At 41.9% G+C, this 243,793-nt stretch overlaps 3 protein-coding genes, 1 long non-coding RNA gene and 1 pseudogene across 15 annotated transcripts; 3 read left to right on the top strand and 2 right to left on the bottom strand.

The window, feature by feature from the left end:
- Positions 1–5,423: 5,423 nt before the first annotated feature.
- Ubac2 (UBA domain containing 2) lies at positions 5,424–171,813 on the bottom strand. The gene is made up of 9 exons (XM_004858625.3): positions 171,647–171,813; positions 142,236–142,363; positions 139,685–139,804; positions 138,888–138,997; positions 67,277–67,400; positions 63,187–63,234; positions 45,196–45,441; positions 18,542–18,664; positions 5,424–6,616 (listed from the first exon to the last, which is right to left on the bottom strand). Exons 1-9 carry the CDS (start codon positions 171,675–171,677, stop codon positions 6,509–6,511), a joined length of 1,038 nt encoding a protein of 345 aa, XP_004858682.1. The 5' UTR covers positions 171,678–171,813; the 3' UTR covers positions 5,424–6,508.
- On the top strand, positions 72,691–84,071 carry LOC106010585 (G protein-coupled receptor 183). Of its 2 annotated transcripts, none has more exons than XM_013077325.3 (2): positions 72,691–72,838; positions 81,609–84,071. In XM_013077325.3, the coding sequence occupies exon 2, from the start codon at positions 81,639–81,641 to the stop codon at positions 82,710–82,712; it is 1,074 nt and encodes a 357-aa protein (XP_012932779.1). In that variant the 5' UTR covers positions 72,691–72,838; positions 81,609–81,638; the 3' UTR covers positions 82,713–84,071. The 2 variants fall into 2 exon arrangements, with proteins under 2 accessions (XP_012932779.1, XP_087049199.1); XM_087193073.1 differs by lacking the exon at positions 72,691–72,838 and adding an exon at positions 72,854–75,245.
- Positions 128,961–138,604, top strand: Gpr18 (G protein-coupled receptor 18). The gene is made up of 2 exons (XM_004858624.3): positions 128,961–129,285; positions 132,078–138,604. The coding sequence occupies exon 2, from the start codon at positions 132,107–132,109 to the stop codon at positions 133,112–133,114; it is 1,008 nt and encodes a 335-aa protein (XP_004858681.2). The 5' UTR covers positions 128,961–129,285; positions 132,078–132,106; the 3' UTR covers positions 133,115–138,604.
- On the bottom strand, positions 145,197–157,862 carry LOC110344654 (leucine-rich repeat and calponin homology domain-containing protein 2 pseudogene; annotated as a pseudogene).
- A 76-nt stretch (positions 171,814–171,889) lies between the features above and the next one.
- Positions 171,890–206,295, top strand: LOC110344666 (uncharacterized). 11 transcript variants are annotated; one of them, XR_015443766.1, is made up of 9 exons: positions 171,958–172,135; positions 175,987–176,217; positions 177,424–177,570; positions 179,602–179,742; positions 180,473–180,540; positions 196,539–196,766; positions 199,633–199,713; positions 203,384–203,651; positions 205,917–206,295. It is a non-coding gene; the product is annotated as an uncharacterized LOC110344666 (long non-coding RNA). The 11 variants fall into 11 exon arrangements; XR_002387368.2 differs by lacking the exon at positions 180,473–180,540; XR_002387373.2 differs by lacking the exon at positions 180,473–180,540 and having other exon boundaries at positions 171,958–172,211.
- Positions 206,296–243,793: the final 37,498 nt, after the last annotated feature.

Raw genomic sequence — 243,793 nt, 5'->3', positions numbered from 1 at the left:
CCCCAGTCTGAACGTGGAAGTCCTGACCCCCGGGCCTCAGAAGGTGACTTATGGAGACAGGGCTTTTTTCCTTTAAGCAAAACAGTTATTGGTACATTTTAAATATGCATAATGATAACACTTGTCTTAGGGAATTTGCACCTGTACATGATACATCCCACCTCTTTTTTCTCATTCCCCCTCCCCTCCCTATATACAAAAGTTTTGTTTCCATTTCTTTCCTTGTATTTTCATCTCTTTTCCTTCTTTCCCCCCTCCCCCTCCCTTGTTCCCCTTCTCATTTGAATATTGTCTTCCCATTTCCCAATATCTACTATACTTTTTAGTCCTTATTTCCACTTTCGGTTTCTCACACCAGAGAAACAATGCGGTATTTACGCACATGTATCTGATTTATTTCACGTAACAGTATGGTCTTAAAGTGCATCCACTTAGCTATGAATGTCTGAAGCTCATCTTTCTTTATGGCAGAATAGTTGGAGACAGGGCTTTTGGGGAAGAAATGAAGTTAAAACTTGGTCACTAGGGTGGGCCCTAAGCCATCTGGACTTAGATGAGGAAGATTAGGACACAGATACTCACAGAGGAAGGCAGCCACTGACCAGACAAAGAGAGAGGCCTCGGGAGGAACCAGCCTGCCGGCACCATGTTTGGGCAGTAAGGAAACACAGTTCTGTCATTTAAGCCTCCAGCCTGTGGCACTTTGTTACAGCAGCCAGAGCTGACTAATGCAGTGTTGTGTTGTTTTATTTTGAGTTAGGGTCTCTCTTTGTAGCACTGGCCTCAAACTCACAACCCTTCTACCTCAGCCTCCCGAGTGCTGGGATTACAGGCCTGCACCACCATGTATGGCTAATGGAATATTCTTAATCTTTCTACTCTATTGAAGGAAAACAAATGGTTTCTCCTCTCTTCTTTCAAACTTCACGGCTCCCATCAGCTGTTGAAAGAAGTGAAAATAAAGCAAATGTTTTGGATCCCATTTATTTTCCCAGGCTCCTCCAAGAGCAACACTGTCACATGCAGAGTGAGGTGCTGTGTGCCCTGGGATGAACCTCAGGTGATCCAGTGCCAGATGACTGGCCCGGGGGCTTGGGAGCCAGCCGGGTGTACTGTGCAGTTCGGCCACGTTTTCCTCTCTAGGTCAAGTTCATGACCTGCATGTACCGACCCGATTTCTTGTGGACATCTGTCCCACAACCTTGAGAATATTCCTCCCACTGTCCCGTGACCTTGAGAGTATTTTCTGGCTTGCTCAGCACTTCTGCAGAAACCTGTTCATCTTCTCTCTTGGCTTATCCTCTCGCTCAGCATTTCCATCCTCAGAGCTCTGTACGTGTGCAGATGGGGCTGAGAAGGCCAAGTCTCCTGCGTGCCTGCCGGGGCCAGCTTTGGAGAAGCGGGTGGTCGGAGGAGGAGGAGGAAGAGGCCAGGGTTCAAGTACCTTATGAAGAGCCTCCCTCCTCTTGCCAGCTCCTGGGCCAGAGGACCCCGTCTGGGTAGGACAACCTGAGGTGCTGCATTGAAGTGGCTGCAGGGAGTCACTGGAAGCTCTGGACCTGGGGACATTAGTCAGCAAGACTTGTGACATCCCTGCCGGCTCTGAGGACTGTGATTTCTGAGTGGGAGACCAGTAAGTGGATCGGAGCCCTGATTCCCCCATGAGTTCATGGGTTTTGTCATGTGTCTGTCTTACTGTATCTTTTTTTGTTTGTTTGGGTTTTTGAGACCTGGTCTTGGTATGTAGCCCAGGCTGGCCTCGAACTCACAGAAATCCTCCTGCCTTGGCCTCCCAAGTGCTGGGATTACAAGTGTGTACCACCATGCCAGCTTGTCCTACTGTATCTTTAGTGGCTTTTTGATTCTGTGTAGGTGGTCTGTCCCCAGTGACCTGTGAGAATTGTTGTTAGTGTTCACTTAAGGAAACTTTCATCTAAGAACAGTGGTGGTGGTAGTGGGACCGGGAGCCACACAATGTTAAAGATAGAAGACCAGGGAACAGGAGGGCCAGGCCAGGGGAATCCAATGTCCCGTGTGTCCCAGGTGGGTGTCACTCCCCACTCCTCCAGTCTCTCGTTGAGGTTCCAACTGGCATCTTAATAAAGGCCAAGTGTCTTTAATGTGAGTAGCATCTTAGGGGGAGACATTGCATGGCCTCCAACCCAACATGGGAAGTTGGGGCCATCATTCTCGGTGTTAGGACCCTTGTACCTGGTTTTCCACTCTACCTGCAGTGTCTCACAAGCACATATGTGGCTTGGGGCTGAGGTAGCAGGTTTGGAAGTTGAGTAGTCTGGCTCCATGGGAGGGGTCTGAGCTTTGTGTCTCCCTACAGTGTCCCCAAGGGTCCCCTCTTCCAGCAGGATGGAGAGCTGGCCCATGTGGAGGGGCTGCCCATGTTCCTGGGCCTGGTGTGAGCAGGAGGAAGGACCAGGACAGTCCTAGGGTGCACGAGGTGCCCCCATCACTCAGGTGTGTAGTAGCAGAGGGAGAAGGGCCAGCTGTCACGAGGCTGGGGCAGCTGCACAGGGGCTGAGGACAGGTCTGTGGTGCAACCCTGGCCAGGTTACCCTGTCCCTCTCTGACCTAGTCTCCTACACCAGAAAAATGATCTTTCTAGTTCAGACACTCTACCGATACGCAACCGCATAAAGTGAAGGACAGACACATGCTCAGGGAGGAGGGTCCCTGTGTGGCTGGGACAGTGACAGCCAGGGCAGGGCAGATGGCAGATCCAGAGTGGCTATCCCCTCCCTTGCACTGAGGAGGGACTCTGGACTCTGGTTTTACTGACTGGAGGTCACATGGTGCTTTTACTGCCTTTTTTCCATTTTGCTGTGGTGATGGTAGAGGCCATGGTGTGTCTGATGTGTCTGTGGCTTGTGGGGACAGCCCCTCAGTCACTAAGGTACTTGTGTACTTGGGTGAGGATCTGGGTGGCTCTCCAGGGAGCGAGAAGCACAGGGTTTAGGCCCTTTGGTAGACCCCTCTCCCATACTCCTCCTGCAAGGATCAAGGTTCCTCTTCTTCCCCTTCCACTCCAAGTCTACTCAAAGTGCCAGGGCAGCTCACAACCTTCTAGAATATCCCAGTTTCCCTGTGGACACAGGAGGGCCTGCAGAATCTGGAGTTTCTTGGGATGATCTGAATTCCCGTCTACGGCTCTAGGACCTTGCAATTCTCCCTTGGTGGGGTCTGCAGACCACAACACTGCAGAGTGGACCAACAAAAGTGGTCTAAGCGTGACTCCTGTCCTGCACAGACCCCTTGCTGGAAGAACTCCTCCACTCCTCCACTTCAGTTCCTGCCCCCTCTTGGGCCTTCCTCCTTTCTCCCTTCCTGGTTAAGGAGGTGGAAACTCTTAAGACCTAGGCCTGGTGAACTTCGCTCCTCATTGTCTTACCTTTGACCTTCTCTTCCCTCTGCTTCCGGGTGACTGTAGAGTCCTGCCTGGTTTCCCAGGTCAAGTCCTCAGAGTTCCAGCTCACAACTCAGCTAGGCCGGATCTTGGAGTCTCTGGCACTGCCCCTCCTCTTCCTCACCTTTCCACCCTCGCTGCTTCTCACTTCTTCACGTTCCAACTCCTGTCCCTGGCTGCCCTGTGGCTCCTGTGCTCCCTCACTGGGCTGCCTTCTGCTGCTTCTCCCTGCTCCCTCCAGGCACCTGCACGCCCAGTGGACCCATTAACTAACCCTCCTTCCTCTCGCCTATTCCCAGCCACCTCACTTACCCTCTTGCCCGAGGAGCAGCCCTAGAATCGCCCTCCAGCCTGCCTCTTTTCACGTCAACTTCCATCTCTGGTGGCCACTTTCCCAGCCCAAACCAGCCCTGCTCTGACTAAATCCCAGCTGTCATGGGGGTGTCATCAAAATTTAGCCCTTGAGGTTGTTTCTCCATTACACACAGCTAAATTGAGCAGGTTAGAAATTCACACGATTCTGCCTGTTTTTCTCACATGTGCGATTCAATTTTAGAACTCAAATTTTAGCCTGAGCCCAATCTCAGTCTGGCGTTCTTGGTCCTTCTCTTTACAGAAACACTACGTCCATTAGGGGACCATGAAGAAGATAACCTGACTCACACAAATCACGCATAACTTAATCTAGCTGTTTAAAATAGGCCTTGCATTTATGTTCATAGACACTTGCGTTTCACTTTAAGGATAACTACACGGGCATACGCTCAGGCACCCAGAAAACATCCTAAAGGTCACTGGGATGGATCCGCAATTTCATCCTTCACCTCTCTGGTCCCCCGCTTACTTCCGAGGCAGGCTCTTCTTATCCTCAGAAGGAGTTGTTTACTACAGATATTTTTTCCTCTCTTCTTTTCTCATTTCAAAATCTGGAACCTGCTTGTTTGAAAATGAAGTTGAATAAATTACCATCTGCACAAACTCAAAAGCCTGAAACGTTTCTAGATTTTAGGAAACTGGATCAGATGGCTCACTAAAGCCCCCCTCTGGCACATGTCACTATGGAGGTGCCACTAGCCTGTTAGGTTTCGGGGTTTCTGCCAAGAGGTATGGGTGTTCTCAGGTATTCCATGACCCGTGACACGGGCAGCTGCAGGGAGCAAGGGCGGGCCAGCACTGGGGGCCCAGGAAGGCACCACACATGTCCGAGGGAGAAAAAAGACAGACTGCGTGTGCTAAGATCCAGAGGTGGCACTGGAGGGACAGCGGCTGGCGATGCAGGACAGGGATGGGGAGAACGGGCCGCCGCGGGGGAGGTGACTGCGGGAGCCATGGCGGTAGTGCGGGGTCGCCTTGCTGTGCCACATCCAACCGTCCAGTCCTCAAATCCCCGCTCTTTGGGGCTGAAACAGAGGGTCACTGAGGATACCTGAAATGCGATCACATTCAGGTGGGTGTCCTCAGTCCTCTTCCATTGTGAGCCTTACGTGAGCTGCTGGCTCCCCACTCCAGGAGGTGAGGGTGCAGCCTGTGGTCTTACATGTGCAGTGCTACGGGAAGGCAACAAGGAATAAGGCAGGTGCTTGTGTCTGAACGCAGCTGCTCTGGGCCTGGAGGCCCAGGGCGTGGGTCGAGTCCCGGTTGTCCCCTGGTCAGTGGGTGAAGGCGACTGTCTCCACGACTACCCGCCCTTCCTCACTGGCGAGCTAGGAAAACTCAGACTCAAGTAAGGTCGGAGGCTTGGGACCAGCGGGCTCCCAGAAAGTCACCTCAACCCCATTCTAAGCAGCCCGAAAGTCCTGGGTGGCCTGAGGCCCACTGAGGGCTGAGGCTCCAGGCTTTGGCACAGTGACTCCACTGCCTACTGATGCCACAGCAGTGCTGCGTCCGCTCAGGAAGCACCGGGCTTTCTGCAGAAAGATGAGTGGTCTGGCCTTTCCCCACTTTTTGGTGGAACTGTCTAGAATGAGGTTTTATTTAGAGAAGTCTAATAACAAATACGGAAAAGTAAAACACATTAAAAACTTTATTGAAGTATCACACATCTAAATTTGCATCAATTTGATACATTGCTGCTCTTTTCGCAGAACACACTAGTCGCATGATTTGCTGACAGTAACCATGGCCTCGCTCCACAGCTGTTCTCGCCCACTGTGGGCCACCTCAGCCGGTCACCTTCTCCCGACCTCCTCTCTTCGATGCACTCTGCCTTGTGCCATTGTGGGAGTGAGGCTCGGAGCCAGGGTGGCCCTGCAGCGGGGATGGTGGTGGGCGAGGGTCTCCCTTCTCTCCTGGGCTACACCTGGACGGGCCCAGTCACTGTGCAATCTGGTCAGACTCTGCTGGACTTCAGGAAGCAACCATTTTCTTGGTTCCACTCCCCACCAAGCATGAGTGGCTAATTCCGGATTTTTGAGCAGAATTAACCCCAGCTGTCATGGAGTATTCCAGAATGTCAAGTCTGAACTTGGTATTACCATTATTTTTAATGGAAGTGGGGGAAGGAGTAGGGAAATCCCCTGGATGGGAGTGGGCCAGACCAGTGTGGAGCCAGGCCATGATCCCCTCCTCCCTGTCCCTGGGGCCTGGCGGATACTGCACGGCCGCTGGGAAGTGTGGGGACCGAACAGCTAGGGGAGGTGAACACAATGTTTGGAAAAAAAGCGGTGACTAAAACAGTCCACAGAGAGTAACGTGACATGTCCTTTCTGAAGGAGCAGTGCCCTTTCCCGTCGCCGTCTGATGATCAGGTGGTGTGTGGCACAGCACCTGCAGTAAGGGGAGGAGCGTGACAATGGCAGCGAGTCCCCATCCCGAGCCACTTGGCTGCTGGAGACCTCTGCAGTGTTCACGCTTCTGAACACATTAGGAATGAGGATTCTCCAAAGCAAGGAAAATGCCCAATAAAAAACTAAAGATAGAAAATACATGCTAATTTAATGGCAAACTTATTTTGATACTATAACGGTAACCAGCTTGGAGTGAAGGACCGCCTTCTCTCCATGAGAGAATCAGTGCCACAGCCTGCTCGGTCCCTGAACTGCGGTGGTGGCATGGACCATGCCACTGTCATCCGCTGGCTGGGCTGGACCATCAGTGCTGCAGCAGGAAGTTGGTGGCCATGTTGAGGTCATTATTTGAAGCTCTCAGGGCTTCCAAAGCATCACCTCTGGAAAATCCCATCTCCATGAGCCGGGCAACCTGGGAACACAGGGAGCAGGAATGTGAGGGGCTACAACATCGCTACTTTTCCTCCAACCCAAACTTCGTGCGAGTTTTGCGGGAAAGGTTGAACCTGCTAAAAACCAAAATGAATTTTCATTTCAGCGTGAAAGCTCATATTAAAAAAAAAATCAGATACAGGGCTGGGGATTTAGCTCAGTGGTTTCACTGCCTGCTGTGCAAGCGCAAGGACTCGAGTTCGATCCCCCGTACCAAAAGAAAAAAAAAAAATCAGATACAAACTTTTCAATGCTTGCTACATGTAGTCCATAAATACACATTTTATCATGGAACCCCCATTTTGCAGATAAGGAAGAGAGGGTCCTGGGGCCAAGTGGCTGCTGGGACCTGGCTTTGAGAGCAGGTCAGCACAAACAGCTGGAGCTCACCACTGGCCACACCCCACTGCGTCACATCTGGAAGCCGAGGATGAACTGAGGATACTCGGGCCCACATGTACGCAAACAACTGCATTGCTGGAGTTTTACTCTCGATGCTGCCTGCTCAATGACCACAATGCGCCGTCAGTCCTTGGTGTCACCTGGCCAGCGTGCTGCCTTTGTAGCAGCAGGCATGTGCACAGGAGGGCAGAGGCAACTGAGGCAGCTGAGGATGGAGCAAGCGCCAGGCTTGTGTGGCCCACAAATCCTGGTTCTGCAAATACGGCAGTGTCCCATGCTTTTGCATAAAGGAAATGTCCAATGTTGAAACTGGCAGTGTTTCTAGACTTTATCCATAACCTGCTTCCCCAGTGAAGAATGGATGATAAAAATATCAGAAATATACTTTTTGAACTTGTACTAAAATATGCATTTGTAATAATATATAGCAAAAGATACTCTCATAAATGCTGAGATTTCAGTGACAGATTCATTAAAGAGGCTTTGTGAACTGACCTGGAGACTCACTTTAAAAATTTTTCTTTCTGATAGAAAGCAATGCACCCCATACCACCCATGAAAAGAGAACGGTTCCAGTGTGGCCTGTCCAGAGCTGCTCAGGGGACCCCAGGAGTGGGGTGGGGGGAGGGGGGAGTTGGGTAGAGGAGCCAACTATGGGGGGCCTCTGAGATGGGCAAGGGGATGATGTCGGGCGGGGGAAGGGAACCCAAGGGCCCCTCAGACCTCTCCTCCCTCAAAAAGCCTTAAGGTAAGACAGGGAGGAAACACAAACACACAGGCGACACTTCTCAGGAGCTGGAGCTGGAGCTTGTGTGTTTTTAAACAGAAAACATCATCCATCTCACTGGTGGGTCCCGAAGCATTGCTGGGATAAGATGAGGATTTAAAAATGCAGTAATGGCAAGGGTGTTCCTGCCCATGGCCTCCACTCCAGCCCACGCACACAGATGCATGCCATGGGCTGTTTCCCACTGTGGCAGTGGAATGAAGGCCAGGACAGTGTTCTTTCTACAAAGGCCCGCTGTGCTGACCCCCGCAGAGCCAAGAGTGAGGGGTCTGCAGCTCATGGAATGCGATGCCCCAGGCTCGGTAGACAGTGTGGAGAGACCACAGGCGTCCTCTAGCTTCATCTCCCTTTCCAGGAAGCACTCGCTCATGTCAGCCTTGGCGGGAACTTCCTCGTGGCTGCAGGGTGCACCCCCTCTCCCCGAGTATCTGCGTGGCCAGTTCTTCCTCACTCCCGGCTCCCAGGTCCAGACTTCGCCCTCTGCAGTAGCACAGGGCAGCCCTCCTCCCCTCCATGGAGCAGGCTGAGCAGGGATGGTCATGGTGCTCTCTCCCTACTCCCTTCCTGTCTTCTTGTCCATGGCCTCTGCCCTGGTTTGCTGTGCCATCCTCTCTGCCCCGGGGGCACTTCCCTCTGCCCCTGGCTGCTGACTGCTCTTCACCTCTCGGATCTCTCGGCGCTCCTGCTCATTTCACGTCTCCCAGCCTGGGAGACCCCCAGTGTAGAAGCCTTCCAGGCCCACAGGGCTCTGTCAGCCTTGGTGTGGTGGTGGGGAGGCAGGACTACTCCTTCCCAGCACCAGACTGCTGGATTCCGTGAAAGGCTGCTTCTGCTCATTCCCAGCTTCAGGACCCAGCATGTCCAGCCCAGTCTCTCTTTTCTGAGCTCTCTGATGTAACCCCTCAACACAAGGTGTCCAGAGCTGAGCTAATGCCACGGCTTCTGGGATTGGGGCGGTGAGATGGCCTCTGTCCTATGACCATAGCCTTGCTTTGATGGGTACAAGGCAGGGATGCTTTGTGGGAGTGTGTGTGTGCATGTGTGCATGCACACAGGCGCTTGTGCAAGAGGCTGCACTGCACTGGTGTGGCCACGTCAGCAGGGCCTGCCAGACCCTCAGGAATTTTCACCTGAAATATTCAGGCCAGGATTCTGAAATCCTACCTCAACCTAGGTGAATCTTTTTTTTTTTTTTTTGGTACCGGGGATCGAACTTGGGTCCTTGCACTTGTGCAGAAGGTGGCGAAACCACTGAGCTAAATCCCCGGCCCTCAACCTAGGTACAAGACTGTGTACATCTCTCAAATTCCATCTGCCTATTTTCTAGCTAACCAAATTATTTTCAGTTTTAGTTTTGTTATCTGTTAGTTTAATCATTTCCCCCTAACCCATGTCACCTCCAAATTTGCTCTGCAAACCTAAAGGGTAGTATCAGACAGGCCAGACCAAAGACAGGGCCTAGAACTCCCCTGTGCGTAAGTGCTTCATGAACATTTTCAACCAGTTTCACACCCCCTTCATCAGATAATTGCTATTTTCCATTCTGTAGGACAGAAACATCTCTCTTAAGGTAACTGGATGTGGTCGCACATGCCAGTGAGATCCTGTGTCAACCGGATTAGTCTGACGTCCTCAGACCACGACCGTGGTTTTGACATTCACAGGTCGCTGTATGCTCATCTGGTTTAGGCTCTGCCAGATGCCAAACACTGACTTTGCCATTCAGCTCTCAGAATCTAACCCTCCTTTCTTAGGGGCGATTCCAAGGTGAGTGTTACTCAGCCTTTCGGCCCCTGTCAGTCCAAGTGGGGCACGGGGCTGCCGACTTGTTGGCTGTGAGTCATGGGAGAGAAAACCCTCCCTGATGCAGGCAGTATAGCGGTTGTTTCTGCCCTGGATTGGAATATACATATACATATACATATCTCATGGTGTTGGCTGCAGTTCTTTCCAGGGAAAAAGCCTTATCTCTAGGCTGATAAGCAGCCGGGTAGTCCCAGCTTAATTCTGTCTCTTATCTGTGTACTTGGTACCACAGCCCAGAAAGGCTGCTGACTTTGAACAGCTTGGAAAAAGCTCCTTTTACTATTCGTCTTTGTCACCTGTACTTCAAGGACGGCAGAAGACCAGCTGTTTCTTTGCCCTTGGCCAGCAGGAAAAAATCTATTTGCTGTCCACTGGCAGCAGTTTTGGGGTTTGCAGGTCATGCATGACTCCTACTCCAGAGGTGACAGAGCAGGAGCCTGGATCAGCAGGAGTGTCAGGTCACAGTGTCCACCCGGTGATCAGTTTCCCTTCACTGACGATGAGTGTAGTCTGGAATCCAGAAGATGCTGGTGGCAGGCTGGCAGCACGCAGGCCACGTGGGGCCTGGGGTCCAGAGTGGCCAGGCTGTGTGCAGTCACACTGGCGATGTGAGAACGGAAGCCTTCTCTGCACGCATGGCTTTCGAGTTCACTCCCACTCAGACACGATCACCAGGGGCATGGCTGGTCTGACAACTGAGCCTGGCTCCTCAGAGGTGCTTGGGGAAGAGTAGGAAGAAGGCTGCTGCCTCAGCCAGAGCTGGCTTAGGACTTGACGTGTGACTGGAGAGCTTTTACTGTTGACTGATTCGGTGTGCTTACCGCGTGGGGAAAGTTACAAAGGAGAAACTGCTAGCATAGTTCTTCTAAAGGATGAACAGTCACATTAAGAAGTGGTATCTGTTAGCTTCCCTTGTGTTCAACACTAAGCCTGGCTAAGTGAAAATGTGCTTGGGCTCAGGTTGGAGGGTGATGAGCAGCCAGTGCAGGGCAGAGGAGTGACAGAATGGCGGGCCAAGAACACTCACTGACTGCTCCCCACTCCCATCCTTTTGGGGTTCAGTCCAGATGCTAAGGCTGGAGCAAACCTAGCCACACAGAGATGGCCCTGGCTCTCTGGCAGACAGCAGTAATGACTGCCATGGACTCTGACACCATCTGCTCAGCCTGCCCGCCGGTCCTGGTGCACTTCATCTCCTGACTGTCCTGCGAAAGGCTCACTGCATCCTGAGGACCAACTTCTGGGCTCCTACGGGAGATGGGAACAAAACCCAGGGCCCTGCAGACCTGCAGTCAGGTGAGCAAGCTATAGACGGGGAGCCAGGGGTTCACACTTCCCGAACCCAGAAACACAGAAAGGGAGGTGGTAGCTGGGGCGGGGGGGGAGTCTGGCTGAAGTCCAGGACACCCTGGGACCCCTGAGGTGGGATCAGTGCCGCACTGGCCTTCTGTGACCTCGGGCAGGGGACTAGTGCCTTGGCTCTGTTCTCAGTTTGGGGACAAGAGGCCTAGAACTGGCACCTGACAGGAGCTCAACCCACATCACCTCATATGATGACCATTGCCTGTGAAAAGCAACCAGGCCAGGAGTGTGGGACTCTCTCCCTCTGAACTCCTGGGGCTCGGCCTGGGGACTTGGACAGTGTGGTACGCCCTCCCCATTTTGCTCTCCACTCCGCCTTTAGCTTGCTTCCATGTCGCCGCTTTACACCCTTCAGTGGTTAAGAACTGACAGGTCTCTGACAAGGTTCTCCTGCAGGCTCACACACACAGCCGTGGCACGGTACAGTCACACCTAAGCCAAACCACACGTCCTGGCATAACCAAGAACTAGTCTAAGAAGTCTAGCATGGAGAGAGCAAATGAAGTCAGAAGCCAGGAACAGTGTTCTTTCTAAAAGGTGAACATAAATTTTAAAGAAAAATACCTACATTATTTTAGTGACTCTTGGAAATGCTTTGTAAATTCTAGCAAACACTCAGCTTCAATGATTACATAAACAGTGTTGTTCACAGACACTCAGCACCCCTCCCTCCCCATCCAAAGCACACATTTGGGCATTCACACACACTACATTCTAAACGACCTGGTTTCTCTGCAGGCTGTTTTCCGTCTTTGGAGTTCAGCTACTGAGAGGAAAACCATCAGTCTAAGCATGAGAACCTTTGCCAATCAGATGTCACACCCCCGGAAGAAAAGTTTTCACTGAATAGTCATGGGTGATAAAAACGCATCACAGGCAGTTGAAATCAAGTTGTCCTGTGTGGGACGAACAGCTGCGGATGCCTTCCCTTGCTTTAAGGACTGCATTTGGCGGTCACAGTGTCTGAGGCGCTGGTTCGGCACCTGGTGTCTGGTTCTCTGGTAGATGGACACGCTGCCCCAATGTGGGGCTATATCTGCTTCACTCCCACCCAAGGAAGGGCCTGCCTCACACAGTGCTCACCACCGGTTGGAGAAGGATTGGATGTGATGGTGGGCAGATCTTCAAGGACCTGCAGAGCTTCTGGCCAAAAATGACCAGTAAGCATCTCGAAGACAAAATGGGAACGCTGAGAACACAGAACTCTTCACACATGTTACGATGGACACGTTTTCTGACAAGGTAGAGCTGACAGCAAGGCCGGGCACACTGTTCATCAGCAGTGGCCTGTGGGGCTGGCGGCAGTCTGTCGGGGACATGTACGATGCCCCTTAGGAGTCCCTTCCTCCAGCACTTGCTTTTGGGCTCAGAGCCAGAGCGTCCCTTCCCCCTGCTCTGGGGTCAAAAGAGTTTCTAAAGTCCTCAGCACAAAACATCAGATTAGAGGGCAGCTTGGTTTCTAGTCCCCAAGGGTAAACTATTGTTTTCTCTACCTTTGTTTAGAAACCAGCTATAGTCGGTTAATTTCCAGGCATAGTACTCTCCTTCTGGCTTCCACAACTATTTATTCATGTTCCCGAAATGTACATTCCAGTGTCTGTTTCTGTGATTTCCCAGAGGTGAGGGTCAGTGATGACTCAAAGGTCACTGGGGACGGGCAAAGCCATCTCCGCCTCCTCCTGGGGTTGAAGATGCGTCCGTGAAGGTGTCCAGGGCTTCTCCATCAGCTGCCTTTAGTCACCAGGCCTCACCACAGGCACCAGCAAAACCCACAGCCTCCGTGACACAGCCCTGTGGCTGGCTCACCCAAGGTGGGGGACGCAGACAGGAACAGGCGCTGTCAAAGAGCACTGTCACTGTCAGCTGACAATGTTCCCAGAAGGATGAGGTGGAACACTTGTTCCCATAATATGCTTGCATAGGAGACCACACTGGGCGGGGGATGGCTCGGGGCTGGAGTGCATGTTCAGCGTGCACAGGGCCCTGGGCTCCATCCTCAGTACTAGAAAACTAAGCCAGGGCTGGAGACACAGCTCAGTGGCAGGGTACCCATGTGCCCAAGGCCTGAATGGTTCCCCAGCATGGCAAGAAAAAAAGGGTAAAGCAACAGAAATTACAAACTATAAACAAACAGGAATAAGGACAAATCTACAGAGATGGAGATAAAGCTGTACCAGCTTTTCTTTTTAATTTTTAAAAAAAATCTTCTATAATTGGGATTTCTCTTTGGAATCTCAAGACAATTCTTCCTCAAGAACAACAGTGAAACCATACCTGCAATTCAACTCCTCTCTGCCACAAGTAAAACGGGGACACTCTCTCCAAGGAGTTTTAGGCCAAGTCCCCTCAGTGACAACTCCTCTGCTCAGTTTGCTGAAATAAGACTGTGGTTTTCTTTAACTTCCCTTTAGCTAAGGGTGTCAAAAACAAATGGTGTTTGGGGTTCTTACTTCCCAAATTCTGACGCCTGCAGAAAGTGGTGCCTCCCTGACGGCGGTCCCCACCTGATCCCCAGGCCACATGCACACCCATGGGGATAACAGGGGACACCTCCCTGTCATTACAACCAGCAACTGGTACCTGTGGGTGCCTGCCACCCCTCCCCCATGCTGACACCAGGTCCCTGCAAGGTCCCATGGGGCAATGCGCCTCTTCCTTCCTTGTCTGGCCTCTCTGTTCTTTCTGAGAACAGCAGATCCCTTTTCTCATGCCCCCTGGCTGAGTCAACAAATGGTCCTGGTAACTTGGCACCCCTGCTCTGGCTTGGGGTGCCCAGCAGCCCCTCTTCTGTGCCCCCTGCTGCTACATCCAGAGTCCAGAGCATGTAGCAGGAGCCTGGGCGAGCTCCTTGTGGACATCCTTTCAAGTGTCCAGCAGGACTGGCGCACCATCCAACTTGGGCTAATTATCTGATTGCTGGCTAACATTTCACTGTAACAAATCTACCTTGGGTGTCTTTTTAGAAAACATGTTTCTAATAGCCCAGCATTAGAGACAGGAAGGACTGACACAGCATCACTGAAAGGGAAGCCCATGGGGACACCTCTGACCGCCACCACTGCCGGGACACCTGTGTACTGGGGAACCAGACACCATGTGAGGTGGCAACCAGTGACCCACTCACTGCAAATATAAACACCCTGGCAGAAGCGCCTCAAGTAAATATTAGTGCAGGCTCTGCCTTCTGCAGGAGAATGTTCTGGAGCGTAGATGGGTTTCTGAGACTCTGAGGATGCAGGGTTGAGAAGAGACCTTCATCAAGACTCAATACTCTGATGCTAAATACTCTTGGCTGATTTATCATCTGAGACTGGAAGCATTTTGTGGACCTAAAGCCCTTCTCTGTCTGCTTGGACTAATGGAAACCCTAGAGGACAGAAAGGGACTTCATTTGATCTGTCCCATGTTATAAATGTTTTATTAATGCACCAGATGTTAACATAGCTGGACTGGGCCAGATTCTCCCATGTACTCAGGTGCACCATGTGTCCTGGGCAGGGATGGGAGAAATGATATCCATGGTTATGTCTGACCCAACCCCTCCTCCGAGTCTAGTCCTCCTCCAGGGGACCCGGATGATGTCCTTTCCTATTTCAAACCCAGCTATAGGTCTTAGTCCCGGAGCCTAACAGCAGAATCCATGCCCTCACCTCAGGCTTTCGTAAGCCCGTTCTGCCCTCTTCCCATTTGCTTCTTGCCCAGGCAGTGCCTGCCCTGCCAGCGACCCTGCATGCCAACCTCACCCCGTGACTGCCTAGGTCTCTCAAACCTTCCCTGAGCCCCGTCCCTGTGACAGCCATCACCCTGACCCTCACTGCACCATTTTAACAGCCGGGGCACCTCTGCCATAGCTGCTTCCAGGCCTGCCTCCCTGCACGGGGCTCCCAACTCTGTGAGGGAGGAAATTCCGCCCCAGTTCCTCAGTGCTGTGAGACCCTGCACAGTGTTGGGCCTGGAACACAGAAGACAGTGTTAGCTGTTGGCTGACTAAAAGGAAGGAAAGACATGAATGGCAGAGAGGAAGTGGAAACTGGTCTTCTTTTTGTTAAATCTTAGCTTTGCTTTAGTCCTGTTTAACTTCCTTGTCTGATTTCACCCAAAGAGTCATTGTCTAAATTTGAGGAGGGTTCAAAAAAGACAAATGATAATTTCCTTTCCTTTGATTTACAAAGAATCAGAAGAAAATATGACAAAATGTTATCATTTGTTCATTCTGAGTAAAAATACCTGGCTAAAGAGAAGAAGAGATATAAACGGAATAATGGATATGCTTAAAGACAGCAGACAATTGAGCACATTTGGTTACTAAAAATTAACTGGAGAGCCCTTGGTTTTGGCATATCCTCTTCCTCACTCTCTGGACACAAGCACAGCTCTGAATTCCTCCTCCTCCTTGTCACCTTCCTCTCCACCCCCCTCCAGGCCACTCTGGCCCCTCTGAGCCATCCACTTTCCTTTAGACTCAGAGCTTCTCACTGTCATGTGCTATTCTACAGCCACTCAAAGGGCTGCCATCTCCAGCAGATATCCCAGGGCTTACAGTTTGATCTTGGGGCAGATTCTGAACAGAGCAGGGTGAGTCCAGGCCTTCTGAGGGTCTTAAGAGCTTTCATGCCTCCCTAAGCAGGCAAAATCTTTCACTTCTGGATCATAGTGCGTCTTTGCCATTCCATCAGACTCAGCCTTCTCTCTCCCAGGTGTTGTCCACCACCCTTCAGAGCATTTCTCTGTAAGAGATGTGAACAGACGGGGGCCTCGGGGTCTTATGTTCCTCCCACCTGTCTGCACAGAGAAAGCCGGAGGACATGTTGGCTTCAGTCTCCTGGGAGGCTTTTTGCCTTCGTGATTGTTTGTGTGCCAGGCTGGGTGTGGCTCAGCTCTCTTCAGCCGCCTCAGCTGCCTCCGGGAAGCCACCTTTTGGGTCTCAAAAGGGCAGGAATGGCATCTCCGAGGGCAGAGGTGCCATAGGTCCACTCACTAAGAAACAGGAGTGCATTTTAAAGAATAATATAGAATCTTAAAAAATAGCGAAGTAGACAAAGTGGCAAATGTTTATAGCCATATGGTAAACTGGAGTTATTAAAGGATGAACACTCTTTTTAGAATATTCTGTTTGCAAAATTAATGGCCTACTAAGTTTTCTTTGAACACCCATTAAAAGCCCTGAGGTATATATTTATACCTGAAAAAGCATTTATATATACCTGAAAATTTTATATATTTTTATATATATTTTTATACCTGAAAATAAGCATTTATAGTTTCCTGGGTTTAGAAAATTACTAAGTTTCTTTAACACACCTAAAATTGCATGACTTTGGGGCAGGGATGTAGCTTAGTGGTAGAGTGCTTTCTTGGCATGAGAAAGGCCTGGGATTTGATCCCCAGTACTGCAAAACAAAACAAAATATGACTCTAATGCTTAAAGAAAATATAAGCACAATGAACTGAAAAGTTAAGGATAAGAAATTAATTAAAACTAGCTTAACATGTTAACAAATAATATTTGTACTAACAAATAAAAAGATCATATATTAACTATAACTTTTCTAAACTTCATTGTAAACATCTAGATAGCAAGAATAAATCTTATACAATCTCTGAAGCACATACCACAAGAAATGCCAACAGTGCATATAAATAATGCCCATGAGATTCCCATGTCTTTAATACTATGGGGGCCGGTAACTGTCATTTTCGGGATAATCAAGAACCAAAGGAAACAAGATCTGGAATCAGTGAATAAGAAGGTGTATGTTGAAAACAATCTCTCTGAAGGTTTTGTCCTCTCACAATAGAGCAAGGAAGAAGTTAATGCCACTTCACACCGATACTGACAACACAGTAACCTCACTGCTGTCATTCTGGGAGGATCAAGGCAAAATGATTCATTTTTTAAAAAACCCTGCAGACTTCAATTACATCCACTCTCTTTGTTCATCTTTTTTGACACTTTTTTTTTTCGAAGATGCCAAACCAAGAAATACCTCACCTGTAAATGCCTCATATTGCCTATAGCTGCCCTGTGAGGAGTGTGACTCACTGTTAGATCAGATAAACAGAATTTTGGTATTTCTTTCTGTGTAGACTTGAGACTATTTCATACTTTTTAATCTGTTGCTACAAAGATCTTCAAAAATGCCAAGCTTCGGGGCTTTACCTTCTCACCCTGGAGTAACATGTCAGAAATTCTCTAGGGTTATGGAAGAGGCCCTGCCCTGAGGATTGGCTGGTGTGCCAGTGAGGCCAGAAACTGAGGATGAGGGGCTGGTCCCGTTCACGGGCCACACTTGAGGTTCCTCTCAGAGGCTGTGGTGTGGCCAAGGTGGGCCATGGCCTGGGACACACAGGACTCGGTTTCACCTCGGAGGCCTGTGCCTTTATGTCCAACCGGTTTGGGTTATTCTGGGGAGGGGATGGGGACACAGTGGCCAGCTGTGAAATACTGACCTCAATTTGTTTTGTTTGCTCAGAAGGAAATACAGGCAGACAGAAATCTCAAAGTGTTGGGCCGGGGATTTAGTTCAGTGGTTTCACCGACTGCTGCGCAAGCGCGAGGACCCGAGTTCGATCCCCAGTACCAAAAAAAGAAAAAGAAATCTCAAAGTGTTATCACTGCAGTGTTCTGCACATACTTTTTAGACTGTAAAGAAATTTTTTTTAGTTTAAAATGACTTTTCAGAGTAACACCAAGAACCCCTGCTGATACTTCATTAGGATTCAACAACTATTATTTTGCCCAGCTGCTTTCTCTCTGTTTCTGTCTGCACACACTCAGGATCACATGCCTGTGTACAAACACACACACACTCAGACTGTTTCTGGGCCATCTCTAAAAAGCTTGGTTAAGGTGGTGTCCAATTTCTCACTATGCAGTACTATTTTCCTTTTGTAATTAATAAGTAACTTGTTGATGGAGAGATATTTTGAGAGTATATAAACAGCCTAGTCATCACATACTGATATAATTCATATAATTCTTCCCTGAATTGACTTTTACTATGATGGTTGTGAAAAAACAAAACAAAACAAAATAGAACAGCTGTCCCTGCTCTTGGTGATTTGCTGTCTGACTATGTAAAACATTAACATGATTTAGAATCATAAAAGTCAAGACTAGGCTGGGGATTTAGCTCACTGGTTTCACCACCTGCTGCGCAAGCGCAAGGACCCGAGTTCGATCCCTGGCACCAAAAAAAAAAAAAAAAAGTCAAGACTACATGCCAAGGGTGACACTCTCTGCCCCATCCTTCCATTGCTCCCCCTCTTTTGTCAAGAACCAACTTCTTTAGTGTCTTGTCTACAGTATAACAGACTTTAAAATCAGCCAACATGATGCATTTTCCCCCCTAAAATCATGCTTTCAAACCCACAGCAAGAGTCACAGTAGCTAATAAAAGCCCACGTCACTCTCACTGGTGACATCTGCTGTCAAAGTCTTTGTGTTGACACGCTTTATTCTATCAAAATCAAGCTTGGATTTCTCATGGGCCTAAACTGCCTTAAGTCATGCATGGATTTAGGGTGGGCACCCGGGCTGCTGATTACCTGCTCCTCAGAAACCTCCAGAGGAGGGGATGCTTGCTGCTCTGACTGCCGGCCCTCCTGGTAGTTTATATTTCGTCGCTGGCGCAGAGGAGGGAAAAGACGATTCCAGTTGATCATTCCTCCCTAGAAAGAGAGCAATAACAGTCATCAGAGAAGGAGACAAGCCATTCTGCCGCCTTGCGGCGCCTTCCCACACGGCAGTCGCACCTACGAACTGGGAAGTGAAAAGCCAGACTGCTCTGCTCTAGGCAAGCAGTTCAAGCCCCTCTCAGTCAGCAGGATAAAATCAGCAGCCTGCTGTGGGTACACAGGGGAAAAGAAGGTAACAGGCAATAGAAAAGGTGGTTGTATAGCTGGGCACAAAAGACAGTGAGAGACACACACCAGGCACCCCTAAGCTCAGCCCCTTGTGTCCCACTGACCTTGTCCAGCAAGGGTCAGCTCTTGAAGGTCAGGGCCTTAGGGGGGGTGTCGAGGAAGAAGACAGGGAAAGGAGGCTACTTCACAGGCAACCAGAAAGCAGGGGTTTCCCTCTCTTATATTTATTTAATTGTGAGTGTGCTTGGTGGAAGGAGGCTGCAGGTTATAACAAAGCCTAGGCTCAGCAACAGACTCATAGAGGGACATTTTGTGAACAGTTCTCCACACAATGAATGTAACATTATGTACTACAAACACATACTAATAAAAAAAATTAAGGAGGGTAAGAAAAACAAAAAGTAACAATCCTCTTATTAGTGGCTCCTGGATACCTTGGATTGACGGCAATGCCATATCTTGCTTAGCCCTTGTCATCAATGAAAAAAGTGACTACATGAAGAAACATATACCATATTATGTTTGAATATATCTATGTTTTTGGCTATGTGCCAATCTTTGAATTAGTTCTGGAAAAATTATAGATTAAGATAACTTGAAAATCTTTGACTATAAAGACTTAAAATTGCTAGATAAAATATATAAGGACATTACTTTGTATGCACAGCTAAACACAAAAATAAGACACAGAAGTCCCAAGGTACTAGAAACAAGGAGACACTAGAACCAGAGCAGATTCAAGCAAGCTGCCGAGGCCAGGGCTGTAAAGCACTGGGCCCTGCTAACCCAGAACCACCTGGGCTTGAAAGAAGTAATGACCCTGAGCTCAATTATCTGTCTAAACGTACAACCTTGAGCTGGTGGTGCCTCAGTGAAAGACAGGATAAGCTAAATGAAACCCCAAAGCCTATCCTCCTGGGGGAAAGAGCAGGAGTCTTGATCTTGCTTGGCAACTGTGAACCAAAGACAAATTTGAGGTTCAAGTTATGATGCAGTACCACACAGGTCTCAGAACCCATCAGAAAGTTACACACAAACTGGCCCTGCAATGGAGATGAAGGGATCTCAGGAACCAAGCAGAGGCCAATGCAGAATCACTCTGGAAAGATCCTCTCTTGCCCTAGGGTTGCACTGGAGTTAAGATGGAGGTCCAGTGGAAACGATTCGGAATCCAAAATGACAGAATCCATGAGTGAACACCCTGATCAGCAAGAGTCAGCAGGTCCAATGCCTCTCCCAGGACTTATACACCGGGAGAATGATTGGAAAAATGATACTAAAATCCGAACTTTTAAAGCTAAGATATATACAAGGTGGACATAAGAAAAGAACAAAATATTATAAAAAACTGAGATTTGGGGAAAAAAATTTAAAACCCTAGGGAAACTGAAAGCACCCTAGGGCCTCCCCACTCCAGGCAAGCCTAGAGTAAAAAGATAAAATAAGTTAATGCAAAGAGGTGGAAAATGAATATGAGAGAAACACTAATCAAACAGTACACCCCAAGGGCAGGAAAGACCAGATTAGAGGTACAATCTGTATACTATATCAACACTGTATTTATATATAACAATTGTTATTTACATATAATTCATCATATATAATTTATCCAATATATATTATGATATACTATATAATTATATATAATGTATATAATATATCATTTATACATATATATTTATATATTAACAATATATAGAAAATCCAGAAATTGACCTGCTTCACCTAGACTGGCAGAAATGAAAGAGAAATATGAAGCTACTGTAGATGAAAATAAAAAAACTGAAAGCAAAGCTTGCTCAGTATGAAATTCTTCAGGAGAAGCTACTGAATAGGATACTTCTCAGTTGAAAAGATACTGAAAATGTATAGTATGCAATCTTTTCTAAACAGGTGCTATGAAACTTTTAATATGTTATTAATGCTAAATTCATCTACCACATTTTAAATGTTATAAATATGTATACTTAGAATTATCAATAAAGACTCAATATAACTTTTTTAGGGGTTTTAAAGCAGGAGAAACCAAAGTAAATCCTGAAGGAAATCTAAACAGTCATCTAATTCATTACCTCAAAAGGCATTCTATTTGTTAGCCTGATTAGGAATAGTAGTACTGGCTGTATTTTACATAAGAAAGTTTAGCATGGAGCTGCCCCTTGGTTTAGTTTCGGATGTGGGCATAGGTACAATTGTGTCTTAGGTACTTTTCTTGTTGCTGAGACAAAATACTCAAGGCCCAAAGTTAAAGCAGGAAAGGTTTACTTGGCTTACAGTTCCTAGAGGTTTCAGGCTGGCTCCAATGCAGAGTGCCACATGGCAGAGGGGCACTGCAAAGGAGAAACACTCATGGTGGCCAGAAGGTAGCAAAACAAGCAAGAGGCCTTAACATGTCCCTTTGCCCCTTTTGTCTTATCCAGACTACTTAGGGCAGGCAGCACTCACACCCTTAATCCTAGTGCCCTTCAGCTTAGCATTGCACCATGAATCACACACTCTAGATCCAGCCACCTCTGGAAAAGTCCCACCTATGACTGCGTGAGGCTTTGAGGTGACATCTAAACTCAAGTCATAACAAATCGTTCTTTATAATGAAGATGACAGTGTTTATATTCTCTGTAGGCACCTGGAAAGATGTGTGTGACATACGATGCTTCTGCATGGGTTCCCCTGAGTCTTCTGCTCTTGTTTATATAACGAGCAACAAATACTCCTCTTTGCCACCACTTAGCCTCAGATCCTTATGTGTGCGCCAGTCTGCATGTTCCTTCTGTGCAGTCATGCCCCATCTGGTAGTGTTGCCTTACTTTGTTATGTGCTTTCGTGGGTCCTAGTTGCTCACTGCCTTTGGGTAGTTCACTTTGTGTAATAATGCAGTTACGCTGATTATAATTGATAAAACCTTAAATAGGACCACACTGTTAGCTTGCCTTACTTGGTTGCTTAGTTAGTATAAACATTAGTATATAACATTCTGGGCTCAAGTAGTATATAACATTCTGGGCTCACACATAAGCTGGGATGAGAAGGGGAGTCAGCCATATAGCCATATATCAGGGACAATTACAGTGTATGGGTGAAATTATACAGTTTTTTTCCCCCTCAAATTATTTTTCTCACCTTGAATTCATTTTATCTTCTTTATCCTTGTGAATTAGGTAAGGCAAGTATGGGGAGGTTGGGTGCTGAATTTTTAGGTCAAAGAAGGATACTAATAAAAATTACTGTATTTACTAATTGTAGGACTTGAGGCGCGTCAGCTAACACCTCTAAGATTCACTTTCCTCATCTGTTAAATGAGAAGAACACCTGGCTGCTACCTCACAGGGCTGTTGTGAGAGTCAGGTGAGCATGTATGTGAAAGATCTGTAAATGGAAAAAATAAGTACAAATCAAAAGAACTGCAGATGTAACTCAGTTTGAGCCTTGGTTTGTGTGTGTGTGTGTCACACACACACACAGAAAGAGAGAGAGAAAATAATATGAAGTAGAAAGTTGAGTGCAAATGTTGATTATTTTGAATATCAACTAAAATGGATAAGCTCTGCGAGTTTGAGGGAAAGATAAAAACATGAACACCACCAACCTCATACTAACCTAACCTATCTACTACGAGGGGTATAATGGCAGATTATAAAAAATCCAATAGCTTGGATGAAAGAAAATTCTCTATAAAATATAACTTATTTTTCTTAAATATTAATTTTATTGGTACATTTAAGGTACACAATACAATGACATTCATCATTGGAAATTTGCACCTTTACATAGTCCATCTTGGTTCTTATTTTTTCCCATTCCCCTGCCCTCCCTTTGACCCCTCCGCCCCTCCCTATCTACAAAGACTTCGTTTCCATTTTTCCATTTTCTCATATTAATTCCATTCCCTTCTTTCCTTTCCCCTACCCCTCCCACTTCCCCTTCCCCTCTGCACCTTTTTTTCCTATTTCACATTATCTATTATACCTTTTAGTCCTTATTTAACTTTCAGTTTCTCACACTAGAGAAACTAAATATAACTTATTAAAACTCAGGAAGACACAGAAATTGGTAATCATTTTTGAAACTTGTTAGGAGCGCCCACTAAGGCTACACAAACACGTGGATGACTCAGCAATTCCACTCCTGGACAATAGAAAGGAAAAAAGCACAGAAGTACAGTACCCTACCTTAACTGACAGAAGCCATTCAGGACAAACCCACAACCAATATTATACTAAATGGGGAAAAACTGAAAGTATTCCCTCTAAAATCAGGAACAAGACAAAGCTGTCCACTTTCACCATTCCTGTTCAATATAATACGCAAAAACTTTAGCCAGAAGAATCAGGCAAAAGATACAAAAGTGACATGAAAAGGAAAGGAAGAAGTCAACTATCTTTATTTGCAGATGATATAATCTTTACACAGAAGACCCAAAAAATTCCACCAGAAGACTCCTGGAGCTAATAAACAAATTTAGCAATGTGGCAGGATATAAAATCAATACACAAAAATAAATAACATCCCTGGATAGCAATAATGAACCTCCTAAGAAAGAAATCAGGAAAACAATCCCATTCACAGTAGCTTAATAAAATTAAATCCCTAGAATCAACCTAACTGAATAGGTGAAAGACTTCTGTAATGAAAACTTCAGTACTCTGAAGAAAAACATTGAAGAGGACATCAGAAAATAGAAAGATACAGCTTGGTCATGGATAGGCAGAATCAATACTGTCAAAATGGCCATACTATCAAAAATGATATGTAGATTTGATGCAATTCCAATAAAAACACCAACAATATTTGTTATAGAACTACAAAGAAAATCCTAAAATTTATATGGAACCTGAAAAGACTCAGAATAGCCAAAGCAATCCTGGGCAACAAGGGAAGAATGGGAAGCATCACAATCCTGGGTTTCAAGTTATACTACAAAGCTACAGTAATAAAAACAGCATGGTACTGGCACAAAAACAGACACACAGACCAATGGAATAGAAGACCTAGAAGCTGTAAGTGTGGCACATGCCATAATCCTGGCATTTGGGAGGATGAGGCAGGAGGATTGCTGTGAGTTCAAGGCCAGCCTGAACTACACAGCAAGACTATGTTTGAAAAAAGCAACCAACCAACCAACCAAGCAACAAACCCAACCCAGAAACAGCCCCATACACTTTTAAACCATCTTTTAAACCGCTTTTAAACCACCCGTATCTCTCACACCCAGTATTAAAATCAAATCAAAATGGACCAAAGATCTAGATATAAAAACAGAAACAATACATCTGATGGAAGGTAAAACATTTGAAGACATAGGCATAGGCAAGGACTTCCCAAACAGAACCTCCACTGCACAAGAAATACTATTGATAATACCATATACATAAATGGGATTACCTACAGAATGGGGAAAATTTTTTTGCCAGTTACTCCTCTGACAGAGGACTAATATCTAGAATATATACAGAATTTAAAAAAAATTAGACCCTCAAAGACAAAATAAAAAAATGGGCAATTGAAATGAATAGATAAGTCTCAAAAGAAGAAGTACAAATGGTCAATAAGGACATGAAGAAATGTTCAGCACATTTGGCCATTAGGGAAATGCAAATCAAAACAACACTGAGATTCCATCTTATTGGAGTAAGAATGGCTAACAACAAGGAGTCAAAAACAATAAATGCTGGTGAGGAGGTGGGTAAAAAGGAACCCTTGCACATTGTTAGGAATGTAAACTATGGAAATCAATACAGAGATTCCTTAAGAAATTCAAATTAAATTTCACTTGATCCAGCTATAATATACATCTCCTAGGTATTTTCTTGAAAGAGTTAAAGTCATCATATTATAGTGACACATGCATACCCATGTTTATAGCAGCATAATTCATAAGAACTAAATTAAGGAAACAGCCTAGATGCCCATCAACAGATGACTGTATATATAAATATATATATAAATATAAATATATATAGATAGATATAGATAGATAGAGAGAGACAGAGAGAGAGACAGAGAGAGAAAGAGCCAAAAAAATGTATACATACTTCAATGTACACATACTTCAACAGTTCTCGGTACTAATAAATGTCTGGAAGCCCATGCCCACCACTTTGAGCACCTCTTGTAATTGTAGAGGCCAACGGTAACTTGTATTAAGCTCATGATGTCTCAATAAATTTAGTATTAAAATATTTATACAAGCTTTTATTTTCCTGATGTATACGTTTTTTGGCAGGATACACACACACACACAAACACACACACACACACACTTTTTTTTGGTGGTGGTACTGGAGATTAAACCTGGGGCCTTCACAAGAACTAGTGAGAGAGTAGAACATAAAAACAGTATCCACGACATTCCTTCCACTTTGTTCATTTAGAAAACGTAAGTGCAAAAAGTCACTTTTTACTACAATAAGAACTCAGGGTATTTAGGAATTAAATGTAATGAAAGATTTGCAAGATCCATATGGGGAAAATGATAAACTCCATCTAAGAACATCAAAAACAAAAATAAAAAAGAAATGGAAAGGTTTAGCACAATCCTGAATTGAGTCTGAGAAGGTACAACATGGTAATCTATCCATACCCTGCTCCTTCCAATCTGCAGCACAGACAGCTGGTAGTCACTTTCTCATGGCTGAGGCACAATACCCAACAACCACAATTTAAAAAAGGAAAGGTTTACTTTGGCTCACAGTTTCAGTGGGTTCAGTCCACAGTTGGCTGGCTCAAATGCAGAAACAGCATGGTAGAAGGATCTGCCATGGAAGAAAGCTGCTCATGTCATGACACGAAGCAGAGACAAAAGGGAGGAGCCAGGGAGGAAGATATACCAACCAGGTGACACCCCAGTGAGCAGCGTCTTCCAACCAAAGCTTACCTCCCAACAGCACACTCAGCCACTGAACTCACCAGTGGATGAATCCACTAATCAGGACAGTGCCCCCATAATCCAACCACCTCCAAAAGCCCAGCCTCTGAATGCCCAAGACCTTGGGAGTACATTCCAGTTCTAAACCATAACAACAACCAGTGTCCATATTCAGTTTTCTTTATTTTGGTGATATATGGCTACGGTTAAAACTTTTAGGATAAGAAAATATTTTTATGTCTTCGAGAAAGAAAGGATTTCTAAAACAAAAATATAAAGCATAACCCACAAAGAAAACAATGACTAGAAATAACTATATTACCCGCAAGAACTTTTAACTACATTACCAGTGAGAACTTTTGTATTAAAAAGTCCAATTGCTGACTTTAAAAAAGGGCCGGGGATTTAGCTCAGTGGTTCCACTGCCTGCCTCGCAAGCGCAAGGTCCCGAGTTCGATCCCTGGTACCAACTGCACCCTCCCCAAAAAAACACAGTTAGAAGACACAACAGATTAAGATAAAAAGTTAGTTAAGAACGTGTAACTGACAAGAACAGTATTTACAGTATACAAAGAATGAGAAAAATAAATGACTCAGGGGAGACTTAGGTAATATACAGAGAGAATTCATAGAAGAGAAACCCTGAGTCAAAGCATACTTGCAAAGATGTTTAGTCTCACTAGTATTGGGGAAACTCAAATGAAAATGCTAAGTTGTCTCATACAAGACAAAATAAAAAGTCTAACAATGGGACGTGTGGGAATGATGTGAAGGAAATGTGAACTCTATAAACTGCAGATGTGTGTATGAATTGGAGAGAAATATTGCAAAACCTAATAACCTAGAAACTTATTGACCCCTGGAACAATATTGCAAAACCCATTTTATGAACCAGCAACTTCATCTCCAGGTAGCTGTGGGTGTGAAGGAGCCATTTATGAGAACGTTCTGTGACACACTTATTCAAATAGTGAGACAATTTTTAAAAATCAACTGTTTCTAAGTAGGGAAATAAATCAATTAGTGCTCCTATTATATAAGCAGGTAGGATAAAAGAACTAGATCTACATGGAGAAAACTAAAAAATACAATGTTCAACAAAGAAAAGTTGTAAGATATATAAAATATTTACATACATTTAAAAATACTCAGAATAGTAAACTATTTTAATCTTTCTTACAGACATAGAGCAGTGACTTTATGCCCCACCCCCTGGGGGGCATTTGGCAATGTCTGAGGATGTTTGTGGGGGAGGGAAGGGGAGAGGAAGGGAGCTACTAGCATCTAGGCTAGAGCAATGGTGGCAAACCTGTGGCACACGTGCCACAGCTGGCTGTTTGTTATCACTGAAAGCTCCAAAAGGTTCGCCATCACTGGGGTTGAGGATGCTGCTAAATATCCTATCACACCCTGGGCAGCCCCCACAATGAAGAAGGGCCCAGGTGAAGCCTCTGAGAGTCCTGATACATACATACATACAAAGATACAAAAACAGGCCTGGGCATCATTCACAACACACTCACTAAAGACAGAGGGGAGGGGAAAGCGCCTTTAGATGCATTTGTATCATTTCATTTATTAAAGGAGAACGAAAGCATAAATATACCAAACCAAACCCCATCTCTCTCCTCCTGCAATAGTAAAAATGTACTGAAAAGAAGGAGGGTTACAGGAGCTCTAGGTTCTAGGGTGCTGTGATACCATGTGCTCCTGATGTTGGGTTAAATGCAAGCCTCAACAAACAGGAAACATTTCCTTCGCCTTGTCTTCTTCAAAAGCAGTAACCACACATTTTTTTTTAAAAAAGGAGGAAGGAAACAGCTTGCATTTTGAACAGATGTTTTGTAAAATATTTGTTATTAGTTGGTAAGGAGATTTTCAGATGAAACAAAAGGTTTTGTGAGAATAAGCAATGAGTTTTCCAACTGAGAAGCACTGGAAGTTTTTAACATCCTATCATGCAGAAGCTACATGGAACAGATGTGCGTGGGAGGTTTGGGAATGGGAGCCAGGCCGGGAGGGCTCACTGTGGCTTTCCTGGGCACTTGTGCCCCACAGGCAGGGGACAGACACAGTCTCCTCCTCACTCACGGTCTCCTGAAGCATGGCAAGACATCCAGAAACATGAAAGCCCAAACAATGCAAGATGGCACGTGATCAAAGATGCTGTGAGTCACCCATTCCAAGGGCTAGAAAAGTTCCCAGTGGCCTTGACCAACTGCGGCCACAGCTTGGGGGGCACCTCCAGAGATGACATGAATCTGGAGCTGAATTTTAAAGGAAGGGAATGATTTCAGCAACAGAGAAGAGCTCAGGTATTTTTGTCAAGGGACTGAAAGACAGAGGACCAATGGGTTTATTGCAACTTTGAGGAAGAAGGCAATGCTAAGGAGTACTGATACAGGGACAAAAAGAGGAAGCTGAGTGAGGAAGAGCAGTCTCTAGAGCCAGAATACTTGAGTTCAAACCCCTGTTCTGCCTCTTACAATAAGGCCTGAGGCACTTTTTAAACTTCTCTGACCCTCAGTGTTTCATCTGTAAAATGGGAACAACTGCATCCACCTCCTAGGGATATGATAGGAATTAAACAAGTTGATGCATGCAAAGCATTTAAAACAGCCTGAAAGGGCCGAGGATTTAGCTCAGTGGTGCTGCTGCCTGCCTGCCTTGCAAGCGCAAGGTCCCGAGTTCGATCCCTGGTACAAAAAAACAAACAAAGAGAAAACCCCTAAAAACAGCCTGAAAATGGCTCAAAGATCATTGGTGGTTCGCTGTTACGCCCATCTCTCATACCGGCCTGATGCTTTACAGTGTTGTTTCTCATCTTCCCAGCCAGTCTGCAGGGCCCTGGAGGGCTCTAATGGATGGAAGACTGGCACACACTTCCAGGTGGCAAGCACAACCTGACTCAGTGCAGCCTGAGCCAATTCCTCAGCCCAGAAGGTGTGCCATGAGTGTGCAATGGTGAGCACAACCACAGGGTGGCATCTGAATGTGATGGCTTAGAAAATTACCATTACTGCTCAGTGCATCCTCGGCTTACTTTAAAAAAGACTAGCCACTGGGGGAAATGTACCCTTTGTTCTCAGTCTTTGGTGCTCAGAAAGCCTGTATCTGCACACCAGGTGTTCATGTGTAGAATACAGAGGCACGGCCACTTGCACCGCTGTCTGTGGCCACCTGCTGAGCACTGTTCCAGGGAGGAGACTGGAATGACCGTTCAGTGACACAGAGGAGGCTGGGCAGAAGCCCTATGCAAGGACTGACTAGCCCTGCTACACAGCAAGGCATTCCAGTAAGTTTCAGCTCATGGCACATGCGTGACACTTGGGGCCTTCCCAGCTGCCCCAAGGGCCATCTATGACCATGACACAGTAGCCGGGTAGCTCCACGCTGGGCCGTAAGGGAATGCCTACACATCCAGGCAATGTCCTGATTTAACAGAAGCGTCTTACAGTGGGGATGACCTCCACGGAGAGAGGTCAAAGGCAGACCGGAGTGTTTTAGCTGCATCCGCTGGAGTAAACTAAGAGTTACCAAGTTTCCACTAATGTACCTGAAATACCTTCAGCAACGAAGCTACAAAGAGAATTACAAAGAGAAGTTCCTGCCCTCAAGCTCATAGTCTGGCATCCCAACCACTAAGTAGCTTCTCCTTTTTCTTACAAGCTACCATGAAGCCCTTTTCTAGTCCAGTGGAAGCTCCTCAGCTCTGTCTGCCGGGGGTGACCTCCGGCAGTGCCAGGACCCACTCAGCTCCCCCGACACTCTGTCTTCTCTGGGCTTCGGTGAAATCACACATTCTTCTCTTTCTCTGCACCCCCAGAGTCCTTTCTCCTACTCCTCATCTTCACATAGTAGTTCCCCTAAGGTTCTGCTTCAGGAGCACTTCCCTCTTCCCATGTTCATTCCCCAGGGTTTTGGTCACCGTCTGTGTGGTGAAAACTAAATCCAGATGCCATGGCTCAGTGCTACAGAGCCAACTATGCCTGGATACATTTCCATCTAAATGCTCCAGAGACACCCAATATAAAACGGAACACGTGGCAAGCCAGACTCACCTGCAGCCCCTGTCTCCTCCCGAGTTCCTGGTCTTGGGAAGCAACCTCTATGTCCATCCACTGCACATGCCAGATCCGCAGGCTTTGCCAATTCTAACTCCTACACATCTGAATCCACTTGTCTCGCACCTCCCACACCTCTAGAGGACTGTCAAGGAACAGTGGTCCAGAGAAACTTCTGAAATGCAGATCTCACTGTGTGTCCCTCCTCTACTTAAAAGTCTTTCAATAGCTCCCCATTGCCTTATTAATTCAAATACAGTTATTACCTAACAATCGCCTACTTCTTCGTTGCTAAAATTTTTTCTTTTAATGAAAAAGAACCATGTTTTCCAAACTAGGAAAAGAACTAACGACAAGAGTAGCACTGTTTTTTATTTTTGGAAATCTCTTTAATGTCAGACTGAATTGAAGATACTGCAGCTGGAATTTCATATCTGCTTCTCCATGCAATTGTTACATTGGTTTTTGAAGTATATAAAGAAAATCCTGACATGTATAGACAGAAAAAAAGGAGGCACACACAAAGAGGCTTTTCAGATGACTGCAGAGACCCTGCTTTGACACTGGTCAACAGGTCCTGACTGTGTCGTGGACACAACTGAAATGTCTCCGTTAGGTCTGGTCCCAGCCCACAGGATGTCTGTCATGTGCTCCCGAATGTCACCGTACCTTTCTGAGGACAGCACTCAGCACATCCTATGTTACTGCAAGCTGACACAGGCCATCAGGTCCATGAGGGTGGAGACTATCCGTCCAATTCTGGGTGTCCACTTAGCCCAGTGTCCACCTTGGCACACGTGAGAACTCAGCAAACTTGCACTGATTGGGGAAATGAATGGACAAATACACAGCAGACTCTGCATACTGCAGAATTTTGTTCCATGGGGGTCTCTTAACAACCTGGTAGTTAGCTGTGTTATGGAGCCTGAAGCATTACGTTAATAAAGAAGGTGAGATGGAAGGGGTGGTAGGGCCAAAGCAAGGAGGTTCATAAAGCACAACTCTGATCCATTCTTCAAGGACATGGGCACCCTCTCCCTCTCACACAAGACCAGTTGTTACAAAGAACCCCTGTGGGAGACTCTGGTGGGGACAGTGAGGCCACAGAGGGCAGCTCCTCATGTAAAATGGTATCTGTAATTCTTTGTATGTGTCCAGCACTTGGAGGGCACTGCAGCTTTCAGGGTGAGTCTGAATATGCTTAGCTTCATTTATTTCCCATGTGCAGCGAGCTGTCCTGAGGCCAGGTGAACAGGGCTGTGACCCAGAGAAGTGACTAATTTCCTAAAACTGAAAGAGCTTAGCTGAGTTGACAAAACAAACGTACATTAGAAACTGAACAGGAGGCTCTATGGACAAGGTGGGAGGTACTTCAATAGAACTAGGAGGAAGAGCTACTAGTAGAGAGGAAAGAAAAGCTACCCAGGCTGCCAATGAGCAAGAGGGTCCTGGCAAAACTGGAAAAAAAACCCCAACCAACATCAAAAAACCCAAAGCCTACTGCCTCCACCATACACACACACTAGCTACACATTCGTGAGCTGGGTAAGAGACAGGAGGGACAGTGTAAGGCACAGAATAAGGCCTAGCCTGTATTTGAAAAAAACCATTGGTAATGCTGTAAAAATATGAAACTTAGGAGAAAAACACGGAGGACTGAGTCTCATCACACCATGTGGGGTGCCATCCTTACATCTGTACCATGAAAAGCACTGTGAAAATGCTACTCTATCTTTCTGTGCTGCTCAGCAGCAGGCGTCGCAGGTGTTGGAGGAAATGATGTACCAGGGAAACTCGAAGCCTGCATGATAAGAACCCTGGGGCTCGCCTAACAGCTCTCAGTTTCACTTGTTTGTGTGGTTCATTCATCCTGCTGACCAGTTTGGGGGTTCAGAGCACTCAAATCATACCGTTGTTCTCGGCAAAACAGAAGGCGGTTCCCACGGTGGCAAGAACAGGACAGACGATGTGTCCTTCTGTCAGGGTTCACAGCCTTCGTCTCAGGAGAGGGGGCTTTCCAATGACACTGCTGTCCTCGGCCATGCTGCTGCTTCCTCTTTTTTGTGCTAGGTGGCCAGAGTTCTGGGCAGGCTTCTAGGGGCTGAACTGGGGGTGGCTGTGAGGCGAGGGGTGCAGAGGCATCTAGTCTCCCAGGAGGCTATACTGTAGCCCAGGGTGTAACTCAAGGGCCCCTCGAGGGTTGTTCACCTGGTTTGCAGCTGGCAGATGTGTCCTTGGTTTTGTGACATTCTCTTGAGAAGCCTGAGATAGCGACATGGCTGTCTCTCCTGAGACATAGGTATCATCTTGACAACAGGGTAAATGAGTTTCCAATCAGCTGCAAACCCAAAAGACATTATTTTCCCTTTGATTCAACAGGTAGAGGACCTGGAAAATTCCTGTGTGGGGAGCCACAGATGTGAGGGGGGGAAGGACTGAGAGAGTGGCAGGGATCCCAGTCAGCCTTGCCCTTTACCTTGGGCACAGCCTGTGGCTCCCTGGCCTTGGAGCTCCTCCCATGAGGGATGGGCTGTGATGGCTGAGTGTGACACTGAGCACACTGCAGCCTGAGCCACGTGACAAGGCAATGCTCCTGGCTTTCATTTTTTTTTTTTTCCTTTTTTTTGCAGGACCTTGTGCTTGCAAGGCAGGTGCGGTGCTGCTGAGCTAAATCCCCGGCCCTTTCATTTGTTTTTCAGAGGCTGACTGGCTCCTCTCTAGGGACAGTCAGACCAGAGATGCCCTGACCTTTTTATTTTTCTGGTTTGGTTTTGGGGGACAGAAATGCTCAGTCTTTCCACTGAGGGCATGGTGACAGGGTGGGGCAGCATGAGGGGACAAGGAGCTTCTCAACCAGACCAGTTCTTAACACTTCTTTATGGTCTTAATTTGACTTACTTGCTCGTGAACACTGAACACAAGTTACAGTAATTTACAACTGCAATACAGGTTCCTAGAAGAAATATGAATGAAAGTGTATCTCCCAGCGTGAGCATTACTCATTTCTGCCTCCTATCGTTTGTTCCCCTTCCCTTTATTCCTTCATCGGCCAAACTGTGGGCAGTGTTTTTATTTTTCTAACAGAGTAATTTTCTACACAAAATTATTAAGTACAAGTCAAAATTAAAATCAGTTCTGGTAAGTGGTTTGAAAGAAAAGAGGTGAAACTCATTATTAAGAATGAGATTGGGCCGGGGATTTAGCTCAGTGGTTGACCCGAGTTCCATCCCCAGTACCAAAAAAAAAAAAAAATGAGATCGAGGATTACTCAAGGGTTCCTATCTCTTTTTTATGACTCTTCCTTGGCGGCTCATCCATTTTTGTGTCTTCAGGCAATGTCTCTCATTCGCTCGCTGCATGGGCTGACACCAGGTCCCCAGTCTAACGCCATCTGGACTGCCTGGGTGGCTCCTTGGACTTGGCTCTCTCCTAGCTCTCAAAGGCTACTCAGTTTTCCTCTGAAGTGGCTTGTTCTTTGCCACTGTTTAGGTCCTTGTCATCCCACTTTGCGATCTGGCCACGGATCCCTGGGTAACATGATGGCAGCTCATGTTTCCCTGCCAATCTGCACACTGCTGTGGGTGAATCTGCATCCTGAGCCTCTTGAAACACCATTGCCTCCACTGAAAATCTCTCAGGACCACAACCAAGACATGCTGCCCTGTTCCGATGTCTGTCCACCCCAGCCCCATCCTGAACTCTCTCTCACCTGCCCCAGCACATTCCTTCGGCTCGCTGGTGTGCCCCATCCATTGCAGATTATGCCTGTGCTGTCAGCCCCAGCTCCCACTCCGGGACTGTCCTACCCAACCCATCCGTGCAGGTCCAACTCTTATTACACATCTGTAATAGCTGCTTCTTCACCCGTGTGGGTCCCTCCTGCTCTTCGTCTCCGCCCAGCATCTAACAGAACAGTCAGGCTGCCAGTTCAAAGCAGAACAGCATCCTGAGGCTGGGTGTCCTCAGCTGTGACACGGGCTTGGTGGACTGCATGTCCTGACATGAGTTTATGTGCTGCCTCTGTCTCATCGGGACACCAGAGCATCCTGAAGGCCTAGTAGTTCTGGTCTTCACTGTCCCAGCTGTCCAGTACCCCATGCAGCTGCCACGGGTAGGTTCCCTAGGCAGACATGGGTCTCGATCTTTCCACCTTCTCTCCATGCAGAATGAGCTCCTTGGGCAACCATCTGGACCAGAGCCACAGCAGTGGCAGCGTTTGGCGAGGACGCAGGCATGCACAGTGGAGTGGTGTGTGGTCCCTTTCCTGTCCTAAGTCAGGATCTGAACCACCGACTGCCGATTCCGCAGAACAGGCCCCTACACATATGCATATATCTTGCCTGCTCTTCAGATGGACTGTGACAAATCTCAGTACAGCTAATCGGTGCTTCAATCTGGGCAGGCAATATGACTCACAACTCTGGAAATTCTTGGCCTCCAGATGCTGTATTCGCAAAACCACGTCTGTCACCCACAGCTCTAGGCTCTGAACACGAGGCAGTGGAAGGAGGCAGGGCATCCCTGAAATCCAAGGCTTCTTGAGATGTCAGAAGGATTTTGCCTACGATGCTCATGGATACTCTTGTGGTCTGTTCTGTATTACAAATGTTTTCTGGTTTTCAAAACCCATAGAGAAGAAAACATTTCACAAGTGGTTGTAAGGATAATTTTTCCAATATACTTATGTTTAAACATTATATTGCTTCATAGTACATCTCTAAACTCAGAATTTTAAAAAGGGATTAATAAGTGATCAAAGGGAGAAAAAATAAGGAAAGCAATTAGGACTGCTTTTCCCTTATTTTCTAAACAGGGTTTCACTAAGTTGTCCAGGTGGGACTCAAACTTGTGATTCTCCGGCCTCAGCTTCCCAGAGTGCTGGGATTACAGGCATGTGCTACCATGCGCAGGTGCTTCTAACTTTTATATTACTAAAATGTAGAGTACATCATCATTTACTTGTTCCCTTACATATCATGAGACTGTATGACGCTCTTCTTTCTCATGAAGAATGGAAGGAAAATAGAGGCAGAATGGAAAATAGAAATGATTTTCTGGAGGTCACTTTTGAGTCAGTGTTGGAAAAGGATCAGAATTTTGATCGATTCTATCTTTCTGTGCTGAATTTTGTCAAAAAGGTCAGTATGCACAACTGAAAAAGCACCAGAAATAGCAGTAGTTTCTGCAAGGAGGTACAGATTGAGATAAACAGCTCGGGTTCAACTTCACTTCAAAACACAGTACTTGCACCTGAATTTCATTTAATTGCAGATTTTTATCAACTAAGCACTAGTAACTTATTCCACATCTCATACTACACACTTACATACCCATGAAAGAAGAAAGTCATAAAAGAACTAGTTCTACCTGCTTAGGCTGCTTTGTTGACAAAGAAGTACACTAATTTGATGAGACGGTTTTCAAATCAAACTGGATCAAAAAGTGAAAGAGCGAAGGGGAAAAGCAAAAGTGGTCTTGTGGTGTGTGTGTGTGTCTCTGTCTCCCTCCCCTCTCAGCTCAGGGACAGGAAGGATCACACCATCTGTTCTCTCCACACTCCCCAGAGCCTGGCCTGGCACACGGTGGGCAGCAGTGAGTTTCTTTTGTAGAATAGATGCCAATGGAAATGGCAATGCTGGTGAGGCGAAGATGCTACAGGCAGGTTCCTCTGAAAGCTGGCCCAAGAGGCAATGTTGGAAACCACACAGCGGTGTGGCACCTGCCAGCATAAAGCTCTTTTAGGTGGCTCTTGCTCTCTAAAACATGCTGAGGGAAAATCATGATTGCTGCAATATGTGTGAGCCTCGAAAACGTGATGCTAAGTGAAAGCCAGTCATACCAGCTAATGTGTGCTGCCATTTGTTCAGAACATCCTCAGCAGGCAAGCCTACAGAGAAGAGAGCAGATTAGTGGATGCCTAGGGCAGGGCAGATAGGAGTGTTAAGGAGTGGCCCCTAATGGGGACAAAACTTCTTTTGGGGATACTAAAATGTTCTAAAAGGGATAGTGGTGATGGGTGGCACAACTCTGAATATATTAAAAACCAGGGCCGGGGATTTAGCTCAGTGGTTTTGCTGCCTGCTGCGCAAGCGCAAGGACCCGAGTTCGATCCCCAGTACCAAAAAAAACCAAAGAAAAACCCAATGAACTGTATGGTTCAAGTGAGTAAATTATACGTATGTGAACTCATCATCTCAATAAAGCTATTACAAATACGCCAAGGACATTTATTAGAAATATTTTACTAAATGACTTGATTAATGATAGGAGTGTTCCTGATTTGCAAGGCAGGTATGACTCATAAGAACGCATGTGTTTGATATACTTAACAACTGTTGCTGGGGTGGGTAAAGAGAGAAACAATTCTCACAGCCACAAAATGTTACTAAGGGTAGGTGAGAGAACATAGCTAATTCACTCCAACCAAAACCTGAGAAAATAACTGAACTGCATGCGTGAATGATGGTGAGATGTTTGGGGCACCAACGTCTTCTGTCTCGGCAGGTGTAACAGAAGTCTGGTTACTGAAAACAGAGGTGGAACTCAACCAGGAAGCAGCAGGCAGCCAAGGCAAAGCGGGCCATAACACTGACATCAGTGACTCCATTGCTTTGCTGGGAAACTTTCCACTTGGCTTACCACCAAGCATGGTTCATTCATGGAGGGCTTCACCTTAATTCTGCTTCAAAGTTAAACAGTGATATTACAGAAATATGGTACGTTTTATTCTCAAGCTTAGGTCATGGTGTATAACATTTTCACTATCCGCCAACAAAGAAAGTGGTGGTTCACAGAGGTAACAGATGACCAAACCCAGAGATTTCAGATTTCCTAATGAAAAAGTTGCTTTGAAAGCTGCTGGTTACATAAGCTTCGAGGGCAGCTGTTGGCAAATTTTTTCTGAAAGGGCCAGAAGGGCTTCAGTTTTAGCCTCGGAAGACCAAGTAGCAAAACTGAGGCTATGGTGCAGGCAAATATACTTAATTCACAATGTAAAAACCATTCTTGGTTTAGAGAAAACAGGTGGTTTGGCCCACAGACCATAGAGCGTCAACCCTTGTTCCAGAAGATAGAACCATTAAGAGTAACAGCTATCAGGTTAGCTCCCAAATTGGGACTACCTCTCAAACTTTCTGGGAGCCACAAAACAGATGCCCAAAACCATGGCAGTAACTAATATTTGAAAGATCCTTCTTACACATAAAATAATTTTAATAAATTTAAAAGCCTTCATGACAGCCGTATCAGATAGATTGTTTAGTCTGTCAGTGCAGGGTCGGCGCCCTAAGTGCTCCTTCATTATATCGTGCTGCTCTATACTGCAAGCATATGGGTTTGTGAGGAAAAACATCAAATCGGTTTTTCCTTAACACTTTCACACCTCGTGAGGGCAGTGCTTCTGACACCGACGTGCTGCGTCTCCCCACATCCCAAGCAGTTCTCCAGTGGACACCACTGGGATGCCTCAAAACTTGATTCTGGCACCATCCACTTGGAGCTGGTGTCAGATGCCACAGGTCACCTCTCAGTCCCACCACCCTACCTCCGCTTCAGATGCAAATCCCAAGCCTCAGATTTTTTGCTTTTGACAACTGGTGTCCCACAACCTGCTCCTCAGGTTTGATTCATTTGCCAGGACGGCTCAGAGAACATGGGGAAATGTTACTCATTTTATAAAGTGTTTATCATGAAGGGTGCAGATGAACAACCAGATGGAAAGGACACCCAGAGCAAGGCACATGGGAAAGGGAGGAGCTTCCTTGCCCTCTCTGGGGCGTGATCCTCCAGGAACCTCCATGCCCTCAGCTGTCTACACCACTCTTAACCAGGGCCTGTGGGATTTTGATGCAGGCTTTGCTAGGAAGGCATGACTGGGTAAACCAATGGCTACAGAACCTTTCATCCCTCTCCTCAAGATGGCAGCTGAAGGGTGGGGCCGAACAGTCAAAACCTCTCATCAAAATGCTGGTTCCCCCAGCAACCAGCTCCACATCTGGAGGCTGCACAGGGCCTAGTATCTCACCGGTACACAAAATGACACTGTTCTCTGTGGAGTTTCTAAGGATTTTAGGTGCTGTGTTCCAGGAACCAGAGGCAGAGGCCAAACATGTATTTCTTCTACTCTTACAGTATCCCAAGGATTCCTCCATCAAGGCTCACAGAATGAGCAGGTCACCACATGGCCACCTGCAGTTGCTGGGCAGGGGATTCTGAAGGCTGCTCCGGAGGCTTGAGCTGGTGAAGCCTGACCTGGTCTTTCAGTGACTCACACAGCAAGCGCTACCTCATCACCACAAATGTCCTGAGGACACGGAGAACTGCCATTGTCTCCCAACTGCTCCTCTTCCTCCTTTCTGTTTCCCTTGGCATCACCATTTCCCTCGACAGTCACAGTACAGCCAGAGCAATCTTTCTAAAAGATGAAACTGACTCACTCTCCTGCTTCAAAGGCCTCAATGATCCACTTCTTACAGACAAAACCCCCAATTCTGCCCTGCTGCCTGGCTTTTGTTCTTTTCCTGCTTCATTCCTATGGCAACGCTGATCTCAGGAAAATGCAAATCCTTGCTGTCCCCACAGCTGTTTGGGGCTCCTATGCTTCTCCTCAGGGTCCCAGTGCCTGGATGAGGACCCCAGTGTTGGCCTCTTCAAAGTCCCCTCAAGCACACTGGGCCATGCAGAGCCTCAGGGAGAATGGCCGCAGCCACACTGGTGCCTCAGGGCCACACTTGAACTCCAGCAGAGCCCTGGCCCTTGCTCCTGCCGTGTCATCTTCCCCAGAAGCTGCCAAATTCTGGGAGGCACGGACAGTGTCTTCTGTACCCACGTGGGCAGCGCCCTGCATTAGAGCCAAGAGGGGCACAAGTGAGTCAAGTGCACAGTTCCCGTCCTTGACGAGCTCCTATGCTGCCAGGACGAGTACAGCATAAGCCCCTGAAAAGTCAGGCAGTGGCCCAGCAGAGGAAGGGTCCCCAGATGCAAGCAGCAAGGTGACTGGGATGTCTCTTGCTCTGCATCTGGCAACTGTGTCAGGGGAGTGTGAGGCTAAGAGAGCAGAGTTCATGTGCCTGACACATTGCCCCTGTGTGAATGTACAGAACAGGACAACCCAGACTTGGGAGATGTCACAGACTGCGGCAACTGTAGGTAGGAGAACCCAGTTCTCATGACCACGAGCTCCTGAGACAACTGTCCAGGACCTTGTCGATGGTGACCACTTGTGGAAGTGTCCAGAAAGATCCATGAGAGGCTGAAGTGCTTTTGGATTGTTACCACACTGCTGAACTGATGAACCTGTTCAGGGGTCCCTGGGCCCCTGAACCTGTCCACACCCTGGGGACCCAGCTCCAGAGGAGGCAAGGCCTACAGAGTTTCACACTGCTCCTTGGAGCTGTGAAATCAGCAGGTGCTATATGGTGATGAGAAATGTTCTCCACAGCCTAAGCTGGTAATTACCATGGTAACAGCAGCCCTAACAGATGTTGGTGTGACTACTACTGGCTGTCCCCTCACTCTCCTGGAACAACCTCCTCTCCAGGCTCTCTGTCCTCCAAAGTGCCTGCATTCCTTCTCTTCACACTGCCCAGATACAGACTTGGCTTGCTTTCCATTCATCCTGTATTCAGCAGGCCTTACTAGGTGAAGTCATTCTGTTGATACTAATTGTGCTCATATCTACTCATTGATTCTCCCAAAGATATACTGAGTTCCTACTATGTGCCCAGCATAATTTACAGAATGAGATGCAAATAAAGTCTTCCATCCCAGGGTACACTGGTGGGGACAGGAAGTTATCCTTAGGAGACTGGGTCAGCGGCCACTGAGCAGAAGGAGCCTCAGGATCCCAATGGGAGGCTGCAGAAGGGTTCTTAGAGGAGGTCCCATTTGGCAGGAATACTGCAGAGTGGAGAGGAGTCTGTGGCGCAGTGGTGCAGTGAAGAGGCTGTCACAGGGCAGGCTTGTCACAGACCGAGAAAAGGGCAGAGGTGAAGTCAGGAGAGCATGGAAAGGCACACGGCTCTAGTGAATTGCAGACAGCTCAGCACGGTTTGCTGTGGGCTGCAGAAAGGAGATGTGGCTAAGCAGAAGCCTGTTTCTTAACTACCCTGACAGCCATGGAGAGCCACGGAGCACATTCAGTGGGACAGAAAGCATCAGACTTGGTTTCACAGAGGTGGCTGGACCACAGGGAGGTGGGGAGACAGGTGGTGACAGAGATGGGGACAGAGGCTGCTACCAGAACCCACACAAATGATGATGTGGGCCTGGACCAAGGCAGTGGGGAGGGTGAGGAAGGGAATGATCGACATATCAAGGAGCTCCCCGGGATGGACAGAAAGGGATACGGATGCTGAGTGGGAATCGTCCCCTGAGAAGCCTCACGTGTGGGCCTTCAGGCGGTGATGGAGCTTGTTGCCAAGGTGGGGAGTGAGGAGAGGCACATTTAGCAAAGAAATGGTGAATTTCAAGTGCCTGTGAACACCAGTGGAGATGGCCAGCGCCTGGCAGGATATGGAGGCCTGGAGCCCAGAGAAGGAGGCCCAGTTCCTCATCTAGATTAGGAGCCACAAGCCTAACAGAGAGCAAGGGCGTGGCTTGGGGGGTCATCCCCTGTGGGGCTGGCGGGAGCAGTTAGATGGTCAGAGTCCGGAAATGGCCTGTCCAGGCAGTGGACAGGGGAAGAGGAGTCCCATAAAGACTGGCACCATCCAACATCTGAGGGCTGGATGTTGTTTTTTTTGGTACCGGGGATCAAACTCGGGATGAGGGATGGATTTTTAAATCACCTTCTAGCTGGCCATGCCTCTGTAGTCTCTCCTTGCCTGTCTACCTTTCTACATGGCAATATGATGTGATTCTCTGAGGTGAGAGTCCTATCTTTATTACTGAGTGAACCACTTTCTACAGCTTCCAGCATCAAACCCCAAATTGATTATCTGGTTTAACACCCCCTCCCTGGTCAGCTGCCCGTGATTTCCCACTTCCCAGGGAGTACCCCACCACACTTCTCTCACACAGGCTCCAGGAGGTCCTTCCTGTCCAGGACCGCACTGTCCCCTCCCTGAGGACACTGCTTCCCTCCCTGAGAAGCCTTGTCCTCTCCACCCATCCAAATCCTGCCCATGCTTCAGTCGCCAAAACCTTGGACAGATCAGCCTGTAGCAATGGTGCTGTTCTTCCACGGGCACAGCACCGTGTGTCTATGTTCCTGGAGGTTCACCTATTCCAGGTTCCTCTGCCCGGGCTCCCAGGGGCCTATCATAAATTTGTTAATGGAAAGATGCGTCCTTCACTTCTTTTGTGCCTCAGGGGATCCCCCAGTCTTGGTGAGGGTTTCTCAAGCAGCCTGGTTGCACCCAGAGCCAAGCGAGGAACATGGCTGACGGGCAGCAGTGAGCAGCTAGGCAGCTGCTGGACTGGGATAGAAGACAACGGAGGCAAAGACCTCTCTGGGGACACAATAAATAGACTTGGAAACCACGGAAAGCTTGAAATTGAAAAACTACAGGCAAGTCACTGTAAGTGTTTACTAGTTACTGAATGACTTTTTAACCAAATAAATTCTGGGTGCTATGAAAAACATTGAAAACCAACAGCTTTTAAACCAACAATAGATTTACTTTAAATGAGATAACACAACTTGAGGTTGCCTACAATAAAAAGATGCAGAGGCATTGGCCGGGGATTTAGCTCAGTGGTTCCGCTGCCTGCCTCGCAAGTGCAAGGACCCGAGTTCGATCCCTGGTACCAAAAAAACCCCACAAAAAAACAACAACAAAAAACCCAAACCGATTCAGAGGCATTAATGCAAACAAAAAGATACACATGAAGCTTTTAGCAGGTGGAAACCAAAGTTCTAAGTCTGGGTTAAAAAACTGATTTGATTGAACCTTAAGCCTGGCACTGAGCTTCCTGCCAGCCAAGGGCAAAAGAAAAGTAGCATGATACAGGGATCTGAGGCAGAGGGTGTGGAGTCCCAAGCCCAGATCCTGCATCAGCAGTTCCACGTCCCTGGCAAGCACTGTCCTTCTGAGCATTGAGGCCATGGAGGAAAACCCGTACCGAGTCTCAAGGCAAGAAAATGAGATAAGATATGCAGAGTACAGACTATGTGATTGGCACACATGGCAGTGCTCTTCCCGCTGACAGGTTGCCAAGGCAATCCTGCTCCATGATGACCTGAACTGGTGGCTGTTTTCACAGCTGCAACCCCAATGGCCACCCCTAGGCTACACCAGGCCCAGCATATAAACACTAAGTAGAGAACTGCTGCCAAACAGAAGAAAGCACTTCCCAGTGTAACTGCTGACTGTGGTTCTCATGGACGCACACAGCAGAGATGGCTTACAGAGGTGTTCTTTGTGTGGCCTGTGGAGGAGTTCCTCTACGGTGATTTACGATATAAGGACTCAGGTTAAACACAGCCCAGTGAGGAAGTTCAGCAGGGGCTAAGCTAATGAGGTTTAGGTATAAATGAGGTTCAAGCAGCTAATGAGGTTTGGGCAGATAAATGAGATGGCACCGTAAGCTTAGGGTGAACAGAGTCCAGCAGACCATGTAACACAAAGGCCCCCGTGAGAGCCCAGGGGCTGGTACCCTGCTCTGGGCTTCAGACCTGCAGTGGGGAGACCCAGATAAGAGTGGAAGGGCTGACAGTGCAGGTGGTAACCTCCAGCATTGGCAGGAACATACGGTGTTTTACAAACTGAGGCTTAGGCCGGCATCAGGCGATCCTGTGGTATTCTAAGCCTCTGCAGCCGGGAAAGACCCTGGGTGGCATTTGTAGCCAGGTACCAGGGAGGAACTGCATGTGGCCCCTACAGTCCGGGGGCAGGATGTGCCTCTACTGCAGAGAATTACGTTCCTGCTGAAAGCTGCTAGTGCCTGTCCAAGGGCCAGGTATGCCTGGTGTCTGCAGTGGAGACCCACCAAGAGCCAGTTTGCTGGGCCCAGCAGAAATCTGTCAGATGGAAATGGGGCACTGGGTCAGCATGAGCAGGGCCTGAGGGCACAGGTGAGCTGTGTGTCACCCTCCTCTGCCCTTCCCCAGCTCATGCCTACTGCCATGAGCTGGTGGGTTCCTGATGACCAAGTGACAGAATGCAAGGTCAAGTCTGGCTCATGGATGGATTGATGGAAAGGGATCCTGGCTGCACTGTGGTTCCTTTCAGGGGGAGTCTGTGAAAGGCAGTGATGAGGGAAATAAATTCTCCTGGGCAGAGCTGGGTGGTGTAACAGTCATCTGCTCAGAAGGAGAAGTAATAAGACAGAATACGGACTTACTGAGTATGGTCACCAACTTGGTTGGCTGGTCAGGAATGGAGAAGGAGGGCCCGAGGAAACCCAGGAAAGAGGTGAAGCAAGTGGACACAGCTAAAGGAACACAGGAAGTGTGGTGATGCTGTTTTACAGGCCAGTGCCTACTATGGAGACCCATCACAGCAAAAGTATTGGACACGAGGCAGACGGAGTGACTCAGTACTCCATCACTGGGCCCTAGGGTGGGCCACAGTGGCAGGAAGGATGCTATGTGTGGGCCCCCATCATGCAGGCAGATCTAGCTACTGTCACTGGGGAGTATCCAACCTGCCATCAACAGAGCCAATCTGGCCCATTCTCAAGCAGGACACACAGCCACTTCTGGCCAAGTAGACCGCTGGTCCTATTCACCCTGGAGGAGCTGTGTGACAGACTGGATCATGATTCCCACAGTCCTATGGTGAAGCCTTACCCTGCAATGGGACCGTGTTTCAAACAAGGGTTTTTGTTTTGTTTTTTTCCTGGTACCAGGGATCGAACTCAGGACCTTGCGATTTCGAGGCAGGCGAGGTGTCACTGAGCTAAATCCCAAGCCCTTCAAACAAGAGTTTTTAAGGAGATAATTAAGATTACATGAGGTCATGAGGTGGACCCAAATCCTACAGGACTGGGAGCCTTAGAACACAAAAATGCTGCAAAGTATGGTGCTTTCTACCAAGGGACTCTGAACCTAAGGACACAGGAAGGCCTCAGGAGTAAGGTCTCTGATTTCCCATCATCTGGTCTCTTGTCCCTCCTCCTCTGAATTGCTCTTCCCCAAGATAAGTCATAGAATAGGAGCCCTTTCTCACAAAGCAAGCCATCAAATCTACAAAGGTCACTTTCTCCCTGCTCCTTCGGCGACCCTCATTCCCCAGGGGTCCTGTTCCATATCTGGGAGGAAGGAATGCTACACAGAGGAGACAAGAAGAATCTGAGTAGACAGGCCCTGCTGGGTTCCTTGTCTGTTACCATTAGGCCACATTCTTTGTCTTCTCATTCTTCCATTTCCCTGCAGGATTTATCTCCTAGCAAACACAAGGCTTCCTCTACAACCTGTTCTACCTTGTACATAGTTCTCTTACAAAACTCACCTAGCTCCTTTCGTTCAGCTCTCATCTCTGCAGAGTTGACTCCATCATCTATACCTTCAGCTCAGATTCCAACGGAGTGATGTGCACCCTCCATCCTTAGATATCACTTGGCTATCTTTACCGTATGTTCCAGAGTCACTTCAGATTCAAATGCATCTCCAGGCAGCAACTTTCACTTCTCTCTCTCTCCTGGCCTTTCCTCCTATCCCAATATAAACTCTGAGACTCACACCCCACATGGGACTCAAAGATGTCAGACCTGACTTTATTTCTCCCAGCTGTCACAAGACCTGCAGACTTACCTCTTGCACCCCAGGCTGGCAGGATGCAGGGATGGCAGGAGAGAATCACATCTCCCAGCACCCCAGAGAGTAAAGAAGACAGAGGCAAGAAACGAAGAGCCTAGTGTGCTGGTCATAGAGGTGTCCAAGGAAGATCAGGCCTGAGGTTCTGGCCTAGGCATGGTAACCCTTCTTTCCTGCTTCCCTTGAAGGATAAGCATAGTATCATGTTGTTTGCACAGTGAGGTATTTGTAGATAAATATACAATACTTGATTACAAGCTAAGAAAACATGGCATTTATCAGATTTATTCATTGGTTGCTTTCCTAAAATTGTTTTACTTTCATATTCTCTTCACTTCAAACAAGGAAAATCATGAAGCTTCACACTTCATATGCAGCACATGATTAGAATTTTAACAGGAAGACACTGTGGCTTTTAAAAGATTATACACACAGATAAATATCCTATCTTGTTAACTAGGTTGGTGTTTCTCTAAGAAATAATCCTTATCTAATATAAGTGGAACAAGAATGTCCAGTCTGACCAATAGTTCAGCTGCAATTTATTTTTTTGCCCTTTAAAAACAACCAACAATACCACCGGAGACCTACATTCTGTCTGGAAAGATGTCAAATCCACATCACAAAGCACAGGAATAACACGCAGTCCCCATCACAGGAGGAAAGCTAGCTAGGCCTGCACTTCACACTGTAAGCCATCAGTTGTTACCTGCTGCTGTCTCTGTCGCCTCGCCTGTGCAAACTGAGAGAGCATCAGCTGCCGGTCGAGCTGCTCCATTCTCTGCTGCCTCTGGATATCCACGGTGGCTCCCATCCCGACTCTGGCCTCATTGCTGGGCTCTGAGGAGGAGAAGATGGGCTCCAGTGTCCAGGAGAATAACTGGGCCATCCAGCTGGGGATGCAGAGCACCTGGTGAACTTGGAACATTTTGCTGTCATAGCACAGACCGGAAATCTAAAAGAAAAAAGACCAACTGGACTGTTTAGATGTAATAAAGATTTAAAGAGTATATTCAACATAGAAACTAATAACTGCAAAACATTCCAGATGGTATTTCTCTTAGTTTTATCAGTGTTAGGTGAAAAGCAAAAACTCTGAGCAAGTTATGGAATACTAAGCATAACAACTAACAAAAATTTAATTTACACAGGGAAACAAAACTGTTTTTATTCAATAAGGAGATGGCAAAAATCTTAGCCATTTAATAAAGTACAGGTAAAAAATTAAAAATTAACATCTTCATCTTTTTTTTTAAAGCCATAAAAGATCTGATTAGCCAAACAATTCCACATTGTACTAGCTTTGTGGCTATCCCTCCTGGTGGAGGGACATCTGAGAGACATCAGCAGAAAACTGTTCCGATGTCAAGCACTGACTCCATCACATAATATATTCATCAGAAAATAAAGACGACCTATAACCTTGGCTTTTCTTCACATAGTATTTTAATCAGTTTTTCAAGTACTGTATTGAGTTTTCTAGATGTTTAAATTCTTCATCAATATTAGTTAGCAGCTAATAATTCTCTTTACAAATGTATTTTCATCTTTAAGGAAATGTATATGCAAAGAGGAGTCTCAAGACTCCCTGTAGTTTTCTAGGTAAAAATAACTACGGCTATGCCTTTGTAAAAGAATCTTTAATTCTTAGGATAAGAAGTTATCTATACCAAATAAAGCATTTAACAACTTTGTGCCTCATTTGAGAAAAGTACACATTAATGTTTTATTAATGCAATTTAAATTAATAAGGCATGGGTTTATTCAGCTCCTGTACTGCAAATACTGCAGGGACAAGATACATAAGGTTCCCCACACCCACAGAAGTAACAGTGGTCAATCTAGAGAAAAGACAATAAACTAGGGAATGCACAAACCAATCTCAGACAAGATCTATGAAGGAACTTGGAATAGGAACCCACTTTAAGTGGGGTGGCCAGGGAAGTCCTCAGAGGCAGTGATACTTGAACAAAGATCTTAAGGATGAAGGGGTGCCCAGGAACTGAAGAATAAGAAAACTGCAGGTGAGAAAACAGCCAGTGCTATGGAGGAGGCAGCTTGGAAGAATTCATTAGGCATCTTAGTGGAGCTATTAAGTGGGCAGCTGGATATACAAATCTGGAACTCAAGGGGACAGTTACGCAGAGGTAAGGACTTGGGAGCCTCTGGATATACCATGGCACGTAGGCTAGTGGGATTGGACAAGATGACCCTGTGGTAGAAGATGTATTACAGAAGAGACGATAGGAGAATGAACCCAGCTGTTTGCCAACCCACACTGTGTGGATGGATAGAGTAGGAGATCCCAGTAAAGAACTCTGAGAAGAGGCTGGGCACGGAACAAGAGGGAAACCAGGAGGGGTGAGCAGCAGTGAAGCAGAAAGAACAGCATTTGCAGAGAGAAACAGTCTGTTCTGTGTAACACAGCTTACAGTCAAGCAAGATGGAGAGAGGCCCATCCATGCACGCAGGCTCTGATGACTTTATCAGAATGTCTGGGCAGCTGTCCACACAAAAGACAGACAGCAGGTGGAAGAGTGGAGGGTGGAGGACTTTTGGCTTCAAATAATTTCTGTGTTGCTCCTCTATAAAACAACAGAGAATGAAAACAGAAAGACACTCCACGTTTAGTGCACCTCAAAAGCATCTGTACTCCACTTAGTGGGCAGGGAGAGCGAGTGCAAATGGCCCAGAGGCTCAGGGATCTGAGCCAGGGGCCGGGGAGGGCACAGGAGGAAGCAGCCCACTTCTCCCCACAGCCAGCACAGCCTCAGATCCACCCTGCTCCTCCACAGTGAGATGGAGGGGGCTGCAGGGCAGGCACCAGCTGGGTCTGAGCCAGGAGCCCACAGCAAGAGGGGCGCATGGATGAGAGGGGCTGCAACCAAAGAAATGGCAGTCGAGGGTTTCCAGAATTAGTAAGGAATATAAATCCTCAGACCGGAAATGCTAGTCTCCAGAAGGATAATGAAATGAAATTTACTTCTAGACACACTGTAGCAAGACAAAAAGAAATCCTTATAAGCAACCAGAGATATACCAGCAAAAAAGATACTAAAATTAAACAAACAAATAAAAGGAGATTACAGAAGCCTTGATAGAGAAAAACTTACAAAGTATAGAAAGAGATATTTTAAAAAACCCCAAAACCCTAGTTGTAGGTACAGATACCACTATCCATGAATGGGAAGATGCAAAGTTGTTAAGATACCAATTTTCACCAAACTAATACAAATTCAATGTATTTCCAAATAAAATCATGGCAGTATTTTGTTAGAATACAAATGCCAATCCTCAAATTTATGAGGAATATTTGAGGTTTAAATTAAAAACTGTATGTATAAAGAAGCAAGGTATAAAAGACTGCACTGATTCTGACTACTACAAGTGGAGCAGTCTCCCGTGCACCAAGACGCTAAAGTGAAATCAGAGATGACGATCTCGTGTGCAGAGCAGCAGCAGGAGGAAAGCGCTCGCTGGGCCACGCCTCTGGCATACCGCATGACCCTGAGTTGTCACACAAAATGCTACTGTAACATGCTGTAGACATTCATAAAGGGTTAAAGTATAGAGAGCTTAAAAATTTAGTTTCTCATAAACATTTGATAATCACACCCCTCTATTTCATGACAAAATGGGAGAAGAGTAACTGCATTAAAATTTTACCTAGTTACTACCAAAAATATTGAGAGCATCACTTCGTATTTATACATTTATATATTACTTTTAATTTTAATTCTCATTATCCCATAAATCATTCTTGTATTGATACTTGAATAAGATCATTTTCTTGAAATCTTGTTAGAAAAAAAAAAAGCAGGCTTTAAAAATAGCCCACGGCTGGGAATATTAGCTCAGTGGTAGAGGTCCTGCATTCAATCCCCAGTGCTGCAAAACACAAAACAGAAAAACAAAACAACAAAACCATACACTGGGGTTTTCGTGTCAACTGGCCAGGGAAAGTAACCGGAGGAACTATGTCCTCCACAGATAAAGAAGGAGGCAGGAGATGAGCAGATAAAGCAAAAGGAACAAACAGGCTGTCTGAGAAGGCTGGCGAGGGCCAGAATCACAGTACTCTGGTGCAGAAATCAAAAACATTGGTTAGGAAAAGGGACACAGAGGTCGGGAGACCAGAAAACATTCTGGCTCACATCCTGTTGAGAAGACAGGCTGAAGACCCAGTCTTGGCTCTGGGCCAGAAGCAGGGGGCACTGCTATTCCCTCATAAGACTAACGGGAAGAAAACAAATGGAAGGAAATAATTTTCTTTTGACCCACTAGTAAACGTGGACATAACTGCATATTCATGGAGGTTTTTGAGAATATCAATCCTTTTTTAAAAGGAATAACTAAATGATGCTCATTAGGCAAATAAAGAATTTACCAGGCGGAAAATGAGCAAACTCTCTTGAGTACAGAGAGTCAACCTCAACTGTCCCCTGTAACCACAGCAAGCAAAGGTGAGAAACCATGACCTGCCAATGAGACCCTGGTGCTGAGCTCTTTCTCCAGCCAACATCGGTTGAACAAAACCCCAGTGGGTACGCTGCCCCACTAGAGTCCCTGTGGACCACTGTCCCTACATTCAAGAAACTGACATCTAAACTGACAACTGGACAGATACGAGGGGCTGCTTTCCTGGGAGAATGACACTGTCTCCACATGACAGAAACAAGCCACGGGAATCAATGTTCTTGTGTCTGGGTCCCGCACACAAACTCTGTGTGCAGTCAAGGCCTGAGGAAAATAGACAGACCGAGGTCTCCTGTGGTCATCCAAAAAGTATTTCCTGGGCACTATTATGTGCCCGGCTGGGTTCTACACACTGGAACACAGCAGGGAGGAAAACAGAAGAATCCTTGCCCTAATCAGCTCTACAATTTCCCAGGCCCACTCTGCACTGAAAATGCTAAAGAAGGAAGGAACTTTGCAAACTTCTTAATTTATCACCCAAAGAATGTGTGTGTAAATTAGAGGTGCCTGAAGTTATTTCTGATTAATTTTGAAAAGATTGTTTTTTAAAAACCATGTGGTTTCTAGCAGTTATTCTAAGAGTTTTGCCATCTTGTATTTAAGTACAAATGTGATTCTGACTAAACTATTTACAGTGGACCCTTGAGTTACGACTGGCCTGACATACGAACTTTGGTTAATTTTAGTTTTAACTTATGACCAAAGTCTTGAGTTATGACCCAAATGTTGGCCGCTTGTGCTTCCAGATGGTCTCAGATACAGATTTAGCCCTTAAAAGTTCTGGAAGGAACATTACAACATTGTTTCCTGAGTGGGGTTGAGAAATCCTGGGCCAATGTCTCCCTACGGACACTGAGATCAGCCTGCATACAGGAGAGAGACTTTGAAGGCAATTGACCAACTTGAGTTACAACTTGCCCTCGGGAATGAATTAAGTTCGTAAGTCAAGGGTCCACTGTATATAGCTCTCTTCCTTTTCACGTGAGGGAAGAGGGGTGATGTTAACCTGGAAGATTCTGAGGTATCCACTTAAAACACTGGATATCGTTCCAACTCTTAAGATCTGAAGTTGGAATAGAGACAGAAAGAGACAGATCATAATGTTTCTAACAAATTGTCTTAGAAAGTGTGAGACCTAACTAACTCCATTTTAAAGTTTGACTCCATCTTAAAATAAGACAGTGAAGTGGCCTTGACATAAATTCCACTTCACTGAAGTCAACTATTCCCCTAGTCTCCTTTGTGCCCATAAAATAATGATAAAATGTCCTTGCTGTGGGACAACAGATAAAAAAAGGACACAGCTCCTAACTCAATCCTCTGTCTGCCCAGAAAACAGATGCTCCCGGGCCCATTATCTATAGAACATTCTGTCAATGTGCTAATTGTTCCTTTTTCCCATAAACTCTACATGTAGCCACCCCTCAACCCCCCATGCTTACTAAATATCAACCAATCATGTAACTGCTAAATGGAACATCCCCAAACCTTGCGGTAGCCACAATAAAAACCCTGCTGATTTAGAATTCTGGGCTCTCAATCCTGATCCGCTGCATCGGTGACGGTTGAGTGCCCCTGCTCGAGCTTGAATAAACGACCCTCGTGTGTTTACATCGGAATCGGCTCCTTGGTGGTCTTTGGGGACTTCGCGATCTGGGCACAACAAAAGCTGCTCTAAACTTCTCTTTTTGGAAAACCATGTATCTAGAGAGCTAGGTCAACTGGGTAAAGCACAAGACACCAAACAACAGTGAATTGAATACAACAGAATTTTTTTCCACTTCATATTAAAAAAGCTTCAACCATGTGAACAGAATTCCAAGCAGTAAAAAGAAACTCGGAAAAGAAGAAAAAGGCAAAAGTCTGCTTTAAGGAACCTTCTCAAAAGCTGCACCAATGTGTGTGTTGACAGCTTACTGGTTGGGATGTCAGGGCTTAGTCCATACTGAGAGGCAAAGGACTTTGCCACTAGACTAACCTCAAAGTTAAAGGGGAAACGGGCTTATGCTAAAACTTGTTTCTCACGTTGGAATAAAAACATACTTGATGTGAATATGAAGATCTGGAAAGATTTTGGATTTACAGAAATAAAATCAATGGTGAAAAACTCATTGCTTTCAATGCTAGGCTAGGAACCAGACAATGATGTCTACCTACTATTTTTATTTAATGTTTGCTAGCTGGTGTAGTAAGAAAAGAAAAACAAAAGGAACAGATTGGAAAGGAAGAAGTAAAGCAGAGAAACAAAACTTATTTCCTGAGGACATAGTGTGTATAAAAAAACCTAAGGAATTTCTAGAAAGGCTACCAAAAATAAACAAATCTGCAAAGTTGCAGAATACAAAAGCAACTGACAGAAATCAACCAGTATTCCTATATAACAGCAACAACAAACGATTGAAGAAAAACTATGAAAATAACTCCATTTATAGAAGTATCAAAAGAAAAAACCCACCTAGAATTACTAAGGAATATACCTAAGGAAAGATGTGAAAGGTCTATACATTAAAAACTTAAAAATTCCAAGAAAGAATTAAAGAAGAACTAAATAATGTAGAGACATACGACGTTCATGATTGGAAGATTTAACACTGTTAAAATGGTTATATTGGTTATGGATTACCAAGTAATAAATTACTCAAAATTCTGGCTTAAAGCAATAAGTATTTATTATTTTTTCTTTTTTTGTGAGGCTGGAATCTATGCATAAGCTTGGTTGGGTGGTTAAGGCTTGAGGTCTCTCCTGTGGCAGCAGTCAAGATGTTAGCCTATCAGCACTCAGCTAAGACTTGCCTGGGGCTGGAAGAGAAGCTTCTAATATAGCTCAAAAAACACACCTTGCAAGTTACTGCTGATGTTGACAGGAGGTAGTTTTTGGTCACATCGAGCTCATCATAAGGCAGCTTCAATTTGGTGTCCCTATGTCATGGCAGCTTCCTTCCCCGAGAGAAGGCAACATAGTGTATCTCATGACCCACTCTCGGGAGTCACTGTCTGTCATTTTTGCCATATTCTATCCATTACAAGTGAGTCACTGAATATAGTCCATTTTCTAAGGCAGAGGAAATAACTCCACTTCTTAAAGCATAGAAGAATTTGTGGCTATAGTTCAAAACCATCACTGACAATTCTTCTCAAGTTGATCTATAGTTTCAATGTAATTCCATGCAAAACTGTTTTTCCCCCTTTTTGAAGAAATTACAAGCTGATTTAAAAATGTATATAAAAGGTCAGTGTTGCTAAAACATGTAAGCCAGTTTTTAAAAAGAACCAAGTTAGAGGGCTTATGTTGCCTGGTTTCAAGACACACACATTTATTGTAATCATGACAGTATGGCCTTTGTGTAAGAATATTCACAATAAATCACAGGGGTAGAAAAGTCAAGAAATAGACCTGCATTGGTCTGCTGAGTTTTGACAAGGTGCCAAAGTAATGCAAAACAGAGTCTTTACAACAGATGATGATGGAGCAATGGGATATCTGCATGCAAAACAATAAATATCAAGTCTTATCTCATAAGAATGTCATGCAAACTATATCAAAGACTTTAGTATAATAAAACTAATAAATTACAGAAGAAAAATCTTTGTGAGAGTGAACTAGCAAAAATTTCTTAAACAGAACATCAAAACCACAAGCTTTAATAAATTGCTAAGAACAAATTAATCAAGATTTTGAAATGCTGCTCTCTGAAAGACAGAGAAACAGAGAAGCAAGGCATAGATTGCATAAAATTTTTATAAAACACATCCAGAAAATGGCTTATAGCCACAATACATGAAATATTTTTTAAAGTCAAGTGGAAGACAACTCAACTTTAAAAATGAGTAAAAGTTTGAAAAGACATGTCCCCAAATGATCTGTATGTGAAAAGTCCTTACTGCCACTAGTCATTAGAAATATGTAAATAAAACCCCCAAAATATCACTACACATCCCTCTGAAATGGCTACAGCTAAAATGGTGACCATAACAAGTGTTAACAAAGATGTGGAGCAACTGGAACTCTCGCACATTGATGGAAATGCAAAACACAGCCTCTTTATAAAATAATGTGGCAGAATCTCTTAATGTTAAATATACTTGCCATGTGACCCAACAATTCCTAGAGAAATGGAAATATATGTCCACACACCCATGTTCATAGTAGCATTATTCATAATAACCTAAACCTGGAAACAACCGAAATGTTCATTAATATCCCAGATGAATAAACAAACTGTGGTGTATCCATACTGTAGATCAAACTTACAATAACAGGGAAAGAAATATTAATACAATAGATGAGTCTCAAAAGGATCACATTAGCTGAGCATGGTAGCATGCCAGTGAAGTCCCAGCTATTGAAGAGGCTAAAGCAGGATGACCACTTGCACGTAGGAATGAGAAGCCGGCCTGGACAACACAGCAAGATCCAGTCTCAAATAACAACAACAACAACCCAAACCAAAACAGAATCCCTCCCAAACCAAATAATGTCAGACTAAATGAAAAAACTATAGAGTACAAAAGTCTTTATAGTATACAATTCCAAATACACAAAGTTCTAGAAAAGATAAAGCTATAATGACATAAAGATCTGTGTGTACTTGGGTCTGGCAGTTGGGCGTGAAGATAGAGAACAAATAGACCTGAAGAGCCTTTAAAGGGTGAGAGGTCTGTTTTCCATCTTGAGAAACTGTGCATTTGAAAACTGGTGAATTATTTTGCATTTAAGGAACATCTTAATAAAAGAAAAAAAGAATTTTTCAAAAAAGTAAATGTGAAGATCTAGAAAGGTCTAGACATTTACAGAAATATGTCTTCTTTTACCTTTTTGTTTTTTAAATACAGGTGAGATTTTTGCAGAATAAAATAACTTAACAACAAAATATCTCTGATGCCTTGAAAATGTTCCAGTTTATAATATAAATTAATATGCGAAGACTTTTGTTTATAGGTTGGGTTTTTAAAAAGTAATGAATAAATTCCAAATAGCATCCATTGATTTTAGCCCAGAGGTTATCAAGAGAGATGAGCAATATCAATGCAACCCACCTCAATGAGGAAGGAAAGCTGGACAAACAGATACTTTTAAGATAAAATCAAATAGACTCAAGACTCTCTGCCTCTTGATAGGAAGACAGCAGAGTGGGAAGCACTCTGCTGCAACTGACATGCTAATCTACCAGTGATCTCTACATCCTTGGTATTCGGGTGTTTCTTGGTAACCTCCTTTTTATCTTCATTTTTTTTCTATAACCAGCAGGGCTATTAAACCAGTTTACTATGTTTTAAACTATCTTAAAAATTTCCATACCCCATTTTTACTTCAGATTTGTGGTCACAACAGTGTGAGCAATGTAAGACAATGAGTTTGCTGAATGTGAGATATGAACTGCATTGTTCACACAGCATAGGAGAGGACCAGTTAAATCTCTCGATGATCTTAAAGGAGAAGGTAGCGCAGAGGAAAGCTTCTTCATATCAAGGAGAAAGCGGGTATGCGTGAGGTAAAGTTTTCTTGGAGATTGGTCAGCCCACAGAATTCATAATGAAGGCTGCAGAAAGCTGTTGATTATGTCTTTCCCTGTTTCTGGATACTCTAAAACTTCATAGGCAAGATTATTCTCCAGAACTTTGTCTCCTTGATGATGAAGGACTCATCTTAGTGGGGTAATAAAGGAACAACCTCAGAATTGCTTTGTATAGAAGCATCCTGTAGCTGGAGCAGATGAGGATGAGAGCCTTGTGGTGTGCAGTAGAGGAGTGGAGTTACCAGACCTGGGACAGGACACCTGGCCTTTGCCTCAGCTCTACCACCTGTTGTTATGCAGCCTGAACCTCAGACCCCATGTATAAAATGGGACATCCAGGTTTTCCACCACTGTGAAGAGCATGTCGGGAACCCAGTAATGCAGCACACACTGAAGCAGCCTAACAACCACCTATCACACTGCTTTACAGCACAGAAAGTATTCTTCTGACAAGATCAAATCAAAACATTCGATAATTACAGAAGTGCCAGACATTATGCCAGGCACAGGGAATATAAAGGATAGTATGTAATTCCTAAATTGAAAAACAGGATTCTCCCCCAACTCAATAGTTAAATAAATAATATGATTAAAAAAGGGCCAAAGACTTGAACTGGCAATTTTCCAAAGAAGAAAACCAACAGGTAAACGGGAAAAGCATCACTTATTATCAGAGAAATGCAAATCAAAACCACAAAGGAGTATCATCTCACACCTATTAGGATGGTTATTATAATTTTAAAAACACACAATAAAAGAGAAGTATTGGTGAGGATGTGTAACAATTGGAACCCTTGTGTACTACTGATGGAAATGCAATTAATGAAGCTATGTAAAACAGTGTTGAGAGCCTCCAAAAATTACAAACAGAACTACTGTTTAACCACTTCTGGGTTTATACAAAAGAATTGAAATCAGGATCTTGAAGACATAAAGGTATTCTCATGTTCACTACAGCATTACCACAATAGCCAAGACAGGGAAACAATCTAAGTATTCAATGACAGATGAGTGGATAAACAAAATGTGGAAGAAGTGTACAATGAAATATTACTGAGCCTTAAAAAGGAAATTCTGCAATCAGGAACAATGTAAATGAACCAGGATGACTTTATACTAAGCAAAACAAACCACTCACCAAAAGACCAATAGTGCTAGATGTCTATAAAGTATCTAAGACAGTCAAATTCACAGAATCAGGGAGTGGAATGGTGGTGCCAAGGACTCAGGGGAGAAGAGGGAAATTATTGATCAACAGGCAGAAAGTTTCAGTTAAGGAAGACGAACAAGCTTGAGACAGTGGATGGACAACATTGTACCTTTATCAACAATTTGTTAAGAGAGTAGATCTCACGTTAAGTATTTGTAATACAAACACACACCACACACACACACAAACTTTTAAAATATTCAATCCTAAAATGATGACAGTCCCTACTTCCCCAGGTTTGCGTAAGGATTAATCAAGATAACATTTATAAAGTGCTTAGAAAAGACTTCTATTAGCTTTCGCTAGGTTATACTATGGTAACAAATTATTCCAATTATCAGTAGCTTATACCAAATGTTTATTTCTCGCCCATGCTATGTGTTGGCTGCAGGGATGTGGTTCAATCTGGGGTCTCCAGCAGCGGCCTGTCTCTGGCGCAGGCTTTTCTCACTGCCAAGGAAACACAGCAACGTGAAATCATGCAGTGGTTCTCAGAGATGCTGCTTTAATTGACTCATCACTGCTTTTCAGTGGCTAATGTAAGGCATAGGACAAAGTCTGATGTCAACAGGGCATGGAGAGGCCCTGAAAGAATGGGCCAGGTAGGCCTGTTAGTCTTCCTGTCAATCTGTACTTAGGATAATTAACTTGATAAAGACTTATAAATCAATTTGATGCTGGCAAAAAAGGGGGTGGAGGTGAAGGGAAAAAAAGAGAATCAATATGTTCTATACATGTACCAATGTAATCATTATGTATTTTAAAAATATTAAAAGTATGGTAGCCCAATAAATTTAAAAAAAAAAGAAAAAGAAAAAGAAAAGAATGAGGCAAGTAGAGAGGGACTGAATTTTTTTTGAGACGGGATCTCTCTTTGTAGTTCAGGTTGGCCTTAAATTCACTACGCATAGCCCTGGCTGGCCTTGAACTCATAGCAATCCTCCTGCTTCAGTCTTCCAAGTACTGGGATTACAGGCATGCGCCACCACACCTGGCTGAAAATATTTTAAACAAATATGCTGGAGCCAACAAGAATATCTAAACAAATAATAAAACTGACCATAAGTGCCTGGTATATTATAAGGACCACGTGTATGTCTAAAAAAAAAAAAAAGGGATTGCACCATGGCACAGAATCCTGAGAGAGGATAAGATGTTTGGGAGGAGTAAAACATTCAGCACTGTTGGAGTATACAGCACACACAGGAGAGCCAGTGCTAGGCGAGGAAGGCAAATCTTGAAAGGCTTTGGAAGGAGGTTAAGCTTTAGCCTATAGATAAAAGATAAAGTAGCCATATTTTATAGCCACTTCTGTCTGTCAGTTTTATCAAGACATTAGCATAATTTTATTTATTCTGCCCTGAGTATTTCAAACTCGTTTGTCTATGAGTCACTGCCTCCTTGTAGAACACCTGTCTAGAAGACATCACCTGTCAGCCCTGGACAGACTTCCAACCAGGCCTGAGGTCAGGACAGAGGAAGGTGGAGTGAAGAGGAAGGGAGAGAGGGAAGTACGAATGAGTCAACATAAATGTGAGTGTGAGTGTGTGCGTATGATGCATAATGGACCAATAAGCACAGAATTCAGTGTTGGAACCAGAACTGTTATTTTAGTTGTAGAAGGGTGAAAGTCCCCTGTAAGGCTGGATGTTTCCTAAGGAGATACTGGTGGTTGTCTGACAGCTTCGGCCGCTCTTGATTATTGTTGCTGCCCCTGTCTTCACTTCACTGAACTGCTGAAGAATTACCCAAACCATAGTTTCCTGAAATCCTTAAAGGTCAGATGATCTGACCAGACACCCTGACTACCCATTTGGGCAATATAGAGAAGAAATCTAAGGGAAAGAAGGGTAGACAGGAGAAAGGATGCATGAAGAGAAGAGGAAGACATGCACAAGGAGGGGAGGCAAAGACTAGGACCCCATTATCATCTCCCAAGAAGCAGGGACCCAAAACCTGCTCCAAAGGAAGCTGACATGAGCATAGTAGCTCGTGCTATTTCCATGTTTTCAGTTATTATAAGGCAATGTTTTATCTTTGGTCTTTAAAACTACCATGGAGAAAAGAGACCAAGACAAATCACAGCCCACAGTTGAGCCATGTGGCTCCTTCTAGATAGCTCATCTTCCTTTTCCTCCATCATTTACAATCCAGTGAGATTCTATAATCTCACGCCATCTGAAGAGCACTTGTTTGAAAAGTCATAATGAGCCCTACTGTCTACAGAAAACAATCTAAACTCAAACCACCTTCAAAGTTCTAAATAATCTGCTGTAGATCTACATTCCTAATCTTACTATCGGGTAGAAGAGATTTTTTTCACACTAAGGTTGCCTGATCACCTGATAAAGTGTGGTGTACTGTACAGAATAAGTAACACAGGCAAACACTGGGTATAGTACAGGGTCACAGAAAAGTAAAGAAAGACTAAAGATTGAGAAATATAGGCCTGTTCAGTGATTTGCTCCTAAATAGTTTGAAACAGTGATAAAAACATGAATATAAAGGAGGAAATGGCAAAAGTGGGCCTTTCTATTTTAATCATGCCAGAATCAGATCAGGCACAAGACCTCAGCTTTTGAGACTCGAGGTACATCCCAGTGGTAATGACTCATTACTGTGAGTCATAAAACTGTAGAAAATCAAGAAGTGCTGGGATGGAGAGGGCTCCAAGGCAGAACCACAAAAATACTTTAAACAAAGTTCAATAAATAAGGAACGTTTTAAGGGAACTAAAGTATTAATGCGTAAAATGACTAGCAGAATTATGAATAAAGAGTAGCTTCAATTTTTGTAAGTCTTCTACAGAAGGCAAAGAGAAAAACACCTGAACACAATGGTACTAGCTAATGATGGAAGCAGGCATTTACTAAAAATTCTGAAGCCCTAAAATATTTCACTTGGCTACTATAGCTAAGCTTTCCTATCACCATTTTGCAGGCTTTCATGAAAATTGTCATATTTAAAATATTAAATGTTGGTATTAAAATTAGAACTGTGAAAGGCAACACAAGAACAACAACAAATGCAAATAGTCTTAAAGAAACCATTAAACTCAACCGAATGCCCCCATCCTTCCTGGGGAGCAGGTAAAATCTCCAGTGCATCACAGAATGAAATGGAAGAGTGACAGCATCTCAGGCAAACTAACTTCCTATTGTTCCTAATAAGCTAAAGACTATGCTTTCTCTCAGCCAAGGGAAATGGCTCACTCTTTGTTCTTTGTGGTGACATCACTGAAGACAGAAAGTGGGATCCTATCAGGTGAAATACTGTGTTATACACGTACTTTATCAACCTCCGTTTGACACGCTGGGGTACTTTAAAGTGATGTACTAAGAGGTATCTACAATCATGCAAGAATGAGTGACGCTCCTTTGTACTCCTACATAACTTTAAAATTTCAACATCCAATTCTTTATTTATAGCAAGTATACACAGACCTGAATTTTTATATATACCTTGTGTTTTCTAATCCTGCTAAATTCAAGTGCAAGTTCTAGGGCCTCCTAGAGATTTCTTAGTATTTTCTCTGTAGATGCTCATTTCATCTACATATAAAGATTTTGCTTCTCCTGTGCCAATCCTATCCTAGTTGTGTCATTTTATTGCCAGACTATTTTGGTGAGGACTAGTTTTCAAAGTTTAATGGACAGATAAAGAGTAAGCATATTTGGGTCAGGGATTTAGCTCACTGGTTTCGCCGCCTGCTGCGCAAGCGCAAGGACCCAAGTTCGATCCCTGGTACCAAAAAAAAAGAGTAAGCATATCTGCCCTTGTTCCCTACCTTAAGGAGAAAGCATTGCATCTTCTCCATTTATATAAAGCGTTCTCACTGGAAGTATGGAGTACATGTCTTTAATTTGTTGAGAAGGTTCTGTTCTACTTCTAGTCTCCTGATAGCTTTTACCATGAACAGCTGTGGAATTTAGTCCAATACTTTTTCTCCAACTAGTGACAGGATCATATGGTTTTTTCCTTTCCTCTGTTTAAATGATGACTTTTGGGGGTGGATCTTCCAATGCTGAACCAACACTGACATCCTTATAACAAAACCACTTTCTACATTCTGCCAGATCTGACTTCCAATAGTTTGTTTTGTTAAACAAATTTCTATCTATGTTCATACTTTTTTCTTCTATTATCTTTATCTAGTCTTAGGATTAGCACAATGTTGAGTTCCTAAAATGAGGGGAGAAGTATTCCTTCTTTTTTCTGCTTTAAATGTTTGATATAATTTATCAGTTAAAATGTTTATGAGGCTGCTGTTGTCATATAGGTAGGTTTTCAAGCAAGGAATATACTTTCTTTAATAGGTGCTATTCAAATTTTATATTTCCTCCAGAGTTAGTTTCATTAATTTGTCTTCTAAGTTACTTCTTAGAAGTTGTCAAATTTATTTCAAAAAAGATTTTTGTAATATGCTTTCTATATCCTTTTAAATTCTGTAAAATCTGTGGTAATGTCTCCTAGATCTTAATATTGTAATTTTAAAAATGTATAACTGATATTGTGTAACAGGAAGAAAAGGTCTAAAAGAGCAGGGGAATTGGCAGGGGTAGGGGAAGGGAAAAAAGGGAAAGGAAAAAATATGAGAAAAGGAAAAAAATGGTAACAAGGTCTTTGCAAATCGGGAAGGGTGGAGGGGGTGAAGGGAGGGCAAGGGAAGGGGACAAAAAATAAGAACCAAGAGACTCATGTAAAGGTACAAGATCCCAATGATGAATGTAACTGTATTTTATACCGAAAATGTACCAATAAACTTAATGGGGGGAAAAAAAAAAAGAATAATAAAGACTGGTCAAACCCCATGAAATCAAACAATAACTAACTGAATAAAAGAAACTCAATCTATAGTTGGGAGCTCTCCAGAAAAGCACGAGTACATTTTTTGGTTTCTATGACAGCAGAAAACAAAATGATTTATGTTTTATATAAATATCTCCTCTTAAAAAGCTCTTTTTATTAGAAAACACATTCGTTGCCGTGGTGAAATAAAATTACTTTCTTAACACACACAGTAGTTTAGGTGAACTACTGGTTTCAATGCTGAAAGCTGAAATTTCACCAACGGGTTCTGTAACATACTCCCCAAGTAGTGAATGCCATCTCTGCATTTCTGTTTGGTAGTATGAATCTCATTTTTATAGTATTTTATTTAGCATAAAAACAAAAGAAAAAAGAAAAACGGGAAGTTGGTTGATCTACATGGGAAGAAAAGTTACATTGAGCAAGAGATATCTGGAATAGCACACTGTGGCTTAGTGAATCTCAGCCTGGGACCCTAGAGTCAGTGGTGTGTAAAGCAAGCATTGATGAGTAACCTTCCTTTATGATCATTCTTACCTAACTTGTGCAATATTACATGAAATATTTCATAACAAATCGTGGATTTTCTAGACAAAGGAAGAAAATATTCATTAAGTTAAAAGCAAGGACCAACATTTATGGCAAGCATGAAGGAAAACTGGCTATGATTATCATTGCTATCAAGTATTTCTTTATTTTTTGGTCAGTATCATTTAATTATGGTAGAGTAACAGTAAAGAACTAGATTCTATTCACCCTTCTGAAACAAGGAGTTTCATGTTAAAAATTCTGTTAGGCCAAGTGTGGTGGTACATGCCTGAGAATCAGCACTCTGGGAGACTGAGGCAGGAGGGTTGCTGGTTCAAGCACAGCCTGAGCAACTGGGCAAGACCTACCTTAAAATAAAAAGGGGCTGGGGATGGAGCTCAGTGCAAAGGCTCACGGTTAAATCTCCAGTTTAAAAAACTGTTAATACAATTTTCTTTTAAGAAGTCAAAAAAGCACCTTACTACCTGCTAAAGATGTATACTGGGGGCCGGGGATTTAGCTCAGTGGTTTTGCCACCTGCTGCACAAGCGCAAGGACCCAAGTTCAATCCCCAGTACCAAAAAAAAAAAGAGAGATGTGTACTGGAATAGACTACGATAGCAACATGTATATTTTAGATTCTAAAATGACTACAAAGAGATGAAAAATGGAACCTCCAATTCTAAAGCACTGAATGTCACAAAATAAAACTTTCTGAGGTGACAGCAACCACTTAATTTAAAATTAGAATTCTAAAAACAGAATAAGGAAAGAAAATGCGACATTTTGAAACAAATGAGTGGAATAATGACAGGAATGGATATTGAGAGTAAACGATAATAGCAAACTAACAAAGTAAAATAAGACACAATAAGGTAGATCTCAAATTCTTGAGTACTTTGGGAAAATACCCGAAAAAGGAAGAAAACCCATCAGCTCGAAGACCTAATATACCATATGAGAAATAGCGCTTCTCTGTGGAGCTCTCCTCAGCAAAGCAAGAGCTCCCGACCACTTGTCCCATGGCTACATCACCATCAGTGGAGCTGACAGTTCGAGGGGTGACAAGCTCAGACTAGGGGAGCCTGGCAGCTGTGCCCTGGCCGAGAGATTAAGCCCGGGATGTCCTGAGCCACATCAAGTCTTAGGAACCAGATGGTTCAGGTGCTTTGAAGGCCTCAGCATGAGGCTCAGCTCCATGATCCTGAGTAGAAGAGAAAATACATAGGAAGGAAGAAACGAAGTGGCTTTGATCCCCAGAACTGTGGCTGGAAGCACAGTAGCTGAGGAGAATGGGTCATCAAGTTCTTTATGAAAACAATAAACATAGAAAAGGCGTGAGAGAGACTGAAGGAAGAGGGAGGAGAGTAGGCTTAAAGGGTGCCACGCTGGCCCAAAACAGTGGTCACTCACTCAGGAAATGACGATGAATAATGGGGACTTATTTCAAAGGTCTGCAGTGGGATGCAGCTATCTCCATGTCTTTTCCCTTTGATGTTATACATATTTCTATAAATTCTCTGTAAGTTTCTTAGTCGTTTTCAAGAATAACTAAACTATACTCCATATTCACTATTTATAAATTTATTTTAATGAATTTGGGGGGTCATATTCAAGTCATGAAGAATAAAAATGTCATTCTTTTAAAATACTTCCTAAGAGTTTAAGGCAAATGCTCATTATTCAAATATAATAAAGGAGCGTGAGCATGGGGGAGAGGAGGGAACCGAGTCCTTTCGCCCCTTCCCTTCTCCCCTCTCTGGCCACAGACCCAGTGAGTCTTCAGTCAGTTCCAACCCACCCGACTTCTGGCCGGCCTCACGTTCTTCCCCTACACCATCGTCTTTGCTCCTTACTTCTTCAGTAGGTCCAACTTCATTCTCTGACGTTTTTTTAGGCTACAAATCTAATTTAACAATAACTCTGACAAAAAACTCTGCTACAACTTTCATCAAAGTTATTTTGAAAATGAGACAAAGTAGGCTCCTTTGTCTTGATTTTCCATGTAGTTGGCCCTTGTTAATCACTAAAGAAGTAACACTGAGTCAGACATAACAAGATTATACACCAGAGACAGGAGGACCCACAATCTGAGCATGACATTTTCCTAATGTTTTTCCAGGAGAAAGAGGGAATTAGGGGAGAGGAAAATCACACTTACAAGTCCACTTATGGCTACAATCCAGATGTAGGAACCAGAGGTGAAAAGCTATAAAAGAAAAAAAAAAAGGCGACTAAAAATGAAATTCAACCTCCAGTCACAGCATACTTATGTTTACACAACTACAGTTATGACCACTTATATTTTACTCATTACATATAATATACATATAAGCAAATAGCAAATTAATCAACATGAATTATCTAAAAGAAAACGATATATAATTTTTTTACCCATATCTCAGGGTTCGTTTAGTTGAAAACACATTGGTTGAAAACTGGCCCATACTTAGGCAAAGAAAAATAGATGAAATTAAAGCATAGTTTTATTTACAAATGGGTACCAAATGATAACAATAAAATACTACAAATTAAATATATTAATAATTAATTGATAAATAAATAATAAAATGATGCATGTATTCATACATGTGAATAAAAATATGTATTAATCATCCCATCCAATGCTTGTATTAAGTAATGACCTATGAAAAGGGGCAAAGGGGAAGAGGAAGTGGGAGGGGTAGGGGAAAGGAAAGAAGGGAATGGAATTAATATGAGAAAATGAAAAAATGGAAACAGAGTCTTTGTAAATAGGGAGGGACAGAGGGGTTGAAGGGAGGGCAGGGGAATGGGGAAAACAGAAGAACTAAGAGAGATTATGTAAAGGTGCAAATTTCCAATGATGAATGTCATTATATTGTGTACCTAAAATGTACCCATAAAATTAATTTTAAAAGTAATGATCTATGATATGTTATTATATAAGTTTCTCATTTTAATTTCTTTTTTTGTTTCATTTTGTTTTGTGTTTTGAGACAGGGTCTCACTATGGAGTTTGGGCTGGCCTTGAACTCACTATACATAGCCCAGGTTGGCACAGAACTTGTGGTGATCCTCCTGCCTCACTCAACCAAGTGTTGGGATTATAGGCATGCACCACACGTTTTAATTTCTTATCACTATCTCTCTAAATTTTGATGGGAAGAATTCTTTCAACATACAAGTCCATGCTGTATGTGTTGATAGCTTCATTCACTCAAGGAATATCTTCATTTACCAAGGAAGAGTAAAATACTAGTAAAAATTCAATGGCAACAGTAATTACATCTCATGAAATCTCTTTTTATTTTTCAAATCGTTTATATCAGGGTTGTGCTTGGGGTTAAAAAAAATCCTAAGGCAACTCAAAGTGTCCCACGTGGAAGAAATGATTTGTGTTTACAGTTGAGAGTGGAGTAGAGGTTCTCATCATAGAGGAAGAGCAGGGTACTCAAGCAGGCCATAAGGCTTGTTGCTGACACCATGACAGATGAACCCTCAGAGTTCTACACACACCCTTGGAATGGCATGGACAGCAGACAGACAGGAAGGGGAGGGAGCCAGTGCACAGGGACAGGAGGCTGGCAGGCTCCACTCAGAGTAGAGATAAATGTGAGAGATTAGATAAATGTGCTGCTATAGTTCTCTTCTAAAAACAGGAAGAGTAATAAACTAGCTATCACCTTCTACAAGCCAGGTACTGCTGAACTCACCACCCATGGGGGAAGTTCTGTGAATTCTGTTCCCCACTGGAGGAGACCCCACGGCTGCTCAAGTTGCTCCAGGCCACGTGGCCACAGATGGAGGAGCTGGGCCTGTGCCTCAGCACCGACTCCTCAGCCCTATGCTCACCACCCTGCTATGCCTCACACACAAGTAAAGAGCCGATCATCTGTCAGTACAGAACTGATTTCCTTTGCACTTTGAGGCCCTTGTGCTACTGCATGGGTGGTGCCAACTGTGTCTGCTTCCATTTGACAGGGTTCGAGTTGTCCTCACTGCTGGGCTCCTTGAGGACAGGTGCCACATCTCATACATGCTCTGTGCTCCACAGCCCCCAGCTCAGGGCACTATAAGGCCTGCTCTGAAGCCATTTGATGCACATGCTCCCTGACATGCTATCTGGCTCTTCCGGTAAGGATTAAAGCCATCCATCCATCATCCATCCATCCAACAAATGTTCCTGGCTTCCAGTAGCTGAGGTGGGGAGAGAGGAAGGCACAGGAATGTGTGAAGGCCTAGTGTGAAGGGACGCAAAGAGAGCACAGAACTTCAGTCACATTTGCTTCTGGGTGAGGAGGTTGGGAACAAACTCTGGGTAGGCAAGAGGAACTGTGGATGCCACTCAGGCCAAGGGTTAGATTTGGTAAAGAAGCCAACAAGGCACCTTCACTTCTACTTTCTGATACTGACTTCTACCTCACAAAGATACTGGGAATACTGAGACAATTTCAGAAAATTCTATCACTTTGAAAAAAGCACCTATAATAGTTGTGTCTATGTTTTGTCTTTGACAAGGCTAAGCAGATACTTTCACTGTGAGCCATGTATTACTGCACGAAGTAATCCTAACTGGAGCCCCCTTTCTGTAAGAGATGAAACATGTTATTGTCTTTGTCCCCCACCTAAAAGACTCCCATCATAATAATACATTTTTAATCCCAGAAAAACTAACGGGGGTAGGTACAGAAATAAATTAATAATGAGAAGCAATTGACTTAGTTCTTATCTCTGAAGAGCACACTAAACATTCCATACTATGATCTTTAAACCTTAAAATAATCTTGTGACACAGACATTGTAGCTCCACTTTACAGGTGGGGAAATAGGGGCTCAGAAAAAGTAAGTGATAAAGCAAATATCAACCAAACCAAGTCCATTAAACCAAAGTCCACGTGGCCCCACTGACTTTCCATGGGCCACACTGAATTCCTATCCCATAACTGAGAAAACAATGTTTTTCATCCTCAATGATTCCACATAACTTTAAAGCTGAAAGGAATTATATAGTAAACATGAGGCTCAATGACTTGGCTCAGCTCTCACAGCCAGGGAGGGCCACCACAGAAGCAGGACTGGACCTAAGTCTCTGGGCCCTCTTGGCTGAGGGCCACACTGCAGCTAGAGCACGTGGGAGCATGCAGGCTTCTGGGGTCAGGTCCAGGGTGCTGCTCCACCATCCCAGAGTACCTCTGTCACAAGAACTTAGCAAAACAAAACATGAAAAACTTTCTACAGTAAATCCCAGCCATGAGAATAAACTGCAGAAATGAAGTATTTAGTTATAGGAATGTTAGGTAGAATGGAAGGGAGCAAAAGTATGTGTGTTGAGAGATGAAGAATCAACATATTTCATGAGAAATGGCTGTAAAAGTGGTAAAGAAACACCCACCCCAGATGAGCCATTGATAACGTGTGACAGCAGACTAGAGAAGTTAAGAGGAAATGCTAAAGGTTAAAAGGGGAGGGAGGAGGGCATCTTAAAGTGACATTGGCATCCTGTTTGGTATGTGTGGGATAAGGGATGTTTTGAGCATTAATTAGTGGATCAAAAGGCCAAGACACACATGGTACCACAGGAAGCTGAAGAATAAAACTTTACATCAAACGCTGTGAGAGGAAAAATGACACAGACAGAAAACTGAAAATCATGTGTGTATAGAGCTAGGGGCTTGGAACCCATCAGGGAGGAATCAACACTCACTGAATACTGGTGACGATAAACTGTTCAAGTTTAGGTTTTTAAGACAGGCAGTAAGGACTTTAATGGTCTTCACAGCAAACCATTTAGCAAATGGTAACACTAGCATCATGTGTGAACACAGAAGCAATAATGTTGATAATGCTTTGTAAAACTCCAAAGCTCAAATTAATAAAGCATATCAGGTTTCTTCTTCAAGCTTTATTTGTGACCCTGTATTCAATAAGTTAATTTGGACACTGATTTTCCACTTTCCATTGTTTTCATGTTTCTACTTCAAACTATGATTTTTAAAAGTATTTACATGCAATTGTACAATTAAATGAAAATATTTTCCACTGATAAAATTACAGTGAAAGCTCTTATCAGATTTCTCAAGGCTATGAAAGTACTCTAGTGCCTTTTACACCTAGGTGTTCTTCTGTCAGACTTCCTTTTGAACATTTGATACAGATCATGAAGCCAAACTTATAGGAAAAAGCATTGTTTTCGAGGAGATCAAATGAGAAAAGACCAAAAAAGAAAAAGATCTGGTCAAAGACATGTGAACATAAAATGCATACTGTACCTGTAATCCCAATATATAAATCAATGTCTTGTTTGTGACGGACAACGGGCCCAGAATTTGTGCCACTTGGACTCTCGGTATGGAGCAGTAAAATGGTACAAACAGAGCAAACACAGGTGCCAAGCTATGCAAACAAATAGAGAAAAATCACTATTGTATAAGGTTGAATTTAAAATACCAACGGCACATGGACATTTGAAGTAACACTGCTTATAATCTATTTCAGTCTGAAAGCATCTTAGATACCTAAGTTGGTTTCCAAACAGGCTGTAATTTGTAATTACAGGTAACACTGCAGAAACTCTAATTAACCTACCCTTTTCACCCTCTTGAAACCACGGCAAAGAAGTGGTTCAGCATCTACTAATTAATTGTGAGGCATTGTTGGAAAATTTAAAGAGTATGCTATGTTTTCTTCCACGAATGACTTAAAATCTAATGAAAGAGAACCAGACAAAACAAAAGCAACAAACATTAGACTTGTTCCTGGTCAAAGCCAAAAGCATCACCTCAGACTGAGTGGTGAGCACCTCCAGAGCGCCAGGCACTGCTTGCTGCTGCTGCCCTCTCTCTCTTCAACACCTGCCTCCTATGTCTTAACCCTGTCTCCTGCTGGTTCCCAGTGACTTCTCACCACACTCCCTACTCTCCAGGGCTCCATTACAGTCTCTATTTTTTTGCTCTAGTTTCTCCCTGAGCATTCTCGACACCTTCAATGGCTTCAACTAGGAAAATGAAGCCAGTCCTAACACTGCCTGCCAGTCCCTCATCCTGACTTTGAACCTCAATTTGATACCACGAACTTGAAGTATTCAGAAGTCACAAGTGCCCTACCTGTGGTTCTCTCCAATCCACCCCCCAGCACAGTTAACATTACTCTCTTCTTAAAGAGGAGGTTTCCCTGCTAGGCTCCAGGCCTGTGCCAAAAGACAGGTATCTGACACATCACTCACCTACTAAAGACCATTCCTTCCACAGGCATCAGTGTCCAAGATGAAATTTAAAGACTACCATAAGATAGCAAAGACCTGCAATTCCCTTAGCATTGTCATTTTTCACAGTTGTCTTCCCCCATTTGCCTCATCACACGCACACTCATGTGTTCTCCCTCACTCTTTCTTCCCAAGCCTCCTTCCTCCCCCTCACAACTGCGCGTGCGCACACACACACACACACACACACACACACCCCTCTGCTGCCCGGGCACATTGACTATACACTAACACAGGTTATGCTTTCAACCTGAAAAGATCATTCTCCTTTCCTGCTCAGGAAACTCATCTCCTATGACAGCTGTTGAACTCTTCTCAGAAGATTCCTGACTTCAGTGACTTGCACTAACTGGGCCCTGACCTTGGCAAGGCAAGAAGTCTGGCACGGGAGCTGCATCTGAGCAGCAAGAAGCAGTCCTTAACCTCAAGGAACTCATTCCAGGACTGCAAGCTCAGTTTCCTTCCAGCACTAGGCCCGCAGATGACAGGGGTGAGCAGAACGGCCCAGGCACATCCTTGCACCCTTTTTCCATTAAACACTTAGCTTAGCTAGTCTATTTTTATTTTCCCATTTTGGGGGAGTGACATCAACCAAGAATTATTTCATACTATGAAAAATCCAAGAACTATTTTTCACTCTGCAAAGAAATATTCTCACTGCCATTTTTTTTTCTTTTTCAGAAACCAGGTCCCTCTTGACCTTGAGTACATTTGCTTTTCTCTGATGAGATCATACTACAAGATTATTCACTCTCCTTTCAATTCTATTACAAACAAGTCACAGGGGCGTGCGGAAGCACACACACAGGTGGTAAGTGGCAGCAATATTAGCAGGATTAGACAAGAGTGCAGCAAGTGCTGGCGGGGGTGGGATGTGTGTGCGTGCGTGTGTGTGTGTGACCTAGCCAGCTGACACGTCTGTGCAGGCGCTGCGCTATGACCGGGAACACAGACCTGTGCAGCGCACCCCGCCGGAGGTCCCGGGAGGCTGGGGCCTGGGGCAGAGACTGCGGCGCTAATCAGTAGTGGATGTGTGCGCTACCACCCTCCTCCCACAGGGAGTACGCAGGGACGGGACCAGTCCTGCTGCTCCCAGCGTCAGCTGAGGAACTCGTTACATTTGGGGAGTCGAAATAGTCCTTATTCTTGATCTGCACTTTAATTTAAGGATTTCAAAAATATCCCCTAGATTATTAATTCTAAGAGAAAGCACTATAATTTACTTAGCTCTGCTTCTCCTAAAGCCTAATGCAGATTCCTACATATAATCCATACTCAAAAACTAAAGCAATTTCTCACTAAAGAACTGGTTTTGTCTGATTCTAAACTCAAATACAGGTGGTTAGACAGCCATGCTTTCTTTTTTTGAAAAGAACGAGTTAGACGCTCTTGTGCTTAAAATGTTCCAATGACTCTTTGCCTCGTGATGAAGACCAATGTTATCACAAAGACTACAAGGTGCAAGTCCGCCACCCCCACGCTGGTCTGCTATTCAGAGAGCAGCCCTCGCTGGTCAGCCCTGCATACGAGAGCGCGCACACACACATGCACACACGCACACACAAACACACACACACACACACACGTGCGGCCTCATCCCACCCAGCACTCTATTTCCTTTACTGGCCATCCTTTCCCATGGCACATATCACCTTCTCATCTCCTGTGCGATTCCTTCATGTGTCACCTCTCTCCGCAGCGAGCATGGAAACACCACAGCACAGGGATTTGGGTCTGCTCTGGTCACTGCTGTATCCTCACTGTCTAGAACTGAGTGTGGCACTAAATAGATGCTCAGTAAATATTTGCAGAATGATTTTCCTTTTAAACAGTAGAAGCATATAGCAGAATGTGCCTTTTGTTTAAAATAAAAAGTCCCTTTCCTTGGTTCATTATTTTATATGGGATGAAAGCATACAGTCTCATACACATATTTAAAATATTGTCTGGTGATTGCCTAGAAGTAATAGAACTGTACTTTGGTTAGCCAACTGCACTGGGTTCTCTCCCCACAGAGCATGTCCCCTGAGGTATTCATTCATAGAGGTTTTCATGTTTACATTTAGCAATAAGACCAATAGTGATGGTATAATCAAATAATCTGAAGCAGAGTTCTTGTTTGAGGTTACATTTCAACATAAACCAAAAAAATACTGATAGACATTTTAATGACCACAGTTTACATCTTATACACCAATAGGAGAAGTTTAAAAATTCCTTAAAAGTTATTAATCAGTGTATGATTTCAAATGATGACTAAATACAAGACCACATATACGCATAATACAAAAGCACACATTTTAGATCAGAATCACACGGGTTGTTCTGTAGAAATTTTCTGTTGCTATTTCTATACATACAGACTTCACAAAATACCAAAATGTTATTAGTCACTGACCAGCTTTTCTCTTTTCCTTATTTCATGAAAACATCTGTTCTTTATACTGCCAACAATAATTCAGCTTGACCTTTTTCATACTGTGAATAGATAACTTCTGGAAGCCCTAACTTACACATATGAAGTTAAAAGTGTAAAAGAGAGAAAATAAGGTTATAAAGCATTCCTTCATTCCTTCAGCAAACATCACCAATAGTTACTGAGTGCCTGCTATGTGCTCACCACTGTCCCCAACAGATAAATAATGGAGACCCTTGGTTAAGATCACAAACATCCATCTTACCTCTCTGAGAGAAAAGGACAGAACTCCAGTTCTACAGTAAAATCACAGCTAAAGAAACCCTGCTAACTTTCAAAAACAATAAAATGAGGGTCTGAGAGCTCACAAAATGATTTCACATGAAACATCAATAGCACTGACAGGAATTACCTCTTTTTTATACACTTGACTACTGAATTACCAAAACCAGAATGAATCAGTTTGCTAGGATGGCTACTTACACTAGTTAAGTCTCTCATATTTTACTTAATAATAACTATTTCCAAAATTAAAGGCCACAAAATTCCACCCACATGGCCTTACAACAAATTGAAAAATTTCTCAACAGTGCTAATCTATGTTTTTGTTATTTTTGTTGTTCTGATTTGTTTTTGTGAGGCTGGCGATCAAATCCAAGGCCTCACACATGCTAGACAAGTACTCTGCCACTGAGCAACGCCCATACCCTCCACCTAGGTTTTAAATGAACTAGTTCTAGAATATTACCACCAAATCATACAATCTCTGTATTTCCTCCAAGGAAATATCTTGGTGATCACTTTGTTAATACCTTTATTGCTTATTCTTGCTTATTCTTCAGTTTAAAAATGTTCTTCCACAGATCTTCAGTGCTTCTGAGCTTAGAAGAACTTAACATCACTGAGAAACTAAAGCCATGTGACCATTTTTATAGAATCCAGGAGCAAAAGGGAGTCTGATGTCATATAGCTTTGGTCATACGAATTCCTACCAAATGATCCAATTTCCTAGCATCATTCAACATCACTGTCTGGTTTATACCAACGTCTAAAGAAGAAATAGCATGTTCCATTAAAAAAATTACTCTGACTTTTAGGAATGACTTTCGTTTTCTGATCTGAAAGTGATCTCCGATAACTTTCTCTTACTGGCTCTCCAGTTCTCTGGAGCTGGGAACAGAGACAGAAACAATCCAAACCCTCTTCTGTGAGATAGTTTCCAAATGTGCCTAACAGTCTCCTTACTGTTCCTCCTGACTATGGCCTCAGGGCCCTCACCAGCCAGGCACAATCTTAATAAAATGCAGCCCCCAGCACTGACTGTGAATGGGCAGATAAAGCAGCACCTCTTCAGAGCACAGTATCTCTAGTAATTAAGCCTACAAATAAATTGCATCTGACAGCCCTGTGACACTGTTGGATGAAACTGACACCTAGGCAAGGTGAGCAGAGCAGGGCGGCCAATGGAGGTCTCGTTCCCTCATCCTGCCCCTGCTCCTTCTCTCTAAGGCACCTACCTCTTCAACTCGCCTCACCATTCACATCTCCTGGGAGCCATGCAGAGGGTCAGCCGGCCCCTCAAAGTCTATATACCAATAAGAGTGTTACCTCCACTCACCACAGAAACCTCTTTGTCATGAGCTGATGATAAGATGCACACTGGGTAAATTGTTCCTGATACCAAGTTTCCAGGCAGATGGCATCGTCAAAGTTGACATTTTTTTCTTTAAAACATTAAAAAACCTACATGCTTACACAGGATATCAATATAAAATCATCAGAGGCTATGATTCTTTTTTTCCTTAAAGCTTTATTGCTTTAAAGATTTTTTTATACTACTTAAATCCACGCAAAATTTTATAAAGTTCCATAGATATCAACAGTTCATAAATTCCAAGGGGCTTTTGGATAGTTTTTTAAAAAATTGGTATCAGAAAAAATTTCACTTCCTATTTTTTTTTTAAAGTAGCCTCACGAATATGTGAGGCTAACCGATCACTACTATGCTCAGTCAGTCACAGGGTGACAGGAAAAAAGGCAACACCATAAAAGGGTGTCTGCACAGTGTCTCTTAAAGCAACATGCCAAGCTGCACTGACTTCAGTTAGGGCAAATACTAACTGCTGCTCAGAGACTGGGACAAGCTGCTGCTATGTAAGTACTAGAATCTGTGCTTTGACAACAGATTCTTTTGGGGAAAACTTTTAAGTCTTAGGTTTTAAGGTAAACGGATCAATTTAGAAAGTAGCTATAAACACTTCTAAGAAAAATTATGTTATCAATGCAGTGTAGATTCTCTGCTTGCTGGCAGTTCTAATTAGCTGTTATGAAACAAGGTGAAAGCAATGAATGGGTGATGCCAGAAATATTGCCCCAACATAGGGCTGACGTTGTGTACTTTGATGTGGACTCACAATGACAAAAAATTGTGAAGCCAATATTTCAGGATAATTTAATATGAATGGAAAGAAACAAGGCTATTTAAAATGAAGTGTTCTGCATTTGAATGTGTTTTTTATATGATATAAAGCACAGTTTAAAATAAAATTCATCACATTTTCCTATGTGACCATTCTTTTACCTATCTGTGTACTAAGTCTTTTCTGTATTTAAGATTATTTTTCTGGACAGAATCTCACAAATAAAATTTGTAGAGCAAAGGGTATATTTTCGAAAGCTTTGGACATAAAACAGTATTTTTTTTGTTTACTAAAATATTGTATCAATTTACCCTCCTACCAGTAAAGAGTAACAGTCTGAGCTTTCCTTCTCTCGGATATTTTAATTCTGAAGATAAATTATTAGATGAGCAAAAAAATAAGACCTCGGTTGTTTGGTATTTATTTGATGATCAGAAAGGCTAAACATGCTACCATATTTTTTCTACAAATTCTTGCCTTAAAAAAAAATCACAAAAGCATAAATTACATGATGTCGTGATTTGCCAGTATTTCCATTCAGGTTGAGAATGTGGTGACAAACGCTTGGTAAAATATAAGCTGTGAAGAGGCTTCCTCTAAAGATGGGTGTTGGTTTTTTGTGTGTGTTTTTGGTAAGGTCTCCAATTTTTTGGTGTCACTCTGAATGCAAAATAATGTTAAGAGCAGGGCCTCTGGAATCAGGCTCAGACCTGGGCTCCATTATTTGCAAGCTGTGTGGCCTCATGCACGTTATCTTAACATCTCTGGCTTTGGTTGCTTCATTTGGAAAATGAAGAACATTTCTGTCAAGTCTTTCTAACAATGACTTTCGTAGTAATATGAACATTCTGTCTACAATTTTTCTCCCTGCCTCTGCTCATGAAACTACCAAAGGATAAATTCAACAGGCAAAGTTTCCTTGCCCTGCCATCTTTTTCTCAAATTTATTTGAAGGTCTTTATTTTATGGAATTTTTTACATAAGGACTCTGAGTCTAAGTGTGTTTATAAACATCTTCCTGTGCTTTCTAGTATTTCAGAGAATGTTTTGTTAATTGTACTTTTGAACCTAAAACTGTAAGAGCCTACGGCTCCACAAAGCAATCTCACTCTCATTGTCACGTGTCGTGTGGGTGACTGCAGTGAGAATTCCTTTCATACGTTGGCTTCCTAGAGTTTATTAGCACCGTGACCAGTCATTCAATGGAATAAACACTATCTCAGGTCACTCTATGACTCTCATGTGTGTACTAAACTAAACTACAGGCATTTACTAGATATCTATTGCAGGTAGGTTTGCGAGATAAAAATGTGTCAGACAAAGTCACCCTTAGCGCGCCCATCTAAAAGGGAGCCCAGCACCTAAGAGTTCACCAGGGAGACCGTTTGCTGTCGTGTTTGAGGCCCCCTGGAGGGTGCCAGGCACTGAGGATGTGTAGTATACCCGAGTCTATCAGCTTCCCAAGAATTCTACACAAGATGAGGCAGGCATATGAAAATCCCCTGAAAACTACGGGGGTCAGAGATTCTTGTGGTATTTTGGAAGCATGAAGAAAAGAATAAAAAATATATTTTTAGAGCCAGGGATTTAGCTCAGTGGTTTCGCCGCCTGCCTCACAAGTGCAAGGTCCTGAGTTCAATCCCTGGTATATATATAATTTTTTTTTAATATCTGCAAATAACTAAAAAGCAGAATAAAAATAAAACAGTAGCATAAAAGCTATTCAGGTATTCACCATCTTCTTTTGACGAAATTCCAGTCTAAAACTACTGCTAAAAAGAAAATCTAAAGTAATTTATAAAATCCTTACCTACTTCAAAATATGCTACAATTTAATGAAGTCCTTCACTTGAATCCACATATCTCCCTCCCCTCCAACCCCTCCTCACTCTCCTCTCTCTCTCTCTCTCTCTCTCTCTCTCTCTTTTTGGTACCAGGGATGGAACTCGGGTCCTTGCGCTTGCGCAGCAGGCAGCAAAACCACTGAGCTAAATCCCTGGCCCCTGTCAGTTTTTCATGGTTTTTTTTTTTTTTTGGTACCGGGAATGGAACTTGGGTCCTTGCGCTTGTGCAGCAGGTGGCGAAACCACTGAGCTAAATCCCCAGCCCGCCTCCTCTCTCTTGTTCAGACGAATGAGTTGGTATGTATTAAAGTTTTGAGATATCTTCTTATTTTACTTATTTTCCAGCCATAATATCAGATCTAGGGACAAAGTGTGATTCTTGGACAAAATGTGATTATTGGAGCCAAATGGCCTGGGTTTGAATCCTGACACTGAACAGCTAGCTGTGTCTTTAGTGCTCTGTGCCTCAGTTTCACCATCTATAAATAAACTGGTAAAATCTGAGGCTTCAGTGAGTGACTTCATGTGTGGCAGCCAGGGCAGGGCCCAGGACACAGCCTTGTACTGAATTGTAGGAGTCATTGCCCTTCCTCAAGGGAATTGAAGAGAGAATTAGGAGAGCTGGGATTTGGGTGTTTAGCTGGTCGTATTTACTGAATATCCATTATCAGTCAGCTGCAGATAACAAATGAATATCGTACAGTCCGCCTCACAGGCTCATAGGGAAATGCTGAAGCACACATGTACTATCAGACAGCATGCTGCCCCGGCAAAGGGTCTCTGCCCTTTCTTATTTGAGATAGAGTTTAAGTCACTAAACTGCCCAGGCTCGGCTTGAATTTGCAATCCTACTGCCTCAGCCTCGCAGAGTGCTGAGATTACAGGCACATGCCACCTTGCCTGGCTCAGCCCCCTTTCATTTAAGGTTTGATGATTATTAAAATAAATTTTAGAGTAATAGTGATGGTTTAGGAATCTTTAAGCAAAAACCCAAAGCTATTATCCTAGCATGAACTAAATATTTCAATATGGTGAAGGTTTTGTTTTGTTTCTATCATGAATAAAACCTAATAAAACACTTTAATTATCCAACCAAGTAAATTAGGATAGTAATAGGCATATATATTCTTTAAAAAATCACAAATGCCTTCAAGTTAGTTCCCAGAGTACATTATTTCCAGAGCACAAACCATGCTAGAACTTAGACAACTTCTTTAAGTACTACTAAATGAGATTTGGGGGACCTTTTATTTTTTCCCTTTTGTGGGTAGAAAAAAACCTGTGAGTTCATGTTAACATGTCTGGTTATGCAAACTAAGAGACGATAATATCTCAAGAAATGTTAGTAACTCTATTAGCCATGAAGTAACTTCTACAGAAAAATGCGTACAGGCCCACTTCCAGAAAAATAAGTGAACATATGTAAAATGTATTGCTTATCGATTCGATGTCATGTATTCAATTGGAGATATGCTGACTTTGACATCTGGCTGATCTAGATTTGAATGTGTATCACATATTTATTAAATGATTGGCCTGGAATTAAAAAAAAAAAGAAATATAAGTGAAAAGACTTTGGAAGGTATTCTGCTGAGAAAGGAACTGACTGTTTTACAGGTCAGGATAACAGGAATGTTAAAAGGATGAAATATCCCATTAGAGAGACAAAATGAGGACTGTCTTCTTTGCTTATCAACAGAGTAAGACAATGGTGCAGGTGGCTTCCAGGCCATTCATTTTCAGGTAGAGCAGGCATTCTGGAGGCCACCCAGGCCCTGGTCCTCAGCTCACCTGTGTGAAAGACGACCCACCTTTCCTATAACCCAGGTACTACCTGTATCCTCAGGGAAGAGGCCACCATCTTGGCTCCTGGCCCTCATGGTGTGCAGCTCGAAGGATAATGTAGGGACCAAGCACAGCTTTTCACAAACAGTATTATGAGAAACTATAATTCCTCAGATGTTAGTCTTCTAAGGAAACAAGATTCAGCACAAACATTTGTGTGGGATTTTCCCTAGGCAGAGCCATGACAAGTTATGATACTTTCAATCTTAACTCAGATATACATGAACATATATGCATCCTAAACAACATGTCCAAAGCTGCTGCCTAACAATAAAATGTAAGCGACTGAAAATATATTCCAGAGTACACATAAAGTTAAACCTCAAAAATGATTAAAAGGGGAATTTACAATCCAAAAGTTACTAGAGGCATACTAGAAAGCAAAGACTGAGCACAACAAGGGAGAATTGTTCTTAAGTCAGATTCGTTCATAAGCCAACAAAGTAAGTGTTACACAGCACACCTCTGAAAGTTCGTAACTCAAATGTTTGTAAGTCAGGGACGCAGTGTACTGACCCAGCTCCTCCCTAGGCTAAGAGCACATTATCAGACTTGTATATGCATCCTTCAATCCCAGACCCCTCATGTGAAAGGTGTCATTTCTGTACTCCTAGGATGTAGCACCGGACATCCTAAAAGCTGTATTTGCTAAATAAAGAACAGAGCTAATTCAACTGTCAGGAAAATAGACCCTAAAATGATTAAAGGAAGGTATAAAGTAATATCTCTGAGGGAAGATTATAATAGATTGGGATTTGTTGAGAGAGTAGGTAACTGTCAAGGGCATGAAAGGATTTCCCCTCAATTTGGGGACAATACTGGCTAGAATTGGAGTACTGTATTAATAACACAGGAAATAAGAACTAAACTGACCCTGTGGAGTCAACCCTGGCAAGGTTACTAAATATCTAAAAAGAACTTATTTCAGCCTCTCCTCCAGTCTTCTTTACCTAACACCATTGCTGAGTGATCCCATTTGCTGTCCACGTCCTGTGTGTGCTTTCTTTGGCCAGCTCTGGTTCGGCAGTGTTCAGTGGGAGGGCCCTGGACAGTCTTCCTCTCGGGGAGGTGCTTCCTGGAGTGGATCCCTTCTCCTAGGAAGAGTCGCCCCGTTGTGACCAAGCTGTCTGGATTTTGAAACCACAAACTCTCAGTTCTTCACGGGCAGCATGAAGCAGCCTCTCCTGCAAAGGACTAGATGAGCATCACAGAGGATTCAGCATGTAGGACCCCGGGCTGTTCACTTGGAAAGCAGCAATCAACCCTGAGCTTGCAGGTTGCTGTGAGATCCTACAGGGCATGACTTACATTAAAAAATATCATTTACCTACTTATCTATATTCATGTTCAGTGTTAAAAATGTAGATTATATGGATAAAGCCTTCAAGTTACTTGTACAACACTGTGCTCTGACATATGTAATGCCACACAAACACCCTTCTCTATGTGTGGTGTGTATTTGTTTTCACTGGCAAAAGTAGCATGTAACTGTATAAACCCAACATTCTGGAAGGCTGAGGAAGAACTGCAAGTCTGAGCCCATCATAGACAATTCACCAAGACCCTGTCTCATTAAACAAACAAACAAAACAAGGCTGGGATATAGCTCAGTGAGAAGACCCTGCTTGCAATCCCCAGTACCACCATGAAAAAAGGCAGTATGTTACATATTTGTTTTCCTTAACATAACTCCCTGTCAAGAAGTAGGCTTCTATATTGCCAGTTCTGTATGTATCCCACTGTATTGCTATACCATAAAATATGTAACAAATCTCCTACTGAAAGGTGACTGGATTGTTTGCAAACTCACTTTTATAATGAACATGGTGTTAAATGTTGCTGAACTTACACTGCTCTGAAACCCCTGTCATTTCTGGCTCTACCAATGCTACAGTTCACTCGGGAAGCATCAGATGTCACTGACAAGCTGTCAGATTATGGCACCTCCTCCTCAGAGTTCCACATTTCTGTACCTCTCCCAATCTCTGCAATCAGAATTATTCATATGGGGGATTCTCCATCCACACTGAGGGTTTTCCCTGCAACTTATTTTAAAGTCATTTCCTATGAATCTGCTTTTCTTAGTTGAGATTTTTAGTAAAATCCATTTTCTCAGATATTAGGAAATTAATAGAAGTTCTTGATGCCTGCTCCTCAGCTGCACCTTTGCCTGGACTCTTTATTTTCTCTTGGGGCCAGTCTTGGTGACTGAACAGCCGTCTCTCACAGGAAGCCTTCTGCAAATAAATAGACAGTTTTTTCCCCACTTCTATTCCACAATGCCATTCCCATGACTTCTGTTTAAGAATCACTTCATTTTATTCTGCACAAAATATAAGGTTCATATTTACTGTTTGTTCCTTGCTTTGTTTTCTATTTCACGAACTTCAGCAATTGCTTTTATTATTTTCTTTGGACAGACTCGGCTCTTTTCCAGCTTCTTGGGCTGTATACTCAACTTACTCAGTTTCAATCTTAATAAATGCATTCAAGGCACTGTCTTCTCCCAGATTAATTCTTTAGCTGCATCACACAGTTTGGGCAGTTTATTTTTGTCATTTAGTTCCAAGGATTTCAAAATTCCCATAGAGGATTCTTCCTTAACCCAAAAGTTCCATAGGAACATACATTTTAGTTTTCAAACTTATCTTTTACCTTTTTATTGTTGTTTTCTAATTTATTTGCACTGCAGTCAGACAATGTGATTTGTTCAACAATTTCCTGAAAGTTTTGAGATGCCTCTGAAGATCTAGAGCATGGTCGAGTTTCAGACATGCCTATGCAGCTTTGGTGCAAATTCTATTAGCTTTTTAATCATGTTGGGTAAATCTTCAAAATCTTGACTCTTTTTTTAATCTACCATATTCTAACTGAAATGCGTAAGAGCTCCCATTATAATTGTGGATTTACCAATTTCTTCTTTAAATTATGTCAGATTTTGCTGGTATATGTATATATATTTCATATTATATTCTCTGTGAATATTTTTTCTTTTTTCCCTGGTACCAAGGATCAAACTCAGGACCTTGTGCTTGCCAGTTAGGTGTGGTGCCACTGAGCTGCATCCCTCTGTGAACATTACTCTTATAGTGATCCTCTTTATTCTACTGATATTGAATTTGCCTTGAATTCTACATGTTTTCTGATATTAAAATCACTAGTCTACCTTTGCATTGGTTGGGATTTGCCCAGTATGTTTTCCCATGCTTTTATTTCCACCCTTTATTTAATCCTTTGAATTATATTCTCTTCTAAGCAGCATACAGTTGGACTTTTAAAAAATTCAAACTGATAATTTCTTTTATTAGACAAGTTTAAATTAATTCTTTGGGATTTCTACCACTTATTCTGTGTTTCCCACTTACCATCCTCCTCCACCCACACTCTAGTCTGATTCTGGTCTGGTCTTGGAAAAGAAAATGTTCTATTTCCATTGTTCTCTTTCTTGTAGATCATATTTGTATTCTATAAGGATCTGCCGGGCTGGGGATTTAGCTCAGTGGTTTTGCCGCCTGCTGTGCAAGCGCAAGGACCCAAGTTCGATCTCTGGTACCAAAAAAATAAAATAAAAGGATCTGCCTATCAATGCTGGGTGCAGCACACACTTGCACCTGGAGCTACGCTCAGGCGACCCTCGGTGCCTGTGAGTTCGCCCGCTTTAACTGTTAGAATGAAGTTGGCAGAGACCCAGTTCATTTAATATAGCAGGCAGAGAATTAGACTTGTAGTCAGTGCTTTCAATCAGGGTAGGAAAAGTTTTCAATTTAGCACCTGAAATTTCTATGAACATTATCTGTAATAAGAATTGGAAATAATCCAAATATACTGCAAGGGAATAGCACTATTGTGCATTAACACTTTGGAATACTGTAGAATTCTATCAAATGTCTGCATAAAATCTAGACATAAAAATATAGATTACAATGACATAAGGATATGGAGTAAATAAAGCAAGACACAAAACACCACCTATGTGATGCTTGCTACTACATTCAAAGTGTACTCCAGTGTCCACAGGATACTTGCGGGGTGATCTAGTTAAAAATTACTTTAAAAATTTCCCCATGAAGTACTTGAGTGTTTTTCTCTCTTCTTTCTTACTCTTTTTGAAATTTTGGTTGTGGTTGTCACAGTCTTCTTCTTTCTCTTTTTTTTAAAAGAAAACCTAACTTTCAGTTCCTAACAAGGCCTAAGCTCATTTCTCATACTTTTTAGGTTAACACAAATCAGATCACCGTGGTAAGTTCATATTTCACTATATAAATGTGTGACTGATTTCATTTCCTGGCAGTGATACACATTTGGGGAAAAAAAAGTCCAACTGAAATTCAATTTAAAAGCATAGCTTAATGCCTGTCTAAAATGTGGGGTGCTCTAACCTGATTTTATTCTTAACCAGACAGTGGTTCAGAAAAAGGAAGGGGAATTTCTGTCTAAAAATCTAGTGCATTCCCTCTTGTCACAAAAATGCATTTGCCCTATTTAGAGGGCTCAATTTCCTTTGCCAGAGTTTTACCAAAGCCACCAATTATAACAGTAAAAAATAAATTTTATTTCCTCTTCATGTTATCATATATATATATATATAAAACCACATAATACATCAAAGATTTTTTTAAAACAATGTAAATACTGAAAATTTTAAAACTAGATATACAAATGACTGATTCTATTGGTTGGGGTTAAATACATTTTAAATTAATAGACCCTGCTGGGGATTTGGCTCAGTGGTGCCGCTTCTTGCCTCATAAGCACAAGGTCCCTGGTACTAAAAAAAAAAAAAAAATTAATAGACACTTCTTGCTTTTTTTCTAGAGACTCTGACCACCACCAGTGAATCCTGAAATGGCCAACAATTTTACTACACCCTCTACGACCCCTCAGGGAAATGGCTGTGACCTTTACACACACCACACCACTGCCAGGATATTGATGCCTCTTCATTACAGTCTCGTCTTCATCATTGGGCTGGTGGGAAACTTGTTGGCCTTGGTTGTCATTGTTCAAAATAGGAAAAAAATCAACTCTACCACCCTTTATTCAACAAACTTGGTGATTTCTGACATCCTTTTTACCACGGCTTTGCCTACACGGATAGCCTACTATGCGCTGGGCTTTGACTGGAGAATGGGCGACGCCTTGTGCCGGATGACCGCGCTTGTGTTCTACATCAACACGTATGCAGGTGTGAACTTCATGACCTGCCTAAGCATTGACCGCTTCTTTGCTGTGGTGCATCCCCTACGCTACAACAAGATGAAAAGAGTTGAATATGCAAAAGGTGTTTGCATATTTGTCTGGGTCCTAGTGTTTGCTCAAACACTCCCACTACTCATCAACCCCATGTCTAAGAAGGAGGTGGAAAGGACTACGTGCATGGAATATCCAAATTTTGAAGACATAGACTCACTCCCCTGGATTCTGCTTGGTGCGTGTTTCATAGGATATGTGTTTCCGCTCGTCATCATTCTCATCTGCTATTCTCAGATCTGTTGCAAACTCTTTAGAACTGCCAAACAAAACCCTCTAAGTGAGAAATCTGGTGTAAACAAAAAGGCTCTAAACACAATTATTTTTATTATTGTTGTATTTGTTCTCTGCTTCACACCTTACCATGTTGCAATTATTCAACACATGATTAAGAAGCTTCATTTTCATGATGTCCTAGAATGCAGTCAAAAACATTCATTCCAGATTTCTCTGCACTTCACAGTATGCTTGATGAACTTTAACTGCTGCATGGACCCTTTTATATATTTCTTTGCATGTAAAGGGTACAAGCGGAAGGTCATGAAGATGCTGAAACGTCAAGTCAGCATATCGATTTCCAGTGCTGTGAGGTCCGCCCCTGAAGAAAACTCACGTGAGATGACAGAGTCCCAGATGATGATACACTCCAAGACTTCAAATGGAAAGTAAAAAGGACTATCTTGGACTTAATGTGAACTAGACAACCAACTCTGCAGGGCTTCTGAGGCAAATGATCATTCAAGTTCCAACTGGGATTCCTTTCAATTCTTTTCACTGGGCGCTATTTCTGATGGTCAGTGTGAAAGTAAACTGACTGATACATCAACTCAAGAGAACATAAAGCAAGTTCTAATTCATAAGTAATATATCAACAGGGAAGCTGTCTTTTTTTACTTACTTTTTTGTGGTACTGGTGACTGAACCCAGGGCCTTGCACTGAGCTACATCCACTCCTTTTTTATTTTTATTTTTTAAATTTTGAGACAGAGTCTTGCTAAGTCACTCAGGTTAGTGATCCTCCTGCCTCAGTCTCCCCAAGGGCTGGGATTACAGTGATGTGCTGCCATGTCTAGCTAGGAAGCTGTCTTAATCACTCAATATAAAAGGAAAGGTTTGTGTTAAAAGAACTCAATCATTACTGCCAATTTCCTGCCAATAGTCTGGCAAAGGAGAAAAGACTGATTAGACTGTATATTGCCAGTGTAAAAATGTTAATATTGTACAGAATTTTTGATAATGTATTTCTTAAATCTACTATTCTTTCTACCTTAGATTTTACTCAATAACATTTTGTTTTGTTGTATTTTGTTCTGATTCACAACTGTTTCACTGAACACGTTTAGAATAAAGAGTAGGATGCCACAAAGTTATGAGTAGGTCCCTCAGTGTTTACTGTTAACATTAGCACAAGTTACGGGGAAATATAATTAGCAAGAGCGATTTTGATAATGACACTGTAAATATTATGACTGAAGCAATGAAAACATCAAGTCCCCCCCGCCCCCCAGCCAGCCTAGTATTTAAAGGCCACAGCTCAGGAGCAGGACCAGGACTTTATCTGGCGGTATTCACTAGGAACTCTACTTGTCAAATTCTTCTTGGGAGTAAAAAAATATGCATGTACGGTTAGTTTTCCTGAGTCTCTAAAGGATCACTTCTTTTTTATTCCTAGGTTGCTAGAACCCTGTGTCTGTATTTCTGTGGTTTGGGTTATGAGAAAGGGCTGGGTGGGGGTGGGGAACTGAGCAGCAGAAGACACAGATGTTACTTGCCTAAATAAGACAGGAAGCAAAATGCAAAACTATAAATTAAGACCTCTCAGGATTCTTCCCAATGTTACACACTTGCTCAAACGAATACCCGGACATGAGAAAGCAGTGTGACTCTTCTAAGCACAGTCAATCTGTCTGCCAGCTCAAATGTCTTACTCAGCCCCCGAGTTTCCCCGATGCAGCATCTCTGCTGGCCATGAAACCGATTTTGGTGACCGAAGATAAAAAAAATAAAATGCTGAATCATGAGTCATACTTTAAATTTGTATTTAAAAATTTAGGCCCTGGAAATATTTAAATTCTTATCTTGCTAATTTTTTACCCAGCAAGGAAATGAATCTTAGCAGCTGATGCAACACTTCACTGAGCACAGTTCAGATAGGCACTGCATTAAATTTCACAGAGACCCTCCTGGCCTTTGGCCTCTGGTGAAGTCAGACCCTGGCATTTGTAACACCTTACGGAAGGAAGCAGGTGAGACTACACGATGGAAGTCAGCATCTGTGCACCTTTCCTTTACTCCCCCTATGGGATGTACCAAGTGAACTGGAAGGAAGGAAGGAAGGAAGGGAGGAAGGGCAAACGCTACAGTTTGTGCAAGTGCACTCAGGTAGTCCTTTGAGTCAAATCTCTAAACAGAAGCATGGTGAGGGCTATGAAAGGAAAACCGGAAACAAAGTTTCCTTACTTTCAGAGCCTCTCTAGAGTAAACTAGTACTATGACCCCCTGTGAGCCAGGAAGTTGCCTCAAGGTAAGTGACAGGGTGCTAATGGGGCTAATTCTGAGGATCCTTCAAACAAAAAAGTAAATTCCTGTGGCAGTTTATAAAGGAATCAATTGCATATCCTTTTACCTGTTAAGTTTACCATCCTCTCCCTCCACCTTACCACAAATCTGTTTATCACTTGTATTATATTAGATTCTATCTAATCACCAGGAGGTAGCATATTGACAAAAAGGTAAACTCTAAACCAGTATCTTAATTGCTTTTTTAAAGTCTCTCATCCAGTCAAATTCAGCCATCAGCTCTCCTTTCAGAGGCCCTCACTGCCTACTGGTGGCCCTGGGCTTCACTTTTACTTCTGGTCTATTCCTCCCACCAGTAGGTAAACCTGGAGCACAGGGGCAGCGCCAGATGACTCTTGTACCCGGTTACAGAACAAAAAGGTGACCTGTACCAACACACTGTTTGAAAATCACAATCCTATAAGATTTTCAACATGAATCAAGAGATATATTAACAAGTTTAAGAAATATCTGTGAGCTAGAACAACTCATCTGAGAAAGCAGATAGATATTATGAGACTAACCACATACTATGTAATGTCTTCATTTCCACAGCTCTGGGAACAAGATGAACATATAGGGCCACCTCCACTAAGTCCAGAAAAGGCAGCTGGTCAATTGGAGGGAGTATCAGCAAAGCAGTCCTAACTTGGTATCCTAGCCATAAAGACACACCCGAATTGCATGAGAAGGCTGAATGGTGTCATTTTACACCAGATGACTATACAACCCTTAAATAGGACCAATAAATCAGTAATTGGGAGAATATAATCTGGGTGAGGCTGTGAGCCCCAGGAAGATGAGGACCTTGTCTGTCTCGTACACAGAACCTGGTCCAGCGCCTGGCCCATGGAAAGTTCTCCAACAGTCATTTAACTGAAGAGCACATTTCTGAACCACTCCTAGCAATATTCTAAAGCCCTACTGAAATACCTATGAAGTTATTTCTCAATGAAAAGAAATTCCATAAATGCTAGAGTGTATATGTTCCTGAAGACAGTTATCCAAATATGTGCCCCAGAAGACCCTACAATTTAAACTACATACAGAAATGTTTGGCTTGGAAATAATTTTATTTCAAGAAGCTCCTGTCAGTAAAAGGTAGCATGCAAATTTGAAAGGGGAAGCACTGCTCTGAAATTAGCCCTCAGAAATGATCTATTTTGGTTCCTTTTCAGCTCACTATAACTTGTTACTCTCTGAAAAGCTTAAAAACACTTGCTTGTTAGCTATCAGATGAAGGATGAGAAACGAAAGGCCTGGATTAGAGTGATGTGGGTCAAGGCCATTCTCTGAACTTAGGGAGGATGACAAAGTACTCACCAGAACCACTGCTGACGGAGGTCTTCCCTCACACTCGGGAAAGCCTGTTACTCAGAAGAAAACCCCACATTTCTATGTGTGCCAAGCCTTAATGAGATAAGGATGAACAGTATTCATCCTGTACTACAGGCCATTTTCCAAGCACTGTAGGTACAGGTGTTATCTTGCTTAAGCATGGCCTAAATAGTTGGATTTTCATGATCCCCACCGTGTTGATGAGGAAACCAGACACCAAGGCCACAGGGTGCCTGGAGGTGAGATTTAAGCCAGAACCTCCTGGCCTAGTCAGCAGCCTGACCCCAAGCAGCCCCATGCCACCTCTTGTTGACACACGCTCACCAGGGCCAGCTAGTTCCCTCTGCTTGCCTGGCCCCATGCCTCTGCTACCTGTGGCCTCCTGGGCCTTGGGCCCTCCTCATCACCACAGCTGAACCTCAGCTCCCTTCCTCACAGGGCCTCCTAACTTCTCTGCAGACTTCACCATCGTTCTCACTACACCTGCTCCTTTTCCTCCTCCTCCTCTTCTTCCCCCGCCCCCACAGGAGTTAGTCTGTAAGCAAATCCTTGCTGGGGTTTTCTCCTCTGACACTCTTTCCTGTTCATCTTTTCTTTGCCCAATATCATCATCCTAGTCCAGAAGTTGGCCTTCACATATGTAAACTACTACCACCTCCTCCCCTCTGGGTCCCTCAATTAGTTAGAAACCTTGCCTTCCTTTAGGATGCTGTCCAGAAAGCCAGCACTTTAATAATTAATGACCATAATACTTGCTACCAACTATACAGCGTGGCGCTGTAAGCACTCTACACAGATAAGTTCATTTAAGCTTCACAACAGTTCTGTGAAGCTCATCAAACTCTGGCAGTCCGGCTCCAGCTCTGGGGTCTGTACTCTCAATCACTACATTTTCGCTCTTAAACAAGTAGAATTACATGCCTGCCTGGGTGTGACTACTTCTGGCCAACAAGTTGAGGGGGGCATGTTACTTCCAGGCTGAAGTATAAAAGGACAGTGAGGGGTGTCCCAGACACAGGGAGCAGTAATCTTCTCGATGGTGGCAGCTTTGCTAGGCTGAGTCCTTGAATAAGGAAGACCAGAACCACCTGAGGCCCCATCTACCTGTGTTGGACAAGGAGCACAAACTAGAAACACATGTATGAACTCAGAGCCACTGGGATTCAGGCTGCATTTATGGCTACCACATAACCTAGGTTATTCTGATTAATATAGAGCTTGACTACTTGGAAACAAACCAACGCACAGGGATATAAAAAAAGAAAAATGCAAACACCATCCAATTCTCCTGCTGAACAAATTGTTCTCTTAATCCCACTTTCATTGGGTCATTTCATGCTCAAGGACTGAGAGGAGTTCCTCACGGTCTACCACATCAAATCCAAGTTCCTCTCCCGCACTTTCAAGTCCTTCAAACCTACTTTCTCTACACTGGCCAGTATGCGCCTTTCCAATCAGTCAGGTTGGGTTTGTTCTCTCCCAAGAATAGTGTCCACATCTGGTCCTCACTGGTTGGATTATTCTGCTTCCTGCCCCTACTGTTTGTGGCTCACTCCAAACTATATTTCTCCTTTAATTCTTTTTTCCTTTTTTTTCCCCCATTAACTTTATTGGTACATTTTAGGTATACAATACAGTTACACTCATCATTGGGATCTTTTACCATTACATGAGTCTCTTGGTTCTTATTTTTTTTCCCCTTCCCTTGCCCTCCCTTCACCCCCTCCACACTTCCCTATTTGCAAAAACCTAGTTTCCATTTTTTTCCTCTTCTCATATTTTTTCCTTTCCCTTTTTTCCTTTCCCCTACCCCTCCCGATTCCCTTGCTCTTTTAGACCTTGTCTTCCTGTTACATAATATCAGTTATACATTTTTAAAATTACAATATTAACATCTAGGAGACATTACCACAGATTTTACAGAATTTAAAAGGATGTAGAAAGCATATTACAAAAAATATTTTTTGAAATAAATTTGACAACTTCTAAGAAGTACCTTGGAGGACAAATTAATGAAACTAACTCTGGAGGAAATATAAAATTTGAATAGCACCTATTAAAGAAAGTATACTCCTTGCTTGAAAACCTACCTATATGACAACAGCAGCCTCATAAACATTTTAACTGATAAATTATATCAAACAATTAAAGCAGAAAAAAGAAGGAACACTTCTCCCCTCATTTTAGGAACTCAACATTGTGCTAATCCTAAAACTGGATAAAGATAATAGAAGAAAAAAGTATGAACATAGATAGAAATTTGTTTAACAAAACAAACTATTGGAAGTCATATCTGGCAGGATGTAGAAAGTGGTTTTTTTATAGGGATGGCAGTGTTGGTTCAGCATTGGAAGATCCACCCCCAAAAGTCATCATTTTAACAGAGGAAAGGAAAAAGCCCTATGATCCTGTCACTAGTTGGAGAAAAAGTATTGGACTAAATTCTACAGCTGTTCATGGTAAAAGCTATCAGCAGAGTAGAAGTAAAATAGAAACTTCTCAACAGATTAAAGACATGTACTCCATACTTCCAGCGAGAACACCTTATGTGAATGGAGAAGATACAATGCTTTCTCCTTAAGGTGGGGAACAAGGGCAGATATGCTTACTCTTTATCTGTCCATTAAACTTTGAAACCTAGGCCCCACCAAAATAGTCTGGCAAAAAAATGACACAACTAGGATAGGATTGGCACGGCAGAAGCAAAATCTTTACATGTAAATGAAATGATCATCTACAGAGAAAATACTGAGAAATCTCTAGGAACCCCTAGAACTTGTACTTGAATTCAGCAGGATTAGAAAACACAAGGTATATATAAAAATTCAGGTCTATATATACTTGCTATAAATGAAGAACTGGATATTGAAATTTAAAAGTTATGTAGGAATACAAAGGACCCAGAAAAGCCAAAAACAAAAGCAAAAACAAAAAGTGTTGGAAGACGTTTAGCACCCAATTTTAAGACTTCTTTTAAAAGCTACAGTAATTAAGGCAGTGTTGGTGTAAGGAAAGACATATAGATCATTGGAATAAAACAGAGAACCTAGAAATAGAACCACACATACATGGTCCACTGAGTTTTGAAAGATTATTTAACATTAGCATTTTATAGACTATAAACTTGATTCAAGAGCCGAGGAAGAGATAGTGTCTTCAGCAAATGGCACTAGAACACCTGGTATCCATATATAAAAAATTAACCTCAACCCTTTTTTTCCATACATGAAAATAACTTGAAGGGATCTATGAGCCTAAATAAGAAAGCCTAAAAGTATAAAACTTTAAGAAGAAATTATAAGGGAAAATTTTTATGAATTCAGAGTAGGCAAGAACCACCTAGAATACAAAAAACATGATGTATAAAAGAAAAAAATTGATAAATGAGATTCCATCAAAATTTAGAACTTTAAATGACATCATTAAAATGAAAAGTAGTCCTTAAACAGACCATATTTACAATGCATATAACCTATGAGCAGAATATATAAAGAATTCTTAGAGCTCATTAATAGACAACCCATTTAAAATGCAGACATAAGAAGATGTTAAATAGCCAGTATAGCACAAGGAATGGTGTGCAACTCTAGAATCAGAAAAATACTAATCACTACAATAACAAGACTGAATTATACACTCATTAGGGAGAGGAAGTCAAAAGTTTTAAAAGCCTTGTCACGACTTTTTCTTTTTGTTGGATTCTCCCCCTTTGTGTTTAATTTGTCATGCCCAATGGATTCATTCTGCTGGGTTTCCTAGGGTTGTGATCCTCATTGTCTTTTCCTAGGGTATTGTCTGAACTATTTTGGCGTGTCGGTTTGGTATTCATGAAGTTCCTGAGGTGCTCTTTATCATCAAAGTATCTTATTTCTCCATCAATTTTGAAAGATAGTTTTGCAGGGTACATCAATCTGGGTTGGAGGCTGTTTTCCTTTAGGGCTTGGAATATGTCACTCCAAGTTCTTCTTGCCTTGAGGGTTTGCATTGAGAAGTCTGCTGTGATTCTGATGGGCTTTCCTTTGTATGTGATTGGTTTCTTTTCTCTCACTGCTTGTAGAATTTTGTTCTTCTGTTGGGTTTCTGGAATCCTAACTATTTTATGCATATGTGTAGATTTTTTTGATCAAGGCTAGCTGGAGTCCTATATGCCTCACTTATCTGTATGTCAAGTTCTTTCCCCCTCCTTGGGAAGCTTTCTGCCATCACTTCTGTGAAGAGTTTTTTTATGTCATCTGCACTCTCTCCTCTTTCTTCATTGACTCCAGTCAGTCTTATGTTATTCTTCTTTGCATCGTCTAGCAGCTGCTGGATTGATTTCTCATGTTCCCTTACAATTTTAAAGCAATTTTTCTTTTCCTGGTCACTAATTGCAGTCTTATCTTCTATATGTGAAATTCTATCCTCATACTGGTTCATTCTGCTGCGCAGACTTTCGATGGAGTTTTTAATCTCTTGGAAATCTGTTTGTATCTGTTTTATGGATTCCATTTGTTTCCTATGTTGAGATTCCATCATGTTCCTCAGATCCTCTATTTTTTTTATGTGTCCTCTCTAGATTTATTAATCATGTCTTGAACCATGAGCAAAATCTTTGCTGTTATCTGAGTAATTATTTCTGATTTCATTTTTCTCAGATCCTCTTTTGTTGCCAGTTCAGAGAGTCCAGGTGGTTGAGAATCAGAGTGTTCCATCTCGTTTCCCTTTGGGGTTGCTGTAGGTGATCTGGAAGTCTGTTTTTGAGGCTTGTTTATGTGTCTTCTCATTTCCAAGGGGGGAGGGGTGTGTGTGCTTCTGGCTCACCTTCTCTGCCCCAGGAGCTTGGGATGGCGGTGGGGGAGCTTCCTTCCGGATGCTGGGACCAGCTCAGCTTCTCTGCCCTAGGAGCCTGGAATGGAGGCGGGGAGCTTCCTTCCAGGTGTTGGGACTGGCTGAGCTTCACTGCCCTAGGAGCCTGGGATGGCGGTGGGGGAGCTTCCTTCCGGGATCTCCTTTAATTCTTTGATGACTTAAAGCCACCCATTTTTCTTCCTTCATTTCATCTGCCCTTTATAGCTGCACCCATAGCTTGAACTTGGAGATGTATTATCTCACACACACAAAAAGAAGAAAATACCATGCTAGCCTAGAGACCTGAAACCCAACCAGCTCCATCCCACTCCATCAATCTTTCAGTCTTTTTAGACCTCAGTTTTCTTGGCAGTGAAACAATTGTTAGATAGTATGTAGGCTCTGCCAGCCTTCACGTAGCCTATGCTGTTTCACCTGCATTTTCTTGTATCCTTCAACTAAATAGACTCCGATGGGGTAGAGACATTGACTTTTACAGCATTCTACTCTGGGTAGCCCTGAGCAGAGCCCCTTCAACACAGATATGGAAAACATACTGACTACAAGTCATCACAAATTAGCTGAGGATACTGTATGTTTTATATTAGTAAAGTCTAGCAGATATGAGGTTTATATTATTGCATGCCATAATTTGTTAGGCAGCAAAAGATTATCATAGAAAACATGCTAAATTGGAAACTGGAATGCCATGTCAGGATTCGTTTTTATTTTCTGCTGACAGTGTAAGAGGTGTGCCACATGCTTTTCCACTTCCTTCCACATAAGAGAAAGTAACACATGACTACTTATACTTATTTATCTCTGATAATGCATATTTAAACTTATAGAAATCTCTGCAACACTGTACTTGTTGGAAAGAAGAAACTGCATAGGAAGGCACTATACATGAGAAACACAAAACACAACTAACTTTTGTTTCCAACAGTTTATCTTCCTCAAGCACTCTGCAGATCTTCTCTTTCTCTTTGCTGCCAACTTACTGTGTTGCTTCTCCATGATAACAACGCTTTTTAGGTGTCCGTGTGCTCAACTAAGCTTTAAGACACTCACGAGCAGGAGCCACATTAGTTTCTGTCCCACATGGGACCTAGTACAATTGATCCAAAACAAGAACTCAAATACTTTTTGATTGGCTTTTTTCCATCTTTTCAGAGTGTGAGAACATTTATTTCTGGTTTCCATATCATGTAAGAATGACTTTTCCCGTGCAGGTTTTGAGAAGAAAACAGTGTGTCAGAGTGAAACCACATGGAGGCTGCAAAAGCTTTGAATCTTCCTCTAAAAAAAGCAACGTTCTGGGCCGGGGGTTTAGCTCAGTGGTTTCACCACCTGCTGCACAAGCGTAAGGACCCCAGGTCGATCCCCAGCACCAAAACAAAACAAAACAAAACAAAAAAGCAACATTCTGATGTGTTCTTATTGGTTGGGGGAAGCAGTTCAGCAATCTTCTTCTTAAGTCCTTCAGTGAAACATCTGATTTTTTTAAACATGGTGAAAACATTAGGGTCACTGCCTGTATTAGGGTTAAAAAAAATACATGCAGACTGTATTATCGCACACTGGACTATCATGTATTATAATTCAAAACAGCAAAAAAAGCAATTGCCAGGGACATTTCATGTGTTATTGCCTTTATTTTTTTCCATCAATGGAGCAAAGGCAAAGGAAAAGTTAAATGTTACTAGTTTTGCTTGACCAATAGCTGTGAAGAAGACATGAAAGCCACACATCTGACACTGTGATAAGAAATCCAAGCAGTCCTTGTTTCTTTTCCAGGCTCCATGTAAAACACTGTTATATGACTGTTCTGTCCCATGCACTCGGGTCTCTGGAGGGATCCAGCGAGAGCCTGGGACACCTGAGGCAGGCACAGGGGTGAGGGGTACAGCAGGACTGGGCCATGCAGAATTCAGAAAGACGTGAAAAGAAAAATGGGGTAAAGTATCATATTTAGGGATTGTCAGATTGGAAGTTTGTATGATGAACCAAATGCTAAGAAGGCAGTCACTGTACTACTCTTTCTGCATTTGTGTATGCTTGATATTTTCCATAATAACTTTTAAAACATGATGAGTGCAGCCTTGAACACATTCCCACACACTCTCATTACAACAGAGGTGGAAGTAGAAATTCAGGGAGATTAGAAAGAATTTAGAGAGGGAGACAGGCTAGTAGTCTGTCTCAAATCAGTTAACTGTGACAGCCCAATCTGTAAGAACTGCACACACAGTGGCCTCACAAGGCGGGGGAGTTGCAACAGACCTTCAAGAAGTCCTAGTAAGAGGTGGCTGGGTGTGACACAATCACAACAAAGAACAGGTTATATCAGAAATCCACATGAAAACATCAGCAGCATTTTATAAACACACACGCACGCACACACACAGAGCTCTTTGAGAAACTTCATCTCCTGACACAGAGGCCCAGTGAAAAGCCATGTCCCAGTTCAAATTGCTATGTTTCAGATCTGGGTACACTGCTTTGTATAAACACATGTGAAGTGAAATGTAAAGGTTATTTCCTTTTGATTACCAGTCATGGCAGTCAGAATCCAGATACAGATAACAGAAACTGCTCAAGCTGCTTTGGGTAGAGAAAGATTCTGTACACAGAATTAGGGATTCAGAAAATTTCTGAAAGGACCTGAAGAGTGGATCCTCTGTGCCTCCAGGAAGAGACTCCTGGAGTGGCACACAAAAATTGGTCCAACAAGAGAACTGCCTCCTCTGCCATCCCTCACCGGGCGCAGAAATCAGTCCCAGCTGTAAGTGAGGTCCAGAATCACTGCACAGCTGAGTCTGGAGGGCCCTCCAGCAAAACAAGCATCGCCTGTGCTCCCGGCTCTGCTCACGCTGATCTCCTGGGCCACATAAATTCTTCTGACTGAGGGTGCACAGACCATGGGCAGAACCATAGATGGGAGTGGGGGTAAGCATCAGAGCACTCTGAGTTCCAACCTCTGCTTTACGGGGAGGTCCACAAGGAGGATCTCAGGGCAGATACTGAGCAAGCCAATCTTGTGTCTTGGTCTTTCTCATTTTAATAAAGTATGAAAATACTGTAGCAAAAGGAGGAGGGAGCATCAGAGGTGAGGAGCAGCTTAGGAGCCACTGCAAACAAATACAAAACCAAATGCAAAAGAATCCCCAAGGTACCAGAACGGTGGTGGTGAACCTACAGCATGCGTGCCAAAGCTGGCACACAGAGCCCTCCCTGGCGGCAGATGAGCCAAGTCACAGCAGCAGCAGCAACAGCTGAGCATCGGATAACAGTTGTTTTTTCTAAATAAAACCTCACTATTCAAGTTTAATTGCAGTTTTAGCACTTTGCGATAAATAAGAGGGTTTTGGGTTGCTGTTTGGGCACTCTGTCTCTAAAAGGTTCGCCATCACTGTACTACAAGAAATTTGAATATACTTTTACTAGTACATAGTATCCTGGAATTATAAATAAATATTATGGTTACTTAAGAAATGTCATTTTAAGAGCTTACTGAAATATGGAATAAAATATTATGATATCTGGAAACTGCTTCAAAATACTTCAACTACAAATGCTGAGGAACACAAGAAGGAAGGATGGCAAAAATATTAATTTTTGAATCTAGGTAATAACATGGATTTTATTATTCTCTCTGTTTGTGTATAAATATTTTCATAATAAAATACATTAAAATGTTATACCAAGAGAAATATGGAAATTACAACTTAATTTATTATTGGTTTACCTTCAAAAACTTTAACACTACCACAGCATTAAAGTAAATGCCATTTTCTGCCAAGTAACTGGCTTATCCTCTTCAAAAATATCAAGATCGTGACAAACAGACTGAGGAATATTCAGATTAAAGAGGAAACGGGATACATGACTAAAGGCGACATGTAAACTAGACTGGCCCACAGGCCAGGGTTTTCCTTTTCCTTTGTGCTATAAAGGACATTATTTGGACAAACTGCCAAAGATGAATGAAAACATACTGATGTGCTCAAGAGTAAAGGGACATTATATCTACAACTTGCTCTCAACTAATGCAGAAAAAAATTATGTGCAAATGCTAGTAATTGAGGCATTCAGGTATAATGCATAAGGGAGCTCTTTGTCCTACTTTTACAGCTTTTTAAAAAGCCTGCGCTATTCAAAAAAAATTTTTAAGGATAAAACATAAGTGGCAGTATTTAGGAGCTTCTTCCATTCACTAAATTAAATTAAATGTAAATTAAATAAAGGTACTGGCTGAATGGTGGGAGTTTGGATATGAATATATGCTTTTACAAATATCTGTATAAAGGTAAAGTTAAAATACACATAGCAAACCTCAGTTTGACAAGTTGACATACTGAAATTACTTTCCAGTCCAGTGAATAGATAACCACTAACTAGATTTTTCTACCTGAAAAAGAAAGCAGCATTAGGCATGTTGCCTAGAGAGGAATGTGCACAAATTTCCTCTCAGACGTGCCACTTAAGCAGCCATCACCCAGTGCCTTGGTGAGTCCTCAGGATCTGTGCTTTCCCACGGAGAACACAGCAGTAACAGCATCTGCCCTCTGTGAGAGACTCATTTACATCAGGGACACACAGAAAAGGCTCTGGGTTCAAAATGGCTGTTTAATATCTATCAGGATTTCTGAGCAGAAACGGTAAACTCTGCCACTGAAAAGTCTCCAAATGGAATAATCTTAATATTTCATAATATTACTCCACATTTATTCTCCATGCTGTCAAACATGGAGACAAACATCTTTGGTCTGATTATTCATACAACAAATATTTATTCAGTGTCTAAAAAGCGAGGCAGGCCCTGTTCTGGACACTGGGATGACAGCTGGAAGTGACAGATCAGGCAGACCTCAGAACCTCAGTATATGTCCTGTCAGTCACTACTAAATATTGAGTAAACAGAAATTAATTTTAGGGGACAGGAAAACTGCAAGTGTTGATTCTAGCTTGGTGACACCCAGAATTGCTTGTCTGCCCAGCCAAATGTTTTCTGAGCTACTTTATTAACAAGTTCCCTTTCTGCTCAATCAGTGAGGTTCATTCAGTTACTTCAACTGACAATCCAGCCCAAGCAGCCATGTGTGCTCTCAGGTAACAGAAGCACCTAGATTGTTCAGAACTCAACATGCAACATAGCAAAAAACCTCAATCCCAAGATAGGTACGAGATTTTTTTTTTGCTTAAATTCTTTTATTGGTACATTTTAGGTATACGATACATTTACATTTATCATTGGATGCTTGTACCTGTACATGATGTATTTTGGTTCTTATTTTTTCCCCATTCCCTGTACTCCCTTCCCTATCTACAAAGACTTTGTTTCCATTTTTTCATTTTCTCATAATTTTTCCTTTCCCTTCTTTCCTTTCCCCTTCCCCTCCCACCTCCCTTACCCCTTTGGGCCTTTTCTTCCTATTTCAAATTATCAATTATTCATTTTAATCATATTAATCCTTATTTACACTTTCAGTTTCTCACATCAGAGAAACTATTCGGTATTCATACACGTGTGTCCTATTTATTTCACTTAAGAGGATGGCCTCAATGTGCATCCATTTAGCTATAAATGTCTCTAGTTTCTCGTTCTTTATGGCTGAGTAGTACTCCATTTTATAAAAAACCCACATGTTCTTTCTCCAGTTTCCAGTTGATTGGCATTTGGGCTGTTTCCAAGCTTTAGCTATTACAAACTGTGCCGCTATAAACATGGGTGCACACGTATCGCTGTGGTATGATTCTTTTAATTCTTTGGGGAAGATACCCAGCAGGGGAGTAGCTGGGTCAAATAGGACCTCTAGTCCCAGTTCTTTGAGGTTCAAGATTATTTTTATGTGTTGTGTATTTTGCTATGTAACCACAGACATGGTTAGTATGCTGAAATTCTTTTCTTAGAATAATACAATGATCTGAATCTAAAATCTTTCATAAGGTACAACTTTCCAATGATAAACAAGAACAGGAAGTGAATCTTGAATACAACCAGACTTCTAGTTCTCTTTCTTATTAAATGATCTACTTTGCTACCACTCAAGTCTGACTTACCAGCATTAAACTTCCCATCATTCTATCCTACTAGTTATTAATATTTTATTCCTGTTAGAACAAAGGCAATTTCCAACTGGACTGGAAACTTTGACATACTCAAATATTTTAAGTCCCAACAGGAAGATAGCTAAAATAAAGGTTGAGTAGCAAAGCAACTTACAAAAGCAGAAATGAAAACAGATGTTAAACTTCTTTGAAACAAATTTTTACTAATAGCCTTGACCAAAGCTATTTCAGTCAACTACTAGAAATATTCTACCTGGTCAAGAGATCTCAATAAACGTCCCGGGTCACGAGCTCCTCAAGTGTGTGGCCTGGCTCCTTCCAAGGTTCTGCTCACCACCCACACCACACATACATGATGACCACCATCAGGCCGATTCTGCCCCACGCCTCATTTAGCACTGTGGGAGCCATTTCCAGTTCTCACAGCAGGGAGAAGGGCTACACGTATCTGCTGGGTAAAGGACAGGGATGGTACTAAACATCCTGCAACACACAGATCAGCCCCCACAAAGAACTCAGCAAACAAAACGTCAAAAGTGCCACAGCTGAGAAAACTCTAGTTTCGGTCAACAATGCCACTTGCCCTCCACAACAAATAGGAAACCCCAGATCAGGTGGCTTCATCAATCTTCTGGTGATGATTTACAGATCCTTTGAAGCAAGATACATTAAATCCATCCCCTGCAAAGGCACTCTGGCCACTGAAATCCCTGCAGTGTTAAAAGCCTGAGTCTCCTTTCACATTAAACAAGACTCCCTGGTAAGTAACTCTGCATGCTGCTTTGATTCCCAAGGCACAGGGCTTCAAACATTACTGATGTCTTGACAAAACTGGCTAGCATGTCCTGTCATCATTTCTCAGACAATGCCCGATGCCTAAGTGAGGCAAGAAAAGCTGCCTCTCCTCATTCCATGTGATTTTTCTATCACCAGTTCACAGAAAAGATTAATACAAACAACTAGCTCTAGAGATAGAAAGAGGCGAGTGGGAGAAGAGGGGAAGGAGAAGTAAACAGAATTAAGATGTTTTATGGACAGGTACCAACTGCCCACGATGAAAGTGATCATTATGTACAGCAAAACATGTACTCACAAGAATTTTAAACGTTTTTTAAAAATACGAATAAAAAAAGAAATAACTGGCATGTGACAGACTACAATTTCAATCACAGTCAGCTCTCCTTGGTATTAAAGAACACTCTTTTCACTACTCCATGCTGAGGGAGCTGTAAGAGAGAGTGGATCCCGCTCTTTCAAGAGCATCATGTAGCAAGCGCAATTAGGTAAGCAGTCACAGTCCCAAGTGCTCAGTGTTCTAGCTGCCTTGCAAGCAGTCGGCTATGAGCATGAAGGTGTGAGAAGTCACTGGCTGGGGTGGGGGTTCACAGCACAGCTATCCCAGGGAGCCTTGGAGCTCCCCTGCTTGCTTGGCAGAAGTTTGCCAAGTTGCAAGTTGCAAGCTGGTGTGCAGAGTACAGAGAAGGAATGACAGGAATGAGGCTGGAAAGGTTGGTTGAAGTCCAACTCTGACAGGTCTCTCTAACAAGTTCAACCTGATAAAAAAAGAGCAGGAGCAAGGAAGGTCCTCAAGGTGTAAAGAAACAAGATCAGATCTCTTTTGGAGAGAAAACTGTAGGGTGGGGCACTGCAGATGAGGGCATCATGATGACAGGGAAGACAATTAGGAGGCCACTGCCGTGGTTTCAAGAGGAAATAAAATATAATCAAAAGACCAATTATGACTTTTCATTCATTTCTTTGCTCCACTGAGATTCATCTACCCATATGAATCCTACATGCGAGAACTACTACTTCCCACTATGCTAATTTCCATGTTAAAGCGCTACTGTGATGGTATAGGAGGTGGGGCCTTTGTGAGGCCTTAGGTCACGAGAGAGGAGTCCTGTGAATGGAAATGGTTCGCTTATAATAGGAGCCCCAAAGAAATTTCTTATCCCTTCTGCCATATGAAGACACACAGAAAAAAAGAACATTAACGAATCCGGAAATGTGCCACCTCCAACCACCAAGTATACCGGTGCTTTGATTTTGAACTTCCCAGCCTTCAGAATGGTAAGAAGTAAATACTGTTTATAAACCACACAATCCATGGTATTTTCTTACAGGACCCTTAACAGGCTGAGACACTGAGGCATCATTCATAGGAATGGCCTGGTCTCCTGCTTGTATGAAGTGTGTATTCTAGTAGAAAAGCTAGTTATCCAATCATTTATGACTTGTTATTTAATTTCTATGGTGACAAATGCTATAACAAAGAAGTGTCCTGAGAAAGCCTATCACAGGAACCTGTTACATGGTCTGAGGGTGGAGCTGACCAAAGAAAGCTTCTCAAGAAGTAACCTTCACACCTCTCCTGAAACCCCCCATGATGGCCCTTCTACCTCACATCCCTTGTTGTAAATAAAAATCTTGAAAATTATATTTTTCATTAGTCAACTTTGCTCTGTACAATTACATTCCAACTATTTATTTGCTAAAACATCTGGCCAGCAAAGCCCAACCAATAGGTCTTTCTGGGAGGAAACAACAGGAGGGGGAGGCAAGAGAAGAAAAGAGTGGGGACTGAGGGGTAAGAGAGGGCAGGTAGGTGGAAAGAGGGGACGAGAGGAAGAGCGAAGGGAACAGACTGCCAGCTCTAAAGGCCTTAGCACAAAACAGCAGCAGCAGTCTACATGTTAGCTGTGATGGACACTCAGAAGCAGAACCCTCTGCAGCTGGTGTGCAGGGTGAACTATGAGTGCGCAGGTCTGCTTCTAGCATGACCGGGAGGCACTGTGGCTTTAGAATCAACTGATCTAGGTTCAAACTCCAACTCTGTCAATTGAGTTGTATGTTCCCCACAGGTTTCTTAGAATCGGTTTTCTTAACCAGTAAAACAGATAAAGCCATGCCAACCTAACAGTTTGTTTTTTAAATAGGAGCTAAATGATAGTAGATATCTAAAATGCCTGTGAGTTCAACTGATCGAATCTATTAATCTAAACACATTAATTTGATCATTTCAAAGTTGGAGTCCCTGGTGGCTCTTTTTTTTTTTTTAATACCGGGGATCGAACTTGGGTCCTTGAGCTTGTGGGGCAGGCTGTGGAACCACTGAGCTAAATCCCCGGCCCCCTGGTAGCTCTGTTTTGAGAAATATCACTTGACTTCTAAGTTACAGACACAGATTGTCTTTCAAGCTATGATGATTATTTACATGTTGATTATTTAGTTCAAGTTGTAAGCAGAGGACAAATAATTTAGAAAGCCAACTGTCACTTATTGCTAACTTTGCCCACAACACCCACTTCCCTTAAAAATCTTCCAACGGTTGATATTCAGTGACCACAGATGGCTGGAGGTGTGCTGCTGCTCAGCCACGCCCTCATCCCGACAGCCCAATCCCTTTGCACTTGGCACTTCTGCGATCCATGGTTATCACCACTGCTATCCACTCTGTTGTCCCACATAACAAAATTTAAAAAGAATTACAGAAAATACTTATGACTGATTGTTTCAAACAGGCTTTTGATATTCAGTAAATTTATGTAAAGTACCTTGGTGAGTTCTTTGAGCCATTCTAACAAACTTCAAATTGAGAGGTGGATTGTGGAACCCCCAATTTACAGCCAGTCTGCAGTATAGGCAGCCAGAGGCTTGTGACCGGAACTGAGGAGGGGGCTGTCTCGTGGGGCTGAGGGCTCTTTCACTCTGTGGCATCTAGCACTGACTCCAGGCACGCAGGGTCAGAACTATTGAGCATCTAGCCAGTGCCTGGAGAAGGGGCAAACTGGTTGTCGGTGTTGAGAAAACACCTCTCACTGCCTCACCTCATCCTGGCAGAAGCCTGGAGGTTTACTATGTAGAAATGTAAACAGAAAGTCTGGGGACTGGCGGACTCGCACGCACAGCTGAGAGTTCAAAGACTATACTAACAAACTCATATGCTCAAGTCAGTTTCTACACTAACTGTCGAGACTCAGGCTGAGAGTGGAGAGGACGCTCCAGGGAATATGACCCACTCATGGGGCAGGCAGTGGCAGGGTGACATGTCAATCTACAGAGCCTGAGAGTGGGCGTTCCCCATGACACATCCCAACGGGGGCCTCTGCAATGGGGGCCATGGTCACCTGGCACAGAGTCTTCAATCTGCTTTTCAAAAGCTGGATCTTAAATATAAACAGCGAAAGGATTGGTGATATCTAAGGGAAACTCTTACCATCAAAAGCAGAAAACAAGGAGGTAAAAAGGAACTCAGAAGAAAGAAACAGTGCAGAGAAAAGAAAGCTTTGAGGGGAGCTGGGAGACCATCCTTAATAACACAAGAAGGTTTTTAAAAAAATACTGCATCCATGAAACAAAAACAGGATACCAAGGAAAGTGAATCTTCAGGAAATTTAAAAAGAGCTACTGAAAATTTAAAATAAGATAGCTGAAATATTTTTAAACATAAAACAACAAATAGATAAAAGGTACTCAACCTCACTAGTCATCAAGGAAATATGAACTAAAGCCACAATAACATAACACTACAGATCCACTAGGACGACTGAAATGAAAAGGCCTGCCATCACTCTGGGACCCTAACTGGGAGGAGCTGGCTGTCCTGCCAGGAAGACAAGCAGGACTATGGTGAGGCACAGGGCTTCCTGCCCCCAGCCGGCCAGATGGTCTTTAGCCCCAGTAAAGCCTGTAGGCCACTGTGGTCCCCCTGACATTCTGACTACAACCCCAGAATCACCCAACTAAGCTGCTCCTAAATTCCTGGCCCACAGCAAGAAAGGAAAACTTCTAAAGCTGAGCCCTATGGTTCAGCTTTCAACTCCCAGGTATGTACATAAAAGAAATGTGTACATACACACAACAATAGACATGTTCAAGGGCATTCACAGCAACTGTTTCTGTAGTGCCCCACATTGTAAACATGCCACATTCACTAAGAGTCAAGTGAACAAATGATGCTACAGTCGTACACCACAATACTGCTCCAATAATGGAAAGAATGACCAACAGCTACGGGCAGCAACACAGATGAAAATGAACACAATTCTGAAAGAAACAAGTCAGACACAAGAGCCTACATTTCCATTTAAAACTAAACCAGGGTGTTAAACGTCAGTATAGATATTTGGGAGAAGTAGTGACTGGGAGACAGCAAAAGTAAGATTTCCAGGGTGCAAATACTGTAATGTTCTGATTCTTCATTTGCATGGGATTTAGAAGAGTGTCACCTTGTAAAAACTCAGTAAATTCTTAATTCATGATATGTACATTTTCCATCTACATGCTATACTTCAATAAAAAATTATTTTTAAGTATTAATTACAAGAGTTGGAAGACACAACTTGGGATATTTCCCAGCAAGGAGAGCAAAAATACAAAGAGGAAAAAAAGAAAAAGAGAAAAGAAATTAAAACTAGATTTGTTCAAGTAGCTCAACAGCCTTTAGAAAAAGAGAATTGAGAAAAAAGAAAGATGATTAAAAGTAATTCCGGAAAAAAATTCAAGAGGAGAAATACAGGAAGTGTCCTAATTGGCAAGGCCCACACCACGCACACAGCAAGCGGAAAGAGCATCATTCCACCGACTTGGAGTCATCACAAAGTACTGATAATCAGATCTCCACATTTGTCAACAGCCACAGTGAAGGTAAGTAACAGTGACAAAATAAGTCTCATCCCTCTCTTCCTGTTCATCCTTCCTCTCCCTCCCCATGAGCAAATCACCGCATTAAAAAAGCTTCTTCTCAATACAGACATTCCTTTTGTAATGACCAAGTTCACTTCCTGTGACTAGCCATCAATTGAATTAGTCACTAAATGAGGAACTGTATATAGTAGACACATTACAATATTCAGAACAAAGAAATGGTCAAAGGAAACTCCAACTTGACTTTGCTTTTAACTACAGTACTGTACTGTAGAAGAAGCCACTGTAAGGCCACACTGCCCCTCACGTTCCTGTGTTGTAAGTCCAAATGGGGGTCACAAGTCTGAGTAGCGGGTCCTAAAGCCAAACAGTGCACCTCAGTCATAAGTCCAAACTGTCGTTAAACATGTGGATTGTTAAATGAGGATTATCTGTACTGCATTTTTTCCCGAAAGAGTTCAAAGGTAAATTCCTGACCAGCCTGGCTGCCTGCCGGAAGCTCAGCACCCAGCAGTGGGTAATGAAGGTGCTATGTAGGTTCTCTATTACAGGAGTTCATTCCTCTTCTCACTCGAACTGACACAGTAGTTTAATATCCTCAGGGCAATGTGAGTTCAGAAGCCCAAATAACTAGATATGCTGGAAACACAATCACAATGAAAGCGAAACAAAGGAACGATATTACTAATGAAAGCAGAATTTTTAGAATATATGAACCCCAAGTTGCAAAATATATCAACTACACGATAGCAGACATAAAAAAGAATACGGAAACACAACATCAGGGCTGCAGGTATGGCCCAGTGGCAAAGTGCATCCTCAGCACTCACAAGGTCCTGGGTTCAACCCCCAGCACTAAAAAAACAAAAATCTCAGTATGTGGAAATATTAAATATGAGAAACACGATTGCTGAGATAAATAGAGCCGAAGAGCAGATTAGCAAGCTAGGAATATATCACAATGAGGAACTTTTCCAGACTCAGCATACTGTAAAATGCTGAATGGGGGAGATGGAGAGAACATATTTGTAGAAATGATGCTATTTAAAGAATATAATATTTTCTTTTTTTTTTTTTTGGTACCGGGGATCGAACTTGGGTCCTTGCACTTGCGCAGCAGGTGGCGAAACCACTGAGCTAAATCCCCGGCTCAAGAATATAATATTTTCAATTAAAGGTCTCCAAAAGGCAGTGTAGATAAGGATGATATGTACCTAGATAAATTATGAGATGCTAAGGAAAAAATTCTAAAAGCTTCCAAAGGCTGAGAATAAATTATAAAGGAACAAGAATCACATCACATTGCATTTCTCAAAAGACAAAGGGGATTCAATAAGATAATGGAGTAACACAGTTAAAATACTGAAGAAAAAGAACTTCAACAGAGTTCATATTCATCCAAACTATTATTTAAAAGAGATAGCATATGATAAAGCACCTTCAGATATTCAAAGACTCAGAGTGTGACAAACACAGGGACTCAAGATGAGAAAGTTGTGGAGAGCTGTTGCACAACAGCGTGACTATGGTTAACACTACCTGACCGTACATCTAAAAGTGGTTGGGATGCTAAGTATTACGTCATGTGTTTTTACCATAATTAAAAATATATTTCTTTCTTAAAAAGCAACAAGAAAGCATAGTTGCATTTTAAGAATGGGTCTGCTGCTGGGTATTTTCCCAAAAGAATTAAAAGAATCATACCACAGTGATATATGTGCACCCATGTTCATAGTGGCACAGTTTGTCATAGCTAAAGCTTGGAAACAGCACAAGTGTCCATCGACTGGAAACTGGAGAAAGAAGATGTGTTGTTTTTTTTAATGGGGTACTATTCAGCCATAAAGAATGAGAAACTAGAGACATTTATAGCTAAATGGATGCACATTGAAGTGATACTCTTGTGAAATAAATAGGACACACATGTGTAAATACCGAATAGTTTCTCTAGTGTGAGAAACTGAGAGTGTAAATAAGGATTAAAAGGATTAATAACTAATAATTGCTATTTTGAAAGAGGAAAAGGTCCAAAGGTATAGGGGTGGTGGGAGGAGATGGGGAAAGGAAAGAATGGAAAGGAAAAATTATGAGAAAAGAAAAAAAAAAATGGAAACAAAGTCTATGTAAATAGGGAAGGGTGGAGGGGTGAAGGGCCCACAGGTAATGGGGAAAAAAATAAGAACCAAGATACATCATGTAAAGGTACAGGCACCCAATGATAAATGTAAACATACTGTATACTAAAATGGACCAATAAAAGAATTTAAGCAAAAAAAAAAAGAATGGGTCTGACTTGATTATGTTTGAACTGTAGAATGATCCTATCTGCTGCCTTTGACCTACTAATGTGCATGCCATTACGCCTGTTTGTATTCAACTATAGCAGCCAGGCCATTGTTACCCTGGCTGGATTAGGAGGTTCCTAGAGAAGTGATCGGATCATGGAGCACTGTACTCATCACTGGATCAATCCACTGACGTTCTGATAGCTGAATGTGCTGTCAGGAGGTGAGGCTCAGGTGGAGGAGGTGCTTGCTGGGGGTCCCTTTAGAGGTACAGTAGATCACATGGTGGAGCTCTTCCTCTGTGCTGTGCATTCTGGCTGCCATAAAGCAAGCAGCTTTGCGCTACCACATCCTTCCACCATGATGTTCCCGCCTTGGAATCGAGCACCATGGACTGAAAACTCTGAAACCATAAGCCAAATAAACTACTCCTTTTTAAAGTTGTGGGTATCAGATATTTTGTCCCTGCATTGGGAAAGCTGGTCAACACACCAGCATTTTTAAATCAATCCTACCTAAAATAAAATTAATTGGATTTTTATATAACAATAAGCGATTATTGGAAATTTAAAAAATTATCATTTGCTATAACATCAAAAACTACAAAACAGGCCTGGGGATTTAGCTCAGTGGTTTCACCACCTGCCTCGCAAGCACAAGGTCCCAAGTTCAATCCCCGGTACCAAAAACAAAAACGACTACAAAATACTTAGATATGAATATAACAAATCATATGCAAAATTTATATAATGAAAACTATAAAACACTGATGAGGGAAATGTAAAAGGTCTAAATAAATGGAGATATGCTATGCTCATATAATAGAGATTCCATATTGTTTAAATGTCTATTCTCAAATTTATCTACAGAATCAGTGCAACCCAGTGAAATTCCCAACAGGCTTTAGAGGTAGAAATTAACAGAGTAATTCTAAAATTCATAACAAAAAATTAAAAAATTAGACAAGCCAAAGCAATTTTTAAAGTTTGAAACCTCACAATACCTTATTTAAAAACTTAGAATAGCCAAATAATCAAGAGAATGTGCTGAGAAAAGGACAGTCCAGAAATATACACATATATATGTGGTCCAGTAATTTTGGACAAAGTTTCCAGGGCAATTCTATTTTAGAAGAGGCTAGAACAGTTGACCATCCACATATAAACAAGTGCCTTTCAATGTATACTTCTGACCACACATAAAAATTAATTCAAAATGCATCATATACCTATGATGTAAAACCTGAAACTATGAAACTTCCAGAAGAAAGCATAAAACCTTTGAAACCTGGGATTAGGCAAAGATTTTTTATAGTACACAGTAAATGAACACTATTTAAAAAGTGATTCATTAAAATTTTTAACTATGCTCTTCAAAGATCATCATTACAAAACTGAAAAGCCAAACTTGGAAAAACAGTATTTACAAAATACATACCATAAAGATCTGGTCTCCAGAATATAAACTCTCAAAGCTTAGTAAGAAAATAATCCAATTAATGCCAGAGGGGACAAGAGATTTGAAAACTGTAATACACAAAGCAAATAAGCACATGAAAAGGTGCTCAGCACAGCACTGGTTTTAAGGAAATGAAAATTTAAAAGACACTAGATAGGACTATGCACCACTACACAATGGATAAAAATTTTTTCACAAATTAACAAAAACCATTTGATCCTGAACATGCAAAGTAATGGAATTCTCCTACGTTGCTGATAAGAATGTAAAATGTTATCAACACTTTGGAGAGCTGTTCGGCAGTTTCTTAAAAAGTTAAACATGTACTCAAAGTAATGCTACCTAGGCAAGAAGCAACAGAATTCAATGATTGCCAATACAACAACTTATAAAAAGTAATCACATTTCTCTACAGCAACAAAATACACTTAGGAACATACATAAAAGCACCACTATAAAAATATATGACATCTCAGAATATAAAAGATCCACACGAGAAAAACTTAAAATCTAATAACACAGATAATTAATTAAATAGAAGATATTTCATGCTTTTTTTGGAAAAAATTTATCAGCTTTCCCCCAAATCAACATACAATTTCAGTGCTTTCTTAACGTCCATCTAAATTTACTCTAAAATTTACATGGAAGAATAACAATACATGAATATTTAGGTTAATCTTGAAACAGATTAGCCAAAAAAGACTGACATTCTATCAGGTATTAATATATCTACCTTAAAACAGTTTAAAAAATATTACAAATACTACAGCATCAACTGATAAAGGGATAAATGCAATAGAACAGAGAACAAAGAAGGAGAGAGACACACATGGTGTGAACACATATACACACTGCTACAGGCTGAATTGTGTCCACAGCACAAAACCTCATTCTGAAGTCCTAACCTGCACTGTGGTGGCATTTGAAGGAAGGGCCTGTGGGAAGCACTTAGGTTTAGATGAGGTCACGAAGGTGAGTCCTGTGATGGGATTCGTGCCTTCCATGCCACTGGAAGAGAGCAGAGCTCTTTATCTCTACCTCTTGGCCCCGTGAAGACATAGTGAGAAGGGGTCATCTGCAAGCCAGAGTTGGGCCCTCACCAGAACCCGACCATGTTGGAATTTACAACTCAGAACTGTGACAAAATAAATCTCTGCTCTATGAGCCACCCAGTCTACAGTAGTGTGTGATGGCTGCCCAAGCTAAGTCATGCAGACCCTATGAGCCTTCATCTCTGCTCCTGGGTTTATCTACTATTGAGGGAATCACAGAAAAGTGAGTAAGGACACAGACAAAACGTGATGGCTCTGAGTGATCACTGTTGAAGATGGGTAATGCTGAAATGTAGGGCTCATTACAGCGATCCCTCCACTTCTGCACATGCTGAAGATTCCAGCCATAAACTCACATATCCAAAACAAAGGCAGAAATCAAAACATGGGCTGCTTCAGTGACCCACAGGGACCTGACCTAGATATAAGCCCCTGGAGTCATGGCCTGGGATTTTTAGAACTAAGCTATGGCCTCAAAGCTGCTCAAGGAGCGAGAGCCGGGACTGAACCCAGATCAAAGATCTGTTTTTTCCAGAAAAGACTAAACATACTCCATTCATAGCCTCCTGTAACACCAAAGAAACTTCATTTGCATTAAGATTTGGGAAAGAAAAAGAACACACAGTTCCAACAAAAACTGATAATCTAAGGTCAACACCACACTTGAATTTGTGGTCTAGATTTAGCCCCCTTGAATGGTGTGGGATCTCTAGGATAAGAACATGACAGATTTTTTTGTTTTGTTTTGTTTTTGTATTAAATTCTTTTATTGGTACATTGTAGGTATACAACACAATTACATTTCTCATTGGGAATTGTACCTTTATATAATGCATCTTGGTTCTTATTTTTTCCCCATTCCTAGCCCTCCCTTCACGCCCTCCACCCTTCCCTATTAAGAACGTGACAGTTAAAACTCAGGACAACAAAACTCCCTCAAGGAGTTTTAGTAAGTGCAAAGTCCCTTGTACGGACCCTTGCACAAGCTAGGGTACAAAGGGACTCCAGGAGAAAACAAAATCCACTGAGTATAAGTTCATAATAAAAACTAGCAATGTGAGGCATCAGGATACCCAAGAAGAGTACTGAGAAGCCTAAGAATTATAAATTAAAAACAATCTGAAAACTATAAATATGTGTAAAATGATTACTTATTTAAACAGATAAGAACCAGAATAATGGGGGGAAGGGAACAGTACAGACCAGCAATGTCTCCATCTCCCAAAGAGCTAGTTCAAGAGTGAAAGCCATGCATGGGCCCTGAGGCTCCGTGACTTCTTCACCTCCTGGCCACCCCTGCTCCAGCCTCAGGGCGCGCCAGGTCACACTGCCACCTCAGGGCTTCTGCACGGGTGATTCCTTACACTGGAACACTTTCCACCTACTCACAGGCCCAGGCTCTACTCAAATGTCACTGACCTCTGAAACCTGGACCCACTCAAATGACAACCCCACTCACACCCTAGTATTCCCTGTGCTGGTGTATTTTTGCACAGCATACACGTGACATATTATAGATTGTGCTTTTTCATTTTGTTTACTGGCTTTCACTCCCAATTATACCATAAATGTGGATAAAGATTTGGTCTGTTTTGATCAGCACAGGATCCCGTATCCAGAACAGCGCCTATCATACACTAGGTGCCCAATAAACATTTGTTGAATGAAAGAGAATGCAAACAGAGATGGGGACACAGTCACTCCTAAGACGTGAGGTGGCATTCTCTCCTTTAGTCTGCATGTATGCACAAACATTTGCTAACTACGAGGGCACATCAAGGTCTTCCTTTCCTCACTTTGCCAGTTCCTCCTTCTCTTAGAACATGATTAAAACTGGCTTTTCAAAGAACAATACACTGTAACATGCTAACATATTTTCTAAGTTATCAAAAGGACCCAGACAGTGTAATAAATATCACTTTCACAGTTCGGCTTCTGGTTTCTTATTTTTATCCTTCCTTAGAACTCACATGCACGCCCCCCCATCAGCCATCGATTTCTATGTAACTATGTTTCTCATTACAAACTCCCATCCCCAGCTTACTCACTTCTGGATTTTGAGACTATCCACTTACTGTTGATACTTATAATCATGGTTATTGATAAAGAAATGCAAAAAGTATTAAAATCTATCACTTCCTCTATACCCCAAAATTAGCTAAGGTACATCATTTGGGAAGACAAAAGTTGATGTCTCTAACATGGGTTTACAATATTCATGTCCACTGATACCAACTGTTTTCTTTCTTTTTTATTAAGTGCTCTACCTCTGAGTTATACCCCCAGCCCCTTTTCACAGCCTTTCTCATCAAGTTGCCCAGGCTGGCCTCAAACTTGTGATCCCACTGCCTCAGTTTCCCAGGTAGCTGAAATTACAAGCATTGCCCAGCTCCAGCTGTTTTCTTACTAATATTTACATACATGAGCATTCTGGTAAAAACACAGCTTATGACTCATACAAGACTTCAAAAGAGAAAAATTATTAAATAATATTTACTGTATCCCTTTGACAAAAATCTCTACTTGCAAGTCTCTTTGTTTAGTCTAATACTTTTTACATAATGATGAGTATTTTTCTTTAAGGTTACTATAAGGGTCAAGTACAGTATTGGATCCACAAATAATCAGAACCTAAAATTATTCTTACTTTTACATAATTAGACTTTAACAACTACTTTACTAATGGTGTTGAAATACTTTACCATGTAGTTTAGAATAAACACAACATAGTACATGTTTTCACTTTTTAACTACAGCATGTTAAATCTACTTATATAAAACCATTAACTACTCCTATTTACCTTATACAAAATATTTCACCACTTAGCAACACTTTAGCCCCATTTAGAAACACTATTTGAGCCCTGTCTACTGTAGTAACATTTTAGAGAAGGGGTACAGCTTTTGTCAAATTCTGCCTAACGCTGCCACCTAGTGGTATTGCTTGTGAGTACAGTCAAAGCCATTAAACTGCCGGTTGCTCATTTCAGAAAGGGGCAAACAACTTTAACATAAAGTCCACATTGAAATTCTGTAAGAATACTCAGTAACATATGCAAACTATAGTTTATTTTGGACATTCGATTTTATAAATGTTTCAATGTCGTCACTCTATCAACTCGCTAGCTCTTATTTTAACGGTGTCAGGATTTTCTCGTTCTGTTGCTCTTTAAGCGGCTATGAAGATTTTTACGAAGCATATACTTCAAGCTTTATAACAGTCTTTATAGAAAAGCGAAACCGACCACTAAGGACATACAGAAAAAGCGCCCGTTCCTCAGCCTCTGTACCTCACTGCGCAGGCGCCGCTGACCCCCAGCTGCGCCCGGAAGGCGTTCGACTGCGCTGCTGTGAGCCGCAGAGCTTCCTGGGAAGCGGTGTCTCAGCGTGCTCTGGTTTCTTTCTTTGCCTGTGAACCCCAACATTTCTAAAGGAGGGCACTAAATCAGAGATTCTGTGGCTTAAAGGCACTTCACGGGGACCTGACGCTCGTTTCCACCAATGCGAGGATTTCCCGACGTCATCCCTGCCGGGGGGGCCCCTCACCTGGCAGCCACTCCCCCACCGAGCCGGGGTCCGTCCGTGTACCTCCCACCCCGGGACTCACTTTTACCTCCTTTCAAAGGGCAGCCCTTCCGGCCCCTGCATCTCTTCTCCTGGATGGCCACTGCCTGTTCTGGCCCGTTTCTCCCCTCCCAGGTCTGCAACCCCAGCTCATCTTTAACCACCCAGCGTGCTGCCCTGCAGTCCACAAACAGAAGCCCATCAGTGTGCGCCAGAGGTCAGTTAGTCACACCACGGTGCCACCCCACAAACCCAGCTCTGTCCGGTAGGGCCCGCCCAGCCCTCGGGTCCTTCTGTTTCTGTGTTGACTACAGAGCGCATAATCCCAGCTTTCAGAGCCTGCTACTGTGTTATGGCTATTGCGCCCTTAGGGAGACTGCCAGCAGCTTCCGCAAAACCGGGGTCCCTTCTCTCCAGGGACACGGCTGCTGGCTCCATTCATTTCCCAGCCTCCCCATGACTGGGTGGTCAGGGTCTTGCCAAGGCTTTGGGAAGACGTCTGACACCTGTAACCTCAAAGCACCTGGAAAGAAAGCCCTCACCAGGGCTCCCCTTCATTCCTTCCTGCCGGTTGGAGGACACACTGAGAGGCCAGGGCTGCCCACCTTCCCTCCATGGTGGGTACACAAGAGAGCACAGCTGTACTCTTGTTTTATTTTTTGGTTTCTTGAGACAGGGTCTCCCTGTGTAGTTCAGGCTGGCCTTGAACTCGGGGTGATCCTCCTGCCTCAGCCTCCTGAGTGTTGGGATCACAGGCATGCGCCACCACACCCAGCTTCCACTGTGCTCTTTGAGGCACGTATTAGGGCTTCACGATATGGGAGCTTAGCCCCTACCACTATTAAAATATTCTCTGGGCTTCTGCAATTTCCAAATTTAATGGACACACTATATTTTTGTATTAACCAGTGATACTGGCTTAATTACACAAAGCAAAGAAATGAATGCTATAAAAAGGTAAATGTTCTTTCATTGTCATATTAGTGCAATAAGGGTAGGTGGCTTTCAGAACACAAGAAAGCCACCTAAGCAGAAGAAGGCTCTGGTGTGGCTGATTCTGGAAAACAGCCAGTTTCTTTCTGCCCTACCTCTTACTCTCCTGGAGGAAATAAAGGTTTTCACACCTGCAGGAAAATACTGCCCAGATGAAGTCAGTGGGGAAGATCCTATTTTACCTAGAAAAACCTACCCTTACCCTACCCTTACCATTTAAAAATGTGACGCTTCAAATTCATCCTTTGAATAGCATGAATGGGCAGAACTAAAACTATACAGAACAATTGTGCATCAAAGGACACAATCAAAAGAGTAACTCGAAAAAATTACAAATTATGTATCTGAAAAGCGGTTAGTTATCTATACTATACAAAGAACTTCTACAATCCAACAACAAAAAGAAACCCAGTTAAAAAATGGACAAAGGACTTGAATAGACATTTCCCCAAAGGTAATACAAATGGCCAAGGGACACGTGAAAAGCTGCTCTACGTCATAATCATTAGGGAAATGGAAATCAAAATCACAGTGAAATACCACCTCACATCATGAAATGAAGTGAATGAAATGAGGAGGAAGATGGAAGGAAGAAGAAAGGGAGGGAGGCACAGAGGGAAAGGGAAGAGTGAGGAGGGCAAGGGAGAGAAGACAGTAAGGGAGAGAAGCAAGATGTGCTGGCAAGGATACAGAAACTGGAGTTCTCATGCACTGCTGGTGGTAATGTGAAATGGTTCAGCTGCTATGGAAAACAGTATTGTGAGTCTTCAAAAATTAAAAACAGAATTACCACATGGTCCAGCAATTGTACTTGTGATATAAACCCCAAAAATTAAAAGCTGGGTCCCAAAGAGGTACACCACGTTCATAGCATTAGTTACAAAAGCCAAAAGTGAGAAGCAAGCCAGGTGTCCTTGGATCAACAAAATGTGGTCTGTACATCCAATGAATATTCTCCCTGAAAAAGGAGATTCTGACATACACTGTAACATGGATGGAGTTTGAGGATTTTAGGCTAAGTGCAATAAAACACAAAAGGACAAATCCTGTGTGACTCCATCTTTATGAGGAACTTAAATGGTCACATTCATGAGGACAGAAAGGGAATGGTGAGGCCAGGGAAACAGAAGGGGAGGAATGAACAGTTGTTTCATGGGTGCAGATTTTCAGTTTGGGGAGATGGAAGAGGTTCTAGAGATGGGCTGCAGAATAGTAAGAATGGACATAACAATACTGAACGTACACACACAATGTTAAGGTGACTTTATATAGATACAGAGATGGATGTAGGTATTTATGTTTAAACATGCCAACACTGTTCTAAGTCCGCATTTATGTTTAACTCTTAATAGAATATCAGGCACAAATAATATTAAAAATGGAATCTTCTCAAGGCCCTGCCCCAGGAATCCATAGTCCAATCCAGGAGAACTAGTCCCTAAAAAAGACAGAGTGCCCCCAATAAGGCCAGAAATAATCTATAAACTAAAATATTTTAGAGGAATAGGGGTATGTCTATTATGTAATACTATATAACATAGAAATTTTCATAAATTATTTTATCCATTATTCAATTTAAAAATGTTAACAAGACTTCAAATCTGGTAAAGGCGAAGAGCTCCAAGCCCCACCACGCATCTGTAGGTGGCAGTAAAAGCACAGTGTTTACATCAGAGTAGGCTTGAAATATCAGTCAGTATGCAAAACTAGCTAACAGACAAGGAACCTCAGTTTCATTTTATGTCCAATTAACCATATAAGCATTCCTACATTAAATAAATAGCAATTAACTTCTCTGACAAAAAATCTTTTTGTCTTGCCCAAACACTTGCACCTTAAGGCCTCCAAACAGCCAATCCTGGTGAGCCTATTTCTGTTTTTGCTTCATGCTTTCATGATATGTCTTTATGACCATTTCTACCTGAAAATACTGGCCATCCAATAAGGGCAATATGAGTTTATGAATGTTAAAAATTTATTTGGACATGGCATAACTTTCTTAAACACGAACATGAATGGGATCCCCAAGCTACTTACTGAGCTGTGCACTCAAGTACACATGGCAAGACGTGCCGGGTGCTTGCTAACAAGCCATACATCAAATGAGATGGACACAAGAGATGAGAGTACAACCAGGGGCCGGTAACCATACAGGTGCAAAAGAGAGATGTCAGCCAGGTGTGGTGGCACACACCTGTAATCCTAGCACTCGGGAGGCCGAGGCAGGAGGACCACTGTGAGTTTGGGCCACATAGTTCAAGGCCAGCCTGCCCTATAAACCAAGACCCTGCCTAAAAAAAAAAGATGTCACAGATACCTACCTCAAGACCCTAGTTCTAAAACCCATGATTAGAAATCTTTAAAATGTGACATTAATGTTAGAAAAATAAACTCAAAACCAGAGGCAGGGACAGTCCCTCCTCCCACACACAAAGAACACAGAAGCAAGCCACTTCTGTCTTGGAGGGTGACACTACCCACTGCTTCCTTCCCGTCTTTGCTAGGATCCTATGTAGACTGCATGGCTTGCTGGTAGCCAGGGGCTGTATGAGCGGAGAATCATAAATGTCTCATGAGGAACATCTGTATAAAAAGTATTAGCAATAAGAGATAACACTGCAGCCAAAGTTCAACTCACCTGTCACTGGTGCTAGGGTTTTTATAAACATAAAAGGCATAGTTCTGATAAATAGCTCTCCTGAGTAACCTGTTCAATACAGTTTATTCTCAAGAAAACAAAACCAAAAAAACATCCAGTTTTTGTCTTCCTTTGTAGGCTTACTGCAATGTCTCCAAGAGGATGACTTAAAAATAAAAATAAGGTAAAACCACACACATTAAAGAGCAACAACATAATAAAGACAAATGATGAAAGGAAGAACTTGCACCAGGGGCTCTGAGTGTCGAATAAGCAACAATCCTCTGTGGGGTGAGGTTTTATTCAATCAGTCCAGAACACATTAAAGTTTCCCCAGTTACCATCCCACCCGCTCTCAACTACAGTCCCAGAAATTCAGAAGGCAAAGAAAGATTAAGTACTGCAATGAAAAGAGGTGATGAGAGGAATTCCTTCAAATTCTACAAGGCTGGACATGGAAGGCCCCTTAGAAATGGCCTCTGCCAAGGTCCCCTTCCTTCCAGTTGAAGGGAGTGATGGCAAGAGAAATGAGCCAGCTGTCTGAGACAATCAATGCATTCGTCATGGCATACGCAGGGCTCCAGCAGAGCTACCCAGCCCCAGTGAAGGACAGGAAAATTTTTAATATGCTGCACGGAAAAGGAGCTGTTTCAGATGGGACAGTGACAAAAAGAACTAGCATTTGGTGTCTAAGCACATACTCGACACAGCCATGAGGGATGAGGCAATTCACAAACTGAGATTCCAGGTGGTATAAAAATTACTCACGGAAACAGCTTCAAGTGTCAGATGCCTGCACACTCGCTTTCTGCTAACTCCAAAGCCGAAACTTTCCTTAAGTAGCCTTTTTGAATAATGAAACATACCACACCTCAAGTAATGTGGCAGGCTGACTCTCCTCCACCTGACTCTGGCCACGAGGCTGCTGGGTACAGATTCTACTCAAAGGCTCTGATCTCCTGGCTTCCCGCTCAGTCCTGCTAAAGGGAACCTTGAAGGGGAGTCAGGCCAGGAGTTGCCTGAGCTCTTCCCTATAGGAAACCCCAACAGAAACCACTACTGCCCCAAGGCTGCTCACTCCACAGGTTCCCTGCCCGTCTCTCTCTCTTGAGCTCTTTGGGTCCTGCATGGCAAGAGTAACAAACAAAACAATAGTTGCAAGGTCTTGCCAAGCAGATGTCTGGTGTCCCTTCCTTTGGGGGGATATTCTTCTGATTTTATTTTCCCCACAATTACCATGCTTCAACAAATTTTTTAATTAACCTAAGTATACTGGGTATGGACTAAAGGGTTTCATTTTGGCGTATCTGTACCTGCATATTGATCATATCAACCTTCTCCTTTTGTCTCCCCCCTCCTCTAACAGTATCCTTTCTATTTTCATGTCGTTTCTGTCTCTCTTTTCCCCTAGATTCTTCAAATGAAAGAAATGTGATATTTAACTTTCTGGGTCTGCCTATTTCACTTAACATGATGGCTTCCAGTCCATTTTCCTGCAAATGACATGATTTTGTTCTTTTTATGGCTGAATAATATCCCATTGTGTATATATGCCACATTTTCTTATATGCATTCATTGACTGATGGGCATCTCCATAGCTTAGCTATTATGAATTTTACTGCAATAAAAAGTGTGCAGGTATCTCCAGTGTGCTAACTTTAATTCTTATGGTAACATGTGGAGTGGTAGATTGCTAGATCAATTGCTAGCTCTATTTTTAGTTTGTTCTTTTTTTGGTACCGGGGATGGAACTCGGGTCCTTGCACTTGCAGGGCAGGCGATGGAACCACTGAGCTAAATCCCTGGCCCTATTTTTAGTTTTTTAAGAAACCTCCATACTGATTTCTGTTATGGCTGTGCTAATTTACAGTCCCATCAACAGTGAACAAGAGTTTTTTCCCCCACATCCTTGCCGGCATTTATTGGGGTTTTTTTGTTTTTGTTTTTTTTCACTTTTTGGACAACTGCCATTCTGATTGGGTTGCGATGGAATCCCAGCGTAGTTTTGATTTGGATTTCCCTGATGGCTAGAGATATTGAACATTTTTTCATATACTTATTGGTCATTTGTACTTCTTTTCAGAAGTGTCTGTTAATTCGTTTGCCCATTTAGTGATTGAGCTATTTGGGTTTTGTCTGTTTGCTGGTGTTAATTCTTCATATATTCTGGATATCCTTCCTCTGTCAGAAGAGCACCTAGCAAAGATTTTTCTCCCACTCAGTAGACTAGCTCTTCACTCTGTTGACTATTTCTTTTGCTGTAAAGAAGCTTTTTAGTTTGATGTAAACTTATTTGTTGATCCTTGCTATTATTTCCTGTGCTAATGGAGTCCTATTCAGGAAATCTTTACTTGTGCCTATGACTTCAATTTTTTCTAGGAGTTTCAAAGTTTCAGGTCTTCTCCCTAGGTCCTTTGATCCATTTTAAATTAATTTTTGTGCAAAGTGAGAGGCAGGGATCTAGTTTTAGTCTGCTACATATGCATACACAGTTTTCCCAGCACTATTTGTTAAAAAGGCTATCTTTTATCCAACATATGATTTTGGCCTCTTTATCAAGAACCAGGTGGCTGTTGGTGTATGGGTTTGTTTCTCCGTCCCCTATTCTAATTGTCTATGTATCTGTTTTTGTGCCAGTACTATCCTGTTTTTGTTACTACGGGTTTGTAGGATATTTTGAAATTAGGAACAGCATTGCTCTTTTGCTCAGGATTGCTTTGGCTACTCTAGGTCTTTATGCCTCCATATGAATTTTAGTATCATTTCTTATAGTTCTGTAACAATGTCATTGGTTTCTTGATGGGGATTGTACTAACTCTGTAGATTGTTTCTGATAATATAGTCATTTCCTCCTCCTTATTATTACTACAAAAAGATGTGACCACCTAAGAGGGAACTCCTCAATATTTAGGTATGGCCTGCTTCTTGAAATTCATACAAATGGCATCATTCACTATGAATTCCTTCATGTGTAGCTTTTTAAAAATTTAACAACATTAATGAGATTCATCCACATTGGTATATCTGCCTTGCATATCATTCACTTTGATCGTGAGCAGCATTCCTCTCTACGTCTACACAACTCACTTATCCATTCTATTGCTGTTGAACATTAAGTTGTTCCTAATTTGAGGCTATTACAAATAATGCTACTATGAACATTCTTGTCTATGTCTCCTGGTGCACAAAAACATGGATACCTTCATTTTAGTACTTAATAAACTTTTCCATATTTAAGCTCCCACCAGCAATGCACAAGAGTTCCCCCATTCCTCAATAGCCTCATGAATACTTCACGTTTTCAGACTTTGTCATTGTCAGCATTTTGGTGGATGAATAAAGCCTTGTGATTTTAGTTTTCATTTCCCTGATTACACATGAAGCTGAGCAGGCACACATCTTCACTGGCCATTTGATCTGTTCACTTTTGAGTACTTATTCAAGTCTTCAGCTCCCTGAATGGCAGGGCTCTTTCCAGGCCCAACAACACCTGCAGGCTGACAAAATCCAGCTACAAAATCATCCCTTGGGAATATCAACTCATTAGTGACAAATGGGGAAAAGGACAGTCTAATCCCCCATGAGATTGTTTGCTACAGGTCAAATTATTATTTCTGATGACAAACCTCAACAAAATTCACTAAAACAAAGAATAATGCTGTTATGCACCACAAGAAAGGAGCACACTATCTGAGAATTATGAAAAAATATCCCTGAGTCACACCATCTACAGTATATACTCTGAGAGCTCAACATAAGCATACTTTGGGCTCAGCATGAAGACTGAATTAGATAAAGCATTTAGAACCCTATCTGATGATAATTCACCTGCATTACCTTTGAAAATACAGATAGGAACAATGGAAGAGATCATTTTAAAATTCTAAATAACTTACTCTAAACCAATAACTTTCCAGCTAAGGGGTTACTTTCAGTATACAGATGCTTTTACACAAAAGTCCTCAAAATCAATCTCATACACACTGGAATGTAGGTTTGTATTTAAATCACCTGATAATATACTTTCTACTTCTTTACCAATCCTTTTTGTGTCAGTATATTCTCCATTACTGTAACTAATATCTGAGATAGTCAACTTATAATGTAAAGGTTTATTTGGGTTCATAGTTTTGGAAGTTCCCTTTATGACCTGAAGGCCCTGCTGCTCTGCGCCTCTGGCGAGGCCGTATGTCATGGCAGGGAATGTGCGCTGGAGTGACTTTGAGGCCAGAATACCTCATGGTGTTCACCTCACGGCTGAGAATGAAACAGAGAGAGGAGGAAACCAGCAGTCCTCAGAAAGCATGCCCTCAATGACCTAAATCCTTCCACTAGGCGACCCCTCTTCACAGCACCAGCCTGAGGACACAGGCTGCAATACCTACGCCCCTGGGGCATATGGACGATCCACTCTAGGGCCCTCCATAGGGCCTCTTTCTTTTGATCTGCTACCTCCTCACACTAGAGGTATCTTCCTATAGACTCATCTCCAGTGTACCCCCTTTAACTGTGAGATCCAAATTTGCAATTAGAAGATCAAGTACATTACAATAACCACAGTTCTAAGTCAGCTGCTGTGGGGCCTTTGACAGCAGTTCAGTTAGGGCAATGTCACATTGTGAATTCTTGGCCTGGGTCCATAGGAGTTCAGTGGTTCCAGGACTGATTAACTTCCATGTAGGAACCTTCCTATGAGGATCTTCTCAATGACAGACTCTTTAATGTAACTCCTCTCTTAATTCCTGCTTTTATTGCTTATTTAGATTTATTTTCATTAGGCTTATCTATGACATACATGGTTATAGCTGAGTTCAAGTTGTTGGCTGTGAAGTAATTACTTACACATCCATAAATTTTTTTAAACTGCATAAAAATTGCCAAAGGAATTCGAGAATACTAAATTTATAATACAATTTAGGAAATTAAATCAAAAGGAGCTTCATACTAACTTGGGGTTATAAGATTATAGCTGTACACACACATTTAGATAAATAGCTTCTCCATCTTTATCTAGAAATTCCTAGTATTCAGCAAATCCCCTTACCCTAGTCCTGCTCCAAAAGTCCAAAAGAACAGTTTAGACACAAGTTTGAGAAAGGGAGAAGCAGGGGACAAAGGTTCCAAAATATCAAACTGGAGAATGTTAGGGCCACACTCCAGATCTGCTGCTGACTGTCCCCATGCTGGGACAGGGGACACTACTAGTCGTCCCCTGGTCACAGCACTGGTGGGAGGCAAGAAAGAGGAGGTACTCTCAGCCTTGCTAGGTTAGAGAAGTATGTTGATTAAGAACAGGAAATACTATTTTACCTGTGGCACAGCCAAGTCTCTAAGCCAAAGCGTGTTTTACAATGAGGATTTGCTGTCTAAATCTATTAAGTGCATCCTTCCCAGTAATGATTAAATTGGCTTATTTCAATCATGTGATAGTCGCTCAAAATCTAGGCTTTCATGTTAAAATCAAAATTCACTCAGAGCTTTGAACATTTAAACCAGAACACAAAAGCAGAGCTAAAACAGATTATTTCATAAGTGAGGGCAACCCTGCAGTCTCTAGGAATATGTGAAATCTCTTTTTGGCACGGTCTAAAAATGCTCTTTCACTTGCATTCCAAAGTAAGTGAGGAAATTAAAGCTGCAGGAATGCTTCCTGATTGAGACAAATTCTTCTGTTCGAATAAAAAATTCATTAAGTTCAAGTACTAAAGAAGAAAACCAGACATTATAAAAGTTTAATCTTGGATTCAATGCTTACTTGCTGTAAATGGTTTGGGGTATTTTTTTTTTCCTTTGGCTGTAGTTCCTTCCCAATATAATATCATGACAAAGAGCCAGGAGCAGAGAAAAGTGTTCAAGGCTGCAGGGTGCTGGGAGAGCAGGGGCCACTCCACCCCAGACCCTTGTCTATGTCTCTACATCTCACAAACTGCTCAAAGTGTCCCTGCTGCTCACACTGGGCTCAGGAACTTGGCCATTACACCCCCAATGTCTCCATTTGTTCACCTGCTTGTTCACACATTTAACTAACATTAAATGCCCCTCTATCACACGTGTGCAACCCAGGCCAACTCTCAAGGACTGTGATGTACTGGAGCAAAAAAGGCAAGACTGTGTGCAACAGCAATGAACACACGCCACCACAGGGGTGAGTAGCCACTGCCAAGGAACAGCCAGCCCAGCTTTAGAGGGCAGAGAATGCTTCCAGGAAAAGGCAACTCTGAGGTAGGAGCACAGCCAGAAGGAGTGCTCTGGGTGAGTAGACAGCATGCATGAGGCTGAAGGGAATGTGTAAAAGGTCCCATTCTGGATGAAATGAAGAATAAGATGGAAAGGAGGGAAAGTGGATCCCAGCCTTAGGCCAGGACTATGGGGATCTCCTCATTTGCCCAAGACACCTCTCTCTAAGAAACTGACAATTCAGAAATAATGTCATGTATAGAAAGGACTCAAGTCTTAAAGGGAAGATATCATCACTGCATCTGTTGATTTTTAACAGCACAGAGGAAGCTAATCAATACTTAATTTCAGAAAACATGTCACATCTGTGAAATAAAGCAAAGGACCAATCGGTCTACAGAGGAGAGGTTTCTGTCCAGCTGAAATATCACTACTGTACACCATATGAAACATAACACTGCTTATGAGAAATTGATGTAGTGCAGCAATGAAGGAGTCATATCTAGTGAATCAACCACGGCAGTTACCCTGGAAAAAGTTATCCCAGTGGCTGGGGACCGGGGAGGGTGCCGAGCTCCTGAACAGCCAGGCTTGGCTATCACTGGGTTTGCCGAGCTCTCTGGCAAGTCAGTGGCCCTCTGTGGCTCTTCTTGTCCTTGCCCACACAGGAAACAGTTGCTATGGTTGTTGCCAAAGCTCCTAAAACCCACTATGATGGCAGGCTACCATAGTTAAGGATTTTACCACCAAAGGTAAGGACTAAAGTGACTTTTGTAAGGCAGAAACTTACTATCATTTTACCTAAGAAGAAAGAACATGGGCCATAAAACTCTTAAAAACACAAATGAAGTTAAATTCGGGTACCTTTTTAAAGCTGACAAATCGGGATGCCCTACCGAGGTCCTGAGTCCCACAGAACACGCCGAATCAGCCCGCTGCAGACAGGTAGGTCTGTGCACGCCCTACCAAGGTCCTGAGAGTCACTCAGAAGACACTGAGTCACGCAGAAGACACCGAATCACCTCGCTGCAGACAGGCAGGTCTGCCCACGCCCTACCGAGGTCCCCAGTCGCGCGGAATACGCGGAATCAGCCCACTGCACACAGGCAGGTCTGTGCACGCCCTACCGAGGTGCTGAGTCACGTGGAAGACACCGACTCACCCCGCTGCAGACAGGCAGCCACCTGGTTCCACACTACAAAGATGCAGAGGACACCAGACCACCAGACCAAGGTACTGAGTCCCGCTGTTCCCGGCCCAGAGGTAGGCATTTCTGAGCCGTCGTCCCACTGCTCCTGGTCCAGAGGAAGGGACTTCCTGGTCACCATCCCTCCCGCTGCTCCCAGCCCAGAGGAAAGGGCTTTTGGGCCACCTTCTGTCCCGCTGATCCTGGCCCAGAGGAGGGGCTTCCAGGCCACCATCCCTCCCACCGCTCCTGGCCCAGAGGGAGGGCCTTCTGAGCCACCATCCCACTGTACCTGGTCCAGAGGAAGGGGCTTCCCAGCCACCATCGCTCCCGAAGCTCCCAGCGCACAGGAAAGGGCTTTCGGGTCACCATCCCTACCGCTGCTCCCCGCCCCTGTCCCACCTCACCCAACTCAGAGGAAGTAATCCGTGCAGGTGCTAACAGTCCCCTGCCCCAGTCGAAATGAGAAAACACGTAAAGAAGTCTCAAAACCAGACTTCCAGATCACCTACAGCAACCACAAAGGGAAATGAGATGGACCATTCTGATAGTCAACCACCTGGACCCACTGAACTGGCAACAAAAGGGGATCTGGAAAAAATGAAATCAGAAATAATTTCTCAGATAACAGGAGAAATTGTGCCCCTAGTGCAAGACATGATTAATAAATCTAGAGAGGAGCTCAGGAACATGATGGAATCCCAACATAAGAAACAAATGGAATCCATAAAACAGATGCAAATAGATTTCCAGGACATGCAAAACTCCATTGAAAGTCTACACAGCAGAATGAGCCAATGTGAGGACAGAATTTCATATATAGAAGATAACGGGCCGGGGATTTAGCTCAGTGCTTTCGCTGCCTGCTGTGCAAGTGCAAGGACCTGAGTTCGATCCCCGGTACCAAAAACAAAAACCAAAACACAAAACAGATATAGAAGATAAGATTGCAATTAGTGACCAGGAAAAGAAAAATTGCTTCAAAATTATAAGGGAACATGAGAAATCAATCCAGCAGCTGCTAGATGATGCAAAGAAGAATAACATAAGACTGATTGGGCTCAAAGAAGAAACAGGAGAGAGTGCAGATGACGTAAAAAAATCTCTTCTCAGGAATAATGGCAGAAAACTTCCCAAGCAGGGGAAAAGAGCTTGACATACAGATAAGGGAGGCATATAGGACTCCAAATAGTCTTGATCAAAAAAAATCCACACATAGGCATATAATTGTTAAGATTCCAGAAACACAACAGAAGAACAAAGTTCTCCAAGCAGTCAGAGAAAAGAAACAAATCACATACAAAGGAAAACCCATCAGAATTACAGCAGACTTCTCAACACAAACCATCAAGGCAACAAGAGCTTGGAGTGACATATTCCAAGCCCTAAAAGAAAACAGCCTCCAACCCAGACTGATGTACCCTGCAAAACTATCTTTCAAAATGGATGGAGAAATAAGATACTTTCATGACAAAGAGCACCTTAGGAACTTCGTGAATACCAAACCAGCACTCCAAAGAATTTTACACAATATCCTAGGAACAGCCATTGAGGATCACAACCCCAGGAAGCAAAGCAGAATGAACCCATCTGGCATAACAAGAAATTAAATGTAAAGGGGGAGAACCCAACAAAAAGAAAAAGTCATGGCAATGACAAGTCAATACGTTTCAGTTATAACCATCAGTGTTAATGGTCTCAATTCACCAATCAAAAGAAATAGACTGGCAGAATGGGTCAAGAAGCAAAATCCAACAATATGCTGCATACAAGAAACACACTTAATTCAAAAGGAAACTCACAGACTGAAAGTTAAAGGGTGGAAACAATACTCCGTGCGACAGGAACCCAAAAAAAAGCAGGAGTAGCTATCCTCTTGGCAGATCAAGTAGATTTCAAACCAACAGTGATTAAGAGAGGTGAAGAAGGACACTACATCCTTGTAAAGGGAAGAATCCAAGAGGAAGAGATGACAATCATAAATATCTATGCACCAAACACTAGTGCACCCAACTATAGAAAACAAATACTAATGGACATGAAAAGTCATATATGCACTAATACAACTGTAGTGGGGGACCTCAAAACCCCACTGTCACAGATAGATAGATCAACGACACTAAAAATAAGTAATGAAAGACAAGAACTCAATCGAACTCTTGAACAAATGAACTTCACAGATGTTTACAGAGTCTTCCACCCCACAAAATCAGAATACACATTCTTCCCAGGTGCACATGGGTCATTCTCCAAAATAGACCACATACTCACACATAGAACATGTTTAAGTAAGTGCAAAGGAATTGAAGTTAGCCCCTGTATATTATCAGACCATAATGCGATGAAATTGGAGATCTATAGCAAAAGAAACTCAAAAAATTTCATAAACATGTGGAAATTGAACAACACACTTCTGAATAACCAATGGGTCACAGAGGAAATTAAAGAAGAAATCAGACAGTTCCTTCAATTAAATGACAATGACAATACAACATATCGGAATCTATGGGACACAATGAAAGCAGTCTTAGGAGGGAAATTCATAGCAGTGAATACTCATATTAGGAAAACAGAATGAGCCCAATTAAAGAACCTGATGCTGAACCTCAAGCTTCTAGAAAAAGAAGAGCAGGACAACCCCAAAGCTCATACAAGGGAGGAAATTATAAAGATCAGAGGAGAAATCAATGCAATGGAGACTAAGAGAACGATACAAAAAATCAGTGAAGCCAAGAGTTGGTTCTTTGAAAGAATCAACAAAATTCACAAACGTTTAGGCAACCTTGTCAGAAAAAGGAAAGAAAAGGCCCAAATCCATGCAATTAGGAATGAAAAGGGTGAAATTACAACAGACCCAGCAGAAATCCAGAGGATCATCAATACCTATTTCCAGAACCTATACGCCAATAAGATGGACAACACAGAAGAAATGGACAGATTCCTAGATACATATGAATTACCAAAGTTGAACGAAGACCTAAAAATTCTGAACAACCCAACATCAACCAATGATATTGAAAATATAATGAAAAACTTATCAACTAAGAAAAGCCCGGGCCCTGATGGCTTCACTGCTGAATTCTACAAGACATTTAGAGAGGAACTACTGCCACTACTGTTTAAACTCTTCAATGAAATTGAAAGGGAAGCAATACTCCCAAATTCATTCCTGGAAGCAAGCATCACCTTGATCCCCAAAGCAGAGAAAGACCCAACTGAAAAAGAGAACTATAGGCCAATCTCACTAATGAACAGAGATGCAAAAATCCTTAATAAGATAATGGCAAACAGAATGCAGAAGATCATCAAGAAGATCATACACCCTGATCAAGTGGGATTCATCCCAGGGATGCAGGGATGGTTCAATATACAAAAATCAATCAATGTAATACACTATATCAATAGAGCCAAGGACAAAAACCATATGATTATCTCCATAGATGCAGAAAAAGCATTTGACAAAATCCAACATGTATTTATGATAAAAACTCTACAAAAAATTGTAATAGATGGTCTCTACCTCAAACTGATAGAAGCCATCTATGAAAAACCAACAGCCAATATCATACTAAATGGTCAAAAATTGAAATCCTTCACACTAAAATCAGGAACAAGAGAAGGATGTCCACTATCACCACTCTTGTTCAATATAGTTCTGGAAACATTAGCCATGGCAATTAGACAAGAGAAAGAAATAAAAGGACTAAAGACAGTCAATGAAGAAGTCAAATTGTCATTATTTGCAGATGACATGATACTCTATATAGAAGACCCCAAGAACTCCACCAAAAGTCTTCTAGACTTAATAACCAAATTCAGTCAAGTAGCTGGTTACAAGGTCAACACACAAAAATCAATAGCTTTCCTCTACACCAATGACAGACTCACTGAGAGAGAAATAGGGCAAATAATTCCTTTCACAATAGCATCCAAAAAACTGAAATACCTAGGAATCAACCTAACAAAGGAAATCAAAGACCTCTTCTCTGAAAACTATGGCACTCTGAAAAGAGAGATTGAAGATGATATCAGAAAATGGACAGACATCCCCTGCTCCTGGGTAGGAAGGATTAATATAGTGAAAATGGCCATACTTCCAAAACTGCTATATAGATTTAATGCAATTCCAATTGAGATCCCAGCAGCATACTTCATAGACCTCGAGAAAACAATCCAAAAATTCATTTGGAGCAAGAAGAGACCTAGAATAGCAAAAGCAATTCTAGGTAACAGAGACATGGCAGGGGGTATCACAATCCCCAACCTGCAACTATACTACAAAGCTACTGTGATAAAAACAGCATGGTACTGGCAAAGAAACAGACTGGAGGACCAGTGGAACAGATTAGAAGATGCAGAAACAATGCCAGACACACTCAGCCATCTCATTTTCGATAAAGGAGCCAAACACCCTCACTGAAGGAAAGATAGCCTCTTTAATAAATGGTGCTGGAAAAATTGGGCTTCAACTTGCCAAAGATTCAAACTAGACCTGTATCTCTCACCATGCACTAAACTAAAATCAAAATGGATTAAAGATCTAAATATTAAAATGGAAAGTCTGAACCAGTTGGAACAGAGGTTAGGTAGAACCCTTGAAGACATCGGTGTAGGAAAAGATTTTATGAACAAAACCTCAGTTGCCCGTGAACTAGCACAAACAATCAACAAATGGGATCTCTTCTTATTAAAAGGCTTCTGCACAGCAAGAGAAACCACCAGCAGTGTGAAGAGACAACCCACAATGTGGGAAAAAATCTTCACCTGCTCTTCCTCAGACAAAGGTCTACTATCTCGAATCTATAAAGAACTTAAAAAGATCAGACCTCCCAAATTTAAAGACCCAATCCAAAAATGGGCATCTGAAATGAACAGACATTTCTCACACAAAGAAGTAGAAATAGCAAATAAACATGAAAAAATGCTCAACATCACTGGTCATTCGAGAGATGCAAATGAAAACAACGCTGAGATTCCACTTCAGTCCAGAAAGAATGGCTGCTATCATGAAATCAACCAATAACAAATGCTGGCGGGGCTGTGGGGAAAGAGGAACCCTGCTCCACTGCTGGTGGGAGTGTAGACTGGTGCAACCACTGTGGAAATCAGTATGGAGATACCTCAAAGAACTAGGACTGGAAGTCCCATTTGACCCCGCTATTCCACTGCTGGGGATCTTCCCCAAAGAATTAAAAGAATCATACCACAGTGATATATGTGCACCCATGTTCATAGCAGCACAGTTTGTAATAGCTAAAACTTGGAAACAGCCCAAATGCCCATCAACTGGAGACTGGATAAAGAAAATGTGGGTTTTTTCTAAAATGGAGTACTACTCAGCCATAAGAAATGAGAAATTAGACATTTATAGCTAAGTGGATGCACATTGAGGTGATACTCTTAAGTGAAATAAATAGGACACACGTGTAAATACCGAATAGTTTCTCTGGTGTGAGAAACTGAAAGTGTAAATAAGGACTAAATGTATAATAGGTCACGTGAAATCGGAAGAAAAGGGGCAAAGGGGAAGGAAGTGGGAGGGCTAGGGGAAAGGACAGAAGGGAATGGGATTAATATGAGAAAATGGAAAAATAGGAGCAAAATCTTTGTAAACAGGGAGGACTGGAGGGGTTGAAGGGAGGGCTGGGCAAGGGTGAAAAATAAGAACCAAGAAAGACTATGTAAAGGTGCAAATTTCCAATGATGAATGTCATTATATTGTATACCTAAAATGTACCAATGATTACAATGAATAATCGATAATGTAAAATAGGAAGAAAAGGTCCAAAGGTGTAGGGGTAGTGGGAGGGGCAGGGGAAAGGAAAGAAGGGAAAGGAAAAATGCTGAGAAATGGAAAAAATGGAAATAAAGTCTTTGTAAATAGGGAAGGGTGGAGGACATGAAGGGAGGGCTAGGAATGGGGAAAAAATAAGAACCAAGATGCATTATGTAAAGGTACAATTCCCAATGAGAAATGTAATTGTGTTGTATACCTACAATGTACCAATAAAAGAATTTAATACAAAAAAAAAGATTACACACCATGATCCAAATATCAAATAATGTGATGGATCATGTCAGTACAATAAACTTTTTAAAGCAAAAACTAAAAAAAAAAAATAAAATAAAGTTGACAAATCGGGCATAACTGAATCAGAAGATAATTAAAATTATAGGTCAAGCAAATGAGATTTTTTTTAAAGAAGAGGGAAAGTTTAAACATGAATATAATTAGGCAATGGCATGGGTTGCTCACTTCCCTTTCTCTTGGTTTCATTTCTCTTTTTAGGATTAAACACTCCTAGTATGTAAATTATTCCATATGAAGACTTCCAGAGTTCTTTCTGTTAAGATTTGCAGGGATCTTGGGCCGGGGATTTAGCTCAGTGGTTCCACTGCCTGCCTCGCAAGTGCAAGGTCCCGAGTTCGATCCCCAGCACCAAAAAAAAAAAAAAAAAAGATGGAAAATTTGCAGGGATCTTTATGCAGAAGAAATTATTTCTACTTTTTGGTACCAGAGATCGAACTTGGGACCGTGCACTTGCAAGGCAGGCGGCGGAACCCCTGAGCTAAATCCCCAGCCCAAAAGAAATTATTTCTAGACTTCCATCTGATTTAAAGGGGGTACAAAGCATTGAGGACTTACAAAATAAAACTAACGTGGGTAAATGTATATGGAAACAAATAATTGAAGATCTGATTGTAGCTATTTAGCAATGGTTAAACAGCAAAAATGGGATGCTGTATGATTTTAGGAACATGGTAGTATAAGAGGTACCTATAGGTACTCCGCTGCTTAGGAGTACCTAAGTGTTGGGGTGCTTTGTTAAGTACTTGGGATTCTTCTGAATTAGTGTCCTCATAAACCCATCAGATGGGTATATCTACTTTAACTGTATAAAAACTAAGGAAGAACAAAGGCTCAGGGTGGGTAAGTACTTAAATAAGGTCACACAGCTTAGAAAGTAAATAAGCTTTGAACCCTGTTCTACTCAACATCAAATCTTCTCATTCCATGAATGATGTAGACTTTAAACATCACATAAATAGTTGAAAATAATTTTTCCCTTTTCATACGACTGTTTTAAATATTTGCCATCATTTCAAGAGAAGCTTATGTTAAGCATGACTTCATAAACAAATTACTTGTGAAAGAGAAAAACCGCATGCAGGGTAAAGTTGTAAGTTGAAAAGGCTTATTTCAAAGAGCACTTCCTGAAAGAGAGAAGCAATTTCGGCCAACTCCTCCAGCGAGGATTGCCTTTGAAACATCTTGTTAAAGCAACAAGCCAGCTTAACACAAAAGAAATATAGCATTTCTGAAATGCACCATTTCCAGACAGAGATATTTTAACACCAGCAACTCAGAAATATCTCTTTTGTAGAACCAGGTATACCAGAAAATGCTCACTTCTACAACAGCCCTCTAACCAGCGAGAGGTAAGCAGCATTCACTTAACTTTGTAACATCATTATCAGAAGTAATGCTTTACTTACTTACTCAACATCATTGTTTATTTTTTTTAAATATTACAGAAACTACATTGGTAAAGGACTTTGAAATAGGTTATTATCATTTTCCCGTATTACTATGATTTTGTATTTTTTCCAATATTCTTTACATTAACTGTAAATAATTTTTTTCAAATTAAGGAAATGTTGATGGGATGAATCATAAATATATTCAGGGTGTCTTTGCCACATGGTTTGAATTACATTGTTTCATGAAATTAATTGTTTTTAAGAAAAGAGTAACTAGAGATAATCAAGGAATCTAAAGCTTTACAGAGTTAACTTGAAAACCAATCATTTAACACTTATCCAAAACAATTCTGTATTTGCACAGCACAATCTACATTATAATGCCTTTAAGACACATGCATGCAACTCATTGTTTTTTTCAATCTGAAGCAAATGAATACAAGTGTGGATGACAAATGGACTACATAAAAGCGGCCTGAACCCAAATGGAGGAAGGTTTACTTAGGAGTTTATAAACGTAGAAATTTATGAGAGGAGGAGATGGGTGGAAAAAAAAGAAAACAAAATTTCATTTACAATATAATTGCTACTATTTATAAATTCACTGAGATTTAAAAATAAATTTAAGATTCAAGCCTCTAAATGTATGATACTGAAAGTTTGAATTTTTCTATGTAGCACTTTTCTCATTTCATGGAAATTAATATTTAGTTACATCAATAGTTGGAAACTCTAATATAGGTTTTTAAATATATAGACTTCTATTCCAAAAATCATATTTAACCCAAGTAGTTGACAAACTAGTTTAGGAAATCGGGAAGGAAGAAAGTCAGGAAAGAAGGAAGGAAGAAGGGCAGGAGGGAGGGAACAAACTTCTTATCTTTTGTTTGTCCACAGCAATTTCTCAAATTAATATTTACCAACAGCTCATGATGTCACGGATGACAGCCTGCTAATCTCCCCCACAGTTTTCTCTAAAGAGAGATCAGAGGTGAACTGGAGACAAGTAATTCTACAAAGTGACATTTTTGAGGGAAATTTTTCTAACACCGCCACATTCCAAGGAGATTCCACCTCTTTGTCGCACAGCTATTTTTAAAACCTCTGTCGGTGGTTGCATCATGGGCAAGGGAAGTTTTATGTCACAGGGGTCAGTGATATTTACAATCACAGCTAAGTCCTTTTCCACTTGAAATGGACACATTTTCTGGGTGATGGGAATTTATTAGTTTCCATATATACATAAAGTTGCCAAGTGACTTCTTATTACTACGTCTTAGATATTCCTTTTTGAAACTTGACAGATGGTATGGATGCTTCAGTATGAGTTTCTGCACTGGCAGTAACCTTTTCAAAGCACTGCTTTCTGTGCACTATGGAGGTGGCTGAGATCAGTTTCCAGGACACTGGTCAGTGACCTGGCAGCCTTGGCCTTGGGCACACCCCACTGTGTGCTGAAAACAGCTCACTGATGGTCCAGCTCTCCACCTTAGACCACGACACAGAACACTGTAATTTCTAGACCTATGGGAACTCAAAGAGAACATAACATAACACTATGAAGAAAAATGTTGGCCATTTTTTTCCTGAGCTTTTCAACCACTTATTCCTGTTGAGGGGGTGCACCATTCCAGGAAGTGCCACCATACCAGGTCAATCCCCAGAGTGGACAGAGTAAGCTCCAATTTCATCTCCCAGCTCCAAAAATCTATTTAATACATTGTCCTCGGTCAGAGGATGCATCAAATATTAAAATGATAGGTGCTGGGGCTTTAGCTCAGTGGTTCTGCCACCTGCCCTGCAAGCGCAAGGACCCGATTTCAATCCCCGGTACCAAAAAAACACACACACACACACAAAATATTAAAATGATAAGAAGATAAGATATACCCTTATCTTAGCCAAAAGGACACGGAGTGACTGCCATTTAAAAAAATAATAATAAGGGTTTAATGGGCAACTATGAAAGTCTTCCTTGAGAAACCAAATAGCTGCTGAGGGTTACCTCATCAAACTTTTCGAGCTTTCATTCACTCATCCTTCACTCAGCAAGTATTTACTTATTGAGTACCCACTATGTGCTCACTAGACAATAAGGATGCAGTGGTGAAAAAAGTGTTTCTGGTCACAAATGGGCTGTCAAGTAATAACCAGTATGGTTCTTTTGTTAGTTTTCTAAAATATATTTTTTCTATTGAAATTTTTTTTTTTTTTTGGTACCGGCGATCGAACTCAGGTCCTTGCGCTTGCACAGCGAAATTGTATTTAATGAGTAAAAAAAAATTTGAACATTACTAATTTTGGTAACTAAATCTGTAAACAGAATGAAGATGATAAATAATGGCAAACCATTTTTATGAGACTTAAAATCCAGAATTGACTTTGCCCTGATTAGTCCAATCAAAGAATACTATCCAACTTCACACTATAAAAGAGAATCATAAAGAAAGCATATTCTTTGGGATGAAGGAAGGTGAGCAGAGGGAATGAAAATGAGTGTTTTGCCAGAGCACTTTGGTGTTCCAGACCATTTTACTAGATGAATACAATATCAGGGCTGAAGGTGTAGCTCAGTTGTAAAATGTGTGCCTAGTATGCATGATGCACTGTAGATTAATGTATAACGGCAATAACCTCTAGAGGACATATTCCTTATTGAGTTTACAACATAAGATGCTCTTAAAATTAAACAAATTAAAATTCACTAACCTGAAAACAGTCTAATAAGCAATTTTTAACTATGTTTACAGTTTCTAAGTATAATGCCTATCATCAAGCTATGACTACCTCAAGCAACCAAGATCAACCTGTCCCTTCCAATAGCTCACATCCAGATGAATACAAAGTCGCAGCCCTTGTATTCTACAGCTGTATCTTCATAATCGGAATATTTGTTAATGTCACTGCATTATGGGTTTTCAGTTGTACCACCAAGAAGAGAACCACCGTAACCATCTATATGATGAACGTGGCGCTACTGGACTTACTATTTATAATGAGCCTGCCCTTTAGAATGTTTTATTATGCAAAAGGTGAATGGCCATTTGGAGAATACTTCTGCCACATTCTTGGGGCTCTTGTAGTGTTTTACCCAAGCATTGCTCTATGGCTTTTTGCTTTTATCAGTGCTGACAGATACATGGCGATTGTGCAGCCAAAATATGCCAAAGAACTGAAAAACACATGCAAAGCTGTGTTCACATGTGTAGGAGTCTGGATAATGACGTTGACAACCACTGTCCCTCTGCTATTGCTCTATGATGACCCAGACAGAGCCTCCTTCCCAGCTACCTGCCTGAAGATCTCTGATATCATTCACTTAAAAGCTGCCAATGTGCTGAACTTCACTCGACTGATATTTTTTTTCTTGGTCCCTTTGTTCATTATGATTGGATGCTATTTGGTCATTATTCACAGTCTCCTCCATGGCAGGACATCTAAGCTGAAACCCAAGGTCAAGGAGAAGTCCATCAGAATCATCATCACACTCGTGTTGCAGGTGCTCATCTGCTTCATGCCTTTCCACATCTGTTTTGCCCTCCTAATGCTAGATGGGGAAGACAACAGCTACAGTCCCTGGGGAGCCTTTACCACCTTCCTCATGAACCTCAGCACCTGTCTTGATGTGATTCTCTACTACATTGTTTCCAAACAATTTCAGGCTCGAGTCATCAGTGTCATGCTGTACCGCAATTACCTCCGCAGTGTGCGCAGAAAAAGTTTCCGATCCAGTTTCCGATCTGGTAGTTTACGGTCACTAAGCAACATCAATACTGAAATGTTATGAACAGAAGGAAGCTGCTTCTCTTTAATCTCTTGAAAATTCATTTTTATAACTATTCTAGGGTTAGTGGAGATTCTGCATGATATTATCAAGTTTATCAAATAAACTTTTAAAAACTCATTTTAAAAAAAAGTCCTTCTTTTCAAACTTTAAAACCCCTTATTGTGGCAATATGACTCAATATCCTGATTTCAATTTTTATTATTTTCATTTTAAAACATATAAAACATTTTCATGAATAAACAGGGAAAAAATACCCAATGTTTTTCATACTCAAGCCTTATCTACACAGATAACTGACTTAACATTTTGGATTTAATTCTGTATACAAGTGACTCATATGAGAAAAAACCCAGCTAACTGCTCAAAATAATTTGAATAAATTATTTTTCATATAGCTGCACCTTTTATGTCTAACTTACACACAGGACTGGAAGTCTAAATTCAATATTTAACATTCTAAACACCAAATTTCTGAGATTTTTACACAAGCAACTGTGTTCAACTTAACACATTACTAGTTCAGAGCAAAATTCATGATGGCAAGCAGCAGAGGGGCCTGCAGAGCATACTCCCATTGGTACTTCACTGCTGCAAATTCATTTTCTTTGAAAATGGACTGCATAAGACTATGATTGAAACTTAACCGGAGACCTTACTTCTGCCCAATAATCCAATTGACTCCTATGACCTGAGATTTTTACTTTTCTCCAATGTTGAGAATATGCTCTTCTTGTGTAAATATTGTATTACAAAAGAGAGATTTTTCTAGGTTCTCTGTCACAGCATAAGTAGCAATTATCAGGGATCTTAGATGCTTGTCCCACCTTGGCTATTTAACTTCTCCATAAAGTAACAAACCAAATAACTTCTCCATCTAAAAGAAAAGGAAAACTATAATCTATAAAACGCCTATCATTCTAAATACTATGGAAGTAAAAAAAGAAAAGATTCAACTATAACCCCTTCTCTGCTAAATCACCTTTATTACTCCTAACATGATCACCTCCTAATGGGACTAAGAACCAAATACATGCACTGATTATAAATGGACTTCTAGATTTAACATGGGTACATTCATATTCTTAAAAAAAAAAAAGAAAAAAGAAACAAAGGAATCTAATCATAAAATAGTACTTTAGCACTAGAAGATCCCTCAGATGATCTAGAACTGCTCTGAAATATAAAAGAAACTAAGGTTGAAAGAAATTATGTGACTTGCTCAGCTAAAGAACCAGGACTAGAAACCAAGTTCAATTCTCCTTTCAGGTCCAATTTCAATAGTAAAAAAGAAAAAAGTTTTACCAAATGTAAACACTGTCATAACTACATAAGATACAGGAGTCAAGGTGGTACTGAGATGCAGTTTCTTCTCAGCAAAGAAAAATATTTGCCTTTAATTTGAATAGCCAAGTAAGATATTCATAAATATCTTTAAATGAATAATTACTGCTAAAACAAGAGAAATAACTTCTATATTTAATGTGGAGTTTTATGGTAGACACACACACACACACAGTTGACTGCGGTGTAGGTCAGTGGTAGAATGTTTGTCTACCATGCACCAGGCCCTGAGTTTGATCCCCAGCATTGAAGGTGGGGTAAAAAGATACAGAGTCACAGCCTACTTTCAACTCTATAGATGAATTCACACTTCTGCAACTTATTAAGAGGAAAGGTCTCTGGAATAGTTTTTATTGATAAGAAAAGTTTAGTCTTGAAACACAAAGCACAACAGAAGACTTTGGTAAACAAAGTGAAAATGCTATCATCATTCTTACAGTAAAATTACAGGCAATGTAAAACGATTTATGAAAAAATTATTCAGCACTGTAATCAGACACATTTTAACATAATATGTGGGCCGGGGATTTAGTTCAGTGGTTCCGGTGCCTGCCTCGCAAGCGCAAGGTCCCAAGTTCGATCCCCAGTACCAAAAAAACCCCACACAAACACAATGTGTAAAAATTCAAAATTCCATTCTGAAGGAGTTTGATTCTAGAAAACAATTTAACACCCACATGCAAATACCAATAACTATAAAATAATAAGTACAGTACATAAGGATAGATGTGTGACAGGCGTGGGTTCCTAGACATAGGATATATATGCATATATATATACACATATACAGATGGCTTTTAAGAATAGAGCTTCTTTGAAACCACTGGTTATATTTTCTAAATTTAAATAACAATGATGAATATCCATCATATATCAGGTACAATTTCTATGCAAAGCACTAGAAGAATAGATGAATGGGTCTACGTATGGTTCAAAGATCTTACCTCACAATCTGGGACTCACTGTAATCAAGACTATCCTTTCAATATTACTGAGCATAATGTAAAACTTGGTTCTCCCTCAAAGAGCTGGTAGGTGGCATCAAAGGCATATATAATGATGATGATGATGATGATGATGATGATATTATAATAAATATAGTATAATAAATACCAATGGGAATATTAAGAAACCATTGTATATTCATAAAAAAGGGCAGTAAATCCTAGCAAAAGGCAAAAAGCAGCCAAAAGCACACCAAATGGGCATGAGAATATAAATACTACACATAGCATGTTAAAAAAATCCAGGCCGGGGATTTAGCTCAGTGGTTTCGCCACCTGCTGCACAAGTGCAAGGACCCAGGTTTGATCCCCGGTACCAAAAAAAAAAAGAAAATCCAATGACTGATGGGGGAAAAGACTGAAACACTGAACGGTGGTCAGATTCTAAGGTCTTAAAAGAAGAAAGCCAACAGACAGAAGTAAGATCTACTGCAACCATCTTAGTGTGAATGAGCTTATTTACCTCTTTCCACTGGGCTGTGAAGTAGAGTACCTTGAACTGACACATGATGGTCATCTATACAGAGCACTCTGCATAGAACTTGAGAGAAGCTACTTGCTCAAGAGTTCACACGCCTAGTAACTGGTACAGCCAGAATCTCAAGTCTGTGATGACAAAGCCCCCGCCATTCCCACTACTGCAAACAGCCTTGGTGGCATCTTGGAGGAGTCTGACCTTTATTCTGAAGGATATGGGAATGTAAGGATATTAAATGCAAGGACTGGCACAGTCAAGCCTGTACTTTAGAGAGGTCTGACACCATTGTACAGAATGCTCTGAAACTGGCAGGAAACTAGAGAATTACAGTAAAATTTCACATAAGAGGAGATCAGAGGAAAAAAAGAAAAGCTTGGAGTTTGGACTGGGAGGATGACAGTGGAAGTAGAGAAAAAGATGGACAAATGAGCTGTTTAGGACTTTGGATTAATAAGATTGGTACCCTACACCACTGATAAGAAAAGGTAAAGATTTTCAGCTTGGATAACCAAGTCCACGGAAATGTTATCAACTAAGGAAGCCAAAAGGCAGAGGAGACAAGGGGAGACAGAGGAGACCAGAAGACCTAAGAACTTACAAACATGGTAAGTTTTGAACGTAGAAGCCATTAGGAAACATGACTGTAGAAAAATCAGGAGAGTAGTAAGGGCTGGGAATAGAGGGCTAAGAAACAAACAACAGATGTGAACTGTCGATGAAATCACACCAGTGGCTGAAATAACCAAACCAAAAAACACACACAAAAAAAACAAAAAAAAAAACCTGTTGGGCGTGAGCTGGGCTGAGAAGAGAAGTGCAGACAATGACTAAAGTCAGAAAGGACCAGGAGAGGTTGTGTGCCGGGACCTGAGGGAGCTGGTGGTTTCAGGAAATAAAAAGGTTAAAACCATTTAATGTGCTACTGGAAGGTCCAGTAGGATGACCGGTGGCTTTAGAAATTAGGTAGTTACTGTAGATCTTTATAGAGAAATAGTGGTGAATAAAATAATAAACACAAAGTAAAAGAGTGTGCAGATAAATTTGGCACCGATGGAAAAGAAAAATATTATATAAAAAACAATCCAAAGTGTAAAGCACTTTAAGAAAAACTAATTTCCTCTCGAGTCTTTGAAGCTTTGCTATCATCAATAAAAGCTGTACTTACAAAGTTCAAAGTCTATTTATTGAGGTGAAGACATATAACAAGAAGTCTGTATTTGCAGAAGCATCAAACTTCTAAAAGAAATACTAAGATGTTTTATGACTTGAAAAGAAAAAGAAATATCTTTTCATTTAGGCATGGCTGAATTAACATCCACATTGTTTTTCCAAGGGAACACTATGACTTTGGAGTTCAAGTTTGCAACTCTTGCTATACACTGAGATTTAAATACTTCTCTCTCAAGAATAAGTAAAAAAATTTCCACCAATTTCAAAACTAAATTAGATCTCTTCTTATGTACCAGTTAATTGTGTTTCATAGTGAAATTAATGAATATAAAGGTTCTACTGTCATCTGTCTCTTAAGTGCAGTAGGAAAAAAAGCATCATCGGACAGAGTCAATATAAATTTAAAAAGCTGTGCCCCCCCCCCATTTACTACAATGCAAACACATGTAACACACACATACTCTTCCAAAACTCAGCAGGCTTCACAGAAAACCAAAAAGAACTGAAACGACAGGATTCAGCAATGCTCTTCTTTCCTGAATGAACATGGACTCCTTTCCTGATGCCCGTACTGTTTACAAGACCAGATCAGCCAACTTAAAATTCTCAGCTAATACATTACAACCCCTGAGACTAAGCAAAGCCTGCGCAAGAATAATGATTATAGAACTTTATCTGCCTCCACTAACATATGATTCAGAACTATGTATTATTAAAATAGCTTAAGGTATACATTCATGGATACTGATGCGCACTATAATTCGAAAATCCCATGAGAACAAACTACAGGTAAATACTAATAATATAAGTAAAAGCTATTAGAACACTACATTTTTAAAACAAGAATTCCAAGTGAATTTTGAACTGAGAAACACAATACATATGATACAGATACATACAATAGCCTAACAGTTCTCAAAACTAGATATTTACAATTAAAACAAAGCTGAAGTTAGCATACACAGAACTTTAAATATCCAATATCTGTATTTCATACTATCTCACTCCCAAACACAGGCTCATATATCTCATTTAGAGATGCCTAAAGGTTATTTATAGGTGATAACAACTTACACACTAACGCACAAATTTTGTTTTTGGAGGATTTGCAGGGGGGCGGTTTGGTTGAGACAGGGTCTCACTATGTAGTTCAGGGTGGCCTTGAATTCACTATGTAGCCCAGGCTGGCCTCAAACTCACAGCAATTCTCCTGCCTCAGCCTCCTGGGATTACAGGCATGCGCCACCACACTCAGCTGTTTGTTTTTAAAGAAGATCAACACAATATAGAAGTATATATACACTCAATAAGTTAGGTTGGTCATTTCAAGTTGTGTACAAAGTTGTAACCTATACACTGACATCATTTTACCTTTGATAGACGTATATAAACATCAGCTTTTAAAAAAATTCTTTAGAAACTTAACTTTATACAAATTTATTTTACTTCTTAATCTAATTAAATGTTTTATTTTGTGTTTAATTAATTGATAAAATTACAAGGACAAAATATCACCATAAAAATATACAAAACAATCAATCTTTCAGACCTGAATAGCAAATCCATTAAAAATTATCTAAAACAGAATTTATGAGTTCAAAAATAGAAATGTTTATGTAAAATTGCTTCTAGAACATAATGAGTATGTAAGGATATGCTGGTTTGTTTTTTTTACTACATCTAAAACTTTACAATATTCTTTTACTGACTTGCATGAACAATAATGCTTTAAATTATATTTAAGAGTTCCAAATTAAGCCAATCTTTAAGAGCTACTTACAATCCAGAAGGCAAATTACTAGCAGCAGCAATACCAAATGAATACTGCATGGCTTCAACGAGGATGATGTCAAATAAAGCTGACAAAACCCAGGAACCCAGCAAAAAGGACTAAAAAATAAGACAGGAAAAACATGAAACAGATGAGTTGCCAAAAATAAACATTTATTTAATTAGAACCAGCTTGGTGTGTGTGCATGTGTGTGTGTATGTGGTGTGTGTGTGTGTATGTGCATTTTAATTATGTTTTTATTAGAGTAGACTTTCGAAATTGGGGAATAAAACCACTGTTCAAATCCATTAGCTTTCACGTTTTCTAAATATACTGAAGAAATGATATTTATAGTAAGGTATATTTTTAACAACACACAAACCATTAAGCAAAATACAGTAAGTGACTATAATTTTATTAAAGTCAAAGTCCTAATAAAATTTTTATTATCTGCTCACAACTAACATTATTTGTTCTCATTAGCATCACCATTATGTTATTATTTTATTGTGCTTTTGGCTTAAATTTTAAATTTTTCTTTGGTTAATGTCCATAACCCAAATCAGATATACGATCAGGTAATTAAAAAGATAATTATAAACAATAAACTAAGTTTAATGAAACAAAATTTATTTTACTTTTTTTTGTACTGGGGATCGAACTTAAGGCCCTTGTGCTTGCCAGGAAGGCACGGTGCCACTGAGCTATATCAGCCGGCACAACAAAATCTATTTTAAAATGGAGGGAGGAGTAAAAAATTCTCTCTATAACCTAAGTAGCAAAGGCAAAATATATTAAAAACTTACTGCAAATTTTCTGCTCCCATATCTTCTTTCAAATATCCTAAAATTATAAATAAGTAGACTACTGCAGAAAGTATCTTTCAAATCAAGGCAAATAAGTCTTCCACATATCAACCTCCAAATCTAGACAGGGATTTAAAAATGAACAATGAATAAGAGTGAAAATTTGTCCTGTTCTCTGCCTTACCAAATACACTGTTTATACTGGTTATTTTTATACTCTAAACAAAATCATGAAGCTGCACAAAAGGAAAACCAAGTATGTGTAACTCTGAGAAATAAGTTTAATTCTCTCATACTAAAAATTCCACCTGACAACAGAACAAAGGGTAGCGTTTCTTTGCTTCTTAGAAGAAAACATTCTCATTAAGACAATAGAAAAAATTCCGTTAAAAATTTTTGAACTGTAAGATAAAAACATTATATACATCAGCTGAAATGAGAAGCTAACGAATGTTCACTTTTATGCCACTAAATAAAACAAAGCTCCAACTGAAAAACAACTTAGATATAAACTCAAAAACATGTATTTCTGAGCTTAATTTTAATAACCAAACTATTTCATAGCACCTAACTACAAGGGAATTTATGAGAACTGCTACTACATATTACTAGATTTAGAAATGTCAGTTTTTAAAAAATAAACTTCTGGTTAGGTGAAAAACACATAAGTAAATATACAAAGAAATATACTCAGCCTATTTTCAAGTCTTAAGCAAGTTCCAAATTTTTACAGATAATCCCAGTGACCTTTACAGAATATTCTGATCTTATTTCCCTTTCACAATGACCTTATGAGGTAGGCCAAATAAATCAACCCTTTATTTCCTTTGAATTTTTATCTTAGTAAAATAGAAGATACAATTTATCATTCTGAATGTTTTCCTATGCCTAATTTAGTGGCATTAAGAGCATTCACAATTTGTATGACCATCACCATTATCCATTTCCAGAACACGTTTAACATCCTAGACAGAAATTCTACATCCATTACTCACTAACACCCCATTCTCCCTCCTGCAGCCTCTAGTGACCTCTGTTCTTTCTGTCTCTATGAACCTGCCTGTTTTAGGTACTTCACATAAGTGGAATCATACGATATTTGTCCTTTTGTATCTGGCTTATTTCACTTTACATAATCCTTTCAAGGTTCATGTTGAAGCATGTATCAGAATCTCATCCACTTTTATTGCTGAGTAAGTTCCATTGCCTGTACTTATCCTATTTTATTTATTCATTTCTCTGCTGATGGACACTGGCTTGTTTCCACTTCTTGGGTATCATGAACAATGCTGTTATGAATGTTGGTAATACTACCATTATCTTAAGATCAAGAAAAGGGGGCACAGAGAAAGTATTTTACTTCCTAAAGTGATACAACCTCTTCTCTTGCCAAATGAAATAATAATACAGAGGAGAAAACTGACCATGCCACTGTTGAAATAGTTCCTCTCTGTCTCTGCTGCAAGCAAGACACCCGGCAGTGTCCGCCTTCAGTGTATTCAGAGCATGGGGCTGGCTCCAGGATGGCGCAAGAGTCCGTTCTACCTGTCCACCTGGCTGAACTGGGCTAGCTGCCTGCAGGCTCAAGTTGAGGCCACAAGTGGATTCAAGAGGAAAAGGCCCAATAATCAGGCAGGAACAGCCACCATGGGCACAGAACTTCTTTCAGTTAGTGACAAAACTGGAAGCTACAGTTTACAATAATTGATCTTTTGCAACATACTCATGGACATGAACTCTTGAGACCCAGTACAGTAAGAATAAACAATTATATACTATCATAAAAATAACTGCCTCCTGAAGGTTGATCACTTGCTCAGATTCCAAAGAAAACTGAAGACAGTATCTCTGCCTTAATGCCAGAATCTGAGAGAATCAGAACCTACAAAATAAAGCCATCATCAACTCATCCGATCCAAGCCTGACTAGTTTCCAGCCATGCCCTTCCACAGTACTCCTGAGGGTCTAAAGTTCATATGACTTCCCAAAGCACAACACCATTCTCTCTGCTGCTAATTTAGTCATTCATTCCAGATCCAACTGAAAATTCACATCCCCAAGCTCTCGGGCCTATGCCACACTCTGACTTCATTTACCATCATCCAAAGATCTAATGCATGCTCGTGTCTTACAATATTGTCTCCTTATGTATTTGTGTCTGTAACAGTTCTTATATCACACTGACTGACCTTTAAAGCACAGATACCAATGGAGTAGTGCTCCGCCAGATGAACCAAATTAACCCTAGAAGTCAGGAAGGCCCCAACCCAGGGCCAGAGGGCCTCACATTCCCTTTCCAAAATTCCCTTGAAATTATAAATTGCATTTCCATGAGTAAAAAGTGAAACCGAAATAGATGTGTCCAGTGAAAGGAAATTCTGCAATTTCTTCATTATCATCTGCTTTGCTGAAAACATCAATAGATGCAACTAGAAAGTATACTTGTCAAGGAAATATTAAAAAATAGTATTTAACAAATTCAGGGACTTTGGGGAACTAATAAATGACAGGGGAAAAGGCAAATCCCAGAAGCCAAGGGAGCTGCACTCACCTGGAAGTCATTCTTGACGGCATGGAGGTCATACACGAAGAACTTCTGACAGTGTGGCAGCAGAAGGGCCAGCAGGAGGGACAGGGCACTAGGAACCAGCAGAAGACTCTTTGACAGAGGCGCCTTGTCTAGGGGGGGAAGGAAACCATGTTCAGGATGATTACCCCTAAGATTTAAAAAAAATCGTATGGGTGAAAAGAGAATTCCCTTTTTAAAATCAGAATGCAGATGAAGTACAGAAACTCAATGGTTAGTTCCCAGAGAACTAAGTAAAGTATCTCTGCAGAAGTGGGCCATGCGAGGATCCTGGAAGCACACGAAAGTCACAGGAGGGGCTGCACTGTCAGGTGGCTCTTATGAGACCACACCAAGTAAATACCAGGAATTCAGCAGGACACCCTTCGGAAAATGGTTACTCAAGTATAAAGAAGTACAGTGTGTTTTCTACCAGATCAACCAGTTTGCTCCAGAGCATGCAGGAGATAAACACATGTATTCTAAAACAAATTTTTTAAGAGGTGAAAGTGTTAACACTGCTGACTGCAGTGGCCTCCTGAGATTTTCCATCCTGAATACAAAAGCAGTCCAAGTCAGTTTTCCACGAGAGCCTGTGTGACCTCTGGCATGTCCTAAAAGCAGTCATCAAATCTGTGATGATTTGTTACAGCAGCAATAGGAAACTAATGCATGATGGTGATGAAAAGGACTGAGATATCCGAGAAGAAGGGCGCCTGGCAGAAATCTCCAAACTAAGAACTCTCACAGCTATTTTATGACCCTGAAAACAAAGAATAAAATTCTGGAAACAGCCAAACTCAGAAAGGTAGATGGCAATCACAGGTAGAAAAAAGACTGCAATTTAGGAGTTACACAACAAGAAGATGAACATTGTTCTAAATACTCTTGATCCATTTTTTACAAAGAAATAAAATGCTTTAACCCTTAACATCTCTAATATTTTTAAATAAGTTAGTGCACTAAAAATAAGTCTTACTACATTTACAACTATATATGAGATTTTTTTAAAGTTAAAAAGGCATTTTCAACAAAGAAATTTAAAGGTTATGACTGATCTCAATTTTCCCCCAATTATGAAAATAGCACTGCCTGTTTTTAGCTCGTGGCCACTTTGGTGGCACCACATCACCTTGCAAAGCAAGGCCAGCAGGCCGGGGTGCAGATCTTCTTTCCTAAAACACCACACCAGCCTTGGTACTTTTCTATTACCTCCGGGACAGGACCACTATTACCTCCTGCCCTGTTTCCCCCATGCCAATTCTGGGTCCACTGCCTCTCCAGCAGCTGTGTCCTGTGGATCTTTTACTGCAACCAAATTGTTCCTCTCTCTGCCTCCTGAACACAATGGTTTCTGTTTCAGTAGTTCTGGAAAAATCCCAAATACTATACACCCCGGGCCACCACAGACACTCCTTTTCTCAATCTTATGCCACTGCATTTCCACCTCCCTCCACTGGCCTGAGTGAACCATTTTGGCCGACAGGGCTGTTCCCCACTTCATGCCCTGGCTTCTACACTGCTTCAACCATCATGGCTCCACATAGTTTTTCCTCCTTTCCAATTACAGTACCCTAAAGATTTCTCAAGGGAAACCTGTACCTTCCCCTTCTAACATCTGCCACGAAGCCTCGCACAGCCCCATGCACAGAGGAAACACTCAAATCACCAACAGGCAAGACACAGACAAGTATCAAAGAAGGGGGCACTTTCAGATTCTGTAAGGTACAGTTTAATCTTATTCACAAGAAATTCCCTGGGGGTGGATTTACCAGTTGCAGTTCATACTGTGGTTACTGCACTTGTTTAAGCATATAAAAATAGCCCACTATTTCCTCTTGGGTAAGGTCTGCAAACATCTAAACTGGAACCACTAGCAACGGTTACACACTCTTCATCAAGGCCCCAAGGAATCTAAAAATCTAACAGAGCTTCCCACTGCCTGGTGCCTCAAAAGTATAGGGGGTGCCACGAGTGTTAAGTGTGACCAACCTAAATTCTATCGTGAGCAATAAGAGCCTCAGTTTTCTCACCTGTAAAGTGGGGATGAGGACCTACTTCAAGAGTGTCACAAGAAGAAAACAAAGAATGAATGAAGGCAAATGTCTCCTACGACCTGCACCATCGCAGCCCCCCAGGAGGGTGGGCTTCCCTCCTGCCAGGCAAGCTCCTTTTTCACTGTGACAGGACTGAGGGGCTGCGTGGTACAGGTGCCACTTGGAGGGACAGCTGGGATCATGTTTCTTCACCCTGGGTTTCCACTTGTCCTTGTGAAACAACCCCATCATTCTTTTTTTTTTTGGTACCGGGGATTGAACTCGGGTCCTTGTGCTTTTGAGGCAGGCAGCGGAACCACTGAGCTAAATCCCCAGCCCTACCCACTCCTGTCATTCTTGACTCTTCTTTACCACTCCTAAGTAGCTCAATATAAACAGAGAAAATCTCAGCGCTGAGCTGCAAGATTTCACTCCAAGTTCAGTCTGAGTCTCATAGGGACACTCCACTCTTCTCTAGAGGAAGTCTGCTGCCACTTGTTCCTGCCTCCTGGAAGCTCCCCTCTACACTTCTAACTGGGTTCACATGTCACCAGATGAGTCAATGATTCGCTGTGGTACTCTCAATCACTCTGTAAATATATATATTGGGGGGGGGTACCAGGGATCAAATTCAGGACCTTGCACTTGCAAAGCAGGCATGGTGCCACTGAGCTATATCCCCAGCCCAAACACTCTGTAAATATTAACAAGCAACCTATTACACACAGTGCATTTTTCTACACCCTAGGGTATGTCAGTAAATGAAGGACGGAGTCCCTACCCTTGTGGTGTTTACAGTCAAGATGGGAGAGAAAAGAAAATAAACACAACAAGATAGATACATGTCAGATAGAAATGAAGGCCTTAAAAAAAAATAAGGGGGGTAAACCTATGGCTGTTATCTACCACATGTTTCCTGGTCTCTTCTCAGACACATAGTCAGTTGCTGCCCACCCACCAATCCCAACTGAACTTGGATACGGCAATAAGACTTGTATGGGTCAGGGATTTAGCTCAGTGGTTCCGGCACCTGCCTCATAAGTGCAAGGTCCAGGGTTCAATTCCCGGTACCAAAAAAACCCCCACAAAAAAACGAAGTCCTTCAATTACTGCCAAGTGTGGTGGCACAAGCCTGTAATCCTAGCACTCAGGAGGCTGAGGCAGGAGGATCACTGTGAGTTGAGGCCAACCTGGGCTATACAGTGAGTTTAGGGCCAGCCTGAACGACAAAGGGAGACCCTGCCTCAAAAAACAAAAAACAAAAAACAAAAAACAAAAAAAAGGCTTGCATGGGCCAAGTAAACGTAAGACATGTCACTTCCAGGCAGATACTTCAACAGCCAGTGCTCAAGACGGTGGCCACCCTACCAGCCAGATCTCAGGGCTGAAGACAATGCAGGGTAGACCCTCTCCCACTGCCGGTGATCCACAACCAAGATGTGCCACTGGTGACGAGGCTCTTAGGCTAAGCCTGATACCTTGGAGTTGTGTGCTATCACCACACAACTGACCCCTGCTTGCCCACAAGGCAAAAGATTGCTACAAGGAGGGGGTCATTTATATAGGGCAGTTAGGAAAACTCTTCTGATGAGGTGAGACTTGAGCAGAGACTTTAGGGAAGTGGGCCTTGTGGACCTCTAGGGGAAGAGTCTTCCTTAATATTACGGGGAAAATGCTTGGAGAAAGGAACATGTTCAATACACAGTAGGGCAGCAGATGCAGCTGGGACAGAATGAGTGCAAGGCACGAAGGCAGGATACAAGGTCAAAGAAGTGGGAGAGTAGAGAGTGGAGAGCCCTTGTAGGCCATTATAAGGATGCCAAGCTTTCCTGGAAGGGTGACAGGGTGCTTTTTTCTTGGGGGGGGGGGCACACGGTAGTAGAGGAATGGAACCATCAGGTACCTTTTAAATGATCACCCGGATGCTAAGTTGAGAGGGGATCACGGAAAGGTACAGATAGGAAAGGGGAGGCCAGCTGGGAGGCTATTCAGATCATTTAGGCAATAGCTAGCTCAACTGCAGGAAGTTTGGATAGAGATGCTGAAAGGCATTTGGGACTTGGCATAGGTTTCAAAGGTACAGCAGACAGAATTTACTGACTGACTGGGCATAAAGTATGGCCAAATGGAGAAGTCAAGAATGACACCAAAGTTTTTTTCCGAGCAACTGGAAAAACTGTCACCAGTTACTGAGTTACTGGGATGCTGTCTTTATCACGCCTGTGATATCTGGCCCATCTTGCACAACATTCCCAAACCCCCACCTAGCCAGCCTCTGCCCTCTACACAAGTGCAATTTCAAGTAGCCAGGCTGCAAACCATCACCAGCCCACACTGGGCAACGTAAGTCCCGGAAAGTGGATCAGCACATTGCTTCCTTAAGGGATATGGGATAAAGACCTGCTATGAAAATAGATCACTGGAGATAAACATGTGCTCTGCTTAAATATCATTTTATTTGTATGCACCCCACCCCCTGCAACTGTCTATCCTGTTTGTACTGATTTGTTTTTTATAGCACTTAGCAGAAGACTTAAGAGTGATTCATCAATGCTATGATTCAAGATGACTATAAAATACACCATTATTTTTGGTGACAGTAAAAAGAAACGTTACTAGATATAATTCTGAGATGTCATCAATTATAAGACATATCTCAATTTCAAAAACATTAAAGTGTGAAAAAAACATGCATTTTAGAATCAAATGTTTCTTTACTTACTGTCCATCTTGGCCACCTTCCATTCCACTGGACTCCTGAGAGCTTCGACTCAGTCTGGTATGTTCACTGCTGCACTTGCCCCCAGGCCCAACACAGGACCTGTCTCAAGGGCAGTCAGCAAGCACCTGTAGCACGGAAGGGTACTGACATACAAGAAGTGCTCACACACTAACTTGTGGGGTGACCCAGCTGTCCACTGACACAAGTAGACAAACAGATAAATGGGTCACACACATACAGTGGAATTTAATTCAGCCTTAAAAAGAAAATTCTGACCCCTGCTAAACCATGGATGAATCTTGAAGACATAAGCTAAATGAAATAAACCACTCACAAAATAATTCCACTTACACAAGGTACCTGAATAGTGAAATTCATAAAAGAGAGGGTAGAATGGTGGCTGCCAGGGGTAGTGGAGGAGCAGGGAGTGGGGATTGTTATTTCATGGATAAAGAGCCAGTTTTGTAGGATGGAAAGACTTCTGAAGACTGTTTACACAACAGTAGGAATGCACTTAATACTACAGAACTATACACTTAAAAATGGTTAAGACTACATATTTTGCCAGGCACGGTGGTATACACCTGTAATCCTAGCACTTGGGAGGCTGAAGCAGGAGGATCATCACAAGTTGGAGGCCACCCTGGGCTACATAGTGAGTTCAAGGCCAGCCTGAACTACACACCTGAGACCACCTCAAACCGCCCTCCAAAAAGGAAAGACTAAATTTTATGTATACTCATATCTTACCTCAATCAAAAATTTAAATTAAAAATAAATACTGAATTACTAATTGATCCTATTTATACGAACTTTAACTCTGTCAAGGACTAACCCTCTAAAATAGAGATCTTAAACTGAAGTGTGGTAACTACCACTAAGACTTCCTTTAAAGAAGAGCAAAAAATTGAATCCCTAAAAGCCTTGCAGAACTGAATAAGATAACACACAGGTCTCCAAGAAGTCTCACAACACAAGATAAAAAGACAGGATACTATGGACAGCAGGATTTACTGATCAAGATATGTGCATTTTTCTTTCTGAAAAATTTACTTTAAAAAATATGAATTTTAAGCAATTATTTTTATTAAATGCACATGACAACAATTTACTTTGAAATGGATCAAAAATCAAGATGGACTGATCAATAAATAGAGGAATGGATATTTGATAAACCAAATATAGCAAAATGTTAATTGTAGAATCTAGGTGATAGGTGATGCTGTTCACTGTACCAATCTTTCAATTTTTCAACATATTTCAAATATATAATTAAAATATTGCATAAGGAAAGCACAGTGAATCATAAAACAGCACATAAATACATGTTTTTTTAAAAGCATCCATTAGAATAGCAAGTAATAATCTCTGATCTATTCATGGGATATTTTAATTTTTTACACAAGTCTAACAGTGAGAAAAATACTTTTTAACTAGCTACTAATTCAGAAAAAAAAATTCACTAAATTCTCATGCACTGAGATGGGGTGGGTCACCAGCAATCTTCCTGCCTGTGAGCAGTCAGGAAGTGGTTCAAACATAAAGAACCCACATGGTGATCAAGCAGAAGGTTAAAAAAAAGGAAAAGTCACTTCCCTGCAGGAAGTCTGTCCACCTCTCAAAATGGGGGTGCTATGATTTTTGAGAAGAATAAATAAAGTATTAATCTAAAAGTAAAAATGGAAAACATCTATGCCAAAGATAACATAAAACACCAAAGTTCAAGATTTCTGGGCAATTCATCTTCTATTTCTCTTTGGTATGACCAAAAGGACAGATATTTCTTTGTGGCAGTGAATACCAATCAGGCTTAGGTGACTACTATCCTAAAATAACTATTACAGTATATGGGGATTATTTTACACCAGGCACAGTGTTAATAAAAGGACTTTCTCTGTAATACGATCTCAGTGAGTTCTTATAGTATTCCCAAGGCAGGAATTAATTACCCATATACTCTATGTGAAGAAGTAAGATTTTGAAGCCCAATGTGGTGGCGCACACCTGTAATCCCAGCACTTGGGAGGCTGAGGCAGGAGGATCACTGTGAGCTCAAGGCCGGTCTGGGCTACACAGTGAGTTCAAGGCCAGCCTGAACTACACAGCAAGACGCTGTCTCAAAAAAACCAATAAAGAAAGAAAGGAAGGAAAAAGAAAAAAAAGAAAAAAGGAGATTATGAAAGATTAAATAACTTGCCCATGGTCATAGCTAGTTAGTAGAAGGCTTGGTATTTGAACCCAGTTCTTCCTAACAAGAAACAAAATTTTTTCTAACAAGAAAACATGAATTTATATGTTTAATACTTAAAACACATTCTAAGTGTTAAATGTCAAACAGAATTTACCATATGTCCCAGCAATTCTGCTCCTGAATATATACCCAAGAGAACTGAAATCAGGTATTCAAGCAAAAACCTACAAATAACGGCAGCCTTATCATAACAGGCAAAATGTGGAAGCAATCCAATATCCACCAACAAATGAATGGATAAACAAGATGTGGCATATCCATACAATGGGGTATTATTCATTCATAAAGAGAATAAAGCCCTGGTACATGCTAAAACAGGAACAAACCTCAAAAACATTACACTAAGTAAAAGCCAGACACAAAAGCCACATATTACATGATTCCATTATATGAAATTCCCATAATTTAAAAATCTATGGGGGGGAGGCTGGGGATTTAGCTCAGTGGTTCTGCTGCCTGCCTTGAAAGTGCAAGCTCCTTAGTTTGATCCCTGGTTCCAAAAAAAAAAAAAAAATGCATAGGGGCCTGAAGCAGATTAGTGGTCATCCAGGCAGGGGCAACAGAGAATGACTGCCTTCTGAGTCCTGGATTTCTTTGTGGGGTGATGAAATGCTCTGAAATTACACCATAGTTAGTGTTATGTCACAACAATATAAATATACTAGAAGCCAGTAAGTGTACACTCTAAAATGGCTAAACCAGTGCATTTTATGTTCTATGAATTTTATCTTAAGTACTGAAGACACCGACCACAGGTTTTGCAGAGCTCAGCCACGTGGGCTGTTACAGATGCAGTATAGCTAAAAACAAACTGGGGGAGGCAGCAACTCTGCCTGCCCAGCAAGTCTGGCATATAAAAAGACACACGTCAAAAAACCCAGTGTGGTTCACACTCTTGAGAGGAGAGGCCACCATATCCTACCGCAGTACTGGTTTTCCCATTTCTGACTATTTAACTACTTGGTAAACTCCTCAGGGTTCCCACAAGAATGAGGTGATCTGGTTATCTTATGAAGTAAAGGTCTTAAAAACTTTTCATTAGAAAGGGACTAAATCAAAAATAAGGGAGAAAATCCACAAAAGTGCAGCAATCCACACACTGCAAGGAACACCTTCTGTTTCCACCATGATTCATTTCTCGGGCCTCTCAGCTTTCCACAAGGAGCTTAATGGAATTTGTCTTCAGTGCCCAATTCAGGGAAGAATGTGTACATTCCCGTGGCTATCTCCACAAAGGCCTCAGTAAAACTGCCAGGAGATCAAAAGGTCCCAGTTTATTTTTGTTTCTCTACAGTGTTTAGAAGTAAGATGCCGAAAGCCAACTGAGAAACGCTTCCTGTCCCTAAAGCACTGGGGAGAATTCAATGACACAGTCGCCTGCTTCAGCATCAGTTCCTCATACAGGTTCCCAAGCACCTGGGCAAAGTGCCTGGCTCAGGAGGGCAGCCAACAAACTCTTGTTACAGCATCAATGGTTAAGAGTTTATCAGGAAAACAAACAGAAGAAAGTGCTAAGAAGTTTCCAGGAAAAGGGGGGTAGGCAGGAACGAGAATTTCCCCACTAGATACAAAAATGTGTCCTACGTCTAAAATGTGTAGACAGTATGAATTAGGGGACAGAAGAACAGTAAAATTTAAAGGGAAAGTTTTGAAATAGCGCTAAACACTGAGGCTTGCACACCAGGGAAAAGCGTATGAAATCTGCAAGCACAATGGCATCAGGACCTGTCATTTTTATTTTGGCCCTGCCACTGCATCAGATCCTAGTTAGGTCTATACTCCTAGTGAGAATTTATACAAATGCTGATGCTCTCATTAAACCTAACCAGTAGTCATTGTTGAAAGTGCTAGTTAGACAAAAAAATACAATTATAATGAAATAATTTTAAAAGCCAAAAGAGGTAAGAAAATCATGACTATTACATGTAGACAGGGGACAAATCATTCAAAAGTAGGAACAACTCCACAATCAGGAAGCTTTTGGAAAGCTCTGGACCTGTACAATAAACTGTAAGAGAGAGGAAAATGGCATTCTAAAATGTGGAAATGTGTAGTTAGCAGCAAGAAAATGTGCTGTAAATTCAATCATCTGAGGAGGCCAGGCAGTGAAACACAAGTCCACAGCAAGAGAACTGCACATGCTCAGTGGGCGATTGTTGTACAGCAAGTTGGCCCTGAGATTGTCAGGTCACCCACCACAGGAGAAAATGGAAATCGGGGCTTCTGTCTGCATGCCCTAATTTAAAAGTATTGGCAAATTAACCCCTCCCTAATGCTATTCCCCTTCTCCTGCACCACAGAGACCTGGGTGACCTGCCTATCCCCAAGTCTGGCCTGCAGAAGCATTACTGAGGGTAGCATGCATCAGTGACCGTGTCACACCAAGCCAGGGATAATTTCAGGTGTTCAGAGACCCAGTAAAGCTCACCCAGGCAAATGAGGGCAACAAGTAAGGGTGCCAAGCCGCAAAGACTCGTGCTGGGACATTCGAGAAGGTAACAGGAGGTCAGCTGTGTGCTTCAACAGATTTTTAATGAAGACTGCACTATTGGGGGAAAGACGGCAAAAAAAAAAAAAAAAATCCACACATAAGCAGGTGCAGAAACCTGAGTGTGATGATGCAGAGGACCTACCTGACTTGCTCCTACCTGAAGACAAAACTTAAAAGAACCAAGCTGCAAACCTCCAAGTCTGGGCTTCCACATGGCCCTGCAGCACCTAACCCCTCCGTGAGGAGATCTGGCCTGCAAGCTGCTAACACCTCCAACCACTGGTGCTGAGCAACAGGCCAGCAGAAGAGAAAGAAAAGTCCCACTTAAACCCCAAACACCAAAATCAAGTCTAAAAGGAGCAAAGAGTCAAGTACAAGCAATGAAATAAAAAAGACAGCTAGACAAAGTCCAATGTAGGACAGCACACCGGGAACACCTGTCTACTTTTCCCGCCTTCCCAAATTATAAGAATCCTCGAGACACAGAGAAATAGCTCCTTTCAAATGAATCCAGGGAAAGAGTTGATAAAGCCAAGAACTGAGGAAGAACATGAGCCATCAGCAGAACCATTTACCACACTTCTGAAACAGTAGCAATGCAATTTATGCCATATCTCATCATTACTATCCTATTACTGAATATTTTTCTTCAAGTTACCTTACCAGGATTTGCATAAATAGATGTATTTTAAAAGGAACTTTATATCTCACTACAGCAAATAGAAAATAAGTGTCCCCTTGTAATCAGCAGGTAACTACAAAAATAAACACACTCGGAACAAAATAAAGTTACTAGATTCTAACTAATAACTGTTGTGGACAGAAAGAGCCAGGCCTGCTGCCTCCTCTGTTACAATGGGAAACTCCCTGCTATTAGAGGTATTTACAACTAGTTCCAAATTAAGTTTTTGCTTTAGTATATTCAGGACTTTAAAAAAACTCGGTGGTATTTAGCAACATTGTTTAAGGCCACCTCTAGTAGTAGGGTATTAATATGCCAAACACTAGATCACTGACCCAGCTGGACCTCACCTAAAACCTCAAACCTATTTTCCCACATTCTTTCTCACAAGCAGCCATTCATTCCACCATCCTAGCTGGGAAGAAGGCTTTCTTCCCAAAATAAAATACCACAACTTTCTATAAAGAAAGGGGAAATCTGCTTAAGGAGGACATCGAGGAGGTTGGAAGTCTGAGGAGAAAAGTAAAAGAGAACTTGGAGAAACGTCACACTTTCAGGAGATATCACAGCATGGGTACCAGAGAAGAGAATGATGGTCAGAAGGGCAGCTTCACTCCAGTGCAATTTACACGCACACACACACACACTCACGCAGGCACGCGCGCCGCCAAGCCTATCTCTCCAGAGCAGGAGGTTCTCACAGACTCTTGCCAGACATCTGTTCCTGACCTCTACATCCTACATGGAAACAGCCTACTCACATGCTCTGCACACCCCAGCAGAATCTACACCCTGCCTTGCCTCTTGTGGAAAATCATCTACCTACAAACAAGCAGGAGACCCCTGATATGCACTTCAGATTCCAGTCATTCAGTACTGTACAGGTCAAGCAAGGATCCACAAAGTTCACCACCAGTGTCATCACATGGGGGGGGAGGGGGAATTATTCTAGGACAGGCAGGGAGACAAAACAAAACACAAAATAGATGCCAAAAAGAAATGAAGCAAGATTCAAGAAATAGCAGTAGCTGATATGACCTTAAAAAGTAGTGAAGAAATATCAAAAGAAACTAGAGGCTCCTTGAAGCAACCCAGGATTCCTGACCTAAGACTCTATTTCTTTCTCCAAGTCCAATTACATGCCTGATTCCTCCATAAATAATCACAGTAATATCAGCATAGCTCTTGCTTTTTTATTTTCTATATAAAATCAACTTACAAAGCATGAAAGGATTACTATTATAGAACAGACCATCAACACACACTCACATATACAACATAAATTAGGAAGCTGAGTAGATATTAATTTCTCATTATTACAGTAGCGCCTACTCCTTGTGCCAAAAATTGTAAATTTTTTTTAAAGTTTGTTTTAATGTAATTTTTTAAAAAACCCTAAGGCAAACTATTTTTGACTGAACATTCTTATTCATGAACTTGGGATATCTGAAATCACTTCAAGTAAATGAAACTGTACACATATGACTTTTAAAATGTTATATCGGGGGCTGGGGATTTAGCTCAGTGGTTTCGCCGCCTACTGCGCAAGCACAAGGTCCGGAGTTAGATCTCCGGTACCAAAAAAAAAAGAGTAAAAAATGTTATATCAAGCCATAGACAGCTGAGATGCCTTGGTAGTAGGTAATTCAAGGTGCGCCTGTACAGTAACACCAACTTTCACAAGGCCTCGTTCTTCCAAAATATGATGAGGCAAACAGTCCTTCCTGTGAGACACCCAGCTTTTTACAAGCATCAAGAAAATTTTCTACATTTCTTCGACATTTTACCATGCTCAGCCTGGGCACTGCTGGCGATGGTACATGAATACTTGCTATAGACTGCGGCCTTATGTGATTGGCTAAATGGCAAAGAACAACGCCACCCATCAGGTGCAGCTCCAATGTCATCAGGCAAAATTACTTTTAACCTGGATTCAAGGTTATTGTGAAGTTGTCATATTTGCTCTCACTCTTCTCATAAATGTTCCATCTTTCTTCACATTGTAAATCCTGGATCTGCTGCCCCATATTCCTGGCGCGATGAGCGGCTACAAGCTGATCTAGGCTTCAATCCAAAGGGACCATGTGAAAAACCATCCGTTCTGTCATATTCCCCAGATGATACTGGAGATTGTGGTGACTATTAGCATTGTCACTGTCTTGCTCATCATTTTTATTGCCACTTGAACTCTTCCTCATTGATTTGTACTTGAAATATTCTTTTCTAATCTGCTTGCTCCTTCTCCTCTCTTCACTTTGCCCAATTATAGGTTGAGATTCTGGCCGCTGGTGCTCATCTATTTGATCCTTCTGATTTTCAAAGGGCTGCCATGCAAACGGTGATGATAATGAATTAACTTCATCTGCTGAGACACACGTTTCACATTCCAGTTTGTTTCAGCTTGTTTCTCATGGCAGAAGTTGAATGATTAAGAATCCTGTTCTTCTGTTCTTGCTTCAATAACTGAGCAGCTATCTTCCTCAAATCACCCTCAACTTCTCTAAGGAACTGTTCTTTCTCAAGTCTTTTTTCACTTCTGAGTTCTTCATTTTTCTGAGCTTTTTCAGAGCATCTTTCTTTTCCCTTAAGGAAAGCGACAAATGATCCCATACGTGTACCGCCTTGTTCAGGAACAGTGACATCTTCTGTGTTGGGGTCAATAAAATCCCGTATCTCTTGGTCTTTCTGAGAATCAGGCTTGCTTCCTAGTGTGTGACTGTCATTTCTTGATGTGCTTTCTATTTGATTCTGATATTTGAGAGTGAAGCCTGATTGTGTCATCATCTGATGGTTCTGTTGTAGATAATCATTTCTCTCCATTATCACTTCCAGTTCCAGAGTCAGGGCCATGATTTTTATTTGGATAAAAATCTTCCATACTGTCTGAGAGAGGCTGAGAGGGCATTCTTTTGCTCAGTGATGGAAGATCCAGAGAATCTGGATTCTTATCCATTCTAAAACGTGCTTGGATATTTAAGTACTTAAATATATGTACTTTACCATTCAAACATATCTGTGCTGGTGGTATTTGCAATGGATTGTTATCCAAAATTACTTGTAATAATGATGCAGCTTCCTGTAAGAAACTGCAATTTCTGTCACTTTATTACAAGAGAAATCCAGCTTGACCAACAGAAGATCTCCTAACCCTTCTGGCAAAACACGAAGATTATTTCTTTTGTTTAGTTCTCTAAGCGAATGTAATTTTCCCATTTGTTGAGGAAGGACCTGAATTTCATTACAACTAATATCCAATTCCATTAAATCTTTTAACTTCCCAATTTCTTCTGGAATGGATACCAGTTTATTATTACTGATGACCAAAACTTTAAGGGGTAGATCAAATAGATATTTCACCAGTCGATAAAAGATTTCAAATAATGTTAAGGTATGTTAACATCTGTAGGTTTTTAATGGCTTCAGGAATGGTTTTGATGCAATTATGATACAAATTTAATGTTTCAAGAGCTGCAAATAACCAGACATCAGAAGGAATTTCTGTAAAACAAATTCTGGAAAGATCATGGACTAGGGCTGTAGATTTAGCTCAGTGGTTCCACTGCCTGCCTCAAAGTGCAAGATCCGAAGTTGGATCCCCAGTACCAAAAAAAAAAAAAAAGATCATGGACTTAACCCATTGCAATTTGGTTTCTATTCACTCCCACATCTACCAAGGTTACTAACATATCAATAATCATTCAATTCATCTGGAAATTCTCCTTTTTGGATCTCTTCAGATTATCTTTCTGGCTACTTCTTAGTTTCTTCTGGCAGATATTCTTGTACCTGTATCATATTGCTGAAGTTCTCCGATGCTGTGACATAAGGTACTCTTTCCTTCTCCAAACACAACATACTGGGTGATTTCATCTACTCCTGCTTCCGTGGTGTCCGTCAGGTCCTAGTCACTGCCCAGGAAGTCTCGGAGTTTCCTGACAGTGAGACTCAGGATGCCAGAGTTGCCCGCCTCCTCCAGGGAATGGTCCAGGCTCCTCACCATGTGCTGAGGCTGCGGGGTGCCTGGGTTCCACTACAGCCCATTGGGGAATGGCAGAGTGAAAAGTCAGGACCGGGATAGGCACTGCCAGGGTCCGGCCACTGCCACCACCGCCACCTCCCCCTCTGGCCCCACCACCAAAAATTGTAAATTTTAAAAAAAGGTTTTGTTCAGTATTTAAAACGATAAAAGGCAACCACTATAAGTGGTAACTATACCAAAACTGAAAGATAAATATGCAAGAGGAAAAAGGTTCACTTTCTCTGACAAAGAAATGTACATTTAGGTAACAATGAAATGACATCTATTAAACTATTGACAAAAATTATTTTAAATTATCATGCTGAGTTGTTACAAGAGTTTGGTAAGGAAGATACACTCCTAAACCACTGAGAACTCAGAATAAAGTAACATACCCTTTCTGAAAGGACTCAGCAACAGATCAAGAGCAGCACAGTTCTCCGACCATGCAATTCCACATCTGTGATTATTATTATTATTTCTTTTTCCTTTGGTACCGGGGATTGAACTTGGGTCCTTGTGCTTGCGCAGCAGGCAGCGAAACCAGAGCTAAATCCTCAGCCTATCTGTGATTATTTTTTTAGGGTGAAGTAAAAGGTGCAATTTTAACTTAGTTATACAGATGTTAAACTTAACATTGGTTTTTAATGGAAAAATATGGGAGAAACACACATTTTAGTATGATAAATCCCATAATCATTCAAACTCATGACTGACTAAGATAATGTTGGGAGAACATAAAAATGAACATTCAAATGCCATCTCTGCATAAAACTAAATATGCATACATGAATGTGTGTATGTATCTGTTTTGGAGAAAAGAATGAGTAGGCAAACACGTGCATAGAAAAGTCTGGAAGAATAAGCTCTAACCAGTGATGGTTATTTGGGTAACCTAACTATTAATTAGACCTAATTATGTAAGCCTAGTCATTCTTAAGTATTACTGTAATTTTTGAATTTGTGTATTTTTTTTCAGCAAGCATGTTCCAGTTTTAAAATAAGGCAAAATAAAAATGTTAAAAGTCAGCTTTAAAGACTGTTAATGACATGGGTAAATTCATTTCAGAAGGTTAAATGAAAGTAAGATAAATATAAAACTACCCCCAGGCTGGGGATTTAGCTCAGTGGTTTTGCAGCCTGCTGCACAAGTGCAAGGACCCAAGTTCGATCACCAGTACCAAAAAAAACTACCCCCAATTTTGCTTGGTAAAATGTGAACATACACTATGGTTTAGATCTAGAATATCACCCCCTCATGTGTTCAGAAGTGGGGTTTCTGGAAGATGAGTGGATCATGACTCACTGTTAGGAGTTGGGCCAGGTGGGAGGTAGGTCACTAGGGGCATGACCCACAGGGGTGTATCTCCTGCCCCAGCTTCTCCCTTCTCTCTCTGCTCCCCAGTAGCCATAATGCGAGCAACATTCCTCTGCCAGACCCTCCCACTATCACCTTCCTGGCTTGGAGCTGGCCAACCATGAACGAAATCCTCCAAAAAGCCATGAGCCAAAATAAATCTTTCCTCCTTTACGTTGTAGGTGTCAGGTATTTTGTCCCAGTGACAAGGAAGTGACTAAAACAAGATACAGATAAACATAAAGATGAAAAAATTTACACAACCACAATATGTAAACAAAGATCAAGTCTGGGCAGTATAATGAATTAAAATTTTATGTTTCTTCCTGACATGTTATATTCCATCCTCATTAAGTTTTAGAACAGTTAATAAAATGAAAACAACTTTTTTTGTTGTAAAGTTGCCACGTTAATCTGCTTTGTCAATCACTAGAAAACTACAGGCAACATTCCTGACCTACCTGGGTCTGTTTTTCCACTGTGTTGTGACACATTAAATGGCTGAGAACAATGGCTTATACAGTCTAGGGAAAAACATCTGGGAGAAAGAATCATGATTTCAATGAGGTTTAAATTATAATTCTCATTTGTACTCAATTTAAGTGCTCATTAAAACTTCAGAAGCCTCTTAGAGCACGTGCTGTAGAAAGCATATTTCAAACACGCTGGAGTAAATTATCAAGTTGCATTTTTCAAAAAATTCTACAGATGATGTATTTTTAAAGTAGTTTACTGTAAGGTGGTTCTACTTTCATTACTAAAACTGATACTGCACAAGTTGAGAGTGAAAAAGTTAAAGAAGATGTAATTTGATAAGGGAAGAAAGAGATAACGTAATTCACACATAAACAAAAATACAGAGAATTAATTACTACAAAAACAAGATGGAACTTGCCAGAACAGACTCATGCAGTTGGAGCGACTGGGACATGAGCTCTACTGCTAACCCAAGCTAGTGTTTCATCATCAGCCTATGAAGATCTCAGCAGTCAGGAGAGACACATGGAGACAGGTATTTTTAAGGCAGAGAAGCAGTAATATCACAGACCTGAGGCCAGACTGCCCGGGTTCGAATTCTAGTCTTCTTCCTAACTATGTGACCTTGGAAAAGTCACTGAAGTATGTGTGCCTCAGCTTCTTGACCTGTTAAATCACAGGGTTGTTCTGAGAACTAAATGAAGGCAGCTTAATGCCTAGCTGGCTCATAGTTTAAGTGTGCTGCAGGAAAAAACCAATAGGAGTTTATACCTACAAGGTCTGACTGGAAGGTACAGTGAATGATTAAATTTTAAAATTATAGTAAAAGACACATTGCCATTAATCTCCCTCAAAATAACTCTCCCTTGCTTTGAACACTTATTCCATCACCCTCGCCACTTTCTGAAGCAGTTCTAGAAGTCCCCTTTTGTGTCTGCAAAGTGCGATTAAAAATACAATGAATACTGCTGCTGAGTGCCATCTGGCAGAAAGGCAAGCTCCTAAAAGCATTATGATGTATCCAAATGCACATTACCCACCAGATTTGGCACCACAAAAGTTCTGGCTCCTTTCAGCTCCTCCCCAAAGTCAAAATGACCATGGAAAGTAAATATTTTAAATCAACTGAGAACACTGAGGTAGCCATCACAGCACAACTAAAGACAAGAGGACTTCCAAAACTGCTTCAGAAAATGACAGTAATGAGTTCAAAGCAAGGGAGTGTATTCTGGGGGGGAATTCATAGCAATGTGTCTTTTAATGGTAATAAATTTTTTTAAAATTTAAACATTCACTATATTTTCCAATAACCCCCTATTAGTTATTGACTGAAAAATGATAAGAAATTATATGGAGATATGTAGAACTATTATTTAAATTATAATTCTTTTCCCAGGTAAGTCCTCAGGCTTAAGAGTCATATTACTGTAGCCATTTTCCATTAAAGGGATTAAATCATCGACATGGAATGATACAGTGGAAAAAGTACAGGCTATGGAGGCGGGCAAATCTAGATGAAATCTAGCTCTCCTACACACTAGCTACATGATCTTGGGCAAATTATTATCTGAGCCTCAACACACTCATTTGTGGGATTAGGAGGAAGAATAATTCTTAACCTCACAGGGCAGCTGTGAAAATTCAGTGTAATAAGCAAAGCAACTTTTTCCCTTAATTTGCTGAAGTTTTAAATAAGCACCATCCTTTGGGATTGGAATTTGGTAGTATGTGCCAAGTTATAAGAAAATGTATTTTATTTAGTCTGCTTTCACTTCCAGGAATATCTGAAACTTAAGGTCCTCTTAGCATAACTATAAAGGGAAAAACCACCTAATTCTGCAAGAACAGTATACTGGAGGAATGTTTCTGATGGAGAAAAGCAGAATACAAAAGAACAGAAGACAAAGTCATTATGATTATATTTTTAAAATTCTGTTAGGTGAAATAAAAGCAAATTACAAGTAATATTTATGTGGGATAAGTTTATTTGTACTTATTTATCTGATTTTTCATTTTTGCACTGGAAAAACAGAGAAAACACCCAAATGTCAATGCTATTTTATTTCTTCTTAGTGCTTTTCTACATTTCAGAAGTTTCTTTGATGAACATGTACTGCCTTTACAATAATGAAAGCAGTTATTTTAAAACAAGATCATAAACATGCAAGAAAAGAAAAAAATGAAAATTAACTGAAATGCTAACAGTGCTTGTATTTTCCAAGTTTTCTACAAAGTGGTTAATCTCCCTTTTACAATGAAAAGAAACTATTTTAAAAGCATCTTCCTTTTCCTTGTTAATGTCTTTGTTTCATTCTTAGCTAAAATTCATGAACAAATATGCTTCTTGGGAGTTTCAGAAGTATAGTTCCAAAACACTTTAAAAATGTGGGGAATAGCTCACTCCCCAAATCTGGCCTTAAAGGAAGTTGTGCATAGTTTGGGCGACCCAGGTCTGGTTAGAAATGCAGAAGCTCATCACCCTTAAAAAGGTCAGTCTGGGCAACTTAATGAGGGCCTGCCTCAAAATAAAAAAGGGCTGGGGATGTGACTCAGTGCAGGTGTCACCAGACCTAGAATACAGATTGGTGTCAGTCCATGGCCTGTCATAAACCCAGCTGCACTGGAGGTGAATGGTGGGGAGCAAGCAAGTGAAGCTTCATCTGTATTACAGTCGCTCCCCATTACCCCAATACTGTCTGAGCTCCACCTTCTGTCAGATCAGCAGCAGCACTAGATTCTCATGGGAGCGAGAACCCTCCTGTGACCTGTCATGAAAGGGATCTAGGTTTTATGATCCTTTTATGAATCTAATGCCTGATGATCTGAGGTGGAGCTGAGGCAATGACGCTAGTGCTGGGAATAGGCTGCAAATACAGATTAACATTAGCAGAAAAGTTTGACTGCAAAGAAACCATAATAAAACAACTCCTTGTAGATTGATATCGAAACCCTACCAGTGTGTGGCAAGTGAGAATTAAGCTGCCCCTGGTGGCACAGTTTACAGTGGCGAGTTGATGTACTTGAACTGTACAGCAGCATGTTGCAGCAGGCTTTAAGTCAGAATCCAACACTTATTTTAGTCTGCATGTTGTCTACCCTTTATCTTATTTACCACGTCCATCCATGCTTCTTTCCTGCACTGCACACTTGTCTCAGTTACAGTTTTGGTAAGCCCACAAGCTAACCTTAGCCAAAATGAGTAAAAAACAAACATCACCGGAGAGCTTCTTTGAAAAGGAGGAAAGACCCATTGTTGAGGCAGCAGAAAACTAAGACTGCCAACAAAAGAAAGCTGCATTTAAAAGAAAATATCAAGAGCCCCACTTAAATTATGGGTTCACTAAAATAGGTGATTGATTCTCCAAGCCTGCTTTACGACATGGAGACCAAGCACTGTGCAAAGACAAGCCTTTGGAGAAAAGAAAAAAATGAACACAGAGAACAGAAGCAATTATTGAAAGCCACTACTTCATATGTATCTGGGCTAAGAGCATCATTCTTAATGGCTAACAGTGAAGAGTTGATCCTGCTTGCTGCTAATGACATTCGTCATGAACTTTTAGGGAAGATTACAGTTCAAAAGGTGAAACATGTTCCTCTTTCAGCTAGCATCACAACTGGATGAAAAGACGAAATAGCAGAGGATACTGAGGCACAATTGTTAAAGAGGATTAATAAGTCACTGTAGTACTGCAGTATGTAATCCAGGTTATAAGTCTACTGATGTGATGAGGCAAAAATGCTTGCTTTTGTGTGATGTTATCTTTCAGGAAGATGTGCATGAGGATACATTATGTGAACCTTTGTTGCCAACTAACACCACAACTCCAGACAAGCTATTCAAGTCTTTGATAATGATTACATATCAGGAAAACAACTGGTAATTTTATGTTTTATACATGGAAAGAGCAGCTGTCATGGCTTAATGGTTTTCTGGTTTTACTACACAGTCAAGGAGGTCACTTCTGAATATGAGCCTACATACTGTGGCAGCCACAAAGAAATGCTGACTGGCCAAAACATGTTACCTGAACTTAACAACATTTTGTAGGATGTGATTAAAATTATCAACCACATTCAAGTGTGTCTTAGTTACTTTCTCATTGCTGGGACAAAATATCCAACACCCACATGTTAAAGAAGGAGAGGTTTATTTTAGCTTAGTCTTTTTAGAGGTTTTAGTCCATAGTCAGCTGGCTCCCAGGCAGAGAACAAAGAGTACATAGCATGGCAGGCAGGAAGCAGTGAGCATTCAAGGCAGAAGGGATATATATATATACATTCAGGCCTCACCCATGGTGACCCACCTCTTCCCACCAGGTTTCACCTCCCAGCATCACCCCCAGCTATAAATCCATCAGTACACTAATCCAGTATCACACACCCATGATCTAGTATCACACATCTATGACCCAGTCACCTCCCAAAAGCCCCACCTACAAGTACATGAGACTTTGGTGGGGACATCTAGATATAAACTGTAACAAAGTGTATGGTCTTAACGCATATCTGTATGTCCAGCTCTGTGAGGAGATGGACAGAGCATATTATCTTTTTTTATACACAGAAGTGAGATAGCCTTCTAAAGGTGGAGCACTGGCCAGAGTTTTTTTAGTTATGAGAGTTGCTCCAGAAATTTCTTTTAGAGATATAGTCACCACTGGCAGTGCAATTCATTGACACACAATGGATCACAAAACTTCCTTATTCGTGTGACATATTCAACCTGCTCAATAAACTCAATCTGTCATTTCAGGAGAGAACAACAACTGTGTTCAAATCAGCAAATAAAGTGGATGCATTCAAAGCCAAACTAGAAGTTTGGGGACAAGTGAATATGAACATATTTTTATATGTTTCAAACATAAGCAGAGATTTTGAAAGACTGAGCCAGGGCCTTCTTTCTCCCAGCAGGATTACCTATCTTAGATTTCAAAAGAATTGAGGATTACTTCCCAACCATAAGACTCATGAACTGGGAAGGAATGGATCCACAACACATTGGTGAATAAGCCAGGTGCAGTGACTTTGTCCATACTAGAATATCAACTGCTTAAGACTGCCCTAAAAGTATGTTTGAGATAACTTCAAATCTCCATATATTCTGGATTAGTCAAGATGGGATATCCTGAGAGTGCCATAAAGGCACTAAAAAGCCTGCTTCCATTTCCAACATCCTATCTTTGTACAGCAGGGTTTTCTGCACTGACAGCAACCAAAATGTGATTACAGAGTAGACTGGACATAAACAAAACACTTTGGGTGTCACTGTCTCCCATCACACCAGAAGGATCCATTTAGCTGCAGGCTCAGGCTCCCACTGACTCTCTGTTATACTGAGGTGTGTAAGTACTTCATTATATATTACAACATAATAATAGAAATAAAATACACAGTAAATGTAATGTGTTTGAACCATCCCAAAATCACTATTCTCTCCTACCCAATCCATGGAAAAATCATCTTCCACAAAAACAGTCCCTAGTGCCAAAAACGTTGGAGACCACTGGCTCAGTATGAAGGCTCTGTGTCCAATTCCCAGTATCCCCACCTCTTGAGAAACAGACCAAATTATTCTTGGCCCAAAAAGAGAAACCCAACTAAAACAAAATGATTAATTTTTAATGTTTCCACGAAGATACCAAAATGCAAGGGGTGCTACTTCCTAAAGAAGGCTGCACACGAAATGCACAATTTGCAAAAGTTGCCAACAAGTCTAAATGGGAGAAATAGGCAAAAAAAAAAAAAAAAAAAAAAGTCTTTATTTGATCTGGGTTTTTTTTGGTACCCGGGATCGAACTCGGGTCCTTACACTTGCAAGGCAGGCAGCAGAACCACTGAGCTAAATCACGGACCCAAAAGTCTTTATTTGAATGAAGACTGAAGTATTGAATAAAGTGGTGAATAGGACACTTTTAGTGTTTAAACTGAGCCTGTTTCATAGCTTTTTACATACGATTATCATCACTCAAATGTATACTTGGTCTTTTAATTCATACTAAAACCTGAGAACCCAGAAGAGTGGCTGGCCCACAGAAAAGCTCATTAATCAAATATCTATTAAATCAATGAATCAAACAGTGAAGGGACAGTCATAAGGCCTGATACCTTTTCATATGGGCATACTGCTTCCAACTAAATAAATTCTAAAAAGATGATGAGAAACCAAAATGAAGAGTTATTTTGATCACCTCCACAAGTTGTATATTCAACACATTAAACACATAGCTAAGAAAGAATATGCCATTAAGAATACGGTGTGATCCTTCCAGAAAGCATGAAAACAGAAGTGACAGTGGGAAATACTGGAGGTGTCCATCCCAGCATCATGTGGGGAACAGAAGATATTCCTGGGATCTTTAGCTGGAATGAAGGTGTGGTGTAGACTTCAAATGACCACACCAGTCCCTAGGGTTTGCTCATCTCTGAATTCCAAGTGACATTAGTGGACCACAGAAGGAGTTAATGAGTTTTTCCAACTACATTCAAGGCCTAATAATATTTTAGACCAGTTTCACTCAGGAAAAATTTCCAGCTCACTTGAATACTGTATGTCCCACTTCGAACTGATCTTTTGTGCTGGTTCCCACTGCAGTGCTATGTGGATTTTAGTTAGCACGAAACCTGGGGTATTGATAAACATCTGAGTTATCAAAGTGCTGCATATAGCTATGTCCTTACTCAGATTCACCCAGCTGTGCAAACACACCAGGATCCCTCCAGTCTACTTATGCTCTACCTCTCATTCATTCCTTAGTGCAAATAAAGCAGGTTTCGCCCTTCATGACCCACTGAGACTGCTCTAACTCAACCAATAATCCATTAATGCCAAATCCAGCATACTCTGAAGGTATAAAAGACATTAAATAGATGTGGTCAGGAGAAATGAAGAGAACCAAGAAGTACAGAAGGGGTAGAAAAAGTCAAGAGGTAAAGAATTTTAAAAGAAGTATTCATTAAGGCCAGATGCAAGAGGACATTCCACTAAGATGAGGACAGAGAAGCACCCACTTGATTCAGTGGTATGCATATCACCCGTCACCCTGTCCACAGCAGCTTTAGCACCTCAGGAAGACAGAAGCCAACTGCAGGGAGCCAGAAATACAGGCCTGCCTCAGTGGGTGGCATAAAAAAATAGCAGAGGAACTAGAAAGGGCTGGGGTGGGGGGTAAGTGAAGGATGTCGTTTAAGACATATAGTTGACAGATAGCCCAACAGCTGTGAAGACAGGCAAGGATGAGTGGAGGGCTTGAGCTTTTGCACTTACAAGAGAAGGCTCAGAAAAGGGTTCCTGTTAATACGTAAACCTGAGTATTTACTGGGACAAAATTCTACGAGTTACAGTATGAACTCTTTTCATCTTCCTTTCCATCATCCAAGGCCTAAAGGAGAGGCAGTCTGACTTCACCAAAACAAAGACACACCCCCAGGACAAGAGAGCAGGTGAGAAGCTCCTGGCTCAGGGAGCCTCCAAAGAACCACTGAGGCACCCTTAAGAGGAACCATAAAGTTCAATACATCCCAGGTGCACTCTCTCAAGAGACAGAAGGGTAAAGAAGAAATGAGTGGTACTAGAGGAGAAACAGTTAACAGTGAGTGGAAGGTGGGCTTCTGTAAGAAGGGGACTTCCTTTATAGTCCAGAAAAGAAACAAGCTGTGTGTAGCTGGAAACAAGGCCGAGAAGGGAAACAGGAAGCCCAGGGGGCACCTGGGTGACAGCCCTGATTTTCTGGATTGGCTGAGGGTGAAATGGGGAGAAACTTAAGAGTAGGGTAGATCAGGGTAGATGTGAAATGGAAACACCGCCAAGGGGTGGCTAAATCCTAGAAACTTATTAAGAAACCATGCCTAGGGCTCAGCTCTGTGGAGAGCGAAAGGTTGAAATAATCTTCAGAGACCTCTGAGTCTCCTGAGAACATAATGAATCCTGGATATGCAGCTGGCACAAAAACAAGGATGGTTACTTGTAACTAGAGTGGTTAAATAGAAAGAGTTCGAATGTCTGTAATGCAAGGGAATGTTATTCCCGGAGTTGTAAAGATACATTTGACCTTTTCCCTGGAAAATAATTAGTCGCCGAATTATGTACAGAGGAGGGGTTGGGGGTTGTGGAAAAGGTATATAAAGGGCAATAAAGTGGGAAGAGGGGTCTCTCCTCCGCCTCTCTCTCCTTTTTCTTTTCCTCAGAGGTTTTGTTTTTCTTTCATCCTCTCCCCTCCTCTCAGGTACTGTTCGACTAGTGACGGCTGGCACCGTCACACAGCTCAGTTTAGCCAGCAAAATTAATACAGGGCTAGGGCTTTGCTCAGTGAATACAGCAGGTGGCTGAGTCTGGGTGAAATAGCAACTGCGATAATTAACTGCAGGTTGCAAGCCGTGTATGGAAGAGATGCCAGTCATGAGCTGACAAACTGGAAACCAGGAAGGATCCACCTCATGCCATCAGCCATTGTGGGGTGAAAGTGAAGAGAACTAGGATGTGCACTTACTGTGAAGAGGGTATGTCCAGCTGGACTAGAGAGGAAGACCTGGTTTCCAGCAAGCCCCTGCTCTGCCGCCTCCTCTTCCCTATCCATCTCTCACAACAGACTAGCCTGAAGTTCTGTCCTCAGCCTTCTAACTCTACCCACTGCCTCTGCAGTCCTCACCCACACCCACACCTAATTCACACCTCACCACATCCAGTCCAGCTCCAGACCTCCCCAAGTGTCCCCTGTGTAACTCTTCAATGTTACACAGGTCCAAGACAGAACTATCTTTCCCTGAAATGAGCTCCTCCTTCCTTCTCTGTGTTCTCAATTTTAGTTAATGGTAACCTCATGATAAACCAGAGTCACCTTCAACTCCTCTTCCTCCCTACACCCCAATCCAACAACCTTGACTGACCCAACCTACCTGCAGAAACGCCTTTACAAATTCTCTTCTCTATGCCATCCATTCTATCTGCTACTTCCTTAATCGGGCCTTCTGCGTCTCTCTGTCCTTCTTGCTGTTGCTTGTCTAACCTCTTGTCTTGATCTAAATCTGTTTGTTCATTAAATTTGCCTTGGGAGACTTTAAAAATACAGATTCTGGGGCCGGGGATTTAGCTCAGTGGTTTCAACGCCTGCTGCGCAAGCTCAAGGACCTGAGTTCAATCCCCAGTACCAAATAAATAAATAAACAAACAAACAAACATACAGATTTTAGGGGCCAAGGAGGTGGCTCAGTGATAGAGTGTTTGCCTACCATGTGTGAGGCCCTGGGACAAAAAAATAAAATAAAAACCTCCCTTTAAAAAAAAAAATCCAGATTTGGGCCAGGGATTTAGCTCAGTGGTTCCACCGCCTGCCTGGCAAGTGCAAGGGCCCAAGTTCGATCCCCGGTACCAAAAAAAAAAAAAAAAAATCCAGATTTCAGATGCCTACATTGGCCCTTCCCAATGTGACCCTAAAGGCAGGACCCAGTAAAGTATAATTCTGAAAGTGGCTTAGTTGACATTTTGTAGCCCAGACAGCCAGCATTTGGAAACCACTGCTCCATCACCAAGAGGAAACTCCCAGCTTTCGTCCCCTGCCCACAAGCAGCATGCCCACCTTAGGCCATGGATGGCAGTTACCTCCTCCTGTTTCCCAGGACTGTCATTCCTGCATCTTCCACCTTGCACTCCCCTGCTGGGTCTTGCCCAACACTGTTCCAATGAACTAAGGTTTCTCTCAACTTTAAGGAGAGAAACTTTAGTTCAATGGTTGTACTCAGTGACTTGGCCACGTACAACTCACTGGCTCACACTTCATGACTGATTTTCTTAAAAGTGCTTCCCAAACCCCACAGTCTCTGCTTTCCATCCCACTCGGCCCTCAGCCAGCCATATTGTGCTTCTCACTCTGACTGACTACTGGACAAGCTATTTCAGAAAGGTTCTGAGCAGCCTCTTTCTTTCTCAAAAACTCATTTCTCAGACTTTTTTTTTTAAAAAACCTCTGCAGTGCATAAGGCTATTAGCCACTCCTCTGGAATTCTCTCCTCCTCAGCCATTTCCTCAGCTCTGCTTCTCTCTGTTTAAATGTTAAAATGTCTACAGTCCTGTACCCAATTCTGGTCACCCACCATTGTCACCAATCCAATTTCACCACACCCTTAGGAACTGCCCGCTCCAGCTATAAGCATCTGTCTCCTAATTCTTCAACTCTTGCCTCTTTGCCACACTCTGACCCTCACAGAAGCCCTCTCCCCACTGTTATGCCTGACAAACTCTTGCCCAACCCTCAAAACTCAGCTCAAGTATCACCTGGGAAGTGTTCTTTTAACAACTATGTCCATCAGCCCACCTCCTGCAATAAACCTACCACACCGGGCATGGTTCTTCATTTCTTTTTACTTGATTTTTTTCCTCTGGATGCTGAACTCCTTGGGAACTATACCTGGGATACATTAACCATGCAATTAGTATTGGTTGAGTGCAACTTTGCACAATGAATATACTGTGAAGTGCACAAGTAATGTGTATGCTTATTAATACATGCAATGAAATAAATGATGCATGTATTACTCAACAGAGTTGAGTGACAGCGCTGGTCTACAAGTAGGCGTCCAAGATAAGTCATGAACACTGTTTCTGTGGGATTTTACCCAGTCATAACCACATGAGGATGCAGATAGCAAGGCAGTTTCAAAGAAATGGTCACAAATACCCTTGATCTGATTTTCTGTCCTAGCCATACAAGCTTTCTTTAGCACCTTGAAAACACCCTGCTGCACCTACTTCACATTTCGTACTGTGTCCCCTTTCTTCAAAAGGAAATTTTTTTTCTATCAAACTCTAATGTGGCTGGTTGCTTCACACTATTTGGGTCTCAGCTCAAATGTCACCTTCCCAGATATCTTCCCTTCCAATGAATGTTAAAGCAGTGTCCAGCATACTTCAATCTCAGCTATTTCTCCTAACTTGTCACTATATGAAAGCACTTGAATTTTCGGTTAACCTATCTGGCGCTGACCACCTTTACTGTTTGCCACTTTAACCTCCATATGTCCTCTGTTACTCAACAGACGCCCGGTGAGTGAATGGATGAGACAGAAAAAATATGAAAGTTAAGTTTAACACTAAAACATCACTATCTACCAGTCACAAAATCGGGGGGAAATGCAGGTGGAAAAAGAGGTGGGGATTTCTTCCTTAAAGGAGACTGTTACTCTCCACTCCCAGGGGCAGGGTTAAGCAGATGTATTCTCCTTCTTCAGGATACTTGTTTAGACTTACCAAAGGGCCACACAGATTCTGATCTAAAGGAAATCACTTCCCTGTAAGTAAGTAGCTTTGCCAGAAAAAAATTTTAAACACGCTAACTGCTAATATGCAGATTTGCTAAATGACCAGTCCTGGAAAAGCTGTGCCTCAACTCTACTGCAAGTATCATAAACTCTAGGGCCAAGACTTGTTTGTCATTACAGCCAGGCCAACATGCCTGTAATCTCAGCACTTGGGAGGCTGAGGAAGGAGGGTCATTATGAGTTCCAGGCCAGCCTGGGCTACACAATGAGTTCAAGGCCAGCCTGGACTATATAGTGAAACCTTGTCTCAAAAAATAAACAAAAATTTGTTGATTATTGTGTTCCTTGCACCTAGCACAGTTCACCTGTAGCACACGCCCAAAATGTTTGTTAATGAGCACATAAAACACAGCCATAAGAGGAAGGGCTATCCTTCCAACTTTTACACTAGGTACACTTATTTTAGAGAAAGGGCAAGACAGCTGAGGCAGCCCAGGCCTCTCCTAAGGCATTGATTTGGCTTCTAAAAGTCACCTAGCTGTGCCACTGGTAATAAAGTATTACCTTCCCCGAGTTATTCTGCTTAAAATTTGAATACCCCTTGCCCATACAATCTCATGGTTCATATGGTACAGCAACTCATAGCAGATTTCTCTCGCCTTCTTAAATTTTTATATGTATTTTGGTCAGCAATGATAACTCAAAATTCTGAATAAAGGGGCCAGGAATTTAGCTCAGTGGTTCCAGCGCCTGCTGCACAAGCGCAAGGTTCCGAGTTTGATCCCCGGTACCAAAAAAATTTCTGAATAAAGAACAACTAAAACTGAAGAACCCTACTGTTAATGTTATATCCACCAGGGTCTTGTAATCTTAGGAAAACCACATCATCTTCTTGAACTGTCAGCTTCATCAACAGTCATGATGTTCTTTATCCAAAGGGTAGTTTGGAAAAGCTTAATTTGCTTGTAGTTGCAAGGGTCTCTGGAGCGAATGCATGAAAGATTCCCTAAAAGCCTTCACGTTAACAAATTATGAAACAAGGGAAATCATAAATATTAAAGCCAATGCAAAACCTAACGGGTTGAGAAGTGAGGAAGATTTAAAATTGTGCCCGTGGTTCTGACAATAATTTTTAGACTAAGACACGAATTCTCAGAAAAGATTTGTGACATTCACAGTAAAACTTACTATTTTTAAATGTCAGGCATTCCTGTACCTTGGCAACATTAACGGCACATGCAGCGATAGGAAGTAGTAACAGTGATAAGCAACGGCAAATTTGTAGCTGTTTAAACAGTTCACTACTGGAGTATCAGTGCTTAATATCAGGGCTGTCTGGTCAAAACACAGTCCAGGTTAAGGAAAGTCAATTAAACACAAGGTCATGAGAAAAAAGTTGTTTGCAAGGCTGTATATATTTCAGTGCCCTCCGCCTGCCGACCACAATGACACTCCAGTAAAATGTAGCACATCCAGCACTCAGGCATGTACCCTCTGGCCAAATGACTTCCTAACTTCTCTCCACTTTAAAGCACTTTGAGCAGTTTCTATCTAAAAACTCTTCAGGGAGACTGGGGAAGAATACAGGTAAGTAAAACTGAGAGTCAGCTCCTGAAGTAGAGGATGAGATTTGGATGTAGGGGAAGAGTCGGTTCGATCCCACTGTGGCCTCAATGAATGGGGATGGTGACCGGGAACGGGGCAGGGTTCCAGCATCGACTCCTCCGGAACAGCCTCTTCTTCCAGCCTGGCACCTGCGCAGCCAAGGACACAGGCCGGGGCCAAGAGAACTGCATGGCACCAGCCGACCAGCCGACCCACCGGGCCAGCCTACCTGCAGCAGCGCGGGGCTGCTGCGCTGCGCACCAGGGGTGCCTCTGGGGTCGCGCTGGCGGCGAGACTCCTGGCCCAACGCCCCTCCGGGCTGAGGTGGGGGCAGGGCCCGCGGGCCCCAAGGGCAGCCACTACCAAGAATGGAGTGAGGGGATGGAAGGCAGAGGGCCCCCAATCTCCAGCAAATCTGAGGGTCCCCGCTGTGCCCAGCCTCATCAGAGAGGTACCCAGGGTGACGCGTAGGAAGCAGCCAGGATGGCGGGGCCCAGTACTCACAAAGCCCACTGGAGCCGGTGCTGGTGAACATGGTCCCTCCGGCCCCGAAGCCCCGGCAGGGGGCCAGGGGGAGGGGAAGCGGAGGTGAGGAGCCCCGGCTATCGCGCAGGCGCACTCCGGAAGGGGCGGTGAATCCGGCGCCGCGAAGCCGCTCCGGGGTCGCCAGACGGATGACGCATGCGCAACCAGTGAGCGCACCCGTTGGGCCAGCGCTTGCCCTTCCGGCCACGGAAGGGAAGTGCGTCTCCCGCGGAGGGCCCGCCCCTCTGGGTTCGGACCGACGCGGCCGCAGTTTCGAAAGGAAAGGGATGGCGGGGTGGGGGGAGGGGGGGAGGGGGGAGTTGCAGCTCCTGGCAAATGCGCCAAAGTGTCCAGCCCCACCCTCGCGACCTCTAACCTCTCCTCGGACGGGAAGACCGGCGCGTTCCACGCATGCTCAGTACGTCCGCGCAGATTTCTGAAGCTCGAATCCCGCGTGCGTTGTGTACGGTGAGCACCAGCTCGGGGGTCGGCGTCCTGTCCAGTCCCTGACTGAGGTCGCTCAGATGCCGGGGCTGTGCACCCTGTATGTCCACGTTTTACAGAATGAAATTAGTTTATGCTAAAGTCCAACTTTTTCAAATGATTTTGAGACTGAAAACTTTGTATTATGTGATAATCGTTTAAAAAGTTTTCAAAGAATACATACGGGGAAACTACAGGGCCAAATGAAAAGGACGAGTTGCAAAACTATGCACAGCATACTGTAAAATTTTTTTGAGAGCTTATAAAAGGCAGCCAACTTCTAAATCTGATTTTTGTACATCAGTAAAACACAACCTTCCTGTAGAGAGTCCAGTGGTTCAAAACGTTCACATTGATCGTTTCTGGAAGGCAGCAGTATAGGTGATTTTTATTTCCTTTAGACTTTATACGTGGTTTGTTCACGTTACCTTGTAGTAACAGTTTACCTTTATTTAGGTTCATGCAATTAAGTTACTTTGCAGGAAAGTGATAGTCTAAACATCTGTTGTATTTGCAGATGCCCTTGGCCCCCAAACCTATAGCCCACAGAAGACGGTGGTTCTCAGGGTATGGGTCAGGACTCGTAACCCATATAGGGGGTCCAAAGGTCCAGAATCACTTTTCTAGTAATGCTAATATATTTATCTTTTCCACTCTTAATGAGTATATAGTGTTTTCCACTCTACATTTGGAAAAATTGCAAAAACTGAACCAGTATTTTCCAGTTGACCAGTGCCTAATGTTAGGAAATCATGAAAGAGCTATCTTAAACTGCAAGACAAACCAGTAAAGTTTAGGGTACAGAGTACAAAAAGTTTATTGTTATGATTTCTGATTCCTCATTGCAATTTTTAAGAAACTACGACTTAAGTTATGTTGTAATATCAAAAAACTATGCCCTTGTTATCTGAAGAGGCTATCAAAATGCTTGCTTTTCCAATTCCATGTCTGTATGAGATGAGAGTTTCTATATATATTTCAAATAGAACAATATCACAACAAATTAAAAGCAAAAGCAAATAGTGCCAGAAGATTTCTATTAAGCCAGAGATTAAAGACATTTGCCAAAATGTGAAGTAATGGCTTTGCTTAGGAAAGTACCATGGTGTCAAGTTGAATGTTTGAACACATTTATGCAATGAGACATTTTTCCTAGTTCATCTGAGAGGTGAACTCATAATGATTATGAACACTATATAAAGAGAGTTGACAAAGACAGCTTTAGCGAAACCTTGAAAATCAATGTTGTTCCTGGAGTTTGTTTTGAAATTTAATCCAATGGATTTAAAGTATTCTTCTAATAGAATAGCACAAATTATAACAATTTGTAGCAATCTAAATAATATTGGAGAAAAATTTAAATGCTGACTGTATAAGAGGTTATTAATATAAGAAATTTAAATAATTTATTGGGTGTTGACATTGTACATGTAGAAGGCTCTATATGAAATCCAAAGTGGTAGAAAATCAGCTGTGAAGTTTTTGTTGCCAGACAATTGTCTCTGCATGACAGTAGAATTTTGGGGAGCAAAATGTTGAGTGGAAATACATTTCCGAATGTACAGACAATAGACACTAAGGGATGTCAAAACTTGAAACCCTTAAAAATTATCCCACAGGAAAACCTTTTTCCTCTTCCATTATCATTGTGCAACAGATGTACCATAGATACAGTCAGCCAGTAACATGGGTTTATAAACAATTGAAAAGTAGCAACAGCCAGTGAGCAAGTCATTAAATTATACATTGACCAGGGGAAAGACCCACAAATCAGTGAATGTCACTGATGTCAGTAAAGTTACTATTAATGGCTTGAATAAAACATTATCTTGTAACTTTACAATGACATGGAAAGGAGTTTGTCTTATCCTACATAGGAAATACGATAGCGTTCAAAAGAATATTGTTTTAAAATATTTATTCTTTAACACTCGATTTTTGTTTCAATGTATGAGAAATTACATACAGTAGTTATGTCAAAATACTATAAAGTGCTTTGGCTTGTATTTTATATATATCAGAAATGCTAAATGAAACTGTTAAGCTGTAAGCAAGATTGGTATTACTAAAGAGGGATGATTATTATAAAGTTTTCAACAAATTTAATCATTTTAGGAGGTTTCTTGCCTAGAATTTTCAGTTTCATTGTCTTTAGTAAGTAAGGTTAGTTATAAGGATACTGGTCTGGAACCATATTTCTAATTTGAATGCTACCTTAAAAATGTATAATGAAGGGCCAAGGATTTAGGGCAGTAGCACCATGCCTGCATTGCAAGTCCAAGGTCCTGAGTTCGATCCCCGGTAACAAAAAAAAATGTATAATGATTAAATTGAAAAATTGATAGGAATTTATAATACCAGATTAGGTGATTAATCCCTTGGAAATGAGGAAGCATGTTAGTCAATGTTTGCAGGAAATGTATAACTCAGCTAAAAAATATATAGGGTGCAAAATAATTACTACTTAATACAAAGAGTTTGGGGTTCAGCTAAGACTTTCAGTGGTCTTTTAAAATAGGAACAACATTTATTTATTATAGTAATTTCAGCTGCACATTTAGATCCAAAGGGTTTCAGTGCCAGGCATTTAGCTCAGTGGCACCGTGCCTGCCTCAAAAGCACAAGTCCTGAGCTCAATCCCTGGTACCGAAGAAAAACGAAAGAAACAAGGGGTTTCAGTGCAGTGGAATAGCAGCACAGTGCCACAATTACTGCAAAAGCAACACCATGTAACAGAACACTTGGTGTTCCTTTTAACAGAACTCCATCAGAGTTCATCAGTAAAATTAAAAATTTGGTGTTATTGCCATCTGTCTCAGTTTGGGCCTCTCCACAGACTCTGACATGAATTTTCAGGTACAAGCAGGCTGTGAAGTGGTGCTGTGGAGAACTGCGAAGGGGATAGGAAGAACAGAGATGAATTACCAAATTAGCGCTGCAGGCAGATGGAGATTTATCCCATGGGGAAATCCTGGGAACTAGTGCCTCAGAGTAAGCCCCAAAGGGCTAGGGGGTTGGGGTGTTCATCCATGGACTCCTGTCTGTCACCAAGGCGCTTCCCAGGCAGTAGCAACTCCCTCCCACCTCCAGCCTGCCACGTGAGAAGGCAGGGAGGCTTTGATGGCGAACAAGCCTGGAACTAAGAATCACAGTTGGGAAGGATGTGCAGATGTGTGAAGACTTAGCATAGGAGAGGGGGCCAGCAGCACTTCCTGTACCACCCTGTTTATGCTTTTTGTGTTTTTGTAGCACAATGACAGGAAAGCTGTTTTGAGAAAACTACATATATGGTAGAAGTGATGGTTATGGGTGTGTTTTGTTTGTTTTGTTTTTTGGTACCGGGGATCGAACTCGGGGTTATGGGTGTTTTAAGGGGAGTTTGGGTGATCTGACCTTTTTCTCCCCAGTCTTCCTGTAGTATACATCTTAAACATCCACCACACCATTTCTCTGGAGTGTTTTCTCTTTCCATTTCTGTTTGCCCTGACATTGCAAAGAATGTGGTCTCCGGGTCTTTTTAAGTTCCAGAGATAAAACAGATGCCCTACATGTGGGATTTCAGAACAAGACATGAGGTTTCTACCACTAATCCTTCTAAACACAGGGAAGCACTTTGAAGGTGCACATTCAGAGCCCACCACATCTGACACAACCGTGCTTCCTCATCTTCTCCAATCTGACTGCTCTTTGTTGGAGTCCAACTTAAAATTCCCTTTTTCATGTCTCATCCAAGCATGTGTGATCTGTTGGAACCAAGCACCTACTTACTTAGCCTACCCTAGTTTTCATTCTGCTATGCATCATACCTCAGCTTTGCATTTTTCTACTCATTGTAGGCCCAGTGGAACAAAAACAGAAGAAGGAAGCCTGCTGGCACAGGTGCACATACTCTGTGTCCTTGTGCTTTCTGGCTGCCATGAGATGAGCAGCTTTCTTTCACCATGCTGTTCCACCATGATGTCCTACCTCACCTCATGCCCAGAGTGATGAAGCCAGCAGGCTATGACTGAAAGCCCTAAAACTATGAGCAAAAATAACCTTTTCATCGTTTAACCTGTTATTCTCAGGTATTTTGTCACAGTAACAGAAAGCTAACACGCCATCTGTCAGAGCAAGAGTAGTGCCTCAAGACAAGCCTGTGGGTCTTTAAAAGAAGTAGAAACTGACCTCTCACTGACTTACTTATAAGACCCACTCAGAGATGCAGAGGTCACGACAGGCTCAAATACTTCATCATGCTTGTGCATATTTATGGGCAGGTCGCACTGCCAGTAGCACAGGGATTTAAATGTAAATAATAAAACGTTCTAAAGCAAAACATACACATTTGAACTTTTAGTTTGCCCTTTTTCCATGGTGAGATAATCATAAAAATAGTGTGTAGGAAATTCTTCATAACTTTTACTGCCATTACTGGCATTATTGACTATTGTAAATCAGTAGAAATATAATTAAAGTGTACACACACAGAAAGAGTATCATTACTACCAGAGCTAATGAAAAAAGAACGTGAAAATGCTTTCTGAATTTCAGAAAATAAGCTGGAAATACAAAATAAAGTAGTGATCAACATGTGCCAGTTAATTTTGAAAACTGATCAACAGATGCCAGTTAATTTTGCTTAGCACTGCAACTGGTTTTTTTTCCTCCCATGATGCTAGAGATCAAACCCAGACTCTCACGTATACTATGCAAGCATTCTACCACTGATCCCCAGCCCAGCTTTTCTTTTTTTTTTAATGGAAAGCTAATCTCACCTCTCTTTTATCGGCGTCATCAGTTCTCACCAGTGATGAGTTGAATTATGACCCCCCCAAAAATACACCAAGGTACCTCAGAAAGGGCTTATTTCGAAATGGGACTGTTGCAGATGTGATTAGTGAAGAGCTCTGGTGGGGCCCTTAATCCAACAGATTGGCATCCTATAAGCAGAAACGCAGACCCAGGACAGGAAGGCCCACATGGTGACCGTGGCAAAGATCTGAGGGATGCTTCTTGGACCCAGGATCTCCCAGAATCACAGGCCACCAGGAGAAGCCAGAGAGAAACAAGGAAGAATTCTCCCCAACAGGTTTCAGAGAGGACATGACCCTTCCAACACCCTGATTTTGAACTTTAGCTTCTATAACTATGAAAAAAAATTTCTATTGTTTTAAGTGCCTTTTATGATAGTCCTAGGAAATGAATACAGTCAGCTCTCTTTATGTCTTAAAATGTCTTGTTCTGTCTGTAGTTATCCATTTTCTCTTTCCTCTCCCTGAATTTCCATCTAGGTAAAAGCTAAATTCAGACTCGCTTTTTGCTCAGCAACCAAAGGGCCACCATGCTTTATGATTTATAGCAACCCCATTATCCCACAAGTGACACTGCATTCCGCCTCCAGGGTCTATGATAAGATCATGGACGCAAGAGTTGCACAGGTAAAAATCCTTCCATCCACGATGTCAACCAAATCTAAAACTGCTTTGAGTTAAAATGGCTGTTTCCTGATCTGTCTAGACTTTCACTCACTCACCTGGCTCCACTTCCTGGCTGACCCCTCCCCTAGCCACCTTGAGGTTCCTCTGCAAGTAAGCCTGCAATCCAGGCACTAGGACCAATTCTGCTGTTAGGAAAGAGGAAGTGGAAAAATTCCCACCCACTACTCTGTGGTGTCTGCTGAATTTCATGCCCTTGGGCCTCTTTTGCTCCTTGTGCATTTCTCAATCAAAGTAAAATGTACTATAGAGTGTTCATCATGTGATTATTTATCTCCCGCACTCAACCACAAGCAGAGAACACCTTTCATCTTTGCTCCCCAAGACTTAGCACACTGATTGGCATACTGTAGCACCTCAATATATATATTTTTAATGAATGAACATAGATAGCATCAAGTCACGTGGAGACTCTCACAACTGGGCTTCAGCTTTTCCAGCGATCCATTGTTTCGCTTGTGCCCCAGTAAATAGGGCTGTAAGTGAGTGGGAGTTTCCCATGCTTCCTGACTTCTTACTCTTATACAGTATTCTACTGGCTCCAACGGTGAAGGTGAATTTCATGTGTCAGTTCAGCCACAGTACTCAGATGTTTGGTCAAACACACTTGGCTGTGTCTGTGAAGGTCTTTTTAGGTGAGACTAGCAGTTAAATCAGCAGACTTTGAGCAGAACAGATGACCTGTGATGTGGGTGGGCCTTAAGAGAAAAAGACTGAAAGTGCTCAAGGAAGAAGGAATTTTGCTTCTTTATTGCCTTTGGACCCTACCTGCATCCAAGGCTTTTTTCTGAGTCTCCAGCCTGTTGGTCTACCCTGCTGTGTTTTTGTTGTTGTTTGTTTTTGTTTTTTAATATTTTTTAGGTTTTGTCCACAGTTCCTGGTTTGAAACTCTCACAACTATTTACCAAATGACTAGAACAAGACTTAAGTATCTGACATTGTGTCATTCAATCTTGAAGCAGCTTTAAAAGTAACAACAGTCTTTGCTATAATGTTGAGGTGCCTCAGGTCTCAAAAACCAGTCCTCAGGAAGCCAAATGTCTCTCTCTAACCTTTCCTGCCCACCTTTCACCTGCTCTTCTCCCTAAGACAAACCATGGAAACTAGAACTTCTTATCCCTGAGACTGGTGATAGAAACCAAACATATGTATTTCTACCCCCATCTTTGTGGAAGCTCACCATCAAGATATTCCCTAATGGTCCACGATAAAACCCCCACTTCAGAAGGAAACTGCCCCTACCCAGGGAGGAAGGGGTGAATCTGGACAGACTGGCCAGGCAGGTCTCGTCTGTCAGCGTGAGACCACACCCTTTCCCTCCAATCTCATTTCTACATTGTCCATGCTTCAGTAATGGTTATGCAGTGAAGTCTCCATAAAACCCTTGAAAGACAAGGTTTCCTGAGTTTCTGGAGACTGAGTACGTGGAGGCTTGAGGGAAGGTGGGTACAAGTTCATCCGCCTGCCAGGAGGGCAGTGACCCCAACTTCAGGGAGACAGGAGCTCCTGCAATGGGGACCCTTCCACAGGTCACCTTGTGTATATCTTTACCCAGCTGCTCATTTGTGTTTATAACAAACGGGTAAATATAATTATAGGGTTTCCCTGACTTCCGTGAGCTGCTCTAGCACATTCATCAAACCCAAGGAGAGTGTCATGGGAACCCCGACTGGTAGCGGCTCCAACCGAAGTTCCAGAGCCAGGACTGGCAGCTGGCAGAATAGTGTCCGAACTGAATCAAGTTCAAGGGTGTCCAGCCAGTGTCCATTGCAGAACTGGTCACATGGTTGCCAGTGAGGAGAAATCTCCACACATTTTGGGACCACACAAATGATCTGTGCTGTGAGCGTAGAGCAGGAGAAGCTGAGTTTGTTTTTCCTCTATGTCCTCAGACCTGAGGGTTTTTAATTTGCCAGGCCCCACAGTTGCATGAGCCAAATCCTTGAAATAAATCTTTATCTACTTTTTGACCAGCACCCTGCCTGGGAATACCAGTCTTGCAGGCTCCCTTCCAGTTGGACCGTCTGGTGTGCCTGGCTTTCCAGAGTGTGCGCCCAGCTCCCGGCTCCATCCTCTGTGACAGCACCACAGCCCCATCACTGTGGGCTCGCACAGGTACCGCTTGTGGCCAATCTGTGGCCCTCCCCCAGATGGTGTGTGCAGCCTGGCCTCAGCTTTTTACAGAGGTTACTAAGATTTATGTCCCAGGACCCTGGGCCCTCCATCCTTCCTGCAATATGGCCGAGGGTTTTCTAAAACCCTTGTGAGATAAATCATTTCCAGGAGAATCTCAGCAAGTCTGCCCCCAGCCATTCCTTTGTGTTGTTACAATGATGTCATATATGTGTAGAAGCTAGAATTGATTAAAATGTTTAAGTGAGAAGATCACTCTGATTCGCCAAATGTTCTTTAGTCCTGATAGGATCGGAGTGTTTATTTTTAAAATAAGGGAATGACTCAACAGTGAACATTTCAGCAATACCAAAAAAAGATCCTAAAGAATAACAACTTGGGGTTTCTGAACCTACTAGAGAACCTGATAGTAGTCTCTCCTTACCCACAGGTGTTTTGTTTTGTGGGGTTTTGGGGGAGACTTGGGGGAGCACCAGTGATGGAACCCAGCACATGTTAGGTGTGACAGTTAAGCTTGCTGTGTCATCTTAATTGGCTTCGAAGCTGCCCAGGGAATTGATGGAGCACATTTCTGGGTGTGTCTGGGTAGGTCATGGAGGTGTGCCTTGGGTATTTATATCTGGACCCTGAGACCTGGCCCCTTCCTCTCTGGGCCTTACTTTCTGTGCTCTGCTTCCTGGCCACCATGAACTAAGCAGCTTTGTTCCACTAGGCCCTTCTACCATGACGTTCCTGCCTCGGAGCCAGCTTACCATGGGTTGAGACCTCTGAAACCATGAGGTGAATTACACTACTACTCCTTTAAGTTGTGCATTATCAACATTGTGTCGCAGCAGTAGGAAAGCTTGACTAACACACCAGGCAAGGGCTGTACCATTTAGCTATATCACAGCCCTCCTGGGCAGGATAAGGTTTTGCCTGTGTGACATGCCAGGTGGTCAGTGTGGGACTCAGGTGCACCTTGTATGAAGGCAGCAGGGACATGCTCAGGGACCTGACATTCACCTTACCTGGTCCTGATGTCCTTGTGTCTGCCTGAGAGAATGTCCCTTAACAAACCACTGCCTTTGTGCTCTGACCACTCTTCCAATTACAACAAACCTTGTTGGTGATCAACCTGGCTTCTGGTGCCCAGTTTTCCTCCTTGTATTCCCTTGCGGTGGCTCTGTGCAGGGGCCTTGAGCAAACCTTCTCCATCTGGTACAAGGTGACTAAAACATCTGTTCAGTATCCTTTTGACTAATTTATTCATCCATTTGGAGTGAGTTTTTCACACACTCTTCAGCCTTCTCTTTTCCAGATTAAATATTTCTATAACTTTTCAACCTTTCGATCATGTTCATTCTTGTTTTGAGACCTCTCCAGTTTTCCTTATTATTCTTACATCAGTGAGTTTAAATGGAGTATGAGTCTCTACCCATAAACTAGAGGCATACAGTGTCATTGACCAGGATATATTTATGACAATAACTGGCCAGGGCTTATCCCAGACTAAGAAATCCAAAGTTTGGATTGGTAGAAAAACAACCCACCTGAATTTTTAAAATAAAATACTATTTTAAAAATATTCCAAGCAAATCCACAGCAGAACATTTTTTTCCTGGTAGTTTATATAAATTTTAGCTAATAGCCCATCATATTAAATCTGAAAATGTCCAGGCCTTTATATTCTGGTTTTTAAAAAGCTAATTTGTATCCTGGTGCCATGTGGTATGTATTATATATCACTTTAAAATGTGGACACAAATGTATGTACTGAACAAAAGATAGGAACAGGTAATTTTATCATTTGCCTTGTTCATGCCCCTCAATATACTGTCAGAGAGGGAGGGAAGGGGAAATAAATAGAATTATGTGTTATTTACATGTACCATCTCCCCTTGAATATTGACAACAAATATGTACTAATAAACATTTTAAAAAAGTTAAGCCAGGCATGGTGGTGCATGCCTGTAATCCTAGCAATCAAGAGGCTGAGGTAGGATGATTGCATAAAGTTAGAGCCTGGCCTGCACTACATAGCAAGACCTTGTCTGAAAAACAACAACAACAATAACAAGGGGAAAAAACCACTATCAGAGTGAACATTCTAGGTACCTGTCCTGCCCCTCGGAGACCCAGGCAGGGCAGTGTGTATAGTGGGTCTATATTACTAGTGTGGCCTCGGGTAGGGCCACTCAGCCCCTCTATGCTTCAGTTTTCTCATCTGTAAACAAGGAATGATGGTGATAATAATAATACTTGTCTCTAAGGGTCTTCTGAGCATTAAATACATTAACAAGAAAATTTAAACACACTCAAATTAGGTTGTTCAAAGAGTGCTTGCTATTATTACCATCATCATTTTAGTAATCATACTCCGAACATTGGCAAGGAAGCTGCAAAAGTTCTGAAAATCAAGTCTATTTCTGCTGGAACACTCAGGAGATGGTTTGTTCCTAAAGCAGTAATTAGAAATGAAGATCTGGAACAGACTGATCCTGCCATTTGACGAAAGACTTGAGAACACAGCTCCCCAGTATCTGTATTCTCTGGGGAGTCGGCAACTCTCCATGGTGTTCCAGGCTGTGAAAACGGGGAACAGAAATTCATATGGCCTCCTCATCCTCCCTCTGCCACTCGTCTTTAGTCTATTATGCCTGCAGCATCCCTCACAGGCCTGAGGTCCAAATGCGCGTGGGACACTCAATGTTCTCAGGCACTGACGATGAGAGAAGCTGGCTGGTGTCAGTAATCAACACACACCTCTCTTGCACGTCCATTACATAGTAAGGATCCCCATTCACACAAGCAAAGATGCTCTCTCCCAGTGCTTGACACAGGCCCAGTTGAGTGATTGTCTTTCATCTCTCTGCTTTTGATAGTGACACAAAATGACACAAAGACGAGAGCTGGTTGGTTGGGTTTCCTTCCCCAGTTAAAAGTCAACCATACAGGCGTGTAACCAGTCACCTTTACAGCTATGAGCCATGACGGGGAGAAGATGTATAGAACCCAAGTCCCATATGAAGAGTTGAGCTACTCCAAAGCTCTACATGGGAATGGGGCTGTCCTTTGTATTTCCACTCCTCTGGCTAATGTCAGACCTAGGCCATCCTGTCAAGAACCTGCTTGAGTTCTCATAAGAATTGAAAACAGCATTTTCTAATTGGTACCAGGTCCAGGGCTTGAGTGCAAGTCTCCTGGATCTCTGTGATTGACAGGTCATACCCACTTGCCCAGCCAGTTTGCCACACCCTAAGCTCCTGCCTCAGACCCATAGACGAAGAATGGAAGCAAGGACATCCACTTGTGCAAGCCTTTTTTATAGTAGCATTAACTCTCATGACCTAAATACCTCCTCAAAGGCCATACCTCCCAACATCCGCACTGGGTAATTTGGGGAAACATATTCAGACCATAGCAGGGATGTATCAGGAGCCAGAAGTACAGCAATAATGCAAAAAGAAAAACCTAAATACACTCATGTAATGATGAGCAATGATGGGGACAACTGTGTCATCAGGCAGTTTCATCATTGTGAAGACATCACAGAGCGCCCTTGCACAAATCTGCATGGCACAGGTCAGTCGCTCACATGACCTCTTGATGCAATCCATGCAGGTGGTAAATTAGAAGGGTATGAGGCTGCTGCTTGCATCACATGAATTCTGTTTTACAGCAAACTTTAAAAAAAAAAAAGTACACTCTAAAATAACAAGAATAAAAATAATGAGAAAGCTGGGCATGGTGGTACATACCTGTAATCCCAGCACTCAGAAGCCTGAGGCGGGAGGATTGCCCTGAGTTCAGCCTGAGCTACATAGTGAGACACTGTCTCAAAAAAACAAAAAGTAAAATAAAGTAAAATAATGAGAAAAAGTATAGTATAGTAAATACAAAAGCCAGTAACATATTTATTAGCAAGTATTATGTACTATACATAATACTAATGTATTCTGTATTTTATGTGACCAGCAGCACAGTAGGTTTGTCCACGCCAGCATTGCCACAGACACGTGAGGAATGTGTGTTGTATCACAGTACAGCAGCTATGATGTCACTAGGTGACAGTAATTTTCCAGCTCTATTATAACCTTATGAGGCCACTGTCATATCCGTGGCCTGTTGCTGACCTAAATGTCCACAAGTTGTGCATGACTGTATAAAGAATTGCTGACTGTGAACAAAGCCAATGAGGTAGGACAGGGTAAAAGAAATTCCAAGATATCACAGAGGAAGCGATTATTACCTCCTGGGCTGGGCTGGGTGAACAAAGAGAAGCCACTGCAATTACTAAAGGCTTAAAACTTAGAAGAGTGGTTCCCTGGGCTCCTGGCCTCTGATGGTGCTTCCTGGGTAGTGAAGGGTGAGGAACCATGACCCCAGCTCTTCGAGTGTTAGAAACTCTGGCAACTGGAACTGCTCCTGCTGGCAAGTGTGGCTGGGGTGTTGCTTGCTCAGAGGGGCCACAAGTAGCAAGGTCACAGGCCCCTCCTTCCTCCATGGCACTGCTAACTGGTGGAGCCCAACATGTGGCTTTGCAGAGTCTTAGGTATCACAAAGGCAAGCAGAGAAGGCTGGGTTTGGAGCTGAGAGGCAAACCCGGGTGAAAACTGTCATGGAGGACATACTACTTCCCACTGTAAGGGCTGCATTCAGGTGAATGTGTGGTTGAATTTCTTTCCTCTGCTATCTGCAAATCACATCTTGTTCCCTTAGGCACTTGCCATATTGAGAGTTTCTTCTCATTGCAAGGGTCAGCCTCTGGCTCCCTTGGTTGCTTAACTTCCATTGGACACTTTTTTTTTTTTTTTGAGGCAGTGTCTCACTATGTAGCACAGGCTGGCCTTGAATTTGATACTCCTGCCTCAGCTTCCCTAGTGCTGGGATTACAGGTGTGTGCCACCATGCGCAGCTTTCTCTGAAAAATTTTTTCTTCTTTTTTTTTTTTTTTTTGGTACTGGGGATCGAACTCAGGTCCTTACACTTGCAAGGCAGGCGGTGGAACCACTGAGCTAAATCCCCGGCCCTCTCTGAAAAATTCTTGATGGGCCACCTGGTTCAAAAGAAGTTGAACAAAGGTCACAAGTGTCCATCAGTGAATGAGTGGATAAACATGCAATATAGAGTTACAATGCAATATTACTCAGCCTTAAAAAGGAAGGAAATTCTGACACAGGATATACCAGGGATGAACTTTAAAGACATTGTGCTCAGTGAAATAAGCCAGGACAAATACTGTGTGATTTCACTTATGTGAGGTTTCTAGAATAGGGAAAGTTGTAGAGATACAAAGTAGATTGGTGGTTGCTAGGGAATGAAGGGAGGAGTGGGGATTTATTGGTTCAGGAACCAAGAGTCCCAGTTTTTCAAGATGACAGTGTTCTGTATTTAGCTGGTAGGGATGGCTGTACAACGTGAGTGTAGTCAGTGCCACTTAAAATGGTTAAGATGGAAGCTTTATGTTATGTCTATTTTACCACAATTAAATGTTTTTGAAAATGAACTAGACAAAGGTGGAAGCTGGAGGATAAGGGTGGGTGGCCGCCCGCCTCATGTGCCACACATCACATGTCCCCATGTTCTGACTGTGACTCATTCCTGAACTCACCTTGGTGAGCAGCATTTTCCGGGCTTTGCTTAGCTAGTGCCTATGTGTTGTGTCCCCATCAGCCCTGCTGCACACCCAACCCCGTGTATGTGTGCAAGGGCAGCCTCTCCATTAGTGTCATTTCGGCAGATGATAATAGCGAATGCAGAGGATTTACCAACATGCCAGACACATGTTCTAGCCACAAATGGTAGTATCCACAGTACAGAGGATTGTCTGTAGTTATCTTTTCAGCTTTACAGATGAGGAATTAAAAGTTCAGAAAGGCTGTGAGTAGCCTCAGGTCACCAGTCTGCTAATAGAGAAGGGGAGGTTCAAACAGCTCAGTCCCAGAGCCTGAGCCCTTCACCATGGGACTCTACTGCCCCCTAGTGGACCATCCACTCCCGCATTGTCTCACCTATAGGGTAGTTTATACCTAGATAGAATCCCCAGCTTTTCTCTCTCCCCGCAATAAGTAATTTCACAGTCAATTTCAGTTCCACATCACACTTTCTTCTTTTTTTAATGCTGCACTGGGGATTGAACCAAGGGCCTCTGCCCTGAGATACATCCCCAGCCCACTTTTTATTTTATATTTTGAGACTGGGTCTTGCTAAATTGCCCAGTCTGGGCTCAAATTTTTGATCCTGCCTCAGGCTCAGTGATGCGATCACGTATGTATACCACCATGGCCAGCTCACACTTCCTTCTTTTGCCCTGGTGCCACAGGGAGGTATTAGGACAAGTGGCAGCAATGGTTGACTTGTACTGTACACCTAGTGAGGCCCTAGAATTCAACTCATGTCTCATTCCTGATGACTTCAGAGGCTAGTGGCAGGATCATCCTGTATTGGTCACATCCCTGAGAGATTTAAGAGTCTTTTTACACCTCTCTAATGGAGATCATTGGAACTGGAGAGAAACTCCTGCATGTCTATGTCCTGGTATTATAGACAGCTACATTGGGTAGAAATAGGCAGTCAGACAGGGCTAGGCCCTGAAGGGAGTCAGTGCAGAAGATGAGAACACATTACAACTGTGGCTAGAGGCACATCTGTGGAATTCAGTCCTCAAGATAAAGACGGGATGACCAGGCCTGCATGCTTCCCCAAGGGGATAAGCAAAGATACTATAATTGCCATCGCCTAGTCCAATAAAATCTAGATAGACATCAGTCAGCCAGGTGGATGACCAGGACCTCCTGACTCATCTTTTCCAAAAAAAATTCCTTCTTCTTTCCACGTACACTTGTTGCATGACTTGCTTCCCTATTGGATCAACATTACCTAAGTGGCCATACTTGTAATCTTATTGGTTGATGATAATTTTGTCACATGTTGTACTCACCTCATGAATTTTGCTCTGTAAAACTTCCTTTGAGAAGTGGGCTCATTGGCAACCCACTCGGGTCCCCTCCTGCCTTTCAGGAGCTCTCTCTCTCTCTCTCTCTCAATAGATATTTCCTACTCTTAACCTCTGTTGTTCCTTAGAATTCAGTCTTTGATTTGAGGGAACACAAACTCAGTGTATTTGACATCTAGCAGGTTAGGAGTTACATTATTTCCCCTATATTGTTGGAGTTCTATATCACTGACTACATGAAATGCTTTTGGAATAAACAACTCTCCACATTTCCCCCTTGATCCTAGTCTATTGTGCAGGATAGGCAGATTGGGTAATTTTTCTCTTTTGCTTTGTTTTATTTTCTGATGCCTGATCTTATTTGTTACCTTTAGCAGACCTTTTTGGATTGGACTGAAACTCAGAGGCAAAAGCTGTCAAAGAGACACCTCTGTCTCCTGGTAATATGTCCCTGCTGTTTTTCTTTAGTCTCCTTCATTCTCTTGGTCAAAAGATCAGCATGTTCTACAACTTCTTTATTTTTCTTTTGGGCCCCAAGCAATAGGCACAGTAGTATTGATGCAGTGCTTGATGGATTCCCAAGAGATAGATTCCAAATTCTTGTGCATGAAGAGCAAAGAATTGCAAGTTATACACATGATGGTAAAAGAAAAACAGCTACATTTATTGAAGGTAATAAATTGGGAAGGTGTCCTCAGAGCAAGCGAGTTTGTGCCAGGAGAGAAGTGGTTCCAGGGCAGTGGAGAGAAAGGAAACAAAAATAAGTTAGACTTTTGGATTTGAAAAAATGTGCACCCCATCTAGGGTGCTTCTCACTGAGCTTTCTCACTGGGTCTTTCTGTATATGACTGAAAAAATGATTGACAGAATGCTCAGTCATCTCCATTGTATCTAGTGTGCATAACCTTCCCTTAATTCACTCTATTATGATTACATGCATGACACACAGCCCATATGGATGAACTTTGAGTGGAAATGGTCATTGTAGGGCAAGCCACTGTGTCTAACACGCATGTGCTCTGGCCTGGAACTTTAGGAATTGCCTGAGTCTTTGTTATTCTTACTTCTGCCTCTCTTAGTACAGAGGAGGGAGGGTTGGCCCTGGGATGTCACCCAAATTCAGGCAAATGGAGAGGGAGTGGTCCCACAGCCTCAGCTGTGCCATCTGTGTTAGAACCAGCCAATCTAAGAATAGTCCTCCTATCACCGTCCCCCTTTTTATAATGACGGAGTTGAGACCATCAAGGCTGGCATCCAGATGCACCCCCAAATACATTTGTTCTTCCTTTCTCCACTTCTCTTTGGTCTCTCAGAAGAAAACTCATTACTCAGTGGCAAGCGAACATGGCGAAGGGTCCAGACACCTGTGTCTTGGGGAATGCTTATTTCTTATTCTCAGTGTTCACTTGGGCTACACAACTTTCCCTTTCTTCACCCAGAACGTGGCCATAGGATCCTCATAAAGGGTCCAAAGTTTGCATTCATTGTCTACTCTGATGAGTTCCTGGCAGCCAGTGGTCAGGAAGGAGATGAGCAAGTTCACACTGGAGCAGCTGACCACCTCCAAGGTGCCTCAAAAACAAGAAAGCAGATTTTTAACAGCTAGAGGGACAGCAACGCAAATTATATCTGAGAATTAAGGTTCTAAAACATGGATTGCTTCAGAGCTGTGGTAATCAGTGGCCACCAGAACTGCTTTTACATCCCATCAGTCAGTTGATCCTGACTTGGCTCGGTGAACACACTTTCACCAGCTGCTTAACCTACATCTGTAGCCAGCCACACAGATTGGTTCACTCCAACAAACACCTCTGAGTGTCAGTGCACAAGTGCTCCGGCAGTAACCATACCTCCATGAAGACACAAACACGTCCTCCAATCCCTGAGCCCCATGTCTCCAGACCATGTAGGAGTCGGTGCTCTGTTCAGCTCAGAGAGACTGAGCCTATCTAGAAGAGCTCTCTTTGGCCATGGACAGCCATATATTCAGCTTTGTTTTCTTTCTTTCTTTTTTTTTTGGTACCGGGGATCAAACTCGGGTCCTTTTGCTTGCGCAGCAGGCGGTGAAACCACTGAGGTAAATCCCTGGCCCTCAGCTTTGTTTTCTTATCTCAGCTACCATGTGGTAGGCCTGTTGTAACCAAGTCAGAATCATATTCCTTAACCTTGCTTAACCTTAACCTTAGCCCCGAAGCACACAGAGGCCCAGGCACCACAGGGTGTTGGAGAAAGAAACAAAACAGGTACCCCGGGGCCTGGAGCTGCAGAATCACCCCGGTTCAGGTTTATTCCCAGAAGTGAGTGGCCAAGAAGGTCTGAAGGAGCAGGAGGAATCTAGGTTTGATTGGCTATTTAGAGGGTATGTATGCTCCAGAGGGCTGAAGTAAGAGGATGCCCAGACAGTAGTTATAACACTTATGCCGGGTTTGGACAGTTGCAGGTGATCTGTCTGTTTTAGACAGGTTGTTAAGGGAGTAGAGGATAGAGGAGGGACCCCATCAAACAGTTCAGGGCAAAGGTTGGCCAGCTATGGTCAGTGGACCATGCTCACCTCTCCTCCTACCCTGACTTGGTTTTTATATTTCTTTTTTTTTTTTCTGGTACAGAGAATTGAACTCAGGACCTTGTGCTTGCCAAGCAGCCAAGGCACCACTGAGCTAAATCCTGGCCCTGGTTTTTATATTTCTTAATAGCCTTATTAAAATTGACCATTTTAACTCTTTATTTTTTCCAGTGTTGGAGATTGAGCCCAGGGCCTTTGCACTGAGCTACATCCTCAGCTATCCTTTTTAATTTTAATTTTTAAATTTTGAGACAGGGCCTTGCTAAGTTGCCCAGGCTAGGGTCGAACTTGCAATCCTCCTGCCTCAGCTCCCAGGGTGCTGGGATTATAGATAATTCATTGTTAAATGTATAATTTAGTAACATTTAGTATAATTTAAGGACATTCACAATGTTGTGCAACAACCATCACCACTATTTCCAGAACTTTTTCATCGTCCCACACTGTATTAGTCAGACTTCTGGTTGCAGGACACAATACCTGACACCCACAATTTAAAGGAGGAGAGGTTTAATTTGGCTCATGTTTTAAGGGAATTCAGTCCATAGTTGGCTGGCTCCACATCACGGTGGGAGATCCTGGTAGAGCAAAGAGGCTTAGTTCATGGTGGCTAGGAAGCAGAGCAGGGGAACAGTGCCAGAGGGGAAGGGGCCAGGGATCAGATAGCATACCCAAGGTCACCCTCCATGACCCACCCAAACACACATCAAAGTATGCATCACCAAGCCCCTGTGTGGCTCCAAAATCAATGAAGCTGACACAATCAAGCTTACCCATCACACATACTGAAATTCATATCCATTAAACAATAACTTCCCATTCACCCCTACTTTGTCACCAAAAATGTACCCATTCTGGGAATGTCATATAAATAGAATTACACAATAGTTGTACTTTTGTATCTGGCTTTATTTACTTAGCATATTTTCAAGGTTCATTCATGTTGTAGTATGTGTCAGAATTTCCTTTGTTCAAGCCTGAATAATATTCCATAGCACATGTACTTTGTCTTTATCCATTCGTCTGTGATGGACACTTGGATTCTGTTTTGCTTTTAGCTACTATGAATAGTGCTGCAATAAACATGGTATACAAGTACAATCAGTTATCCATTTTAAGTAGTTACATAACCACCTATGTAATATTCTGTCTCTTGCCTTTTGGCATTCAAAGCTTAAAATACTAACCAGGTCTCTGCAGAAAAACTTTGCTGACCTGTAGTTTAAGGGACAGGCTCAGGACAGAGGCAGACCCTAACAGAAGCCTGTTCCCCTGCGCTTGCTAACTGAGAAAGAGAGAAGTGAATTGCTGTTACTTGGTGGGAATGAATAATTGGGACCAGTGTTATTTGCAATGGCTGCCATACAAGTACCACAGATTAGGTGGTTTAAGTAACAGAACTTTGTTTTCTCCTGGTTCTGGGGGCTGGAAGTCTGAGATCAAGGTGTGGCCAGGGTCGGTTTTGTCTGCGGCTGCCCACAGAAAATGGCCGCCCTCTCACTGTGTCCTCCCTCGGTCTTGCCCCTGTCCTGTATCCTAATCCCTCTCCTGAGGAGACCAAACAAGTTGGGTTAGGGCCCACTCTAATGACCTTGATTAACCCTAATTACTTCTTCAAAAGCCCTATATCCAAAAAAAGTCCCACTCTGGAGTCCTGGGGTTAGAACATCAACACATGAAAAGGAGGAGACACAGTTCCACCCACAGCAAGGCCTGTGCTCCCCAAAAGGCCCCCAGGCCTTCAACAAGCCTCTTGATACAAGGTCTCGCTATGTAGTTCCAGATGGCCTGGAACCCACCATGTAGCCCAAGCTGCCCTCAAACTCACTGCGATCCTCCTGCCTCAGCATCCTAAGTGGTGGGATTTCAGGGGTGCTACAACATCCAGCTACCGCACAACAGATTTCAACCCAGGATGGCAGAGATGGTGTCAAGCAAGGAGAGATATACTGAGGCACCCTTGCCTCTTAAACACTGACTCCTCAGTGAGGCAGGCCTCAGCCTGCCAGTGAAGAAACTCCCTTTTCTGGGGCTTGCTGAGGACAAATGTGAAAAACTTTCTGATTGTATTTTTGTTCGTTAAGCAATTAATTGCAGAATTTCTTAGATTTTTTTTTTTCTTTTGACAACAAAGAATGAAAAAAATCCAGGATAATTTTAGCAGCAATTAACCTCAATTCACAGAGATGTGCTTGCTTCTGCCCTGCTGTCTGTCAGGCCACATTTCCGGCTTGGAGTTCTCCCTTCCTGTCTCAACTCTGCTGTGGAATGTCACTACAACCTTTGCCCTCATCTATGGTTATCTCTTCTCTATTAAAAAAAAAAAAAAAAAAGCAGATACCAGAGGACACTTTGAAGGAACCGGACCAGGTTTGTTCCGGGTCTGAGAAATGACCCTTCATCCCCAGAAGCAGCTGTGGCAGACACGGTTCACAATTTCCTTTCTTCTCACTGGCTCAGCAGTAGACAAATGATACAGTTTCTGACCCATGACACAAAAACAAGAAGGGGAAAAAGCTCACAGCTCCTCATCCTTGGAACCCCCACCAGCAAATGCAGCAAGAATAGAAATTGCCATTTTTAGCGCAAAAACTTCACATGGACTGACCTTATTTCACTCTGGGACACTGGGATGAGTTCTAGTCAAATGAATTGGAACCAATGGAGATAAAAGATCAAAGTGTGAGGACTATAATAAGAAAATCTTTTAACATTCTGTAGAATCAGCAACATATTTCTAATGCCCCCAAACTGACTTAGAATGTAGAATGCTTTATATAAAGTAGTGGTTTCTGATGTATAGAAGAGGCCAGCTACTTACTTCCAAAGTAGATTAAAGTACAGGATTAAACATGGAAATACAAGATTCAGGCTCTCAATTTAATTTCAAACCTGTACTACTGTTAGGAAGATGATGCTTTTAAAACTCAGATATACTTGGCTCCTTTTTTGTGTGTGTGTCAGGAATCGAATTCAGGACCTTGCACTTGCCAGGCAGGTGCGGCACCACTGAGCTACATCCCCAGCCCACTGTGCTCCTTTTCAAACATATCTTAGCGCTATTCTTTGTAACTAGCCTTCTCAGTAGCCTGTCTTAGTCCTTGCTACTGTTCCTGTGGGCAGTGGGGTCCCTGGACAGGTAGGTTTCCAGCTTCTTGTGTGGGATGACCAAAACAAATTGGGCATTGCATGCAACAATAAGGAAAAAGCAGCCAAGTTTAATGAAGTTTAAAGGGGAAAGGTACTCTCAGAGCGAGCAGGAAGAACAGGAAAATGACACAGGCATGGAATATATTGAGCTTAAGGATTTGAAAATGTGCACCAGGCCATTGGGTCTTTCAGCGCATCATGATTGACAGGGTGCTGAGTCACATTATTATAGACAGGTAAGTTAGGTAGAAACATTATAGGCAGTCAGATAGGGCTGGGCCCTTGAGAGCGTCAATGCAAGAGAGGAGAACACACTACAACTGTGACTGGAGACGCATTAGTTAGAGGCCAGGCCTCAAGATAAAGACAGAATGACCAGGGTTACATCCTTCCCCAGGGGTGAGATAAGTGGTAACACCTGGTCTAATGAAGTCTAGATAGACAGCAGTCACTTCAGTAGGTGACCAAAACCCTCAGGCCCATCACCTTCCTAAAAGTTCTTTGTCCTTTCCATGCACACTTGCTGTGTGCCTTGCTCCCCCACTGTATCACTATTACCTAAGTGATTATACTTGTAACCTTATTGGTTGATCATAGCTTTACCCCTGTTGTACCCATGTGGTTATGCTTTATAAAACTTCCCCTGAAAAGTGGGGTCCTCAGCAACCCATTTGGGACCCTTCCTCCCTCTCAGAAGCTATCTTTCTCAATAAATATTTCCTGCTCTTAACCTCTGTTGTTCCACCATAGAATTCATTCTTCAGATTTGGAGAACATAAACTTGGTGTATCTGACAGATAGGTTGGTAGTTATAATATTTCCTCTATATCATTTATAGGTCTAATATCATTCCTATATCATTTTGAGGGCCTCAGTGAGATAATTGGAAGGAGGTAAGAGTTGGCTTTTGTTTCATGAATTCTGGATTGTGACTCATTTAGGTAATCAGAAATTGTCATCATTGCTCATCAATTGCTTATGCCTTAAATTTTGTATCTTATCTCTTATATGCATTATTTTGTTGAAATGATAAAATTAAGTCGAGAACATGGAAAGATCATGTTATTTCTTTGGTGGGACATTTTACTTTTGAAGGCAAGGTCTTATGTTCCTGTTTTGTATATGCTGCATTTGGACTTGCTTGACCTGTCTCTTGCTTTGATTGTTGTAACTTGTTTTCTTATCTTAGATGGAGCTAAGGGAAAGCAATGTTAGACCATTCCCTAGTGGACTTTGATGCTAGCTAAAATGTGAATTTATGGAATGCTATAAATTGGGTCTTTTTATGAAATCTAGTTTACCTTTAGGAAACATACATGCCTATTAATAAATCATGGGACCCCAACTGCCAGTTAAAAGACAATAAGTTGACAGCCATTCTTAAGAGGTACTGGGACAGACTGGCTCCAATCCCCCTTCTGCACTCTAGAGGGACTATCAAACCTGTTCTGCCTTAGCTTCCTTTCTGGTCTGATCTTCCACTGGTGAGGAGGCAGCCTTAGCTCTTGAGATTCCCCATTCTTGCCTTTCCAGGCTGAGAGTGACAACTTATGGGCAAGTTGTCTCAATAATTCGCCATGAGCATGAAAAAAAAAAGACTTCTTTTTTCTTATCTCATTTCTGATCTTTTCCTGTTACTTTGTACTTTCCTTTTTTGGAGGCATGTAAGATTAAAGAGGGGGGAACCCTAAAGTGCCCCAATCTTTCTCTCTTATCCAACAACTATGAACCTTTAAGTTGAGCCTATAGAAAATGAACATTTGTTAACATCGAAGAAGGAAAATCATCCTAGATGAAGACAGCTCAGACTTTTATCTGTCCCTTAGAGAACTCTAACAAACAGTGGTTACTCTGCCATCTAGTTAAATGCTCTTAGACTAGCTGCCACTCTTTTTTTTTTTTGGTACTGGGGATCGAACTTGGGACCTTGCACTTGTGAGGCAGGCACCAGAACCACTGAGCTAAATCCCTGGCCCAGCTGCCACTCTTAACACAGAGGACAAGTTTGTCTAGCACCTTTTGGCCAATCTCCATTGAAGTCAATGGAATGTTGACTAGATAAGCAGCTAGATTTCTTTCTGGAGACAAATTTCTGGTTGTGTGGAACCAGTGAAAACTGAGAGGACAACTGAGGGGTCTTGGCCGGGGAGACTCTCTGGTGGAAACCCAAAGCTTCCTCAGTGGAAGCTGGGTTCCAATAGCCCAACAGGGTAGCCAGCAGAAATCTCCACTTATACATTATTCCTACCTGCACTCCTCAGTGAGGTGAGAGGTAACTGTCTCAGTGATCTTCTGGTATCCTCAGTCCCAGGGTGACCAGAGATGACACTGTTAGAGCCCTCTCTTAAGCCTCCATTAAGAGTTGAGCTACAGATTTGGACTTTTCTCTCTCTGCTGGTAAGGTAGACAGTAACTCTCTAGATACCCTGACAAATGATTGTGAGGACAAAGATCTAATTTAAGAACCTCCATTAAGTTTTTTTTTCATTCCAGTGTGCTAGGAGTTAACTGTAACTCCCTGGCTACATTATCACTAGACCACACCTCTCTACAGGAGGTCACAGGCTGAGGCAGCTTGGAATAACTGCCTTTCACAGAGAATAGCTATCAGAGAAGTGATTTATACTTTGGTTCACAAATGCTAAGAGTAGAAAAAGAGGTTTTAGTCAGCCTTTCTTTTCTTCATGTGCATGTAGGAAACTGAGAAATGTGCCTTTACTAACATGTCAATTGTGGTTGCTAGGTTAAGGGTATATGTTTAACCTGTGACATAGAAACCAAAGACATAGAAAATTTAGGGTAGATTTTGAGTAAAATGTAGTCTTGTCTTGCTGCTAAGGAAGATTGCCTAGGTAATTAGGTAGATAACTTGACTCTATCTGTCTCTAGAGATGATTTATTTTGTGGGCTGGGAGGTCCTCCCATCACTTTCAATTTGCCATCACTCTCTTTCAAAGAATTGGAAAGCGGTGCGTTAGATCTCTTGATTATTAGTTTTGTTAGCAATCCTTTCTTCTTTAAACATGACCGTTACAGCTGGAAGCAGTTCTAGCTTGTGCTTTTAGAAACACCTGCTAGACTACTCTGGAGTAGGTTACCTCAGGGAGGGGAGGATGACTTGAGGATAGAGAAATCGAGTAGAAATTAAAGGGACACCAATTCTTTCTCTTGTTTCAGATGGGAGACTCAATGTCAAAATCTCTTACTCCTTTGGAATTTGTTTTGTTTTGTTTTGTTTTGTTTGGGGTTTTTTTGGTACAGGGGATTGAACTCAGCACCTTGCGCCTGCCAGGCAGGCACAAAACCACTGAGCTAAATCCCTGGCCCTGTAATCTATTCTTAAGGACTGGAGGATGTTCAACCCTTACATGTTAAAAAAGAGCCATTTAATATTTTTCTGCACTTGCTTATTAAGTCTTTACATCAGACCTTTTACTTGGGGAGAGACAAGCACCACCAGATGGCTTTAAATTTATTCACAGGCAAGGGATTTTCTCAGACAATACCACAGACATGTGAGCTCTGCCAAAAGAACAATCCTCTTATCAAATCATAGCCCCTCCAGATATACAGAGACATGGTAAATGCCCTGCAGAAGATTGGGAGCTCAATTTTACCCATATGCCAAAAAGTAAGGGACTCCAATAAGTATTAGTCTGGGTAGATACTTTTACAAACTGGATTGAGGCCTTTCCTTGTAGAACAGAAAAAACACAAGAAGTAGTAAAGGTTTTAGTCTCAGAAATAATCCCCAGATCTTGACTTCTTAAAAGCTTACAAAGTGATAATGGGCCTTCTTTTAAAGCAACAGTCACAGAGGGAGTCTCTCAGGGACTAGGTATTCTCTATTATCTTCATTGTGCATGGAGACAACAATCACTGGGAAAGGCAGAGAAAATGATTGAGACCCTAAAGAGACATCTTTGCAAAATGGCTCAGGAAACTCGCCTACAGTGGCCTCACTTACTAAAGTTAGCTCTTATCAAAGTAAGAGATATACCTCAAATTCTAAGCCTCAGTCCATTTGAAATGGTTTACCGTCTCCTTTTTCTCACTAATGATTTTCTCTTCAATAGAGAAGCAGATGCCTTACTAAAAGATATAACCTCACTGGTTAAATTCCAACAGGCTCCTCAACAGCTAACAGAAGCTCAACCTCAAGAAAATGGAATCCCATATTCCAACCTGGACATTTAGTACTGGTAAAGTCTCTTCCCTCATCATCTCCTCCGCTAGGACCAATTTGGGAAGGATCATGCACTGTGATCCTGTCAACACCATCAGCTGTCAAGGTAGCAGGCCTGGACCCCTGGATACACCACACTTGACACAAGCCCTGGGAAGCAGAAACTATTGGTGAGTGTGAGAAGCCATCCAAATACTCCTATGAACCCATAGAAGATTTAAAATTCTTATTCAAAAAGAAAACAAAAGGGCTGGTGATTTAGCTCAGTGGTTCCACTGCCTGCCTTGCAAGCGAAACGTCCCAAGTTCGATCCCTGGTACCAAAAAAAGAGAAAGAAAACAAAGACTTCAGATAAGTAATCTAAGATGTTATGCTTAACCCTTTTAGTAATTACTTTACCACTTAAAGGAGAGTGCAATTCCTTTTTAGTGTGGGCACAGAAATATGCAGAGTCATTACAACAAACATATTCCTGGATATGTGGCCTGCTCCCCTTGTCAAGTGCATCAACACTTCCTTGGTGAGTATCTGCACTTCAGGGAGATGATTGGAATAAGCTATAAGACTACATTGATGAGATGCAAAAACATTCAGTGGTTCACAGCTTAGCCCCCTGTTACAAGGTAACTGAGTGGCCTATAAACTGCACCATTAATGATCCTGGACATAATCAAATTTTTTCTAAAAATTCCACTGAAGCCTCTCTAAAGGTACTGGTAAACTCCTGTTAAGTAAAAGTAAAGGTCCTATCATGAGAGTCAACAATCATAGATTTCAAGATGGCAACTTTCAGATATGGGATGATTTTATGTGGTTAACTCCAACTTTAAGACAGCTTAGTAGAAAGGCTCCTTATATTGGGAACAAAGAAATCACTTTTATTCTCATTGGTCTAACTCTATTAAATACTTGGGATGGTTACCCCCTGAGCAATGTATATACACCATAACTTTACAGGTTGAAGACTGGTTTGTAACAGACTGGTTTAATCACCCTGGAATAGATGGAAAGCCACCAAAGGCACTCATTGGTCCTGTGGAGCCAATTTGTGGCCCTGGCTACTCCCTGGATGGGTAGGGATATGTGCACTGGGGTTTGTGTGGTTACAAGGCAGGAGTGTCAAAATTATCAATGAACCTGCAAACTTATCCCATCTAGAAGTGTGACATTGATGATCTAGAAGTATGTTTCACTGGTATGATCATTTGGCTTCTATTTTTATCCCTTCCCTAGGATTAGAGGATGTAATGCAAGACATTGAGGCCTTGACTAACTATACTCAGTGGGCCTTAAATGATATCTCAACTGGTCTCTCTTTCCTAAATGAAGAAGTGAAATTAATGAGGCAAGCCACCCTCCAAAATCGGATGGCATTAGACATTCTAACAACAGCACAAGGGGGTATTTGTACAATTGTAACCTGGATGTTGTATGTACATTCCTTGATACTTCTGCTATCTTGATGACCATTCAAGATATTAAATGACAGATATTTCAGATTCTGAAATTCCCTGGACCTTCTTCTTACCCTTTTTGTGGAAGGGTATCCATGACTCTTCCTAATGGAAACATTCGTTGATTATATTCATAATAATCTTCCTAATCTTATTATTTGGCCCATGTATATTTAACTGTTTCTTTGGCCTTGTCTCCTCCAGACTTAAAGCTATATGTCTACCCAAGATGAGAACACCTGAGGTCTATCAAGGGACTTTAGATAGATCCTCTGGAGGGTATTTCTCACTGCTGATCACAACTACAACCCTCTTTATCCTGAAGTAGTGGTCTTATGGCCCCTAACTATACCATCTATATTATACTGTAACAGAATGCCCCAGACAGCATAGTTTATAATGAAGAAATACATTGGTTCATGGTTCTGGATATGAGAAAGTTGAAGATCTGGGGGCCTGCCTACTGTGTTATCCCATGGTGGATGTATAAGGGGAAAGTGAAGGATGGTAGAGGGGACCCAAACTTGTCCTTTTATGATGAACCTGCCTCAATGATAATGAATCCATTTCCAAGGTAACAGCATTGATCAATTTTTCAGCATAGAGCCTGAGGTAGGATAGAAGAAATAAAAACTAGGTAGACAGGGAGAAGGAAATCGAGATTTTAAAATTGTACTGAACTGCAGCTTCAAGACACAAAAGTTACTTGAGGATTTTTCCCATCCAGGAAAGTCACTCAAGAAAAAAAATTGTTCCTAAAGGTCTTAAGGACAGTAAGTCAGTAAACTCAGGCTCAGACCTGTCCCTTTCACCTTTAAACTATGGTTCCTCCACCCCAAAGGAAGCAGCAGTATCTCGGACAGCAGATCTCAACTGAAAACACATGCAGATGCTTGCACTGTAACTGACCAGGCAGTAGGAATTCACATCCCAGGTCACCCATCTTGAAGACACCCCTCAAATATACCCAACTCTGGCTCACAATGCATCTCATTTCTCTAGTGTCTGCACTCTGCTCTTGAGTACACCCTAAATCTCTATCTAATAAACACTTCTCATTTCTCTTCCTGACGCGTCCTGAAAGTTCATTCCCACAACCTGAGCCTGTGTACTTATCCCACTAGGGAGGGATAGATTCCTTATATCAGCATTGGGGATCCTCAGACCCAGCCCAATGACAGAGCCCTCGTGACCCTAACATCTCCTGTCGTGCCTCATTTCCCCAAATTCAAATTGAGAGTCCAATTTTTTTTTTTTTGAGACAGGGTCTCACTACGTAGTTCAGGCAGACCTTGAACTCACTATGTAGCCCAGGCTGGCCTTGAAACCATGGTAATCCTCCTGCCTCAGCCTCCCAAGTGCTGAGATTACTGGCATGCACTACCATGCCCAGTTGACCCAATTTTCAACACATTTATTTTTGGGGAACATGGCAGGCCTCATGGTCCATCTGTGAGGACATTTTCTGAGAATCTCCATCTTGGAGACTGGCTACTATAATAATACACTGCATCACAACTTATTTGTTTTGTTTATTCTCTTGATGACATAGGACATTCCCCTTTTTTTCTATTACAAACAGTGCTGCTAAGATCATTCTTCATCAAGCTTGCTGATACATTTGGGCAAGAGTTTCTCTAGAAGGAGGTTGCTGGACTAGAGGGTATGTGCATCTTCACATTTATTAAGTAATACCAATATTGCTCCCCAAAGTGGTTGTAACAATTTACCCTCCCACTAGCAGTAAATTATATTTTCCACACTCTGTGTCTTCATCAATCTTGGTATCGTCAGATTTTTAAAAATTCATGACAATCTGGTGAGTGTAAAATGTTACTCTTTGAGGATTTAAATTTGCATTTTTCCAAACTATTAATGAGGTTGAACATCTCTTCATATGTTTATTTGGCCATTTATGTTTTTTCTAAGGGTAAATGCCTATTTTTGTCATCTGTGGACTTTTCCACTGGGTTATATATCTTTGTTTTACTAACTTGTAGCAGTTCTTCATATAGTCTGGATTGTTAAATAGCTTCTGGTGATTGTACCTTGTCCTATTTGTGCTTTCTCTTTTTGCATTTTGAAAATGTTTTTGATGAATAAAGTTTTGAAAGTATTGTTTCCCCCACCTTGTCGTATGTGCTATTTTCGTCTTTTTAAAGATACATTTCCATCACTTCTTGGCCTTTTGGCTAAGATCAAGTGTAAAGATACATTTTCATTCATTGAGGTCACAAAAATATTTGCCTACAGTTCCTTCAGAAGGTTTTTGTAAGTTTCCCCCTTCACACTGAAGTATTTAATCCTAATGAGAACTGCTCTTATGTGTTGCAGAAGGCAGAGACATAATCATATTTGTTCCTGTGTGGATGTGCTTGCTCACGTCCCCTGGAATATTTTGCTCGCTTGACTTTGTGGACATCACATGCTCTGGGTTTTCCTTCTCTGTCTCATTGCTTCTTCTTGGTCCCCAGTTATGGGCCTTCTTCCTCTTTGTATTGGTAAAGGATAGAATGACCTTGCAGTTCCCCTCTTCTCAGGTCCAGATAGATTCTCTCAATAGCCTCTGTCTAGATGAGCTTCTTCAAGTCCATGGTCAAAAGTAACACCTGTGTGCTGAACACATTGTTCATAGCTTTACTCTTCTTTCGCATTGTCCCACACCTCTCTCCTTCCCATCGCATTGGCTTTGGCTCAAGTGCTCCTCCCTAGTGAGGTCTTCCATGACCACACTGTGAAAAATAGCAGCGCTTCTCCCTCTCTATCACTTATTTTGCTTTGTTTTATATCAATATAAAATATTTTAAAGCATCATAAGTTCCCTCCTGACCTTGTATTAGAAAACTATTATGTATTATCTATCCAGTCAGCACTAGAATTAAACTAAATGTCTAAGAGAAATGGTTGACATATTATAGAGAGGATTTTTGTTTTGTTTTTGTTTTTGGTACCAGGGATCGAACTTGGGACCTTGTGCTTGCAAGGCAGGCACTGGAACCACTGAGCTAAATCCCCGGTGGTTGACATATCATAGATTCTCAATAAATGTTTGTAATAAAAATAAGCAATGATAATTAATATAATCCTTCATAGAGTATGGAGCTCTTTTATATGCAATCATAGTCCTCCTAGTACCCATTTAATTCTAAGAAGCATGAATTTATCTACATTTAAGAAAATCAGGAGGCCTCTTAAAGTTTTGACCCAGAATCTTTGAATTTATTCCCAGTTTTATGCATTATTAAGTATGTGACTGTCATTTGAAGAGATTCAACTACAACATCTCCAAGATAACTTCAGGCCATGCCATCTATCATTCAGTATTTCACATAAAATAAAGATAGTTCTGATAAAGTGACAAGTAATTCAAATTAATGGACACACAAAGGTGTTTCAAAGCCAAGTTTCAAGATTTTCCAGGACTATGTAGTTGTTTCTTCTCAGTGAAAATGCATGCCCCTGGGCCCACTCCAATCTTGATGCCACCAGAAATATTTTTGCTCAAAGCAAAATACTACAAAACATTCTTATTTATCTCAACTGTCAGCAGCTAACTTGCAGAATTCCAGCCTGCCTGTCCACACCAGGTTATCTGGCAGACATGGGCCTTACTCCAGGGTGCTGGGTCCAGGAGCCACAGACAACAATATGCAGACCTCTACCCTCCTCTCACTGCTGCTAAGCCAGTAAAATCCCTGTAGCTAGGTTGATAAAAATACACACTTGGCAAGTCTGAGCTGCCAAAGAAATTCATTCATTTACCAAGCCTGGTGAGAGTGTTTGAGTTTATTTAATACGTGAGAATTTAGTCACTTGTGTTGAAATGACTGGTTTGCACTCTGACTCATTCCCTAACACAAGTAGAAGGAATGTATGCATTTCTCTCCCTAAGGACACAAAAAAGAGAATTTGAGAGTGATGTGAAAATAGATTCTGCGTTCCCTGGGGACTCTGCGGGCTGGTAATGTTATGGAAAGTTCTGGCACTGAGGGGTAGGCTCTGCTGATGGTCAGCATTGTGGACTGATAGCTTATGACTTGGAAGCACACTTCGCAGACAATGTGGGAAAGATCTGGGGCACTTTTCAGGGGACAGTAAAGCTCCAATGCCTGTTACCAGAGCTGTGGAGGTATGAACTGCACTCTGTGAACAGCAGAGCGGTAACCTCTTAGAACTGTTGACTCAGAACCCTTAATCTTATTTCCAATTCTATGCTTTATCAGATGTGACTGTCAATCAGAGAGACTGAGCTGTAACAACTGGTAGAACGGGAACCCATGACTGCCAAGCCTCCTATCAGAAACAGAGTTCATTGCCTTCCCAGAAATTTCTCGCTAAGGCAGTTGGTCTGGTTGACACTGATTAGCAGTGGGATAGAGATTGAGTTGGGTGGAGCCTGCCCAGGGACTAGAAAGGTTTACAACACCAGCGTTAGACAAACCCAAGAGCAACAGTTACGTCCAATGCCTTACAGACTCAGGGTTAGGTGTCACCTATAGCACCTTTGACAATGTCACCAAAATCCAAAGGAATGGTGTGGATTTGTCAGCAGAAGCTTACTACTTACTTAATGCCCCACAAATGGTGCACAGAGGGTCAGTGATGCACGTGCTAAAAAGTATTTTACCAATAGACAAGGAAGGTAGCAAAAACAAGAGTTAATTTAAATCAGGGAAAACAAGAGTTTATTTAGATCAGGGTATGCAGCAAAGGGGATCAGGGACAGTGAAGGTGACAAATTGGAGTTTTTATAAGGGTTTGAGGATTTGGAAAAAGGGTCTAGGCAGCAAATGTGATTATCTAAATAGTGTCTTTTTCTGGGTCATTTCCCACCGGATAAATCTTTGGGAAGCACCTGTATTGCATGTAAACTAATATGTTTATGGTTGCAGTTTTGACAAGACCATTTTCCTCTGGCTTATAGAAGGTTTTTAGCCTTAGATAAGATGGTGATATCTTAGAGAAGATGGATGACTCTTGGGAAGAATGAATGGGTGTTATATCAAAAGGCTTGTTGCTGGTGTTTTGGGGTTTTTTTCCCACACTGGGGATCAAACTCAGGACCTTGCGCTTGCAAGGCAAGAGCAGCGCCACTGAGCTAAATCCCCAGCTTGTTGGTGTTTTTTGACGGCCTTCTAGATGTCTTTAACAGGAGTTTCTTTGTTAAGGGTTTTGAACCCTTGATTCAAAATGGGCAGCTGCTACATTTAATATGCAACACTCAAATATCATGGGCTTAACCAAAAGGAGAGACACAATCCAAGATAGGTTGGGGAGGGGGAGTTATTCAAGGACCCAGACTTCTCCCATCTATTTATCCTTCCATCCTCCAGATAGAACCTTGACGGATCCTCTGCATCCAAGCCACAAATGAGGGAAGAGAGACACACGGAGAAACCGAAGGAGAATATCACTTCTCTCCACACATCACTGGTCAAGGCCAGCTACAGGACCCCACCAAGACAGCAGAAGCCAGGAAAATGTCTGGCTATATGAGCAGGTAGAAGACAGCCTAATACCAAGCACTGGCAGCCTTGGTTATACAAGTTCCATACAAGAACAAGATGTATTTTTAACAACAAACATATCAAAGCAAACACTGTAAGTGATCATATATTTAATTCAAATAGGGTAGTCCATTTTCAAAATGTTCTTTGGTCCCATTTGACCCAGCTATTCCCCTGCTGGGTATCTTTCCAAAAGAATTAAAACTTTTTTTTTTTTCCCAGTGTTGGGGATTGAACCCAGGGACTTGTGCATGTAGACAAGCTCTTTATCACTCTTTATCACAGGCCCATTTTTACTTTTCTAATTTTTTTTTTTTGTACCGGGGATCAAACTCGGGTCCTTGTGCTTATACAGCAGGCAGAGAAACCACTGAGCTAAATCCCCGGCCCTCCATTTTTATTTTTTATTATGAGGCAGAGGGGTCTCACTAAGTTGCCTAGCCTGGCCTTGAACTTGTGATCCTCCTGCCCAGCCCCCAAGTATTTGGGACCAGACATGTTTGTCACCATACCTGGCCCAAACCGGTCTTTAACAGAGATTTGGGGTGGGTCAAGGAGAAGGGTGGAAGAGATAAAGTTATAGAGTATGGGGGATGATTCTAGGCACAAAGTCTTAATCTTCTAGGCTTTGAGAAGCACAGGTGGTCAAAGAGTGGACCTACCTACCTGCCTATGAAGAAAGGAAAGGAAAGCAGTTGTTTCTAGCTCATGTCTGGTTTCCTGGCCCCCTCCCACCCCTGGGGATATCACTCACCTCCCCAGACTCCCAGGAGGCCCCATTGGGAACCGTAAGTGTGGGCTCTGGAGCCAGGTGCCAGAGTCCCAACCCTGTCCCCAGCACTTAGTGGCTGTAAGACCTTGAGCTTCTTACTCAGCCTTTCTGGTTCCAACTGCTCATGCTGCATAGTGGCAGTAATGCCTGCACCTTCTACAAGGGCTTTTTATGATAATTCCATGAGTTAATATTTTTAAGGGCCGAGAGTAGTGTCTGGCACAATAGTAAGCACTGTGTAAGTATCTGTAAAATAAAAATTGCTACCACGACTGAGATAGGAGATTAGGGTGGGGCAAACTGGTTAAACCAGTGGGCATGACCTGTCAATCATAGAGATTCAGGACACGTGCACAGAGCACAGCATCCGGGATGACTATGCAAGTTCCTGAACCCTGTCCGCTGGACTGGCTGGACCACTGAGAAAGTGCTTCTCTCAATGTCTGAGATCTCCATGCTCTGACCTAGAAGTGGCCTCTCCAAAATGGCCTCCAAGAACTCCTTGGCTGCCATTTCTGCTGCTGACCAACTGGATAGTCCTGCTCCTGCCCTTGGTTCTCACCCTCCTCTGGTTCTGTCCTCTCCCACTCTCATATTCACCAGCTGAAAATCTACCCATCCTTCTAGGCACAGGATAAAAGCCTCTTCATCTATGAAGTTTTCCTGGTCCACCTGAATCTCCATGTTCTTGGTTGATCTTCCTATGTCAGATATTTGGAACTTACCTAATTGTCTTCTTCCCATCCCCAACAGAATAGAGATTTCTCTCAATGGTGTGTATCTGTGATGGCTACCTTTATGCACCAAGCGAAATGGGATAAGGCCTGCCCAGAGAGCTGATAAAACCTTATTTTCGGGGTGCCTGTAAGAGCATTTCTAGAAGAGAGTGCCATTTGAATTCACGAACTGAGTAGAGTAGATGGCTCTTCCCAGAGGGGTAGGGGGGCATCATCCAATCTGTTGAGGGCCTGACTAGAATAGAATAACAGAGGGATGCTGAGTTTGCCCTCTGAGCTGGGCCATCATCATCTTCTCCTTCAGACACTGGCACTTCTTGCTCAAAAGCCTTTGGACTCAGAATGAATTACAACCAGGCTTTCCTGGTTGTCCAGCTTTCAAATGGTAGATTGTAGGACTTCTCAGTCTCCATAATCATCTGAGCTAATTCCTATAACAAATAAACTTACTATCATATGTAAATATATATATATATTTAGTTAATTCTTTCTCCTTTTGTAAATGCTCACAGATTCACATACATCCTTTCAGTTGTGTTTCTCTGAAAAACTCTAATGCAATATTGCATTCAACTTTGTGTTCCCCATGCCACTTAGAAATATGACTTTTACTTAACAAAAATATGAAAAATATTTCATGGCCTTGTGATGAAGTGAATTTAAGACATCAAGTTTTGCTATGGCTTGAAGTTGTCCCTCAAAAGCTCATTCCCAATTCAACAGTTTTGGGAGTTGGGGCCTAGTGACGGGGCAGAACCCTCATGAATGGATTAACGTCCTTGGAATGGGTTCCTTAACTGCAGAATGGGTTGTTATAAAGCAAATCTTCTCATTGTTTTCCCTCTTGCAGGACCCCACCCTTCTACCCTTCTGCCACATTATGATGTACCACAAGGACCCTCAGAAGCCAAGCAAATGCCAGCACCGGGCCCTGGGACTTCCCCATCTCCAGAGCCATGAGACAAAATGAACTTCTTTCCTATAGGATTTGCCCAGTGACTGAAACAGCTACTTTGTCCCTGTCCTCACCATCTGGTGTCAGTGGGTTTTGCTCCAATTAGATTACTTGGGACTCCCAAGTGTCTTCCTTGTTGGGAAGGAACCACTCACTACCACCACCATTCTCCTTACAGGTGATAATTTGAGTTGTTTTCCTTGAATGGCCCTCCTTCCTCCTTCTAGCCAATGTGGGGTTGCTTTTGAGTAAATTGGATTTTATAAAAAGTAAATGGTGTTTAAAGGACTATTCACTCCTCCCACATAATTAAAGGTATCTTGGGGCTCTTCCCTTTGGGGACCTTCACTTCCATAGCTTTATCTCTCATCTAAACACAAATGGCTCTTCAATGTAAATTCTTGCCCTGGCTTTTCTCCTGATAAGCCATTTTTCTTGTTCTCTGAGGCCCATCCAACTGTAACACCCGCTACACAAGTGAGTAAATTCAAGCCACATTGGTCTGTTTGGCCTTTGAACTTAGGCTCATTTCTAAAACCACCTGTTTACCCATGCTGCACCCATCCCTCATGTTTCTCAGCCTGTATGCACCCCTACTAGCTTCCACTTCAAGCCCAGTTCCCCATGGAATCTTCCCAGCGCCCTCTGATCTTTTTGTTCTCTACCTATCTCTATTTCTGTCACGTGTTACCTTGAATCATCTGCGACTCTATCATTTAAATGCCCTGTCTCCCCACCTCAATTACATGCATAGTGCTTGTTTCTTCCAGAAAGTCTCATGCTAAACATGTGCTTGTTCTTTTTATTTTCCCTGACTCCTACTGCATCCAGAGCGGGAGATGTTTCAATTATCTCGTAATACACAGCAAGCCATTAATAATCTTGTGGGGTGACTGAGTTTAATTGGGAACTTCTCCCTTAGGGTCTCTCATGCAGTTGCAGCCAGATGTCAAGTGAAGATTTGTCTGGGCTGAGCACCCCAGGTTGCTCACTCTCGTGACATGGTGTTGAAGCTGACTGTTGTCTGAGAGCTCAGCTGGGTCTGTCAACAAGAGCACCCAAACATGTCCTCACCATGTGGCTTTTTACAGCCTGACAGCTGGGTCCAATGAGGGAACATTCCAAAAGACAGGGCTCCAAGATTCCCAAGTAGAAGCTGCAAGGCTTCTGTGACCTGTCCTTGGAAGTTAAATGACAAACAAGTCACTGAGCCTGTCTAGATTTGGGCAGAAGGAAACATGACTGCAACTCTTGATGTGAGAGTGACAAGATCACAATGCAGAGGAGCACAGAAGATGGAATCTAGTGTTGTCACCATCCAACTAGGGCAGATGACATGTACATTCCCATTCTAGGACCCGCTGATCTGAATTATCTGGCAAGGGGTTTAGGGTCCCTTTGAGACCTGTATCTGTTCTGCCTTCCTGGCATCTGAGACACTGCTAGGAAAGCCATCTGAGCAATCAGAGCTGAGAACATCTGGCAGCTCAGAACCAATACAATAGCAAAGCAAGTATAATAACTATGCTGTTTACTCTCTGAATGGCGAAAATCTTCTTTTCACAAATTTAAAGATTATGGTGGGGTGCTAGAGCTGTCTGATATCTTGTTCTGGGTGGGGATAGCGGAAGATTGTTCATTAAGCTGTGGAAAGAAGAGACAGGGTGGAAAGCCACTTAGGAAGCTGTGTAGGACTTGGCTTTGGATGTGTGGAGTAAGGAAGGGGTGGAGCTGTTTGCAGGGTTGCTGTTAGGCCTCATGAACAAAGATGGGCGGGAAATTGCCAGGAAGTCTGCGGCTTTGAAAGGGGAGATCTGAGACAGGTTTTGGATTCCTCAGCCTCTGCAACAGTTGCCTCTTCCTGAGCTTCAGTTCCACAGGCTCTTGATCCATTTCTAGACCCTCGCTTTTGATTATCCTCTGGTTTCTAGTTACACCTGCAAGCCTTCTGCTTTCCAGTTTCCCTCTTTACCAAGAACTTGAGTGAAGATTCTCTGAAGCCCAGGGCTGGCTCACTCAGTGCCACTGAGTCCTCAGCATCAAGCATAACACTTGGGGCCCAGGAGGTGCCGTGTGAGTATCTGCTTCGTAAGGCACAGTGGCACCCGCCTGTGATCCTGGCCACTTGGGAGGCAGAGGCAGAAGGCTCACTTGAGCCTAGGAGTTTGAGGCCAGCTTGGGCTGCATAGTGTGAGTTTGTTAAAAATAACAATAACAACAAAACCAAATAAATATCTGCTGAAAGGAGAAATAAAGAAATGTAGAGTGTGCTGGCTAGTATGCTTAAAGCCGCTGGAAAAAACCAACACATCTTGCTTGACTGTAAAACCAAGTGCTTCACTTGAAATGTTGTGAAATCCAGCAAGCCAGAAAGCGAGCGTGCAAAGTCATGTTGAACAGTTTTCATAGTGCTATTCACTGAAGATGAGCACGCTTTATTGTATGTATTTTTTAAAATCTCATTCTAGAGGTAAGACATTTATTTTTAAAGATTTTTACAAATTTTCTTCTTGCAGATCATTTTTTCTGATTTTCTTAGCAGATGTCATTTTGTTTCTTCTTATTTTCTCAGCAGCTGTCATCACGCTCTTTCCCTTTTCCATTTTCCTAAGCCAAGTAGATCGGTCTCAGAACCAGGTCTCAGGGAGGCTGGGAGCAGGGGGATCGGGTGTTGAGCAGTCCCTTCTGTCCCCTACCCCTTCATGGGCACATCCTCCCCCTCCTTTGCCCACTTCACATATTTCTTCACCAACAAATGCTACACAATGACCACGCGATGCTTCAAACACAGCTTTAGCTGTCAAAGCTTCCACAGTGGAGAAAGTATTTAAACCCCTCTCCTTGGGGCCCTGGGAGTCCAGCAGAAGCATCAGCTCTTCCCAGGTGGCTCTCCAAGATTTTCCATCTGAAACTGGTCCTGTGCATCCTACACGCTCACTTGCAAGGTGGGGGTCAACTCTAATCTGTGCACTTTTGAGGATGTGTGATTTAACAGACTTCTTACTCTCCAGTGTAAAATATAGCATTTCAACAGCAGGCATCTTGCATGTAACCTACGCACATCCTCCTGTACGCGTTAAATCATCTCTAGATGACCTGTAAATCTCAATGCAATGCAAAGGCTGTGTGAGTAGTTGCTATATTGTATCATCTAGGAGAAAATGACAAGGAAAAAATTCTGTACTTGTTCAGAGGCAATTTAAAATGAAGTATTTTGGATCTGTGGTTGGTTGAATCCACAGATGCAGACCCTGGGGATACAGAGTGCTGACTGTACTTAGTTTTACTTCACATCTTGTAGGGTGCCAGGAAATAAAATAAACTTCACGAGCACAACCAGGGATCAGGTGAAGTGATAGCGAAGAGACTTGATAATCCACTTCAGCAATTGAACCAAATTGTTAGCTGGCCTTCGGCATGCATGTCCAATAATGCTATGCACTAAATTTATTGTCCAAGGAATACATGAAAAAGATAGGGATTAAAACAGACTTTCAAATATTTTCATAAGATTAGCTTGAAATCCCAGAAGAGATCATTCAAAGAGAAAAACATCATTTCTTCTCTTTCAATAAGAAGCTTTTCATATTGTGTGCCAACATCCATTATGCTGCAGAGATGGATTAATCATCCATGTGGAATTTTATATTTTCAGTCTCTTAAAAGTCAGCCTTCATCTCTGCTTCCACCAACTGAGCCCTAAGATCATGGCCCTTTGCTATGTACAAAACCAGTCTGATGTTGTTGTTGTTGCTGTGATGGGTTTACCAGGCCAAGTTGCTAAACCAACTTGGCTCATCAGTTAAACCCCTGTGAATTCAGGGAAAACTAGTCCAACTAGTCCCAGACACTGTGATGGGTCAGTGTGTCCCCATTTATTACACATAGTGTGCTGAAGTACCCAGAGGAGATCAAACACATACACAAGGTGAGGCCACCCAGGGCAGGTGCTTGGTTCGCTCCTGGCGTCTAATCATCATTCAGAATACACGCAATGCGTTAATGATCCTGTCAGATGCACCAAATGCTTGTCTGACTCCGCTTTTCACTTTGATGGAGAGAACCTCAGTAGATGATGAATGAACAACAGACCTGAACGAGCATTATTTCATGAAACCAGGCAAGGCTGACTGGCTCCTCCCAAAATCTGGCTCATTTGCCCGCCTGGCTACTCAGGTCAAAAGCCACAGGGTCAACCTCTCTCCCTCACCCGCCCCCTTGCAATCATATCTGACATCCGCCATCCCTGTCCTCATACCTGCTAATTTTCTCCACACCCACTGACTCCATTTACCCCAAGCCAGCTGACCTCCTCCCTGGAGAACCACAATGGCCTCCTGTTCACTAAAACATTGAACCTTATTTAAAAATCAAGCATTTCCGTAAGGCAAACTACTGTAACAAAATCAATGACAAATGACGAAACAGGTAAAATACCACATACCCATGACCAAGGTTAGCCTCCTAAACATACAAATACCTTATATAAGTTATTATGGAAACCAAATATTAAACAGAAGAAGGGGAAAACTTTTTGGACAGTTTGCAATGAAGGAAATATTGCATTTATAAATGAAAAGATGCTCAATCTCACTCTAATAAAAGAAATACAAACATGCAGTTTAACGAGATACAGTTGATGCTTATAAGATTAAAAATTCAAAAAGCTTAATGTGGTCTGATGGTGACAGGGACCCTGGCACTATTGTCAGTGGGAGGTGATTAGGCCACCCTCATTGGAGGCAGATGCTTTTTGACAGTTCTACATCTAGGAATCTCCCTATCATATCTTTACACATGAGCATGAAGATATATAACAAAAGAAAGCAGCCAAATGCACAGGATAGGGGGCTGGGTAAGTAAATGGTGATACATCCACAGGGTGGAATATTATGTAGCAACGAAAAGGATGAGATTACTAGGTATCAAGAAAAGAAAATATCCTAGATATATTGCTAAATTATAAAAAGCAAGATGCAAAGGAGGAAACATGGCATGCTATCATATACACAAATGCAGGCAGGGAAACATATATGCTACTTACATGTGCACAGGCTGTTTTGGGATGGATGAACAAGAAACTCACAAAAGTGTTTGCCTCTGAAAGGTGATCTGAGATATTTGGGTAAAGGAGAAGAGGTTTAGTTTTTACTGTATTTCTCTTTCAGATATTTGAATTTGTCTCATATCCAAGAATTACTTTAAATTTGGGGTTTTTTTTTCGTGTGTGTGTGTGTGTGTGTGTGTGTGTGTGTTTTGAGACAGAGTTTTGCTATGCAGTGCAGGCTGGCCTTGAACTCATTGTGTAGTCCAGGCTGGCCCTGCACTCTCTGTGATTCTCCTGATTCAGCCTCCCAAGTGCTTGGATTACAGGCATACACCACCATACCAAGCTCAGGAATTACCTATTTTCTACAAAACCAGTAAGACAAAGAGGAAAGTTAGTTATATATATATATTTTTTTGTAGTGCTGGGGTTTGAACCCAGGCCCCATAACCCTATTCTGTCATTTTAAAGTAAAATATTAGTAACACTTTTCTAGAAAAGTGTGAGTTTTTAACCTAAAGAAATAATTAAAATTTTCATTTTATTATATCTTCACTTTTAGGATATTATGTATAAATGAATACTTTAAAAAAATAGCTAAAATTTAGTGTTTACTCTGAACAAATACTATGCAGAGTGCTTCAAAATAACAGTTCTGTCCTCATCCCCCCATTGTAAATGAAGGAATGAAAGCTCAGAGAGATTAATTAATTTGCACAGCTAGTTGGTTCCAGAGCCAGGATAAAATCTTAGTGCGCTACCTCAGACTTCAGAGCCTGCACTCCTGGTTTTTGTTTTTGTTCTTGTCTTTTGACACAGGGTCTCACTACGTAGGCCAGGCTGGCCTTGGATTCACTATGTAGCCCTGGCTGCCCTCTAACTCATGGCAATTCTCCTGCCTCAGCCTCCTCTAGTGCTGGGTCACAGGTGTGTGCCACCATGACCAGCTCAGAGCCCGCCTTCTTAATCACTGTAGGGTTTATTTATTGTGTTACTAATGACTCATTTATTTCTTACAAAACAGTGCTTAAGGGTACATAATTTCCATTTCAAAACAAGTACTTAGAAAACGAATCCAACCTTAACGATAGAAAATAAAAACACAAATGTTGCAAGTTCATGAGTCCCATAAGTAAAGTCATAATAGTTTCTGATTTTTTTTTTGGTACTGGGGATCAAACTTGTGACCTTGTGCTTATGAGGCAGGCAGCACAACCACTGAGCAAAATCTCTGGCCCAACAGTTTCTGATTTTATAATCAATAATACAGAAAAAATTTAAAGTAATATCTTAAGATATCTGAATAACAACTACTATGTATATATATACTAATACATATATATATATACACATATATATGCTATTTTTTCTTGGTGTTTAATTCTTGACCTTCATAAAGATTAAAGTAATAAATTAAATGTATTACTTTGGTGTTATGGGTGGAGTTGTACCACCACCACCACCCCCATTCAGATGTTGAAATCCTGACCCTCGGTACTTCAGAATGGGACCTTATTTGGAAGCGGTCTTTACAAAAGTAATGGAGTTAAAGTGAGGCCATTAGCGTGGCCCTGATGCAGTATGACGGGTGACCCTATGAGGGGGGAATCAGGATGTAGAGACAGACACGCAGAGAGGAAAGACGGCGCAAACAGACAGGGAACTGTACTAGGCACGGGGGAGGAACACAGCCTCCTCACCGCCTTGGCAAGCTAACACTTCCAGCACCTGTGAACGTGACCTTATTTGAAAATAGAGCCCTTCCAGATGGAAGCAAGTCAAAATGGGTCATACTTGTTAGGATTGGGGTGGTTCCCTAATCCAATACAACAAGTATTGGATTAAAGTATTGGATTATGAATAGATTAGGATGCACAAAGAATACCCTGTGAAGACAGAGGCAGAGACTGGAGTGTCTATAAGCCAAGGGACACCGGGGACCGCTGACAATGCCAGAAGCTGAGAGATGTGGGATGGATTCTCCTCAAACACAGCCTAGTCTGCCCAGCACCTTGATTTAGGCCTTCAAGTCCCCAGAACCTTGAGAGAATACATTTCTGTTGTTTAGTCCACCTAGTTCATGGTCCCTTGTTACAGAAGCTCCTTCTTATAGCAGAGTTGATTCCCTAGAAGGAGATGGGTGTGTCCGTGGCTTGGGAAGGAAGTGCTCACAGGGGGCACAGCTTGGGGCTCTCATGCAATGACCATGTTCCTGCTACCTGGCCAGGTGCTAAAGGTTTGACCATCACCCCAGATGAAGTACCTGTTATGTACCTAGTCCAGTGAACGTAATGTGAGCAACAGAAACCAGCATAAGCATTTCCTGCCTTCACAAAGCTCAAAGCTTCACTGAGGAGGGAACAAACACAGATTCAATTATTAGGGCTAATCATGTGCTGACCCCTGCAATTCTAACATGTAAAACATGAACATTTTCTGGAAGAACGATTGGAAAAATCATTAAATGCGGACATGGATGAATCTTCAACTTGCTTGAAGGGTTGAGTTCATCATGGCCTGTAGGTTTCTGCGAGACTAAAGACTATTCACATTAAAAATTCCTTAGTCAGTGGTTTTGTTAATGCAATTCTCACCATTCTCACTGCAGTTTTTATAAATGGATAAGATCTTCTCATATATCTGGCTGCTACCTTACAGCAAAGGGAGGCTTTCTCAGAGGAAGAAAAACTAACCAATTTGAAAGGTTTTTTAGGGTTTTCTTAGGCGTGTTCCAAGCCACACTGGTGGGGAAAGGGAAGGAAGCTGACAGAAACCCAGCTGTCTTCCCCAAGGAAGCCTTTGAAATACAAATTCAGTTCCACTTTGGGGTCAGAGCGTGACCACAGATCAAGACGAAAGTGCATTTTCACGAAGCCACACCGATCAGCTGTCTGGGGTGCAGTTAGCCCAAGTGCTTACTTCAGGTTTCGTTTTTCTGAAACAAAATGTGACCAAATTCTACCCACAATGATTGAGATCCACAGATGACTCAGCCAGGGAGTGATTAATTAGAGCCCAGAAACCAATTTAGGATAATGAGTAACAGGCCTCAGGAAAAAAGACTTGTATTTTTCTTCTTGCTAGTTTGCATGGGCTTTTGAATTATTTTATGTACAAAAAGATTTGTTTCCACCTATGTTTAATTATGAGCTACCCATTGAGTACCAATATAAGAAATACAATCACTTATTTTTTCTTATAGTGACTTAGAGGTTACAACTCTTTGACACATCTCTCACAGAGAGGTGGAGTCTAGAGTTCCACCCCCATACCCCAGCGAGTTTGTGCCCAAGTTTCCTAGGTCTGCCATACAAATTGCCACAGATTAGCTGGCTTAAAACAGCAAAAGTGCCTAGCTGGGGTCCAAGGCATGTGCCTGTAATTCTAGCACGCAGGAGGCTGAGGCAGGAAGATTGCTGTGAGTTTAAGGTCAGCCTGGGCTACATAGTGACTTCAAGTCCAGCCCAAATGAATTACATAGCAAGATCTTGTCTAAACAAACCAAAATAGGGCGGGGATTTAGCTCAGTGGTTCCACTGCCTGCTTCAAGACAGCAAGGTCCCGAGTTCAATCCCCAGTACCAAAATAACCCAAAATAACAGCAATGATGCATTCTCCCAGTTCTAGAGGCTGGAAATCCAAAATTAAGTTGCTGGCAGTCTTGGTTCCTTTGGCCACTTTCTGAAAGATAGAAATGTGCTGCACTGTGCTTCTGTAATAGGGATTAGGGTTCCACAGATGTCTGCCATTTGTGAAATGATCCACATAAAGTCTGGACACATCGTGCTATGTCAGTTTTATCTCAAAAATAACTCAACAAATGCTGCATTCTCACTAATGATACATACACTAGTGTGTTTAGGGGGAAATATACGGATGCTTGCAATTTATTTTGAAAGTTATCTGGACTAGTAAGAGGAAGAACACATGGCCAGTTATGTTAAACAAGAAGCTTTGTAAAATAATCATAGACTAGAGGTGGTGGGCATATGAGTGCTGACTGCCAAATGTTTTCAACTTTTCTGCATGCTTGAAAGTTTTTATAACACAAGCTTGGAAAAATATTGAAAATGTATCTTTTATGGAAATAGATGGAAATTTCTTCTAAACAGTGTGTGCAATTCAAGGAATATTAATTCTTGCTAGAATGAATGCTAGGTTTACCATCCATTTCATGTCAATTTTCCTCTTTTTTTTTTTTTTTGGTACCGGGGATTGAACTCAGGTCCTTGCGCTTGCGAGGCAGGTGGCAGAACCACTGAGCTAAATCCCTGGCCCTAATTTTCCTCTTTTTAAAATGTAAGCATGGAGTGTGATCCCTGGTGCCAGAAAAAAAATAAATAAATAAAATGAAAACATGAGAAAATATGTTCACTGTAATCAAATCAGTGGTAAAGGAAGGAGTTTTGCTCTAACCCTGCTCCTTAATTCTTTCAGCCCCCTCTTAACTGTGCTCCCCAAATCACATAATGAAATATCATCAAAAAGCGTAGGCTTTGAGCATCTGTGAGCTGGATGCAAAACATGGCAGGGTTCACCTATAGCAGCGCTGGCAAACCTATGGTATGTGTGCTGCAGGCGGCACACAGAGCCCTCCTTGTCAGCACTCGAGCCAAGTCACCCCAACAGCCAAGCGTCGGATAATGGTTGTTTTTCTAAACTAAAACCTCACTACTCAGGTTTAATTGCAGTGTAGGCCCTTTTCGATAAATATGTGGGTTTGGGATTGCAGTTTGGGCACTTGGTCTCTAGAAGGCTCGCCATCACTGACCTACGGCATCCAGCCGTGCCTGGCATGCAGACATTGCTCAATCACTCTGGCTGTCTGGCTGAATAAATGAGGGGGTGACTGAAGGGGTGCGTGAAGATTTTGCTTGGCTGCTTCGCCTTGGTGGGCTCTCCAGAGACACTGCGGCTCTCCTGTCTTCTTCCTTGCCTTTGGCGTGGATGTGGTCTAGTCTTGGAGTCACCCTTCCCACCTCAATGTATGCCTTTCTTCTGTGTCTGCTTGGTGCCTTCATCCTGCTGCTGGCTTGTGCAGGTTTGCCGACAGGTGTCTCAAGCTGTGTGGCAAACTCCCTTCCCACTTGGCGCCTATTGCCCACGATGTAATGTGCAGCACAGCCCCCAGTGGAGCTGGGCTTGCTTGGTTGGCTGCCTTTGACACGGTCCCTGAATGCCTGAGATTTTTCAGTTCCCAGCAGTTGCTTCTCCAACAGCCTCTGTGTTACAACTTCTGGAAATAGCACTGACTTCAAGCCATTGTCATCCATCCATTTATTTTTCTGCTTAATATAAAAGAAGTAACTCAGATTTGACAGAAATTGAGATCCATCTTACTTCTCTATTGCTGTGCAGCACATTACCACAAACTTAGCCTCTTAAAACAACATACATTTATTACCTCATGGCTTTTGTAGGCCCAAATCTGTATAAAGCTTACCTAGATCCTTGCTTAAGGTCCAATCAGGCTGAAATTCAGGTGTTGGCTCGGCTGCAGGCCTGTAAGAGGTTCCCTGGGGAGCGATCCACTGCTAGGCTCCCTCAGGTGCTTGAAAGCGTCTGTCTCCTTGGGGAGTGTGACTCCCATAGGACTAAGGTCCCAGCTCACTTACCGGCTGTTGGCTGAGCATTATTCTCAGCCACCAGGGGTTACTATCACTGACCTTTCCATATGGCCGCTCGCAACATGGCAGCTTCCCTCTTCCACAGCAGCAGTCTCTCCAGTGTGTGCTCGAAAGATGGAGCTATTATATCTGGTACTGTATTTATTTGGAGATACCTACATGTATATAGAAATCACAGGAATGCTACCCTCCCACCAGCTTTGCCATATTTTAATAGTTGAAAGGAAGTCACTGATCCTACCCACATTTCCGAAGAAGGAAAATACATGGCATACACATGAGAGTCACTTGAGGCCACAAAGTGTAAATGTAGAGAGCCTTGGATGCCAAAATAAAGAGTTTGGACTTTTTCCTTTAGCCAGTGAAGCTCTTTCTGAGCAACAAGGGCCTACATGGAGGATGGACAGATATCAGTGTGTAGAATGGAAGTGGGTGGAGAGAAAAGCATCCCGTAAGGAGCTGAAGAAGGTCTTACCAGTATTGGTGAGTGGGCATGGGGCTCCTGCACACGTAGAATGGAATGCACTCACTGCAGTGAGAACAGCCCAGACATAAGGACCAAGTATCTATCTGGGGGAGAAGACAAGGGTGTCCCAGACCTTTCTAACTTCAAGGACATTTAAGATGATCCTATCAATAAAAAGCAGGAGTTCATTCTGGCACAGGGAGAAAAGTCAGTCTTGAACATTTTCGTCTTAAGCAACCAGAAGAAAATCCACCCAGAAATGATGAGCATGCATTCAGAAGTGTGGAGGAAACATTCAGAGGTACGTTCAGGCACAAAGAAGTTGGTTTTCAAGATAAGTTTTTTAGCTGGTTCCATGGCTCCAGGGATCCAGCCAATGCTGCCACTATTCCAGGAGCCATTTGTTTGGAATATCACCTTGGGAGTTAGTTACATGGGGAGTTAGGTACTTCAAGAGACCATTCATGAAATTAGATTAAGTCATCAAGAAGAAGGAGAAAGAGAAAAAAGAGGAAGGGACGAAGGAGGAGGATAGGAAGAGGAAGGACAAGGGGAAGGAAAAAGAAGTGTGGACAGTGTACCCATCCTAGGGACAACTGAGAAAGAAAAAGCACTGAAGGGGAGGAGAATGAAGGGAAACATCCTCTAATGCACAAGACAGCACTTCCTACAACAAAGAATTGTCTGGCCTGAAGTGTCAACAGTGCCAAAGTGGAAAACCCTGCTGATACCAGCAGGCATAGGTCCTGGATTTTCTGAGATGACTCCTTTTCAAACATTCTTATCAGAGTCTATACCTCATAGTGGGGCTTGATAATATGGTTCCCAGGGTTGCAGTACCCTGAGGGACTCATCCTGTGTCTCATCCAGAGAATGGAATCTGCTTTCTGTCTTATTTTTGAGTCTATTTCCCACTGGCTAGCTTCCTCTCCATCCTCATTTTAAAAATGTTTTTAGACTAATGACCCTAAGTGATTCTTCAACTTTCTTGATCTCCAGTTAGCCATAGCCAAACCTGCTTTCAACATTCAGACACTGTATGTGTGTCCACGTACATGTGCCACTTTGCACATGTGTTCTCTATGCCCCTCAGTACGTCATCTTACTGTTCTTGATTTCCCACCGGCTCTGTCTGAGATGACCTGGAATCATCTCCCACCCATTGCCTCAGTCTGGCTGTTGGCTCCTAACCACTCCTTGCCCAATACCAGCTGGCTCATCACAGCCCCTCCATGCTCTACTCCTGTTGCCCAGAGTGTTCTAAGGTATGAAAATTAAGTGCTGATCTTGAGCCCTTGATGAGAATTAGAACTTACAGTTTTTTGAAAAACAAACCAAATTGGTTCCTTCTTGCCTAGCCCTTCATATCTTCTTCCCATGGAAACTTCCTGATGAATTTCTAAGTTGGTTAAAATCTGCTCAACTAAATTCCAGAGTTATTCTTCACAGCAGTGATCATTCTTTCCTGCCTCAAACTTCCACTGCACAGCTTTGGTTATGAGGTCAAAGGGACAAATTGCGATTAGAGAATAGAGCCAAGACCAGTGACAGTGCGCCTCTGTTATTAAACGGCAGAGCGCCCTTCACCCTCCCTTCCTCTCAGCCATCCTTTTGATGTGGCTCCAAGGCCCCGCAGCATGTTGGCATCCTTGCCAAAGCTCTGACTTCCTTTCAGGCCATTATTTCATTCTGAGTTTCCCAGGCAAGACCTATCCTCTGAGACGGTGTTGGGGAAGTGAGGTGGGGTGACAGCGGGGCTGCTCTCCAGCCGATGTGTCTCACATCTCACTCCGAGCCTCCTGTCTCGAGAGCCAGGAAACCCGGTGTTGTTCTTGAACTCCATATGATCAAACTGAGTCCCGGCAGAAAGCACATGCAAAAAGTTTCTTGGATTCTTTTTGTATGTTAGGGTTGAACCAAACTTGTTCCAACTTCCTTTGAAAATGTTACAGAAAGTAAAATGACAACAATAATTGATTTTTCCAAACTGTTTGTTATATGCACTTGTGACTTTTAAGTTCACTCATTACTCCTGTTGTTCATATTTTAATGAGATTCATGTATCAAAGCAGTGAAGATTTGGCTTTTAGTGGTAAATATTTATCCTTATCATATCATATCATTTATCCCTAGTTTCTTTTCTATTTTTGTTCCATAACACTAGGTAGGGTCTTAAACAGTGACCACTGTGTCTTTTAATATTTTAGTTAAAATTCATTTAACTCCAGAAAGTTGTGTGTGTGTGTGTGTGTGTGTGTGTGTAGGTGCTCTGTAATCAAATCTTCAATGAGCTCTAATTATATTTTAACTCACGTTTCTTCCTGCAGCAACATTATTCCCCTAACCTAATTCTTAGAGGTGCTCAGACTATGTTTTCTCTGTGGCTACTGTGTCCTCTTAAGGTCTCTGTCCACTTGATATGAGCCAAAATGCTGGCCTGGTGGTGCAGCTCAGTGGTACAGCATTTGCCTAGCATGCCCGAAGCCTTGGGTTCCATCTCCAGCCTCAGGGAAAGACCACTGAGCATGATGTTAAGGTCCTTGTGCTAGTTTCCAATGGATATTGTAAAAGATGACCACAAATTGAATGGCTTATAGTCACACATCAGAATAATTTTACTGCCCTAAGTATCTGTGATCTACCTATTTATCCCTGTCTCCCCCAACCCCTGGCAACTACTGATCTTTTTATTCTCTCCATATTTTATCCTTTTCAGAATTTCATGAAGTTGGAATCACACAATGTAGTTTACCCTTCTTAGATTTGCTTCTTTTACTTAGCATATATTTCAGTTTCCTCCATGTCTTCATGACGTGGGACCTTCATTCAGTTAGCACTGAATAATGCTGTATCATGTGGGTGTACCACAGTTCACCTGCAGAAGGACACCTTGGTTGCTTCCAAGTTTTGGCATTATGAATACAGTTTGCATAAATATCCCTATGTGTGGTATAAATATGCATTTATTTTGTGTGTGGACATAGTTTGACTCTTTGGGGTAAATTGAAGTAGTAAAATTGATGGATAGTATGGTAAGAGTATGTTTAGTTTTGTAAGAAACTGTCAAGCTATCTTCTAAAGAAGCTGGACCATTCTGGTTCCCACCAGCAATGAAGGACAGTCCCTGAGTATCACCGCTCAGCCAGCATTTGGTGTCAGCATGCAGTATTTGAGATATTCTAATGCCTGTGTAGTTACATCCCATAGTTGCTTCAGTTTGATTTCCCTGATGACATATAATGTGGACAATCTTTTCATATGCTTATTTGCTCTCTGTATATCTTTAGTGAGGTGTCTATTAGAGGCTCTGATCCATTTTATTTATTTATTTTGGGTTTTTATACAGGAGCTTTCTATGTAGTTCAAGTTAGCCTTGAACTCACGGCAATCCTCCTGCCTCAGCCTCCAGAGTGCTGGGATTATAGGTGTATGCCACCAGGCTTCTGACTGATTTTAATATCAGGTGGTTTGTGTGTGTGTGTGTGTGTGTGTGTGTGTGTGTGTGTGTGTGTGTAATACTGGGCATTGAACCCAGGCTCTTCGCACTGAGCTAAGTCCCAGCCCTTTTTTATTTTTTATTTATTTTGAGACAGGATTTCACTAAGTCACTAAGTTGCCCAGGCTGGGTTCAAACTTGTCATTCTCCTGCCTCCGCCTCCCAGAGGGCTGGGATTACAGGCATGCACCATCATGCCTGGCTCAGGTTGTTCTCTTATGGTTGAATTTTAGGGATTCTTTGCATATTTTGGAAAACAGTTCTTTGTCAGATGTGTCTTTTGCAGATATTTTCTCCCATACCCGGGCTTGTATTTTCATTCACCTGACTGGCTCTCACAGAGCAGAAAACACTTAATTTAAATGAAGTTCAGTTTATCTCTTCTTTCATGCACTGAGCTTGCAGCTGGATCTAAAAAGTCATCATCAAACTCAAGGTCATCTAGATTTTCTCCTGTTATCTTCCAGGTGTTTTATAGCTTTTTGTTTTACCTTAAAGTCTGCAATCATTTTGCTGGTTTTTGTGAATAGTATAAAATTTGTGTCTAGATTAATGTTTGTTTGGCAGGTATCCCAGCACCACTTGTTAAAAATACTATCTTTCCTCATTGTATTGCCTTTGATCCTTTTTTTCAAAGGTCAGTTGATTATACTTATGTGACTATTTTTGGACTCCCCTCTCTGTTCCACTGGTCTGACTATTCTTTCATCAATATCACATTGTCTTGAATCCTGTAATTTTATGATAAGTCTGGAAGTCAGGTAGCATCGGTCCTCCAACTGTATTCTTCAATATTGTGCTGGCTATTCTGGTCTTCATATAAACTTCAGAATCAATTTGTCAATATTTATAAACTAATTCGTTAGGATAGTGGTTCGGTTTGCACTGAATCTATGTATCAAGGTGGGGAAGAATGGACATCTTGACACTATTGAGTCCTCCTATCCATGAACATGGAATGTCTCTTCATAGAGTTAGCTCTTCTTTGATCTTTTTAAAACCTTTTTTTGGAGATTGAACTCAAGGCCTTGAACATGCTAGGCAAGCACCCTACCACTGAGCTATGTCCCAATCCCTTCTTTATTCAGTTTTGTAGTTTTCTTCATGCAAACCTTGTGCATGTTTTATTAGATTTTTACTTAAGTATTTACTTTTTGGTCCTAGTAAAAATGGCATTATGTTTTAAATTTCAAATTCCTCAGAATTCTTTTTGCAGAGTTTTGTAATCTTCACAGAATTTTATCATTCTCTAATTTGATAACTATACCTCTTACAGTTTCATCCAAATGTTGATAAAAACATAAAATAGATGACAGCCAAGGATTCATGCCAAAAACAATCTCTTTAGAATCCAATTTTTTACTTAAACCTCTCATTTCCCTAAGATCCACTTTTAAATGCAGTACTAAGATTTGAACCTGGGCCTTTGCACTAAGCCACTAAGCTACATCCCTACCACCTGTTTGTTTTTGAGACAGAGTCTTGCTGTGTAGTTCAAGCGGGCCTCGAACTCACTATGTGGCCCAGGCTGCCCTTGAACTTTCAGTGATCTTCCTGCTTCACTCTCCCAAGTCCTGGGATTACAGGCGTGTTCATCATGCCAGGCCTCTTTTGTTTTTTGGGGCTTTTTTTTAGACAAATTCTCACTAAGTCACTAATTTTCCCAAGCTGGGCTCGATCTTGCAATATTCCAGCCTCACCCCCCACAATACTCAGAGTACAGGCATGTGCCACCTTGCCCAGCTGATCCTATTTTTAAAAACAGAATCAAGTTTACTTTTACTCTCATTTTGCTACAGGATCCAGTGGCCATTTCATTATGTGTTTTAGCTTTAGAGAGGGGAACACTTCTCTTCCTTTATTCCTTAGAAGTGGCCATTTTTTTTCTTGGGCATTACTTATTGTGTGACTCACCACATCTCTGTCTCTGTGCCTGCCCTCTCACCCATTCCCTCCCTTTTTTTTTCTTTTAGATAGGGGATTTTACTACTATGAGATATGATTTTTACAAAACCATGGTGAACGTTTAAATAAAAATTTTAAAAAATTTATTATAGTCAAAGACACATTGTCATTAATCCCCCTCAAAGTCCTCTCCCTCTTATGTACATGTACCAATTCCCTACAATGAATGCAATCATTATGTACTGCAAATATGTACTAAGAAAAAAGTTTTAAGTAATAGTAAATTAAAAAAATAAATATACCTATCCTTTGCTATGGCACATGTATACCATTGCAATGGTCTACTGTTCCCAAGTAAATATTATTATTTTGGGGGGAAAGATCCTCCCCCTCACTTCAAACACACTTATCCCATTGTCCTTTTCACCTTCTGGGGCACTTCTGGAAGTCCTCTTTCATGAGTGTCTTTTTGTGGCTGCCTCAATATCCTGAATTGATCAAAAACATTTAGGGCAATTTCTGTTCAATAAAAACACAACAATGTGTCCACTTCACCTTCGCTGGACCTGGCACTGAGTGACTTCTGATTCCCCAAAGTCAAAATGGCCATGAAAGGTAAGCATTTTGAATGGATTTAGAACATCAAGGCAGCCAAGACAGCACTAGACACTCCGGAAAGAGGACTTCCAGAACAGTTTCAGAAAATGGCAAAAATGGTGGGATAAGTGTGTTCAAAGTGAAAGGGAGGATGGGGGAGTTAATGGCAATGTGTCTTTTAATGTAATAAAAATGTTAAAGTTTTATTTAAACATCACCGTATGTTTTGATTACAACTTATATGTTGCCTAGACTGGTCTTGAACCCTTGGGCTCAAGTGATCCCCCTGTTTCAGCCTCCAAAGTAGCTGGGGTTACAGGTGTGCACCACTGTGCCCAGCTTTCCTCCCATCTCTTAATGCACTCTTGTGCTCCTGCTATAGACCCAGCAAAAAAGTCCAATGTTCCACCTCAGTTGGGGCCAATCCTGTTCTTAGTGGCCAGAAATTATAAAAACTCAGTTCAATAGGCTGAGCAAGTCCTCAACAATTCTGCCTTGCTGCTGGTTTTTCTTGAACCTTGATTCTAGTTCTGAGGACTGAGCTCTTTTCTCTCTCTTAGTGCTTAGTTCCATGTTTCTTCTTGACTTCTAAATTCACTCTTGTCCCTTCTGCCAGTTCTAGGGCTGACAGACATGACTGCTGATGTCTTTGACTCAACACACATTACTCACTTCCTGTAGTCACACATTAGTCCACTCGACCTCGATGCTACTTCTTTTCTGAACTTCCAAAATGCGAAACACTGGTGAATCCACAGCCAGCCACAGTCCAAGGCCACAGTCCTCGGCAGGTGATGTGCTGCCTGTGTATGTGCCCCTGCCACAAGCATCAGCCATGGCCCATGAGTGTGTCTAGACTCCGGGTGCAACCTGGGCTATCCTGACTCATCAATTCCATGGGCTCCTGCTTGGATAAAAAGGATGTGGGGCCGGGCATGGTGGCACCCATCTGAAATCCTGGAAGGCTGAGGCAGGAGGATCACTTCAAGTTCGAGGCCAGCCTGAACTACATAGCGAGACCCTGTCTCAAAAAACTGAATGACAACAACAATAATAAACAATAATAATAAAAAGATGTGGGATTCAGAGACTTCCAGGCAGGGCTGCTCCTTGGACACGGAGACCTCATTTTGCACATGCTCAGCTATACTAAAAATCGTAGTACTTACCCAAGAAAACAATCTGGTTCTGTTCCCTCCTAGGAAACATTCAGTTGGTAGGAAAACAATTTGATTTCCACATTTTCATTTTTACTTCACCAATGCTCAATTTCTTCAACCTCCCTTTCACAAATGGTGTAGCTCCTTAACCATGGGGTCTGGTCCTCCTATGACAATACCAAAAAGCATGGAGGGGCTAAAACTGGGACGAGATCAGAGCTACAGGCAGAGTGGTCAGGAACATTGTTTCCTGATCTCGACCAAGAAGGCAGCCGTCGTCTGCAGCATGTCCTTGGCATGACTCATTTCCTCATGGGTGACACAGAAACATGCACGCAGTGCCAACACACCACGAGAGATGGGACTAGCATGCCAGCCCTGGGGTAATTACAACCTCATTTCACCCATGACTTTGATCACAGTGTTTATGATACAGCACTCTGGAGTCTGAAATCTTCTGGCTGTGCTGTGAACTACACAGAACCTGATAGAAAATCACTCCCTACACAGCAGTCTGGGCTGCAGTGTCCATAAAAGGCAATATGCTGGCTCAAGAGTGAATGATTTCATAAGCAACCTGTGGGCCCAACCTCCCCCTTCACAGCTGAATGCACACTGGCGCTCAGAGGAGAAAAGGCCCTTTTTTCATGTTTCCATCAGACAGCTCCTTTTCCAGTTCTCCTCGGTGGAAAGCTATGTATTTCTATAAAGGGCAATTATTGCTCCTAGCTGGATGTAGGGATGGATGCCTATAGTCAAGCACTCAGGAGGCTGAAGCAAGAGGATCACTGTGAGTTTTAGGCCAGCCTAGGCTACACAGTGAATTCAAGGCCAGACTGAACTTGTTAAAGGACCTGATTAATTAATTGAATGCCTACTACATGCTGGGAATTGTGTTAAGTCTCACACATGGAAGATCCTGCCATAAGGATTCAAGTACAAGGAACTTATTTGAGACAGTGTCCCAGGAAACTCTGGAAGCAGTGGACAGGAGAGAGAAGGGAAGGAATCCAATAAAAGATTCATTATTAAGCAAGTTATCATGTGGGAAAATAGAGCTCAATCTCACAAGGTAATTGTTTTTGGGGGGTGGGGCCTCACTATGTTGCCCAGGCTGGCCTTGAACTCCTGGGCTCAAGAAATTCTCCTGCTTCAGCCTCCCAAGCAGCTGGGATTACAGTTTTATGGTTTTGCACCAAGTTTCAACTAAGAAATTCTCAAAGCCATGGCTCAGAATTAAGTTAACCAGGGAATCAGGGAGCCAGATCATTTGTCTGTCTACTCTTTGTCTGTCCCAGGTTGAGGATGCTTTCTGGGGACTGACCTGTCCAGTACACAAGCACTATATGTCCCCAAGGCAAGCAAAAAAAAAAAAAAATCCCTCCACTGGAGATTTTCGGGGATCAGCTATGTGCTGAAGATTTGGCAAAGGAGGCAGAATTATGTGCAGGGAGACATAATTAAGCTCTCCTTCTACTTCTAACCGGAAGGGGCAAGTGGGGACACTCATGCCAAAAGTATCCGGAGTAGGGAGGAGTACAAGTGAGACAGGGAAAGCCCTGGAGCAGTGGTGGTGAGGAGTCTGAGGACACAAACCCTGAGTCAACTCAGGTGCAGATGAACAGGGAGAGGGGCAGAGCTCTGGACGGCACCAGGTCAGGACTTGTCCTCCCTTGTCACATAATGTGATCATCAGGAATGACGCGGAAACACCACCCCCCGCAGCTGGCCGGCTGGGGGATGTGGCCGTTCCCAGAATCGAACACCAGGACAGGGTCAAACTGCACCAGGCAGGGTCCCCAGAGTCTCTTCCTCCTGGGGAAAGTGAGTTGAAACTGAGTTTTGGGAGTCTAGCAGGAGAGCCCAGGGCTGGGGGAACCAGGGCTTTTCTGCAGCGGTGAGCCCAGATGCAACACTCATGGTGACCCAGGCTGGGTCAAGGGACACCAAGACTTGCCTAAACCCCCTTGCTTTCAGGGAGGAACAACTATCATCCAGCTGCCTGCAGGGTTGATCTGCTTTTGGGACCAGGCAGGGCTGAGCTGTAACACATCAAACATCACTAGGGAAGCTGCCAGATGCATGGGCTGGTGGAGAGGCATTTTTGTAGTAAGGCAGCTTGGGCTGGGTCCCCATTTGGTAGGATGCTCTTCTCTGGGTTAGACTGAAATCTACCTACCGCCCTTGAACTTTTCCTTGGTCCTACTGCTGCTCTTTGGAAACCCTCGGTCCATCCCAAGGAAGTGTCTGTCAATGCAGTATCTTGCTTATGGCTGCCAACGACCTTCCCTGTTAGGTACGTGTGCATTAGAAATTAGGGAGGTTGTGACAAAAATAGTGTGACTGATGTCCCCTCCCTGGTTTCAGCAAGCCTCTCTCTTCCGTATACTTCCAGGAAAGCAACTCTGCAGTGGATACAGGTAGTGTCTAGAGAGCCTTCCTGACGAGCTCATCACTCCAACCTCCCTCTTCCCATCTGGGCTCTCAGGGCCAGGTGCCAGCTCCAACGGGACCTCTCTGTCCCCTCCCTTGCTCTGTCCCTGCATATTCACTGTTGAGATTTCCCTCTGCTGTGACTGATGGACTTTCTTCTCACAGAATTTTATGTGTGCTCACCATTTGCTGGGGTTACCACTTGTTGAAAGAAATGTCCTCAGCCGCACTGTGGGCCTGTCATATTGATAAAGAAGGGCCTTCATTCACTTATGTCATCTGAAACTTAAGGATAAAGACTTTTTAGACAGAAATGCTCTGCATGCTAGGTGACAAAGCACAATGCTGCCACCTCATTCTGTTCAACCAATGGAAAAGAAGACAAAGGAAACCCTCTCCAACTATTTTAGCCAAAATATCCTCTTCAAGAATGGCTATCATGGGCCAGGTGTGGTAGTGCATGCCTGTAATCCCAGCACTCAGGAGGCTGAGGTAGGAGGGTTGCCGTGAGTTTGAGGCCAGCCTGTGCTACATAGTGAGTTCAAGTCCAACCTGAACTAATAGTGAGATCCTGTCTCAAAAAAAAGAATGGATATCATGATGCACACACATTGGCAGGGTGGCCCTGCAGTACTTTGGCAAATATGTATGCATGCTGCTCTTACATTCTAATCAGGACTTGAAATTTTGCTTCTTTAAAAACCAAAGCAAGCCCTTTCTTGCTCACTTTGTTCTGTTCTACTTCCTTGGTGTTCTGACAAAAAACAGACAGGAAACAATTCAGTTCACTAGAAGTTGTAGGAGGACAGAATTAAAAAGTTTGGCTGGAAGAGGATGTTCCTTTTAAGTGAAGCATTTTCTATTCCATTTTGGTTGCCATGTTTATAGGTTAGTGAGAAATTAAAAATGATGTGTTGTTATGGCAGGAACCCATGCCAAAGGGAGAGGAAGAGCTAGCCACACCAAAGAGAGAAAAAAAGGCCAAAGAAGAAAATTCCACAAAAAGAAGCTCACAGAGAGGGATAGGATTGTTTTTTCTTCCCAACCAAAAAAGGATTCGGAGGAAATGGGGCTTTGTCAGAAAAGAAAGGCACTAGCCTTTTCTTCTCAAGACATCTCAGTAATGAATTTCTAATCATGGTTTCTATTAGTAATGTAGTTTAAAACCCTAAATCTAGAGAATTAGAAACACACATGCCTACAGACATTCATTTTCCAAGAATAAATCAGTTTTGATAAAAACATTTTCTTTCCTTAATATTGCCTTTTTCATCTGGACGTGAATATATTTTTTAAATATATGATCATTCTTCTTTTCCCCTTTTCATTGAGAGCTACATTTCCCTTAGTTCCCATTCTACTAAAAAAGGAATGATTTAAAAAATTAGGTTAGGAGTATTTTTCCCTTTCTTTAATCCTTCGTAATAACTGACATGAAAGTAGGTTATGTCCTACTTTGACAAGAGGGCTTATGGAAGCCAAGGAATATATGAAAAGGGTTTTTGTAAAAAAAAAAAACAAAAAACCAAAAAACCCATTCTTTATTTTCTAACATTGGAAATAATAAAGCTGAAATCGTCCATACACATGATTACTTCTTCTAGAGTAAGAAAATGTGGATTTATGAAACCTAAAGGCTAGAGAAAAGGTAGTGATGAATTAGAAAGAAAGACAAGTTCTTAAAAATAGAGCAAACAATGGCAGATTTATAATTGAGGTCAAAAAAGAGAAAGAATATGAAACATCTGTTGATAACAGTCCTTCAATGCACACACAGTCATAAGAACATGCAAATAAAAAGTAGCCCTAAAGTTTTAAAATTTACTTTCTAAATTTTCATAGATTACTTGAAGGAAAAAAGACCAAAAATCTCAGTAAACCACTCTTGTCATATATTTTTTCCTCATACTTTTTTAGAAGGTGAGATTTTTCTTTCATCTTTATAAGACTGTCAAATAAATCTTAGATTTCCTAAAACAGGCGTGTAGACTGGTGTTTCTGGGATTAAATCCTGGCTTGGAATCACAGAATGCTTATCGCATCTATTGACCTTAAATGCCTTCCAGATATTGTCCTTTTAATTTTTCCAAACAATTCTATAAGGCAGGTGTTATTTATCTGCATTTTACAGATAAAGAGAGGGGAGTTTTAGCGAGATTAAACAATTTGTTGAAAGTCAAATTAGGATTGAAGCAGAGGTCTGCCTTCTGGAAAACTAAAGAACTCTCATGTTGGGCTGAATAAGCAGAAAGAGAGGCAAAGAGGGAAAAAACGAGGGAATAGGCCTAAAATGGGGCCTTTTCCCAGAACTGTAAGTGAATGGGTTTTAGAATTAAAAGTTGAAATAGGTGTTAGGGTGGGAATGGAAGGAAACCTTGGGTTAGTCTTCTATCCAGAGCTGTCTGGGCGGGTGTGGGGGAGGCTGCCCTCCTGTTTGAGATTAGGAGAGAGTTTAGATTCAGAGCAGAGTTTTTGTTAAGTACCGGGACACAATTGGAACAAGGCAGTGTTAACATTCCTGATGATAAGAATCACAAGAGCAATTTTTAAAACTACAAATCCCTGGCCCTTCTGAGACCTGCTATATCCTTGACTCCCAGGAAAATCTATACCATGCACAATAGAATCTAGTTGAGTCTGCTTAGCAAGAAAATGGGGCCCTAGACACAATGGTGGCTTCTCTTTAGAACTATTTGGAGAGCTCTTTATAAATATTGAGGAGAACTGGGTGTGGTGGTACACGCCTATAATCCCAGCTTTCTGGGAGGCTGAGGCAGAAGGATAGCAAGTGTGAGTACAGCCTGGGTAATTTACGGACATAATGAGACTCTGTCCCAAAATGAAAAATAACTTTAAAGGGGTTGGGATGTAATTCAGTGTAAAAGCTGTGTGGTCAATTCCCAGTATCAAAAACAAATTAACAAACAACCTGATGAACTAATCAATTCAATTAAACCGAATCTAAGGGAGTGGTTATTATATTTAAAAAGTTCCCCGGGTGATTCAGAAGAAAAGTAAATGTTTAAATCAAACAAATAGTTTGAGACTAAAATAGATATTTCTTTCTGAGCTCATAAAGCTCTTCTATGGCAATTTTTGTACAATTCTTGATTTATAAATATCTGTATCCTTTTTTTATTATTCTTTTAGCTCTTTTATTGGTACATTTTAGGTATACAATTCGTTTACATTTATCATTGGGTGTTTGTACCTGTACATGATATCTTGGTTCTTATTTTTTTTTCCCCATTACCTGTGCATCCTTCACTCCCTCCACCCGTCCCTATTTACATAGATTTCATTTCCATTTTTTTTTCTTTTCTCACAGTTTTTCCTTTCCCTCTTTTCCTTTCCCATTCCCCTCCCTTCATTCCTTCATCTTTGGACCTTTTTTCCTATTTCAAATGATCAATTATTCATTTTAATCATTTTAACCCTTGTTTACACTTTCAGTTTCTCATACTAGTGAAACTATTTGGTATTTACACGTGTGTCCTATTTATTTCACTTAAGAGTATGGCCTCCATATGGATCCATTTAGCTATAAATGACTCTAGTTTTTTGTTCTTTAAGGCTGAGTAGTACTCCATTTTATAAAAAACCCACATTTTCTTTATCTAGTTTCCAGTTGATGGGCACTTGGTCTGCTTCCAAGCTTTAGCTATTACAAACTGTGCCGCTATAAACATGGGTGCACATATATCACTGTGGTATGATTCTTTTAATTCTTTTGGGAAGATACCCAGCAGGGGAATAGCTGGGTCAAATGGGACCTCTAGTCCTAGTTCTTTGAGGTATCTCCATACTGATTTCCACAGTGGTTGCACCAGTCTGCACTCCCACCAACAGTGGAGAAGGGTTCCTTTCTCCCCACAACCCCGCCAGCATTTTTATTTGTTGATTTCTTGATAGCAGCAATTCTTTCTGGGGTGAGGTGGAATCTCAGTGTTGTCTTCATCTGCATCTCTTGAATGACGAGTGATGTTGAACATTTTTTCATATATTTGTTTGCTGCTTTTACTTCCTTGTCTGAGAAATGTCTGTTCATTTCAGATGCCCATTTTTGAATTGGGTCTTTGAATTTGGGGGGTCTGATTTTTTTCAATTCTTTGTATATTCTAGATAGTAGTCCTTTGTCTGAGGTACAGCTGCTAAAATTTTTTCCCATATTGTAGGTTGTCTGTTAGCTCTGTTGGTGGTTTCTTTTGCAGTGCAGAAGCTTCTTAATAAGATGAGATCCCAGTTGTTGATTCTTTCTGCTAGTTCCTGTGCTGCTGAGGTTTTGTTCATGAAGTCTTTTCCTATGCCAATATCTTCAAGAGTTCTACCTAACTTATCTTCCAGCAAATTTAGTGTTTCTGTCTTAATATTTATATCTTTAATCCACTTTGATCTTAGTTTAGTGCATGGTGATAGATATGGGTCTAGTTTCAATCTTTGGCAGGTTGAAACCCAGTTTTTCCAACACCGTTTATTAAATAGGCTATCTTTCCTTCAATGATGGTGGTTGGCTCCTTTGTCAAAGGTGAGGTGGCTGAGCATGTCTGCAGTTGTTTCTGCATCTTCTATTCTATTCCACTGATCCTCAGGTCTGTTCCTTTGCCAGTACCATGCTGATTTTATCACAGTAGCTTTGTAGTATAGTTTCAAGTTGGGGATTGTGATACCCCTAGCCATGTCTCTGTTGCTTAGAATTGCTTTAGCTATTCTAGGTCTCTTATGGTTCCAAATGAATTTTTGGATTGTTTTCTCTAGTTCCGTGAAGTATATTGTTGGAATTTCAATTGGCATTGCATTGAATCTATATAGTAGTTTTGGAAGTATGGCCATTTTCACTATATTGGTTCTTCCTACCCAGGAGCAAGGGATGTCTTTCCATTTTCTTGTATCCTCTTCGTTCTCTTTTTTCAGAGTGCTGTAGTTTTCAGTGTAGAGGCTTTTGCTTCCTTTGTTAGACTGATTCCTAGATATTTCATTTTTTTGGATGCTATTGTAAAAGGAATTGTTTCCCTAATTTCTCTCTCAGTGAGTCTGTTATTTGTGTACAAGAAGGCTATTGTTTTTTGAGTGTTGACCTTGTATCCAGCTACTCTACTGAATCTGTTAATTAAGTCTAGAAGTCTTTTGGTGGAGTTTTTTGGGTCTTCTATGTAGAGTATCATATCATCAGCAAATAATGACAGTTTAACTTCTTTTCCTATCTTTATTCCTTTTATTTCTTTCTCTTTTCTAATTGCTGTGGCTAATGTTTCCAGAACTATATTGAACAGGAATGGTGATAGTGGGCATCCTTGTCTTGTTCCTGATTTTGGTGTGAAAGTTTTCAGTTTTTGACCATTTAGTATGATGTTGGCTATTGGTTTTTCATAGATAGCCTTAATCAGGTTAAGATAAAGACCTTCTATTCCAATTTTCTGTAGGGTTTTTATCATGAATGGGTGCTGGATTTTGTCGAATGCTTTTTCTGCATCTATTGAGATGATCACATATTTTTTGTCCTTGACTCTGTTAATATGGTGTATTACATTTATTGATTTATGAATGTTGAACCATCCTTGCATCCCTGGGATAAATCTGACTTGGTCAGGGTGTATAATCTTCTTGACGACCCCCTGTATTCTGTTTGCCAGTATCTTGTTGTGGATTTTTGCATCTATGTTCATTAGGGAGATTGGCCTGAAGTTCTCTTTTTGGGTTGGGTCTTTCCCCGGTTTTGGAATCAAAGTAACACTTGCTTCCAGGAATGAATTTGGAAGCCTTGCTTCCCTTTCAATTTCCTTGATGAGTTTAAAGAGTAATGGTGTTAGTTCTTCTTTAAATGTCTTGTAAAATTCAGCAGTGAAGCCATCAGGACCTGGGCTTTTCTTTGTTGGTAAATATTTTATTACATTTTCAGTTTCACTCATTGTAATTGGGTTGTTCAGAATTTCTATATCTTCTTCATTTAACTTTGGCAATTCGTATGTATCTAGGAATCTGTCCATTTCTTCTGTGTTTTCCATTTTATTAGACTAGAGGTTCTCAAAGTAGGTATTGATGATCCTCTGGATTTCTGCTGGGTCTGTTGTGACTTCACCTTTTTCATTCTTAATTGCATGTATTTGTGCCTTTTCTTTCCTTTTTTTGATAAGGTTGCCTAAAGGTTTATTGATTTTATTTATTCTTTCAGAAAACCACTCTTTGATTCATTGACTGTATCTTTTTTTTTTAACAACACTGTAACCTTGAAGGGTAGAGACTAGGTATTAATTTTATCACCCACAATGATTAACACTGCAATATTGAATAAATATTTATTTGCTCCATGCATATAGGCATGCAAAAGATATCCTTGGCAGCCTTAATCAGGACAAGAACTATACCATGTACCATACACTATGCACTAATTCATCCAAATTTCCTCTCTACTTGTTTTTTGAATTATCAAGAAGTTCTCCATATTAAGCAGCTTGCCCAATGCCTGGAGCCCAGGAAGTCTTGTCCTTCAGGTCATCCATAGCCATTCCTACCCCCAGGCCTTTCTGAGTAGCTTACCCCCATCATTGTTCCCTGTGTCTAGGCTGCTCCTTGGTGACTTTGCTTGATCCATGGAATGTAGGTTGGGAACTTCCAATGCTAGGCCATCAGAAGTCTTCTGGATCTCTAGGAGCACTCATGGAGCCCTGATCTGCCATTTAAGAGATCCAGCTACCCCAAGCCTATTAAGCTCAAGACAATGCATGAAGAGTCCCTGAAATTACATGAAAAGTGAAATGCCTGGCTGTCCCCTAAAGTACCTCTTGACAAGGAGTGTCAAAGGATCGGAAGTCGTCTTTAACCTGTCAAAACACATCATTTCAAAAACATCAAGACAATGCCCAATGTTCAAGATAAAGGAATATAAAAGGTACGTAATTTAAGATAAAATAATATGCATCTCAATATTTTGATGCCTCAAGCAATACACAGGTACAGCATAAAAGAATGCACACGTGTTTAAAATCACCGGACAAAACTACAAATGTAGGCTCAAACAGGTGTATGTACTAGTAACCCAAATATCATGATGAGGGCACATTTTTATTTCCAAATGATGTCACTATCTCCTGATTTACATGTTAGGTACACTCTGAGAAACATTAGAATGTACTAATACAGCCTCAAAGATGTCTTGTGTTCAAGAGTTCTGAACCTCTTAGAGTTGGAGACAGCACATCCTACCTTATCTCTACCTTATCTCTCTCATTGCATGCAGCTATTACATCTTCATGGAGCAGCTACTTTAGGACCCTAAAAAGTAAATGGTAGCACATAGATTCAGAGGTAAGACTAGATTTGAATGACTACCAAACTGGAGATTAGTTTCCTGGTTTTGCCCCTCTAGGATACCCCAGTCTTGGACTTGTTAGTCCTTTTCTTTGAGACAAGGTCTCGCTATGTAGTCCAGGCTGGCCTCGAACTCATGGTGAACCTCCTGCCTCAGCCCTGAGTGCTGGGATTACAGGCATCACCATGCCAGTTTAAATTAGTCCTAAACCTGGAAATGGGCCCCACTCATAGAAAAAAAGAGCTCTAGGAAAATTTCTTCTGGTTCTGGCTATAGCAACTGGAAAGGGAATGCCTAATTGAAAGTTCAGGTAAAATTACATTTTTCTTTCTCTTATTTATCCTTTTCTCCATCCTCTTGGGCCCTAGCCTGCAAGTCATCCTAGCTATAGCAGCAGCAGTGGGAGCCCTCAAGTACCTAAAACACAGGGGCAAGAGAGTCTTTCTCTTTAATCACAGGAGCTGTGACCCCAAGAGGGGACAAAACCCCATTGCCTTTTGTCTCTTTGTCCTCCTAGCTCATGAGCACTGTTCTGAGAAGTATGCAACAGAGTGGAGTAACTAAAACTCCAGCAGTGGTATACATGCATGCATGCATGCACACATGCACACACATGAGCAAAAACACAGGGAACTCTGAAGTATCAGGGACAGGGCAGAAAGAAAACACCTTGGGAAAGTTCATGAACTTCTGAGCACACTTCCAAGATGCACAAACATAGATTTGACTCCTAAATGGCACCCTACAACCTTAAAGAAGTACAGATGGGATAGACACTACCCAGGTCCCAGGCTGGCCATGGGTGGGACATATTCAGGATGGATCTGAATAGCACTGCAGACTTGAAAATGGGTCAGATATCAGAACCACACTCAGAAAATTGGTCCAAACTTGTATCCTGAACCCAGCTAGGTTGATTGCATGCTAAAATAAAAATATAAAAATTCTCCCCAGGATTTAAACGACAGGATTTATAGCGTAATCAAAAAGTCCAGGTATAACCAAAAAGGACAGGGGATTGGTGAAACACACTTCTGGGTGTGTCTGGCTGGGTCATGGAGGATGGCCTTGGGATCTCTGTCTGGTCCCTCACCCCTTGCACTCTGGCACTCTTCTGCTGCTCTGCTTCCTGGTTGCCATGAACTAAGCAGCTTTGCTCTGCCATGCCCTTCCACCATGATGGTTCTGCCTCAGAGTAGCTGTCCACAGACTGAAAATGTAAGCAAATTAAATCTCTCCTTTCCTTTAAGTTGTGAGTGTTGGATGTTATGTCTCACCTAGAAGAAAGCTAACTAATACATCATCTCTTCTCAGAGACTGTTCACATGCTCTACTCAGAATACTTAGTTACAGCCTAACTAGAAAATCAGAGGTTTTCTATGGGCAGACTGCCTTTTGGGGGAGTGGGGTGCAGGATAACAAGCACTCTACCACCAAACTATACCCTCCCCCAGCCTCAGACTGCCTTTTGAAATCATTATTACTTCATAGCACTGAAAGAGAAATTCTCTTTTGCATATGCTAAAAACTGTGATTGCAAGGTGTTGATAAGGCACCTGCCAACCACTTACATGGACTTATTTTAAAGCCTGCAGTGGCCTAAATCTTCAATCCCTCATACAATCTTACAGACATGTGGAAAACCAAAGCAATCAAAGAATAGAGATCAAATCCATGACATTAGAAATGTGTTTGTTTTCATTTGGTCAAAATATTCTTTTTGTATGAACTAAAGGGAGGCTCAGGGTTGGATTTGTAATAATGGCCACCTGCTCACTCATCTGTGTCCCTCTGGTCCAGCAACCGGGCCTGGCCTTGGCTCTTTAGAGGACAAGAGAAATTGGTAGCTGCCAAAGGAGGAGCAGAGAGGGAGAAGCATTTCCATCAGGTTAATGAAGCCTGTCAGTGCCAACGGGGGACCCAGCGCTCTTCTCCCAGGGTGTAAGAGGAGCAGGAAAAGTGACCAACAAAAGAGAGAGGAGGGGAGGAGGAAGCAAAGAATTCTTAATTATACCCAATTACAGCAGGAGTTGGAGGAGTTTGGCAAGAGGTGATCATGAAACAAAGGAAAACAATTACAATATGGTACAATTGGCAAAGTGCTGACTCCTCAGCTCAAGCAGTGCTTTTCGGGAGCAGCTTGTGCTGCAGCCAGCGGCAGAGTGGGTTGGCTGGAGCCTTGGGCACCTCCTTGTACAGTGCTTTCCGAGGCCTCAGGAAGTTGAGCCCACTGTCTTTCCATCTCACCTCCTCTCAGAGACAGCCCTGAGGTTTGCTAAGGAGCAGGGGAGTTACAATGCATCATATTAACTGTGCTTTAGAAAGACCTTTTGAGCTGGGTGTGGTGGCACATGCAATGACTAGGAATTCAAGGTCACCCTGGGCTACACAGTGAGTTCAACTCCAGCCTGAACTACATAGTGAGACCTTGTCTCAAAAAGCAACAAACAAACAAAAAAGTTTGAAACATTTTAATACACACACATGATAAACTATAGTTAGTTGTATACAAAGGGTACCTACTTTATATTCTTTATATTCATTAAAGGACTGAGGCACATTTCAGATAGAAATGAATGACCTATGAAACAAAGCAATTTAGATGAACAATTTAAGACAATAAATGTTTTTTATTGGTGGTGCTGGGGATTGAACTCTTAGGCTCAAACATGCTAGGCAAGTGCTCCACCACTGAGCTATACCCTCAGCACTCATAAAACCTTTAATACTCCACTGCAGGGGGGATTTTGATGACAAATCAGCTAAACCTGTCACTTTGAGGACATTGAAACAAAAAACTTAAAGGATCCTGACATCTTTTTTTTTTTCACAGATTTTACAGAATTTAAAAGGATATAGAAAGCATATTACAAAAATCTTTTTTGAAATAAATTTGACAACTTTTAAGAAGTAACTTAGAAGACAACTTAATGAAACTAACTCTGGAGGAAATATAAAATTTGAACAGCACCTATTAAAGAAAGTATATTCCTAGCTTGAAAACCTATTTATATGACAACAGCAGGCTCATAAACATTTTAACTGATAAATTATATCAAACAATTAAAGCAGAAAAAAGAAGGAACACTTCTTCCCTCATTTTAGGAACTCAGCATTGTGCTAATCCTAAAATTGGATAAAGATAATAGAAGAAAAAAGTATGAACATAGATAGAAATTTGTTTAACAAAACAAACTATTGAAAGTCAGATCTGGCAGAATGTAGAAAGTGGTTTTGTTATAGGGATGGCAGTGTTGGTTCAGCATTGGAAGATCCACCCCCAAAAGTCATCATTTAAACAGAGGAAAGGAAAAAGCCCTATGATCCTGTCAGTAGTTGGAGAAAAAGTATTGGACTTAATTCTACAGCTGTTCATGGTAAAAGCTATCAGGAGACTAGAAGTAGAACAGAACCTTCTCAACAAATTAAAGACATGTACTCCATACTTCCAGCAAGAATGCCTTATATGAATGGAGAAGATACAATGCTTTGTCTTTAAGGTGGGGAACAAGGGCAGATATGCTTACTCTTTATCTGTCCATTAAACTCTGAAACCTAGTCCCCACCAAAATAGTCTGGCAATAAAATGACACAACTAGGATAGGATTGGCACGGCAGAAGCAAAATCTTTATATGTAGATGAACTGATCATCTACAGAGAAAATACTAAGAAATCTCTAGGAGCCCCTAGAACTTGTACTTGAATTTAGCAGGATTAGAAAACACAAGGTATATATAAAAATTCAGGTCTGTGTATACTTGCTATAAATGAAGAACTGGATATTGAAATTTAAAAGTTATGTAGGAGTACAAAGGACCCAGAAAAGCCAAAAACAAAAACAGTGTTGGAAGACGTTTAGCACCCAATTTTAAGACTTCTTCTAAAGCTGGAGTAATCAAGGCAGTGTTGGTGTAAGGAAAGACATATAGATCATTGGAATAAAACAGAGAATCTAGAAATAGAACCACACATATATGGTCCACTGAGTTTTGAAAGATTATTTAACATTAGCATTTTATAGAATATAAACTCAATTCAAGAGCCGAGAAAGAGATAGTGTCTTCAGCAAATGGCACTAGAACACCTGGTATCCATATATAAAAAATTAACCTCAACCCTTTTTTTCCATACATGAAAATAACTTGAAGGGATCTATGAACCTAAATAAGAAAGCCTAAAAGTATAAAACTTTCAGAAGAAATTATAAGGGAAAATTTTTATGAATTCAGGGTAGGTAAGAACTACCTAGGATACAAAAAATATGATGTGTAAAAGAAAAAAATTGACAAATGAGATTCCATCAACATTTAAAACTTTAAATGACATCATTAAAATGAAAAGTAGTCCTTAAACAGACCATATTTACAATACATATAACCTATGAGCAGAATATATAAAGAATTCTTAGAGCTCATTAATAGACAACCCATTTAAAATGGAGACATAAGAAGATGATAAATAGCCAGTATAGCACAAGGAATGGTGTGCAACTCTAGAATCAGAAAAATACTAATCAGTACAATAATAAGATTGAATTATACACTTATTAGGGAGATGAAGTTAAAAGTTTTAAAAGCCTTGTCATGACTTTTTCTTTTTGTTGGATTCTCCCCGTTTGCGTTTAATTTGTCATGCCCAATGGATTCATTCTGCTGGGTTTCCTGGGGTTCTTATCCTCATTGTCTTTTCCTAGGGTATTGTCTAAAATTTTTTGGAGTGCCAGTTTGGTATTCATGAAGTTCCTGAGGTGCTCTTTATCATCAAAGTATCTTATTTCTCCATCAATTTTGAAAGATAGTTTTGCAGGGTACATCAATCTGGGTTGGAGGCTGTTTTCCTTTAGGGATTGAAACACATCACTCCAAGCTCTTCTTGCCTTGAGGGTTTGCATTGAGAAGTCTGCTGTGATTCTGATGGGCTTTCCTTTGTATGCGATTTGTTTCTTTTCTCTCACTGCTTGTAAAATTTTATTCTTCTGTTGGATTTCTGGAATCCTAACTATTATATGCCTATGTGTAGATTTTTTTTTTATTAAGGTTAGCTGGAGTCCTATATGCCTCACTTATCTGTATACCAAGTTCTTTTCCCCTCCTTGGGAAGTTTTCTGCCATCACTTCTGTGAAGAGTTTTTTTTATGTCATCTGCACTCTCTCCTCTTTCTTCATTGACTCCAATCAGTCTTATGTTATTCTTCTTTGCATTGTCTAGCAGCTGCTGGATTGATTTCTCGTGTTCCCTTACAATTTTAAAGCAATTTTTCTTTTTCTGGTCACTAATTACAATCTTATCTTCTGTATCTGAAATTCTATCCTCATATTGGTTCATTCTGCTGTGCAGACTTTCAATGGAGTTTTTAATCTCTTGGAAATCTGTTTGTATCTGTTTCATGGATTCCATTTGTTTCCTATGTTGGGATTCCATCATATTCCTCAGATCCTCTATTTTTTTTATCTGTGTCCTCTCTAGATTTATTAATCATGTCTTGCACCATGAGCAAAATCTTTGCTGTTATCTGAGTAATTATTTCTGATTTCATTTTTTCCAGTTCCTCTTTTATTGCCAGTTCAGAGAGTCCAGGTGGTTGAGTATCAGAGTGATCCATCTCGTTTCCCTTTGGGGTTGCAGTAGGTGATCCAGAAGTCTGTTTTTGAGGCTTGTTTATGTGTCTTCTCATTTCCACGGGGTGTGTGTGTGGGGGGGTGCTTCTGGTGCCCACGTGGCTCACCTTCTCTGCCCTAGGAGCTTGGGATGGTGGCGGGGGAGCTTCCTTCCAGGTGCTGGGACCGGCTGAGCTTCACTGCCCTAGGAGCCTGGGATGGCAGTGGGGGAGCTTCCTTTTGGGTTCTGGGACCGGCTCACCCTCGGATCCTGACATCTTAGCAGTTCATACACCCAGAAGTAACTGGTCAGTGCTTCCCCAAATTTGATGAGATCCAAGAAATTAATGACTTTACTAACAACTATGTACTTTCTTGCAAGAGGATGAAAATTTTTTCTAAGGGAAAGACTGAATTTTCTTTCTATTGTCACTATAGGAAATAATAAAAGATCATAGTCATTACCAGAATGTAGGGAGGTAAAAATTGTAGGAAAAAACATTTTAAAGAAGCATGAAAATATTAATTAAAAAATCTTATTTTGGGGGTGTTTTCTGGTCTTGCTTTAAAAATTGTAATTTGTGTGATTTTTTTCTTAAAATAAATACCTACCTAAATTGTTCTCAATTTGCTATTTATAGTTTATGAATTCTTTTTCTATAATAGGGCCCCTAGAAATTGTATATACTTCAGACCATACAACAAGGGGGCTTGTTCCTTCTCCTAAATTTTTAGATATCTCCTTTAAGAATAATGCCTCTCCAGGTGAATATGGTGGTGCATGCCTGTGATCCCAGCTACTCAGGAGGCTGAGGCAGGAGGATTGGTACCTTAAGGTCAGCCTGGACAACTTAGCAAGACCCTGTCTCAAAATAAAATAAGAATGGGCTGGGAATGTGGCTCAGTGCTAAAGTTCTTGCCTCGCATGAGCAAGGCCCTGGTTTCAATCCCCAGTACCCCGAGAAGAAAAAAAAAGAATACCTTCTCTCTGCAATCATTGGACAATACCTTCACACTCTGAATTTTTCTGTTTGTCTGTTGTTCCCTTCTTGGAGACAGATACAACATAAATATTATATATAATAAATTATACATATGTATATAAAATTATAACCATCCACAGCATAATGACATTTTGGCCAACAATAGAACACATATATGATGATAAGTCCTGTGAGATTACATCACTTAGTGACATTGAAGCCATTTTAATTTGACTTAGTACATTGTATGTTGTTCTCACAGCAATGGAATTGTCTAGCAATGTATTTCTCAAAACATATACCTGTCAGTAAATGTCACATGAACATATATATATTTTAATCATGATAAAATACAATAAAACTCACAGTCTTAACTGATTTTAAGTGTGTAGTTTAGCGGTGTTAAGTACATTCACTTTGTTGTGTAAAGCACTACCCATCCACAATTCAAAACTGAAGCTCTGTCCTCATTAAATGGTAATTTCATTCCCCCCTCCTTTAGCTCCTTGCAACTACCATACTACTTTCTGTCTCTAGGAATTTGACTATTCTAAATAGGTATCTTAAAAAGTGAAATCATACAGTACTTGTGCATTTGCGACTGGCTTGTTTCATTTAGTATAATGTCCTAAGATTCATATGTCAGAATTCCCTTCCTTTTTATGATGACTAACATCCACTATATCACTACCCTATATTTGTTTCTCCATGCATCTATCAATGGACTCTTGGATTGTTTCTATCTTTTAGCTTGTGACTACTGCTGCTGTGAACATGATGTACAAAGAGCTCTTCAAGACTTTGCTTTCAACTCCTTGGATATATATACCCAGAAGTGGAACTTCTGGACCATACGGTAATTTTATTTTTAATTTTTTGTTTTTTGGTTTTTTCTTTTTGGTATCGGGGATCGAACTCGGGTCCTTGAGCTTGTGAGGCAGGCGACGGAATCACTGAGCTAAATCCCCGGCCCTATTTTTAATTTTTTAAGGACTGTCCATACAGTTTCCTACAGGGACTACGCCATCTTACATTCCAACCAGCAATATACAATGTTCCAATTTCACCACATCCTCACCAATACTTTTTGCTTTCTGTTTAGGGTTTTTAATTTTTCTATTATAGTAGCCAGCCATATGGAGGTAAGGTGCTTAATATATCTTTAAGTTACGGCTGTGGTTGGATTTCTGGGCAAGCATTTATACAATATCATTCACTTCTCTGTTGTGCCAGTTGTTTTCTCCATAGTCATGGAGAAGAAAAATACAGTTAGAATACAATTTGAAAAAAAAAACTTTCATTATAAATTGTCAGTACTTCTATAAAGTATTGGTTACTCCTTTTCTCTCTTGTAGTTCTTGCTATCAGCTTATCCATATTTTCTTCTGAATGATATCACAGATCCCATCTTTGTAGGTTTACTGTTTATTTCTGTTTTATAGTTTCCTGTATACATACTTACAAACATTTCTATTCTGTTAGTTAAGAGGATCTATTTTGCATATTTGTTCTCCTATCTGAAAACTTTAAGGATAGTTGCCAAATATACTAAATGGTGATGTTCTTTCTATGTCTGGCTGACATTAAAGCTGGTATGGCAGGACCTATTGTTGAAACAGTAGACTACGCCTTTACTGTCTGATTAAAAGTTACTTGCTTGAAACTCTGAGGGCTTTCTAAGAGCAATCCCTAAAGATTTCTCTTTCAAGATTCTCCATGAGTCAGTATTAACAGGGTTAAGGCAGATTGGAAAAGAAGTCTTCAAGGCTTGTGCTTAGAAGGGGCCCTGTCCACTTAAGATTCTTAATATGAATAAGAGCACCCCCATTTTCATTTTGCAGTAACCACTGCAAACTGTGCAGCTATACCTGAACAGAAGAACCATTGCCCTTTCAGACATGGAGCTTTTCACAAGTGGAAGACAGCGGGATCTGCCTTAACCTTGCCTTGAGGGAACTAGGCAGGAGATGCCACACCAGGCCCCTCAGTGCTAACCACAGATTCCCTTTGGCCCTGCTCCCCTGCATTTATCTTGGCCAACATTCTTCCAGAGCCTGAGCATGGAAACTAAGTGTGTAGAGATCAGCATTTTTCTGCTGTGAGAAGTGGCATATTTTTAAGAGGCATAACCATTTACTGTGCTCATTTTTTCCCTGATTTTCACTCCTTTAAACTCTATGCTTTCATTCTTTCTACTCTATTCTCTAGAAATATTATGCAAGCTTTTCTTTTTTTGGTACTGGGGATTGAACTCAGAACCTTGCGCTTGTGAGGCAGGCGGTAGAACCACTGAGCTAAATCCCCAGCCCAATTATGCAAGTTTTTGAAAGTCTTTTCCAAAGGAAACTGGCTTTGTGTCCTGTTTAAACCAGTCAATACAGGTAGATGTTTTAAAAGCATGCAGGATCATTGCCTAATTTCTGCTGTACTGGCTCAATGAGAAGCCTTACTACTATAAGAATAATTAAGGAGAAAGCTGTGGTTTCTTCCTCAGATATGGCCTTCATATCTAAGGGTTAATGTGTCAAGTTGACTGAGCCATGGGATGCCATGATGGATGATTAAACATTATTTCTGGGTGTGCCTGTGAAGGTGTTTCTGGAGGGGATTTTGTGTTTGAGTTAGCAGACTAGGGAGCATAGCAGGTCCACCCTAGTTAGGGTGGGTATGATCCATTCTGTTGGCCCAGGGATTTACCTCAGTGGCACTGCACATGCTGGCAATCTCAAGGTCCTGAGTTCGATCCCTGGTACTGGAAACAAAAATGGTGCTGGAAAAACTGGCTTTTCACATGCCAAAGATGAAAACTAGACCCGTATCTATGGGCCAGGGGATTTAGCTCAGTGGTGCCGCGCCTCCTTGTTGAGGACTTCGTGATTGTTAATTGTGATGTGTCAACTCTACTTGCATGAGAGCTACCTAGGAGATTAGAAAAGCTCTGGGTATGTCTGTGTTTGATTGACATATAGATGGCAAACTGAAGAGGGAAGACCCACTCTAGGGAAAGAAAAAGGAAGTCTTCTCTTCTTCCAGCAGGTCCAGTCTTTGCCATTGCCTGTGAATGTTCATCTCCTGTTCCTTCAGATTTCCAGTACAGACTCTTAAGCATTCCAATGCAGACCTTTTGGCTTTCCAACATGAGACCTGAACTTTG

Source organism: Heterocephalus glaber, unplaced genomic scaffold (genome assembly GCF_053883595.1).
Source record: "Heterocephalus glaber isolate CG9 unplaced genomic scaffold, H.glaber_assembly_v1.0 deba00001579, whole genome shotgun sequence".
NCBI lineage: Eukaryota > Metazoa > Chordata > Mammalia > Rodentia > Bathyergidae > Heterocephalus > Heterocephalus glaber.
The sequence above is the reverse complement of the archived record's forward strand: the minus strand, read 5'-3'. Positions and strand labels throughout refer to the sequence as shown.

What these genes read in the sequence shown, in the direction of transcription:
- Ubac2 (XM_004858625.3), bottom strand. Translation starts at nt 171,677, where the DNA reads ATGTTCACCAGCACCGGCTCCAGTGGGCTTT. An exon ending in CACCGGCTCCAGTGGGCTTT is followed by an intron (nt 142,364 to 171,646) that starts GTGAGTACTGGG and finishes TTCCCCCCCTAG; the next exon opens with ACAAGGCGCCTCTGTCAAAG. An exon ending in TGGAGGTTTCTGAGGAGCAG is followed by an intron (nt 6,617 to 18,541) that starts GTAATCAGCAGC and finishes CTGTGTTCCCAG; the next exon opens with GTTGCCCGGCTCATGGAGAT.
- LOC106010585 (XM_013077325.3), top strand. Translation starts at nt 81,639, where the DNA reads ATGGCCAACAATTTTACTACACCCTCTACGACCCCTCAGGGAAATGGC.
- Gpr18 (XM_004858624.3), top strand. Translation starts at nt 132,107, where the DNA reads ATGACTACCTCAAGCAACCAAGATCAACCTGTCCCTTCCAATAGCTCA.